General features: G+C 36.7%; 2 protein-coding genes across 4 annotated transcripts; both read right to left on the minus strand.

The window, feature by feature from the left end:
* Positions 1 to 8,576: 8,576 nt before the first annotated feature.
* On the minus strand, positions 8,577 to 201,336 carry LOC111178270 (putative P2Y purinoceptor 10). Its single transcript, XM_022580837.3, is given in 5 exon segments — positions 8,577 to 8,869; positions 8,871 to 9,923; positions 11,851 to 12,003; positions 70,007 to 70,224; positions 201,223 to 201,336. Coding segments are annotated over 2 exon segments (1,041 nt in total). The 5' UTR covers positions 9,875 to 9,923; positions 11,851 to 12,003; positions 70,007 to 70,224; positions 201,223 to 201,336; the 3' UTR covers positions 8,577 to 8,832.
* Positions 175,471 to 202,801, minus strand: LOC111178272 (putative P2Y purinoceptor 10). Of its 3 annotated transcripts, XM_089904331.1 has the most exons (3): positions 201,223 to 201,318; positions 188,247 to 188,392; positions 175,471 to 176,541 (listed from the first exon to the last, which is right to left on the minus strand). In XM_089904331.1, exon 3 carries the CDS (start codon positions 176,490 to 176,492, stop codon positions 175,506 to 175,508), a length of 987 nt encoding a protein of 328 aa, XP_089760457.1. In that variant the 5' UTR covers positions 176,493 to 176,541; positions 188,247 to 188,392; positions 201,223 to 201,318; the 3' UTR covers positions 175,471 to 175,505. The 3 variants fall into 3 exon arrangements, with proteins under 3 accessions (XP_089760457.1, XP_022436548.1, XP_022436546.1); XM_022580840.2 differs by lacking the exons at positions 188,247 to 188,392; positions 201,223 to 201,318 and adding an exon at positions 202,717 to 202,801; XM_022580838.2 differs by lacking the exon at positions 188,247 to 188,392 and having other exon boundaries at positions 201,223 to 201,337.
* Between the last annotated feature and the right edge of the window lie 85,557 nt (positions 202,802 to 288,358).

The raw sequence follows: 288,358 nt of genomic DNA on the forward strand, positions 1-288,358 counted from the left end.
CATGCCAGATGCATAGTAAGAGCTTGGTAAATATTTTCAATTATTGTTAAAATTATCAGATATCAACATAAGAAGATATTTATTTCTTAAATATATTCTTTATATGAGAAAAATAATACTCTTTATGGGTAGTCTGTCCACTGGGATAATTTTTGTTTTTTTCACTTTGGAGACAAGAAGTTTCCACTCTGTGTTGAGCAAATTTTTGGATCCTGCCTCTTTTAGCTTGAGAGAAACAAATGGTGGAATGATATTTTGTTGTCTTTTTGATACTCTTGAGCACATTTCACTCCTGTACTCCCCTGACAACTGTCCAGACTTCTGTTAATACTTGTCACATGTACTTGTAAGACAGGGGTCTGTGTCTTACTTTCTCTTTTCTTCCAGTTTTATTGAGATATAATTGACATACAGCACTGTATAGGTTCATGGTGTACAACACAATGATCTGACTTACATACATCACGAAATGATTACCACAATAAGATTAGTGAACATCCATCATCTTATATAGATACAAAGAATAGCATCTGTTTTTTTCTATTTTATAAAGAAATAGAAAAAAATGTTTGCCTTTTGATAAGAACTCAGGATTTTCTCTCAAAAATTTTCATGTATGATGTACAGTTGTGCTAGTTATATTTATCATGTTGTACATTACATCCTTAGTATTTATTTATCTTATAACAGTAAATATGTACCTTATGACCACCTTAAACCAATTCCCCCTGCCCCCATCCTATGCCTCTGGTAACCACAAATATGATCTCTTTTTCTATGACTTTGCTTGATTCTTTGTTTCTGAAGTATAATTAACCTAAAACACTATGTTAGTTCCTGTTACATAACATAGTGACTTGATATTTCTATACATTTCAAAATGATCACCATGATAAGTCTAGTTACCATCTGTCACCACACAAAGATACTACATAATTATTGATTATTCTCCACACTGCACATTTCAAACTTGTGATTCATTTATTTTGTAATTGAAAGTCTGTACCTCAGTCTCCCTCAATTATTTCTCTCCTCCTCCCACCCCCATTCCCTCTGGCAACCACCATTTGTTTTCTGTATCTATGTCTCTGTTTTGTTGTGTTTGTCCATTTGTTTTGTTTTGTTTTCTAGATTCCACATATAAGTGAAATCACACAGTACTTATCTCTGTCTGACTTATTTTACTTAAAACAGTACTTTCTAGGCTCACCCATGTGGTCACAAATGGTAAGATTTCATTCTTTTTATGATTAAATAATATTCCATTATATATATGTATATACTACATCTTCAATATTCATTCATCTATCGATGGACACTTGGGTTGCTTCCATATCTTGACTATTGTAAATAATGCTTCAAAAACATAGGGGTGCATATATCATATCTAAATATTGTATTTGTCTTTTTAGGATAAATATCCAGGAGTGAAATTGCTAGATTATATGATACTTCTATTTTTACCTTTTTGAGGAATCTCTATAATTTTTTCCATAGTGGACGCACCAATTTAAATTCCCAGTAACAGTGCATGAGAGTACCCTTTTCTCCAATATTTGCCAAAGCTTATTTTTTTGCTCTTGATAATTGCCATTTGGACAGGTGTGAGGTTATATCTCATTTTAGTTTTTATTTGCATTTCCCTGATGATTAGTGCTGTTGAGCATCTTTTAATATATTAATATATTTGTTGGCTATCTGTATGTTATTTTTGGAAAAATGTATATTCAGGTCCTCTGCCCATGTTTTAATCAAATATTTAGCTTTTTGATGGTAAATTGTATATTTTGGATATTAACCTCTTACCAGATATATCATTTGCAAATATCTTCTCCCATTCAGTATGCAGCCTTTTCATTTCATTGATAGTTTCCTTTGCTGTGCAAAATATTTTTGTTGATGTAGTCCCATTTGTTTATTTTTTTCTATTGTTTCCCTTGCCTGAGGAGACACATCTAAAAAATATTGCTAATGCAGATTTCACAGAATATTACCTATATTTTCTTCTAGAAGTTTTATGGTTTCAGGTCCATTTAATCCATTTTTAGTTTACTTTTGTATATGGTGTTAGAAATTAATCCCGTTTTATTATTTTGCATGTAACTGTCCAGTTTTCCGTAACATTTACTGAAGAGGCTGTCTTTTCTCCATTGCATATTCATGCCTCCTTTGTCATAGATTAATTGCCCATATAAGTATGTCTATATCATAGAGTTTTGATTTGTAGTATAGTATAGTTTTGTAGTATAGTTTGAAATCAGGGAGCATGATACTTTGGGCTATTCAGGGTCTTTTGTGTTTTGTACACATTTTTGAATTATTTGTTCTAATTCTGTGAAAAATGCCATTATTATTTGATAGAGATTGCATTGAATCTGTAGATTGCCTTGGTTGTATGGTCATTTTAGCAATATTCATTCTTCCTATCCATGAGCATGGTATGTCCTTGCATCTGCTTGTGTCCTCTTCAGTTTCATTCATCACTGAGCTATAGTTTTCAGAGTACAGGTCTTTTACCTACTTAGTTAGATTTATTCGTAGGTATTTTACTCTTTTTGATGTGATAGTAAATAGGATTGCTTTCTTAATTTCTTTTTCTAATAGTTCCTTTTTAGTGTATAAAATTGCAACAGATTCCTATATATTAATCCTGTGTCCTGCACTTTACAGAATTTTTTAGTGAGTTCTAGTAGTTTTCTTGGTGACATCTTTAGGATTTTCTATATAGAGTATCATGTCATTGGTAAGCAATAACAGTTTTACTTCTTCCTTTCCACATTGGATTCCTGACTGCTGTGGCTAGGAGTTTCAATATTATGTTGAATAAAAGTGGTGAGAGTGGGCATCCTTGTCTTGCTCCTGAACTTAGAATAAATGCTTTCACCTTTTTATCATTGAGTATAATGTTATCTGTGGGCTTGTCATATACAGCCTTTATTATATTGAGGTATATTCCCTCTATTCCCACTTTCTGGAGAGCTTTATATCATAAAACGATGTTGAATTTTGTCAAAAGCTTTTTCTGCACCTATTGAGATGACCATATGATTTTTATTCTTCAATTTGTTAATGTGGTATATCAAATTATTTTGCAGATATTGAACTATCCTTGTGTCCTTGGAATAAATCCCACTTGATAATTATGTATGATCTATTTAATGTATTGTTGGATTTGGTGTGCTAATATTTTGTAGAGAAGTTTTGCATCTATGTTCATCACTGATATTTGCCTGTAATTTTCATGTTTTTTTGTGATATATTTGTCTGGTTTTGGTAACAGGATGATGCTGGCCTCTTAGAATTAGTTCAGAAGCATTATGTGCTCTGCAAATTTATTGAATAGTTTGAGAAAACTAAGTATTAACTCTTCTCTACATGTTTGGTAGAATTCACCTGTGAAGCCATCTGTTCCTGACCTTTGTTTGATGGAAGCTTTTTAAATTACTGATTCAGTTTCATTACTGATAATTGGTCTGTTCATATTTTCTATTTCTTCCTTGTTCAGTCTTGGGAGATTGTACATTTCTAGGAATTTTTTCCATTTCTTTTATGTTGTCCATTTTATTGGCATATAGCTATTCATAGTTAGCTCTTATGTTCCTTTGCATTTCTGTGGTGTCACCTGTAACTTCTTTTTCGTTTTTCATTTTATTGATTTGGGTCCTCTCTCTATTTTTCTTGATGAGCCTGGCTAAAGCTTTATCGATTTGGTTCATCTTTACAAAGAACTAACTCTTAGTTTTACTGACCTTTCTCTATTTAATTTATTTCAGCTCTGATCTTTATTTCTTTCCTTCTACTAACTTTGGGTTTTGTTAATTCTTCTTTTCCTAGTTCCTATAGGTGTAAGGCTAGGCTGTTTAATTTGAGATTTTTCTTGTTTCCTGAGAAAAGCTTGTGCAGTAAGTCCCTTACATACGAACAAGTTCCATCCTGAGAGTGCATTCGTAAGTCCAACAAAGTTAGCATAGGTACCCAAATAACACAATTGGCTATATAGTGCTAGTTTTACACTTGGCTTGCGGACTTCCTGGGCTTGAAATAAAGATACTGTACTCTATACAGTACTGTACAATAAAGTACACAAAAGCACAACCCCTCATACAGGATGCATGTATGACACAATGTATGCCAGACACGTGAACTAACTTACATGATTAGACATGCAAATGCATGTTCACATCTTTGAAAGATCGTGATTTGAAGGTTTGTATGTATGGAACTTACTGTATGATATTTCTATAAACTACTCTCTTAGAAATGCTTTTGCTGAATCCCACAGATTTTGGATCATTGTGATTTCATTTGCACTTATCTCCAGGTACTTTTGATTTTCTCTTTGAGATCTTCAGTAATCCATTGGTTGTTTATTGCACATTGTTTAGCCTCCATGTGTTTGTGATTTTTGCAGTTTTTTTCCATGTAATCGATTTCTAGTCTAGTCTCATAACATTGTGGTCGGAAAAGATGGTTGATATATGATTTCAATTTTCTTAAACTTACCACGACTTGTTTTTTCATCTAGCATGTGATCTGTCCTGGAGAATGTTTCATGTGCACTTGAAAATAATTTGTATTCTGTTGCTGATCTAATGTGTCATTTAAGGCCAGTGTTTCCTTACTGAATTTATGTCTGGATGATCAGTCCAATGATGTAAGTGGAGTGTTAAAATCCCCTACAATTATTGTGATATTGTCAATTTCTCATTTTATGTCTGTTAATATTTGCTTTATGTATTTATATACTGAGGTTGGGTGCATACATATTTACAATTATTATATATTCTTCTTGTATACATCCCTTTATCATTATGTAATGTCTTTTTTTGTCTCTTATTACAGTCTTTATTTTAAGGTCTATTTTGTTTGATGGAAGTAGTGCTACCCCTGCTTTCTTTTCATTTCCATTTGCATGGCATATCTTTTGCCATCTTCCCATTTTCAGTCCACATGTGTCTTGAGATCTTAAGGGAATCTCTTGCAGGCAACATATATATGAGCCTTGTTTTTGTATCCATTCAGCCACTCTATGTCTTTTGATTGGAGCATATATTCCATTTATATCTAAAGTAATTATTGGGCTTCCCTGGTTGTGCAGTGGTTAAGAACCCACCTACCAATGCAGGGGACATGGGTTAGAGCCCTGGTACAGGAAGATCCCAAGTGCAGCGGAGCAACTGGGCCTGTGTGCCACAACTGCTGAGCCTGTGCTCTAGAGCCTGTGTGCCACAACTACTGAAGCCTACATGCCTAGATCCCATGCTCCCCAACAAGAGAAGCCACCACAATGAGTAGCCCATGCACTGCAATGAAGAGTAGACCCCGCTTGCTGCAACTAGAGAAAACCCACACACAATGATGAACACCCAACACAACCAAAAATAAAAACAAATAAATAAATAAATAAATATTGATAGATATAGTTCTTTTTGTTCCTTTCTTCTTCTTTTGGTCTCTTCCCTTGTGATTTGATAAATATCTTCAGTGGTATGTTTGGATTCATTTCTGTCTTTGGTGTTCTGTATCTATTATGGATTTTTGTTTTGTGGTTATCGTGGGTTTTATATATAGCAATCTATATATATGTATGTTATATAAGTTGCTGATTTCTTAACTTGAATGCATTTTTCCAACCATGAATTTTTACTTCTCCCCCATTTATTGTTTTTGACATCATAACTTACATCTTTTTGTTTTGTGTATCCCCTTAAGTACTTATCATGTATACAGCTGATTTTACAACTTTTGTCTTTTAACCTTCCTTCTAGCTTTATATGTCATTGATTTACTACCATTACTGCATATTTGCCTTTACCAATGAGATTTTTCATTTTGTAATTTTCATATTTCTAGCTGAGGCCTTTCTTTTTCTGCTTAGAGAAATCCCTTTAACAGTTCTTTTAAATCTGGTTTTGTGCTCCTGAACTCTTTTTGTTTTTGCTTGTCTGTAGGACTTTTAATATCTCCTTCAAATCTGAATGTTAGCCTTGTCAGGTTGAGTATTCTTCATGATAGTTTTTTCCACTTCATCCCTTTAAACATATCATGACCCACACCTCTACCTGCAGAGTTTTTGCCTAAAAGTCAATGATAGTATTATGGGAGTTTCATTGTATGTAACTTGCTACTTTTCCCTTGCTGCTTTTAATATTCTCTTTTTTCTTTTTCTTTTTCTTTTTTTCATTTTAATTACAGTGTGTCTTTGTGTAGTCATTTTTGGTTTGATCCTGCTTGCAAAGTCTCTGTGCTTCCTGGATCTGGATGGTTTTTTTTTCATTTCCCAGGTTAGTTAAGTTTTCAGCTATTATGTCTTCAAATATGTTCTTTGCCACTTTCTCTTTCTCTTCTCATTCAGGGACCCTTATAATGAGAATGTTGTTATGCTTGGTGTTGTCTCAGAGGTCTCTTAAACTGTTCCCAATTTTTAAAATTCTGTGTTCTTTTTTCTGTTTAGCTAAAACAATTTCCACTACTCTGTCTTCCACTTTGCTGATCTGTTCCTATGTATCATCTAATCTACTGTTGATTCATTCAAGTTTAATTTTTAGTTCATTTATTATATTCTTCATCTCTGTTTGGTTCTTCTTTATATTTTCTAACTCTTTTTCTTTACTATTCTCACTGTGTTCACCCACTTTTTGTCCTGAGTTCTTTGAGCATCTTTATGATCACCACCATGAATGCTTTATTGGGTAGATTGCTTATCTCCAATTAAATTAGTTCTTCTTCTGGGGTTTTATCTTGTTGCTTCATTTGGAACATATTGCTCTGTCACTTCATTTTGCTTAATTTGCTGTCTTTATTTCTATGTATTTGGTATACTGCTTATATTTCCCTATCTTAGAGAAGTGACCTTATGTAGGAGACATGCTATGGGGCACAGCAGCACACTCCCTTCTTGTCACCAGAGCTATATGCTCTCAGGGTGCCCCCTATGGGGCTATCTGGGTCTTTCTGCTGTGATAAGCTGACTACTACAGATACTGGTAGGTGTAGCTGTCTCCTGTTCCAGTTGGTTGCCAGCCCCTGCCTTGTGTGGAGACTACTGGCTTCTGGTGGGTAAGGCATAATCCTGCCATGACTAGGTGTATGACAAGGGAAATCCTCATCCTGGTGCCAGCCTACTGGTGAGTTGGGCTATGTCACAAGGTGGCTGGCTGCAGGGTTAGGATCCTGGAGCTAGTATCCACCTGCTGTTGAGCTGGGCCATGGCCAAGGGCATGTGGCTGAGGGGCTCAGTGTCCTGGAGCTGGTTTCAACATCCTCATGGGAGGGGAGGATATGGTGCCTTGGGCATCCTGATGCTGGTGCCTTCCCACTAGTGGGTAAAGCTTGGTCCCAGGGATACTACCAGCTCCTTGTGTGCAGAGTTAGGACCTGGGGTCTCTGACTATGGTCTGGAGTCCCAGAGATAGTGTCAACTCAATGGTGGGTGGAGCTGGGACCAAGAGGGTCCTTGGGCTAGTTCTGGCCCAATGGGCACAAATGAATCCTGGCATATCTGCCTGCAGTGTGCAGGGGGTCCCAGAGTTGATGTCCACCCACATGTGGGAAGGGCTGGGACCCAAATATCCCAGGATTAATTCCCAACCCTGGGAGGTAAGGCTGGACCCCAGGGTTAGTGCTGGCCCACTGGTGGGTGGAGCTGGGTCCTGGTTACTCTGGCTCTGGGGTCTTGATTTCACAGACCTGGTGTTGGCCTGTTGTGTGTTGGGCTGGATCTTGTGTGCTGTGGTGAATAAGGCCAAGTCCTTGGAAGCTCAGGGGGTCCTAAATCAGCCAGCCTGCTAGAGGGAAGATCCCAAAATGGTGTTGCCAGCATCAGTACCCTCATGGTAAGATGAGTTTCCAAAAATAGCTGCTGTCAGTGTCAATGTCCCTAGGGTGAGTCCCAATTGCCTCCTCTCTGGGAGGCTCTCCAAGATCAGCAAGTGGGTCTAACCCAAGTTTATTTCAAATTGTTGCTTCTGCCCTGGGTCTCAGAGCTTGTGAGATTTTGTGTGTACCCTTTAAGAGTACAGTCTCTATTTCCCACAGCCCTTCAGCTCTCCTGAAACTAAGCCTGACTGGCCTTGAAAGCCAAACAGTCTAGAGTCTTGTCTTTCTAGTACAGGATCTCTGGGCTGGGGAGCTCAATGTGGGGCTCAGACACTTCCTTCCTTGTGGAGAACCTCTGCAATTGTAATTATTCTCCTGTTTGTGGGTCACCTATCCAGGTGTATGGCTCTTGACTATACTGTGTCTCCATTTCTCCTACCCATCTTGTTGTGGTTCCTTCTTTACATCTTTAGTTGTAAAATATCTTTTCTGCTAGTGTTCAGGTTGTTCTCATCAATAGTTGCTCTGTAAGTATTTGTAATTTTGGTGTGCCTGTGGAAGGAGTTGAGATCAGGGTCTTCCTACTGTGCCATCTTGGCCACTCCACCTGTGTATAACTTCTTGATAAAGCAAGGATAGTACTGTTCTCCTGTACATTTTTAAATGTGTAGACAATTCATCTATGTTCATGTATTTTCAATTTGCATTTTGTTTCTAGCAGGGGAAGGTGAAAATTTTGGACCTATTGCTGAGGAACAGGGATGCAATTCATTCTGTTGTTCATCCTTTTGTGTAAATAAAGTTATTTTCTCATATACTCCATAGAACAATATTTCCATTTGGACAGAAAATATAGGCTTTAATTTTTTTTTCCAGAAAAATCATATTGAGGATTAAGGGAAGGGAGCCATGTTTCATTAAGGCACTTAAGGGTACCATTATTTTTAAGAAAGATCTTCAAGGTGACATAGATAAACTGATAGAGCATATAGATTATTTTCGGTAATTATTTGATTACATTGTTTTGGAATCATCCATAAATTCAAGAGAGAGTTTGAAGATCCTCCTTCCTATGTTGAATTTCCAAAGCACCATCCTTGCATTTCACACATGACTGAAGAACCAAACTACCATGTTCTGAAAATCCATCACGAAATTCTGAGGTCACAAAATAATATACAACTGGATCAAAACAGCAATTTAAATTTGCAAGACACAGGGAAATTATGTGGAAAAATAGAGTGCTCTTAATAAAGGAGCAGTTTGAAAAGATTCGTTGCTTCACCATCATAAAGAAAGGGAAGTTGAGGTGGTAGGGTGTGAAACAAACAATGAATACCACTGCACACAACAGGACCATCCACAAAGCCTTTTTTCTCTCTTTGGTATTCTGAGGGGGAACTTGGAATTCCTGTAAAATCTTTCTTGTTCTCCATGTGCAATAAGTAATAATTACAACAGGTAAGACAAACCCTCCAAGTTCAGCTACAGTTACCATGCCAATAGTAGACACCATGCTAATATGTTGAAGCCCTAAATTGGAAAAGCAGGATTCAGTATTGTAGGCTAATCCAGCATTTCTCAGAATTAGAAGTGGCAAACAGGCAGTCCCCATGATGACCCAGATGGCAGCACTGATGCCCACATCATACCTACGCTTCCAGTCTCTGGCTCTGAAAGGCTTGAGGAGAAAGAAGCACCTCTGAAGGCTGATGCATGTCAGGAAACAAATGCTGGCATACATGTTAAGATACTTTAGGTAGAAGCACAGCAGGCAAAGGGCCCTCTGGAAAGGCCAGTGGTGGCTGATGTAATAGTAAATCCGGAGGGGTAAGGACAGCACATGAGCAAGGTCAGCCACAGAGAGGTTGATCATGAAAATGATGGCTTTATTTTTCTTGCTGATGAAGCAGCACAAAACCCACAAGGCTGCACTGTTAACCAGGAGACCAGGGATAAATATGAGGATATAGGTGGTTGCATAGAGAGAGTACTGAAATGACATTTGAAGATCAGTGCACTTTGCTCTTGTACTGTTTGCGCTGTTATTTCCCATCTTGAGAATTTGTGTTCCTTCCTTAGGGAAAGCATCAGAATGATAATTTCTGCAGAAAATAGAGAAAAATAGGGTCAAGGGCATATCAGTCCACGTTTGGGTATACAAATGTATTTGTATTCTACCAAAGAGGTATTCAAGTGTGAACTTTCATAAACTCAAAAGGTCTTTTCTATGTAAGGTGAAAATATCTTGCCAATCTACAACTGGATAACGGTACTGTTGAAGATATTTTCAGAACCAAAAAGATCAGTGTTTTGGCAATAACTTCAGTCAGGTTGTTCCCTTAGTAGTCAGAGGAAGTAATCAAACTTGCAGAGATAACCAAAAAGTAAGTCTTCCTGGCAAATAGCCGCCAAACATACATTTCAAAATTCTTGTTTTACATTCAGTTTTACAATTATCTCTATCTGTATTTTCAAAGTTTGAGATCCAGCTTTTCCTATCCTCAATGCTGAGAGAGATAAAACTCAATTTATTTTGAAAGACAACCTTATCAGGGATTAGATGACTGCTGAGGTTAGTCGATGAACATTTAGGAATGAAACATGGGATAAAGGTCTGGGGAAGGGCTGACAGGTCACTAGGCCTTGAAAGATAGGGGCTTGGAAAAGATATTACAACTCAGATAAACTTTGTCTCCTTCAGAATTTGGCTGAGGGCACAATTAGTTCTGCTTATATAGCATGGAACTTTCAGAAGCTTCAGTAACTTTAAAGATCTGTATTTATTAACAGAATTACAGTAGCTTCAGACATTCATATTTATTGAGACTATCCTTGCAACCATTGAAAGCAACTACCAGAATATGTGACAGACTAGAGGGTATCTGGTGGTAGATGCAGCAAAAGGGGCTGCCTCTACTTCAGCTCTAGCTCTCAGGGCAAGTTCAGTGAAAAAGTTATTAATGTGGATGGTTATATTTTTAACAATCATAATTGTTAGAAGTCCTCCCTTCTAGGGAGACAAAAATCCACATCCCTGATATTTCAACCTAGTTCAGCCTACTAGAGCCAAATAAAATAAAGTCTACTCCCTCTTACACATGACACTCTTCAAATATCTAAAGATAGGAATTCTGTCATCTCTCATATCTTCCCTTATCCAGGTTATACGTTCATTCCTAGTATGGCATCATTCTTTTCCTTGGCTTTCTTTTGGATCAGGACATTTTGCTTTCAGCCAAAAGTCACTACAACACAGCTTATTTTACCCATGGAAAGGAGAGTTAAAGAACCCAAATGTTTGATATATTAGGAAATATAACTTATGCATTTGATTGCAGAACAAAAGCATAAATGGGATTTTAATACTCTCTTATAATTGTCATCACTTGCAAAAACATTTAGACTGCTTCACAATTATAGAATTAAAAGGAAAATACGACAGACTTAGCATAACTATTGAAAGCAATATAGAGTCTAAAACAGTGCCTACTCAACCCTAAACACAACCAATTAAAATGTAAAAATCAGAAGGGGAGGAGTCAAGATGGCAGAAGATGAGGACACGGAATTTGTCACTCCTCACGAATACATCTGCAGAGAAAGGACCTTCAGATGGCAGAGAAGTAAGATGTGAAGATCATCTTCCTCCCCACAGATACATCAGAAATACATCTACATGTGGAACAACTCTTACAGAACACCTACTGAATGTTGGCAGAAGACCTCAGACTTCCCAAAAGGCAAGAAACTCCCCACATACATGCGTAGGGCAAAAGAAAAAAGGAGAAAATGGAGACCAAAAGAATAGGGACAGGAACTGCACCTCTGGGAGGGAGCTGTGAAGGAAAAACAGTTTCCACACACTAAGAAGCCCCTTCACTGGCAGAGATGGGGGATGGGCTGGGGGGAAGCTTTGGAGCCATGGAGGAGAGGGCAGCAACAGGGGTGCAGAGGGCAAAGCAGAGAGATTCCTGCACAAAGAATCAGTGTTGACAAGCACTCACGAGCCTGAGAGGCTTGTCTGCTCACCTGACAGGGTGGTGGGTAGATGGGAGCTGACGCTCAGGCTTCGGAGGTCATGTCCCAGGGAGAAGACTGAGGTTGGCTGCACGAACACAGCCTGAAGGAGGCTAGTGCACCACAGCTAGCCAGGAGGAAGTCCGGGAAAAACTCTGGAACTGCCTAAGAGGCAAGAGAACATATTTTGGGCTGAGTGTGGAGACAGGGTTCAAAGCACGACCTAACTGAGCTCCAGAGATAGGCGCAACCCACAGTTATCAGCACGGACACCAGAGACGGGGATGAAACACTAAGGTTGCTGCTGCAGCCACCAAGAAGCCTGTGTGCAAGCACAGGTCACTATCCACACACACACACCTCCCCCCCAGGAGCCTGTGCAGTCTGCCATAGCCAGGGTCCCATGATCCAGGGACAACTTTCCCGGGAGAACACATGGCATGCCTTAGTCTGCTGCAAAGTCGTGCTGGTCTCTGCTGCCACATGCTCACCCCACATTCCAATTATAACTACTGTACCCGTCCCTCCCAAAGGCCTAAGTGAGCCAGAGCCCCCTCATCTGCTGCTACTTGAACCCCATCCTGTCTGGGTAGAGAACAGATGCCCTCAGGTGACTGACATGCAGAGGCAGGGCCAAATCCAAAGCTGAACCCCAGAAGATGTGCAAACAAAGAAGAAAAAGGGAAATTTCAACTTTCAGCCTGAGGAGGAGTAGATTAAATCTCCACAATCAACTTGATGTACCCTGAATCTGAGGAAAACCTGAATAGACAATGAATCATTACAAAACTGAGGTGGTGGACTTTGAGAGCAACTATAGAATTGGGGTTTGCTTGCACAATTTAATTTCTTTCTTGTTTTATGTTTATCTTAGTTTAGTATTTAGAGCTTATTATCATTGGTGGATTTGTTTATTGATTTGGTTGCTCTCTCTTTACATATATATATTTTTTTCCTTTTTCTTTTTTTGTGAGTGTGTATGTGTATGCTCCTTTGTGTGATTTTGTTCGTACATCTTTGCTTTTCCCATTTGTCCTACAGTTCTGTCAGTGTTTTTTGTTTTCTTTTTTAGTACAGTTGTAGTGCTTGTTATCACTGGTGGATTTGTTTATTGGTTTGATTTCCCTCTTGCTTTCTTTCTTCTTTTTTTATTTTTACTACTTCTTAATTATTTTATTTTTAATAATATTTTTATTTCAATAACTATTTTATTTTATTTATTTTTCTTTCTTTCTTTCTTTTTTCTCCATTTTGCTCAGAACTGTGTGGCTGACAGTGTCTGGGTGCTCTGACCGGGTGTCAGGCCTGAGCCTCTGGGGTGGGAGATTTGAGTTCAGGATATTGGACCACCAGAGACTTCCCAGCCCCATGTAATATGAAAGGGCAAAAGCTCTCTGACAGATTTCCATCTCAGAGTTAAGACTTAACTCTACTCAACAACCAGCAAGCTACAGTGCTGAACAGCCCATACCAAACAACTAGCAACACAGGAACACAAGCCCACCCAGTAGCAGACAGGCTGCCTAAAATCATAAAAAGTTCACAGACACACCAAAACACACCCCCGTTGTGGTTCTGCCCACCAAAAATTCAAGACCCAGCCTAATCCACCAGAGCACAGGCACAAGTCCCCTCCACCAGGAAACCTACACAATCCACTAAACCAACCTTAGCCACTGAAGGCAAACACAAGAAACAATGGGAACTAGGAACCTGCAGCCGGTGAAGTAGAGACACCAAACACAGGAAGTTAAGCAAAATGAGAAGACAGATAAACACACAGCCGATGAAGGAGCAAGGTAAATACCCACCATACCAAACAAATGAAGAGGAAATAGGAAGTCTACCTGAAAAAGAATTCAGAGTAATGATAGTAAAGATGATGCAAAATCTTGAAAATAGAACAGAGAAAATACAAGAAACGTTTAACCAGGACCTAGAAGAACAAAAAAGTAAACAAACGATGAAAAACAACACAATAAATGAAATTTAAAATTCTCTAGAAGGAATCAGTAGCAAAATAACTGAGGCAGAATAACGGATAAGTGACCTGGAACATAAAATAGTGGAAATAACTACTGTAGAGAAGAATAAAGAAAAAAGAATGAAAAGAATGGAGGACAGTCTCAGAGACTTCTGGGACAACAGTAAACACACCAACATTCGAATTATAGGGGCCCCAGAAGAAGAAGAGAACAAGAAAGGGACTGAGAAAATATGTGAGGAGAATATAGTTGAAAACGTCCCTAATATGGGAAAGGAAATAATTATTCAAGTCCAGGAAGCACAGAGAGTCCCATACAGGATAAAGCCAAGGAGAAACATGACAAGACACATATTAATCAAACGATCAAAAACTAAATACAAAGAAAACATATTAAAAGCAGCAAAGGAGGGGACCTTGAAGATGGCAGAAGAGTAAGACGCAGAGATCACCTTCCTCCCTACAGATACACCAGAAATACATCTACACATGTAACAACTCCTACAGAACATCTACTGAAGGCTGGCAGAAGACCTCAGACCTCCCAAAAGGCAAGAAACTCCCCCACGTACCTGGGTAGGGCAAAAGAAAAAAAGAAAAAACAGAGACAAAAGAATAGGGACGGCACCTGCACCAGTGGGAGGGAGCTGTGAAGGAGGAAAAGTTTCCACACACTAGGAAGTCCCTTCGCGGGCGGAGACTGCGGGAGGCAGTGCGAAGAGCTTCGAAGTCGCGGAGGAGTGCACAGCAACAGGGGTGCGGAGGGCAAAGCGGGGAGATTCCCGCACAGAGGATCGGTGCCGACCGGGACTCACCAGCCCGAGAGGCTTGTCTACTCACCCGCCGGGGCGGGTGGGGCTGCGAGCTGAGGCTCGGGTTTCGGTTTCAGTCGGAGCGCAGGGAGAGGGCTGGGGTTGGTGGCTTGAACATAGCCTGAAGGGGTTAGTGAACCACGGCTAGCTGGGAGGGAGTCCGGGGAAAAGTCTGCACCTGCCAAAGAGGCAAGAGACTTTTTCTTCCCTCTTTGTTTCCTGGTGCGCGAGGAGAGGGGTTTAAGAGCACTGCTTAAAGGAACTCCAGAGACGGGCGCGAGCTGCGGCTAAAAGCGCGGAACCCAGAGATGGGCACGAGCCGCGGCTAAAAGCGCGGACCCCAGGGACGGGCGGGAGACACTAAGGCTGCTGCTGCCACCACCAAGGGGCCTAGTGTGCGAGCACAGATCACTATCCACACCCCTCTTCCACGGAGCCTATGCAGCCCACCACTGCCAGGTTCCCGGGATCAAGGGACAACTTCCCCTGGAGAACGCAGGGCGGGCCTCAGGCTGGTGCAACGTCACGCCGGCCTCTGACGCCGCAGGCCCACCCCCGCACACAGTGCCCCTCCCCCCCCCGGCCTGAGTGCGCCAGAGCCCCCGAATCAGCGGCTCCTTTAACCCCGTCCTCTCTGAGCAAAAAACAGACGCCCTCCAGCGACCTACACGCAGAAGCAGGGCCAAATCCAAAGCTGAGCCCCTGTGAGCTGTGAGAACAAAGAAGAGAAAGGGAAATCTCTCCCAGCAGACTCAGAAGCAGCAGATTAAAGCTCCACAATCAACTTGATGTACCCTGCATCTGTGGAATACATGAATAGACAACAAGTCATCCCAAATTGAGGAGGTGGGCTTCGAGAGCAAGATCTATGATTTTTTCCCCTTTTCCTCTTTTTGTGAATGTGTATGTGTATGCTTCTGTGTGAGATCTTGTCTGTATAGTTTTGCTTCCACCATTCGTCCTAGGGTTCTATCCGTCCATGGTTTTTTTTTTTAAATTTTTTTCTTAATAATTAATTTTAATAACTTTATTATACTTTACCTTCATTCATTCTTTCTTTCTTTCTTTCCTTCCTTCCTTCCCTTCTTTAGACAACGAATCATCCCTAATTGAGGAGGTGGTCTCTGAGAGCAAGATTTATGATTTTTTCCCCTTTACCTCTTTTTGTGAGGGTGTATGTGTATGCTTCTGTGTAAGATTTTGTCTATATAGCTTTGCTTCCAACATTTGTCCTAAGGTTCTATCTGTCCCTTTTTTTTTCTTTTTCTAAATAATTATTTTTTAATTCAATAACTTTATTATACTTTATTTTATTTTACTGTATCTTCTTTCTTTCTGTATTTTTTCCTTCTTTCCCTCCTTCCTTCCTTCCTCCCTCCCTCCCTCCCTCCTTTCTTTCCTTCTTGCCTTCTTTCCTTCTTTGCTTCTTTCTTTCTTTCTTTCTTTCTTCCCTCCTTCCTTCCATCCACCCCTCCTTTCTTTCTTTCTTTCTTCATACTTCTACTAATTCTCTCTACTTTTTCTCCCTTTTATTCTGAGCTGTGGAGATGAAAGGTTCTTGGTGCTCCAGCCAAGAGTCAGGGCTCTGCCTCTGAGGTAGGAGAGCCAACTTCAGGACACTGGTCAACAAGAGACCTCCCAGCTCCACATAATATCAAATGGCGAAAATCTCCCAGAGACCTCCATCTTAACACCAGCACCCAGCTTCACTCAACGACCAGCAAGCTACAGTGCTGGACAACTTATGCCAAACAACTAGCAAAACAGGAACACAAACCCACCCATTAGCAGAGAGGCTGCCTAAAATCATAATAAGACCACAGACACCCCAAAACACACCACCAGACATGAACCTGCCCACTAGAGAGACAAGATCCAGCCTCATCCACCACAACACAGACACTAGTCCCCTCCACCAGGAAGCCTACACAACCCACTGAACCAACCTTAGCCACTGGAGACAGACATCAAATACAGCGGGAACTACGAACCTGCAGCCTGAAAAAAGGAGACCCCAAACACAGTAAGATAAGCAAAAATAGAAGACAGAAAAACACACAACAGATAAAGGAGCAAGATAAAAATGCACCAGACCTAACAAATGAAGAGGAAATAGGCAGTCTACCGGAAAAAGAATTCAGAATAATGATAGTAAGGATGATCCGAAATCTTGGAAATAGAATAGACACAATGCAAGAAACAGTTAACAAGGACCTAGAAGAAATAAAGATGAAACAAGCAACGATGAACAACACAATAAATGAAATTAAAAGTCCTCTAGATGGGATCAATAGCAGAATAACTGAGGCAGAAGAACGGATAAGTGACCTGGAAGATAAAATAGTGGAAATAACTACTGCAGAGCAGAATAAAGATAAAAGAATGAAAAGAACTGAGGACAGTCTCAGAGACCTCTGGGACAACATTAAATGCACCAGTATTCAAATTATAGGAGTTCCAGAAGAAGAAGAGAAAAAGAAAGGGCCTGAGAAAATATTTGAAGAGATTATAGTTGAAAACTTCCCTAATATGGGAAAGGAAATAGTTAATCAAGTCCAGGAAGCACAGAGAGTCCCATACAGGATAAATCCAAGGAGAAATATGCCAAGATACATATTAATCAAACTGTCAAAAATTAAATACAAAGAAAGTATATTAAAAGCAGCAAGGGAAAAACAACAAATAACACACAAGGGAATCCCTATAAGGTTAACAGCTGATCTCTCAGCAGAAACTCTGCAAGCCAGAAGGGAGTGGCATGATATACTTAAAGTGATGAAGGAGAAAAACCTGCAACCAAGAGTACTCTACCCAGCAAGGATCTCATTCAGATTTGATGGAGAAATTAAAACCTTTACAGACAAGCAAAAGCTGAGAGAGTTCAGCACCACCAAACCAGCTTTACAACAAATGCTAAAGGAACTTCTCTAGACAAGAAACACAAGAGAAGGAACAGACCTATAATAACGAACCCAAAACAATTTAGTAAATGGGAATAGGAACATACATATCGATAATTACCTTAAATGTAAATGGACTAAATGCTCCCACCTAAAGACACAGATTGGCTGAATGGATACAAAAACAAGACCCTTACATATGCTGTCTACAAGAGACCCACTTCAGACCTAGAGACACATACAGACTGAAAGTAAGGGGATGGTAAAAGATATTCCATGCAAATGGAAACCAAAAGAAAGCTGGAGTAGCAATTCTCATATCAGGCAAAATAGACTTTAAAATAAGGACTATTAGAAGAGACAAAGAAGGACACTACATAATGATCAAGGGATCGATCCAAGAAGAAGATATAACAATTGTAAATATTTATGCACCCAACATAGGAGCACCTCAATACATAAGGCAAATACTAAAAGCCATAAAAGGGGAAATTGACAGTAACACATTCATAGTAGGGGGCTTTAACACTCCACTTTCACCCATGGACAGATCATCCAAAATGAAAATCAATAAGGTAACACAAGCTTTAAATGATACATTAAACAAGATGGACTTAATTGATATTTATAGGACACTCCAACCAAAAACAACAGAATACACATTTTTCTCAAGTGCTCATGGAACATTCTCCAGGATAGATCATATCTTGGGCCACATATCAAGCCTTGGTAAATTTAAGAAAACTGAAATTGTATCAAGTATCTTTTCCGACCACAATGCTGTGAGATTAGATATCAATTACAGGAAAAGATCTGTAAAAAATACAAACACATGCAGGCTAAACAATATATTATTAATAACGAAGATATCACTGAAGAAATCAAAGAGGAAATTTAAAAAGTACCTAGAAACAGATGACAATGGAGACACGACGACACAAAACATCTGGGATGCAGCAAAAGCAGTTCTAAGAGGGAAGTTTATAGCAATATATTCCTACCTCAAGAAACAAGAAAACCTCAAATAAATAACCTAACTTTATACCTAAAGCAACTAGAGAAAAAAAACAACAACCAAAAAAAGTTTAGTAGAAGGAAAGAAATCATAAAGATCAGAGCAGAAGTAAATGAAATAAGAACAGAGAAAACAGTAGGAAAGATCAATAAAACTAAAACTTTGTCCTTTGAAAAGATAAACAAACTCGATAAACATTTAGCCAGATTCATCAAGGAAAGAAGGGAGAGGACTCAAATCAGTAAAATTAGAAATGAAAAAGGAGAAGTTACAACTGACACTGCAGAAATACAAAGGACCAAAAGAGACTACTACAAGCAAATATACACCAAGAAAAAAAAATAGATAGCCTGGAAGAAACAGACAAATTCTTAGAAAAGTACAACCTTCCTAGAATGAACCAGAAATAGAAAATATGAAGAGACCAGGCACAAGCACTGAAAATGAAACTGTGATGAAAAATCTTCCAGTAATCAAAAGTCCAGGACCAGATGGCTTCACAGGATATTTCTATCAAACAGTTAGAGAAGAGCTAACACCTATCCTTCTCATAAGCTTCAAAAAAATTGCAGAATGAGGAATATGTCCAGACTCATTTTACAAGTCTGCCATCACCCTGATACCAAAACCAGACAAAGATATCACAAAAAAATAAAATTACCAGACAACATCACTGATGAACATACATGCAAAATCCTCAACAAAATACTACCGAACCAGATCCAACAACACAATAAAAGGATCATACCCCATGATTGGGTGTGATTTATCCCAGGGATGCAAGGATTCTTCAACATACTCAAATCAATCAATGAGATACACCATTTTAACAAATGGCGGAATAAAAACCATATGATTATCTCAATAGATACAGAAAATGGGCATAGATGGAACCTGCCTCAACATAATAAAGGCCATATATGACAAACCCACAGCAAGCATTATTCTCGATGGTGAAAAACTGAAAGCATTTCCTCTAGGGTCAGGAACAAGACAAGGGTGTCCACTCTCATCACTGTTGTTCAATATAGCTTTGGAAGTCTTAGTAATAGCAATCAGAGAAGAAAAAGAAATGAAAGGAATCCAGATTGGAAAAGAAGAAGTAAAACTGTTTGCAGATCACATGATACTATACATAAGAAATCCTAAAGATGCCATCAGAAAACTACTAGAGCTAATCAATGAATTTAGTAAAGTCACAGGATACAAAATTAAGGCACAGATATCTCTTGCATTCCTATACACTAATGATGAAAAACCTGAAAGAGAAATTAAGGAAACACTCCAATTTACCACTGCAACAAAAAGAGTAAAATACCTAGGAATAAATGTACGTAAGGAGGCAAAAGACCTGTATGCAGAAAACTATGACACTGATGAAAGAAATTAAAGATGATAAAAACAGTTGGAGAGATATACCATGTTCTTGGATTGGAAGAATCAACATTGTGAAAATGACTATACTACCCAAAGCAATCTACAGATTCAGTGCAATCCCTATCAAACTACCAATGTCATTTTTCACAGAACTACAATGAAAAATTTCACCATTTGTATGGAAACGCAAAAGACCCTGAATAGACAAAGCAATCATGAGAAAGAAAAATGGAGCTGGAGGAATCCGGCTCCCTGAGTTCAGACTATACTGCAAAGCTACAGTAATCAAGACAGTAAGGTACTGGCCCAAAAATAGAAATATAGATCAATGGAACAGGATGGAAAGCGCAGAGATAAACACACACACCTATTGTCACCTAATATGACAAAGGAGGCAACAACATACAATGGAGAAAAGACATTCTCTTCAATAAGTGGTGCTAGGAAAATTGGACAGCTCCCTGTAAAATAATGAAATTAAAGTACTCCCTAACAGTATTCACAAAAGGAAACTCAAAATGGATTAAAGACCTAAATGTAAGGCCAGACACTATAAAACTCTTTGAGGAAATCATATGCAGAACACTGACATAAATCACAGCAAAATCTTTTTGACCCAGTTCCTAGAGTAATGAAAATAAATACAAAAATAAACAAATGGGACCTAATGAAACTTAATTGCCTTTGCACAGCAAAGAAACCATAAACAAGATGAAAATACAGCCCTCAGAATGGGAGAAAATATTAGCAAGTGAAACAAGGGACAAATGATTACTTTCCAAAATATATAAACAGCTCATGAAACTCAATATCATAAGAAACAGACAAACCAGTCAAACAATGGGTGGAAGACCTAAACAGACATTTCTCCAAAGCACACATACAGATGGCCAAAAAGCACATGAAAAGATGCTCAACATCACTAATTATTAGAGAAATGCAAATCAAAACTACAATGAGGTATCACCTCACAGCAGTCAGAATAGCCATCATCAAAAAATCTACAAACAATAAATGCTGGAGAGGGTGTGGAGAAAAGTGAACCCTCTTGCACTGTTGGTGGGATATAGCCACTACTGAGAACAGTATGGAGGTTCCTTAAAAAACTAAAAATAGAACTACCACTTGGCCTAGCACTCCCACTACGGGGCATATACCCAGGGAGAACCATAATTCAAAAAGACATGCAATAATAAAAAAAAAAAGACACATGCACCACAATGTTCATTGCAGCATTATTTACAGTAGTGAAGACATGGAAGCTACTTAAATGTTCATCAGCGGAGGAATGGATAAAGAAGTTATGGTATATATACACAATGGAATATTACTCAGCTATAAAAGGGAATGAAATTGGGTTATTTGTAGAGACGTGGATGGACCTAGAGACTGTCATACAGGGTGAAGTAATTCAAAAAGAGAAAAACAAATATCGTATGTTAACACATACATGTGGAATCTTGAAAAATGGTATAAATGGTCTCATTTGCAAAGCAGAAATAAAGACAAAGATGTGGAGAACAAATGTATGGATACCCAGGGCAAAGGGAGGTGGGTGGGAGGAATTGGGAATTTGTGATTGACACATATACACTCTTGATACTATGTATAAAATTCATAACTAATGAGAACCTACTGTATAGCACAAGGAACTCTACTTAATGCTCTTGGTGACCTGAATGGGAAGGAAATCCAAAACAGAGAGGATATATGTATACATATAGCCAATTCAGTTTGCTGTACAGTAGAAACTAATACAACATTGTAAAGCAACTATACTCCAATAAAAATTAAATTACAAGATATAAAAATCATTCCACCCACACACAGCTCTTACAGTGCCAAAACAACCTATTTGATGCCTTTGTGCTGACTACATGTGTTTCTCAGACTGTTTTCTGAGAGATCATTGCAATCAAGCAGTTCATTCCAGTAAACAATTACTTTAAATGCATTTTTTCCCACGAGTTGACTGTTTTGCTTAATTGTCCAGTTAGTCTAACAAACTGTAGATAGGGTCAACACTATCTTTTTTGTGGTTTGTTTGTTTATCCACTGAACCAACTAAAATAATTGACCTTTTGTTCTTTATACTGTCTAAATAAAAAAAAAAACATATAAATTGGAACCAGAACTTTTCTTGAAATAAAACTTAGGGAACAGTTAATATACATGAAATCTTCCCTGATCACCTTTGGTTTTGTTATAATAATAGTTACCAATTGCTGAAGGCCTACTTTGGGCAAGGTGCTATACTTTATATACACTCTCCTTTCACAGTAATCCTCTGCAACAATGAGGTCCCAAGAAAGGCAAGGCTCACTTTCTCCAAGAAAGCTTTTCCTGACCTCTTGCTACCATGGATCACTAATACAACCTCAGAGTATCCCTAGTTCTGATAATTTTCTTTAGTGCACTTAACACACTAGCATGCTTCTATTATTGGCCTTTCCATGCAGTTCATTTTGTTCCCCTGAATAGGTTGCAATCTTCTACATGCATATCAAAAATACATTCTCTTACTTCTTCCTTTCTTCCATAGTAAAGTGTCTAGTAATTATCTTGTACATATTAGAGATCCACTAAGTGTTTTTTGAGTGAATGACTGAATGCATGATGAATGGATGAATCAGGGGAAAAAAGTCCTACTGAGAGGATGGTAATGAGTGTCTGGGGAATCTGAATTTAGCTATGGTGTTTGACTTGACCACCAGGTGTCATAAGTATACCAACATTCAAACATCTTGATATTTTTAACACATAATTTATTTAAAAATGTCATTAATGGAAAAATCATAATAAAGGATAGAAGTATCAATAACATCCTGTGCAACACCAGAAGAAGAATATTTTAAAGGGCATTTTAAAGAGTTTGAATTTATTTTATTTTATTTTTTTTAGTCATCATACTTCCTCATAGAGCTCTCTGAATATAATTTGGCTTCTAAAGTCATTGCAGATTCCTAGAATATTAGAGCTGTTTAAGATCATTAGGATCTTCTGATCCTGTCACATTTTATAGATGAGAAAACAAAGCCCCAGACAGGGAGATTAAATTTTCCAAATACAAAAAGAAAATTAGCAACAAAGGCTGAACCAGGATCTCTTACCTCCCTCTACAGAACAATTTTTACTTTTCCAGGAACTTTTAAGAGGAAAACCATATTTTTGTGATTAATAATAATACATACTTTCAGAAGTAAACCAATGCCAGATTTTAGAACACTAACCTTGGCAGTGAACTGTTACAACAAGACAAATTGGTTCTTTCCAAATATTCCAGGACAAATGTAGTGTTTTTTAAAAGCAGAATGAGTATTTTCAAGTCCTGAATGATAAGACTGTAAAAAGTCTGCTTAAAAGTCTTAGTTTGTTTTGAAATGTTTATTATTTCTTCATACAAAAAATAGAGTTTCACATTAGAAAATAGATATAGGCAAAAACAAACCAAAATACATACATATCTATCACCAATATTTCCATTGCAAACATTTTGGTGTATAAACATTTACATTTTTTCTGTGCCTATTGATCTATAAATGGATACATGTATAGATATTTTTACCAAATTTGACTTATATACATATATCCTTTTATAATCATAGTTTGAGTTTGTATTCAATCATAATTATGAATGTAATATCTTGTCAATAAATAGACATCTAAATAGCCATTTTAATGGATACTTAGAATTCTTTCAGATTTATGTGTCATAATTTATTTAGTGGACACTGAGGTAGATTCCCATATTTTTACTATTAGAAACAATGCCTGATAAACATTCTTGTACCCTCATCTTTGTACATTTCAGCAACTATTTCCTTTGAATAAATTCTTAAAAGTGGAATTGCTAGGCTTTAAATGTGTAATGCCAAATCATTCTCCACAAAGTCATCCTATATGAAATTCCAAAGATAATGCTCTTTCCCATAATATCACAATATTAAATCTGTTAGTTTTTAAAATATATCAAATTCTTTTTAGCTTGAGGAAGTATGGTATACAGAATTCTGACTAATTCTTTAAGGCCTAGCTCAAAGCAACTACCTCTACCTAGTCACAAATCAACCCAGACAGAATTTTATTATTCCCACCTTAACACAGTTGTTCTCAAACTTGGCCATATCTCAGAATCATCTGAAGGGCTGTACCACCCACAAAGTTTCTGATTCAGTAGATCTGGGGTAGGGCCCAAGAATTTACATTTCTAATAAGTTCCCATGTGATCCATGGACCACACATTGAAATCCACTGCCCTAAGACACTATTTATATGAGCAAAGATTGTGTTTTGTCCAAAAAACAAGTATGTTGTCTCCTCACAAATATTGTGAACCATTTAATTAATGCTATAGACAATATTTAAATGTTTATGTAACCTCCAAATTCATATGTTGAAGCCTAATCCTCAATGTGCTGGTACTCTGAGGTGGGGCCTTTTAAGAGGTGATTAGGTTATTAGGGGATTAGTGCCCTTATAAAAGAGATCCCAGAGAACTCCCTTGCCCTTTCCACCAGTGAGAAGATGGCCAACTATGAGCCAGGAAGTGGGCTCTCACCAGACATGAAAACTGATGACGTCTTGATCATGGAAGTCTTGGCCTCCAGAACAGTGAGAAATAAATGTTTAAGCCACCCAGTCTATGGGATTTTGTTATAGCAGCCCAAACAGAGTAAGCTGATTAATCATATATTTTTTTCTACTTTGGATGAGGAAACTAACAGACAAGTTCAAGACCTAATTTTCTATTTATCTACATTCTATTATTTCTCCTGTCTTGACCACATAGAAGAGAAGTGATAATAAAACAAAACAAAAACAATGAGGAAAATGTTGCATTGTGTTTATTTTTTAGAAAACAATCAGGATTCCTATGTTTAAAAAACTAGTCTGCAGTTCTCTTAATGTTATAATGAAAAGCTGAGTTTGAAAAAGCTTTTTTTCCCCACCACAGTGGATCTTTGAGAAAGGCCTAATAAACTTATTCCCGAAGCATTCAAGTCCAACTGTTTCAATGTAAAAAAAACATTATTAATTTTCAGAATAACTACTGTTTTATGGATTATATGAACCGTTTTTCCAAAAATCCAAAACTACTAAAAGACAAAACATTATTACAGAAAAGTAAACTATGAGATCTTAGACTTCCTACTTTCAGTGTCAGAAACGTGAAAACAGTAAATTCAATCAAAGCAAAAATGCATTTGTCTTAAGACTTTTCATTAACTTTCCATATTTAGCTGGTAAGCACTTTGTCATGACTGATTTTCATTTTAAAGGGACAATATATTTCTGATGTTGCTTTTCCTTCAGAAATTGGAGAGACTTATAAAGTTTATCCCAATTTAAAATTCTTTTTAAAAATTTAAAATTCTTTTTTCACCTGATCCTAATATGTTTTAAATTCAGTTTTCTGGATATTTTTTTCCTTAACAGTCAGTACAGTGTTCCAAACTAGGCTTTGGAGTCAGACAAACCTGAGTTTGAATCCAAGTTTCTCTGCTTGTGAGTTGCATTTCCTAATTTATCTGATACATAGTTTTGTCCACTCTACAATGTATCTAATACTTGTGTGCATCCAAAGAGATAAGATAATATATGCAATGCATGTATATGGTACATAGTAATATCACAGTAAGTGTTATTGTAATGTTCTTTGTGTGTGTCTTCTGAGCCACAAAGAAAGGTAAAATATAAATACATTTCAAAGCCCAATTCAAGTTCCAAACACTCCAGGAAGCCACCCCTTCCTTCTCTAGAGTCCTTGTTGACTTCAATTTTCTTGGGATTTCTGAAGTATGTAGCAAATTATACTACATGGCATCAGTATTTAATAACAATCACATTTACTATGTGCCAGGCACTTTACATATATTATATTATTTAATCCTCATGAAAATCCTATAAGAGAGAGATACTGCCACTATGCCCATTTGACCATTAAGAAATGGTAAAACTTTTAACTTATGCATTATTATCTCCTATTAGAACTTTATTTGCTATTGTATCTAGGGTGTGGTCTATGAGTACAAATCCTTTCACAAACATCTTCCTTTATCTTCACTGAAACAGAGACTATGCCAATAGTGGTCAGAGAATCTTACTCTGGAAATTCTACTGCAAGCATCCATGGCTGGGTCACTGGCCTGTTCAGGATTTCCCCAGTTTCCCTTCATAGTCCTGTAGTTAGACTATATTCTCTAGGGATTCTACTCTTAAAATTGCTTTATGAGTAGCAAGCTCCACTTATTTCTTTTAAAGCTTTTAGCTCTCCCTGAAATACTAGCTCTGCAAATGGCTTTTAGATAAATGGTAATCCTTTGAGACTGGAGACCACATCCTCTTTTCTTCAACTACAGGACCATGAATGTTTTCCACCTCTGCCTGTCAGTGCTTATTAGAGACAGCTGCTGGTTTTAGATAACAAAAGGCTTGGATACAGAATAATCTCACTACTATTGTGCTCCTTTGGCTTTGTCTGAATTTCATGTTTCTTACTGAGGACTGAGCCAGCAGAGACGGTTGCAGAGCACTCCCTTTTCAGAAAGGTTAGCAACAAAATGTTACCTGCTTCTGCATGGCCCAACTCAATGGCCTCAGTAATGGGGGATCCTACCCACAGAAAAAAAATTAAATAATTTGAATCTTCACATTCATGATCTCATTTGGTGAGGCACAGGCACAAAGTGGTAAAGTAACTTCCCTGAGGATAAAAAAACCCATAGTTAGACTTTGAAATGTAGGTAGAAATCAGCCTTTCACTTTAATAATCTTTCTACTTGATGTGGCTGCCTTCCTGATGAGAAAAGAAAGTTTTATGTGGACATCCCCCAAAGGAGGGTGCACTGATGGTAGGGAAAAGTATGGAGAAGTTGAGTTGTGGTTCAGTGGGAAAGAGAGATGGGCATCCATAGGAATTTTTTATTACACTAATTTAACCTTTCTTATTCTCCTCCACCTATAACAGTCATTATTTGAAGTACACACAGGACTTGGTAACCTTCTATTGGTTAGCTCACTTCACATAATTTCAAGTACAAAACAGTCCTTATCTGGGCCTCAGAATACAACTTTCTCTCTAAATATAATAAATATTATTGAATTAATATAATATTTTACATGGCTTCAATGTATTAGACATTATTTTAGGTACTGATGATAAGGTGTTATAAAGACAGGCATAGTCTCTGCCTTCATGAAGCTTATAATCTCATTGTACTATATCCACCCCACAAAATAATACTCATCCATCAAAGTTATATTTAAGTTGTACATTCTTAATGAAGTTTTCTCTGAAAGTCTTTCACAACACTCTTGCTACAGTCCCTTTCTAGAAATAGGATCAATAATGTAATGAAACAATTAACATTGAGATATTAGTGACTCATTATAGCTTAAAACAGCATTCCTTGCAAGAACAGTATTCCACTTAAGGGGAAAAAGGTTAAAGAAAAAATAGCTTCATTTAAAGAATTGAATGGTGGAATTTCAAACAGTAGAGTTTCATTTAAAAGATACTTGGGGCCAGGGAATTTTCTGTACCTCTCAAACCATAGCTATGGCTAATAACTTATTTTGTACCTGTGTAAATCCAGCTCTGCTCTAAAGCTTACTGTTCCTTGATGATAGTAACACAAAGGCTTATGCTACCTACAATAAATTGTATTATTTTTCTGTTCCCATTTACACTCAAGTATGGTGATATAGGAAAATAAGACTCAGGGAGGGAAAGCAGTGACTAACTTTACAGAAAAACCCCAGTGTTCCACACAGAATCCAATAGCACTAAGGTAACTTTAAGTTTTTTATTTACTTCCTGTTACATGACTGCAGAAAAGCATAATGATTAGTAGTTCGTGCACACCAGAGTGAAATAAAATGTTTTCTTCTTTCTCCAGCACCACTACCCTGTGTCTCTCATGCCACATAAGTGGCCAAATGTAGTCTACTAAGGAACTGAATGGGTAAGTAACATTCCATTGGTAATTTAGCATCTTGATGAAGAACGCAGAATTTGGTATTAAACTGTCTAACTTTGGATACTGTCTCTGTCACATACTAATTGTGGGCAAGTTTCTTGACCTCCATGTGCCCAAGTTTCCTCATTTTTAAATGGAAAAAAGCAATAGGGTTGTTGTGAGTACCTAGCCTACAGTAAGCACTTAATTTATAGCAACTATTATCATTATTATTTAGCAGTTACATAGGCCTGTGACCTGTCCTTCCATAAGGTCAACGGGAAAGGCAGTGCTTTGGTCAAAAGTTATAGGAAAGGGAGAATAAAGGGATTGGGGCAAAAACAAACTGACCTCTGTGGCTGGAATACTTCTTGGCCCGAGGTTATACAGGAGTTATGAAATACTTGTGCAGCTACTTAACAATATGGCACTGCCATGCATTAAGTTTTCCACTGTTAACTTTTCCTTTGTTACATTTTATTTAGCACTTCTTCAGCTAAACTTGAGTCAGAGAATCATAGTTCCAGAATAGAACATAGGGATCACCTAGTCTATGACTTCTGTGCTAAAAATGAGTAATCTGAAGCCCTGAATGTGAAAGACTTTGCCCAAAGACACACAGAGAACTCCAAAATGAGCCAGGTCTTGAATCCAGATCTTGCCCTGTTCATTGTAATTTTCCCACTATATCATATTATTTAATATTTAATTCTATTCAGATTTGAATTTTTCTATAGTTATTTCACATTTTACATCTGTTAATCTGCATTTTTCTTCAAGTCTGGATGCTGCCACACTGGGTGCAGAGTAGTGTTCAGTAAAGACTTGTCAATATGTTGATTACATTTGGGGATATAGAAGTTACACATGAGATGGTATCTAGGGAGACACTGCAAGAGTACCACCATGCTGACTTTGGAAGGCTGTCTCAGGATATGTAAGAGCACATTCACCACTTAAGTATCCCATAGGATTGAGTAAAGATTCTGAATGCATAGACATTAATTCATTATAAACTCTAACATCACATAGATGAAAAGTTTAAGGATCCTAAGTTGCAGGCTAGAGGGAGTATAACAAACTTGTTTTAGGGCTGTCATACCTTCCCTCCAGTGCTCCTTTCCCAATTTTTAGTAACACATTCATCCCTATTCCACACCTAATGTTCAAGCCTTCTCACTATCCTTAGTTTACTGAAACCTCCTTTCAGGAGAAATAATTTATTCTAAAACATAAATGACCTATGACAATTTTCACTCCATCCAAAGAAAGTTATAATTTATCAGTGATCAAAGCCATAACCTAATTCAAGCATTTTTTTCTCATAAAAAACCCTAGTGGTATTCTCACAGCTAAATACAATAGATTCATATATAACATCATCATATCTGACTTATGTTCAGTTTGGTTCTGCCAGGCACTTCCTACTTCTTGAAAGACTTTCTTTCCTTGGCTTTTGTGATTCCACACTTTTTTATTTCCTCTTTTTCTGACTATTCCTTATCTTTTTCTTAATCTCCCTCTGATAATTCCATAAATCATAGTGTTCCCTCAGTGTTGTCCTAAGCCTTTTCATTTCACTCTACCTGCATTCTATAGACTACCTTATCTACTACTATATCTTCAATTATTAAATTTAAGCTCATGATTCTCAAATCTGTATCTTGAGGCTACAGCTATTTCCTGAGCTCTAGATACCTACATATATATACAAATAGATATAAGCACCTATTAGACTATTTATATGTTTCATAGGTGTTTCAATTTAAAACTTTTCAAACAAAGTATAAAATTCCTCCAAAAGACTCTCTTCTTTCCTACCAGAATTACTATATACTAGGCAGACCATATATTCTGATTTGTCTGGAAATATCCTGGTTTACACCTGTTATCCTAGTGTAATATATAATTGCTCATCCTTTCATTTAAAAAATGTCCTAGTTTGAATAATGTTATATGATTACTTTGCCATCTGCCCATTCACACAATGTAGGTGATACCTTTAATTTTATCATCTACTAATAAACCCATGTACAACCAGCAAATCCTATGATTTCTATCTTCCTAATTTTAAAATTTAGCCAATCTTTCTGCATTATCTCTACCCTAATTCAGACAGCCATCATAAACACGTAAAATAAATAAAACACATAAAATAAATGTCAGAGTACTCCAATATGTGGAGGAAATAAGAAATAGTGGCTAAAGGTCTCAAGACTCAAGGAACAACATGACATTCTTTTTAGTATGTGTGTGTTTATGTGTGTTGCCTCCTATGTATCCTGGACTGGGCACTGGCATACTGAATAAGCCCACAAATGAGAAAAAATATTCAAAAAAAAATGGCTGAAAGTTTTCCAAATTTCATGCAAGACATAAAGCTATGAATTTTAGTAGTGAGTTTACCCTAAACAGGATAAATTCAAAGAAATTCATATACAAGAGCATCATAGTCAACCTTCTGAAAAAAATAAGACTACAATAAAATCTCAAAGGAGCCAGAAAGAAACAATGCATGTTCAAATGACAGGAGATTTACAATCTAAAACCATGGACGTCAGCAAAATATCTTCTGCAATTACCCAGATGAGGTAAACTAAGTTGATGTGCTCTAAAATAATTGCAAAAGAAAGTTTTTCAAACACAAAGGATATGATGACAGAAAAAAAAGGAAAAACCCAAACACTGAGCTTGAAAAAGAAGCAACCTAAAGAATAATATATCCAGAAAAAATTCCTTCAAAATGAAGGAAAATTAAGATATTACCAAATAAACAAAAATTAATAGAAACCATTTATAGTAGTATTCTCCAACAAGAAATATTAAAAGGAGTATTTTAAGATGAACTGAAAGGAAATGAAACAGTAACTGGAACCCAAAGGACGAAGTAAAGTTCACCAGTATGGGTGAGTACATAAGTAAATATAAAAGAGAGCATAAACATATATTTGTTTGTAGCACTTTTCTTCTACCCTATAATTTAAAGGAAGTTTGCATAAAACATTATCTGCAAATAATTACATAACTCTGTTGATGGGTTGATAATATATAAAGATATAACAATCATGACAATAATAGAACAAAAGAGAAAGAAGGGAATGGGGCTATATTGAAACAAGTCTTTTTTTATAGTACTGAAATTAAGTTATTAATCTGTACTAGATTATTGTACAGTAAGTTGTTAGTTGAAATCTACAAGGAAACCACTAAGAAAATAAGTCAAAAGTGAAAGAAAAAGAAACAACAAAGTAATTGAAATGGTACACAAGAAAGTGTCTATGTAACACAAATGAAGATAGAAATGGAAGATTAGAGAAGAGTGCCCTATAGTCATAAGACATTAAGAAAAAAACAGCAAAATTGAAGATCCATAATTGTGTTGTCTGTAACTATATTAAATATAAATAGATTAAAGACTCCAATGACAAAGTACTGATTGGTAGAGTGGATTAAAATAAATAACAATATATAACCATATGCTGAGTACAGAGACACATATTAGATTCAAAGACACAGATAGGTTGAAAATAAAAAGAAGTTAAGAGATATACCATGCAAACAGTAACTAAAAGAGAGCTGGAAGGGCTATATTAATATTCAGAAAATGTAAATTTCAGACATAAATTTCTATTCAAGACAAAAAGGACATTATATAAAAATAAAGGGTAATTTAATAAGGAAGACATAGCAATTAAAAACATATATGCACCTAAAATTATAGCCTTGAAATACATGAACTGAAAACTGAGAAGGGAAAAGAGATAGAAAATTTAACAATAACAGTTGGAGACTTCAATATCCTAATTTTAATAATGGAAAAATCAACTTGGAAGAAGATCAACAAGGATATACAAGACTTGAGCAACACTATAAACCAACTAAACCTAACAGACAGTCATAGAATACTCCACCCAATAACAGCATAATGTACATTCTTCTCAAGTAAATATGGAGCATTATCCAAGATAGAACATATATTAAGCCATACAACCTTCACAAACTTTAAAAGGATTAATATTATCCAAAGTGTGTTCTCTGACTATAATTACATAAAAATAGAAATGGATACAAGGGAATGGTGTCAGCAAAATTGTGGCACAGGAATTTTTAGCATTTGTCTCCTCCTATAAATATCAATTTGAGCAAATTTTCATACATTAAAAAACCCTCACAAGAGCCAAGGATCCCAGGTGAGGGATTATAGCACCAGATTGAAGCATAGAAATGACAAAGACACATTGAGGAGGGTAGGAAAGATAGGTTCACACTACTCCCATTACACCTCCACCAAGCCTGGGAAGCCCAGTGCAGAGAGAGATACCCACCCCATGAGAGAAGAAGAGTAAAGTGAGTGCCCAACTTCATCACAGGTAACAGAGCCAGCATGTCACAATACCAGACCAACACCTGCCACCTCAGATGATTCCTTGAAGGTTCCCACAAACCTAATCCCTTAGCTCACCCTGATGCCTGCTGACCCTAGCAGCCTCAGGCTACTCCTGCAACCCCAGGCAGCATTTTTGGCACCAGTCTCCCCGTGGGCTCCTGAAAATTCAGACCCTTATCTCACCACAATGCCTGCCAACTCCAGTGACCCAAGGCAGCTTTCATGGGATCAGGCCCCTAGCAGGTTACCATGAATCCAGGCCCTGGCTCTCCCCAGCACTTGCTGGCTTCAGTGGTCCCAAGTGGCTCCTGCAGCTCCATGTGGCTTTCTTGGCTCCAGACTCCCAGAGAGCCCCATGAATGCAAGACACCAGCCCAGCCAGGCACCAGGATACTCCAGAGGCCCCAGGTGGCTCCCAAGGTTTCAGGCTGCTTCTATGGCATCAAGCTCCTGGTGAGCTTTTGCAAATCCAAGCCCCTGATTCATTCTGACACCTGCTGCTTCCTGCAGCCCCAGGAGAATCTTAATAAGCTCCTGTGATCCCAGGCTACCAGCTCACTTTGGTACCAGTCAACTACTATGGGATCACACTCCCAGTAGGCTCCCATGAACCCAGTTTCATACAACACCCAGTGCTGGCCAGCTCCCATGACCTAGAGTGAATCCTGTGGCTCAGGGTTCCAGTAAGATCCCATAAGCCTATTCCAGTACTGGACTGGCTCCTGTAGACCCAGACACTGGGCCCACACTAGTGGTCCCCAGCATGTGATTGACACTTGTGTACCCTGGATCCAGGATCACCCATGTGGACACAGACCCAAACCCATCACTACAGACTCAAGAGCCCTGTCTTCCTCACTGAACCCAGGCTTCATTTCCACCCCCTAGACCAAGGCATGAGTCTGGTTCTTATGTACCCAAACACCAAGCCTGACTCATGACTGATGCAGGGACCAGCTTTCAGTCTCAAGGACAGCAGTAGCTAGAACACCCATTGACACTACCAGACCACCCAACCACAGTCTCTGGACAGGCTGACTGGTAAAGTGTTTTGTCTGCCAAAGCCAGTTTATAAAAACTGGAAAAGGTGCTTACATCCTCAACATCTGTCTCATCCACAGAGACCAACACAAGGCCACAAGGGTCTTGAATAATCAAGGAAATATGACTCCACAAAAGGAAACTAATAAAACATCAACAAGTGACCCTAAAAAATGGAGATCTATGAACTGTCTTAAAACAAAAGAATGCATAATAATCTTCTTAGAAGAAATAAGTGAACTATAATAAAACATAAATAGACAACTTTAAGAAATTTTTTTTAAAAATGCACCAACAAAATAAGAAGTTCAACAAAGAAATATAAATTATTAAAAAAAAAAAGCAAAGAGAAATCCAAAAGTTGAAGACTACATTAACTGAGCTGAAGAATTCAATAGGAAGTTTCATGAGCAATGTTGATCAATCAGAAGAAAGAATTATTGAACACAATATGTGAACTCACCCAGAACAAGCAGCAAAAAGAAGAAAGAATGAAAAGAGTGAAGAACTTTTTTGAATTATTGGATACCATTAAAAGAAAAAAAAACTATGTGTAATTAGAGTCACAGAAGAACAGCTTTTTCAAGCAAAAGCTTATTTTAAAAAATGATGAATGAGAACTTTGCCTATCTGGGGGAAGATTTGGACACTCAAGTTCAGGAAGCTAATAGGTCATCCCAAAATTTCAACCTCAAAAGATCTTCTCTAAGACACATTATAATAAAACAGTGCAAACCAAAGCAAAAGAGAAAATTTTAAAAAGCAGTAAGAACAAATATACTCACATATAAGGAAACCCCTTTAAGACAGAAACAATGCTGTAAGAAACAAACTGGGAATCAAGAATAATTTACCCAGCAAAGTTATCTTTCATGAATAAAGGAGAGATATAGACTTTCCCAAACAAACAAAAGCTGAGAGAGTTCATCATCACTAGACCTGTCTTACAAGAAATGTTGAAAGGAGTTTTTTGAGCTGAAATAAAAGGATGATAACTATTAATATGAAAACAAATGAAACTATAAAACATGCTGTTAAAGATAAGTATATAGTCAATTTCACAATTCTCCAACATTGTAATATAATGGTATGTTAATCAATTAACTTTAGTATAAGGTTTTAGAACAAAATATTAAAAATAATATCAGCAACAACAAGTTTTAATGGATACACAATATAGAAAGAGGCAAATTATGACATTGAAAATTAAAATATGTAATGGTGTTGTGGGGAAGAAAAATGATGGAGCTTTTTGTATGTAATCTAAGTTTAGTTATTATCAGCTTATAATAGACTGTAACACCTATAAAAGGTTTTATGGAAGTGTTATAACAACAACAAAGTAAAATTTACAGTAGATACTCAAAAGATAAAGAGAAAGGGATCAAAGCATGCCACTATTGAAAATCATCAGTTCACAAAGAAGGACAACATAAGAGGAAGAAAGGAGCAAATGAACTACAAAACAAGAAAACAATTAATATGATGTCATTCATAAATCCTTACCTATCAATAATTACTATAAATATAATTAATTTAATTCTTCAATCAAAAGTCATAGACTGGCTGAACAGATTGAAAAACAAGATCCAGCTATATGCTATCTAAAAGAAACTCATTTCAGCTTTAAGGACATACATAGGCTCAAAGAAAAGGAAAAAAAAAAGATATTGCAAACAAATGGAAAACAAAAAAGAAAAGGGTTAGCTACACTTGTATAAGACAAAATAGACTTTCAGTCAAAAACTATAACAAGAGATAAAGAAGGTCATTATATAATGATAAAGAGATCAATTCATAAAGAGGATATAACAACTATAAATAAGTACCCAACATCAGATTTCCTATAGATATTAAGCAAATAGTAACAGATCTGAAGGGAAAAACAGAAAACAGTACAATAATAGTAGGAGATTTCAATAATCCACTTTCAACAATGGAAAGATAAGCCAGGCAGAAAACCAATGAGGAAATGCTGGTCTTGAACTATACCTTAGATCAAATAGACCTAACAGACATATTGAGAACACTCCACCCAACAGTAGCAGGATGTACATTCTTCTTAGACATGCATGAAAAATTCTTAAGGGTAGATCATATGTTAGGTCAAAATAAGACTTATCAAATGTGAGAAAATTGAAATCATACCAAGTATCTTTTATGACCACAATGGTATGAATCTGGAAATCAATAACAGGAGGAAAACTGGAAAATTCACAAATCTGTGGAAATTAAACAACACTATCCTGAACAACAAATAGGTCAAAGAATAAATTGAAAAGGAAGTAAAAAGATATTTTGAAATGAATAAAAAGGAAACACAACATAACAAAACATATGAAATGCAGCAAAAACAGTTCTAATAAGGATGTTTATAGCAATAAATTCCCACATTAAGTAAAAAAACGGGACAACATAAATAACCTAACAGTACACCTCAAGGAACTAGATAGAAAAGAAACTAAACCCGAAGTTAGCATCAGGAAGAAAATAACAAAGATAAGAGCAAAATAAATTGAATAGAGACCATGAAAACAAGAGAATAGATCAAAGAAACTAAGTTGGGGTTTTTTGTTTTTTTTTTTGTAAAGAGAAACAAAAGTGGCAAACCTTTAGGTAGAATAACTAAGGAAAAAAGGGACAAGTCAAATAAATATAATCAGAAATGAAAGAGGAAGCATTACAACTGACACCACAGAAATACAAAGAATCATAAGAAATCACAATGAATAATTATACACCAACACATTGGACAACGTGGAAGAGATGAATAAATTCCTAGATTCATACAGCCTACTAAGACAAAATCATGAAGAAATAGAAAATCTGAACAGGACAATAATGAGTAAAGAGATAGAATAAGTAATCAAAATCCTGCCAACACAGGAAAGCCTAGGACCAGATCAATTCACTGGTGAATTCTACAAAATATTTAAAGGGAAAATAACAACAATCCTTATAAAATATTTCAAAAAAATTGGAACACTCTCAAGCTAATTTTACAAGGTCAGTATTACCTGATACCAAGGCCTGATAAAGACACTAAAAGAAATTAAAATTAAAGGTAATATCCCTGATATATATAGATTAAAAATGCTGAACCAATGTAACTTCAACAGCAAATTAAAAGGATCTTATGCCTTGATGAAGTGGAATTTATCCTGAGATGCAAGGATGGCTCAACATATGCAAATCAATAAATGTAATACATAACATTAATAAAATGAAAGATAAAAATTATATATATATAGTAGTCTCAATTGATACAGAAAGAGCCTTTGATATAATTCAACATCCCTTCATATTAAAAATATAATTCTCAACAAATTTCTATAGTAAGGTACCTCAACATAAGGAATGTACCTCACCAAATATGACAAGCACAACTGCCATTATACTCAATGGTGAACAGTTGAAAGCTTTGCCTCTAAGATGAGGAAAAACCGAGGGTGCCCACTATCACCACTCCTATTCATCATAGTACTGGAAGTCCTACCCAGAGCAATCAGTCAAGAAAAAGAAATAAATGACATTCAAATAAGAAAAAAAGATAGAAAATCTCTGTTTCCAGATGACATGATCTTATATATAGAAAATCCTAAATATTCTACCAATAAACTGGTAAAAGTAATCAACAAATTTAGTAAAATTATAGGATACAAATTAACATAAAAAATGTGTTGTGTGTTTATACACTAACAACAAATTATCTTAAATAGAAATTAAAAAGAATTCACTTACAACAGCACCAAAAATATAAAATACTCAGAAATATATTTAACCAAGGATATGAAAGATGTAAATACTAAATCTACATAATTTAATGAAATAAATTGAAGAACTCACAAACAAAAGGAAAGATATTCCATGCTCGTGGATCATAAGAATTAATATCATTAAATTTATTCACATGTCCATGATTACCAAAATAATCTGTATATTCAATACAATTATCAAAATTCCAATGGCATTTTTCACAGAAATAGAAAAAAAAAAAACAGTCCAAAAATGTATATGGAGTAATAAAAGACCCCAAACAGTCAATGCAATCCTGAAAAGAAAAGAACAAATTTGGAGACATCACACTTCCTGATTTCAAACAATATGATAATGCTATATTAATCAAAATATTATGGTACTCACCTAAAAACTGACACATAGACTAATGGACAAAATCAAGAGCTATGAAATAAAACCCATGTATTTACAGTCAATTAATATTTGAGAAGGGGGCCATTACATCAAACCTTCTACACAACAAAAGAAATAATAAACAAATTCAAAAAACACCATACAGAATGAGCAAAAATATTTGCAAACCATACATATAATGATTTAATATCCAAAATATATGAGGAACTCATACAGCTCAATAGCAAAAAATCTGACTAAAAAATTGGCAAAGAAATTTAATAATCATTTTTCCAAAGAAGGCATACAAATAACCAATAGGTATATGGAAAGATCATCAGGAAAATGCAAATTAAAACTGCAATGAGATATCCCCTCACACCTGTCAGAATGGCTACTATCAAAAGCCAAGAGATAAGTGTTGGTGAGGATATGGAGAAAGAGGAACCCTTGTGCACTGGTGGTAGGTATGTAAATTGGCACAGCCACTGTGGAAAAGAATACAGAGGTTCCTCAAAAAATTAAGAATAGAATTACCATGAAATATGTCAGTCACAGAGAGACAAATACTGAATGATTGCACATATATGTGGAATTTAAAACAAAACAAATGCATAGATATAGAGATCAGATTAGTTATTACCAGAATGGGGGTTGAAAGGTGGATGAAACAGGTGAATGGAGTCAAAAGGTACAAACTTCCAGTTATAAAATAAATTAGTCATTGGGCTGTAATGTACAGCATGGAGACTACAGTTAACAATTCTGTATTGCATATTTGAAAATTGCTAAGAGAGCAAATGTTAAAAGTTCTACTCACAAGGAAAAAATTGTAACTATCTATGGTGACAGATGTTAACTAGACTTATTGTGGTGATCATTTCACAATATATACAAATATCAAATCATTTATGTATACCTAAAACTAATATCATGTATGTCAATTATACCTCAATAAAAAAATGAATTACTATCTCAAAGAGACATCCTCAGCACTATGTTTATCACAGCATTATTTACAATAGTCAAGACATGGAAACAAATTGTGTCCATTTTCAGATGAATGGATAAAGAAAATGTCAAATATATATATATTCATCCTTAAAAAAGAAGGAAATTATGCTGTTTGTGAAAATATGGATAGACCTTTGGGGAATTATGGTAAGTGAAATAAGTCAAAGAAAGACAAACACTACATGTTCTCATTTATATGTGGAATCTAAAATAATCAAACTCATAGAAATAGAGAATAGAATGGTGGTTACCAGGGGTTGGGGGGTGTGCAAATGAGATGATTGTCAAAGGGTACAAACTTTCAGCTATAAGATAAATGAGTTCTAAGAATCTATGTACAACGTGGTTTCTATAGCAAACAGTATTGTATTATTTACTTGAAAGTTGTTAAGAGAGTAAAACTTAAATATTATCACCATAAAAATATAATTATGTGAGGGGATGGAGGTGTTTTTATTCTGGTAATCATTTTATAATACATATATGTATCAAGTCATCATATTCCATGCCTTAAATTTACATGTTATCAACAATATCTCTATAAACCTGGAAAAAATATTAAAAAACACAACAAAATGAAAAAAATGTGGATTAAAGCTGGAAAGCACAGTAAGAATCTCCACTGCTATAAAAGTGGCATTTTCTAAAAGGTTCAAGTATACAGTTGGGGCTTTATCAATTTTTATATCAAAAAGAATGGGGCATGAAAAGTTGGGGTTTTATATTTAGATTTTAAATTTCTATTTAAAAGAAACAGAAAAAGAAAGCTGACAGATTTCTTCTCTCTTTTCTGGTGAATAACTGTTTAAATTCATCTACCTTGAATGGAACTGAAATTCTATAATATATAAGTGGAAAAATGATTAGAGCTTTATCTTATAAATATTAAAGCTATAATTTTTAAAATTAGAACTAAATAATAGAATGACCTTTCAAAATTTCACAAATATATAAGAAACTAAATACATACTCATAAATAACAAATGAGTCATAGGGGAAATCACAAGAGAATCTAGAAAATAGTTTGAAATGAATGAAAATGAAAACACGATATACTGGAACTTATAGGACATAACTAAATTAGTCCTTAGAGGAGAATTTACAGATATAAACACATATATTGAAAAAAAAAATAAACTCAAATCAATTATTGGAGCTCTTACCATTGGAAATTAAAAATAGAAAGAAAAAAATAAACCCAAAGCAAGTAGAAGGAAAAAAATAATAAATATCAGAGCACAAATTAATGAGAGAAGGAATTGAAAAATAGTCAATAAAAACAATAAAACCAAAATTGATTCCTTGCAAATAACAATAAAATTGACAAGGCTTTCACTACACTGAAACAGAAGGAGAGAGAGAGAGAAATCTCAAATTACTAAAATCAGGATTGAAAAGAAGAATACTATTACTGACTTAATAGAAATTTAAAAGTTTATATGTGACTATTGTGAACAAATGTGTGCCAACAAATTAAAACCACAGGTGAAATAGATAAATTTATCAAACAGAAACGACTGAAACAGAATCAAAAAGAAATTTGAAAATCTGAATAGACTTATTATAAGTAAAGAGATTGGATTAGTATTCATAAAACTACCCACAAAGAAAAGTTCAGGACCAAATGACTTCATGAGTGAATTTTATTGTATTTTTAAAGAATAATTAATACCAATTATTCACAACTTTTCCCAAAAATAGAAGAGAAAACACCCCCAACTCATCTGACATGGAGACAAGTATCACCCTCACACAAAAGCCAGTCAAAGGTATCAAAAGGAAAGGGAAAAAGAAACAAACAAACCAATATTCCTATGAATGCATATGCCAAAATTCTCACTGAATTACCTACTAACTGAATTCAGCAATATATAAAACAGAACTATATACCATGATCAAGGTTGGTTTAACATCTGAAAATCAATCAATATAATACATTATATTAACAGAAGAAAAATGGAAGCCACATGACCATCTCAATAGATACAAAAAAAAGCATTTGATAAATTCTAATGCCTTTTCATGAGCAAAAATATTCAACAAACCAGGAATTAAAATTTCACTTCCTCAACCAGAAAAAGTGCATCTCGAAAAATCCACAGCTGATACTATATTTAATGGTTAAAACGGTATGTTTTTCTACTAAGATAAGGAACAAGAAGAAAATATCCACTCTTACCACTTATTTTAAATAATTTACTGTAAGCTATAGCCAGTGGAATTAAGTAAGGAAGGAAAGGAAGTACAGCTATGCCTATTTGTAGATGCCATAGTCTTATATATGGAAAATCCTAAATAATCCACTAAAAATACTTTTGAAGTAATGAAAAAATTCAGCAAGCTTGCAGAATACAGTTGAAAATTTTAAGAATCTATCATATTTCTATACACTAACAATAAATAGTCTAAGAATGAAGTTAAAAAAGGAATACCATCTACAACAGTATCAAAAAGAATAAAATACTTAGAATAAATTTAATCATAGATTTGCAAAACTTGTACAAAGGAAAGACTAAACACTGTTGAAAGAAATTAAAGAAAACCAGAATAAATGGAATGAGTACTATGCCTATAAATTGGAATACATAATGTTGCTAAGATGGCAGTACTATCAATCTATAGATTAAATGCAATACCTAGCCAAACCTCAGCTGTCTTATTGGTAGAACTTGACAAGCTTATCTTAAATGTAAATGTAAATGCAAAGAATGCAAAATACCAAACCACACTTGGAGTAGAAGAACAAAATTGGAGGACTCACACTTCTTGATTTCAAAACTTACTACAAATATACAGTCATCAAGTGACTGTGGCACTATCATTATGACAGACATATAAATCAATAGAGTATAGTTAAAAATCCAGAAATAAGCCTTTACATTTATGGTCAACTGGTTTTCAACAAGAATGAAAAGAAAGATCAAGGGGAAAGGAATAGTCTTTTCAACCAATGGTGCTAGGACAATCAGACATTCACATGGAAGAGAATAAAGTTGATAACTGTGATAGTCATTTTTTATATGTCAACTTAGCTAGGCTACAGGGCCCAGTTATTCAATCATATATTAATGTAAGTGTTGTTGTGAAGCTATTTTGTAGAACTGATAAAAATCCATGATCCATTAACTTTAATTAAGGGATATTATTTTAAGTAATCTGGGTGGACCAGATTCAATCAATTAAAACATCTTTAGGAGAAGATGGTGGAAGAGTAAGATGCGGAGATCACCTTCCTCCCCACAGATACATCAGAAATACATCTACACGTGGAACTGCTCCTATAGAACACCCACTGAACACTGGTAGAAGTCCTCAGACCTCCCAAAAGGCAAGAAACTCCCCATGTACCTGGGTAGGGCAAAAGAAAAAAGAAAAAACAGAGACAAAAGAATAGGGATGGGACCAGCACCAGTGGGAGGGAGTTGTGATAGAGGAAAGCTTTCCACACACTAGGAAGTCCCTTCGCAGGCAGAGACTGTGGGTGGCAGAGGCTGGGAGCTTCGGTGCCGAGGAGGAGAGCGCAGTCACAGGGGTGCGGAGGGTAAAGCGTAAAGATTCCTGCACAGAGGATCGGTGCCGACGTGCACTCACCAGCCCGAGAGGCTTGTCTGCTCACACGCCAGGGCGGGCGGGGGCTGAGAGCTGAGGCTTGGGCTTCAGTAGGAGCGCAGGGAGGGGACTGGGATTGGCGGTGTGAACATAGCCTGAAGGGATTAGTGCACCACTGCTAGCCCGGAGGGAGTCCAGGAAAAGTCTGGAGCTACCAAAGAGACAAGAGACTTTTTCTTGCCTCTTTGCTTCCGGTGCTCGAGGAGATGGGATTAAGAGCGCTGCTTAAAGGAGTTCCAGAGACAGGCGCGAGCTGCGGCTATCAGCGTGGAACACAGAGACGGCATGAGACGCTAAGGCTGCTGCTGCCGCCACCAAGAAGCCTATGTGCGAGCACAGGTAACTATCCCCACCTCCCCTCCTGGGAGCCTGTGCAGCCCGCCACTGCCAGGGTCCCATAATCCAGGGAAAACTTCCCCGGGAGAATGCACGGCAGGCCTCAGGCTGCTGCAACGTCATGCTGGTCTCTGCCGCCACAGGCTCGCCCCACAACCGTACCCCTCCCTCCCCCCGGCCTGAGTGAGCCAGAGGCCCCGAATCAGTGGCTCCTTTAACCCCGTCACGTCTGAGCGAACAACAGACGCCCTCAGGAGGCCTACACGCAGAGGCGGGGCCAAATCCAAACCTGAGCCCTGGGAGCTGTGCGAAAAAAGAAGAGAAAGGGAAATTACTCACAGCAGCCTCAGAAGCAGCGAATTAAAGCTCCACAATCAACTTAATGTACCCTGCAACTGTGGGATACATGAAGAGACAACGAATCATCCCAAATTGAACAGGTGGACTTTGGGAGCAAGATATATTATTTTTTCCCCTTTTCCTCTTTTTGTGAGTGTGTATGTGTATGCTTCTGTGTGAGATTTTCTCTGTATAGCTTTGCTTTCACCATTTGTCCTAGGGTTCTATCCATCCGTTTTTTATTTCTTTTCTTTTTTTTTATTTAAAGAATTTTTTTCATAATAATAATTTTTATTTTAATAACTTTATTTTATCTTATTTTATTTTATTTTACCCTTTTTCTTTCTTTCTATTTTTTCTCCCTTTTATTCTGAGCTGTGTGGATGAAATGCTCTTGCTGCTCCAGCCAGGAGTCACTGCTGGGCCTCTGAGGTAGGAGAGACAACTTCAGGACACTGGTCCACAGGAGACCTCCCAGCTGCACGTAATATCAAATGGCAAAAATCTCCCAGAGACCTCCATCTCAACACCAAGACCAAGCATCACTCAATGACCAGCAAGCTACAGTGCTGGGCACCCTATGCCAATCATCTAGAAAGAGAGGAACACAGCCCCATCCATTAGCAGAGAGGCTGCCTAAAATTATAATAAGGACACAGACACCCCAAAACACACCACCAGATGTGGAAGTGCCCAGCAGAAAAACAAGATCCAGCCTCATCCACCAGAACACAGGCACTAGTCCCCTCCACCAGGAAGCCTACACAGACCACTGAACCAACCTTAGCCACTGGGGACAGACACCAAAAGCAATGGGAACTACTAACCTGCAGCCTGTGAGAAGGATATCCCTAATACGGTAAGATAAGAAAAATGAGAAGACAGAAAAAACAGAAGATGAAGAAGCAAGGTAAAAACCCACCAGACCTAACAAATGAAGAAGAAATAGGCAGTCTACCTGAAAAGGAATTCAGAATAATGATAGTAAAGATGATCCAAAATCTTGTTAATAGAATAGAGAAAATGCAAGAAACATTTAACAAGGACCTAGAAGAATTAAAGAGGAAACAAGCAACAATGAACAACACAATAAATGAAATTAAATATACTCTAGAAGGGATCAATAGCAGAATAACTGAGGCAGAAGAATGGATAAGTGACCTGGAAGATAAAATAGTGGAAATAACTACTGCAGAGTAGAATAAAGAAAAAAGAATGAAAAGAACTGAGGACAGTCTCAGAGACCTCTGGGACAACATTAAACGCACCAACATTCGAATTATAGGGGTTCCAGAAGAAGAAGAGAAAAAGAAAGGGCCTGAGAAAATATTTGAAGAGATTATAGTTGAAAACTTCCCTAATATTGGAAAGGAAATAGTTAATCAAGTCCAGGAAGCACAGAGTCCAATACAGGATAAATCCAAGGAGAAACACACCAAGACACATATTAATCAAACTATCAAAAGTTAAATACAAAGAAAATATATTAAAAGCAGCAAGGGAAAAACAACAAATAACACACAAGGGAACCCCCATAAGGTTAACAGCTGATCTTCCAGCAGAAACTCTGCAAACCAGAAGGGAGTGGCAGGACATATTTAAAGTGATGAAGGAGAAAAACCTAAAACCAAGATTACTCTACCCAGCAAGGGTCTCATTCAGAGTTGATGGAGAAATTAAAACCTTTACAGACAAGCAAAAGCTGAGAGAGTTCAGCACCGCCAAGCCAGCTTTACAACAAATGCTAAAGGAAGTTCTCTAGGCAAGAACCACAAGAGAAGGGAAAGACCTATAATAACAAACCCAAAATAATTAAGAAAATGGGAATAGGAACATACATATCAATAATCACCTTAACTGTAAATGGATTAAATGCTCCCACCTAAAGACACAGACTGGCTGAATGGATATAAAAACAAACCCATATATATATTGTCTACAAGAGACCCACTTGAGACCTAGGGACACATAGAGACTGAAAGTGAGCGAATGGAGAAAGATATTCCATGCAAATGGAAATCAAGAGAAAGCTGGAGTAGCAATTCACATATCAGACAAAATAGCCTTTAAAATAAAGACTATTACAAGAACAAAGAAGGAAACTAGGTAATGGTCAAGGGATCGATCCAAGAAGAAGATATAACAATTGTAAATATTTATGCACCCAACATAGGAGCACCACAATACATAAGGCAAATACTAACAGCCATAAAAGGGGAAATCAACAGTAACACAATCATAGTAGGTGTCTTTAACACCCCACTTTCACCAATGGACAGATCATCCAAAATGAAAATAAATAAGGAAACACAAGCTTTCAATGATACATTAAACAAGATGGACTAATTGATATTTATAGGACATTCCATCCAAAAACAACAGAATACACATTTTTCTCAAGTGCTCATGGAACATTCTCCAGGATAGATCATATTTTGGGTCACAAATGAAGCCTTTGTAAATTTAAGAAAATTTAAATCGTATCAAGTATCTTTTCTGACCACAACGCTATGAGACTCAATATCAATTACAGGAAAAATCTGCAAAAAATACAGACACATGGAGGCTAAACAATACACTACTTAATAAGCAAGAGATCACTGAAGAAATCAAAGAGGAAAGCAAAAAAATACCTAGAAACAAATGACAATGAAAACACGACGACCCAAAACATATGGGATGCAGCAAAAGCACTTCTATGAGGGAAGGTTATAGCAATACAATCCTACCTTAGGAAAGAGGAGACAACTCAAATAAACAACCTAACCTTGCACCTAAAGCAATTAGAGAAAGAAGAACAAAAACCCACAAAGTTAGCAGAAGGAAAGAAATCATAAAGATCAGATCAGAAATAAATGAAAAAGAAATGAAGGAAACGATAGTAAAGATCAATAAAACTAAAAGCTGGTTCTTTGAGAAGATAAACAAAATTGATAAACCATTAGCCAAACTCATCAAGAAAAAAGGGGAAAAGAATCAAATCAATAGAATTAGAAATGAAAACGGAGAAGTAGCAACTGACACTGCAGAAATACAAAAGATCATGAGAGATTACTGCAAGCACCTCCATGACAATAAAATGGACCACCTGGAAGAAATGGACAAATTCTTAGAAATGCATAACCTGCCGAGACTGAACCAGGAAGAAATAGAAAATATGAAGAGACCAATCACAAGCACTGAAATTGAAACTGTGATTAAAAATCTTCCAACAAACAAAAGCCTAGGACCAGATGGCTTCACATGCAAATTCTATGAAACATTTAGAGAAGAGATAACATGTATCCTTCTCAAACTCTTCCAAAATATAGCAGAGGGAGGAACACTCCCAAACTCATTCTACAAGGCCACAATCACACTGATACCCAAACCAGACAAAGATGTCACAAAGAAAGAAAACTACAGTCCAATATCCCTGATGAACATAGATGCAAAAATCCTCAACAAAATACTAGCAAACAGAATCCAACAGCATTTTAAAAAAGGATCATACACCATGTTCAAGTGGGGTTTATTCCAGGAATGCAAGGATTCTTCAATATATGAAAATCAATCAACGTGATACACCATATTAACAAATTGAAGGAGCAAAACCATATGATCATCTCAATAGATGCAGAGAAAGCTTTCAACACAATTCAACACCCAATTACCATAAAACCCCTCCAGAAAGTAGGCATAGAGAGAACTTTCCTCAACATAATAAAGGCCATATATGACAAGCTCACAGCCAACATCGCCTTCAATGGTGAAAAACTGAAAGCATTTCCACTAAGATCAGGAAGACAAGGTTGCCCACTCTCACCACTCTTTTTCAACATAGCTTTGGAAGTCTAGCCACAGCAATCAGAGAAGAAACGAAATATAGGAATCCAAGTTGGAAAAGTAGAAGTAAAACACTCACTGTCTGCAGATGACATGGTACTATATATAGAGAATCCTAAAGATGCTACCAAAAAACTGCTAGAGCTAATCAATGAATTTAGTAAAGTAGCAGGATACAAAATTAATGCACAGAAACCTCTTGCATTCCTATACACTAATGATGAAAAAGCTGAACGTGAAATTAAGAGAACACTCTCATTTACCACTGCAACCAAAAGAATAAAATATCTAGGAATAAACCTACCTAAGGAGACAAAAGACCTGTATGCAGAAAATTATAAGACACTGATGAAAGAAATTAAAGATGACACAAATTGATGGAGAGATATACCATATTCTTTGATTGGAAGAATCAACATTGTGAAAATGACTCTACTACCCAAAGCAATCTACAGATTCAATGCAATCCCTATCAAACTACCACTGACATTTTTCACAGAATTAGAACAAAAAATTTCACAATTTGTATGGAAACACAAAAGACCCCGAATAGCCAAAGCAATCTTGAGAACAAAATATGGAACTGGAGGAATCAGGCTCCCTGACTTCAGACTCTACTACAGAGCTACAGTAATCAAGAAAATATGGTACTGGCACAAAAACAGAAAGATAGATCAATGGAACAGGATAGAAAGCCCAGAGATAAACCCACACACCTATGGTCAACTAATCTATGACAAAAGAGGCAAGGATATACAATGGAGAAAAGACAGTCTCTTCAATAAATGGTGCTGGGAAAACTGGACAGCTACATGTAAAAGTATGAAATTAGAAAACTCCCTGACACCATACACAGAAATAAACTCGAAATGCATTAGAGAGCTAAATGTAAGGCCAGACACTATAAAACTCTTAGAAAAAAACATAGTCAGAACATCCTATGATATAAATCACAGCAAGATCCTTTTTGACCCACGTCCTGGAGAAATGGAAATAAAAACAAAAATAAACAAATGAGACCTAATGAAACTTAAAAGCTTTTGCACAGCAAAGGAAACCATAAACAAGACCAAAAGAGAACCCTCACATTGGGAGAAAATATTTGCAAATGGAGCAACTGACAAAGGATTAATCTCCAAGATTTACAAGCAGCTCATGCAGCTCAATAACAAAAAATAAAAAACAAACTACCCAGTCCAACAATGCGCACACCTAAATAGACATTTCTCCAAAGAAGATATGCATATTGCCAACAAACACGTGAAAAAATGCTCAACATCATTAATCATTAGAGAAATGCAAATCAAAACTACAATGAGATATCATCTCACACCGGTCAGAATGGCCATCATCAAAAAAACTAGAAACAATAAATTCTGGAGAGGGTGTGGAGAAAAGGGAACCCTCTTGCACCTTTGTTGGAAATGTAAATTGATACAGCCACTATGGAGAACAGTATGGAGGTTCATTAAAAAACTGAAAATAGGGCTTCCCTGGTGGCGCAGTGGTTGGGAGCCTGCCTGCCGATGCGGGGGACACGGGTTCATGCCCCGGTCCGGGAGGATCCCACATGCCGCGGAGTGGCTGGGCCCGTGAGACATGGCTGCTGGGCCTGCGCGTCTGGAGCCTGTGCTCCGCAACGGGAGAGGCCACAACAGTGAGAGGCCCGCGTACCGCAAAAAAAAAAAAAAAAACCTGAAAATAGAATTACAATATGATCCAGCAATCCCACTACTGGGCATATACCCTGAGAAAACCATAATGCAAAGAGTCTTGTACCAAAATATTCATTGCAGCTCTATTTACAGTAGACAGGACATGGAAACAACCCAAGTGTCCAACAGATGAATGGATAAAGAAGTTGTGGCACATATATACAATGGAATATTACTCAGCCATAAAAAGAAACGAAATTGAGTTATTTGTAGTGAGGTGGATGGACCTAGAGTCTGTCATACAGAGTGAAGTAAGTCATAAAGAGAAAAAGAAATACCATATGGTAACACATATATATGGAATGTAAGGGGAAAAAAAAAAAGGCCATGAAGGACCTAGGGGTAAGTTGTGAATAAAGACACATACCTACTAGAGAATGGACTTGAGGATGTGGGGAGGGGGAAAAGTGAGCTGTGACAAAGTGGCATGAACATATATACACTATCAAATGTAAAATAGATAGCTCGTGGGAAGCAGCCACATAGCACAGGGAGATCAGCTCAGTGGTTTGTGACCACCTAGAGGGGTGCGATAAGGAGGGTGGGAGGGAGGGAGATGCAAGAGGGAAGAGATATGGGAACATATATATGTATAACTGGTTCACTTTGTTATAAACAGAAAATAACACACCATTGTAAAGCAATTATACTCCAATAAAGATGTTAAAAAAAAAATCTTTAGAGCCCAGTTGAGGCTTCCCTGAAGAAATTCTGCCTGTGGACAGCAGCTGCAGCTTGTCTTCAAGCCAAACCTTTGTAACATCCTGACCTATTATTGCCTAGTCAGCCCCCAAAATCAGGTAAACAATTTATTGCGATGTATATCTTAATTTGTATCTACACCTCATTCTAATTCACTGGTTGAACCTTATCTGATAATGGAAGTGGTTCTAGAGGAGCAACATCTTAAGGATACATTTCTGAATTGCCTCTGGGTTTTGTGAACTTGATTCCCCAATCCAATTAGAATTAAGTGTATTAATAACTTTTTTCAGTGGTAAAGAGGCAGTGGTAGTCTATGGTATAATATGGCAATAGAGATGCACAAAATATTACCATTGGATGCTCCTAATCAAATTATTACATAAGTTGAGTTTCTGGGTGAGCATACATTTATTCCCTCAGAATATTTTAGTCAAGCTAAGGAGTATAATGGGTTTGGCTGGTTAGTTTTAACTGTGGTAAAAGAACTGGCAAAATAAAAATATTAGTTCCCTGCTTCAAATTTGCAGCTCAAGCTTTACATTAATGATCACACAGCTTCTTTATCTGTCCAGAAATAAACCCCCATCTTCTGTAGTCACAGAGCTGAGACATTTAAGACAAAAACAGAGTTCCAACCTGCAATTGGCTAAATTACAACACAAATTAGGTCCCCATCCTTACAGGGTATCTTCCATTAAAGTGAGTTATTGATTGGTAAGGAATGGGACCATATGGGCAGAACCAAATGAGGCTGGGAACATCAAACCTCTAAATTCTGCTGAATCTTTTTTCCAGTAGATGAAGGCCCTCTATCCTTCCCTGAGGATGCTACTTCCCCTTTGACTGAAGAATCTGTACTATCCTCCCTAGGGTAGTTGTCTTACAATGCACTGCTAATTCTCTACAGGACCTACCCCAACACTCTTCTTTGCTTCCACATCTATAACCAAACGCAATTCCTAGCAGGAGCCAAAAGATGAGGTACAAAATATGACCCATGAAAAGGTATGATACACACCAAAATAATTGCATAGTCTTCCCAACTGATATGGGAAATATGTGTGGAAATCAATCTTAAGTGTGCGGAATAATCATTGAAGAAATATAAAGTTGTATCAGGCTGAATGTATTGGTAGGGGTCCACTAAGCAGAGATTCTAGATTAGATTCAAAGTTTTAGCTTGAGAAGTTAGAAGGAACACTAAGAGTTTGGTTGGTTGATCAGTTGCTTTGTTGGTTGTCATGAATCCAATAGTGACCTACACTAAATTAAGGTAAAATGCTAAATTGCCTTGGTGTACTGTAGAGGAAGAAATCCAAAGGCTTAAGGAGATTAGAATGTTAGAGTGGATTTATCATATAAAATTTTCTCACCCACTCTAGGAGAGTCCAGAAGACCAACCTTTCACTATACATATGAGAAATACATGCGCGAAGGAAACCCCAGCATTCGTGCAGAGGTCTGTGGTTGTTCTTTGTGTCAGGGACCAAGTTACAGCATTTAATTGCCAAGAAGGTGGCCATGGTTAACATAATGGAGAATAGAGCCAAAACAGTAATCAGAATAGTTTGATTCACAGGAACATATAGTATTGGCTAGTTGATTGTGATATCTCTGGAAAAGAAATAGATGGGCAGCCTATGCAATTCTTACTTAATCTGCATAAACCAAGAAATAAAAAAGTTCTAGGACTAGTGAACAGAAATCTAACTTAAGCTGCCAAAACAAAGTTTCAGGGCCACACCATGCACTCCCATACTTGAACCTATTTATAAACCCAGGCTTTCTTGAATGAAGGAGAAGCCAAGTCCCCTTGAAGAATAATCTTTCTAAACTGGCCAAAATTTATATTGTTAGCCTTTCTCCAAGCCTTCCCTAAAGGGACATGTAGCCATTTTAAAAAGTGACTGTGAACTGAGGAAAATGAAATAATCATACCTTTCTGGGATTGTTAGATACTGACTCTGAAATGACACTCATTTCAGGATACTCATATTGTCACTGAGTTCCTACAGTCAGAATACGGGATTATGGAAGTCAGGTGATCAATGGGATTTTAGCTCTGATTTATCTCACAGTGAGTTCAGTAGCTTCCTAAACACATCCTATGTTTATTTCCCCAGTTCTGGAATGTATTATATAATGAAAATAGACATACATAGCAACTGACAGAATCTCTACATTGGTTCCTTGACCTTTGAAGTAGGAAAACCCAACTGGAAACCACTAGAATTACCTCCACCTACAAAAATAATAAAAAAGAATATAATTCATGGAGGGACTGAAGAGATTACTGCCACCACCAAGGACTTGAAAGATGTAGGAGTGGTGATTCCTACCACATCCCCATTTAACTTGCCAACTTGGCCTGTGCAGACAACAAATGGATGTTGGAGAATGATAGTGTACCATCATAAACTTAATCAGGTGGCAGCCCCATTTGCAACTGCTATTCCAAACGCAGTTTTGTTGTTTGAACAAGTAGCACATTTCCTGGTACATATGCATCTCTCCTGAGCTGGCAAATGCTTTTATGTTGATACCTGCTAGTAAAGTCCACCGGAAGCAGTTGCTTTCAGCTGGCAAAGCCAGAAAATACCTTCTGTCCTATCTCAGGGGTAAATCAACTCCAACTTGGTCATAATTTAGTCCACAGAGATCTTTTTTTAATTTCCATTATGTGGGCCTCTCACTGTTGTGGCCTCTCCTGTTGCGGAGCACAGGCTCCGGATGCACAGGCCTAGCGGCCATGGCTCACTGGCCCAGCCGCTCTGTGGCATGTGGGATCTTCCCGGACCAGGGCATGAACCCGTGTCCCCTGCATCGGCAGGCGGACTCTCAATCACTGTGCCACCAGGGAAGCCCAGTCCACAGAGATCTTGATCACCTTTTCCTTGCACAAGATCAGGTATATCATGCTTGTCTATTACATAGATGATACTATGCTGGTTGGATATGGTGAGTAGGAAGTAAGAACTGTCTATGCATGACAGTAAGACATTTGCATGTCAGAAAGTATAAATAAATTCTACAAAAATTCTGAAGGCTTCTACTTCTGTGAAATTTCTAGGAGTCTAATGGGGTTGGGCATTTTTGAGATATCCTTTCTAAAATGAAGGATAAATTACTATATCTGGTCCCTACTACCACCATAAAGAGACATAACTCCTAGGTGACCCTGTTGAATTTTAGAGGCAACATATTCCACATTTGAATGAGCTACTTTAGCCCATTTACTGAGTGACCCAAAAAACTACTAGCATTTAGTGAGGTCCATAACAAAGGAAGGCTCCGCAATAGGCCCACACTGCCATGCAAGCTGCTTTGCCATTCAAGCCATATGATGGAGCAGATCAGATGGTACTTGAAGTGTCAGTGGAAGGTAGAGATGCTGTGTGCAGCCTTTGAGAAGACTTTTATGGAAGAATAAAAGTGCCAGCCCTTATAATATGGAGTAAAACGCTGTCATCCTCTGAGAATAAATAGTGTTCATTTGAGAAACACCTTTTGGCTTGCTACTAGGCCTTAATAGAGACTGAACACTTAATCATGGATCACTAAGTTACCATGCAACCTGATCTGCCAATCATAGATTAGATGGTATATGGCCTTCCAAGCCATAAATTTGGGCATGCACAGCAGCATTACATTATCAAATAGAAATGGTGTACAGGAGACCAAGTTCAGACAGATCTTGAAGGCACAAGTAAGTTGCATGAGGAAGTGACCCAAATGTCCATGCCCTTAATCCTGCCACATTATCCTCTCTCTCATATTCCACACCTATGGCCTCATGAAGAGTTCTCTACGACAAGTTCACTGAGAAAGAGAAAACTCAGGCTGGGTTTACAGATGGTTCTTCATGTGCAGGCACCACCCAAAGTGGTCAACTGCAGCATTATGAGCCTTTTCTGAGACATCCCTGAAGGAATATAGTGGAGATAAACCCTTCCATAGGCAGAACTCAAACGGTGCACTTGATTATTTTTTTTTCTCAGAAATGGAAATGGATATATATATATATATATATATATATATATATATATATATATATCTTACTGGTTCTATTTGTCTGGTTGAACACTGAAATATAGAGTCCTTTAACTCACACAATATACAAAAAAATTAACTCAAAAAGGATTATAGACATAAATGTGAGAACTAATGCTATAATACACTTAGTAGAAGTAATCAGAACAAGTTTTGTGACACTGAGTTAGGCAATGGTCTCTTAGATACAATATCAAAAGCACTTTCAAAGAAATGATAGACAAAAATATATAAATTGGACCTTATCAAGAATAAAAAAATGTAAAAATCCTTTGTACTTCATTGTAGACACTGCAGACATAAAAGGCTAACAAAAAAATACTATGGACAATTTTATGCACTTAAATTTGAAAACATAGGAGGGTTTCCAAGATAGTGGAGGAGTAGGAGGACATGGAGTTTGTGTCCCCTCACAAACACCTCAATACACCTACAAATGGAACAATTTTCACAGAGGACCTACTGCATACTAGCAGAGGACCTCAAACACATGAAAGGACAAGATCCTCATGTAACTGTGTAGGATGAAAGAAAAAAGAAAGGAAGAGGAGAGGAAACAGGACTGGACCTGCACTCCTGACAGGGAGCTGAAGGTGAGGAGAGTTTCCTGCATCTGGGGAAGCCCCCTCACCAGCATGGAGATCAGCTGGTACAGAAAGGGAGTTTTGGGGGCTCGGAGAAGAGCCCAGCAACCAGTCTTTGGCAGGAAGGACAGAGTGAGATCCACACAGGTGGTCTGTTCAAAAGACTTGCTTGCCCCAGCCCAAGATGAGTGTCCGCTGGTGTGCATGGGGGATGGGGGATGGAACGTGGGGTTTGGAGAGCAGACCTGGAAAGGGGACTGCTGTTGGCTGTGAGGAGACAGCCTGAAGGGATGGGAGTGAGGAGCTGCTCAACCAGGAATGCTCATGGAAGAAGCCTGGACCACCACAGGAGTGAAGTGCAATTGTTGAGTGGTGTTCAAAGGGCAGGACCACCATTGCAGGCTCTCTCCTCTTGTGCTGGCCCCTGCCTCCACAGGCACTAGGGAGGGCTCCTGCCACAGCCAGCTCACACATCCCTGCTATCACCTCCCCCATCCCCACCAACCTGGGCGATGTACCTGCCCTGATTGCTGACTGACAGGTGCGTGTGTTCCAATCCTTACCCCAGTACCCTCCTGCCTGGGTGGCTTGCTTTCCCCCAATCCAGCCCGAGGGGCTCACGTGTTCCAATTGCTACCATGGCATCCTACCACCTGGGTGGCCTGCTCCCCACAATCACTGCCTCACATCTTTCCTGCCTGAGGTGCTCATGTGTTCAGGCAACTTCTGAAGCAGATCTCAGTGGAAGGAACACATGCAGAGGTGGGGCTAAAACCACAGCTGAGCCCCAAGGGTCCATGACTAAGAAAGAAGAGTTGAAACCTCTCCTTGCTACGGTGTGAATCATGGAATTACACTTCTGCTGATGGCTTCATAAATTCAGGGACTGTGAAACATCCCAAAGAACAAGTGCTCCTGCAGCTAGGACAGCTCTAACCTTAGTAGTTTTGGGATTTGTGGGCACATACACATGAGGGTTGTGCCATGTCAGAGTCTGAGCTGCCTCCATAGCTCCCACAGTGGGTCAAGGTGCATGACTACTGCAGTCCTGGGACCTGACCTCAGTGGATCTACATTGGTGACCTGGTGAAAATAACACCTGAGAGTCATCAGGGCCAATTTCTGGCATACCCACAGTTAAGGAGGGACCAAAAGCAGTGCCAAAAACAGTGTACGTTGTGAGCCCACACAACCAGTGAAAGGAGACACAACAGAACACATTCACAGGTGAGCAGCTCCAGAAGAGGAATACTCAGTAGCTTCTCTCCCAGTGGGAGTGCCTTAATAATGCCTTCCTTGTACTGCAGATAAGAAATTCAGCTAAGAAACAGACCTGGAGCCTCTATTCAAACAACTAGGGAGCAGACCCCAGTCCTGACAGCACAGTGACTACTACAGAGCAAAGGGGAGGCCCCAATCAATATCAAGGGCACGCCCCGGTCAACATAACACAAATCAAATCCCCTGTCAAGGGGATAACAGAGCAATTCTCTGGAGCAACCTCACCCACCAGGGGGCAGACGCCAGAAGCCAGAGGAACTATGATCCTGCAGCCTGCAAAAAGGAGAACACAAACAGAGTAAGTCAGACAAAATGAGAAGACAAAGAAGTATGTTGCAGATGAAGGAACAAGATAAAAACCTACAAGAACAACTAAATGAGAAGGAGATAGGCAATATACCTGAAAAAGAATTCAGAGTAATGGTAGTAAAGATGATCCAAGATCATGGAAAAAGAATGGAGGCGTGAATGGAGAAGAACAAAGACCTAGAAAAACTGAAGAACAAACAAACAGAGATGAACAATACAGTAACTGAAATGAAAAATACACTAAAAGGAATCAATAGCAGGAAAACTGAGGCAGAAGAATGGAAAACTGACCTGGAAGACAGAATGGTGGAAATCACTGCCAGGGAACAGAATAAAGAAAAAAGAATGCAAAGAAATGAGAAGAGTCTCAGAGACCTCTGGGACATTTTTAAACGCACAAACATTCGAATTATAAGGATTTCAGAAGAAAAAGAGAAAGGGATTGAGAAAAATATTTGAAGAGATTACAGTCAAAAACTTACCTAACATGGGAGAAGAAATAGTCACCCAAGTCCAGGAAGTGCAGAGAGTCCAATACAGGATATACCCAAGGAGGAGCATGCCAAGACGCATATTAATCAAATTTTAAGAAATTAAATACAAAGACAAATATTAAAAGCAACAAGGGAAAAGCAAAAAGTAACATACAAGGGAATCCCCATAAGGCTATCAGCAGACTTTTCAGTAGAAACTCATCAGGCAATAAGGGAATGGCATGGTATATTTAAAGTGATGAAAGGGAAAAACCTACAACCAAGAATACTCTAGCCAGCAAGGCTCTCATTCAGATTCGACAGAGAAATCAAAAGCTTTACAGACAAGCAAAATTTAAGAGAATTCAGCTCCACCAAATCAGCTTTACAACAAATGCAAAAAAAAAAAAAAAAAAAAACTTCTTTAGGTAGTAAACACAAGAGAAGTGAACAAAAGAAGAAGGGAAGAAAAAGATCTACAAAACAAACCCCAAACAATAAAGAAAACAGCCATAGGAACATATGTATCAATAATTACCTTAAATGTAAATGGATTAAATAATCCAACAAAAAGACACAGACTGGTTGAATGGATACAAAAATAAGACCCATTTATATGCTGTTTACAAGAGACCCACTTCAGACCTAGGGACACACACAGACTGAAAGTGAGGGGCTGGAAAAAGATGTTCCATGCAAATGGAAATCAAAAGAAAGCTGGAGTAGCAATAGACTTTAAAATAGACTTTAAAGTAGGCTTTAAAATAAAGACTGTTACAAGAGACAGGGAAGGACACCACATAATGATCAAGGGATCAATTCAAGAAGAAGATACAACAATTGTGATTATTTAGGCACCCAACATAGGAGCAACTCAATGTATAAGGCAAATGTTAACAGGCATAAAAGGGGAAATCAACAGTTACACAATAGTAGTGGGGGAATTTAACACTCCAATTACACCAATGAACAGATCTTCCAGAAAGGAAATTAATAAGGAAACACAAGCCTTAAGTGACACATTAGACCATATAGACTTAATTGATATTTATAGGATATTGTAACTGCAATCAGCAAAAAATACACTTTCATCTCAAGTGCACACAGAACATTCTCCAGGATAGATCACATTTTTGGTCTCAAATCAAGCTTCAGGAAATGTAAAAAAATTGAAATCATATCAAACATCTTTTCTGACCACATTGCTATGAGATTACAGATCAATTACAGGAAAAAAAACTGTAAAAAGACAAACACATGGAAGCTAAACAATATGTTACTAAATAACCAATGATTCAATGAAGAAGTCAAAGGAGAAATTTAAAAAAATACCTAGAGACAAATGACCATGAAAACACAATGATCGAAAACCTATGGGATGCAGCAAAAGCAGTTTTAAGAGAGAAATTTATAGCAATACAATCCTACCTCAAGAAACAAGAAAAATCTCAAGTAAACAACCTAACCTTCCAACTAAAACAATTAGAGAAAGAAGAACAAGCAAACAAACAAAAAACCCAAACTTAGTAAAAGGAAAGGAATCTTAAATATCATATCAGAAATAAATGAAAAAGAAATGAAGAAAATAACATCAAAGATCAATAAAATTAAAAGCTGGTTCTTTGAGAAGATAAACAAATTTGATAAACCTTTAGCCAGACTAGTCAAGCAAAAGAGGGAGAGGGCTTAAATCATCAAAATTAGAAATGAAAAAAGACAAGTTACAATGAACACAGCAGAAATACAACAGATCATGAGAGACTAATACAAGCAAATACACACCAATAAAATGGACAACCTAGAAAAAATGGACAAATTCTTAGAAAGGTACAACTGGCCAAATCTGAACTAGGAAGAAATAGAAAATATGAACAGAACAATCACAACTACTGAAATTGAAACTGTGATTAAAAATCTCCCAACAAACAAAAAATTCAGAAGCAGATGGCTTCACAGGTGAATTGTATCAAACATTTAGAGAGGAGTTAACACCTACCATTCTGAAACTCTTCCAAAAATTTGCAGAGGAATGAATACTCCCAAGGTCATTATACGAGGCTACCTTAACTCTGATACCAAAACCAGAAAAAGATTTCAAGGAAAAAAGAAAATTATGGGATGATATCACTGATGAACATACATGCAAAAATCCTCAACAAAATACTACCAAACGGAAGCCAGCAACACATCAAAAGGATCACACACCATGATCAATGGGATTTATTTGTGATGGTACAAGAATTTTTCAATATCCAAAAATCAATCAATGTAATACACCACATCAACACATCAAAGAATAAAAACCATATGATCATCTCATTAGATGCAGAAAAAGCTTTTGACAAAATTCAACACCCATTTATGATAAAAACTCTCCATAAAGTGGGCATAGAGGCAAGCTACTTCAAAATAGTAAAGTCCATATATGACAAACCCCCAGCAAACATCATTCTCAATGCAGAAAAGCTGAATGCATTTCCTCTAAGATAAGGAACAAGACAGGGGTGTCCACTCTCACCACCATTATTCAACATAATTTGGGAAGTCCTAGCCCTGGCAATCAGAGAAGCAAAAGAAATATAAGGAGTCCAAACTGGAAAAGAAGAAGAAAAACTGTCACTGGTTGCAAATGACATGAAACTGTACATGAAAACCCTATAGATGCCACCACAAAAATACTAGAGCTAATAAATTAATTCAGTAAAGTTGCAAGATACAAAATTAATGCAGAGAAATCTCTTGCATTCCTATACATTAACAATGAATAATCAGAAAGAGAAATTAAAGAAACAATCCCATTTATCACTGCATCAAAAAAAATAAAATACCTAGGAATAAACATACCTTAAGGAGACAAAGGACCTATACTCAGAAACTTGTAAGATACTGATGAAAGATATAAAAGATGACACAAAAAGTTGGAGAGATATGCCATGTTCTTGGATTGGAAGGATCAATACTGTGAAAATGACTATATAGTAAGTCCCCTACATATGAAACTTCAAGTTGCAAACTTTCAAAGATGGGAACGTGAGTTTGCATGCCTGGTAAAGGAAGTTAATTCACATGTCTGGTGTACATTTTCATGTGTGTGCATCCTAGACAAGTGGTTGTGCTTTTGTGTTCTTTACTGTATAGTACTCTATAGGGTACAGTGGTACAGTGTCTTTATTTCAAGCCCAGGATATACAGAAGCAAGCATAAAAACATTGGTGATGTAGCTGGTACTGATAAGAAACACCAGGATTTTAGACCCAGAGAAAGTAAGAAGAGAGACAAGAGGAAGAAGTAACTGTAGAACTGAAGAGATTCACAGTGCAGGAAATGGCAAGGGGATTTTCTTTATTTGAGGAGGCACTGTTCGTTTTTGAGGCACAGGACCTGAAAATAGATTGGTACTAGAAGGTTGCAGCAGCTCTTCAGAAAGCAGTCTATTGCTACCATGTCATCTATAATGAGAAAAAAGAGTTACTATCCAGACATCACTGGATCATTTTTTCAAGAGGGTAGATAGAATTGAATCCATCAAGGAACCAGAACTTGTGTCCTCAACGTCAGGCATGAGTGAAATTGCAGCTTGCCCTCCATCTCCTACTGCTGATGATCCTTCAGCTCTACCATCTCCCACCTCCTCTCCCTCCTCCAGTCAGTAACTCTTCTTGCCTATTCACTTGATGCCAGCCCCTGTATGCCAGCTGTTGTAATGTACTACTGTACTATCAAGGTACTGTACTGTAAGATTAAAAATGTTTTTATGTGTGTTTATTTGTTTTTTATGTATTATTTGTGGGAAAAGTATTACAGTACAGTACTATATAGCCAATTGTGTTTGTTGGGTACCTAGGCTAAGTTTGTTAAACTTATGAACAAATTGTACTTACAGACACGCTCTCAGAACAGAACTTGTACATATGTAGGGGACTTATTGTACTACCCAAAGCAATCTACAGATTCAGTGCAAACATGATCAAATTACCAATGACATTTTTCACAGAATTAGAACAAAAAAATTTACAAGTTGTTTTGGAACACAAAAGACCATGAATAACCAAAACAACGTTGAGAAAGAAAAACGGAGCTGGAGGAATCAGGCTCCCTGACTTCAGACTATAATACAAAGCTACAGTCATCAAAATAGTATGGTACTGGCACAAAAACAGAAATATAAATCAATGGAACAGAATAGAAACTCCAGAGATAAACCCATGCACCTGTGGTCACCTAATCTATGACAAAAGAGGCAAGAATACACAATGGAGAAAAGAAAGTCTCTTCAATAAGTGGTGCTCGGAAAACAGGACAGCTACATGTAAACAAATAAAAGTAGAACAACCCCAACACCATGCACAAAAATAAACTCCAAATGGATTAAAGACCTAAATGTAAGGCCAGATACTATAAAAACTAGTAGAGGAAAACATAGGCTGAGCATTCTTTGACATAAATTGCAGCAAGACCTTTTTTGATGCAACTCCTACAGTAAAAAAAGTAAAAATAAAAATAAAAAAAGGGACCTAATTAAACTTAAAAGCTTTTGCACAGCAAAGAAAACCATAAAGAAAACGAAATGACGATCCTCAGAATGGGAGAAAGTATTTGCAACTGAAGCAACCAACAAGGAATTAGTCTCCAAAATATATGAGCTCATGCAGCTCAATATCAAAACAAAACAAAACAAACAACCCAATCGAAAAAATGACAGACAGATGGCCTAAAAGCACAAGAAAATATGCTCAGCATCACTAATTGTTAGAGAAATGCAAATCAAAACTACAATGAGTTATCATCTCACCAGTCAGAATGGCCATCATCAAAAAGTCTACAAACAATAAATGCTGGAGAGGGTGTGGAGAGAAGGGAACCCTCCTACACTGTTGGTAAGGATGTAATTGGTACAGCCACTATGGAGAAGCGTATGGAGGTTCCTCAAAAATCTAAAAATAGAGCTACAATATGATGCAGCAATCCCACTCCTGGGCATATATCCAGAGAAAACCATAATTCAAAAGAGTACATGCACCCCAATGTTCATTGCAGCACTATCTACAATAGCCAGGACATGGAAGCAACCTAAATGTCCTTCAACAGATGATTGGATAAAGGAGATGTTCTACACATATGCAATGGAATATACTCAGACATAGAAGAGAACAAAATAATGTCATTTGCAGCAACATGGATGGACCTAGAGATTGTCATACTGAGTAAACTAAGTCAGACAGAGAAAGGCAAATATCATATGATATTGCTTATATGTGGAATTTAAAGAAAGTATAAAAATGAAATTATCTGCAAAACAGAAATAGAGTTATAGATGTAGAAAACAAACTTATGGTTACTGGGGTAATGGGGGGAGGAATAAACTGGAAGATTGGGATTGACATATACACACTACTATATATAAAATAGATAACTAATAAGGACCTACTGTATAGCACAGGGAACTCTACTCAGTACTCTGTAATGGCCTATATGGGTAAAAATCTTAAAAACAGTTGATATATGTATGTACATAACTGATCCACTTTAGCACAACATTGTAAATCAACTATACTCCAATAAAATTTGTTTTTTGAAAAGAGTATTAGTATTAGCAAGAGGTGAATTCAAAGTAAAAATATAATATTATTGGCCATCTCATACATAAAGCAATATTAATTCCAAGATTTAATGGACTCAGAGAATAGATAGTAAGCTTAATAAGAAACAAAGTAGATCTGAAATTCTGTTATGGTAATAGGAAAGGAAAGATGGTTTTTGGCAATTTTTGGACAAAAAGTATATAAAAGGAAGGTTTTAGCAACATAACAAATGAAATCAAGTAAATAATTGCTGTAGTTCAACATAGTTTAGCACAGTTAGTCTTGCATGTTTAAGATACAGTTTATGTAAATCTAAAAAGCTATATAAGTTATGGAAGGAAACAGCAAGTTGGTTTTATTCTCATCTATATGTAATTGCTTTGTTCAGGAAAATAAAGTCATGAGGAAAAAAATTTTGAAAACTTAGATTAAATGTACCAATTTCTTAAAAATTACAAATGACCAAACTCAGTCAAGAGAAAATATATAATCTGAATATTCCCATAGCTATTAAAGAACTTGAAATTATAAAGCTAAAAACTTACAAAAAATAAATTTTCACACCTAGATGTATTCACAGACTAATTCTACCAAACATTAAATGAAGAAATAATACCAATTCTATAAATCTGTTCCAGAAACAGAGGAAGAGAGAATATATTCCAACTCATTTTATAAGGTCAACATTTCCCTGTTAATAAAACCAGACAAAGATACTACAAAAACCATAAAATACAGGTCAATATCCCTGATGAACATAGATGCAAAAATCCTCAAAAAATATTAGCAAGCCAAATTAAAATACACATTGAAAGGGTTATATACAATGATTAAGTGGGATTTATCCCAAGGATGCAAGGATGGTTCAATACCCACAAATCAATCAACATGATACACCACATTAATAAAATGAAGGACAAAAGTAATATGATTACATCAAAAGATGCAGAAAAAGCTTTTTTCAAAATGTAACATGTATTTATGATTAAAAAAATCTCAATAAAGTGAGTACAGAGAAAAGATACCTCAGCACAATAAAGGTCATATATGAGAATCTCACAGCTAGCATCATAGTCAATGGTGAAAAGCTGAAAACTTTTCCTCTAAAATTAGGAAGAAGACAGGATGCCCACTCTTGTAACTTTTATTTAACATAATACTCTAGCCATAGAAATCAGACAAGAAAAATAAATAAGAGCATCCAAATTGGAAAGAAAGAAATAAAACTTCACTCTTTGCAGATGACAAAACCTATAAACCCCAACAAAACTTTTATTAGTACTAATAATGTAATTCAGTAGAGTTGCAGGATACAAAGTTATATACAGATCTGTAGAACTTGTATACACTAATAGCAGTCTATCAGAAAGAGAAGTGAAGAAAATCTCATTTACAATTGCATAAAAATAATAGAATACCTAGGATAAAATTTAACCAAGGAAGTGGAAGACCTGTACTCTGAGAACTATAAGACATTAATGAAGGAAACTGAGGACACAAATAAATGGAATGATATTACATGCTCATTGATTAGGAGAATTAGTATTGTTAAATGTCCATACTACCCAAAGCAATCTACAGATTCAATGCAATCCCTATCAAAACACCAGTGGCATTTTTCAAATAACTAGAACAAAAAATCTTAACATTTGTATGGAACCTGAAGACCCTGAATAAGCAAAAAAATCTTGAGAAAGAAGAACAGAAGTGGAGGTTTCATGTTCCTGTTTTCAAACTATATTACAAAGCTATAGTAATCAAAAAAGTATCATACTGGCAGAAAATCAGAAAGATAGATCAATGGAACAGAATAAAAAGCCAGAAAGTAAGCCCATTCTTATGTGCTCAATTAATTTTCAATAAAGGAGGTAAGAATATTCAATGGGAAAAACAGCCTCTTTAATAACTGGTGCTGGGAAACTAGACAGCTACATGTAAAAGAATGTAACTGGACAATTTTCTTACACCATATACAAAAATAAACTCAAAATGAATTAAAGACTTAAATGTAAGACCAGAAGCCATAAAACCCCTAGAAGAAAACATGGGAAGTATGTTAATTTTTATTAGTTTTAATAATATTTTTTGGGCTTCCCTGGTGGTGCAGTGGTTGAGAATCTGCCTGCTAATCCAGGGGACACGGGTTTGAGCCCTGGTCTGGGAAAATCCCACATGCTGAGGAGCAACTAGGCCTGTGAGCCACAACTACTGAGCCTGTGCATCTGGAGCCTGTGCTCCACAACAAGAGAGGCCACAATAGTGAGAGGCCCGCACACTGCGATGAAGAGTGGCCCCCGCTTGCCACAACTAGAGAAAGCCCTTGCACAGAAATGAAGACCCAACACAGCCAAAAATAAATAAATAAATTAAGGAGCCAGATTAAAATAATAATATTAATAAAATAATAATAATAATAATAATATTTCTTTGGATCTGTCTTCTTAGGCAAGGGCAACAAAACTAAATTATTTTTTTTAACTGGAACTGTACCAACCTAAAAAAGCTTTTGCACAGCAAAGGAAACCATCAACAAAATAAAAAAGCAACCTATTTAATGGGGGAATATATTTGCAAATTATATATCTCATGGGGGGTTAATATCCAAAATATATAAAGAAATCAGATAACACAACAGCAAAAAAAGCAATCTAATTAAAAAATGAGCAGAGGACCTGAATAGATATTTTTCTAAAGAAGACATACCAATGGCCAACAGACACTTGAAAAGATGCTCAAAATCACTAATCATCAGGGAAATGCAAATCAAAACCACAATGAGTTACAACCTCACACCTGTCAGAATGGCTATCGTCAAAAAGACAATGATTAAGAAGTGTTGGTGAGGATGTGGAGAAAAGAGAACCCTAGTGCAGTATTGGTGGGAATATAAGTTGGTGCAGTCACTATGGAAAAAATATAGGAGCCTCAAAATATTAAAAATAGAACTAGTAAACAATCCCGCAATTCCCCTTCTGGGTACTTACCTTAAGAAAACAAGAACACTTGTTCAAAAATATATATATGCACCCCTGGACTTCCCTGGTGGTGCAGTGGTTAATAATCCTCCTGCCAATGCAGGGGATATGGGTTTGAGCCCTGGTCTGGGAAGATCCCACATGCCACGGAGCAGCTAATACCATGTGCCACAACTACTGAGCCTGCACTCTAGAGCCCTAGAGCCACAGCTACTGAGCCTGCGTGCTGCAACTACTGAAGCCCGTGTGCCTAGAGGCCATGCTCCACAACAAGAGAAGCCACCTCAATGAGAAGCCTGCCCACCACAACAGAGTAGCCCCCATGCACTGCAACTAGAGAAAGCCCATAAGCAGCAACGAAGACCCAGTGCACCCAAAAATAAATAAATGAATAAATTTTTTAAAAGATATAGGTACCCCTATGTTCACTGCAGCATTATTTACAATTGCCAACATATGGAAGCATCCTAAATGTCCATCAAGATATGTATAAATTGTGGAGATTTAAGAGAAGAACAAATACCATATGCTAATGCATATATATGGAATCTAAAATTAAAATGGTTCTGAATAACCTAGGGGCAGGACAGGAATAAAGACGCAGGTGTAGAGAATGGACTTGAGGACACGGGGAAGGGGAACGGGAAGCTGGGATGAAGTGAGAGAGTAGCATGGACATATATACACTACCAAATGTAAAATAGATAGCTAGTGGGAAGCAGCCACATAGCACAGGGAGATCAGCTCGGTGCTTTGTGTCCACCTAGCAGGGTGGGATAGGGAGGGTGGGAGGGAGACTCAAGAGGGAGGAGATATGGGGATATGTGTTTATGTATAGCTGATTCACTTTGTTATAGCGCAGAAACTAACACACCATTGTAAACCAATTATACTCCAATAAAGATGTTAAAATAAAAAATATATGAATAGGTAAGATTTGATATATATATATATATATATATATATATATATATATATATATCACATTTTACTCAGCCATAAAAAAGAATGAAATCTCCCATATGTGACACCTGGATCATCCTAGAGCATATTATGCTAAATGAAATAAGTCAGACAGAGGAAAACAAGTGCTACATGATATCAGCTATATACGGATTCTAAAAAACAAAACAAATGAACAAACACAACAAAACAGAAACAGACATATAGATACAGAGAAAAAATTGGTGGTTGCCAGAAGGGAGGGGATGTGGGGTTGGGCAAAATAGGCATTAAGAGGTACAAGCTTCCTGTTATAAAATAAGTCACAGGGATATAATATATAGCATAATAAATATAATCAATAATACTTTAATAATTCTGTATGGTTATAGATGGTTACTAGTTATTGTGGTGATCATTTTGTAATGTATTTGATTACCAAATCACTATGTTGTATACGTGAAACTAACATAATATTGTATGTCAATTATACTTCAATTTAAGAACCAGAAAAATTGACAAAGGACATGAATAACCAATATCCTGAAAAGCACATGAAAAGATATTCAACATCACTAGTCATTAGAAAAATGTGATTTAGAGTCCCAATGAGATATCATGATATACCTATTAGAATTATAAAATAAAAAATGCTGACAATAGCAAGTACTGACTAGGATTAAGAACTGGATCTCAAATGCGCTGCTGTTAGAAATGGTAAATGGTACAACTAACTGGAAAACATTTTGACAGTTTTTTGCAAAACTAAGCATGCACTTACTATATAACCTAGAAATTCCACTCTGGTATTTAAGTAAATATTGAAGAGAAATCAAAACATGTCCACAAGAAAAGGGAACCCTCCTGCACTGTTGGTGGGAATATAAATTGATACAGCCACTATGGAGAACAGTATGGAGGTTTATTAAAAAACTAAAATTAGAATTACCATATGACCCAGCAATCCCACTACTCGGCATATACCCTGAGAAAACCATAATTCAAAAAGATGCATGTACCACAATGTTCACTGCAGCATTATTTACAATATCCAGGACATGGAAGCAACCTAAATGTCCATCAACAGATGAACGGATAAAGAAGATGTGCCACATATATATACAATGGAATATTACTCAACCATAAAAAGGAATGAAATTGAGTTATTTGTAATGAGGTAGATGGACCTAGAGTCTGTCATACAGAGTGAAGTAAGTCAGAAAGAGAAAAACAAATACCAGATGCTATCGCACATACATGGAATCTAAAAATACAGTACTGATGAACCTAGTAGCAGTGCAGGAATAAAGGTGCAGATGTAGAGAATGGACTTGAAGACACAGGGGGGAAAGAGGAAGCTGGGATGAAGTGACAGAGTAGCATTGACATATATACACTACCAAATGTAAAATGTATGGCTAGTGGGAAGCTGCTGTGTAGCACAGAGAGATCAGCTTGATGCTTTGTGCTGACCTAGAGGGGTGGAATAGGGAAGGTGGGAGATAGCCTCTAGAGGGAGGGGGATATATGTATACATATAGCTGTTTCACATTGTTGTACAGCAGAAACTAGCATGACACTGTAAAGCAATTATACTCCAATAAAGATATTTTTAAAGACATGTCCACACAAAAACTTGTATATGAATTTTCATAGAAGCTTTATTTGTAATATTCTAAAGATGTAAACAACCCAAATACCCTTTGGTGGATGAATGGATAAGCTTACTGTGGTATATACATACATTCTAATAGTATTTAGCAATGAAAATGAAGCAACTAATGATACATACAATAACTTGTATAGGTCTCAAGGACTGTTTCCTAAGTGAAAAAAAACAGTCTGAAATGGTTACATTTGTATAACATCCTCAAAATTATAGAATTATAGAGATGGAGAAATATCAGTAGTTGCCAGAGTGTTAGGGATGGGAGGAATTTGTGTTGTAAAGTTGTACTACAAATGTATTTTTTGTTGTTGTGGATGACGGAACACTTATGAATCATGATTGTGGTTGTGGTTACACAAATATACACATATGATAAAATTTTATAGAATTATACATACAAACACAAACAAAGGAGTGCATGTAAAAACTGACAGAATCTAAATAAGGTCTACAGCCTAGTTAATAGTATTATATCAATATCAGTTTCCTGGTTTTGATAATGTACTACCGTTTTTTAAGATTTTATCACTGCGGAAATCCAGGTGAAGGGTATATGGGGATGCTCTATACTATTTTTTATAACTTCTTGTGGGTCTAAAAGTATTTCAAAATAAAAGTTAGGAAAGAAGTCTTCCTCTTGATATGCACTGAAGCCTAATTGGCTGGCTCCATGAAGAAACCAATCAGAAAGGACTTATCTCAGGTTTTTCATGTATAACACATTTTGGAGGAATCGTGTTATGATCTACCAAATCGTGGCTTCCCATGCTATTATTTGTCGTAAATGCTGATCCACAATTATGAAATATGTTTCTGCTTGGGTTTTTTTGACATACAAATCACTATCTGGCTTTGGCAAGTATAATTACAAATCCTTCAGAAGTCTCTCTGGAAAAGAACAACAAAAAAAAATGTGCTCATTCTGAAGCCATTGAATTGAATCTCTCATCAGAGCCAGCTCTCAGGCAAGACAGTCAGGAAATCTTATTGTAAGTTCCTACCAACTCTGCAATCTTTGACTTACAGAGATGCAGCATTATTGTTGTATTCTAAAGTCAGGAAAGAAAATTTAACCCCAGGATTTTTCATAGTTATAAGTTGTTGGCTAGGTATGGAACATGTGCCTTAAACACTTCTGGTTAATAAGTAAGCAGGGTATGTGAAGTCAGTTTCCATTACCCTGCATGGCCTCCCTTTTTGCTCCCATTGCCCTCTTTTCAATTACCTAGTACCTTCTGAAGTGCCAATTTTCTTGTTTCAGAAAATCTAGCAGCTGACTAATAAATCTAGCTCATAAGCTCATTCACTTAGACTTCTTACCACTCCCAGGAACATTTATATTCAAGAAATAAGAATTTAGAGAGACAGTAAGTAACTTCTGAAAATAGATTACTAATAAGGGCATTTCTGGTTGGAGGCAGACACATGGGTAGGGCTAGGAGACACATCAGGTTGGGGGTGCCTTCTCCCAATCTCAAAATAATACTTTTAATTTGTTGCTAATTTTCAAGTCTAATTCTAGTAATATGTCATCATTTAATACCCCCAGAAATTAGGGACAAGCATTATTTTCCAATCTTGAGCAATAATTTTGACCAAGTGGAAAACTGTCTCTAGTCCTAGTGAATAATTTATAGTCTTCTAGGACACCCACATTCACAGCTGCAGAAAGCAAGACCTCAGCACAGTCAGCCAACAGCAAACCCTCCCTCCCTGTAAGGCTCTACTAAGCACCAGATTTAGGCTAAACTTTGCTATTAGGGCTACAGAGATGACTAATTTCTTCCCCCCAACCCCAGCACCCAGTCTTAGAAGCTGGTTAAACAGCCAGCCTCCTTCTCAGTCAACTTGCTTGATAGGTGGAGGAAGGGAAGAAGATTGGGAAGAAAAAACTCAACCCAGAGCTTTCAAGTCTGCTGAGGAGATATTTTCTTCATAGTCCTACCAAAGCACAACTCCTGGGGAAAATCATTCCAAGGAGCACTGCTGACCTCAGCTCTTTTGGAGGTTCCCAAAGCCCTGCAGCCGTCTAGCCTGCCAGGATTTCATACATTATCCCATGTCTCAGCCACTTTGGAACTGCTTCCATAGAGGAAAACCCCACCTATACTTGTGGTCAGAGAGATTAGGCAGAGCTGTTTTCAATATCCTACTTTATGGTGCCACTTGGCAACCATAATATGCATATGGTGCCATTCTGTGAGTCATGCTTATGTAGCCTACAGCTGTTAGCTACATTTCATTTCTTGAAAATAAAGCTAATAGTACAATAAAGTCTTTATCCTGATATTTCACTGTAAAATCTACATTAAGCATCTTTTACTAAAAGGGAGTTTAGTGTCTCCAACTCTAACCTGGGAGAATTCAGTGTATAAAAAATACACTGATTTGCTCACATCATGAGAAGCTTTCAGTATTACCAGATCTCACGGAGATCTTAGGTGACTTGCACTAACTTCTCTAGGACCTATATAATTTTTACTTATTCTGAATAATATTGCATACTTAAGAATCAAACTCCATGTGTGAAATTAGTGGACTTTTTAAAGGGCAATGGCTGTTTTATTATTTAAAATAAGGAAAATGGAAGGAATTCCTTCTAACAAAGACAGCACAGCACTTGGAGCCCCTTCCTGAAATATTTCCCATGTTCTCAAATTAAAAATACATCCAAGGAAATGTTCATTGTAAATTGAGAATCAGCCCCTATGAGATTTGACAGCTGTGCTAGCTTCTATGGCTGGATGAAAATCTTTTTGTGCTATTTGAAGTTCTCATTTCATACCCCAAAAGGCATGCATGAAAAATGTCCTAACCAAAGGAAACTGTCAAATCTCATCTTATGAAAAGATTTAGGCATTTAAATGTATTTACCATTTGAATGCAGCTTAATTTGGTTGACAAAACCCTGGATTTAAAATTTCAAGTTTTTTCCCCAACTGCACACACTAACAGAAATGCATTTAATCAATGACTATTATAATTTTAACACATATTTGTTAGAAACAGTGTTTAACTCTGGTCTCCTGGTTTATATATCAATGGCATGTTGCAGAGAAAGGAGCTTTCTATCTAGACAGCCACATTTCTTTACACAAAGCATGCAGCAGTTTCAGTGAACACGTTAACCACTTAAACTTATAAATAGATATTACCTCACTGGAGTCTCCATTCTTCATAACAATATATCCTTCAGAACTTCAGAAGATATTAGCAGATTCAGGATTACATTTTCAATGGAAGCAGCAGAAATTCACATCGTCGATTTCAATTCACAGAGATATTTAAGTTAGGTGTTTTAATGTATGAAAAGAAATCCAAGAACCTCACCCTTTTACCCAGATATCCTGTAGAGAACTGCAGGCTTGTACAGCTACAAAAGGAAGTAACGTAGTTTATTTAGTAAAACAGGAGAAAAAAAACAAAATTGTTTACCTCTAATGGGAGGTAGAACTGTTAGTCATCATCACTCAGTTTAGGAAAACATTCCCCTTAGAGGATACTGTGGGCAAAGAAAATTGAAATTTTTTCTTTGATAAATTCAGAGTTTCCATGATTTGTACACTTCAATCAGGAACAGAGTATCTGACTTTAATTTGCCATGTATTACCATAGTTTTCTCAGTTTATTCTGAAAGTTTAAAGTGCAAAAATCCAGCTTAACTGTTAGAATTTTACTTTGCTGTTAAAAAATAAAGTAAAAATAACTTGTAATATCTTTAAAAAGCTGATCATTTTTTTAACAGAGAACATTAAAGATATTTTTTACAATAATTCCCCATTGTCTATTCATGTGTTTTGTTCCTTACCAATGACTTCTTCCTGCTTCACAGTCTTGCAAGAAGTCTACTCCTTGGGAGAATTCATTTGTAATACTCTGAAGACTATCAGCAGGCTATTCCATAACTTGATAAACTTACAGAAGATATTATACTTCCAAACATCACTAGATCCCATAGATGCTATGGCTGCTGTTTTTAACTAATGACATAAAGACATGTGTCTTTGTGCTTGAAAAGAGAATGTGTCAAAAATGCACTGAACTTCTTGCTATGCACACACCCATCTTACTCTATTGTCTTTTTTCTTTTTCTTTTCCTTTCTTTCTTTCTTTCTTTCTTTCTTTCTTTCTTTCTTTCTTTCTTTCTTTCTTTTTCTTCCTTCCTTCCTTCCTTCCTTCCTTCCTTCCTTTCTTTCTGCTTTCTCTGTGTATGTATGAGTGCATGTGAGTCAAATATGATTTTTAGATAGGTTATACGAGCTAAATGTTTTTAAGCCATATTGAAGTATTTAGAACATTGGCTGTGCTCTTCCATATTGTCTGTTTCAAGTGTTAATGGGTGGTAATAATAGGAATTTCCTTCAGAATCTTGAAAAACCTTATTGGGTTACCAAAATGGAATAATTGGAAGTCACCAGAAAGAATATGCTTAACGGTGTCTCTCATAAAGCTTTCTGAGGCATTTGTGGGGTGTTAAGCATTGCCCTCTTCATACATTTGCCTTTGAAAGTGCTAATTTTAACATATTATATCCTTAACACTGTATTGGGAATGGGTTGTTTGTGTAACTTTAGGCATGGGTGGAAGAGAAATAAAATGCCTAAAAACTGGAAAAAGTTGCTCAGAAAGGTGTGGTAAGGATTCCAAAGGCAAACTTTCAGGATTTCATAAACTTGACATTGACTGGTCCCATTAGAAGGATTCGTTAATAGCCATTCAACTGACTTTTGTCTGATAATGTGTTAAATGCAGAGAGAGCAAAGCTTTGAAACCAAAAAAGTGGGTAAGCTATTTGGAGTAGGTCTCATTAATTCCTTCCCAAAATGTCAGTTCTACTATTGATGTAGTTATAGTTTGCGGGTGTAAGATTTTAAATGCCTCTTGGGGACCTTCTTTTGCTTTTGGATCTTTTCCTTTCCATATTATTTTGGACCTGTTTATATGGAAGAAAAATCAAGTGATCATGACATTGTTATAAGTCATAGGCCTTCGATAAAAGTTTGGCATACAGAAGTAATGTAAACAAAGCCAGGGCTGCTGGACAGGGTTATGCAGTATGAAAGAGTGACTATCCAAGATGTTCATGGGAACTGAAATCTAAGGCAGCGCTTAAGCATGGTGCTGCTTCACCTACAAGAAGATGTGTAACTTTTTTAATTTATAAAAGGCAAACCTTTTAACCAGAGGACTATGATAGGCTGAGAGGGACACTTGATTCCTAATTTTATAAGGAAACAAGATGAACTGAAAATTACATCTATCAAATATATTATTTCTAAAAATCTCCTGAAGATAGTTTACAAATATATTGGTGATGCAGTGAGTCTGAAGGCAAGGAAACCAGTCAGGAGTATTGTAATAGTGTAAGCATGAATTGATAAGGATTTGAAGTTGCAAATTGTCATGAACAATCCATGAGCAATTGAAAATTGTAGTTGAGAAAGAAAGACTCAATACCAAGAAGTGAGATAGGCTATTAGAAAGTAATAGATTTAATTGTTATCCCATCAAAAGGAGGTAGTCAGGAGATTAGCTGCTTTAAAGAGTGATGTGATGATTACATAGTAGTACTGCCAGACAATAAGACTGAGTAGCCAGCCAGGTTTACCTTTTCCTTGTTCTACTTTCTAGGACACTCAGAGTTGAGTTTAGTGTTTTGAATTCCTTGTTCCGTGTCCTTACCACAACCCTCTTTTCTTCCTCTAAATCAGGACATCTCACTCTTCATTTCATGGATGGATCTCCATAGTCTCATAAAACTCTTGAAATTATGGGCAAACTGCTAATAGACTTTTATTGTAAATTTAATATTATTTTAGCTATCACGTTTAGAATTGTTTTTATTGTAAACTACCTTCAAATTTACATTTGGGAAAATGAATAGGAGACATAAAGAGATGAAAAATGATAGATAGATAGATAGATAATCATTACTGTTACAGCATCTGGAAGTGAGTAAATAGACTTGGGAGTCATCATTTCAAGATTCAAATAAGAAGAAAAGTTCAACTAGAAGCAGACTCAGTACTCAGAAATTTAGTTTAAGCAGGAGGAAATGGGAATGATAAAAATTCTAAAAAAAAGGTCTCATAGCCTATTATAGATAATTAATTACACATCAGCAACACAGGAAAGTTGTGACCAGTGTTCTGAGAAGAAATAATTCCTGAACTCGTGTTATGTACTGGGTGTGAGTAAACAAGATTGTACAAGGTGTGGCTGTGTACTAAAGGACCAAAGACAAACAAGAAGAAAGACCATTTTACTGTGTCCCTGCACACTGTGGCAGGTCATATTGGTGGTTACAATAGAAAATAATGGATTTGAGAGAGGTTACAAAGAAAGAAACAATTGATTTTTGCATTTCACTGATTTGGGGGACTGAAAGAAATTGGATAATCAACGATTACTATGCTTTGAGCCTAGGTCACTGGCTGAATGATTGTGTCAACTACAAATTGACACTTGCCATGGGCATTTCCATCTACCTCTACAAGGATTAAATCAGGTGCTGCTGCAGCTGTTGACTTTCAACATCCCCTGAAAGGAGTTCAGTGTGGAGAGCAGAAATGAGGCACTCTGTGGTTTGAGAAAAAACGGCAGAACAGATCTTCAGATAGTTATACATTTTCAGGAGCTGATTTTATGAGCCCAATTCTTGTATCTCCTCATATCTAGAAAAGCTCTAAAATCTTTCATGGTAATGTCTGCTCCTTGTGCCTGGCAGTAACCCTCATGAGACTAGCAGAAACCTTCTGCAAAAAAAAAAAAAAATATATATATATATATATATATATATATATATATATATATATATGCTTGATTGCATGTACTTCCCCTTCATCAAATTCACATATATATTGACTTTCCCCCTACCTCTTTGGAGTAGTTTCTCAGAGCTATCTGAAATGTTATCTACAGGTTATAGTCCTTATTTTGCCCAAAATAAAACTTAACTCACAGCTCTCACAATGTGAATTTTTTTAAGTCAGGCAATGGTATCAAAAATCTCTTCAACAAGTATTTATTAAGCAACTAGTACTTGGAAGGCACTGTGCTCATTGATACAGTGATGAATAGGTCATGGCTCTTGTTCTCAAGATTTTTTTTTACATATTGGGATTTTTGTTCCTACTAGAAGGAACATCATTAGAGAGAAACACCCTCACTCCTTTGAAGAGTAGACAGGAAGAAAAAAAAGCTCATGGATAGTTTATCTAATAATCAAAAGCTAATTTTTCCATATAAATACACTGGGCAAATGTAAATTGACTTGTTAAGATGATCATCTTTCCTCTAATTTGTATGAGCCTATCCCCTAATACATCTTTATCTGAGCCTACCCCGTTCTTGCTTTCAGAAATTTATCCCACTGAAAGACAGTTTAACAAATTTCAGTATGTTTCACCTATTTGGGTGGCGAGAGAGATAGCTTTCTAGACCCCTTTAAACAACATTGATTTTTTCTTGGCACCATTAAATGAGGAGAATTTCTGTGCAGAGAAATTTGTGACATTGCAATATTACATTCATTGAAATGGTTGATTAGAAGTAATTGACCTAATTTTACTGGTGTTTTAACCTGACCAGAACAAGCAAATTTGCTTCAAGCCCTGTCACATATTTCTGTGAAATTAAACCGTAGGGATCCTGTTTTCACATTTCTTATAGTTTGTGATGAGCTTTCAAGAAAGTTGTAGTTGTTTCTCAAATTTGTAGCATTGTCTCAGAGATATTTTTTCTTTTATCTTTAAAAAACATGGAAGTCATTTTAAAAACTAAGCTATAGCTTCTCATGGGATGCTGAAGTTTTCACAATTGTGTATGCAGCAATAAATTTAGGCTTTCAGGAATTTATTTTAGAATGAGGGTTTATTTAATTTTTGCCTATGTTGTAGGTCCTATTAAAATGAAAAAGTTAATTTGCGTTCTCTTTGTTCCTTAAAAAACTGGTTAAAAGGAATTTGCTTCTGTACAAATGTACTTAACAGGTTAATTCCACAAACACTTACTGAAAATCTATAACATACCAGAAACTTCTGGGTGCAGTATGAATACATGAGTGAAAATCATGGGGTCTTCTGAGGAATCTCAAAGTTTCACTTTACAATGAAAATTTAAGTTACATATGTTATCTTGTAATCCTTAGAGAAACCTTATATGAATATTATTACCTCCATTTTACTGATGAAGAATCTGAGGCTTAAAATCTTCCTCAAACAACTTGTCCAAGGTTATACAACTATAAGTAGCTTGGCCAGGATTTCAAACCATGCCCATCCAGGGCCTCTGTTCATTTCAGTAAATTATGTTGCTTCTTTCATGAGAAGGATACTTTGCCTTCTTTTTCACACTTTATATAATATTCAACATAAAATTTTGCATGGATTAATCAATTATATGTTGACTAATTTATTAATAATATCCATCAGCTATATGAAAAAGGTCACTCTCGAAAGTGAGCCAAAAAGAACCATTTTTTTTACACACTGGCTGTTCAGCCTCATTTAGCTTCTTGATGAAAGACTATCACTTCTCAGATGGGAAAGCATATAATGTGAGATGTAACCACAAAAAAAAGAAGGAGACCTTCTCACAGGGCTTTTCAGGTGCCTGAGTGCACTCTCAAATACATTTGTGTGAGGGAAATATAGGGCATAATCTGACCTGTAGTTTTTTCCATCCTCTCCTATTGATTTACTTCTAGAGCCAACGTTTCTTAAACTTAAGCACTCTGGTACGTGCTGGGTATTCAGCAATTATTAAAAACATAGTCCCTGACTTCCACAGATTTACAATTTAATCAGATTTTTAACAATCCACTTCACTTTGTGTATCTATTATAACTCAACAAACCTTAAAAAATAGTCTACTTTGTAAAAGTTGTGTGACTTCCCTTATTTGAAGGACCCATTGACACAACCAGGACCTATTTTTAGAAGCAGCTGAGCCTTCTGGGAGTGATTTTAGTGTTCACCAAATGCTTCCAAGTAGTGCATAAAATGCCAAATGTTGGCAGTCCAGCTCTCCAACTGCAGACTTTGATTTCAATTAAAATGCCGACCCCCTCGCCTGGGTTAATATTTTAATCTGTGGTCTATGAGATCCTTAATGGTATATATTCTACCTAATTCACCCCTAACACTAGCCCAGTGCCCTGTACATAGTAAGCACTGTAAGTTGAGAAAGAATGAGCAAGTCACTCCTGCTTCAACATAAATAAAGGAAAAATTTTGAATATGAGGAAAAATGGCATATAAATACCTTTAAGGCAGAAATTGGGGAGCAACTAAGAAGAAGAGGAAATTGAAACAAAAAACAAAATTACTCTCCTTTACTTTTTGATAAAAGTTCAATTCTGGTTTACTAAAATATTGCAACAACTCTTTGAGCTCTACCAACACTCCCTGACACTAAAACATTCCTCTGTGGCCAAGTCAGTGTCCATGTTCTATACCCCAGTGACCTTGGGCTGCCCAACAGATTACCTCTTTTGTTCTTTCCTATGAAATATGTATTCTGAAAAACCACCAATGGACCACAGTAAAACATAATCTATTGAAAATCAATTAATATCATTTCTGTGCCCATATTTATAACTGGCTCTTGCTTCAGGAATCTAAAGGGGTCATTGAGTATTCAAAATAAATGAGAAAAAGGAAATAAGTTCCTGAAATATATTGCTTATAACCTTGGGATGACAATTTAGAAGGGCTCTAAAACAGAGTCTATTCAAAAGAGAGGAAAGAGTGATATAGGTTTGTTCTGTTTGTCTTTCAGAGAAATCTACTTAATATTTCCTCCAGAAGTAAATCCAGGGGGAAATATTACTTTGGGGTTCTTATGATGCAATTTAACTTGGTTTGGTCTCTTTCCATATATTTAATATCCAAACAGATGTCAGCACTTTTTGTGGACCTAAGACCCCACTTTATTTTTTTTCAATCTGTATGATACTGATACTTAATGTCTTAGACAGGATCTTGGTTTTGGTAGGAACATTTCTAGGTTAAGGGGCAAACCCTAATTCTTAATAAGAATGTTGGTTTGGGCAGGGCCTGGAAATCATCTGAGCCACTTATAATAAGCTGGTGAAGGTACTGCTGATTATTAAAGACCAGGTGTTAACATTAATATGTTTTGAGAAATCACAAAATTAATGTACATAAATCTGTTGCATTTCTATGCACTAATAATGAGCTATCAGGAAGAGAAATTAAGAAAACAATCCCATCAAAAAGAAGAAAATACCTAAAAATAAATCTTACTAAGAAGGTAAAAGACCTGTACTAAGAAAACTATAAGACATTCATGAAAGAAATTGAAAATGACACAAGCACATGGAAAGATATACCATGTTCCTGGATTGGAAGGATTAATGTTGTTAAAATGTACTACTACTCAAAGCAATCTACAGAATTAATTTAATCCCTACCAAAATACCAATGGCATTTTTCACAGAACAGGAACAAAATAATTTAAAAATTTGTATGGAAACACAGAAGACACGAATAACCAAAGCAATCTTGAGAAAGAAGAACAGAGTTGGAGGTATCATGCTGCTTGACTTCCAACTATACTACAAAGCTACAGTAATCAAAAAATATGGTACTGGTACAGAAATAGACACATAGCTCCATGGAACAGAGTAGAGAGCCTAGAAATAAACCCACATACTTATGGTCAATTAATCTATGACAAAGGAGGCAAGAATATACAATGCAGAAAACACTGTGTTTTCAATAGTAATGCTGGGAAAACTAGACAGCTACATGTAAAAGAATAAAATTAGAATATTCTCTAACACCATATACAAAAATAACTCAAAATGAATTAAAGAAATCCATTACTAAATGTAAGGCAAGAAACCATAAAACTTCTAGAAGAAAACATAGGCAGAACATTCTTTGACATAACCTTAGCACTAATTTCTTGAATCTATCTCCTAAGGTAAAGAAAACAAAAGCAAAACTAAACAAATGAAAACTAATTAAACTTAAAGGCTTTTGCACAACAAAGGAAACCATCAACAAAACAAAAAGACAACCTACAGAATGGGAGAAAATATTTGAAAATCATATGACCAATAAGGGGATAATATCTAACATATATAAAAGCAGCTCATTCAGCTCAACATCAAAAAGAAAAAAAATGGACAGAAGACTTGAACAGACATTTTCCAAAGAAGACATACAGATAGCTAACAGGCACATGAAAAGATGCTCAACAGGGCTAATTATTAGAGAAATGCAAACCAAAACAGCAATGATGCATCACCTCACAATGGCCAGAATGGCTATCATCAAAAAGTCTACATATAATAAATGCTGGAGAGGATGTGGAGAAAAGGGAACACTTGGACACTGTTGGTGGGAATGTAAATTTCTGCATTCACTATGGAAAACAGTCAAGGTTCCTCAAAAAAACTAATAATAAAACTATAATGTGGCCCAGTAATTCCACTCCTAGGTATATATATAAAGAAAATGAAAACACTAATTTGAAAGAACATATGCATTCCAATATTCATAGCAGCATCATTTACAATAACAAAGATAAAGAAACAACCTAAGGGTTTATCATCAGGCGAATGGATAAAGAAGATGTGGCATATACATACAATGGAATACTACTCAGCCATAAGAAAGAATGAAATTTTGCCATTTGCAACAACATAGATGGGCCTGGAGGGTATTATATTTAAGGAAATTAGTCAGACTGAGAAAAACAAATATTGGATGTTATCACTTACATGAAGAATCTAAAAAAAAATTTTTTTAATGAATGAATATAACAAAAAAGAAAGAGGGCTTCCCTGGTGGTGCAGTGGTTGAGAGTCCACCTGCCGATACAGGCGACATGGGTTCGTGCCCCAGTCTGGGAAGATCCCACATGCCATGGCGCGGCTAGGCCCGTGAGCCATGGCCACTGAGTCTGAAAGTCCAGAGCCTGTGCTCTGCAATGGGAAAGGCCACAACAGTGAGAGGCCCACGTACAGAAAAAAAAAAAAAAGAAAGAGACACAGATATAAAGAATCAAATAGTAGTCACCAGTGGAGAGAGGGAAGTAGGGAGGGGTAAGGGAATAAGAGGTACAAACTACTATATATTAAATATGTAATCTACAAAGATATATTGTACAGCACAGAGAATATAGCCAACATTTTATAATGACTTTAAGTGGAGTATAATATATAAAAATTTTGAATCACTATGTTGTATACCTGAAACTAATATAATATTGTAAATAAACTATACATCATAAAAATAGATGTGCTTTGAGACTCATTCAGGAGAAATCTAAGCACAAGATTTCACAAAGCTAATTGTTATGTCAAACAACTTTAAAAAGATTCAAGATTAAGGGGATGGAGGAAGAGAGCCAAGTATACATAAGAATTTAACATTAACTCATGACACTGGACATCTGAGATAAGTATAACTTATTTTCTGTATACTATACATTAAATTACAAATGAAGTCTATTTGTGGCAATGAGAAAAGAATTCAACCTTTGCTGAAGCCAACATTTCAAGCCAGAGGGGTAATATTAAGCAGATATTTACATAATTTTGTTATAGGGAATACAAAACATCAAATGCAAGAAAAAAGAAAATGGGGTTGACACTTTAAAAATTAAAAACATATGCATTAAAAAACATTATAAGAAACTTATAAAGTAAATGACTAGCTCTGGGCAAATATTTGTCATCAATATTTGGGTCATATCATTAATGAAGAGCTTTTATAAGTCAGTGGAAAAATTTTAATACAAAAATGAACATAAGATGTGCAGGAAATAAAGGGGAGAGGAAACAATAACAGCTGATAAACATTTGAACAAACCATTCTCCTCATGCTCAATTAAAGAAATGAAAATTAAAACTATTAAATGGGTGATTTTTACTTCTGGAACCCTGTAGTAGATGTGCTTTTCCCTGTTTTACCCACTAAGTACAGCTAAAAGCCTTGGACATTATATATTAAAAAACATGAAAAGACCCTAAAAGATATAAAGAAGACAGATGGTTTAGGTACCCTAGGAGCTGAACAGCAACAGAGCAGTGAATTTCCTAGATTTTCTTTTTGCCTCATATATCACAAATTTGATGCTAGAGAAGCAGAACCTAGGAATATCAATGGATGCAGGTTAGAAAAATCCCACAAAACCCTTTTTTCTCAAGCCAAAGGAAAAGAAAAGGTGCATCCTAGCACTGGACAGGGTGGAATCAGAGGAGAACTTGCAGAGATTCAGTATTTTCAACAGTGATAACAAGGGTAGCATCCCTCACAGTATCAGTGGAGGCCACATGGGAGCAGAAACAAGGCAATCATCACCCACAAGTGTCAAAAGAGGTAAACTGGGGAAATTAAAATTCCATGCCACCTGTCAGTAATAAGATAACTTTCCCTTTCCTGCACTTAAATGGTGTCAGAGGCGGCCTATCTAAAGAGAAGATTTAAATAAGCTTCAGTGTCTCATAACATAATAACAAAAATTTCCAGGTTTTAATTAAAACGTATTCATCATAATAGCCAGAAAAATTAAAATATGAATATGAAAAGATAAAAAGAGATGACAACACTGAGATGATGCAGATGTTAGAATAATGTGGCAATCATTTCAAAGTAGTCATCATAAAAATTCTTCAGTGAGTAATTATAAACACACATGAAACAAATGAAAAAACACGAAGTATCAGCAAAGAAACAGAAAGTTTCTGAAAAAAGCGAATGTAATAAAACTTCAAAAAGGAAAATTAAAACTGAAAAAATAAAATTAAACAATATAAACAATAGAAATAAAATAAACAGAAAAAAATTTTTGAAAACATACTCAGAGACCTATAGGACTCTAACAAAATATCTAACATTCATGTCCTTAGAGTGTCACAAATAAATCAAAATGGAATTCTAAAAAAAGTAAAATAATCCACAAAGAGGTAGGAAAAAAATTGAGAAAATAAAACAGAGGGAACAAATAGCAAACAAGAAGTAAAAGGGCAGACTTAACCTCTAATATATCAATAATTCCATTAAATATAAATGATCTAAATATCCCAATTAAAACACAAAGATTGGTAAGGTGGATTAAAAAAGAAAAACACAGATGAACTAACTGTGTCCTATCTACAAGACACTCATATCAATTATAATGATACAGGTAGATTGAAGGAAATAGGATGGGAAAAGATATACCATGTAAACATTAATTGAAAGAAAGCAAGAGAGATCAATTTCCAGAATGGTGGACTGTGGAGTGCAGTGGACAACCTTTCCTACAAAACAGCTATTTAACAAGAAAAAAATGTATGAATGTTTACTTAAAGTATCTAGAAATTTTCTAAAGGACATACAGCAATCAGAAACATTCACTCAAGAAAATCTACTAAACCCCATAACTGCATGAAACATAAACCATTCACACAGCAAACATAAGAGAGCTGAACTGATTAAACTAATATCAGACAAATATAAATAAAAAACTATTACTGGAGATAAAAAGAGAACATTTTAATAGTAAATGGGTAAATCCATCAGGAACATATTACAGTTATATACATATAAACACCTATAAACAGAGTCCCAAAGTAAATTAAACAAAAAGATAGACTTGAAGAGAGATAAACAATTCAAGATAATAGAGATTTCAATACCCAGCTTTCAATAATAAACAGCAGACAAAGCAGAAGATCAACAAGAATACACAAAACTTGAACAACACTAAAGCAACTATACTTGCAGGTATTGTCAAAACATTCCACCCAACAAAATCAGAATACACATTTTTCTCAAGTGCATATGGAACATACTCCAAGATAGAATCTATGTTACACCATAAAATAAATCTGAATATATATAAAAGTATTGATATCATATAAAGTATATTCTCAGAAAAAAAAGTGGAATGAAATTAGAAAATGACAACAGTAGGACATTTGGGAAATTCATAAACATGTGGAAATTTAAAATCACACTACTGATGACCAATGAGTCAAAAATGAATCACAAAGGAAATTTAAAATGCTTTGAGATAAATGAAAGTGAAAACACAACATACTAAAATTTATTGACCACAACAAAAGTGGTACTTTGAGTGAAATGTATTGATGTAAACACCTATATTAAAAAGAAGAAAGATCTGAAATCAATGACTTAATCTTCCATCTTAAGAAAAGAATAATAAAGTAAACCTAGTTCAAGCAGAAGGATGAAAATAATAAAAATTAGAGGAGAAATAAATTAATTACAGAACAGTACAACAGGAGGAAAAATCAACAAATCAAAGAGTTGGTTAATTTAAAAGGTTTTTAAAAATGACAAACGTCTACCTAGATTGAAGAAGAACAAAGAAAGAAGACTCAAATTACTAAAATCAAAAATAAAAGAGCAATTATCACTAGTGAACTTAAAGAAATAAAATGGATTACAATGGAATAAAATGACAACTATATGCCAGCAAATTAGATAAGCTAGATGAAAGGGATAAATTCATAGAAAGAAACAAATCAAACTCAATCTAGAAGAAAACTGAAAGCCTGAAAAGACCTATAAGAAAGAAAAGGAAACAGTATTAAATTTACTGAAACATTAAGTAAAATCTTCCCACAAAGAAAAGCCCCAAAACAGTTCCATTGGTGAAATCTACTAAATGTTTAAAGAAGAATTAACACCAATCCTTCACAAAATCTTGTAAAATAATTTAAAAATAAGGAACACTTCCCAGTTCATTCTAAATGGAGGCCAGTATTATAGTGATACCAAAATATGACAAAGACACCACGAGAAAAGTTCAGAGTAATATAATTTATGAATTCAGATGCCAAAATCCCCACAAAAATACTAGCCAGCTGTATTCAGCCACATCTAAAAAGAACTATACTTCATGACAAAGTAGAAGTTACCTCATTAATGCTGGCTTGATTTAACAGCTGAAAACAAATTGATGTACTTCATCATATGAATAGAATATGAGGGAGGAAATATAATCATCTCAGTAGATTCAGACAAAAGATTTTATATAATCCAACACATTTTCATCATAAAAATCCTAGGAAGGGAAGAAATAAAAGGAAACTAGTAATGCAAGGAAACTTCCTCAACCTGATTAAGAGCACCTATAAAAATGTAAATAACATCCTTCTTTTTTTATATCTTTATTGGAGTATAATTGTTTTACAATAGTGTGTTAGTTTCTGCTTTACAACAAAGTGAATCAGTTATACATATACATATGTTCCCATATCTCTTCCCTCTTGCGTCTCCCTCCCAATAACATCTTTCTTAATGTTCCTTCTAAGATTAAGAGAAATTAAACAAGGAGAAGAAATAAGTCTTCCAGATTGGAAAAGAAGTGTAAAACTCTAATTAAAGATGACATGATCTTGAATATAAAATATCTTAAAGAATATTAAAATTCATTTGAATTAATAAATGAGTTCAGTAAGTTTGCAGGATATAAGATTAAATACAAGACCAAATATAATCTAGAGATTGGCCAAGATTTCAGAGTAGTAAGACCCTGAGCTCACCTCCTCTTATGAGCACATCAATATCACAAATATCTGCAGAACAACCATTGATGTAAAAGACTGGGATATACCAGAAAATATCTTCTACAACTAAAGACGAAAAGAAGGAACTAAAACAAGACAGGTAGGAAGGGTGGACACATGACATAATCAAGTCCCATACCCCTAGGTGGGCAACCCACAATGTGGAGAATAATTGCATTGCAGAGGTTCTCCCACATGAGTGAGAGTTCTGAGCCCCACAATGGGCTCTCCAGACCAGGGGTCCTGAACCAGAAAGATAAGCCTCCAGAGCATTTGGCGTTAAAGGCCACTGGGGCTTAATTTTGGGATGCCCAAGGGACTTGGGGAAATAGACTTCACTCTTAAAGGACACACACAGATTGGCCAGCAAGATGGCAGAGTAGAAAGGTGTGAGCTCACCTCTTCTTACAAAAACACCAAAATCACAACTAACTGCTGAAAAAACATTGACAAACAAAATGCTGGAACCTACCGAAAAAGACACCCTACATCCACAAAGAAGTAACCACAACAAGAGGGTAGGAGGGAGAAAATAACAATAAAATCAAATCTCATAACTGCCAGGTGGGTGACTCACAAACTGGAAAATGATTATACCACAGAAGTTCTTCCACAAGAGTAAAAGTCCTGAGCACCATGTCAGGCTTCCCAGCCTTGGGGTCTGACAATGGGAGGAGGAGTCCACAGAGAATCTGGCTTTGAAGGTCAGTGGGGTTTGATTACAAGAATTCCATAGGACTGGGGGAAACAGAAACTCCAATCTTGGAGGGGGCAAACAAGGTCCCATGCATGCCAGGACCCAGGGGAATAAATCAGTGGCCTTATAAGAGACTGGGCCAGACCTACCTTCTAGTACTGGAGGGTCATCTGTTGAGGGGAGTGTGGCTCTAGCTCACTGTGGGGACAAAGAAACAGGCAGCAACAATTCTGATGAGTACTAATTGGTGTGAGCCTTCATGGAGGTTGCCATTTCCTCTCCAAGACCTAGCCCTACCCAACAGCCTGTAGGCTTCACTGCTGGGATACCTCAGACCAAACAACCCACAGGGCCAAAATACAGCCCCAACCATCAACCGACAGACTGCTTAAAGTCTTCCTGAGCATGGCCCTGCTGACCAGAGGGACAAGACCATCTCCACCCACTAGCAAGCAGGAAACAGATGTTCCCAGCTGGAAGCCTGCACAAGACTCTTAGCCACATCCACCAGAGGACATACAGCAGAAGTGAAAAAAAAACAACTGTAATCTTGCAGCCTGTGGAATGGAAACCACAATCACAGAATGTTAGACAAAATGAGAGATAGAGGAATATGTTCCAGATGAAGTGATAAGATAAAGCCCCAGAAAAAAACTAAGTGAAGTGGAGATAGGGAACCCTCCAAAAAAATAGAACTCAGAATAATGATAGTGAAGATGATCCAAAATCTTGGAAAAAGAATGGAGGCACAGATCAAGAAGATGCAAGAAATGTTTAACAAAGGCCTAGAAGAGCTAAAGAACAAATAAGCAGAGATGAATAATACAATAACCAAAATGAAAACTACACTAGAAGGAATCAATGGCAGAGTAACTGAGGCAGAAGAACAGATAAGTGAACTGGAAGACAGAATGGTGGAAATCACTGCTGCGGAACAGAAATTAAGAAAAGAATATGAAGAAATGATGACATTCTATGAGAACTCTGGGACAACATTAAACGCATCAACATTTGCATTACAGGGGTCCCAGCAGAAGAGAGAGAGAAAGGACCTGAGAAAATATTTCAAGAGATAATAGCTGAAAACTTCCCTACCATGGGAAAGGAAACAGTAACCCAAGTCCAGGAAGTGCAGAGAGTCCCAGTCAGGAAAAACACAATGATGAGCATGTCAAAACACATAGTAATCAAACTGACAAAAATTAAAGGCAAAGAAAAACTATTAAAAGCAACAAGAGAAGTGGAACAAATAACACACAAGTGAACTCCCATAAGGATATCAGCTGATTTCTCAGCAGAAATTCTGCAGGCCAGAAGAGCGTGGCACAATATATTTTAAGTAATGAAAGGGAAGAACCTACAACCAAGAATACTCTACCCAGGAAAGCTCTCATTCAGATTTAACAGAGAAATCAAAAGCTTTACAGATAAGCAAAATCTAAGAGAATTCAGCACCACCAGACCAGCTTTGCAGTAAATGCTAAGGGAACTTCTTTAAGTGGAAAAGAAAGGGTCACTATTAGAAACAAGAAAATTACAAATGGAAAAGCTCACAAGTAAAGGCAAAATGAAAGTAAAGTTAGGAAATCATCAGCACACAAATATGATATCAAAACCAGGAATGGTGAGAAGAGAAGAGCACAAATGCAGGATACTGGAAATGCATTTGAAATTAAAAGACCAGCAACTTAAAACAACCTTGTTTACATACAGTCTGTTACATCAAAACGTCATGGTAACTGAAAACAAAAAATCTACAATAGATACACACATAAAAAAGAAAAAGAAATCCTGATACAACACTAAAGTTAGTGATCAAATCACAAGAGAACAAAAAAGGAAAGGAAGAAAAAAGACAAACAAACACAAAACAAATAAGAAAATGGCAATAGGAACATATATCTTGATAATTATCTTAAATGTAAATGGATTAAATGCTCAAACCAAAATACACAGACTGGCTGAATGCATACAAAAACAAGACCTGTATATATGCTGCCTACAAGAGACCCACTTCAGATTTAGGGACATATACAGACTGAAAGTGAGGAGATGGAAAAAGGTATTCCATGCAAAATGGAAATCAAAAGAAAGCTGGAGTAGCAATACTTATATCAGACAAAATAGACTTTAAAATAAATACTATTACAAGAAACAAAGAAGAACACTATGTAATGATCAAGGGATCAATCCAAGAAGAAGATATAACAATTGTAAATATATATGTACCCAACATAACAGCACCTCAATATATAAGGTAAATTCTAATGGCCATGAAAGGAGAAATCCACAGTAATGCAATAAGAGTGGGGGAATTAACACCCCAATTTCATCAACAGATCGATCATCAAGACAGAAGATCAATAAGGAAATAATGGCCTTAAATCACACATTAGACCAGATGGACTTAATAGATATTTATAGAGCATTCCATCCAAAAGCAGCAGAATACACATTCTTCTCAAGTGCACATGGAATATTCTCCAGGATTGATCACATGCTGAGCCACAAAGCAAGCCTTGGTAAATTTAAGAAAATTAAAATTATACTAAGCACCCTTTCTAACCACAATGTTAAGAGATTAGAAATCAACTACAAGAAAAAACTGTAAAATTACAGAAACACGTGGTGGCTAAACAATATGATACTAAACAACCAATGGATCACTAAAGAAATCAAAGAGGAAATTAAAAAAACAAACAAACAAACAAACAAACAAAAAAGAGAGACAAACAAAAATGAAAGCATGACAATCCAAAACCTATGGGACACAGCAAAATCAGTTCTAAGAGGGAAGTTTATAACAACACAACCTTATTTCAGGAAACAGAAAAATCACAAATAAACTACCTCACCATACACCTAAAGCAACTAGACAAAGAAGAATAAATGAAACTGAAAGTTAGTAGAAGGAAAGACATCATAAAGATCAGAGCAGAAATAAATGAAATAACAATGAAGAAAACTGTAGAAAAGATCAATGAAATTAAAAGCTGAATCTTTGAAAAGATAAACAAAATCGGAAAAAAAATTTAGCCAGACCCATCAAGAAAAAGAGGGAGAGAGCTCAAATCTATGAAATTAGAAATGAAAAAAAGAGAAGTTACAACCGACACCAAAAAATACAAAAGATCATAAGAGACTACATCAAGCAACTATATGCCAATAAAATGGATAACCTAAAAGAAATGGAAAAATGCTTAGAAAGGTAAAATCTCCCAGTACTGAACCATGAAGGAATAGAAAATATGAACAGATGAGTCACAACTACTGAAATTGAAACTGAGATTTTAAAACTCCCAACAAGCAAAAGTCCAGGACGAGATGGCTTCATGGGAAAATTCTATCAAACATTTAGAGAAAAGTTAACACCTATCCTTCCGAAACTATTCCAAAAATTTACAGAGGAAGGAATACTCTCAAACTTATTCTATGAGACCACCATCTCCCTAATACCTAAATCAGACAAAGATATGACAAAAAAATAAAAGTACAGGCCAATAACTCTGATGAACATAGATGAAAAAATCCTCAGCAAAATACTAGCAAACCGAATCCAACAATACATTAAAAGAATCAAGTGAAATTTATCCCAGGGACACCAGGATTTTTTCAATATCTTCAAATCAGTGTGATGCACCACATCAACAAATTGAAGAATAAAAACCACACAATTGTCTCAATAGATGCATAAATCCTTTTGACAAAATTCAGCACCCATTATGATTAAAAAAAAAAAACTCTTCAGAAAGTGGGCATAATTGGAACCTACCTCAACATAATAAAGGCCATATATGACAAACCTACAGCTAAGATCATACAAAGGCTGAAAAGCTAAAAATATTCCCTCTACAATCAGGAACAAGACAAGGATATCCACTCTCACCACTTTTATTCAATATAGTTTTGGAAGTCCTAGCCATGGCAATCAGAGAAGAAAAATAAATAAAATGAATCCAACTTGGGAAAGAAGAAGCAAAACTGTCACTGTTTGCAGATGACATGATATTATCCATAGAAAATTCTAAGGATGCTACCAGTAAACTACTAGATCTCATCAAATAATTTGGCAATTTTGCAGGATACAAAATTAATACACAGAAATGTCTTGCATTCCTATACACTAAAAACAAAAAATCAGAAAAATAAGTTAAAGAAACAATCCCATTTACCATCACCTCAAAAGGAATAAAATACATAGGAATAAACCTCCCTAAGGAGGTAAAAGACCTGTACTGCAAAAACTGTGAGGTACTGATGAAGAAAATCAAAGATGACACAAAGAGATGTAGAGATATACCTTGTTTGTTGGGGAAAACCCAAATGAACGTTTTGGCCAACACAATATTTGCAAATGATGTAACTGACAAGCGATTAAACTGAAAAATTTACCATCAGCTCATGTGGCTCAATATCAAAAATAAACAAACAACCCAATCAAATAATGGGCAGAAGACCTAAATAGACATTTCTCCAAAGAAGATATACAGACAGCCAAAAAAAAAAAGAAAACATGAAAAGATGTTCAACATTGCTAATTATTAGAGAAATGCAAATCAAAGCTGCAATGAGGTATCACCTCACACCAGTGAGAATGGCCATAATCAAAAAGTCTACACACACTAAATGCTGGAGAGGGTGTGGGTAAAACAATACCCCCATACATGGTTGGTGGGAATGTAAATTGGTAGAGCCACTATGGAGAACAGTATGGGAGTTCTTTAAGAAACTAAAAATAGAGCTACCTTATGTTCCACAATTCCATTCCTGGGCATATATCCAGAGAAAACCATGGTTTGAAAGGATACATGCACCCCCATATTCATTACAGCACTGTTTACAATAGCCAAGACATGGAAACAACATAAATGTCCACTGACAGATGAATGGATAAAGAAGATGTGGTACATATGTTCAATGAAATATTACTCAGCCATTAAAAAGAATGAAATAATGCCATTTGCAGCAAGATGGTTGTACCTGGAACTTATCACACTAACTGAAGTAAGTCAGAGAGAGAAAGGCAAATATCATATAATATAGCTTATATGTGAAATATAAAACAATGATGCAAATGAACTTACTTACAAAACAGAAACAGACTCACAGACTTAGAGAAGAAACTTACAGTTACCATGTGGGAAGAGTTGGGGAGATGAATAGATTGGGATTTGGGGATTGCCGTGTACACACTGCTAGATTTAAAATATATAATCAACAAGGACCTGTATAGCACAGGGAACACTGTTCAATATTCTGTAATAACTTAAGTGGGGAAAGAATTTGAAAACTAATAGATACATGTGTATGTATAACTGAATCAGCTTTTTGTACACCTGAAACACACATTTTTAATCAACTATGATCTAATATAAAATAAATATTAAAAAATAAGGAAACGAAACAAACAGAAAAAGCATTAAGGAATAGTATGAAATGCTCTAGCTCTTGCAGACATTTTCCTAAGCTATTTTCCCTCTTATCATCATCACCATTCCAGCAGGCTTTCTTCCTGTTCTCACTTAAGAGAGAGTGTGAGATATTTTGGAATATTGGCAGAAGTAATCTACCACTCAAATCCAGTGTGTTATAACATCCCACTCCAGAATAACTACATAATATCTTGATTTTAATTTAGAATTTGAGATGTTAAAATATTTAGTGGAACTTTAAACAGACAGTATAGACTGAGAATAAGAGAACTAAAGAGAACTTACTAAGTATTCTTAAGTAAGAATATCTTAAGAGAAACTGCAATGAAGGGGAGACATCAAGTAAATATCTTGGAGATAAATTCTCATTAAATTAAACCTAATTTATAAATTCACATGTGGTTTTATAATTTTAGAGAGAGAGAGAGAGAATGTTAGTAAATTATGTCATCAAGATTTGATAAACAAGTTTAAAGTTGTAGGAATTTAATATTATATATGCAAACCTCAGGAATATTTTTTTGATTCATAAGTAATCAATACAAAATTAAAATAAAGAAATAAAACAATATGAAAAAAATGGACACACACAAAACGTCATGTGCACTGGTACCCAGGGCAAAAGCACTAATTTGAATGGACCCTGTGCCAGTCCTACCTTTTGGTCTTAGAGAGTCTCTAAGAGAGGCTGGGGGGCAGCTGGAGCTCACCCTGGGGATGTTGACACTGGTGGTAGCCACAGTCAGAATCTATCTATGGCAAGGACACTCCCTGGGTACGTAGACTCTGGTGGCAGTGATAGTGGGGAGCACTAAACTGCAAGGACACTCCTGCTAGTGGCTGCCATCTTGAGATCCTTCTGCTAGTTCATTAGTGCCAAGACCTGGCCCCACTGAACAACCTGTAGGCACCAGGGCAAACTACTAGTTGGGCAGGGACAAAGGACAACCCATTAGCTGACAGGGTTCCTAAAGACTTCCTGAGCATAGAGCTGCCTCTAAACATGGCCCTAGGCATGGCCTTGCCCAACAGAGACCCAAGACACAGCTCCAACCACCAATGGGCTGTCATGAGCTCTGCCCTCCAGGAAGCCTGCACTAGCCTCTAGACAAGACTCACTAACCAGGGGCAGATACCAGATGCAGGAAAAACCCAAAACACCAGCCTTCAGACCCAGCCCACCCACAGCAGGCCAGATCCTACCCTGAGTCCTGCTGGGTGCTGGTCCTGTCCACTAGCATGCCAATGCAAGCTTCATGGCACCCCAGAACCCACATCCAACTATCTCAGGAACCAACCTCACAATCAGCAATCTGACACCAGCTCTGGAATATCTGAGCCCTACAACCAGACTCCAAGACCCAGCTCTGTCTGCCAGAAATTCGGCATTAACCCCAAAACCTGGCTTCACATACCAGTTGGCATGCAACAGTCCAGGAGTCTGCTGGGCCCTGACTCCACACATCAATGAGCCAGCACTAGCCATGGGACCCCCTAAGGTTCTGCATCCAGCTACTTTGTGACTGGTCCCCACTAGCAAGTAGCCCACAACATCCGCACAAGGCAGAGGCTTGCAGATAATCAGGCTAGGGGCCAACAAACTCTACCAGAAAGCACATATAGTCAGCCCACCAGAAAAGAAGAACCCACACATCTCTCTTTGAGGAAACCCCTAGAGCATATAGCTTGAGTGACAAGAGGGGAGTGTGCTGCCAGGACACATAAGATGTCTCCTACAGAAGGCCACTTCTCCAAGGTAGAGAAATGTAACCTACCACATAGATAAAAAAACAAATAGCAACATAGACAAAATGTGGTGGTAGAGGAACATGTTTCAGATATATATATATATATATATATAGAGAGAGAGAGAGAGAGAGAGAGAGAGAGAGAGAGAGAGAATGCTATACAAAAACCTAATGGTAACCTCAAACCAAAAAACTGTAATAGATATACACTGAAAAAGAAAAAAGAACTCCAAACACAACCCTAAAGATAGTCATCAAATCACAAGAGGAGAGAACAAAAGAAGAAGAAAGGGGGAAAAAAAGAGCTACAAAAATAAATCTGAAACAGTTAACAAAATGGCAAAAAGAACATACATATCAATAAAATTATCTTAAATATAAATGGACTAAATGCTACAATCAAAGGACATAGAGTGACTGAATGGATACAAAAAAAAGACCCTCATATATGCAACCTACGAGAGAGTCACTTCAGATCTAGAGATACACAGTCTGAAAATGAGGGGATATAAAGAGGTATTTCAGTTAAATGGAAGTCAAAAGAAAGCCACAGTAACAATACCTGTATAAGACAAAATAGACTTTAAAATAAAGTTTACTGCAAGAGGTAAAGAAGCATACTACATAAAGATCAAGGGATCAATCCAATAAGATATAACAACTATATATAAATATCCAACATATGGGCACCTAAATACATAAAGTAAATATTAAAATCAACAGAAACATAAGAGTAGGGGACTTTAACAACCATTTACATCAATGGCCAGATAATCCAGATAGAAAATCAGTAAAGAAACACTCACCTTAAATGACTCATTAGAACAGATGTATATAATTGATATACATAGAGCATTCCATTCAAAAGAAGCAAAACACACATTCTTTTCAAGTGCACATGGAATATTTTCCAGGACAGATCACATGCTAGGCAACAAAAGAAGCCTTGGTAAATTTAAGAAAATTGAAATCATATCAAACACCTTTCCTGACCAAAACACTATGAGAATAGAAATCAATTCCAGGAAAACACTGCAAAAAACACAAACACATGTAGGCTAAACAATATGCTCCTAAACAACCAATGGATCACTGAAGAAATCAAAGAGGATATAAAAAAATGCCTAGAGACAAATAAAACTGAAGACACAATGATGCAGAACATATAGGATGCAGCAAAAGCAGTTCTAAGAGGGAAGTTTATAGCAATAAATCTTACCTCAGGAAATAAGAAAAATCTCAAAAAAAGAAAAAAAACTAACGTAACTCCTAAAGGAACTAGAGAAAGAAGAACAACCAAAACCCAATGAAATAAATCAAAAAGATTAGAGCAGAAATGAATGGAATAGACACTAAAATAACAATATAAGAGATTCATGGGAGGAACCAAGGTGGCAGAGTAGAAGGACGTGCTCTAACTCCCTCTTGTGAGAACACCAGAATCACAACTAACTGCTGGACAATCATTAACAGGAAGACACTGGAACTCCCCAAAAACATACCCCACAACAAAAGACAAAGGAGAAGCCAAAATGAGACAGTAGGGGGGAGCAATCACAGTAAAATCAAATCCCATAAGTGCTGGGTAGGTGACTCACAGACTGGAGAACACTTGTACCACAGAAGTCCACCTACTGGAGTGAAGGTTCTGAGCCCCACATCAGGCTTCCCAACCTGGGGGTCCGGCAACAGGAGGAGGACATCCTAGAGAATCAGACTTTGAAGCCTAGTGGGATTGTTTTGCAGGACTTTGACAGGACTGGGGAAAACAGAGACTCCACTCTTGAAGGGCACACACAAAGTAGTTTGCACATCGGGACCCAGGGGAAGGAGCAGTGAGCCCACAGGAGACTGAACCAGACCTACCTGCTATTGTTGGAGGGACTCCTGCAGAGGTGGGGGGTGGCTCTGTTTCACCATGGGGACAAGGACACCGGCAGCAGAAGTTCTGGGAAGTACTCCTTGATGTGAGCCCTCCCAGAGTCTGTCATTAGCCCCACCAAAGAGCCCAGGTAGGCTCCAGTGTTGGGTTGCCTCAGGCCAAACAAGGAACAGCAAGGAAACCCAACCCCACCCATCAGCAGTCAAGCAGATTAAAGTTTTACTGAGCTCTGCCCAATAGAGCAACAGTCAGCTCTACCCACCACCAGTCCCTCCCATCAAGCCTCTTAGATAGCCTCATCCACCAGAGGGCAGACAGCAGAAGCAAGAAGAATTACAGTCCTGCAGGTTGTGGAACAAAAACCACATTCACAAAAGATAGACAAGAAGAAAAGGCAGAGGGTTATAAACCAGATGAAGGAACAAGATAAAACCCCAGAAAAACAACTAAATGAAGTGGAGATAGGCAACCTTCCTGAAAAAGAATTAAGAATAATGTTAGTGAAGATGATCCAGGACCTCAGAAAATGAATGTAGGCAAAGATCAAGAAGATGCAAGAAATGTTTAACAAAGACCTAGAAGAATTAAAGAACAAATAAACAGAGATGAACAATACAATAACTGAAATGAAAACTCCACTAGAAGGAATCAATAGCAGAATAACTGAGGCAGAAGAACGGATAAGTGACCTGGAAGACAGAATGGTGGAATTCACTGCCATGGAACAGAATAAAGAATAAAGAATGAAAAGAAATGAAGAGAGCCTAAGGGACATCTGAGACAACATTAAACACAACAACATTCGCATTATAGGCGTCCCCGAAGGAGAAGAGAGAAAGGACAGGGAAAATAATTGAAGAGATTATAGTCAAAAACTTCTGTAACATGGGAAAGGAAATGGCCAGCCAAGTCCAGGAAGCACAGCGAGTCCCATACAGGATAAACGCAAGGAGAAAAACGTCATGATACATAGTAATCAAATTGGCAAAAATTAAAGACAAAGAAAAATTATAGAAAGCAGCAAGGGAAAAATGACAAATAATACCCAAGGGGACTTCCATAAGGTTAACAGCAGAAAATCTACAAGCCAGAAGGGAGTGGCATGATATACTTAAACTGATGAAAGGGAAGAACCTACAACCAAGATTACTCTACCTAGCAAGGATCTCATTCAGATTTGATGGGGAAATCAAAAGCTTTACAGTCAAGCAAAGGCTAAAAGAATTCATCATTGCCAAACCAGCTCTACAACAAATGCTAAAGGAACTTCTCAAAATGGGAAACACAAGAGAAGAAAAAGACCCACAAAAACAAACCCCCCAAAATTAAGAAAATGGCCATAGGAACATACATATGGATAATTATCTTAAATGTGAATGGATTAAATGCTCCAACCAAAAGACACAGGCTTGCTGAATGGATACAAAAACAAGACTCATATATATGCTGCCTACAAGAGACCCACTTCAGACCTAGGGACACATACAGACTGAAAGTGAGGGGATGGAAAAAGATATTCTATGCAAATGGAAAGCAAAAGAAAGCTGGAGTAACTATATTCATATCAGATAAAATAGACTTTAAAATAAAGAATGTTACAAGAGACAAGGAAGGACACTACATAATGATCAAAGGAACAATCCAAGAAGAAGATTAACAATTATAAATATATATGCACCCAACATAGCAGCACCTCAATACATAAGGCAACAGCTAACAGCTATAAAGGAGGAAATCAACAGTAGCACAATAACAGTGGGGGGCTTTAACACCTCACTTACACCAATGGACAGATCATCCAAAATGAAAATAAATAAGGAAACAGAAGCTTTAAATGACACAATAGACCAGATAGATTTAATTTATATTTATAGGACATTCCATCCAAAAAGAGCAGATTACACTTTCTTCTCAAGTGCACACGGAACATTCTCCAGGATAGATCACATCTTGGGTCACAAATCAACCCTCAGTAAATTTAAGAAAATTGAAATAATATCAAGCAACTTTTCTGACCACACCACTATGAGGTTAGAAATGAATTACAGGGAATAAAATGTAAAAAAACACAAACACATGGAGGGTAAACAATACATTACAAAATAACCAAGAGATCACTGAAGAAATCAAAAAATAAATCAAGAAATACCTAGAGAAAAATGACAATGAAAACACAACAATCAAATATATATGGGATGCAGCAAAAGCAGTTCTAAGAGCAAAGTTTATAGCTATTCAAGCCTACCTCAAGAAACAAGAAAAATCTCAAGTAAACAATTTAACCTTACACCTAAAGGAACTAGAGAAAGAAGAACAAACAAAACCCAATGTTAGCAGAAGGAAAGAAATCATACAGATCAGAGCAGAAGTAAATGAAATAGAAACAAAGAAAACAATGGCAAAGATCAATAAAACTAAAAGCTGGTTCTTTGAGATGAAAAGCAAAGAAATTGAAAAAACTTGAAAAAACATTAGCCAGACTCATCAAGAAAATAAGGGAGAGGACTCAAATCAATAAAATTTGAAATGAAAAAGGAGAATTTACAACAGACACCACAGAAATATAAAGCACCCTAAGAGACTACTACAAGCAAATCTATGCCAGTAAAATGGACAACCTGGAAGAAATGGAAAAATTCTTAGAAAGGTATAACCTTCCAAGACTGAACCAGGAAGAAATAGAAAATATGAACAGAGCAAACACAAGCAATTAAATTGAAACTGTGATTTAAAATATTCCAACAAACAAAAGTCCAGGACCAGATGGCTTCACAGGTGAACTCTATCAAACATTTAGAGAAGAGCTAACACCATCCTTCTCAAACTCTTCTAAAAAATTGCAGAGGAACACTCCCAAACTCATTCTATGAGTCCACCATTCTATGGACCAAAAGCAGACAAAGATACTACAAAGAAAGAAAACTACAGACCAATATCACTGATGAATATAGATGCAAAAATCCTCAACAAAATACTAGCAAACAGAATCCAACAACACAGGAAAAGGATCATACACCATGATCGATTGGTTCTATCCCAGGGATGCAAGGATTCTTCAATATTGGCAAATAAATCAATGTGATACCCAATATTAACAAATTGAAAAATAAAATCCATATGATCATGTAAATAGATGCAGAAAAAGCCTTTGACAATATTCAACACCAATTTATGATGAAAACTCTCCAGAAAGTGGTCATAGAGGGAACCTGCCTCAGAATAATAAAGGCCATATATGACAAACCCACAGCAAACATCATTCACAATGGTGAAAAACGGAAAGCATTTCCTCTAAGATCAGGAATGAGACAAGGATGTCCATTCTCACCACTATTATTCAACATAGATTTGGAAGTCCTAGCCATGGCAATCATAGAAGAAAAAGAAATAAAAGAATACAAATTGGAAAAGAAGAAATAAACCTGTCACTGTTTGCAGATGATATGATACTATACACAGGGGATCCTAAAAATGCCACCAGAAAACTACTAGAGCTAATTAATGTATTTGGTACAGTTGCAGGATCCAAAATTAATGCACAAAAATCTCTTGCATTCCTATACACTAATGATGAAAAATATGAAAGAGAAGTTATGGAAACACTCCATTTACCATTGCAACAAAAAGAATAAAATATCTAGGAATAAATCTACCTAAGGAGAAAAAAGACCTGTATGCAGAAAACTATAAGACACTGATGAAAGAAATTAAAGATGATACCAACAGATGGAGAGATATACCATGTTCTTGGATTGGGAGAATGAATATTGTGCAAATGACTATAGTACCCACAGCAATCTACAGATTCAATGCAATCCCTATCAAATTACCAATGGCATTTTTTACAGAACTAGAACAAATCATCTTAAAATTTGTATGGAAACACTAAAGACCCTGAATAGCAAAAGCAGTCTTGAGGGAAAAAACAGAACTGGAGGAATCAGACTCTGTAACTTCAGACTATACTACAAAGCTACAGTAATCAAGACAATATGGTACTGGCACAAAAAAAGAAACATAGATCAGTGGAACAATATAGAAAACCCAGAGATAAACCCACGCACCTATGGTCAACTAATCTATGACAAAGGATGCAAAGGTATGCAATGGAGAGAAGAAAGTCTTTTCAAAAAGTGGTGCTGGGAAAACTGGACAGCTACATGTAAAAGAATGTAATTAGAACACTCACTAACACCATACACAAAAATAAACTTAAAATCAATTAAAGACCTAAATGTAAGACTGTACACTATAAAACTCTTAGAGGAAAGCATAGGATGAACACTCTTTGACATAAACCACAGCAAGATCTTTTTTAATCCACCTCCTAGAGTAATGGAAATAAAAACAGAAATAAACAAATGGGACCTAACGAAACTTCAAAGCTTTTGCACAGCAAAGGAAACTATGAACAAGACAAAAAGACAACCCTCAGAATGGGAGAAAATATTTGCAAATGAATCAACGGACAAAGGATTAATCTCCAAAATATATAAAGAGCTCATGCAGCTCAATATTAAAGAAACAACTCAATCCAAAAATGAGCAGAAGACCTAAATAGACATTTCTCCAAAGAAGACATACAGATGGCAAAGAAGCACATGAAAAGCTGTTCAACATCACTAATTATTAGAGAAATTCAAATCAAAACTACAATGAGGTATCACCTCACACCAGTTAGAATAGGCATCATCAGAAAGTCTACAAACAACAAATGCTGGAGAGGGTGTGGAGAAAAGGGAACCCTCCTGCATGGTTGGTGGGAATGTAAGTTGATACAGCCACTATGGAGAGCAGTATGGAGGTTCCTTAAAAAACTAAAAATAGAATTATCATATGATCCAACAGTCCCACTACTGGGCATATACCCAGAGAAAACCATAATTCAAAAAGACGCATGCACCCCAATGTTCATTGCAGCACTATTTACAATAGCCAGGTCATGGAAGCCACCTAAATACCCATCGAAAGATGAATGCATAAAGAAGATGTGGTACATATATTCAATGGAATATTACTCAGCCATAAAAAGGAATAAAATTGAGTCATTTCTTGAGACGTGGATGGATCTAGAGACTGTCATACAGAGTGAAGTAAGTCAGAAAGAGAAAAACAAATATCATATATTAACGCATATATTTGGAACCTAGAAAAATGGTACAGATGAACTGGTTTGAAGGGCAGAAGTTGAGACACAGATGTAGAGAACAAACGTATGGACACCAAGAGGGGAGAACTGCGGTCGGTTGGGGATTATGGTGTGTTGAATTGGGTGATTGGGATTGACATGTTTACACTGATGTGTATAAAATTGATGACTAATAAGAACCTGCAGTATAAACAAACAAACAACAGCTAATACTAAACTTTCTTTGTGTTATTTGTATGGAAATATGTTAATATAAATGTTTCAGACATTACATTAAATTTCTAAAAATCTTATATGTTCTGGTGTAAAGTTATGTCATAATTCTAGTTATTACTTTAAAATGTATATCTCAGAATTAACTAAAAAAAAAGAATTCATGCAACAGCTGGTTCTTTGAAAAGATAAACAAATTTGATAAACCTTTCACCAGACTCATCAAGCAAAAGGGGAGACAGTCAAATCAACAAAATCAGAAATGGAAAAGAAATTGCAAATGACACCACAGAATTTCAAAGGATCATAAGAGACTACTATGAACAACTATATGCCAATAAAATGGACAACCTAGAAGATATGGACATTCTTAGAAAGGTATAATATACCACAATGAACCAGGAAGAAATAGAAAATATGAACAGACTAATTACCAGTAGTGAAACTGTATCAGTAATTTAAAACTCCCAACAAACAAAGGTCCAGGAACACATGACTTCACAGGCAAATTCTATCAAACATTTAGAAAATAGTTAACATCTATGCTTTTCAAACTACTCCAAAAAATGGCAGAAGAATCACTTGAAAACTCATTCTATGAGGCCATCACCCTTATACCAAAATCAGACAAAGATACCACACAAAAAAATAAATTGCAGGCCGATATCACTGATGAACATAGATGCAAAAATCTTCAACAAAATACTAGCAAACTGAATACACAATACATTAAAAGGGGCATACACCATGATCAAGTGAGATTTATCCCAGGGATGCAAGGATTTCTCCATATCTGGAAATCAATCAATGTGATATATGACATTAACAAACTGATGAATAAAAAACATATAATCACTTCAATAGATGCAGAAAAAAATTTTGATAAAATTCAACATCTATTTATAAAAAAAAATGTACTCTCCGGAAAGTGGGCATAGAGGGAACATACCTCTGCATAATAGAGGCAATATATGACAAACCCACAACGACTGTCATACTTAATGGTAAAAGCATTTTCTTTAAGATCAGGAACATGACAAAGATGCCCACTCTTGCCATTTTTATACAAAATAATTTTGGACGGCCTAGCCACAGGAATCAGAGAAGAAAAAGAAATAAAAAGAATCCAAATTGGAAAGGAAGAATTATATATGACATGTATAGTATCAGGTCATGTTTTCATATGACACAATATTATACATAGAAAATCCTAAATACGCCACCAGAAAAATACTACAGCTCATCAAAGAATTCAGTAAAGTTGCATGATACAAAATTAATATACAGAAATCTGTTGCATTTCTATACACTAACAATGAATTCTCCAAAAGAGAAATTAAGGAAACAATCTCATTTACCATCACATCAAAAAGAATCCAATATCTCAGAATAAACCTACTTTACGAGATAAAAGACCTGTGCTCAGAAAATTATAGGACACTGATGAAAGAAATTGAATATGTCAAAAACAGATGGAAAGATATGTTCTTGATTGGAAGAATCAGTATTGTTAAAATGGCCATGCTAACCAAGGCAATTTGAAGATTCAATGCAAAACCTATCAAAATACCAATGACATTTTTTTATTTTGGCTGCATTGCGTCTTCGTTTGCTGCATGTGGGTTTTCTCTAGTTGTGGTGAGTGGGGGCTACTCTTTGTTACAGTGTGCAGGCTTCTCATTGTGGTGGCTTCTGTTGTTGTGGAGCATGGGCTCTAGGTGCACAGGGTTCAGTAGTTGCAGCACACATGCTCTAGGGTGCACGAGCTTCAGTATTTGTGGCACATGGTGTCAGTAGCTGTGGCTCGTGGGCTCTAGAGTGCAGGCTCAGTAGTTGTGGTGCATGGTCTTAGTTGCCCCACGGCATGTGAGATCTTCCCAGACTAAGGATCAAACCCATGTCCCCTGCATTGGCAGGCAGATTCTTAACCACTGCACCACCAGGGAAGTCCCACCAATGGCATTTTTCACAGAACTAGAGCAAATAATTTAAAATATGTATGTTAACACAAAAGACTCCGAACAGCCAAAACAGTCTTGAGAAAGAACAGGGGTTGAGAAATCATGGTCCCTGACTTCACACTATACTACAAAGCTACAGTCATCAAAACAGTATGGTACTGCCACAAAAAGAGACACATAAATCACTGGAACAGAATTGACAGCCCAGAAATAACCTACACATCTGCGGTCAATTAATGTATGACAAAGGGGGCAAGAATATGCAATGGAGGAAACAGTCTTTTCTTCAATGAGTGGTGCTGGGAAAACTGGACAGCTACTTGTAAAAGAATGAAATTAGACCATTCTTTAACACCATATACAAAATAAACTCAAATTGGATTAAATACCTAAATGTAAGACCATATCCTATAAAACTCCTAGAGGAAAACATAGAACACTCATTAACATAAATTGCAGCAATATTTCTTTTAATCCCTCTCCTAAAACAAAGGAAAGAAAAGTCAATGTAAACAAATGGGACCTAATTAAACTTAAAAGCTTTTACACAGCAAAGGAAAACAATCAACAACAACAACAAAAAGATGACATAGTGAGTGGAAGAAAGTATTTGTAAATGATATTACCTGTAAAGGGTTAATATCCAATGTATATAAACAGCTCATACAACTCAACATCAAGGAAACAAACTCCCCAATTCAAAATTGGGCAGAACTAAATAGACATTTTTTTCCGAAGAGGAAATGCAGATGACCAAAATGCACATGGAAGGATACTCAATATCTCTAATCATCAAGGAAATGCAAATCAAAACTACAATGAGATATCACCTCACCTCTGTCAGAATGGCTACCAACGAAAAGAATACAAATAAAAAATGTTGGTGAGAATGTTGAGAAAAGGAAGCCCTTGTACACTGTGGTGGGAATGTAAATTGGTGCAGCCACTGTGAAAAAAAGTATGGAGGTTTCTCAGAAAACTAAAAATAAAACTACAATATGACCCAGCACTTCCACTCCTGGGTATTTATCTATAAAAACAAAAACACTAATTTGAAAAGGTACATGCACTCCAATGTTCACAGAAGAATTATTTACAATTACCAAGATGTGGAAACACCCTATGCCCACTGTACATATATATACAATAGAATACTACTCAGCCATTAAAAAGAATAAAATTTTGCAACTTGCAGCAACATGGATGGATTTGGAGGTCATTAAGCTCAGTGAAATAAGTCAGAGAAATACAAATACTGTATGATATCACTTATGTATGGAATCTTAAAATTACAGCAAACTATTGATTATAACAAAAAGAAGAAGACTCACAGATATAAAGAACAAATTAGTGGTTACCAGTGTAGGGAAGAAAGAGAAGAGGGGTAAATAGGGGTAGGGGAGTAAGATATACAAAATATTTGTAATAAAACAAAATAGAAGGATATATTGTACATCATGGGGAATATAGCCATACATTTAATAACTACAAGTGGAATATAATCTTTAAAAATTGTGAATCACTCTGTTGCAACCCTGTAACATATATAGTATTGTGCAGGAACTATACTTCAATTAAAAAAATACAAAAGTATTTTACACACTAGCAATAAACAATTTCAAAATAAAATTAAGAAAGAAATTTCAGTTATGGTAGCATAAAAATAGAATAAAATTCTTAGGAAAAAATTAAAAGAAGTGTAAGTCTTGTATACTAAAAACTATAGATTTCATGAAAAGAAATTAAATATCTAAATTAATGAAAAGTTATTCTACATTCATTATTGGAAGATATTGAAGTATAGTTGCTGTGTATATGCTAAACAACTAATTTGAAGTGCATGAAGCAAAAATGAATAAATTCAAGAAAGAAAGGGACAATTTCACAAATATGGTTGGAGATTTCCATACTATATCTCAACAACTAGTATAATAATTGGATAGAATTTTAGCAAAGATAAAGGAGAAGTAAACAATACCACCAATCAACAGGATCTAAGTGACATAATTAGAATGCTCCACCCAATAAAAACAGAACATACATTATTTTCAAGCACCAAAAAGGCATGTTCCAAGGTAAATTAGACCAGGGACCATAAAACAAGCCTCAATCAACGGAAAAATGTTGAGTTCATATATAGTGTTTTTTGTTTTTTGTTTTTTGTTTTTTTTTTTTGCGGTACGTGGGCCTTTCACTTTTGTGGCCTCTCCCATTGTGGAGCACAGGCTTCAGACGTGAAGGCTCAGCAGCCATGGCTCATGGGCCTAGCTGCTCCACAGCATGTGGGATCCTCCCAGACTGGGGCACGAACCCGTGTCCCCCACATCGGCAGGTAGACTCTCAACCACTGCACCACCAGAGAAACCCATAGTGTATTTTTGATCATAATGGAATCAAACTAGAAATCGGTAAGAGGAAGATATCAGGAAAATCTGTAAACAATTGAAAACTAAATAATATCCTTCCAAATAATCTGTGGATCAAAGAGTAAGTCTGAAGGAAAATAAAAATATACATTGAACTAAATAAAAATGAAATAAACATCAACATATGTGGGATACACAGCTAAAGCACTGATGAAATGGAAATGTATAGCATTGCATCCCCACATTAGAAAAGAGGTAAATTCTAAAATTAAATATCTACACTCCCACCTCAAGAAATTAGAAAAAGAAGAGCAAAATAAACTGTAAGCAAGAGGAAGTAAGGGAATAGTAGAGATAACAGAAGAAATTGATTAAATTGAAAAGAGAAAAACAATAAAGCAAATCAATGAAATAAAAATCTGGTTCTCTGGAAAGTTTAATACAATTTAGAAATATCAAACAAGACCAACAAAGAAAGAAAAATAAAAAATAAAAATCAGCAATATCTCAAAAGAAACAGAGGATATCACTAAAGGGCATGCAGATATCAAAGAATAATAAGAAAATACTACAAATACCTCTACATATAAGTTTGATATCATAGGAAAAAATGGAACAATTTCTAAAATATCATAAACAACCACAACTCAAGATGAAATTAAAAAATTGAGTAGCCTATATAACTAAGAAGGAAATTGAATTCATTATTCAAAGAATCTTGAAAATGTAATCTCCAGGTTTGATTTGTTACACAGGAGAATTCTACTACACTTTTAAGGAATTAACATCAATTCTGAACAACCTGTCAGAAAGTAGACATGGAAATACTTCCCAAATCCTCTTAGGAAAACAGTATTATTCTGATATCAAAACCAAAGATTGTTAGAATGAAAGAAAGAGAAAGAAAGAAAGAAAGAAAGAAAGAAAGAAAGAAAGAAAGAAAGAAAGAAAGAAAGAGAGGCTACTATAGACCAATATCCCTAGTGAACATAGATGCAAAAATCTTAAAATATTAGTGAATAGAATTCAGCAATATATAAAAAAGGAGTACAAACCATGACTAAGTGATTTTTCCCCCAGGAATGCAAGGCTGAATTTATATCAAAAAATCAATTAATCTATCCTTTATAAGCTAAAGAAAGATTACATAATCAAATTAATTGATGCAAAATGAGTATTTGGAAAATTTAATATCCATTCAGAGTATAAACCTCTAAAAACTGGAATTAGATGGGAACTTCCTCAACTTGATAAAAAGTATTTACAAAAAAATATACAGCTAGCATCATACATAATGGTGAAAACTGAACGTTCCCCGCCCCCATGACCCCACTACTGGGAACAGGACAAAGATGCCTAATGTCATTGCTTAACATAATAGTTTTTAAAAACATAATGCTACTTTTACAATAATACTGGAAGTTCTAGCCAGTGCAATGAGGGAAAAAATATGTAGAAGATAAACAGATCTGGAGTACCCTGTTTGTAGATGACATGCTAGTCTATGTAGAAAATCTCAAAGAATCTACCAAAAAATCTCACAGAATCATTGGGCAAGTTCATCAAGTTCACAGAATACAAAGATGAGGGAGTGACATCATCAAGATTGAGGTGTAGATGACCCTAGCTTCTGTCTCCCCACAAAAATCAACAATTAGACAGCTATCTATGAACAAAACAGCTATGGGAGAGATCTGGAGTCCATTTAAGCAAATTCAGCAACTCAGTGGAACCAAATAACTGGAGATTACCACACAAAAATGGAAGAAGAGATTTATTTTCTCTGCATCATTCATTCTGCAAGCTGGAATTGCTCAGCATCATAAAGGAACTTCCCAGCAAGAAAGAGTTCCCCTCATGAAGAAAGGAGAGTATGAGTGACAAGCTTCCATAGATTTTGGCACACAACACGTTATCTGCATCAATTTCACCCCATCCTGAGACCAGCAAAACCGAGGCTTATGGAGATGTCTAGGAACAAAGAAAGAAAGAAGGGGCTACCAATATCAGCTATGCAGCTGAGCGTGACTATAGTTCCCAGTGACCTTCTCTGTAGAAACCGTAGCAGCTTTGTCATAGAAGAAACCAGTGACCACCACAACCACCTCAGAACCCCCTGCAGATTTCACTGGCCTTTACCACACAGGTATTTGCATTCACTGGTGCCAGTCAACTGAGTCCCTCCTCACTTCCTCTCCTACCCTACCTCTACCAGAGTCTCAGGAACTGCACTAGAAGCCAACCCAGGTCTCTGTAGCTGTGTGAGTGAAACATTCCAGGCTTGACAACCCACAGCTGACCTCCACCCTGCATGTGCTCAGAGCTAGCTCCTTCAGATTTCCACATACATGCCTCCCAGCCATATACAGACCCAGAGAGAGACTGTGCAGCCACTAGAGAGCACACCAACGGCCAGGGCTTCCACAGATGTTTGTGGACCCAGATTAGGCCCTGTCTTCTGTCACTGTCTGTGTCACAGTGTTAACCTGAAGCTAGCCACCCCAACTGTGAATCTTTGTACCCCTGACCCAACAATCATCACCAGCCTCCACTGCCATACACCTGTGGCAAGAACCAGCAACCATGATAGTGCATGTTGACATCCAGGGTCCCTGCAGCTGCCAGTTGCACCCAGATGGCCTTGGTCCTTGCTGCCTGCCCTGGCCCCTGCCACTCCACAAATACCTGCAGAAGGCCCCCACAGCTGACCATGTGCACAATATCAGTTTCAGCCAACACTGCTGCTTGCCTTGGTCCCTAGCCACTTGACCTGAAGGTGCTGCTGAAGACCCCAGCAGCTCTTGCAGCCTCAGCAGACCCCCTGAAATGCTCACCATGAATCATGCAGTTGATAATGCTGTGAACCCCAACAGCCTGAGCCAATGAGTCACCACCCTTGGACCAGCTCCTATCACATGTTCCTGGACTTGACACCCTGCATCACTAGAACAGTGGTCAAAGCACATTCCAGCATACCCCATGCACAGGTTAAGTTTACTCCTACAGAAGTCAGAACATAAAATCTAGAAGAGGTGACTGTTTTTTTTTAATGCACAGTTATATATGCAAGGTTACAAGGGGCCATGAAGAAGCAGGGAAATATGACTCCACCAAAAGAATACAATAAACTTTCAGTACTTGTTCCAAAGAAATATAGATATAGTAATTGCCCAAAAAAAGAATTCAAAATAATTGTTATAAAGATGTTCAGAGAGCTACAAGAAAACACATATTAACAATTTAACAATATTAAGAAAACAATATAAAAACAAAATGAGAAGTTCAATAGATATTTTTTTACATCTTTATTGGAGTAATTGCTTTACAATGTTGTGTTAGTTTCTGCTGTATAACAAAGTGAATCAGCTATATGTATGCATATATCCACATATCCACTCCCTCTTGCATCTCCCTCCCACCCTCCATATCCCACTGCTCTAGGTCGTCACAAAGCACTGAGTTGATCTCCCTGTGCTATGCAGCAGTTTCCCACTAGCTATCTGTTTTACATTTGGTAGTGTATATATGTCAGTACTACTCTCTCATTTCATCCCAGTTTCCCCTCCCCACCCCTGTATCCTCAAGTCCATTCTCTACATCTGCATCTTTATTTCTGCCTTTCCACTAGGTTCATCAGTACCATTTTTTTAAGTTCCATATATATACATTAGAATATGGTATTTGTTTTTCTTTTTCTGACTTTCTTTACTCTGAATGACAGACTCTAGGTTCATCCACCTCACTACAAATAACTCAATTCCATTCCTTTTTATGGCTGACTAATATGCCATTGTATATATATGTGCCACAACTTCAAGAAATTTTTGAAAAAACAGAAATTTTGGAGCTGAAGAATACAATAACTGAACTGAAGAATTCAATAGGGAGCTTCAACTGACAGACTAGAACAATCAGAAAAGCAAATCAGTGAGCTTGAAGACAGATCATTTGAAATTATCCAGTCAGAGGAGCAAAAAGAAAAAGAATAAAAATAAATTTAAAAGCCTACAGGTCTTATGGGACACCATTAAGAAAACAAGTGGAGGATCAGAAGGAGAAGAGAGGGAGAAAGGTGTAAAGAGTTTATTTAAAGAGATGATGCCTGAGAACTTCCCAAACCTGGGGACATATATTGGACATCCATGTTTATGAAGCTAATAGGTCACACCAATAGAAAATAATCTTCTCCAAGACACATTATAATAAAACTGTCTAAAGCTAAAAAGAAAGACTATTTTAAAAGCAGCAATATATATATATATATTTTTTTCTTGTACATGGAAACGTCCATATAAATACCATTTGACTTTTCAGTAGAAACCTTACAGGCGAGGAAAAAGTGGGAAGTTATATTCAAAGTGCTGAAAGAAAATAACTGCCAACCAAGAATATTTTACCCAGCAAAGTTGTCCTTTAGAAATGAAGGAAAGGTAAAGACTTTCCCAAACAAACAAAACTGAGGGAGTTTATCACCACTAGGCCTATATTAGAAGAAATGCCAAAGGATTTCTTCAAGCTGAAATAAAGGACACTAACTAGTAACATGAAACCATATGAAAACATACGAAATACTAGTAAAGGCAAGTATTTAGTCAGATTCAGAATATTCTAAAATAGTGGTGAGTTATTCACTTAACTCTAGTTAAGTTTAAAAGACAAAAGTATTAAAATAGATAGCCATATGTATAATAATTTTTTGATGGTTACACAATATAAATAGATGTAAAGTGTGACATCCAAAATATAAAATATGTAGGGAAAGTGAAAGGGTAAATATATTGTATACAATAGAAGTTAAGTTGTTATATGCTTAAGATAGACTGTTATAGCTCTTAGATGTCTCAAGTAAGCCTCAGGATAACCACAAAACAAAAGCTATTTTAAATACATGTAACATAAAGAAAATGAAATCAAAGTACACCACTACAGAAATTGTTAATTTACATAGAAAGATGTCAAGAGAGAAGAAAAGGAAAAAAGAAACTATAAAACAGTCAGAAAATAATTTAAAAAGTGGCTGTAGTAAGTCCTCCTTCTCTACTAATAATTAATTTAAATGTATGTGGATTAAATTCTCCAATAAAAAGGCATAGACTAGCTTAATGGATTAAAAAGAAAAACAAGATCCAACTATATGCTGACTACAAAAGACTCATTTCAGGGCTTCCCTGGTGGCGCAGTGGTTGAGAGTCCACCTGCCAATGCAGGGGACATGGGTTCGTGCCCTGGTCCAGGAAGATCCCACATGCCACAGAGCAGCTGGGCCCATGAGCCATGGCTGCTGAGCCTGCGCGTCTGGAGCCTGTGCTCCAAAACGGGAGAGGCCACAACAGTGAGAGACCCACGTACCACAAAAAAAAAAAAAAAAAGACTCATTTCAGATTTAAGAACACACACAGGCTCAAAGTGAAAGGATAGAAAAATAAATCTTTTGCAAGTGAAAGACAAAAGGGAGAAGGGATAGCTGTACTTATAACAGACAAAATAGACTTTAAGCCATAAAAGGGAACAAGAGATAAAGAGGATCATTATATAATTATAAAAGGGTCAATTTATCAAAAAAGATATAGCAATTGTAAATATATATCCACCCAACACTGGAGCATCTAAATATATTAAGCAAATTTTAACAGATCTGAAGGGAAAAATTGCAACACTACAATAATAATAGGGGACTTCAATATCCTGCTTCCAACAATGAATAGATCATCCAGACAGAAAATCTATACCAAAACATTGGGTTTGAATTAAAGTTTTCCAAATGGACCTAACAGACATATATGGAACAATCCATCCAGGAAGCAGAATGAACATTCTTCTCAAGCACACAGGCAACATTCTCCAGGATAGATTATAGTTTAAGCTTACAATACAAGCCTTGTCAAATGTAAGAAAATTGAAACAAAACATATACAGAATCTCTATGTTGAAGACTAAAAATGCTAATGAAAGAAATATAAAAGTATCTAAATAAATGGAGAGATAGACTGTTCATGGATCAGAAGAATCAATTAGTAAAAATAACAATTTGTCTAAAATTTATATATTGTTTTAGTGGAATTCCTATAAAAATTCAAGCAACTTTTTTGTAGACATATATAAGACAATTATAAAATTATGGGGAAAGGCAAATAAGCTGTAATAGCTAAGACAATTTTGAAAAATAATGAAATGTTAGGAATCAGTACCTGATTTCAAGATGTACTATATAGTTACATCAACAAAAACAGTATGATAGTGACAGAGGGATAGCTAGAAAAGAATAGAGAACCTCCAAATAGGTCCACACATGTACAATCAAATGGTTTTTGAAAAAAAGTATTAAAGCAATTAAATGGAGGAAAAATATGGTTTCGATTCTAGGAAAGGATTCTAGAGTAATTAGATATCCATAGGCAAAAAAATGAACCTGACTTAAATCTCACATCTTCTAAAAAAATTAATTCAAAATATATCAAAATTTTAAATGTAAAATGAAAACTAAAAATCTTTTTAAAGAACACATAGAAGAAAAATCTTAAGGACCTAGATCTTGATAAAGAGTTCTTAGACATGACACCAAAAATATGATCCATCAATTAAAATATCATTAAATTGGGCTTCATCAAAATTAAACAATTTTGTGAAGCACCCTGTTAAGAGGATAAAAAGATAAGCTACCCACTAAGAAAATATATTTACAATACACATATCTGAAAAAGTATTCATATCTAGCATATGCAAAAATGCACAAAATTCAAAAGTAAAATAACAAACTATCAAATTTAAAACTGGGCAAACAATGTGAAAAGACATTTTACTGCAGAGGATGCACCGATGTCAAGAAAGAATATGAAAAGATGTTCAAAGTCACTAGCCATCAGGGAAATGCAAATTAAGAGCACAATGTGATATCACCTCATAACTATAAGAATGGCTAAAATAAATAATAGTGACAGTAGCAAAAGGCTGGTGAAGATGTGAAAAAACTTAGTCTTTCATATATTGCTGATAGGAATGTAAAATAGTACAGCCATTTTGGGTGGGGAAGATCAAGATGGTAGAAAAGGAAGATGTTGGGCTTACCTTACCTCACAACCACATGAAAACCACAACTACGTATAGAGCAACTCCTGCTGAAATCAACCTGGGGACTAGCAGAACAGTTTCTCTACACCAAGCCTGTAAAGAATTATCAATAAGGAGTTGGCTAAGAAGGGAAGAGAAGTGACCTGGTCAGGACCTGCACCCCTAGTGAGGGACAGAGAAAAAGAGGGGGATATCACATCCTTGGGGATCCTCCCTGGGGAGTGAGGGGTTTAAGCCACATATTAGGAACCTCAGCCCTGGGGTCTGACACTGAGAAGCTGAGGCCCCTTAGCTGGTTTGAAAAGCAGTAGGGCATAATAGAGAGCTATAAGAAACAGAGACTGCTCTTGAAGAGCATGTGCACAGATTTGCTTTCTCCTGGTCATGACAGGAAAGCAGCAGATTGAAAACTGCCTGGGTCAGCTTGCCAGGATAGTCTCAGCATGCCCCCCAGTCCACACCAGGCACCTGCTCCAGCCTTATTTTCTATGGCAGTGCTCTACACTAGGGTGGAGGCTGCCATTGCTTAAGAGAGTGCACACAGCTAGGGAAACAGAGCCAGATCAGACCTGACCCTGCCTCAGATAAGTGGAGAGGCAGCCATGGCTAGCACATCCGTCCCTGCCCACACTTAGGAGAAGCAAAACTAGCTGCATGGCAGAGACCAACATAACCTTCAGGAGAAAAACCAGCTCAGTAGTGTACCAACAACCACCCTGGCCCCAACCCAGCCACTAACCAAGGTGCAAACCCTAGGGGGAAAAGTGAAATGAGCACAGAAGTGCAACTGCAAGTCCTCAAGCCCTGGCCATGTATCAAACCAAGGTGGAGACTGCCAGCACACCCAGGAGAAACCCAGCTCCCTCAGGGCTCTTGCTCCAGTCCCTTGGCTCCCAACCCCCACCCTAATAGGGCAGTGATAGCCATAGAGCATAGGAGAAGCCCTGGTTTGCACCTAGCTCTGGTTCCAGCATATCCAACTCCAGCCCTACCTCCCAAGAAGGCAGTGGCTGCCAGCACACCCTGGTGGAAGACACAGCCCATGCTCACTACAGATTCAACTCTCCCACAAAAGACATTGGGTATAGGCATACTGCAAAGTGATGCTCCCACACAAGGACACAACTTAAATATTGGAATAAGTAACTAATTACCACCTAATTACATAGAGACACATAAAGTTAAAAAATGGGAAAACAGAGGAATATGTTTCAAAAGAAAGAACAAGGAAAAAACATGAAGAAAACCCTAATGAAATAGAGATAATTTATCTGCTAAAGAACTCAAAGACATGGTAATAATAATATTAACTGAACAAGGGAAAATAATAGATGAATACAGTGAGAATTTTGACAACTAGAAAATATAAAAAAGAACCATGTATGCTGAAGAATACAAAAACTGAAATGAAAAGTACACTAGAGGTAATTAAGAGAATAGGTGATACAGAAGAATACAAAAGCAACCTTGAAGATAGAATAATGGAAATCACTCAATCAAAATAGGAAAAAAAAACTTTATAAAGATAAGAATGGTTTATGGGACAACCAGGACAAAGTCAAGTGTACTAACATTGACATTACAGGAATCAAAGAAGGAGAAGGGAAAAAGGAAAGGGCTGGAAATGTATTTAATGAAATTATGGCTGAAAACTTCCCAAACCTGAAGTAGGAAACAGATATACAGGTACGATAAACACAGAGTTCCAAACAAGATGAAACCAAAGAGACCCACACCAAGACATACCATAATTAAACTTGCAAAAGTTAAAAATAATAAGAGAATTTTAAAGGCACATACAAGGGAACCCCCATAAAGCTATCAGATGATTTTACAGCAGAAACTTTGCAGTTCAGAAGGGAGCAGCATAATATATTTGAACTGCTGAAAGTAAAGAAGTTACAACTCAAGATACTTTACCCAACAAGGTTATCATTCAGAATTGAAGGAGAGATAAAGAGTTTTCAGGCAAGCAAAAACTAAAAGAATTCATCAATTCTAAAACAAACTTACAAGAAGTGTTAAATGATCTTCTTTAGGTGAAAAAAATACCACAGCAAGAAATAAGAAATTAGAGGAAAGAAAAATCCCAATTGTAATGGTACATATATTGTAAAGGCTATGGTCAACCACTTAAATAAGCTAGTACAAAGGTTAAAAGACAAAAATTGTAAAATCAACTATAGCCAAAATAAACAGTTAAGAAATAGACATGAAGTTGTAAAATATAACATCAAAAACACAAAATATTTGGGTGAGGGCAGTAAAAAATGTAGAGTTCTTAGAATGTGTTTGTACTCAAATAGTTATCAGTTTAAAACAAGTAGATATGGTTATAAGTCAACATATACGAAGAACACGGTTACCAAAAATCAAAAAACAACAAAATATGCAAAAACTAGAGCAAAAGGAACACAAATATAACACTAAAAAAAAATTCAAACCACAACGGAAGAGACTAAAAGAAGAAGAAAATAGAGAACTACAAAGCAACCAAAAAACAAATAACAAAAGGGCAATAGGTAGTCACCCATTAATAATCACTTTAAAATTCAATGAATTAAATCAAAAGACAGATGGTTGCTGATTGGATTAAGAAACAATACTCATCTGTATGCTGCCTATAAAAGACTCATTTCAGAGCTAAAGTGACACACATACTGAAAGTGAAGTGAAAGAAAAAGATATTCCATACAAATGGAAATGAAAAAAACTTGGGTAACAATACTCATATCAGACAAAGTAGACTCTGAAACAAAGTCTATAATAAAGGACAAAGAAAGGCATTATATAATGATAAAGGAATCAATACAAGAAGAGGATACAATATTCGTAACATATATAAAACTAATACAAGGACATCTAAATAAATAAACAAATATCAACAGGCATAAAGCAAATATCAACAGGCATAAAGGAGAAATTGACAATAATACAACAATAGTAGAGGATTCTAATACCCCACTTATATCAATGGACAAATTATCCAGACATAAAAATCAATAAGGAAGCAGTGGCCTTAAATACACTTAGAAAAGTTGAACTTAACAGATATCAGTAGGACATTCCAACCAAAAATAACAGAATACACATTCTTTTCAAGTCTACAAGGAATGTTCTCCAGGATAGGTTACATGCTAGGCTACAAAACAAACCTCAACAAATTTAAGAGAATAGAAATTATATCAAGCATCTTTTCTGACCACAATGGTATGGAACTAGAAATCAAATACAGAAAAATGAGAAAAATGTGAACACGTGGAGGTTAAACAACATGCTACTAGAAAACAAATGGATCCCTGAAGAGATCAAAGAGGAAATCAGAAAACACCTTGATACAAGTGAAAATAACAATACAACTTCTACAATCTATGGGACACAGAAAAAGCAGTTCTAAGAGTGAAATTTATAGCAACACAGGCGTACCTAAAGAAATAAGAAAAATCTCAAATAAATAGCCCAACCTACCTTTTAAGGGAATTAGCAAAAGATGAACAAACAAAGGCAAAAGTCAGCAGAAGGAAGGAAATAATAATGATCAGAGAGGAAATAAATTAGAAACAAACAAACCAAAAAGATCAGTGAAACCAAGAGCTGTTGCTTTTGAAAACATAAAAAACACTGATAAGCCTTTAGCCAGTCTCATTAAGAAAAAAAGAGAGAGGACCCAGGTAAACAAAATACGAATGAAAGAGGAGAAATTACAAACTATATCACAGAATTGCAATCATAAAAGAATACTATGAACCGTTATATGCCAAACATTTGCACAACCTAAAAAAGAAATGGATAAATTCCTAGAAACATTAAATCATCCAATACTGAATCAGGAAGAAATAGATAAACTAAACAGACAGATTGCTAGTGTTGAAACAATCAGTAATAAAAAAAATAAAAAAAAATAAATCTCCCAACAAACAAAAGTCCAAGACTGGACAGCATCACAGGTGAATTCTACGAAACATATATAGAAGAGTTAATACACTTCCTTCTCAAACTATTCCAAAAAACTAAAAAGGTGGGGACACCCCAAATTAATTATATGAGGCCCCATTACCCTGATACCAAAATGATACCAAAATGATACAGAAAAAGAAAATTATAGACCAATATCTTTGATGAATATAGGTGCAAAAATCCTCAACAAAGTATTAGAAAACTGAATTCAACAACATATAAAACGATCATACACCATGATCAAGTGGGACTCATTCAAGAGATGCAAGGATAGTTCAATATACCCAATCAATCAATGTTATATGCATATTAAGAAAACAAAGAATAAAAATCAAATGATCATTACAAGAGATGCAAAAATAGCTTTTGACAAAATTTAACACTATTTCATAATAAAAACTCTCAACAAATTGGTATAGAGGCAACATACCTCAATATCATAACAGACATTTATGACAAACTTACAGCTACCATCTTACTCAATTGTGAAAAACTGAAAGATTTTCCTCTAAAATCAAAAACAAGACAAGGAGGCACATTCCCACCATTGCTACTTAACATAATACTGAAGTCCTAGCTACAGCAATCAGACTAGAACAAGAAATAAAAGGCATCAAAATTAGAAGGGAAGTTGTGAATCTGTCACTATATGCAGGTGATATAATACTATACACAGAAAACCCAGGACACAGGAAGAATATACATAAATCTGTTGCTTTTCTATACACAAATGAACTATCAAAAATAGAAAGCAAGAAATCAATCCCATTCAAAATCACATGAAAATGAATAAAATACCTAGAAATAAACTTGATCAAGGGGATGAAAGACCTATACTCTGAAAATTATGACAGTGATGAAGGAAATTGAAGATGGTTCAAATAAATGGAAAACTATCCTGTGTTCATGGATTGGGAGAATTAATATTGGTAAAATGTTTATATAACCCAAAGCAATCTACAGATTCAAGCTAATCCTTATCAAAATATCCATAACATTTTTAACAGAACTAGAACAGTCAATCTTAAAATTTGTATGAAACCACATAAAACCCCCAAAAGCCAATGCAGTCTTGGGGAAAAAAGAACAAAGCTAGAGATATACACTCCCTGACTTCAGACTATACTACAAAGCCACAATAGTCAAAGCAGAGTGTTACTGGCACAACAACAGACACATAGATCACTGGAACAGAATAGAGAGCACAGAAATAAACCCATGCACATTTGCTCAATTAACCTTTGTCAAGGGAGGAAAAATATACAATGACGAAAAGAGAGTCTCTTCAGTAAATGGTATTGGGAAATCTGGGCAGCTGCATACAACAGAATGAAATTAGAATGTTTTCTCACATAATCTCAAAATGGATTAAAGACCTAAATGAAATACCATAAACCATAAAACTCCTAGAAGAAAACATAGGCAGATCAGACTTTGACATAAATCTTAGCAGTAGCTTTTCTGGATCTGTCTCCTCAAGCAAAGGATTGAAAAGCAAAAATTTAAAAATGGGACCTAATTAATCTTAAAAGCTTTTGCACAGCAAAGGAAATCATCGACAAAATGAAAAGACAACCTACTGAATGGAAGAAAATATTTGCAAATGATATGTCTGATAAAGGGTTAATATCCAAATTATATAAAGAACTCACACAACTCAATATTAAAAAGCAAGCCAATTTTAAAAATAGGCAGAAGAACTGAATAGACCTTTTTTTCCCAAAGAAGACACACAGATGGCCAACAGACACATAAAATAATGTTCAAAATCACCAAGCATTAGGGAAATGCAAATAAAAATCACAATGAGATATCATCTCTCACCTGGGAAAATGGCTCTTGTCAAAAACAGAACAAATAATAAATCTAGGTGAAGATGTGGAGAAAAGGTAACCCCAGTTCACTGTTGGTGGGAATGTAAACTGGTACAGCCAACATGGAAAACAATATGGGGGCTCCTCAGAAAAACTAAAAATAGAACTACCATATGATTCAGCAATTCCACTCCTGGGTGTATAACCAAAAAACAAAAAGCAAAAAACAAAACACCGAAATTTAAAAGACATATGCACCCCAATGTTTGTAGCAGCACTATTTACAATAGCCGAGATATGGAAGCAACATAAGTATCCATCAACGGATGAATGAATAAAGAAGATGTGTGATACACAAACACACACAGACACACACGCACACACACAATGGAATATTACAGAGCTATAAAAAAAGAATAAATTTTTCGCTATTTGGGGCCACATGGATGGACACAGAAAGTATTAAACTTGGTGAAGTAATTTTGACAAGGGAAGACAAATACTGTATGTTTTCTCTTATATGTGGAATTTAAAAAATAAAAGAAACGAGTGAATATAACAAAATAGAAACAGACTGTTAGACATGAAACAACCTAGGAGTTATCAGAAGGGAGAGGTATAGGGGAAAGGGCAAAGTAGGGGAATGGGTGAAGTGGTACAATCTACTAAGTAGAAAGTAAATGATACAAAGCTCTTACTCTATGTAATGTAAAGTACAGTGAATATAACAAATATTTTATAGTAACTTTGGATTATAATCTATACAAATATTGAATTACTATTTTGTATACCTGAAACTAATTAACAGTGTAAATCAACTATACTTCAATATAAAAATAAAATAAAATGGTACAGCTATTTTGGAAAACAGTTTGTCTATTAGTTTAAAAACTAAACATATGAGGTTGAGCATCTATTCATGTGCCTGTTGGCCATCTGCATCTCCTCTTTGGAAAAATGTCTATTCGGCTTTTCTGCCCATTTTTAATAAGGTTGTTTGTTTTTTTGATGTTGAGTTGTATGAGCTATTTTTTGTTTTGTTTTGTTTTGCTTGTTTTGTTTTTTGCTTTTTGTGGTACGTGGGCCTCTCACCGTTGTGGCCTCTCCCACTGTGGAGCACAGGCTCCGGATGCGCAGGCTCAGCTGCCATGGATCACTGGCCCAGCTGCTCCGTGGCATGTGGGATCCTCCTGGACCGAGGCATGCACCCATGTCCCCTGCATCGGCAGGTGGACCCCCATCAACTGCAACACCAGGGAAGCCCCTGTATGAGCTTTTTATATATTATATGTTGTATTAATGCCTTATCTGTCATATCATTTGCAAATATATTCTACCATTCTGTAGGTTCTTTTCACTGGTTTTCTTTGCTGTGCAAAAGCTCTTAAGTTTAATTAGGGGCCATTTGTTTATTTTTGCTTTAGGAGGTAGGCCCAAAAATATATTGCTATGATTCATTTCGATGAGCATTCCACCTATATCTTCCTCTAGGAGTTTTATAGTAACCGGTCTTACATTTAGATCTTTAATCCATTTTGAGTTTCTTTTTGTATACAGTGTTAGAGAATGTTCTAATTTCATTCTTTTACATGTAGCTGTCCAGTTTTCCCAGCATCACTTATTGAAGAGACTGTCTTTTCTCTACTGTATATCCTTGCCTCCTTTATTGTAGATTAGTTGACCATAAGTGTGTGGGTATATTTCAGGGCTCTCTATTCGGCTCCATTGATCTAAGTGTCTGTTTTTGTGCCAGCACTATACTATTTTGATTACTGTAGCTTTGTAGTATGGAAATTCAAGTGAAAACCACAATGAGGTATCACCTCACACTGATCAGAATGACTGTCATCAAAAAGGACACAAATAACAAATGTTGGTGAATATGTAGAGAAAAGTGAACCCTCATACACTGTTGGTGGGGATATAAATTGGTGCAGACACTGTGGGAAACAGTATAGAAGTTCCTCAGAAAACTAAAAATACCACTCTCTCACATGGACATATATACACTACCAAATGTAAAATAGAGAACTAGTGGGAAGCAGCCGTATAGCACAGGGAGATCAGCTCAGTGCTTGTGTCCACCTAGAGGGAGGGTATAGGGAGGGTGAGAGGGAGATGCAAGAGGGAGGAGATATGGGGATATATATACATGTATAGCTGATTCACTTTGTTATACATCAGAAACTAGCACACCACTGTAAAGCAACTATACTCCAATAAAGATGTTAGGAAAAAAAACTAAAAATAAAACTACCATAAGACTCAGCAATTCCAATCCTGGGTATATATCCAAAAGAAACAAAAACACAAATTTGAAAAGATATATGCACCCCAATGTTCATAGCAGCATTATTTACAGTTGCCAATGTATGCAAGCAACCTAAGTGTCAATCAGTGCATGAATGGGTAAAGAAGATGTGGTATATATACACAATGGAATACTAATCAGCCAAAGAAAAGAATGAAATTTTGCCATTTGCAGAAGGACTGATGGACTTGGAGGGCATTAAGCTAAGTGAAATAAGTAAGACAGAGAAATACAAATACTGTATGATATTACTTATATGTGGAATCTAAAAATTACAATAAACTATTTATTATAACGGAAAAGAAACACACTCACATGTATAGAGATGAAACTAGTGGTTACCAGAAGGGAGAGCAAAAGGGGGAGGGGCAATATAGGGGTAGAGAATTTTTAAAAGGGTTATTATGGGATTACATATGTGAAATCTGTGTAAAACTTTTGAAAATTATAAAGCACTATAGAATTTAAAGAATCATGCAGTAAAAAAATAAATTTTTAAAAAAGGCAAAAATGTAAACATAAATTAAACAACCCAGTGATTGCACTCTTGTACATTTATTCCAGAAAAATAAAAATTTATACCCACACAAATATCTGTATGCAGATGTTCACAGCAGACTTATTTATAACAGTGAAAAACTGTTAACAACACATATGTACTACAATAAATTAATGGTTAAATAATGGTACACTCATAGTATGGAATGCCAAAAAAAGAACTATTTTTTAAATTATAGTTGATTATAATGTGTTAATTACTGCTGTACAGCAAAGTGATTCAGTTATATATACATTTTTTATATTCTTTTCCATTATGGTTTATCACAGGATATTGAATACATCTCTTGGTGCTATACAGTAGGACCTTGCTGTTTATCCATTCTACATATAAAAGCTTACATATCCTAACTCTAACCTCCCACTCCATGCCTTCCCCAAAGCCCTCCCCCTTGGCAACCACCAGTCTGTTCTCTATGTTCGTGGATCTGTTTCTGTTTCATAGATAGGTGCACTTGTGTCATATTTTAGATTCCACATATAAGTGATATATGGTATTTGTCTTTCTCTTTCTGACTTAACTTTACTTAGAATGATAATCGCTAGTTGCATCCATGTTGCTGCACATGACATTATTTCATTTCTTTATGGCTGAGTAGTATTCCATTATATACATGTACCACATCTTTTTTTACCAATTCATTTGTCAATGGATATTTAAGTTGTTTCCATGTCTTGGCTATTGCATATAGTGCTGCTATGAAAATAGGGGTACATGTATCTTTTTGAATTATAGTGTTTTTTTTCTGGATATATGCCCAGAAGTGGGATTGCTGGATCATATAGTAATTCTATTTTTAGTTTTCTGAGGAACCTCCATACCTTTTTTCATGGTGGCTGCACCAACTTACATTCCCACCAACAGTGTAGGAGGGTTCTCTTTTCTCCACAACCTCTCCAGCATTTGTTATTTGTAGACTTTTTAATGACGGCCATTCTAACTGGTTTGAGGTGGTATGTCATTGTAGTTTTGATTTGTATTTCTCTAATAATTATGCAAAGTTGAGGATCTTTTCATATGCCTGTTGGCCATCTGTATGTCTTCTTTGGAGAAATGCCTGTTTAGGTCTTCTGCCCATTTTTCAATTGGGTTTTTGTTGTTGTTGTTGAAGAACAAACTATTTATCAATGAACCAATTGGATGTTTCTCAAGGGCATTATGCTGAAGGAAAAAAAGAAAATACCACCCTGGTATATATATAACATGTTCAAATTTACAAAATCATAGTGATAGAAGAAATTTAATGTTTGCCAGAAGTTGGGAATTTGGGGGCAGGGGGAGAATAAAGTTGGTGTGACTATTAAGGTGTAGCAAAAGGAGATTTTTAAAAATTATAGTATAATTCAGTCTCTTGATTGTGATAGAGGTTACATCCATTTACACATGTGGAAAATGGCATAGAACTATGCACACACACACACATTGTCCCAATTTTAACTTCGTAATTTAATATTGTACTACAGCTAGGTAAGACATAATCATTGGGAGCAACTTGGTAAAGAGTACATAGGACCAGTCTATACTGTCTTTGCAAATTCCTATGAATCTATAATAAATTCAAAATAAAATGTTATTATAAATTTAATACTATACCTTTTCAAAGATAAATAAAAATGCTCTTATTGGAGTTCTTATTTATTCTATTTTAAATTAATATATAGTGGTTTTCAATTGTACATTAATGCTTTGAATTAAACAGGTAAACAGAGAAAGTCAAATACTGCATGATTTCACTTATATGTAGAATCTACAAAAGCTGAACCCTGATAAACAGAGTTGAGTGGTGGTTACCAGGGGCTGGGAGTCAGGTAAGTGGGGAGATAATTTTTGAAATGGTACAAACTTTCAGTTATAAAATTGGAAACTCTGGGGGCCTAGTGTATGTCATGGTGATAATAGCTATTAATCTAAGTGCTCATCAACAGATCAATGGATAAAGAAGATGTGGCACATATATACAATGGAATATTATTCAGCCATAAAAAGAAGCAAAACTGAGTTATTTGTAGTAAGGTGGATTGACCTAGAGTCTGTCATACAGAGTGAAGTAAGTCAGAAAGAGAAAAACAAATACTGTATGCTAACACATATATAAGGAATCTAATTAAAAAAAAGAAAAAATGGTCATGATAAACCTAGGGGCAAGATGGGAATAAAGACACAGACCTACTAGAGAATGGACTTGAGGATATGGAAAGGGGGAAGGGTAAGCTGGGACAAAGTGAGAGAGTGGCATGGACATATATACACTACCAAGTGTAAAATAGATAGCTAGTGGGAAGCAGCTGCATAACACAGGGAGATCAGCTTGGTGCTTTGTGACCACCTAGAGTGGTGGGATAGGGAGGATGGGAGGGAGGGAGATGCAAGAGGGAAGAGATATGGGGACATATGTATATGTATAACTGATTCACTTTGTTATAAAGCAGAAACTAACACACCATTGTAAAGCAATTATACTCCAATAAAGATGTTAAAAAAAAAGTAAAAAAAAATTTGTATTATATGCATAATAGTTATTGAAAGAGTTAATTTTAAATATTCTCACCACAAAAGAAAAGAAATGATAACTATGTGAGGGGATGGAGGGGTTAGCTAATGTTATTGTGGTAATCATTTTGATACATATATATATATATATATATATATACGATCAACATGTTGTACATCCTAAACTTACACAATGTTATATGTTATATGTCAATGGTATCTCAGTAAAATTGGAGGAAAAAGACTAAGAAGTTCTAGACAGGAAAATAATTGAAAATGGTTGTTCTATAATATAGACTAAAATTTATATACAGGTTTCTACCCAGTCAATTTTATTAAAAAAAATTTATTTAACAAATGATAAATAACAGACTACCATTCCATCCTCACTAAAAAATTAGTGACCCTCTTAGCCATTAACCTCATCCTCCCCAACACTTGTTGTTTTCTATTGTTGTTGTTATTATTATTACCATACTAGTAGTATAAAATATTTCATTGTGCTTTTGATTAGTATTTCCCTGATGGCTATTGATGTTGAGAATTATTTCATGTGTTTGTTGGTCATTTTTATATCTTCTTTGGAGAAATATCTATTCAGAACATTTGTCAACTTTAGACTGGGTTGTCTGTCTCTATATTATTGAGTTGCAAGAGTCCTTTATAGATTGTATTGATAGATACAAGTACCTCATCAGATACGCTTTGCAAGTAGTTTCTCCCATTCTGTGATTTGTTTTTCCCTGTCTTGTTATTGTCCTTGAATTCACAGAAATTTTTAGTTTGATGAAGTCCAATTTATCTCTTTTCCTGTTGTCACTTGGGCTTCAAATATCATATATAAGAATTCAAATCCAAGATGTTGAAAATTTATTTTATGCTTTCTTCTAAGAAATGTATAGTTTTAGCTCTTACATTTAGGTTTTCAATCTATTTTGAGCTTTTTGTATGTGATCCAAATTGCCCAAGCATCGTTTGCTGAATACTATTCTTTCCATCAATGAATGGTCTTGGCAGCCTTATCAAAAATCAGCTGAGAATAAACAAGGAGTTTTATTTCTGGACTCTCAATTTTATTCCATTGATCTATATGCCTATTCCTACTCCAGTACCACACTGTTTTGATTACTATATCTTTGTCATGTTATTGTAAATGGAATTGTTTTCCTAATTTTATTTTTTGCATTGTTTTCTGTATTGTTCACTGCTAGTGTATAGAAATACAACAGATTATTGCATGTTCATTTTGTATCCTTAACTTTGCTGAATCCATCTAACAGCACCAATAGTTTTCATTTTTTGTCAGTTCTTTAGGATTTTCTATGTATAAGATCATGCTATCTGAAAATAGATATAGTTTCACTGCATTTTATGTATTTCCCTTTTATAACTATTCTAGGTAGAATATCTAGTACAATGTTGAATTAAAGTAGCAAAAGTAGACATTCTTGTCTTGTTTCTGTTCTTAGAGGGAAAACTTTCAGTCTTTCTCATTAAGTATGTTAGCTATGTGTTTGTCATCAATGCCTGTTATCATGTTGTGGAAGTTCCCTTCTAGTCCTACTTTGTTGAGTTTTTCAATTAAGATATAATTGACATATAACATTAAGTTGTACAGCATAATGATCAATATTTGTATATATTGTGAAATTATCATTACAGTAAGTCTAGTTAACATTGATCACCACACAGTTACATCTTTGTGTGATGAAAACATTTAAGATTTACTCTCTTGGCATAATTTCAAATATACAATATAATATTATTAATTGTATTTACCATACTGTACATTACATCCCCCTGACATTTATTTTATACCTGGGAGTTTGTACCTTTTTGCCCCCTTCACCCATCCCACCTCTGTCAACAACCAATCTGTTTTCTATATCTATTCTTTTTTTTTTTTAAGATGCCAGAATTAAGTGAGATCATATAGTATTTGTCTTCCTCTGTCTGACTTATTTCATTTAGTATAATGCCCTCAAGCTCCATTCATTATTATGCAAATGGAAATATTTCCTTTGTTTTTATAACTGAATAATACTGTAATGTATACAAGCATACCTTGCTTTATTGTGCTTTGCCTTATTGTGCTTTGCAGATATTGCATTTTTTACAAATTGAAGGCTTGTGCATCAAGCAGCTCTATCAGAGCCATTTTTCCAACAGAATTTGTTCATGTCTCTGTATCACATTTTGGTAATCCTTGCAATATTTTAAAGTTTTTCATTCTTATTATATTTGTTATGGTGATCTGTGATCAGTGATCTTTGATGTTACTATTGTAATTGTTTGGGGGTACCATGAACCACACACACATAAGATGACTAAATTAATTGATAAATATTGTGTGTGTTCTGACTGCTCCACTCACCACCCATTCACCATCTCTCTCCCTCTCCTTGGGTCTCCATATTCTCTGAGGCACAACAATATTGAAATTAGGTCAGTTAATAACCCTACAATAACCTCTAAGTGTTCAGGTGAAAGGAAGTGTTGCATGTCTTGGTTTTGTGTGTGTGTGTGTGTGTGTGTGTGTGTGGTACATGGACCTCTCACTGTTGTGGCCTCTCCCATTGCGGAGCACAGCCTCCAGACGTGCAGGCTCAGTGGCCATGGCTCACGGGCACAGCTGCTCCATGGCATGTGGGATCTTCCCGGACTGGGGCATGAACTCATGTCCCCTGCATCGGCAGGCGGATTCTCAACCACTGCGCCACCAGGGAAGCCCACATGTCTCTCACTTTAAATCAAAGGTGAGAAATGTTTAAGCTTATTAATGAAGACATTTCAAAAACAGACCAAAAACTAGGTGTTTTGCATGAGTTAGGCAAGTTGTGAATAGAAAAAAAATAGTTCTTGAAGGGAATTAAAAGTGCTACTTCAGTGAATACACAAATGATAAGAAAGGCAAACAGACATTACTGATATGGAAAAAGTTTGAGTGGTGTGGAAAGAAGATCAAACTAGTCACCACATTTCCTTAGGCCAAAGCCTAGTTCAGAGAAAGGACTTCACTCTCTTTGATTCTGTAAAGGCTGAGGTGAGGAAGCTGCCAAAGAAAAGTTTGAAGCTAGCAGAGGTTGGTTCATAAACTTTAAGGAAAGAAGTCATCTCCATAACATAAAAGTGCAAGATGAAGCTGCGAGTGATGATGTAGAAGCTAAAGTCTTACATGGAAGAAGATGCCATCTAGGATTTTCATAGCTAGAGAGAAGTCAATGTCTGGTTTCAAAGCCTCAAGGGATACACTGACCCACTAGTTAGTGAATAATGCAGCTGCTGATTTTAAGCTGAAGCCAATGCTCATTTACCTTTCTGAAAATCCTATAGCCCTTAAGAATTATGTTAAATGTGCTCTACCTGTGCTTTATAAATTTAACAACAAAGCCTGTATGATAGCACATCTGTTTACAGTATACTTTATTGAATATTTTAAGCTTACTTTTGAGACCTAGTGCTCAGAAAAAAAGATTCCTTTCAAAATATTATTGCTCATTTACAATGCACCAGATTATCCAAGAGCTCTGATACATATGTACAATGAGGTGTACATGCTGTTTTCATGTCTGACACAACATCACCTGAAGCCCATGGATTGAGGAGTAATTCTGAATTTCAAGTCTTACTGTTTAAACAATACATTTCATAAGTCTATATCTGTCATAGATAGTGATTCCTCTGATAGATCTGGACAAAATTAATTGAAAACTTTGTAGAAAGGATCTCCTATTCTAGATGCCATTAAGAACATTTGTGATTCATGGGAAGAGGTCAAAATATCAACATTTAAACGAGTTGGGAAGAAGTTGACTCTAAACCTTATGGATGAATTTGTGGGGTTCAAGACTTCAGTGGAGGAAGTAACTGCAGATGTGGTGGAAATAGCAAGAGCACTAGAAATAGAAGGGCAGCCTGAAGATAATGCCTTAATTACCACAATCTCATGATAAAACTTTAATGAATGAGGAGTTGCTTATTATGAATGAACAAAAAATGTGGTTTCTTGAGATGGAATTTACTCCTGGTAAAAATGCTGTGAAGATTGTTGAAATGGCAATAAAGAATTTGGAATATTACATAAACTTAGTCAATAAAGCAGTGGCAGGTTTTGGGAGGACTGACTCCAATTTTGAAAGAAGTTCTACTGTAGATAAAATGCTATCAAACAGAATGGCATGCTACAGAGAAATCATTTATGAAAGAAAGAGTCAAAGTGACAAACTTTAACTTTGTCTTGTTTTAAGAAATTGCCACAGCCACCCCAACCTTCAGCAGTCACCATCCTAATCAGCAGGCAGCCATCAGCATCAAAGCAAGACTCTCCACTAACAAAAGGATTATGTCTTGCTGAAGACACAGATGATGCTTAGCATTTTTAGCAGTACTATATATATATATATATATATATATATATATATATATATATTTAGGTATGTACATTTTTAAAATATAATGCTATTGCACACTTAATAGACTATGGTATAATGTAAGCGTAACATTTATATGCACTGGAAAACCAAAAATTTTGTGTGACTTTCTTCATTGCAATATTCCCTTTATTGTGGTTGTCTGGAACTGAACCTGCAATATCTCCTAGGTAAGTATGCCTGCATTTATACCACATTTTCCTTATCCTTTCATCGATCTATGGTTGCTTTTATGTATTGGCTATTGTAAATAATTCTGCATTAAACATGGGGTGCATATTTATTTTTGAGTTAGTGTTTTTATTTCCTTCAAAGAAATACCCAGAAGTTGAATTACTGGATCATATATTGGTTCTATTCTTATTTTTTTGAGGAACCTCCATACTGTTTTTCATGGTGGTTGCACCAGTTTACATTCCCACCAACAGAGGACAAGCTTGCCCTTTTCTCCACACCCTCACTAACACCTTTTATTTCTTGTCTTTTTGATAATAACCATTCTAACAAGTGTGATGAGATATCTCATTGTGGTTTTGATTTGCATTTCCCTAATGATGAGAGACGTTGAGCACCTTTTCATATACCTGTTGGCCATCTGTATGTCTTCTTTGGAAAAATGTCTGTTCAGATTCTCTGCACATTTTATAATTGGATTTTTTGGTAGGTTTTGTTTTGTTGTTGTTTTGCTATTGAATTATAGTTGTTGAAGGGTTTTATCATAAAATAGTACTGGAATTTGTTAAATTTGCTATGCCTATGATAGAATTTTACAGTCCTAGAAAATATTAATACATAATCTAGATATAAAAGGGAGATTAAAATGTATATTAACATACTATTTTTGTTAATATAAGCATAAATATGTTTCACCCATGGTTTCTCCTCTGGACCAATGTTATAGGAGCATCCTTGTTTCTTTACACATGGGTGTGTGTATACTGAATGTCTTGAGGCTCCACTATCCTGTCAGTAGAAATAAGCACATGGTTACATTATTTACAGTGCACATTACCCTGTTTATTAGCATCCTCCTCCTTTGCACACAGGACCTCATTCCCATACCATGCTACATCATCCCTCCAATACTTTATCATTCATCTTCCAGGACAGCCCAAATCTGCAGACCCTTCAAAGTTCTTTCAAAATTTACCATATTACTTGCTAAATACATTCTTGCATTCTTGTTTCTTTCTTCTCTAATCTCTCATTTCACAGGGGCTCAAAAATTAAAGTATCCTATGCCCTGAAACCCATACCTTTCCTCTCTTCTCTCTTCTAAAGAAGAAAAATTATATATATAATTATATGTAAAGTTATGTATATATGAGATTATATATGTATATAGGGACTGAGTTTTTTGCCATTCTCCTGGGATGTTGTCCCTATTGTTTTCGGTATGGAGACTCCCAAAGAATGTTGAGAGTATAATTTTGGACTTGTGAAAGAACTTGTGATTTTGTGTTGAAGCAGAGAAGGTAACAGAGAAGACATATGAGGACAAGATCATGTAAAAATGCAGCATCATTCAGAATGGGATAAACATCTGGAGGTAAATACAAAGTTTCACTTTTGGTGGGTATGATGGGAGCCCAGACATCATGGCAAATGTGCTTCATGCCAAAACATTTTCTGATGCTCCTTGGTTACTGTCAGATGGAATTATATCAACAAATCTAGGAGACCTTCAAGATGGCGGAAGAGTAAGAAGTGGAGATCACCTTCCTCCCCACAAATACATCAGAAATATAGCTACATGTGGAAAAACTCTGCAGAACACCTACTGAAAGTTGGCAGAAGACCTCAGACTTCCCAAAAGGCAGGAACTCCCCATGTCCCTGGGTAGGGCAAAAGGAAAAAGAAAAAACAGAGACAAAAGAATAGGGACGGGAACTGCACTTCAGGGAGGGAGCTGTGAAGAAGGAAAAAAATCCACACACTAGGAAGCAACTTCACTTGCAGACACAGAGGGTGCGGGTGGGTCGTTTTGGAGCCACGGAGGAAAGCAGAGCAACAGGGGTGCAGAGGGCAAAGCAGAGAGATCTCTGCATAGAGGATCAGTGCTGACCAGCACTCACCAACCTGAGATGCTTGTCTGCTCATCCACCAGGGCAGGTGGGGACTGGGAGCTGAGGCTCAGGCTTCGGAGGTCAGATTCCAAGGAGAGGATGGGGTTGACTGCATGAAAAAAGCTTGAAGGGGGATAATGCAACACAGCTAACCAGGAGGGAGTCTGGGAAAAACTCTGGACCTGCCTAACAGGCAAGAGATCATTGTTTCAGGGTGCACAAGGAGAAGAGATTCAGAACACTGCTTAAACGAGATTCAGAGACAGGTGCAAGAGGCGGCTATCAGCACGGACACCAGAGACAGGCATGAAATGATAAGGCTGCTGCTGCAGTCACCAAGAAGCCTGTGTGCAAGCACAGATAACTATCCACAGCTTCCCTCCTGGGATACTGTACAGCCCTCCACTTCCAGGGTCCTGTGATAGAGGGAAAACTTCCACAGGAGAACACACGGTGAACTTCAGGCTGTTGCAATGTCATGCTGGCCTCTGCAACCACAGGCTTACTGTGCACTACATACCCCACCATCTCCCCGGCCTGAATGAGCCAGAGCCCCCAATCAGCTGCTACTTTAGCCCTGCCTTGTCTAAGCAAAGAACAGATGCCCTCAGATGACCTAAATGCAGAGAAGGGGCCAAATCCAAAGCTGAACCCCAGGAGATGTGCAAACAAAGAAGAGAAAGGGAAATCTCTCCCAGCAGCTTACGGAGCAGCAAATTAAATCTCCACAATCAACTTGATGTACCCTGCATCTGTAGAATACCTGAACAGACAATGAATCATCCCAAAACTGAGGTGGTGGACGTTGGGAGCAACTATATATATATATATATATATATATATATATATATATATATATATTTATTTATTTATTTATTTATCTTTTTGTCAGTGTGTGTGTGTATGTGTATGCTTCTTTGTGTGATTTTGTCTGTATAGCTTTGCTTTTACCATTTGCCCTAGGGTTCTGTCTGTACTTTTTTTTTTTTTTTTGGTACAGTTTTTATTGCTTATTATCATTGGTGGATTTATTTTTTTGGTTTGGTTGCTCTCTTTTTCTTTGTTTTATTTTATTTTATTTTTTATTACTTTTTAATTTTTAATAAGTATTTTTGATATTAATAACTTTACTTTACTTTATATTTTCTTTCTTTCTTCCAGTCTTTACACTTTTCTTCTGAGGCATGTGGCTGAAAGGGTCTTGGTGCTCCAGCTGGTGTCAGAAATGTAAATCTGAGGTGGAAGAGCCGAGTTCATGACATTGGTCCACCAGACACCTTTTGGCTCTGTGTAACATCAAATGGAAAAAGCTCTCCTAGAGATCTACATCTCAAAGCTAAGACCCAGCTCCACTCAACGACCCGAAAGCTACATTGCTGGACATCCTTGCCAAACAACAAGCAAGAAAGGAGCACGAGCCCACCCATTAACAGAGAGGCTGCCTAAAATCATAATAAGGTCAAAGACACTGCAAAACACACCACTGGATGCAGTCCTACCCACCAGAAAGACAAGATCCAGCCTCATCCACCAAAACACAGACACTGGTCCCCTCCACCAGGAAGCCTACACAACCCACTGAACAAACATTAGCCACTGGGGTCAGACACAAAAAACGATGGGAACTACGAACCTGCAGGCTGTGAAAAGGAGACCCAAACACAGTAACTTAATCAAAATGAGAAGACAGACAAACACACAGCAGATGAAGGAGCAAGGTAAAAACCCACCAGACAAAACAAATCAAGAGGAAATAAGCAGTCTACTTGAAAAAGAATTCAGAATAATGATAATAAAGATGATCCAAAATCTTTGAAATAGAATGGAGAAAATTAGAAGAAACGTTTTATAAGGACATAGAAAAACTAAAGAGCAAATAAATAATGATGAACAACACAATAAATGAAATTAAAAATTCTCTAGAAGGAATCAATAGCAGAATACTGAGGGAGAAGACGTACAAGTGACCTGGAAGATAAAATAGTGGAAATAACTACCACAGAGAAGAATAACGAAAAAAGAATGAAAAGAATTGAGGACAGTCTCAGAGACCACTGGGACAACATTAAATGCACCAACATCAGAATTATAGGGGACCCAGAAGAAGAGAAAAAGAAAGGGACATGAGAAAATATTTGAAGAGATTATAGTGAAAACTTTCCCAATATGGGAAAGAAAATAGTCAAGTAGAGGAAGCACAGAGAGTCACATACAGGATAAACCCAAGGAGAAACACCTCAAGACACATATTAAACAAACTGTCAAAAATTAAATACAAAGAAAAGATACTAAAAGCAACAAGGGTAAAACAACAAATAACATACAAGGGAATCACCATAAGCTTAACAGCTGATCTTTCAGCAGAAACTCTACAAGCCAGAAGGGAGTGGCAGAACATATCTAAAGTGATGAAAGGGGAAAACCTACAAACAAGATTACTCTAACCAGCAAGGATCTCATTTAGATTTGTTGGAGAAATTAAAACCTTTACAGAGAAGCAAAAACTAAGAGAATTCAACACCACCAAACCACCATTACAACAAATGATAAAGGAAATTCTTTAGGCAGGAAGCACAAGACAAGGAAACGACCTACAATAACAAACCAAAAATAATTAAGAAAATAGTAATAGGAACATACATATCAATAACTACCTTAAATATAAATGGATTAAATGCTCCAACCAAAAGACATAGACTACGCGAATGGATGAAAAAACAAGACCCATATATATGCTGCCTACAAGAGACCCACTTCAGCCCTAGGGGCACATACAGGCTGAAATTGAGGTGATGGAAAAAGATATTCCATGCAAGTGGAAATTAAAAGAAAGCTGGAGTACCAATTCACATATCAGACAAAGTAGACATTAAAATACAGACTATTACAAGAGACAAAGACGGACACTGCATAATGATCAAGGGATCTATGCAAGAAGAAGATATAACAATTGTAAATATTTATGCACCAACATAGGAGCACCTCAATATATAAGGCAAATTCTAACAGCCATAAAAGGGCAAATTGACAGTAACACAATCATAGTAGGGGACTTTAAAACCCCACTTTCACCAATGGACATATCATCCAAATGAAAATAAATAAGGAAATACAAGTTTTAATGATACATTAAACAAGATGGACTTAGTTGATATTTTTCACATTCCATCCAAAAACAACAGAATACACTTTATTCTCATGTCCTCAAGGAACATTCTCCAGGATAGATCATATATTGGGTCACAAATCAAGCCTTGGTAAATTTAAGAAAACTGAAATCGTATGAAATATCTTTTCCAACCAAAATGCTATGAGACTAGATATCAATTACAGGAAAAAATCTGGAAAAATACAAACACATGGATGCTAAACTATACACTACTTAATAAACAAGAGATCACTGAATAAATCAAAGAGGAAATAAAAAAATACCTAGAAACAAATGGCAATGAAAACACGAAGGCCCCAAACCTATGGGATGCAGCAAAAGCTGTTCTAAGAGGGAAGTTTATAGCAACAAAATCCTACCTCAAGAAGCAAGAAACATCTCAAATAAACAATCTAACTTTACGCTGAAAGCAATTAGAGAAAGAAGAACAAAACAAAAAATACCAAAAGTTAGCAGAAGGAAAGAAATCATAAAGACCAGATCAGAAATAAATGAAAAAGAAATGAAGGAAACAATAGCAAAGATCAATAAACCTAAAAGCTGCTTCTTTGAGAGGATAAACAAACTGGATAAATCATTAGCCAAACTCATCAAGAAAAGAAAGAAGACTCAAATCAATAGAATTAGAAATAAAAAAGGAGATGTAACAACTGACACTGCAGAAATACAAAGGATCATGAGAGATTACTACAAGCAAAACTATGCCAGTACACTGGACAACCTGGAAGAAATCAACAAATTCTTAGAAAAACACAACCTTCTGAGACTGAACCAGAAAGAAATAGAAAATATGAACAGACCAATCACAAGCACTGAAATTGAGAGTGTGAAGAAAAATCTTCCAAAAAAAAAGCCCAGGACCAGATAGCTTCAGGCAAATTCTATCAAACATTTAGAGAAGAGCTAACACCTATCCTTCTCAAACTCTTCCAAAATATAGCAGAGGGAGGAACACTCCCAAACTCATTCTATGAGGCCATGATCCCCTGATGCAAAAACCAGACAAAGATGTCACAAAGAAAGAAAACTACAGGGCAATATCACTGATGAACATAGATCCAAAAATCCTCACTGAAATATTAGGAAACAGAATCCAACAGCACATTGAAAGGATCATACACCATGATCAGGGAGGGTTTATCGCAGGAATGAAAGAATTCTTCACTAAATGCAAAACAATAAATGTGATACACCATATTAACAAATTGAAGGAGAAAAAGCATATGATCATCTCAATAGTAGCAGGAAAAGCTTTTGACAAAATTCAACACTATTTATGATAAAAACCCTCGAGAAGGCTTCCCTGGTGGCACAGTGGTTGGGAGTCCGCCTGCTGATGCAGGGGACATGGGTTCGTGCCCCAGCCCGGGAAGATCCCACATGCCATGGAGCGGCTGGGCCTGTGAACCTGTGCGTCCGGAGCCTGTGCTCCACAACGGGAGAGGCCACAAGAGTGAGAGGCCCATGTACAGCAAAAAACAAACAAACAAACAAACAAAAACCCTCCAGAAAGCAGGCATAGAGGGAGCTTACCTCAACATAATAAAGGCCATATATGACAAATCCACAGCGAACATCATTCTCAATGGTGAAAAACTTAAACCATTTCCACTAAGATCAGAAAGAAGACAAGGTTGCCCACTCTCACCACTATTATTCAACATGGTTTTGGAAGTTTTAGCCACAGCAATCAGAGAAGAAAAAGAAAAAAAAAGGAATCCAAATGGCAAAAGAAGTAAAGCTGTCACTGCAGATGACATGATGCTATACATAGAGAACCCTAAAGACTCAATCAGAAAACTACTAGAGCTTATCAATGAATTTGGTAATGTAGCAGGATACAAAATGAATGCACAGAAACTTCTTGCATTCCTATACACTAATGATGAAAAGTATGAAAGAGAAGTTAGGGAAACACACCTATTTACCATTGCAACAAAAAGAAGAAAATACCTAGGAATAAACATATCTAAGGAGACAAAGGACCTATATGCAGAAAACTATAAGACACTGATGAAAGAAATTAAAGATGATACAAACAGAGAGATATACCAAGTTCTTGGATTGGAAGAATCAACATTATGAAAATGACTATATTACCCAAAGCAAGCTACAGATTCAATGCAATCCCTATCAAAAAACAAAAAAAAAAACAAAAAAAAACAAAAAAAAATCAATGGAACTTTTCACAGAATTAGAACAAAATATTTCACAATTTGTATGGAAACACAAAAGACCCCAATCGGCTGAAGCAATCTTGAGAAAGAAAATCTGTGCTTGAGGGATCAGGCTCCCTGACATCAGACTATACTACAAAGCTACAGTAATCAAGACAGTATGGTACTGGCACAAAAACAGATATATAGATCAGTGGAACAGGATAGGAAGCCCAGAGAAAAACCCATGCACAAACGGTCACCTTATTTTTGATAAAGGAGGCAAGAATATAAAATGGAGAAAAGACAGCCTCTGCAATAAGTGGTGTTAGGAAAACAGGACAGCTACATGTAGAAGAATGAAATTAGAACACTCCCTAACACCATACACAAAAATAAACTCAAAATGGATTAAATACCAAAATATAAGGCTAGACACTATAAAACTCTTCAAGGAAAACATAGGCAGAACACTCTATCATGTAAATCACAGCAAGATCCTTTTTGACCCACCTCCCAGAGAAATGGAAATAAAAACAAAAATAAGCAAATGGGACATAATGAAACTTAAAAGTCTTTTGCATAGCAAAGGAAACAATAGGCAAGACAAAATGGCAACCCTCAGAACAGTAGAAAATATCTTCAAATGAAGCAACTGACAGAGGATTAATCTCTAAAATTTACAAGCAGCTAATGCAGCTCAATATCAAAAACAAACAACTCAATTCAAAAATGGGCAGAAGAAGTAAAGAGACATTTCTCCAAAGAAGATATACTGATTGCCAACAAACACATGAAAGAATGCTCAACATCACTAATCTTTAGAGAAACATAAATCAAGACTATGGTGTGGTATCCCCTCACACCAGTCAGAATGGCCATCATCAAAAAATTTACAAACAGTAAATGCTGGAGAGGGTGTGGAGAAAGGTGTACCCTTTTGCACTGTTGGTGGGAATGTAAATTGATACAGCCACTATGAAAGTATGGAGGTTCCTTAAAAAACTAAAAATAGAACTACCATACGACCCAGCAATACCACTACTGGGCATATATCCTGAGAAAAGCATAAATCAAAAAGAGTAATGTATGACAATGTTCATAGCAGCTCTACAATAGCCCAGACCTGGAAGAAACCTAAGTGTCCATCAGCAGATGAATGGATAAAGAAGATGTGGAACATATATACAAAGGAATATTACTCAGCCATAAAAGGAAATGAAATTGAATTATTTGTAGTGAGGTGGATGGACCTAGAGTCTGTCATACAGAGTGAAGTAAGTCAGAAAGAGAAAAACAAATACTGTATGCTAACATATATATATATATATATATATATATATATATATATATATATATATATGGAATCTAAAAAGAAAAGTGGTTATGAAGAGCCTAGGGGCAGGACAGGAATAAAGACACACACTTAGAGAATGGACTGGAGGACACGGGGCGGGAGAAACGTAAACTGGGACGAAGTGAGAGAGTGGCATGGCCTTATGTATACTAACAAATGTAAAATAGATAGCTAGTGGGAAGCAGCTGCATAGCACAAGGAGATCTGCTCAGTGTTTTGTGACCACCTAGAGGGGTGGGATAGGGAGGGTGAGAGGGAGATGCAAGTGGGAGGAGATATGGTGATAAATGTATATGTATAGCTGTTTCACTTTGTTATAAAGCAGAAACTAACACACCATTGTAAAGCAATTATACTCCAGTAAAGGTGTTAAAAAAATAACCAAATTGGACCTAATTAAACTTAAAATTGTTTGCACAACAACGGAAACCATAAATAAGAGAGAAAAACAATGCTCAATTGAGAGAAAATATTTGCAAACAAAGCAACTGACAAAGGATTAATCTACAAAATATATAAACAGGTCATGCAGCTTAATATCAAAAAAATCAAGTAACCCAATCAAAAAATGGGTGCAAGACCTAAACAGACATTTCTCCAAAGAAGACATACAGATGGCTAACAAACACATGAAAAGATGCTCAACATCACTAATTATTAGAGAAATCCAAATCAAAACTGCAAAGAGATATCACCTCACACCAGTCAGAATGGCCATCATCAAAAAAATCTACAAGAAATAGATAATGGAGAGGCTGTGGAGAAAAGGGATCCCTCTTGCACTGCTGGTGGGAGTGTCCATTGATACAGACACTATGGAGAACAGGAAGGAGGTTCCTTAAAAACTAAAAATAGAACTACCATGTGACCCAGCAATCCCACTCCTGGGCATATACCCAGGGAAAACCATAATTCAAAAAGACACAGGCACCCCCTATGTTTATTGCAGCACTATTTACAGAAGCCAGGACATGGAAGCAACCTAAATGTCTATCAACAAATGAATGGATAAAGAAAATGTGACCCATATATACAATGGAATATCACTCAGCCATAAATACAATGAAATAGTGCCATTTGCAGAGATGTGGACGGACCTAGAGACTGTCATACAGAGTGAAGTAAGTCAGAAAGGGAAAAACAAGTATCATATATTAACGCATATATGTGGAATCTGAAAAAAACTGGTATAGAGAATCTTATTTTTAAAGCAGAAATAGAGACAGAGACACAGCGAACAAACATATAGATACCAAGGGGAAGGGGGCAGTAGTGGGATGAATTTTGAGATTGACATTTAAACACTATTGATACTATGTATAAAGTAGATAACTTATGAGAACCTACTTTATAGCACAGGGAACTCTCCTCAATGCTGGTGAACTAAATGGGAAGGAAATCCAAAAATGGAAGGAATATATGTATATGTATAGCTAATTCACTTTGCAGTACAGTAGAAAGTAACACAACATTGTAAATCAACTATTCTCCAATAAAGATTCAAAAAAAAAACAAATACAAATCTAAGTTTACTCTTAGTAGTTGTCAGAAATAGAAAAAAAATTGGAGAAGCTCTGTAACTTATTTTAGACTATGCAGTAAGTTGGTGAAGGACTATTTTCCAGTTTACATCATTGCCTTGAGATGAGCTATTAAGTAAGATACTCATGTGTGAAGAAGGTAGAAAGAATCATCTTGAAAGATTACCTTTGACAAGCCTGTCTGATTAGACTAGTGTGCAGAACACTCTTTTAGTGAAGAGTTTTTAAGCTTTGGAGAGAGAGAGATGTGATTACGGATTTTCAAGTATCTTCTTCAATATGATCATTCTTCGAAGTGTCTTTTTTAAAATATACTTTCTCTAGTAGAACTAATTTCTTTTCTTCTTTAGTTAAAATAACTTATCTTTCCAATGTCAAAAGAATATTCATTTTCAATGAGAAAATATTTTTCAGATAAAATAAGCAGAAAGGAAGGCAGCAAGAAAACAAGAATAAAGAAAAGAAAGAAAATATAAATCATCCATAATTTAATTATCTATGCATTCATGGTAATCATTAAATTTGAAATATAATATTAATAATGTTATACAATCTACTCATCTTAGTATATTTGGTAAATAACTGCAACACTATTTTAAATTGCTACATAGTATTTATTCTTTTGATTATGTAAACCATAATTTATAGTACCATTTAAGTTATCACCAATACAGTAGTTCCCCCCCTTCCTAACCACACTTTCACTTTCTGAGGTTTCAGTTACGTACAGTCAACTGCCGATTCAAAAATATTAAATGAAAAATTCCAGAAGTAATTCACAAGTTTTAAATTGTGCACTGCTCTGAGTAGCATGATGAAATCTTGCACCGACACATTCCATCTGGCCAAGGACGTGAATCATCCCTTTGTCCAGTGCATCCACACCATATAGACTACCCACACATTAATAAAGGAAAAACCATGATATACATAAGGTTTGGTACTATCCATGGTTTCAGACATGCCCTGGGGTTCTTGAAACATATCCTCTGCAGATAAGAGTTGGGGGGGCTACTGTATTTTTTCATAAAATATACTGTGATCCTTGTAGCTAAATCTGCGTGTATCCTTAATTATTTCTTTAAGCTAAATAGCTAGAAGTTGAATGATAGGGTTGAAAGGAATGATCATTTTTCTAAGACTTTTGTTATTTAACGTAAAATTACTGCCTAAAACTATTATAGCACTTTGCCTTTTACAGAGGGCTCGTTCGTAAACTCATTTACTCCTTACTACAATCCTTAGAGATAGGTATTGGTGTTATCCCTATTTTGCTGATTAGGAAATTTACTCAGAGAGGTTAAGTGAAGTAAATCCAATATAGAAAGCCAGGAAGGACTCAGACTCAGGTTATCTGCCTCCAAAATCTATGTTATTTCCACGATACCACAGTCTGTGGTTATGGATTTCCACATTCTGGATAGTCTCAAAATGTAGCACATGATTCCTAATCACACATATTTTAGTAGTACAGTCCATCTTCTTTCTTTCAACTTGATGTTAGAGTCTATTTGATTATTAAAGCCTTGAGAACACTTGTAATGTGGTGTTGGAGATAATGTGGGAGTATAGCAATTTATATCAACAGCTTTAACAGGGTTTTATTTTTTCTTTTAAAAAATCATGGGCAATTTTAACATTGGACTCCAGATAAGTTTCTCATTATTTTAATGTGCAATTCTTTGATTTCTAGAAGTTAACATCCATATTCCTTTTTTCTCCTATTTCTTTGTTCCATGATGCCTTTGTATCCTTTTCTCTCTGACTTGTTTTCTGAATCACTCTATCTCACTATCTATGTCTGTTTTCTGTCTCTTTTACTCTTGGTGTCTGTCTGTCTCTCTCTCACACACATACAAACATGGAAAATACTCTCACACATCTCTGTGTGTCAAGTTAAGAACAAGAAAGTGTCTGGTGGACCGTATTCATAAAATATGGATAGGATTAGGAATCATGCACTGCATTCTGAGACTACCCAAAATGTGGAAACCAGTAAATGCGGACTGTGGTGTCACGGAAAGAACATAAAATTTGGAGGCAGATAACCTGAGTGTAGTCCTTATTGGCTCTCTAAGCTTGGGTTTACTTCACTTGACTTCTCTATTTCCTTACCAGCAAAATGGAGATAATAACAAAACTTATCTCTAAGGATTGTAATAAGGATTTAAAAAGTTTATGAGGGACTTCCCTGGTGGCGCAGTGGTTGAGAGTCCGCCTGCTGATGCAGGGGACACGGGCTCGTGCCCCAGTCTGGGAAGATCCCACATGCCGTGGAGCGGCTAGGCCTGTGAGCCATGGCTGCTGAGCCTGCGCATCTGGAGCCTGTGCTCCGCAATGGGAGAGGCCACAACAGTGAGAGGCCCGTGTACCACAAAAAAAAAAAAAAAAAAAAAAGTTTATGAGACAGCCCCTTATAAGGTAAAGTGCTATAAAAATACCAGTTTTTACAGTCCTCATTATCCAAAATAATTCAGATTCTTTGGGTTCAAAGTCTGGCTCTATCATCTGCCACTTATATGACCTTGGACACATTTCTTAACCTCTCTGAACCTTTGTTTTATCATGTATATAATGGAATTGATAATATTACCTATCTCATAGGATTTTTTTGAAAGCTAAATATAAACCTCTTTGCCCAGTGTCTGACATACAGTAAGTGTTCACTAAATATTTGCTCCTTTGCTATTATCATTCAGAATTGTGTCCTGTTAACATTAAAATGTACTTCAGGGGTCCTGATAGCACCTGGCTCTTGTAATTTTCCAGCAAACAGGTGACTTCTAGTGGAATTGGACCAATCTCTCTGGCATTTCTTGTTGAGACACAGCATAACACATAAATACAAAACTTACTATTTCTCTTTTAAGGTCTAGGGGGTGTTTCTCCACATGACATGAAATTTGCTCAAAGGTTGTGTCTACCTGCATCCTCAGTGTCTAACATACTATACCACTTAATTAGTGTTTTCTGTTAATGACTGTATGATTTCAAGGGTGGCTGAAAAAGACATGCTGCTAAAGTGTTTAAAATCATACAGTTTAAATTTTTAGTGAAGCATTGACTTCTGTCTCATTCTCTTTTAAAGCATAAATATTCAAACTCGGGCTTCCCTGGTGGCACAGTGGTTGAGAGTCCGCCTGCCGATGCAGGGGACGGGGGTTCGTGCCCCGGTCCGGAAAGATCCCACATGCCGCGGAACGGCTGGGCCTGTGAGCCATGGCCGCTGGGCCTGCGCGTCCGGAGCCTGTGCTCCGCAACGGGAGAGGCCACAACAGTGAGAGGCCCGCGTACCACAAAAAAAAAAAAAAAAAAAAATATTCAAACTCATTCATACCAAGATGTCAGGGACTTCATCATAGACTCATGTAGCTGAAAGGAATGTCAAGTTTGTTCCCTTGAGCATAAGTTTTCCAGAGGAACTCTAAGCACCATAATAAGGATACATTTCTAGAAATATTATTGCTGAAAAAAAATGTGCCTTCCTGAAATGTACTAATTTACAATTCAACTAAAAGGGCCTGTTTTCCCTGAACACTCACCAAGATGACATATTATCATTTCCTTTAATTGATGTTATTTTGACAGGATACATATATCCTATTTTTGTATTAATTTGTATTTATTTGATATTGAAGTTAGATATTTTTTCATGGTTATGGATAGCTTGCAATTTTTCTTTAGTGGATTCCCAGTTTATGTCCCTTGTCCGTTTTTCATTGCAGTGGCCTTCTTTTGTATTATTACATTTATAATAACTGTTTTTAGGGCTGTTAAATTTTGTTGCATATGTTGAAAATAGTTTCCTCCAGTTTGGTACTTGCCTTTTGGCTTTGTTTATGATGTATTTTGTTCTAGATTTTTTTAAAGATACATATATATATATATATATATATACTTTTTTAGCATTTTTATTGGAGTATAACTTCTTTACAATGGTGTGTTAGTTTCTGTTTTATAACAAAGTTAATCAGCTATACATATATTCCCATATCTCCTCCCTCTTATGTCTCCCTCCCACCTTCCCTGTCCCACCCCTCTAGGTGTTCACAAAGCACGGAGCTCATCTCCCTGTGTTATGTGGGTGCTTCCCACTAGCTATCTATTTTACACTTGGTAGTATATATAAGTACATGCCATTCTCTCACTTCGTCCCAGCTTACCCTTTCCACTCCCTGTGTCCTCAAGTCCATTCTCTAGTAGGTCTACATCTTTATTCCTGTGCTGTCCTGCCCCTAGTTCTTCATAACCATTTTTTTTTAGATTTCATATATATGTGTTAGCATACAGTATTTGCTTTTCTCTTTCTGACTTACTTCACTCTGTATGACAGACTCTAGGTCCATCCACCTCACCACAAATAACTCAATTTTGTTTCTTTTTATGGCTGAGTAATATTCCATTGTATATATGTGCCACATCTTTATCCATTCACCTGTCGATGGACACTTAGATTGCTTCCACATCCTGGCTATTGTAAATAGAGCTGCAATGAACATTGTGGTACATGACTCTTTTGAATTATGGTTTTCTCAAGGTATATACCCAGTAGTGGGTTTGCTGGGTCATATTGCACTGTTGGTGTTCTAGATTTTTATTATTTTTATATAATGAAAAATTTAGTGATTGAATGGCTTTCCATTCTTCTTGAAACAAAACCCAGACTTCATATTGTAACTAAAAGGTCATCCATTATTTGGCTCATATTTACCTCTCTAAATTTATTACATTCCGGTTTTCTATAGTTAACTATTATCTGCCATAGTGTCCCCTTCATGTTCTATGAACATGCCATGTCAATTTTCTTTTAAGGTCTTTGAACATTCCATCTCTTCTGCCTGGACAGTTCTTACCCAAGTTTTTGATGAATGCCCTCTTCAGATTATTCAAGATTGAATACAAATATCACCTCATAAAAACTTTCATTGACCACCTAATCTTAAATTAGTTTATTCTAGGTATTTCATTTCACATAATTCCTTTAATTCTTTCATTGTACTTCATACAATTAATAACTAGCTTTTTGCCCTACTCTTCCCAATTCATGAATGCAAAGACTGTTTTTATCTTGTTCACCTGTATAAACTCTGTGTCTAGGAAGCACCTAGCAAATAGTAAGTACTCAATAAAGATCTGTTTAAGAGGATATATCTTACTTTTTGAATATAATTTTAAGTATCTATTTTATGTAGTTGACTATTATTGTAAATATGACTTTGTATATTCAAGCCAAATCCAACTTTTCATTTGATTTTAATCAACATTATAACATAAACTTTTCCATACATCATTAAAATATTCATTAAATAATTTTAATGGGTCTATAGCATTATGTCATATGGAAAGAGTACAATTTATGCAATCGCTCCTCTGTTATTGGTCATTTACACTGTTTGCTATTGCCTGCTATTATAGATAGCACCAGAATGAACATTTTTGTCAAAAACATTTGTAATCAAATTTAGTTCACTAAGGTATTTCTCAAAATGGAATTACTAAGTCAAAATGTGTGAACATTTTAAAAACTCCTGATACATTTTTCCAAACTGCTTTTCCCAAAGGGAGTCATCTATTTTCATTGCAGTAAAATATTAGCAAGACTAGTCTCCCACACATTGTGAGTGCTTAAAACTACTTCCATATGTGGTTTACAGAAACCTAAACTTTGGGTATGTGGGTCACTTGAAATTCCCACTATCAGTCATTCCTTTTGTACCACATAGTCTGCAAGGACCTATACCCAGATATCCTGCATGGTAACCAATGATGCTCTCAGGAAGCATGAGCACATTATCATAGATTATTTTATTATATTGAATGACTGAAATCAGAGTCCTGAGGGAATGGAACATAGACCAGGTAAATTTTGATAAGTACATGTACATGAGAGAATGTAGGGTAGAGAATACCCAGATCTTAGAGGAGTCCTTCAATGGCAGAAATTGCCTTATTTATTTCACTTTATGCCCTTAAAGATGTACAGCATTGCCTTTAACTTATTATAGACAGCAAATACAGAATGAACAATAAAACTATATTAATATAGCAGATTACAGAGTATTTCATAGCCATTATTTATTAAATATTCACTATAGTCTTCAGAGAGAAATATTGGTAGCTTCTCTTTATATATAAGGAAACTGAGGCTCAGAGAATCCCAGATAAAAGAGGTAAACTGACTTGCATAAGGTCAAACAGCCAATAAGTAGAAGAATCAGGACTTGGAGCCAGTCTGTTTGACTCTAAAGCTGTGCTTCTACTTCATTATGGTGATTGTCTGAGTGAGCGAAGAAGAATAAGAGTACAGATACTGTCAAGACAACAGAGGCAAGTAAGGCAGCATCTGTGCACCCATAATGGGAGACCAAAACAAACTCTAAGGAGGTAGAAGCCAGAATAAAGCAAGTTAAAACTAAGACTGTTTTTTTTTTTCATAGACTCTCCTCTTCCCTCTCCCTCTTTTTTTATATCTTTAAAAAGTAATCATTATCATTCTGATGTGCCACTCCTATGGTTTGCATGTGTGCTTTCCATCACATCACAGGGAGGACTTGGCCACCCTCCTTTGGTCTGTGATTGGAAGGAAGCCATGTCCATGGCATCTTTAGATATATGTCAACAATCCAAGGGTAGCCACACTGTGTATCAGAAACTAGTGATTCATTACCATGGCTTGCAGATGACATAGAAAGAAACGTAGCTGTTTAAACTAAGTTTGATTTTCCAAAGTAAAACATAGGCTAAATTTCTTTCTCTCCAAAGACTTTATGTATCTTGAGTAACAAGAAATAAGTTTTATTTTTAAAAATACTTTTAATGCAGTGAAATGAGGATTTGTGTTTCTTGGTGTTCCATTAATTGTATTACGAAAGTCTTTATAGTTACCCTTCCATAAGGCACAGTTCTTAGTTTTAAAAATTTGTCAGGTGTCCCAAAAATGCATTGTTGGTCCAGGTTTCAATGCCTTGTCTTTATTTTTCTTATGTTTACATACATAATTATCTTGCCTTTAAGCCTTGACACAGACTGTCTCTAGAGACTGTTAGCAAATATTTCTCCTATCCCAAACCTGAGTGAGACTGACCACATACTTTGGAAACTGAAATCTACTGTCTTCCATGGACCAATCATCTATAAGTTCCCAAAAGGCTGAAGAACATTAAAAGGTCAAATTTTATGGGGCTTAACAGTCAATACAATCATTGGATTCCATTTTTGATCAAATGGTGATAATAAAATGATATATATACTTTTTGTTCTTTTGGGTTATTTGACAATAGCCAACTAAGACAACCAGATAATTCACATCACTTTATTTAACTATCCCTTACAGACTGACATGTGTTTGGATTTTCCCCTTGAAGATAGTTTTATTTTCAACTTGGGGAGAACAGAAAAAAAGGTTTGATTTGGTTAGGTTTATTTATACTTGGAAAAACTTTCTTTTGAAATTTCCTTTTATTCCTGACATTGTACTAAAATTATGCTTAAATAAAATATGCTATAAAATTACCACTTAAAATGACTGTATTAAGTTTTCAATGCATTGCTGAACTTTAGTTCCCAATATTTTATTTAGCTTTGAGTCTATATTTATAAATAAAAGTAATTTATTTTTATGTGTTTATCTTTATAAGGACCATATTGCATTACAAAATGAATTAGAAGCTTACATCTGTTTCTATACTTTAGGAGCAATTATGAAAAAAGGAAATCTACTCATTGAAAATTGTAAACAATGCATCATGGATACTTGCCTTTGGTGGAGATGTGTTTAACTTTTCTTAATTTCTTATGCAGTCAATGGTTTCATTTTATAAAAATATTTTTGTTAAAATTTTTATTAAAGTATAGTTGATGTACAATGTTATATTAGTTTCAGGTGTACAACATAGTGACTTGATATTTTTACATGCTGTACTTCATTTAAAACTATTATAATCACCTGTGGCCACCAGCTTCCTTGCACACCTGGAGCCACCAGGGTTCCCACAATCCAACCAGTTGTGCCACCTCTGCACCCTGTCCTCACCAGGACATACCCCAAAAGTGATCCAGGGCAGCCTTGGGAGCAGATTCCTGGGGTGGCCTACACACAGAGGTGGGGATAAAACAACAGCTGAGCCCCAGGGGCAGAGCAACTAAGGAAGAGGATTGAAAATTTTTCCATCAGCTCCACAAGCTGCAGATTAAATCCCTGTGAACAGCTAAGTAGACCCTGAATGTATGGAATATCTGAATGGATAGTGTGTGTTCCCACAAATGAAAATGCTGGTGCACCACAGAATTCCCGGCCCCAAGGAATATTAATCAGTGAGAGCTCTCATGGAGGCCTCCACCTTAATCCAAGACGTGGCACCACCCAACTGCCTGCAGCCCCCAGTGCAGGATGCCTCAAACCAAACAACAAAAAAGAGAGGAACACAAACCCACCCATGAGCAGACAGGCTGCCTAAAGTCATACTAAGCTCACAAACACGGTAAAACACAACACCTGACATGGTCCTGCCCATCAGAGGGAAAAGACTCAGCTCCACCCATGAGAATGCAGGCACCAGTCCCTCCTACCAGGAAGCCTACACAAGACACTGTACCAAACTCACTCACTAAGGGCAGAGACTGAAGCAAAATGAACTACAACCATGTAGCCTGGGGAAAGTAGACCTCAAGCACAGTAAATTGGACAAAATGAGATGACAGAGAAATATGTTGCAGATGAAAGAGCAAGGTGAAAACCTACAAGACCAAATAAATGAAGATGAAATAGGCAATCTACCTAAAAAAAAATTAGAGTAATGATAGTAAAGATGATCCAAAATCTTGGAAATAGAATGGAGTCACAGATTGGAAGATAAAAGAAATGACTAACAAGGACCTAGAAGAACTAAAGAAAAAACAATCAGTGATGGACAACATAATCACTGAAATGAAAAATACAATAATAGCAGAATAACTGAGGCAGAAGAATGAATATGTGTGCTGGAAGATAGAATGGTTGAAATAACTGCAGCAGAGCAGAATAAAGATAAAAGAATGAAAATAAATGAGGACTGTCTCATAGATATCTGGGACAACATTAAGCACAACAAAATTCGAATTATGGGGGTCCCAGAAAAAGAAGAGAAAGGGAAAGGGCCTGAGAAAATATTTGAAGGGATTACAGTCGAAAAATTCCCTGACTTGGGACAGGAAATAGTCAATCAAATCCAGGAAGCACAGAGAGTTCCCTACATGTTAAACCCAAGGAGAAAGATGATGAGACACACATTAATAAAACTAAGAAAAAATACACAGAAAGAAAAATATTAAAAGGAGCAAGGGAAAAGCAACAAATAGCAGACAAAGGAACACCCATAAGGTTATCTGCTGGTTTTTCAGCAGAAATTCTGCAGGTCAGAAGGTAGTGGCAGGATATATTTAAAGTGATAAAAGGGAAAAACTGTCAACCAAGATTACTCTACCCAGCAAGGATCTCATTCAGATTCAATGGAGAAATCAAAAGCTTTACAGACAAGCAAAAGTTAAGAGAATTCACCACCATGAACCCAGCTTTACAAGAAATGCTAAAGGAACTTCCCTAGGCAGGAAACAAAAGATAAGGAAAAGACCTACAGAAACAAACCCAAGACAATTAAGAAAATGGTAATAAGAACACACACTTTGATAATTACCTTTAATGTAAGTGGATTAAATGCTCCAACTAAAAGACACAGACTGGCTGAATGGATACAAAAACAAGACTTGTGTATATGTTGTCTACAAGAGACCCATTTCAGACCTAGTGACACATACAGACTGAAAGTGAAGGGATGGAAAAATATTCCATGCAACTGGTAATCAAAAGAAAGCTGGAGTAGCAAAACTCATATCAGATAAAATAGACTTTAAAATAAAGACTGTTGCAAGACACAGGGAAGGGCACTACATAACATCAAGGGATTAATCCAAGAAGAAGTCATAACAATTATAAATATTTATGCAACAAACATAGGAGCAATTTAGTACATAAGGCAAATGCTAACAGCCGTAAAGGGGAACTCAACAGTAACACAATCATAGTAGGGGATATTAACACCCCACTTTAACCAATGTACAATTCATCCAGACAGAAAATTAATCAGGAAACACAAGCTTTAAAAGACAGAGTAGACCAGATAGATTTAATTTTATTTTTAGGACATTCAACCCAAAAGCAGAAGAATACACTTTTTTCTCAAGTGCACACAGAACATTCTCCAGGATAGATCACATTTTGGGTCACAAATCAAGCCTCAGTAAATTTAAGAAAACTGAAATCATATCAAGCATCTTTTCTGACCACAACACTATGAGATTATATATCAATTAGAGGGAAAAAAAACTTACATATACAAACACAGGGAGGCTAAACAATATGCTACTGAATAACCAAGAGATCATTAAAGAAATTAAAGAGGAAATTATAAAAAATACCTAGAAACAAATGAAAATGAAAACACAACAATGCAAAACCTATGGGATGCCACAAAGGCAGTTCTAAGAGGGAAGTTTATAGCAATACATTGTTACCTCAAGAAACATCTCAAATAAAAAACCTAACCTTACACCTAAAGCAATTAGAGAAAGAAGAGCAAAAAGCCCCAAAACTTAGTAGAAGAAAAGTAATCATAAGCATAAGAGCAGAAATAAATGAAGAAGAAATGAAGAAAACAACAGCAAAGATCAATAAAACTAAAAGCTGGTTCTATGAGAAGACAAACACAACTGATAAACCTTTAGCCAGACTCATGAAGAAAAAAAGGGAGGGGATACAAATCCACAAAATTAGAAAAGAAAAGAAGTTACAAATGGCACTGCAGAAATACAAAGGATAATAAGAGACTACTATAAGCAACTGTATGCCAATAAAATGGAAAACCTGGAAGAAATGGACAAATTCATAGAACAGTAAAACCTTCCAAGACTGAATCAAGATGAAATAGAAAATATGAAGAGACAAATCACAACACTGAAATTGAAACCACGACTTAAAATCTTCCAACAAACAAAAGCCCAGGGACAGATAGCTTCACAGGCAATTTCTATCAAATATTTAGAGAAGAGCTAAAACCTATCCTTCTCACTCATCCAAAATATTGCAATGAGAGAAACACTCCCAAACTCATTCTATGAGGCCACCATCACCCTGATAGCAAAACCAGACAAAGATATCAGAAAAAAGAAAATTACAGGCCAATATCACTGACCAACAGAGATACAAAAATCCTCAACAAAATACTAGCAAAAAGAATCCAACAACAAATTAAAAGGATCATAAACCATGATCAAGTGAGGTTTATTCCAGGAATGCCAGAATTCTTCAATATATGCAAATATATTTGATACAACATATTAACAATTTGAATGGTAAATACCATATGATCATCTCAATACATGCAGAAAAAGCTTCTGACAAAATTCAACAACTATTTATGAAAAACTCTCCAGAAAGTGGGCATGGAAGGAAACTACTTCAACATAATATAGGCCATGCATGTCAAACCCACAGAAGACGTCATTCACAATTGTGAAAAATTGAAAGCATTTCCTCTAAGACAAGGAACACAACAAGGGTGATCATCCTTGCCACTATTATTCAACATAGTTTTGGAAGTTTTTTTGTTTGTTTGTTTTGTTTTGTTTTGTTTTTTGTATAGCCTGACTTCCTAGAGTTCATATCAGTGTTTACACAGCTTAATGATAAGTCAATGATTTGGACAGAGATTTTGCTCAGACACCTCAAATCTGGTAAGTCTTTTACCCTCTGGTGATGGGTCTGCTTGGATATGGGTTGGGGAGTTCATTTAGTGTTCAGCAGTTATCAAGTCTGTCTTGTTTTTTTTTTTTCTTTTTTTAAATTTAATTTTATTTATATGTTTATACAGCAAGTTCTTATTAGTCATCAATTTTATAAACATCAGTATATACATCTTAATCCCAATCGCCCAATTCATCACACCACCACCCACACCCCCCCACCGCTTTCCCCCCTTGATGTCCATACATTTGTTCTCTACATCTGTGTCTCAATTTCTGCCCTGCAAACCGGTTCATCTGTACCATTTTTCTAGGTTCCACACATATGCATTAATATACGATATTTGTTTTTTCTCTTTCTGACTTACTTCACTCTGTATGACAGTCTCTAGATCCATCCACGTCTCAAAAAAGGACCCAATTTCATTCATTTTTATGGCTGTGTAATATTCCATTCTATATATGTACCACATCTTCTTTATCCATTAGTCTGTCGATGGGCATTTAGGTTGCTTCCAAAACGTGGCTATTGTAAATAGTGCTGCAATGAATATTGGGGTGCATGTGTCTTTTGGAATAATGGTTTTCTCTGGGTATATGCCCAGTAGTGGGATTGCTGGATCATACGGTAATTTTATTTTTAGTTTTTTAAGGAACATCCATACTGTTGTCCATAGTGGCTGTATCAATTTACATTCCCACCAATAGTGCAAGAGAGTTCCCTTTTCTCCACATTCTCTCCAGCATTCGTTGTTGGTAGATTTTCTGATAACACCCATTCTAACTGGTGTGAGGTGGTACCTCATTGTAGGTTTGATTTGCATTTCTCTAATAATTAGTGATGCTGAACAGCTTTTCATGTACTACTTGGCCATCTCTATGTCTTCTTTGGAGAAACGTCTATTTAGGTCTTCTGCCCATTTTTGCATCAGGTTGTTTCTTTTTTTTTTTAATATTGAGCTGCATGAGCTCTTTGTATTTTGGAGATTAGTCCTTTGTACGTTGATTCGTTTGCAAATATTTTCTCCCATTCTAAGGGTTGTCTTTTCATCTTGTTTATGGTTTCCTTTGTTGTGCAAAAGCTTTGAAGTTTCATTAGATCCCCTCTGTTTATTTTTGTTTTTATTTCCATTACTCTAGGAGGTGGATAAGAAAAGATCTTGCTATGATTTATGTTAAAGAGTGTTCTTCCTATGTTTTCCTCTAAGAGTTCTATAGTGTCCAGTCTTACATTTAGGTCTCTAATCCATTTTGAGTTTATTTTTGTGTATGGTGTTAGGGAGTTTTCTAATTTCGTTCATTTACATGTAGCTGTCCAGTTTTCCCAGCACCACTTACTGTCTTTTCTGACAGCAAAAAGAAAAAAGGAGAAAAGAGACTGTCTTTTCTCCATTGTATATCCTTGCCTCCTTTGTCATAGACTGGTTGACCATAGGTGCGTGGGTTTATCTCTAGGCTTTCTATCTTGTTCCATTGATCTGTGTTTCTGTTTCTGTGCCAGAACCATATTGTCTATATTACAGCAGTTTTGTAGTATAGTCTGAAGTCAGGGAGTCTGATTCCTCCCGCTCCATTTTTTTCCCTCAAGAGTGCTTTGGCTATTCGGGGTCTTCTGTGTCTCCATACAAATTTTAAGATGATTTGTTCTAGTTCCGTAAAAAATGCCATTGGTAATTTGATAGGGATTGTGTTGAATCTGTAGGTTGCTGTGGGTACTATAGTCATTTTCACAATATTGATTCTTCCAATCCAAGAATATGGTATATCTCTCCATCTGTTGGTATCATCTTTAATTTCTTTCATCAGTGTCTTATAGTTTACTGCATACAGGTCTTTTGCCTCCCTAGGTAAGTCTATTCCTGTGTATTTTATTCTTTTTGTTACAATGGTAAATGGGAGTGTTTCCATAATTTCTCTTTCAGATTTTTCGTCATTGTTGTATAGCAATGCAAAAGGTGTCTGTGCATTAATTTTCTACCCTGCTACTTTACCAAATTCATTTATTAGCTCTAGTAGTTTTCCGGTGGCATCTTTAGGATTCTCTATGTATAGTATCATGTCATCTGCAAACAGTGAGAGCTTTACTTCTTCTTTTCCAATTTGTATTCTTTTATTTCTTTTTCTTGTCTGATTTCCATGGCTAGGGCTTCCAAAACTATGTTGAATAATAGTGGTGAGAGTGGACAATCTTGTCTTGTTCCTGACCTTGGAGGAAATGCTTTCAGTTTTTCACCGTTGAGAATGATGTTTGCTGTGGGTTTGTGATATATGGCCTGTATTACGTTGAGATTGGTTCCCTCTATTCCCACTTTCTGGAGATTTTTTATTATATTTTATTATATTATATTTTTATTATAAATTGGTGTTGAATTTTGTCAAAAGCTTTTTCTGCATCTATTGAGATGATCATATTGTTTTTATTCAATTTATTCAATTTGTTAATATGGTGTATCACATTGATTGATATGCAAATATTGAAAATTCCTTGCATCCCTGGGATACATCCCACTTAATCATGGTTTATGATCCTTTTAAAGTGTTGTTCGATTCTATTTGCTAGTATTTTGTTGAGGATTTTTGCATCTATATTCATCAGTGATATTGGTCTGTAATTTTCTTTTTTGCAGTATCTTTGTCTGGTTTTGGTATCAGGGTGATTGTGGTCTCATAGAATGAGTTTGGGAGTCTTCCTTTCTCTGCAATTTTTTGGAAGATTTTACGAAGGATAGGTGTTAGCTCTTCTCTAAATGTTTGATAGAATTCACCTGTGAAGCCATCTGGTCCTGGACATTTTTTGCTGGAAGATTTTTAATCACAGTTTCAATTTCATTACTTGTGATTGGTCTGTTCATATTTTCTATTTCTTCCTGGTTCAGTCTTGGAAGGTTATATCTTTCTAAGAATTTGTCCATTTCTTCCAGGTTGTCCATTTTATTAGCATAGAGTTGCTTGTAGTAGTCTCTTAGGATGCTTTGTGTTTCTGTGGTGTCTGTTGTAACTTCTCCTTTTTCATTCCTAATTTTATTGATTTGAGTTATCCCCCTCATTTTCTTGATGAGTCTGGCTAGTGGTTTATCAATTTTGTGTAACTTCTCAAAGAACCCACTTTTAGTTTTATTGATCTTTGCTATTGTTTTCTTTGTTTCTATTTAATTTATTTCTGCTCTGATGTTTATGATTTCTTTCCTTTTGCTAACTTTGTGTTTTGTTTGTTCTTCTTTCTCTAGTTCCTTCAGGTGTAAGGTTAGCTTGCTTTTTTTGAGATTTTTCTTGTTTCTAGGGTTCTAGGGCTTTCTTGAGGAAGGCTTGTATAGCTATAAACTTCCGTCTTAGAACTGCCTTTTCTGCATCCCATAGGTGTTGGATCGTTGTGTTTTACTTGTCATTTGTCTCTAGGTATTTGATTTCCTCTTTGACTTTTTCAGTGATCTCTTTGTAATTTAGTAACGTATTGTTTAGCCTCCTTGTGTTGGTGTTTTTCACATTTTTTTCTCTGCAATTCATTTCTAATCTCATAGCATTCTGGTCAGAAAAAATGCTTGATATGATTTCAGTTTTCTAAAATTTACTGATGCTTGATTTGTGACCCAAGATGTGATCTATCCTGGAGAATGTTCCATGCATAGTTGAGAAGAAAATGTAATCTGCTGTTCTTGGATGGAATGCCCTATAAATATGAATTAAATCTGTCGTGTCTATTGTGTCACTTAAAGCTTCTGTTTCCTTATATATTTTCATTTTCATTGGTCTGTCCATTGATGTGAGGTGTTAAATCTCCCACTATTATTGTGTCACTGTGTCCTCTATTATGGCTGTTAGCAGTTGCCTTACGTATTGAGGTGCTCCTATGTTGGGTGCATATATATTTATAGTTGTTATATCTGCTTCTTGGATTGATCCATTGATCATTATGTAGTGGGAGTGGCATGATATACTTAAAGTGTTGAAAGGGAAGAACCTAAAACAAAGATTACTCTACCCAGCAAGGATCTCATTCAGATTCGATGGAGAAATCAAAAGCTTTACAGGCAAGCAAAAGCTAAGAGAATTCAGCACCACCAAACCAGCTCTACAACAAATGTAAAGAAACTTCTCTAAGTTGGAAACACAAGAAAAGAAAAGGACCTGTAAAAACAAACCCAAAACACTTAAGAAAATGGTCAAAGGAACATACATATCAATAATTACCTTAAACGTGAATCGATTAAATGCTCCAACCAAAAGACACAGGCTTGCTGAATGGATACAGAAACAGACCCACATATATGCTGTCTACAAGAGACCAAATTCAGACCTAGGGACACATGCAGACTGAAAGTGAGAGGATGGAAAAAAATATTCCATGCAAATGTAAACCAAAAGAAAGCTGGGGTAGCAATACTCATAACAGGTAAAATAGACTTTAAAATAAAGAATGTTACAAGAGACAAGGAAGGTCTGGCTTGTAGAGTTTCTGCTGAGAAATCAGCTGTTAACCTTATGGGAGTTCTCTTGTATGTTATTTGTCATTATTCTCTTACTGCTTTCATTAATTTGTCTTTGTCTTTAATTTTTCCAATTTGATTATTATGTGTCATGGCGTGTTTCTCCTTGGATTTATCCTGTATGGGACTCTCTGTGCTTCCTGTACATGGGTGGCTCTTTCCTTTCCCATGTTAGGGAAGTTTTTGCATATGATCTCTTCAATTATTTTCCCTGTCCTTTCTCTCTCTCTTCTCCTTCGGCGACCCCTATAATGTGAATGTTGTTGTGTATAATATTGTCCCAGGGGTGTCTTAGGCTGTCTCTATTTCTTTTCATTCTTTTGTCTTCATTCTGTTCCTCAGTAGTGAATTCCACCATCTGTCTTCCAGATCACTTATCCATTCGTCTGCCTCAGTTATTCTGCTATTGATTCCTTGTAGTGTAGTTTTCATTTCAGTTATTGTATTGTTCATCTCTTTTTGTTTGTTTTTTAATTCTTCTAGGTCTTTGTTAATCATTTCTTGCATCATCTCGATCTTTGCCTCCATTGTTTTTTCGAGGTCCTAGATCATCTTCACTGTCATTATTCTAAATTCTTTTTCTGGAAGGTTCCCTATCTCCCCTTCATTTAGTTGTTTTTCAGGAGTTTTATCTTGTTCCTTCATCTGGTACATAGCCCTCTGCCTTTTCATCTTGTCTGCCTTTCTGTGAATGTGGTTTTTGTTCCACAGGCTGCAGGATTGTAGTTCTTCTTGCTTCTGCTGTCTGCCCTCTGGTCTAGTTTTGGAAGTTTTATTCACAGCAATCAGAGAAGAAAAGGAAATAGAACAATCCAAATTGGAGAAGAAATAAAGCTGTCACTGTTTGCAGATGACATGATCCTATACATAGAAAACCCTAAAGATGCTCTCAGAGAATTACTAGAGCTCATCAATGAATTTAGTAACGTCACAAGATACAAAATTAATACACAGAAATCTCTTGAATACCTACACACTAACAATGAAAAATCAGAAATAGAAATTAAGGAAAAAATCAAATTTACTATTGCAAAAAATGAGTAAAATATCTAAGAATTAACCTATTTAAGGCAGAAAAAATCCTGTATGCAGAAAACTATAGGACACTGATTAATAAAATCAAATAGGACACAAACTGTTGGAGAGATATACCATGTTCTTGGATTGGAAGAATCAACACTGTGAAAATGACTATACTACCCAAAGCAATCTACAGAGTCAATGAAATCCCTATCAAATTACCAATGGCAGTTTTCAAAGAACTGGAACAAAAAATTTTTCAGTTTGTATGGAAACACAAAAGACCTGGAATATCCAAAGGAATCTTGAGAAAGAAAAATGGAGCTGGAGCCTGATGCCTCCCTGACTTCAGTCTATACTACAAAGCTCCATTAATCAAGACAGTATTGTACTAGCACAAAAACAGTAATATAGATCAATGGAGCAGGATAGAAAACCCAGAGATAAACTCATGCACCTATGGTCACCCTATCTTTGACAAAAGAGGTACGTATATGCAATGGAGAAAAGACAGTCTCTTTAATAAGTGGTGCTGGGAAAACTGCACAGCTACATATACAAGAATGAAATTAGAACACTTCCTAACACCATACACAAAAATAGACTCAAAATGGATTAAAGACCTAAATGTAAGGCCAGACACTATAAAATTGTTAGAGGAAAACTTATGCAGAGCACTCTTTGATATAAATCACAGCAAGATCCTTTTTGACCCACCTCCTGGTATAATGAAAATAAAAACCAAAATAAATAAATGGGACCCAATTAAACTTAAAAGCTTTTGCACAGCAAAGGAAACCCTAAACAAGATGAAAAGACAATCCTCCGAATGGGAGAAAATATTTGCACATGAAATATTTGCAACTGACAAAGGGTAAATCTCCAAAATATACAAGCAGCTCATGCAACTCAATATCAAAAAACAAACAATCAAAAATTGGGCAGAAAACCTAAATTGACACTTCTCCAAAGTAGACATACAGATCACCAACATACACATGAAAATATGCTCAACATCAATAATTAGAGAAATGCACATCAAAACAACAATGAGACATCACCTCACACCGGTCAGAATGGCCATCATAAAAAAATCTACAAACAATAAGTGCTGAAGAGGGTGTGGCCAAAAGGGAACCCTCTTGCCCTGTTGGTGGGAATGTAAATTCATACAGCTACTATGGAGAACAGTATGGAGGTTCCTTAAAAAAACAAAAATAAAAGTACCATATGACCCAGCAATCGCACTACTGGGCATATACCCTGAGAAAAACGTAATTCAAAAAAATACATGTATTCCAAAGTTCATTGCAGCACTACTTACAATAGGCAGGTCATGGAAACAACCTAAATTTCCATCGACAGATGAATGGATAAAGAAGTTGTGGTACATATATACAATGGAATATTACTCGCCCATAAAAAGTTTGAATTGGGTCATTTGTAGTGATGTGGGTTGACCTAGAGTCTGTCATACAGAGTAGTAATTCAGAAGGAGAAAAAAAAATACTGTATATTAGTGCATTTATATGGAATATAAAAAATAGTACTAATGAACCTATCTGCAGGGCAGGAATAGAGACACAGATGTAGAGAATGGACGTGTGGAAACACAGGGGGAAAGGGAGGGTGGGATGAATTGAGAGAGTAGCATTGACTTATACACACTACCATGTATAAAATAGAGGATATGGGGAGGGGGAAGGGTGAGCTGTGATAGGGCGAGAGAGAGACATGGACGTATACACACTAACAAACGTAAGGTAGATAGCTAGTGGGAAGCAGCCGCATGGCACAGGGATATTGGCTTGGTGCTTTGTGACAGCCTGGAGGGGTGGAATAGGGAGCGTGGGAGGGAGGGAGTCACAAGAGGGAAGACATATGGGAACATATGTATATGTATAACTGATTCACTTTGTTATGAAGCAGAAACTAACACACCATTGTAAAGCAATTATACCCCAATAAAGATGTTAAAAAAATAAAAATAAAAATGGGCAATAAATAAATAAATAAAATAGATAGCTAGTGGGAAGCTGCTGTATAGCCAGGGAGATCAGCTCTGTGCTCTGTGATGACCTAGAGGGGTGGGATGGGGAGTGGGAGGGAGGCTCAAGAGGGAGGGGATATATGTATACACATAGCCGATTAACTTTGTTGTACAGCAGAAACTAACACAACACTGCAAAGCAATTATACGCCAATAAAAAAAAATAAAATAATAAAATAAATTTATTATAAAATATTGTTTACCTTACCTGTGCTGTGCATTACACTGTTGTATTTTCTTTCTTTCTTCCTTCCTTCCTTCCTTTCTTTCTTTCTTTCTTTCTTTCATTCTTTTTTTTCTTTCTTTCTCTCTTTCTTTCCTTAATTCCTTCCTTTATTTATTTAAAGTATAGTTGATTTACAATGTTACATTACTTTCAGGTATATAGCATAGTGATTGAGTATATTTTTAGATTATACTCTCTTAGAGAATATTAAAGATAATGGCTATAATTCCCTGTGCTATACTGTGTATCCTTGTATCTTATCTATTTTATATATAGTAGTTTGTATCTGTTAATCCCATACCCCCAATTTGTCCCTACCCCCTTCCCTATACCCTTTGATAATGACAAGTTTGCTTTCTAAATCTGTGAATCTGTTTCTATTTTGGATATACATTCCTTTGTATTATATTTTAGATTCCACACACAAGTGTTATCATACAGTATTTGTCTTTCTCTATATAACTTATTTCACTAAGCATAATATTCACTGATATTCACTTTGCTGCAAAAGGCAGAATTTCATTCTTTTTTATGGCTAATATCCCATTGTATATATATATATATATATACCATATTTTCTTAATACAATCATCTTTTGGGCACTTGGAATGCTTCCATGTCTTGGCTATTGTAAATAGGGCTTCTAAGAACACTGGGGGGGGGCGTGTATCTTTTAGAATTAGTCTTTTTTTCTAGATATATGTCCAGGAGTGGAATTGCTGAGTTATATAGTACCTCTATTTTTGGTATTTAAGGAACCTCTAAAATTATTTTCCATAGTGGCTGCCCCAATTTACGTTCCAACCAGCAGTGTAAAATGGTTCCCTTTTCTTCACATCTTGTCCAATATTTGTTACTTGTAAACGTTTTGATGATAGCCATTCTGACGGGTGTGAGGTGATATACCATTGTTTACATTGGCATTTCTCTGATAATTAACGATGTTGGACATCTTTTCATTTGTCTGTTAGCCATCTGTATGTCTTCTTTGGAGTAATGTCTGTTCAGGTCTTCTGCCCATTTTTTGATTGGATTTTTTTTTGATATGGATTTGCACGAGCTGCTCATGTATTTTGGATATTAACCCTTTATCAGTCACATAATTTGCAAATATTTTCTTCATTCCATAAGTTGTCTTTTCATTTTGTCATTGGCTTCCTTTGCTGTACAAAAGCTCTTAAGTTTAATTAGGTCCCATTTGTTTACTTTTCATTTTATTTCTTTTGCCTTAAGAGACTGATCCAAAAAAATATATTGCTGCAGGTTATGTCAAGGAGTGTACTGCCTATATTCTCTTCTAGGAGTTTTATATTTCTGTTCTTACATTTAGGTCTTTAAATGATTTTTAGTTTATTTTTCTAGAAGGTGCAAGGAAATATTTTAATCTAATTGTTTTACATGTGACTATCCCATTTTCCCAGCACCACTTGTTGACGAGACTCTCTATTCTCCATTGTATATATGTGCCTCCTTGTCGTAGATTAATTGACAATAGGGGTGAGGGATGTCTTATTTATTTTATACCTAGTAGTTTGTACTTATTCATCCCATTCTGCTATCTTGCCCCCTCCCCACACTTCTTCCAACAGCTGTTTTGTTCTCTGTAGCTATGAGTGTATTTATATTTTGTTATTTTTTTCATTTGTTTTATTTTTTAGATTCCACATATAAGTGAAAACATGCAGTATTTGACTTTCTCTGACTTAATTCACTAAGCATAATACACATCCATGTTGTTGTAAATGGCAAAATTTAGTTTTTTTATGGCTGAGGAATATTCCGTTTTATATATGTATATCACATCTTCTTTATCCATTCATCTGTTAATGGACACTTTGGTTGTTTCCATGTCTTGGCTATTGTAAATAGTGTTGCTATGAACATTGGGGTGTATATACCCTTTCAGATTAATGTTTTCATTTATTTTGGATAATATCCAGGGGTGGAATTGCTGGATCATATGGTAAATCTATTTTTAATCTTCTGAGGAACCTCCATACTGTTTTCCATACAGGCTGTACCAATTTACATTCACACCAACAGTGAACTAGGGTTTTATTTTCTCCACATCCTTGCCAACATTTATTATTTGCTCTCTTTTGAAGATAGCCATTCTGACAGATTTAAGGTGATATCTCATTGTGGTTTTGATTTGCATTTCCCTAATGCTTTGTGATATTGAGCATCTTTTCATGTGCCTATTGAACATCTGTATGTCTTCTTTGGAAAAGTGGCTAATTGCATCTTCTGCACATTTTTTAATCGGTTTGCTTTTTGGGTATTGATATCTATATATTTTGGATATTAACCCCTTATCAGAAGTAACATTTGCAAATATCATCTCTCATTCTGTAGGTTTTCTTTTTGTTTTGTTGATGGTTTCCTTCACTGTGTAAAAGCTTTTGCATTTAGTTACATCCAATTTGTTTATTTTTTAATTTTGTTTCACCTGCTCAAGATGACAGATCCAAAAAATATTGCTAAGAATCATGTCAAAGACTGTACTGCCTATGTTTTCTTCTAGGAGTTTTATGATTTCTGGTCTTACACTTAGGTTTTTAATTCATTTTGAATTTATTTTTGTATATGGTGTTAGAAAATGTTCTATGGTTTCATTTTTATATTCTTATTTCATTTGGATAATTCTTTTTTTTTTTCTTGTGGTATGCAAGCCTCTCACCGTTGTGGCTTCTCCTGTTGTGAAGCACAGGCTCCAGATACGCAGGCTCAGCAACCATAGCTCACGGACCTAGCTGCTCCGTGGCATGTGGGATCTTCCCGGACTGGGGCACGAACCTGTGTCCCCTGCATTGGCAGGCGGACTGTCAACCACTGCACCACCAGGGAAGCCTGGATAATTCTTTTAATAGAAAATCATCTATTTCAATGAATTTTAAAATTGATTTGCATTAGATATCATAACATTGCCTTACATTATCTTATGTTGGTTATTCAGTGCCCTTTTTATTTTCTACTATCTACATTATTGGTAATTCTAACCTTGGTCTCATAAGGTCACATTCATAATTACTGATTTATTCATCTCAGGTTTCCTATAAGATCTAGTATATAATCTAGTATATAATACATTCCATGGATGTTTCATAACCTATACTCTCTTTCTATGTGATGTAATGTCTACCAACTATCCATTATGCCTTACTGTCTTTTTTAGTGCATCTCAAAATGTTATTTGTTCTGAAGCAATTGTATTTTTCTTCATTTACCTAATTGCTGAGTCATGCTTTATAGTACTATTTTCTGATTAAAACCAATATGTATACTAAAGAAATTCTAGCAAATCAGACAAATTAAAGTAGAAAATTGTAACTATTCATAAGCAAGTTTACCAAAGATAACCAAATTTAATATTTCAGTGTTGTTTTTCAAGTTTTTCTTTTATGCATTTGTATACAATTATGGCTGAGACCATTCATAATATCATATATTTATTTACAGTCATCTCCAAGGTTTGCTCCCACACAAGAGATTGAAATAAGCATTTAGAAAGAAGGTAGAGACAAAAATGAGTTTTTAGGATGTTGGAAAATGTGAACAAAATCCAAATGCATGTATCACAACATTCTGAGTGTATGATACATATTTTTTTATTAAAAGGGAAAAACACCTTAAAATGTAAATGCTTCTCATGAAATATATTTTACTGAATTAGGTTATAGACTAATGCTACAGTGATTAAACTCATGATCTCTGGACTCAGACTTCCAGGATTATAAAATTCCCAGCCCTATCACTAATTATAAGCTGTATATCCTTGACCAAATTACATAACCTCTCTATCTTGTGTTTTTTGTTTTGTTTTTTGTAATCTAGCAAATGAGGATAATTATCATACCTATCATGGAATTGTGAGGATTGTGACAAACCATATAAAGCCCCTCACATTCTTATATTTTATCATTATTTCTCAAGACCTGTTAGATATAAGGTATTTTATTTTCATAATTCTTATGATCCACCTCCTCACCCACCACACAAAAGTGCATTCAAGTTCCTCCATATTATAGGCCTCTATTTTTTAAATTGACATATAACTGAAAAACAACATTATATTAGTTTCAGGTGTACAACATAGTAATTCAATATTTGTATATATTGCAAAATTTTCACTACAATACGTCTAGTTAACATTCTTCATCATATATAGGTACAAAATTTTTTTTCTTGTGATGAGAACTTTTAATATCTACTTTCTTAGCAACTTTAAAATATTCAATATGGTATTGTGCACCATAATTACTGTGCTGTACATTACATCCCCATGACTTATATATTTTATAACTGGAATTTTTTACCTTTTGCCTCCTGTCACCCATTTCATCAATCCTTCATTCTTACCCCACCCTCACCTCTGGCAAACACCATTCTGTTCTCTATAATTATAGCTTTTTTTTTTTGGAGGGGTGTCCTAATATGAGATCATATAGTATTTGTTTTTCTCTATCTCACTTATACTAAGCATAATGTCCTCAAGTTTCATCCATGTTGGTGCAAATGGCAAGATTTCATTGTTTTTATTATGTCTTAATAATATATATTTCTCACATTTTATTCATTAATCTGTCAATGGACATTTAGGTTGTTTCCATACCTTCACTATTGCAAATCATGATGCAGTGACCATGAAGGTGCATATATACTTTCCAGTTATTGTTTTTATCTTCTTCAGATAAGTATGCAGAAGTAGAATTGCAGAAGCCACAGTACTTCTATTTTTAAATTTTTGAGGAACTTCCATACTGTTTTCCATAGTGGCTCAACCAATTTACATTCTCACCAATAGTGTACTATGATTCCCTTTTCCACACATCCTTGCCAATACTTGTTATTTCTTGTATTTTTGATAATAACCATAATAATAAGTGTGAGGTGATATCTCACTGTGGTTTTGATTTGCATTTCACTGATGATGAGTGATGTTCAGCATCTGTTCATGTAACTGTTGGCCATTTGTATGTTTTCTTCAAAAAAATGTTGACCCAGATCCTCTGCCCATTTTAAGATTGGATAATTTGGGGTTTATTTGCTACTGAGTTGTATGAGTTTTTAAATATATATTTGGATATTAACTGCTTATCAAATACATGATTTTCAAATGTTTTTTTTTCCCATTCTGTAGGTCATCTTTTCATTTTGTCACTGGTTTCCTTTGCTGTGCAAATCTTTTAAGTTTGATTAGGTCCCATTTGTTTATTTGTGATTTTATTTATTTTCCCTTGGGAGACTGATCTATGAAAATATTGCTATGATTTATGTCAAAGAGTGTTCTGTCTATATTATCTTCTAGGAGTGTTATGGTGTCATGTATTACATTTAGGTCTTTAAACCATTGAGCTTATTTTTGTATACAGTGTGAGAGAATGTTCTAATTTCATTGCTTTACTTTTGTATCTTCAGCTTTCCCCGCACAAATATTAAAGAAACTGTGTTTTCTCCATTGTATATTCTTGCCCCTTTGTTGTAGATTAATTGACCATAGATGCATGGGTTTATTTCTGGGCTCTCTACTATGTTCCACTGATCTATGTGCCTGTTTTTGTGCCAGTACCATGCTGTTTTACTATAGCATTGTAGTATAGACTGAAGTCTCAAAAGGCCATACCTCCAGCTTTGTTCTTTTTTCTCAGGAGTGATTTGGCGATTATGGGTCTTTTGTGGTTCTATATAAATTTTAGGATTGTTTGTTCTGTTTCTGTGAAAAATATCATGGGTATTTGGAAGGGTTTGCATTAAATCTGTTGATTGCTTTGTGTAGTATGGTCATTTTAACACTATTAATTCTTCCAATTCATGAGCATGGGATATCTTTCCATTTCTATGAATGAACTTCAATTTCCTTATCAATATTTTTTAGTTTTCAGAGCATAGGTCTTTCACCTCCTTCGCATGATGTATGTTTCTAGAAATTTGTCCATTTCTTCTAGGTGGTCCAATTTGTTGGCATAAATTGTTCATAGTATTCTCTTAGGATTCTTTGTATTTCTGTGTTATTGGTTGTAATTTCTCCTCTTTCACTTCTTGTTTATTTGAGTCCTCCTTTATTCTTCTTAGTGAACCTATCTAAAGGTTTGCCAATTTTATCTTTTCAAAAAACCAACTCTTGGTTTTATTGATTCTTTTCCATTGTGTTTTTTATTTCTATTTCATTGATTTCCTCTGTGATCTTTATCATTCCCTTTATTATGTAGACTTTGGGCTTTGTTTTTTCTTCCTTTTCAATTCTTTTATGTGGTAAGTTGGGTTGTTTATTTGAGATTGTTCTTATTTCTTGAGGAAGGTTTGTATTCCTATGAACTTTCCCTTTTAGAACTGTTTTTGCTGCATCCCACAGATTTTGTAAAGTGTTTCCTTTTTGTTTTCCTCAAGGTATTGTCTTATTTCTTCTTTGATTTTGCCATTGACTTATAGGTTTTTTAGTAGCATTTTGCTTAATCTCCACATGTTTGTTCTTTTCCTGTTTTTTTCTTTCTGTAGTTGACTTCTAGTTTCATACAACTGTGGTAAGAAAAGTTGCTTAATATAATTTCTATCTTCTTATCTTAAATTTGTTGAGGTTTGCTTTGTGATCTGCTATGTGGTCTATCTTACCGAACATTCCTTACACACTTAAAAAAGGTGTATTCTGTTTTTTTTGGATATAGTGTCCTTTAGATATCAATTAAGTCCAATTTGTCTATTGTGTCATTAGGACCTCTGTTGCCAATTGATTTTCTGTCTGCATGATCTGTCCATTGATGTCAGCAAGAATTAAAGTCTCTTACTATTATTGTATTCCTGTCAATTTCTCCCTTTATGTCTGTTAGTATTTGCTTTCTATACTTAGGTGCTCCTATATTGGGTGTGTTTATGGTAATGAGTGTTATTATCCTCTCCTTGTATTGATGTCTTTATCATTATATAATGCCTCTCTTTGTTTTTCTTTATAGCATTTGTTTTAAAGTTTATTTCATCTGATATGAGTATTGCTACCCCCATTTTCTTGTCATTTCCATTTGCATGAAGTACCTTTTCCTATCCCCTCCCCTTCAGTCTGTGTATGTCTTTCACACTGAAGTGAATCTCTTATAGGCAGCATATTATATCTTTTTTTTAAATCCAATGCTCAGTCTTTTAATCTGAGCATTTAAAGTAATTATTGAGTGGTATGTATGAATTGCCATTTTAACCCTTTTTTTCCAGTTGTTTCTGTAGTTCTTCTTTGTTCATTTTTTACTCTTTTTTGTTTTAACTTTTGTGTTTTGATGATTTTCTTTTGTATTATGCTTTAATTTCTTTTTTGTTTTTGTGTATCTACTGTATGTTTTTTATTTGTGGTTACCATGGAGTTCAAGTATGTTTACCCATAACTATATCTACTTGCTTTAAACTGTCATTCAAGTTTAAATACTTTCTAAAATATCTATGGTTTTATATACCACTCCCCTACATTTTGTGATTTTGATGTCCTATTTTATATCTTCATGCTTATCCTTTTTCTGTTTGTTGTAGTTATAATTGCTTTTACAATTTTTTGATTTTTTTTTAATCTATGTAGTAGCTTAGTTAAGTGATCTCCAATTCTTACTATATATTTGCCTTTTCTATTGTGATTTTCTCCTTTCTATAAATTCTTGTTTCTTTCCTACTTAGAGAAGATCCTTTAATATTTCTTTTAGGTTAGGCTTAGTATTGCTGAATTTTTGCTTGTTTGAGAAATTCTTTACCTCTCCTTCTATCCTAAATGGTAATTTTGCTAGGTAGAGTATCCTACGTTGTAGATTTTCCCCTTTCAGCACTTTGAATATATCATGCCACTCCCTTCTGGCATGAAAAGTTTCTGCAGAGAAATCAGCTGATAACCTTATGGGATTCCCTTGTAACTGATTCTTTTCTTTTCTCTTGCTGCCCTTAGAAACCTCTCTTTATTTTTAATTTTACCATTTTAATTATGATATGTCTTGGTGTGGGTCTGTTTGAGTTCATCCTGTTTGGGACTCTCCGTGTTTCCTGTACCTGGATATCTGTTTCGATTTTTACACTTGGGGTGTTTTCATCCATAATTTCTTCAAATACGTTTTCAATTCCCTTCTCTCTCTCTCTCTGCACTTTATGGAGCACTTATTATGTGTAGGTTAGCACATTTCATATTATCCCATCAATTTTGTATGTTGCTTTCTTTTTCTTTTTTCATTTTTCTTTGTGTCTACTAATCTGATTGTGTGGTTTCCATTATTCTAACTTCCAGATCATTTATTCATTCTCCCATGTCATTTAGTCTTCTATTCATTACTTCCAGATTGTTTTTTATCTCAGTGATTGAATTGTCTTTATTTGATTGATTCATCTTTATAGTTTCTAGTTTCTTGTTACAGTAATCTTTCTTAATTCAGTTAGAATTTTAATACCACCTGTTTGAACTCAGTGTATGGTCAATCAATGATGTCTGTTTATTTATTTATTCTTTCAGGGGATTTTTCTTACTATTTTAATTGGGAGTGGTTCTTCTACCTTTTTGTTTTACTTAACTTTCTCTGTCTCTATGAATTTAAGAGAAACAATTATCAATTGTGGTCTCAAAGGGGTGTTTTTATGTGAGAACATTCCTATGTAGGCTCTGTGTGTCCAGTGTCTTTGGTGTGAGAGCTGATTTTGATATGGATGTCAGCCACATCTTTCCTCAGAGTGTTCTGGCCACTATCATTTTGATATTGGCTGTGGTTGGTGTTGGAAGATCTAAAGCCTATGCAGTGAATGAGGTCGGACTTCTATGCTCCATGGCTGTTGCCACCCTTTCAGGGGTGGGGTCTGGTCTTCTGCCCTTGGATCAGAAGCTCTGATTTTCAGGCTCAATCAGACATCATTCCCCTTTATTGAGTGGCCTGCCCCAAAGGAGGAGAGTGCTGAAGCAAGTGAGGCCAGTGCACTCAGATAAGACTGATTTACCACCTTTATAGGTATTCATGGCTCTGCTCAGATGCAGCCAAAGGTTACATATCTTCCCCTGTTGTAGTTGTTCCAAATCTAGTGCAAGGCTGTGGTGTGGAGTGGGCAGGACTGGAGTATTTGCTAGGTGGGAACTTGGGATTGTAGCTGCAGATATTGAAGTGACCTCATAGATCTGGGTTGCCTCTGTGGCAGTCTTTTCCTAGGACCTATCTGCCCAGATGTAGTGCCAAGATGTGGTGTGGAGTGGGTGAGGCCAGAACACTTGCTTAGCTAGGAAACAGACTGCAGTGTGATGGTCATGGTGGCTCCCACGTTGCTACCCATGTAACTGCCAACAATGACCACTGCTCCTCTACCTGGACCACATCCAAGTCTCCCAGGACTTTTGTGTCTCTAGATCAAGTCTTCTCCTAAGACCTGTTTGCTTCAGATCCAGCACCAAGCTGTAGTGTGGAGTGGGTGGGGCCAGAGCACTCAATAGGCTGGGAGATAAAAAATGCTGGTCGCAGGGATTCTAGAGGCACCACCCAAGTAAGTACTGACAATGGCCGCTGCAGCCGCACCTTGACCACACACCAGACCTTCAGACCATTTCTGCATTGCTAGTCTTTTCCCAGGGTCCAGCTGCCCTAGATCCAGCACCAAGCTGTGGTGTGGAATGAGTGAGGCCAGGGTGTTAACCTGGCTTGTATTGAGGAGTGTGGCAAGGTGGCATCTGGCAGTGCAGAGCTCTCTCCACACTGTTTGTTGGCAAGTCAGCACCCGTGCACTCTTCATGAGTAGAATCTAGTCTTCTCCAGCCCCCCCCCTTTTTTTGTGGTATGCGGGCCTCTCACTGCTGTGGCCTCTCCCGTTGCAGAGCACAGGCTCCAGATGCACAGGCTCAATGGCCATGGCTCATGGGCCCAGCCGCTCCATGACATGTGGGATCCTCCCGCACTGGGACACGAACCCGTGTCCCCTGCATCGGCAGGCAGGCTCTCAACCACTGCACCACCAGGGAAGCCCCTCCAGCCCTTTCATCTGTCCCAGCATCCAAGGAGGTTTGCCTCCTCTGTGTAGGACCCCAGGACTGAGACACCCAGTGTGTGGCTCAACCTATTCACTCCCCAGGACGAGTGTCTGCCTGTGCAGACTTTCTCTTCCTTTCATATCCCTTCCAGGGGCAGAGGTCCTGATGCTATGCCTTTTTTCCTTTCTGCCTGGTTATGTGGAAATCCTTCTTGCAGATTTGATTGTATAGTTTTTCTGCCAGTTTCCAGTTAGTTTTCCATGAGAATTTTTCCACATGTCAATGTGTTTTTGATGTGTTTGTGGGGAGAGGTGAGTTTCATGTCCTTCTACTCTGCCATCCAGATCCAATCTCACATTCAAGTCTATAATTCATTTTTGAGTTAGGTTTCACAAATGCCATTGGAATTTTGATAGGGCTTGTACTGAATCTGTAGATTGCTTTGGGTAGTACAGACATTTACACAATATTGATTCTTCTAATCCATTAGCATGGAATATCTTTCCAATTATATGTGTCTTCTTCAAGTTTTTGTTAATGTTGTTTCATCAGTATCTTATAGGTTTCAGAATAGAGGTCTTTCACTTCCTTGGTTAATTTTATTCCTAGACATCTTATTATTTTTGATGAGATTGTAAATGTTATTGTTCTCTTAATTTCTCTTCCTTATAATTCATTATTAGCTCATGGAAATGCAACCAATTTTTGTGTATTGATTTTGTATGTTGCAACTGTACTGAATTTATTAATTCTAACGGTTTAGGGTGGAGACTTTAGGGTTTTTCTTGTCTTGTTCTTGATCTTAGAAGAAAAGATTTTAGCTCTTCATCATTGAGTATGATGTTAGCTGTAGGATTGTCATATATGGCCTTTAGTATGTTGAAGCACATTCCCTCTATACCCATTTTGTTGAGAGTTTTTATTATAAATTGAGTTTTATTTTGTCAAATACTTGTTTCTGCATCTATTGAGTTGATCATAAGATTTTTATCCTTCATTTATTAATGTGGTGTATCTCATTGATTTGCAAAATTTGAACCAACCTTGCATCCCTGGCATAAATCCCACTTGATCATGTTGTGTGATGCTTTTAATGTGCTGTTAAATATGGTTTGTTAGTATTTTGTTAAGGATTTTTGCATTTATGCTTATTATATACATTGGCCTGTAATTTTCTTGTGGCTTCCTTGTATGTTCTTGGTATCAAGGTAAAGCTCACCATGTAAAATGGGTTTGGAAATGTTCCCTTCACTTCTATTTTTTGGAAGAGTTTGAGAAGTATAAACATTAACTCTTCTTTGAATGTTTGGTAGAATTCGTCAGTGAAGCAATATCTTCCTGGACTTTTATGTGTTGGGAGGTTTTTGATTACTGCTTCAATCTCCTAACTAGTAATTATCTATCATATTTTCTATTTCTTCATGATTTAGTTGTGGGTGATTGTTTAATTCTAGGAATGTATTTCTTCTAGGTTGTCTGGTTTGTTGGTATAAGTATCCATAATAGTATGTTCTGATCTTTTGTATTTCTGGGGTATCAGTTGTAGCATTTCCTGCTTCATTTCTGATTCTGTTTATTTGAGTTCTCTTTCTTTTTTTCTTGGTGTGTCAGTTTTGTTTATCTTTCAAAGAACCAGCTTTTGGTTTAATTATTTTTTATTTTCTTTTTTAGTTTCTACTTTATTTATGTTATGATCATTTTTTATTTTTTCCTTTCTTGTACAAACTTTGGACTTCATTTGTTTTTTTTTCTAATTCTTTGAGGTGTAAATTTATATTGTTTATTTGAGATTTTTCTTGTTTCTTGAGGTAAAAATGTATTGCTATGAGCTTCCCTGTTTGAACTACTTATTCATATCTCATAAATTTTGATATATTTTATTTACAATTTTATTTGTCACAAGGTATTTTTTGACTCCTCTTTTGAAGTCTTCATTGACTCATAGGTTGTTCAGTATTACGTAGTGTAATCTCCACGTATTTTTAATTTTCTGGTTTTCTTCTTGTAACTAATTTCTAGTCTCATACCTTTGAGATGGAAAAAGATGTTTGATATGATTTCAATATTCTTAAGTATGTTAATACTTGTTTTGTGGCCTAACTTATGATCTAGCCTGGAGAATGTTCCGTGTGCACTAAGAATGTTTATTTTGTTGCTTTTGGATGAAATGTTCTGTATATAACTGTTATGTCTGACAGGTCTAAAGTGTCCTCTAAAGACAATGTTTCCTTACTGATTTTTTGGCTACATGATCCACCCATTGAAGTAAGTGGAGTATTAAAGTCTCCTATTATTATTGTTTTATTTTCCATTTCTCCCTTTAATTCTGTTAATATTTGCTTTATTTATTTAGGTGATCCTAAGTTAGGTGAATTAATATTTACAAATGTTATATACTCTGGTTAGAGTTACCCCTTTATCATTATGTAATATCCTTCTTTCCCTCTTACAGAAATCTTTGTTTTAATGTTTATTTTTGACCAATATAAGTAGAGCTACCCCAGCAAACTTTGGTTTCCATTTGCATGGAGTATTTTTCCACTCCTTCACTTTCAGTCTGCATATGTTCTTACATATGAAGTGAATCTCTTATAGTCAGCATAGATTTATTTTTCTTAACATCTTTATTAGAGTATAATTTCTTTACAATGGTGTGTTAGTTTCTGCTTTATAACACAGTGAATCAGTTATACATATACATATATACCCATATCTCTTCCCTCTTGGGTCTCCCTCCCTCCCACCCTCCCTATCCCACCACTCTAGGGGGTCACAAAGCACCGAGCTGATGTCCCTGTGTTATGTGGCTGCTTCGCACCAGCTATGTATTTTACATTTGGTAGTGTATATATGTCCATGCCACTCTCTCACTTTGTCCCAGCTTACCCTTCCCCCTCCCTGTATCCTCAAGCCCATTCTCTAGTAGGTCTGCATCTTTATTCCCGTCTTGCTCCTAGGTAATTCAAGACCATTTTTTGTTGTTGTTTTTTAGATTCCATATATATGTGTTAGCACACGGTATTTGTTTTTCTCTTTCTGACTTACTTCATTCTGTATGGCAGACGCTAGGGCCATCCACCTCACTACAAATAACTCAATTTCGTTTCTTTTTATGGCTGAGTAATATTCCATTTTATATATGTGCCACATCTTCTTTCTCCATTCGTCTGCTGATAGACACTTAGGTTGCTTCCATGTCCTGGCTATTGTAAATAGAGTTGCAATGAACAGTGAGGTACATAACTCTTTTTGAATTATGGTTTTCTCAGGATATATGCCCAATAGTGGGATTGCTGGGTCATAAGGTAGTTCTATTTGTGTTTTTTTAAGGAATCTCCATACTGTTCAATATAGTGGCTGTATCAACTTACATTCCCACCAACAGTGCAAGAGGGTTCCCTTTTCTCCACACCCTCTCCAGCATTTATTGTTTCTAGACTTTTTGATGATGGCCATTCTGACCGGTGTGAGATGATATATCATTGTAGTTTTGATTTGCATTTCTCTAATGATTAATGATGTTGAGCATTCCTTCATGTGTTTGTTGGCAATCTGTATATCTTCTTTGGAGAAATGTCTATTTAAGCTTTCTGCCCATTTTTGCATCAGGTTTTTTTTTGTTTCATATTGAGCTGCATGAGCTGCTTGTAAATTTTGGAGATTAACCATGTGTCAATTGCTTCATTTGCAAATATTTTCTCCCATTCTGAGGGCTTTTTTTTCGTAATGTTTATGGTTTCATTTGCTGTGCAAAAGTTTTAAGTTTCATTAGGTCCCATTTGTTTATTTTTGTTTTTATTTCCATTCCTCTAGGAGGTGAGTCAAAAAGGATCTTGCTGTGATTTATGTCATAGAGTGTTCTGCCTATGTTTTCCTCTAAGAATTTGACAGTGTCTGGCCTTACATTTAGGTCTTTAATCCATTTTAAATTTATTTTTGTGTATGGTGCTAGTGAGTATTCTAATTTCATTATTTTACATGTAGCTGTCCAGGTTTCCCAGCACCACTTATTGAAGAGGCTGTCTTTTCTACACTGTATATTCTTGTTTCCTTTGTCAAAGATAAGGTAACCATATATGCGTGGGTTTATCTCTGGGCTTTCTATCCTGTTCCATTGATCTATATTTCTGTTATAGTGCCAGTACCATACTGTCTTGATTACTGTAGCTTAGTAGTATAGTCTGAAGTCAGGGAGCCTTATTCCTCCATCTCCATTTTTCTTTCTCAAGATTGCTTTGGCTCTTTGGGATCTTTTGTGTTTCCATATGAATTGTGGAATTTTTTGTTCTAGTTCTGTGAAAAATGCCATTAGTTGTTTGGTATGGATTGCATTGAATCTGTAGATTTCTTCGGGTAATATAATCATTTTCACAATGTTGATGCTTCCAATCCAAGAATGTGGTATATCTCTCTATCTATTTGTATCATTTTAAATTTTTTTATCAGTGTCTTATCATTTTCTGCATACAGGTCTTTTGTCTCCTTAGGTAGCTTTATTCCTAGGTATTTTATTCTTTTTGTTGCAATGGTAAATGAGAGTGTTTTTGTAATTTATCTTTCAGATTTTTCATCATTAGTGTATAGTAATGCAAGAGATTTCTGTGCATTAATTTTGTATCCTGCTACTTTACCAAATTCATTGATTAGCTCTAGCAGTTTTTTGGTAGCATCTTTAGGATTCTCTATGTATAGTGTCATGTCATCTGCAAACAGTGACAGCTTTACTTCTTCTTTTCCAAGTTGGATTCCTTTCATTTCTTTTTCTTCTCTTATTGCTGTGTCTAAAACTTCCAAAACTATGTTGAATAATAGCGGTGAGAGTGGGCAACCTAGTCTTATTCCTGATCTTAGTGGAAATGATTTCAATTTTTCACCATTGAGGATGATGTTGGCTGTGAGTTTGTCATATATGTCCTTTGTTATGTTGAGGTAAGTTCCCTCTATGCCTACGTTCTGGAGGGATTTTATCATAAATGGGTGTTATACCCTGAGAAAACCGTAATTCAAAATGAGTCATGTATCAAAATGTTCATTGCAGCTCTATTTACAATAGCCAGGACATGGAAGTAAGCTAAGTTTCCATCAACAGATGAATGTACCCATGTGGCACATGGGTGGAATGTGGAAGGTGTGGCACATATATAGTGGAATATTACTCAGCCATAAAAAGAAAAGAAATTGAGTTATTTGTAGTGAGGTGGATGGACCTAGAGTCTGTCGTACAGAGTGAAGTAAGTCAGAAAGAGAAAAACAAATACCGTATGCTAACACATATATATGGAATCTAAACAAAAAGGAAAAATAAAGGTCATGAAGAACCTAGGGGCAAGATGAAAATAGATGCAGACCTACTGGAGAATGGACTTGAGGATACATGAAGGGGGAAGGGTAAGTTGGGACAAAGTGAGAGAGTGGCATGGATATATATATCCTACCAAATGTAAAATAGATAGCTAGTTGGAAGCAGCCACATAGCACGGGGAGATCAGCTCGGTGCTTTGTGACCAGCTAGAAGGGTGGGAAAAGGAGGGTGGCAGGGAGAGAGATGCAAGAGGGAAGAGATATGGGGATATATATATATGTATAACTGATTCATTTCATTATAAAGCAGAAACTAACACACCACTGTAAAGCAATTATACTCCAATAAAAACGTTAAAAAATAAAAATATATGTTAAAAAATGAAAAGATGCCATCTGCCAAAAAAGATAAGGAAAAGAAAAAAAGATAAGAAAAGAAGATAGAAGAAAGTAAAATGAAAGCCAAAAAGAAAAAATATATAAAGAAAAGCAAAGTGAAAAAAAAGAAGATTTTTTTTTAAAGGAAGAAGAAAAAGAAAAAATCACATGGCTCCTGCTTTAGCAAGGCAAAGGAAGAGCATTGAAGATGATATCTACCAGTCTCCATCTCCAGAGAATATCCAAGCAGGACCCTCAGACTGATGCTTTAAAATTTGCAACTGGGTCCCTTTCACAGAAAGTCTAAGCACTTTTCAAAGGGCTGTTTCTGTGCTGGGCCCTGGAGCAGGTGAGATATATGTGAGGCCTTTAAGAGTCATTTTTAAGTTCACCATATCCCCACTGATGTTGTGGGCTTGAGTGCTGTTGGTCTTGAAAGCCTGATGTTTGGCAGGGGCTCATCTCTCAGATGTGAATATTAAACGTTGGAGTGCCCAACGTCAGATACAGACCCTTTGCTCCTCAAGATGAATATTTGTGTTTTGAATTCCCTCCTGATTGTGGGTCACCATAGATGGGGTGGGGTTTATGAGGAGGCTGTGTCTTAGCCTTTCCTACCTTCTTCAATGTGGTTTTTGTCTCACTCTTCAATGTGAGGTGGTTCCTCCACTGGGTTTTTTGGCTTTTTTCAAAGGAAACTCTTCAGCATATATTTATAGATTTGGTGTGTCCCTAGGATGAGGCGAGTTCAGGGACTTGAACCAGAACTAGGCTTCTACATAGCCTCATTACAGCCTCATTACTTATTGCTCCCTCATATAGTTCTAGCCAAACTATAGTATTCAGTATTAGTCACCTTCCAGTTTTTTTCTCTTTCCTTCCTTGGCTCAGGAGGATTTCCAATAAGAATGCTTACTCTTCTTTGGTATTTAAAAACAATTTTCAAACTTTTCTATCATGTAAGACCAAGTTCAAATGCAATTTCTCAGGTCAAGGAAATCTGCCCCCCCTCAACTCCAGAAGATCAGGAAATCTGCTAGTCTATGATAACAGCTCCTGAAAGTTTGCTACTCTCCATCTTTCTCCTTAGTAACCAGTTTGAAATTCAGCCTCTGTAAACCAATTTTTCCCTCCCTACTTTACAAATTCTGCACAGTTTACTTGGACAAAGTAATACCTGTATTAAAAAAGGAAACTTGGGCTTCCCTGATGGTGCAGTGGTTGACAGTCCGCCTGCCGATGCAGGGGACACAGGTTCGTGCCCCGGTCCTGGAGGATCCCACATGCCGCAGAGCGGCTGGGCCCGTGAGCCATGGCCGCTGAGCCTGCGCGTCCGGAGCCTGTGCTCCGCAACGGGAGAGGCCACAACAACGAGAGGCCCGGGTACCGCAAAAAAAAAAAAAAAAAGAAATAAGGAAACCTATTTCCTGTTCCAAAAACAAAATTGTGGTTAATTATTGAAATGTCAGGAATTGAAAATAACTTAATTATTCATTGGTGGTAAATTTGGAACTTTGTGAGATTAATTAACTCTTTCAAAGCCTTAGAGAATAGTAGCATACTTTTACTTGTAATTACATATTGTGTTTCTAATGTACTTAAAGGCACAGTATTACCTCTAAAGAGTTAATATGACACCCAAACTACTTACTAGTTAAAAGAGGAATGTGGTTTAAAATTTCTATTTAAGCAGTACCTTACTTTTATGGTGGGTTACATTCCTGGAAAACACACAAAAGCATGTGAGGAGAAACTGATTTTCTTATAGAAGCAATTTTATAATAAGTGAGTTCAATTTTCAAATAAGAGAATGATGCTTAATATTTTTTTATAAAAATGACCTCATGTTCCATAAAGAGTATCTATCAATTTAATCTATGATAAATGCTATATCTATAGTCTGTACTAGTAATTAAAGTTTTCTAAAAGTAAACAGCATAACCAATCATGAATAAACTGTATTTAAGATCATATAGATTATTGTACAACTTTACTATATTCCTCAAAATCCCTTTCTTTTTTTAAACCAAAACTATCACAAAACTAAAGAGTATTTCATTAAGGTTATGAGATTCTGAATGGTTAATAATTGGATTGTGACACACGTCTTACAGAGATTTTTGGGAAATGTACAGCTTTTTTAGTTGACTTCTTGAAAAGCTGATTCAAGGATATATGTCTGTTATCCTCTTTGTCACACAGAATGTCCTTGCCCAAATTGGTCATTGTAATACCTTAAAGTAACCTCACCTATTTCTTGAACTCTTATTTCATTAGATCAAGCACTGTTACCTTTCCCTCTAACATTATATAAGGCAATCCAGCCTTTAAAATTCAAGAACAAATCATTGCTTGTTTTGAAGTTATCTTTTTCTCTCTCATTACAATAGAGATTCACATGTCAGAAAAGGCCCAAAGATTCCTCTTTAATGGTGGACAGATGAAATTTAATTTGGTCACAAACCCACACATCTGGTGCTTGAAGCACAGCCTCTTGTCAACAACGTGAAAGGAGGGAATATGAAGTGTGACTATTTGGAACTGAGGTTCCTTTTGTTCACAAAGATAACAGGATGTGTAGTTCCAAGTGGGTTTCTTTCACAATAATCTCCTTAGAGTAGGGTTGCCTATGAATATCTGGAAACCCTCTTTAGGCTATGCCTTTAGATTCTGGTTAATAAAGTACACACAAAAAAAGTTTCATTACTTTATAATTACAGAACTCTCTTCTTCCCTAGAAAACTTATGTTCTTTTTTCCTTTTAATTCCTCCTTTTTCAGTTGTCCCTACTTCCTCTTCCATAGACATTGTATTCAAATGGATATCTGAGGACTACCACTTCCCTTCTCCTCCCTGTACACCAAGTGTCTATGCTACTTAAACTGCAGGAATAAAAAAACTGAGAGTGATGATGGGCTTCCCTGGTGGCGCAGTGGTTGAGAGTCTGCCTGCCGATGCAGGGGACATGGGTTCATATCCCAGTCCGGGAAGATCCCACATGCCGCAGAGCGACTAGGCCCGTGAGCCATGGCCGCTGAGCCTGCGTGTCCGGAGCCTGTGCTCCGCAATGGGAGAGGCCACAACAGTGAGAGGCCCGTGTACCACACACACACAAAAATAATAATAATAAATAAAAAATGAGAGTGATGGATTGAGCTTCATAAATGCCAACCCAAGAATCTGAGGATTGCTTGCATTTAGAACCTCCATAGTAATTCTGAAACAGTAGCCATAACCTTTAAAAAAAAATGAAGATAAGATTTCCAGAAAGAGGACATAAACTATTCTGCCATTCATTTATGATGTGATAATATTATGCTTCCAAAACAATTCTGTAAGCTCTGCTCACAGAGAAGTTTCTTAATAAACACAAATCTGTTCAGAGCGATGCATAGTAATGTTTAAGAAGAAAGGTTGGTTGAACTCAAAAAAATCTAAATTTTACAGAATGCTTATTTTCCAGCCTTATATATATTTTTTCTTTCTTCCATTTATGGGTTTATATTACCAACATTAAGACTTAAGTATATTTTGTGTTAATAATGAACTACTTGTGTGTCCTATACCTCTGATCATCAGGACTCTGTAGTTTGGGACAGTATTAGAAAAATCTATATATTTTTTGATACCTTGCAACCTGAAGCCTGACACACCATCCCCACAAGCCACAGACTTTTCAAATAATCTTCGAAAAATTGTATAGAAATGATCTTGGTCTTGGATGGCTTAAATTTGGTCTGTGTTTTCACCATTCAAACCAAGTTTAGCATTAACCTAGTGAATAATAACACAAATAGAGGTAATAATTTAAGCATATGTCGTGTATTCAGGACAAATTTTGCTCACCACTGATTATCTCCAGGGAAGTTGTTTCATCTGTCTGAGGTTCCATTTATTCATTTGTATAACCTTCTACAACTTTATTAGAAGAGCTAGATGAGATGCTATATGTGGAAGTACCCAGGAAAGTGGTAACCCAGAATACAATAGACATTCAACATATTTTCAATGAATGAACAAATTCCCATGCCCTTTATTCAATAAGAGGTTTGTGTCCTAAAATTGATGCACATGTTGCTTCAACATTCACACCCCCTTGCCTGTGCATTTATACCTTAGAAAGACTGGAGATTTTTTTGCTCTCATTCACAAATAATGGTCTTCATATGAAAGAGATTTGTTTTTACATTCTGGAAAAGATTCATGCATTTATTGTATCATTAACAACATCACATTTAATAAAGAAAGGTTTAAGATAAAATATCCAACTTCCATTTGTTTAAAACATCTGTAAAGCCTTGATCTAGATCTCTTAAGTAAGAAAGTGCCTTGAATTTCAAAGAGGAAACATACAACTCCCATCTTCCCTTCCTCTCCCTCATTTTTCACACTCTCCCTCCACCATCACAACCCTGTGAGCACAACTATTTCTGTTGTTCCCAAAGTTCAATTAACAAAATTGTCTGGCTGGTCATTTTCACCTTTGGAAAAAGCCAGGAAACATAGTTAAACAAAGCCATAATCAAAGGGTTATTTTATTTTTAACCAATCATTGATGAACCACTCTCCCTGCTCATTAGGTGGGAACGAGTCACAGAGCTGCCATGGCGGGATAGTTGGTCACGAAACTCTGAAGCCATGAAGTAGTAGAGAATTGGATCCAAAAGGCAGCAGAGACTTGCAAGGCATAGACAAAAAGGGTGGAAATACAGTGAGCTTTGGACAATGGGACAACTGCTAATGATGGTTTCCTTTACCATGGTGTAAAAAATAAAGTTAATATGATAGGGAGTGAAACAGATGAAGAAGACTGCAGCACACATGTAAACCATCCGCAGTGCTTTCTGCCTCTCACTGATTCCCTGGAAAGCCACTGGTGGTTGTCGCAAGGATATAGTGGTTTTCCAGGTACACCATGCAATGATGACTACTGGGATCACAAATCCTGCCAGCTCAGCAGCTGTAATCATCCCAACCAAAGCCATTGCATTCATTTTCCTGTAACCAAGATCAGCAAAGCAGGACTCAGTGTTGTTGGCTAAGTCTGTGCTTCTCATGATGGGAAATGGCAAACAGGCAGTCCCCACGATGACCCAGATGGCAGCACTGGTGCCCACATCATACCTACGCTTCCAGTCTCTGGCCCTGAAAGGCTTGAGGAGAAAGAAGCACCTCTGAAGGCTGATGCATGTCAGGAAACAAATGCTGGCATACATGTTGAGATACTTTAGGTAGAAGCACAGCAGGCAAAGGGCCCTCTGGAAAGGCCAGTGGTGGCTGATGTAATAGTAAATCCGGAGGGGTAAGGACAGCACATGAGCAAGGTCAGCCACAGAGAGGTTGATCATGAAAATGATGGCTTTATTTTTCTTGCTGATGAAGCGGCACAGAACCCACAAGGCTGCACTGTTGGCCAGTAGACCAGGGATGAATATGAGGATGTAGGTGGTGGCATAGAGGGAGTATTGAAATGTCAAATTAGTGACATTGCAGTGAGTCTCAGCATTGCTGGTACTGTTGCTGCCCATCTTGAATATTTCAGTATATTCATCAAGGTAAGCCGTGAAGTTATGATCCCTGCCCAAAAAAAAAAAAAAAAAAAGAAAGAAAGAAAAAGGGTATAATGGTTAACCAGTACTTTAGCTGACACCCAGAATTTTTAAAATTGAAATATAGTTGATTTACAAAGTTTCAGGTGTACAGCAAAGTGATTAAGTTATATCAGATTCTTTTCCATTACAGGATATTACAAGATATTGAATATAGTTCCCTGTGCTACACAGTAGGTCCTTTTTTAAAATTTATTTTATATACAGTAGTGTGTACCCCTTAATCTCAAATTCCTAATTTATCCCTCTCTCCCTTTCCCCTCTTTTAACTGTAAGTTTGTTTTCTATGTCTGTGAGTGTATTTCTGTTTTGTAAATAAGTTCATTTGTACCATTGTTTTAGATTCTACATGGAAGTGATATCATATCATATTTGGTTTTCTCTGTCTGACTTACGTCACTCAGTATGATAATCTCTAGGTCCATGCATGTTGCTACAAATGTTTCATTCTTTTTATGGCTGAGTAAGATTTATATATATATATATATATATATATATATATATATATATATATATACACACACACACACAACTATATATATATATATATATATATATATATATATATATACACACAACCACATCTTCACCCATTCATCTGTAAATAGACACTTAGGTTGCTCCCATGTCTTGGCTTTTGTAAATAGTGTTGCTATGAACATTGGGGTGCATGTACCTTTTTGAATTAGAGTTTTTGGCTTTTCTGGATATATGCTCAGAAGTGGGATTGCTGGATCATATGATAACCATTTTTGGTTTTCTTAAGGAACCTCCATACTGTTCTCCATAGTGGGTGTACCAATTTACATTCCCACCTACAGTGTAGGAGGGTTCCCTTTTCTCTATGCCCTCTCCAATATTTATTATTTGTAGACTTTTTGATGATAACTATTGTGACCAGCGTGAGGTGAGACCTCACGGAAACACAAAAGACTCAGAATAGCCAAACAATCTTGAGAAAGAAATGTGCTGGAGGAGGAGCTTCAAGATGGCGGAAGAGTAAGACGCAGAGATCACCTTCCTCTCCACAAATACATCAGAAATACATCTACATGTGGAACAGCTCCTACAGAACACCTACTGAACACTGGCAGAAGACCTCAGACCTCCCAAAAGGCAAGAAACTCACCCACGTACCTGGGTAGCACAAAAGATAAAAACAGGGACAAAAGAATAGGGACGGGACCTGCATCAGTGGGAGGGAGCTGTGCAGGAGGAAAGGTTTCCACACACTAGGAGACCCCTTCACAGGAGGAGACTGCAGGTGATGGTGGGGGGGGGAGCTTTGGAGCCACAGAGGACACGCAGCAACAGGGGTCAGAAGGGCAAAGCAGACAGATTCCCGCACAGAGGATAGGTGCCGACCAGCACTCACCAGCCCGAGAGGCTTGTCTGCTCACCTGCCAGGGCAGGCGAGGGCTGGGAGCTGAGGCTCGGGCTTCGGTCAGATCCCAGGAGAGGACTGGGGTTGGTGGCGTGAACACAGCCTGAAGGGGTTAGTGCACCACGGCTAGCCGGGAGGGAGTCTGGGAAAAAGTCTGGACTGCCGAAGAGACAAGAGACTTTTTCTTGCCTATTTGTTTCCTGGTGCGCGAGGAGAGGGGATTAAGAACGCTGCTTAAAGGAGCTCCAGAGACAGGCACGAGTCGTGGCTATCAGCGCGGATCCCAGAGACAGGCATGGGATGCTAAGGCTGCTCCTGCAGCCACCAAGAAGACTGTGTGCAAACACAGGTCACTATCCACACCTCCCCTCATGGGACCCTGTGCAGCCCACCACTGCCTGGGTCCCGTGATCCAGGGACAACTTCCCCAGAAGAACACACGGTGTGCCTCAGGCTGGTGCAATGTCACACTGGCCTCTGCCACCGCAGGCCCTCCCTGCATCTGTACCCATATCTAGCCCCGGCCTGAGTGAGCCAGAGCCCCCGAATCAGCTGCTCCTTTAATCCTGTCCTGTCTCAGTGAAGAACAGACGCCCTCAGGCGACCTACACACAGAGGTGGGGCCAAATCCAAAGATGAACCCCGGGATCTATGCGAACAAAGAAGAGAAAGTTCCCCCAGCAGCCTCAGGAGCAGAGGATTAAACCTCCACAAAAAACTTGATGTACCCTGCATCTGTGGAATACCTGAATAGACAACGAATGATCCCAAATTGAGGAAGTGGACTTTGTGAGCAAAGATATATATAATTTTTTTCTTCTCTTTACATGGGTGTGTATGTGTATGTTTCTGTGTGTGATTTTGCCTCTATAGATTTACTTTTACCATTTTTCCTAGGGTCCTGTCTGTTCATTACGGTTTTTTATTATTATTACTTAAAAAACATTTTTTCTTAATATTTTTTATTTTAATAACTTTATTTTATTGTATTTTACATTATTTTATTTTATTTTATCTTGTTTCTGTCTTTCTAAATTTTATCCCTTTTATTCAAATCCATGTGGATGAAACGCTCTTGGTGTTCCAGACATGCATGAGGGCTGTGCCTCTGAGGAGGGAGAGACAAGATCAGGACACTGGTCCACAAGGGACCTCCCAGCTCCATGTAATATTAAACAATAAAATCTCCCAGAGACTTTTATCTAAACACAAAGACCCAGCTTCATTCAACAACCAGAAAACTACAGTGCTGGACACCCTATACCAAACAACTAGGAAGACAAGAACACAACCACATCCATTAGCAGAGAGGCTGCATAAAATCATAATAATGCCACAGACACCCCAAAACACACCACCAGACGTGGAACTGCTCACCAGAAAGACAAGATCCAGGCCCATCCACCAGAACACAGGCACAAGTCCCCTCCACCAGGAAGCCTAAACAACTCACTGAACAAACCTTAGCCACTGGGGACAGACACCAAAAACAACGGAAACTACGAGCCTGCAGGCTGAGAAAAGGAGACCCCAAACACAGTAAGTTAAGCAAAATGAGAAGATAGAAAAACACACAGCAAATGAAGGAGCAAGGTAAAAACCCACCAGATCTAAAAAATGAAGAGGAAATAGGCAGTCTACCTGAAAAAGCATTCAATATAATGTTAATAAAGATAATCTATAATTTTGAAAATAGAATAGAGAAAATACAAGAAACGTTTAACAAGGACCTAGAAGAAGTAAAGAGCAAAAAAACAGTGATGAATAAAACAATAAATGAAATTAAAAATTCTCTAGAAGGGATCAATAGCAGAATAACTGAGGCAGAAGAATGGATAAGTGATCTGGAAGATAAAATAGTGGAAATAACTACTGAAGAGCAGAAAAAAGAAAAAATAATGAAAAGAATTGAGGACAGTCTCAGAGACCTCTGGGACAACATTAAAAGCACCAGCATTAGAATAATAGGGCTTCCAGAAGAAGAAGAGAAAAAGAAAGGGACTGAGAAAATATTTGAAGAGATTACCGTTGAAAATTTCTCTAATATGGGAAAGGAAATAGTAAATCAAGTCCAGGAAGCACAGAGAGTCCCAACAGGATAAATACAAGGGGAAACAGGCCAAGACATATATTAATCAAATCATCAAAAATTAAATACAAAGAAAACATATTAAAAGCAGCAAGGGAAAAACAACAAATAACACACAAAGGAATCCCATAAGGTTAACAGCTGATCTTTCAGCAGGACCTCTGCAAGCCAGAAGGGAGTGGCAGGACATATTTAAAGTGATGAAGGAGAAAAACCTACAACCAAGATTGCTCTACCCAGCAAGGATCTCATTCAGATTTGACGGAAAAATTAAAAACTTTACAGACAAGCAAAAAGGAAGAGAATTCAGCACCTCCAAACTAGCTTTACAACAAATGCTAAAGGAACTTCTCTAGGCAGGAAACAGAAGAGGAGGAAAAGACCTAAAATAACAAACCCAAAACATTAAGAAAATGGTAATAGGAACATACATATCGATAACTACCTTAAATGTAAATGGATTAAATGCTCCCACCAAAAGACACAGATTAGCCGAATGGATACAAAAACAAGACCCATATATATGCTGTCTACAAGAGACCCACTTCACACCTAAGAAAACATACAGACTGAAATTGAGGGGATGGAAAATGTTATTCCATGCAAATGGAAATCAAAAGAAAGCTGCAGCAGCAGTTCTCATATCAGACAAAATAGACTTTAAAATAAAGACTATTACAACAGACAATGAAGCACACTACATAATGATCAAGGGATCGACCCAGGAAGAAGATATAACAATTAAAATATTTATGCACCCAACATAGGAGCACCTCAACACATAAGACAAATACTAACAGCCATAAAAGGGGAAATCGACAGTAACACATTCATAGTAGGGGATTTCAACACCCCACTTTCACCAATGGACAGATCATCCAAAATGAAAATAAATAAGGAAACACAAGTGTTAAATGACACATTAAACAAGATGGACTCGATTGATATTTATAGGACATTCCATCCAAACACAACAGAATACACATTCTTCTCAAGTGCTCATGGAACATTCTCCAGGATAGATCATGTCTTGGGTCACAAGCCAAGCCTTGGTAAATTTAAGAAATTGAAATCAAATCAAGTATCTTTTCTGATCACAGTGCTATGAGACTAGATATAAATTACAGGAAAACATCTGTAAAAAATACAAACACATGGAGGCTAAACAATACACCACTTAATAACCAACAGATCATTAAAGAAATCAAACAGAAAATCAAAAAATGCCTAGAAACAAATTAGAATGAAAACACGAGGACCCCAAACCATTGGGATGCTACAAAAGCAATTCTAAGAGGGAAGTTTATAGCAATACAATCCTACCTTAAGAAACAAGAAACATCTCAAATAAACAACCTAACCTTACACCGAAAGCAACTAGAGAAAAAAGAAAAAGAAGCCCCAATGTTAGCAGAAGGAAACATCATAAAGATCAGATCAAAAATAAATGAAAAAGAAATGAAGGAAATGATAGCAAAGATCAATAAAACTAAAAGCTGGTTCTCTGAGAAGATAAACAAAATTGATAAACCATTAGCCAGACTCATCAAGAAAAAAGGGGAGAACACTCAAATCAACAGAATTAGAAATGAAAAATGAGAAGTAACAACTGACACTACAGAAGTACAAAGGATCATGAGAGATTACTACAAGCAACTCTATGCCAATAAAATGGACACTGTGGAAGAAATGGACAAATTCTTAGAAATGCCCAACTTTCCGAGACTGAATCAAGAAGAAATAGAAAATATGAAGAGTTCAATCACAAACAGTGAAATTAAAACTGTGATTAAAAATCTTCCAACAAACAGAAGCCCAGAACCAGATGGATTCACAGGCGAATTCTAACAAACATTTAGAGAAGAGCTAACACCTATCCTTCCCAAATGTTCCAAAATATAGCAGAGGGAGGAACACTCCCAAACTCATTCTAAGAGGCCACCATCACCCTGATACCAAAACAAAACAAAGAAGTCACAAAGAAAGAAAACTACAGGCCAATATCACTGATGAACTTAGATGCAAAAATCCTCCACAAAATGCTAGCAAACAGAATCCAACAGCACATTAAAAGGATCATACACCATGATTTAGTGGGGTTTATCGCAGGAATGGAAGGATTCTTCAATACACGCGAATCAATCAATGTGATACACCATATTAAAAAATTGAGGGAGAAAAACCATATGATCATATCAATAGATGCAGAAAAAGCTTTAGAAAAAATTCAACACCCATTTATGATAAATACCCTCCAGGAAGTAGGCATAGAGGGAAATTTCCTCAACATAATAAAGGCCATATATGACAAACCCACAGCCAACATTGTCCTCAATGGTGAAAAACTGAAAACTTTTCCACTAAGATCAGGAAAAAGACAAGGTTGGCCACTCTCACCACTCTTATTCAACATAGTATTGGAGGTTTTAGCCAGAGCAATAAGAGAAGAAATAGAAAGAAAAGGAATCCAAATCAGAAAAGAAGAGGTAAACTGGCAGTGTTTGCGAATGACATGATACTATACATACAGATTCCAAAAGATGCTACCAGAAAACTGCTAGAGCTAATCAATGAATTTGGTAAAGTAGCAGGATACAATATTTATTCACAGATATCTCTTGCATTCCTATACACTAATGATGAAAAATCTGAAGGTGAAGTTAAGGAAACACTCCCATTTACCATTGCAACAAAAAGAATAAAATATCTAGGAATACACCTACCTAAGGAGACAAAAGACCCGTATGCAGAAAATTATAAGACACTGATGAAAAAAATTAAAGATGATACAAATAGATGGAGAGATATACCATGTTCTTGGATTGGAAGAATCAACATTGTGAAAATGACTCAAATACCCAAAGCAATATACAGATTCAATGCAATCCCTAACAAAATTCCACTGGCATTTTTCACAAAACTAGAACAAAAAATTTCACAATTTGTATGGAAACACAAAAAACCGCAAATAGCCAAAGCAATCTTGAGAAAGAAAAATGGAGCTGGAGGAATCAGGCTCCCTGACTTCAGACTATACTACAAAGCTATAGTAATCAAGACAGTATGGTACTGGAACAAAAACAGAAACACAGATCAATGGAACAGGATAGAAAGCTCAGAGATAAACCCACGCACATATGATCATCTTATCTTTGATAAAGGAGGCAGGAATATACAGTGTAGAAAAGAGAGCCTCTTCAATAAGTGTTGCTGGGAAAACTGGACAGGTATATGTAAAAGTATGAAATTAGAACACGCTCTAACACCATACACAAAAATAAACTCAAAATGGATTAAAGGCCCAAATGTAAGGCCAGACACTATCAAACTCTTAGAGGAAAACATAGGCAGAACACTCTATGAAATAAATCACAGCAAGATCCTTTTTGACCCACCTCCTAGAGAAATGGAAATAAAGACAAAAATAAACAAATGGGACCTAATGAAACTTAAAAGCTTTTGCACAGCAATGGAAACCATAAACAAGACCAAAAGACAACCCTCAGAGTGGGAGAAAATATTTGCAAATGTAGCAACTGACAAAGGATTAATCTCCAAAATTTACAAGCAGCTCATGAAGCTCAATATCAAAAAAACAAACAACCCAATCCAAAAATGGGCAGAAGACCTAAATAGACATTTCTCCAAATAAGATATACAGAGTGCCAACAAACACATGAAAGAATGCTCAACAACATTAATCATTAGAGAAATGCAAATCAAAACTACAATGAGATATCATCTCACACTGGTCAGAATGGCCATCATCAAAAAATCTAGAAACAATAAATGCTGGAGAGGGTGTGGAGAAAAGGGAACCATCTTGCACTATTGGTGGGAATGTAAATTGATACAGCCACTGTGGAGAACAGCATGGAGGTTCCTTAAGAACTAACAATAGAACTACCATACAACCCAGCAATCCCACTACTGGGCATGTACCCTGAGAAACCCATAATTCAAAAAGTGTCATGTACTGGGCTTCCCTGGTGGCGCAGTGGTTGGCAGTCTGCGTGCCGATGCAGGTGACACTGGTTCATGCCCCAGTCCAGGAGGATCCCACATGCCACAGAGTGGCCGGTCCCGTGAGCCGTGCCCGCTGCGCCTGCATGTCCAGAGCCTTTGCTCCGCAATGGGAGAGGCCACAGCAGTGAGAGGCCCGCGTACCACAAAAAAAAAAAAATAGAGTCATGTACCAAAATGTTCTTTGAAGCTATATTTACAATAGCCAGGACATGGAAGCAACCTAAGTGTCCATTAACAGATGAATGGATAAAGAAGATGTGGCACATATATACAATGGAATATTACTCAGCCATAAAAAGAAACGAAGTTGAGTTATTTGTAGTGAGGTGGATGGACCTAGAGTCTGTCATACAGAGTGAAGTAAGTCCAAAAGAGAAAAACAAATACCATATGCTGACACTTATATATGGAATCTAAGAAAAAAATTTCATGAAGGACCTAGGGGCAAGATGGGAATAAAGAGTGAGATTACTAGACAATGGGCTTGAGGATATGGGGAGGGGGAAGGGTAAGCTGTGACAAAGTGAGAGAGTGGCATGGACATATATATATACTACCAAACGTAAAATAGATAGCTAGTGGAAAGCAGCTGCATAGCACAGGGAGATCAGCTCGGTGCTCTGTGACCAACTAAATGTGTGGGATAGGGAGGGTGGGAGGGAGGGAGATGCAAGAGGGAAGACTTATGGGAACATATGGATATGTATAACTGATTCACTTTGTTATAAAGCAGAAACTAACACACCATTGTAAAGCAATTATACTCCAATAAAGATGTAAAAAAATAAATAAATAAAAGAGGCAGTATGGAGCAAGAGCCATAAAGTCATACAGACCTGGTTTGCCATCCCGGTTCTCCCACTTTGATTCATTCAAAAAATATTACTTGAGTGTCTACTATGTACTAGTTATTGTACTGAAACAGAGCAACATGATTGCTGCCCTTATGGAACCTATATTTTTTGGAGAGTGATGTAGACAGACACTGAACAAATCAATTAAAAAGAAAAAATCAGAGAATTCTATGAAGAAAATTATAATATGATAAGTTGATAAGAGTAACTGTATATCTACTGTAGATTGTATGATCAGGGAAGGCTTTTCTGAGGAGGTGACATTTGAACCTGAATGATGAGAAGGAGCTAGCCACGTGAAGACCTAGTGGAGATATATTCTAAGCAGAGAGAACAGCAAAGGCAAAGGCCCTAAGACAAGAATGAGCTTCACTTATTAAATAATGGAAAGAAGACCAATGTATCTGGAGTTCAGGTGTGAAGGAGAGAGTAGTTAAGAGATGAGGTAGGGGAATAGATATGGGCTTGATCTTGGGGGCACTACCATGGTTAGGTGCTGGATTTCATAAAGACCTACTCATTATCCATGAGACTCATTATCTATGAAACAGAAACACATATCAATGGAACAGGATAGAAAGCTCAGAGATAAACCCATGCACATATGGTCACCTTATATTTGATAAAGGAGGCAAGAATATACAGTGTAGAAAAGACAGCCTCTTCAATAAGTGTTGCTGGGAAAACTGGACAGGTACATGTAAAAGTATGAAATTAGAACACTCTCTAACACCATATACAAAAGTAAATTCAAAATGGATTAAAGACCCAAATGTAAGGCCAGACACTATCAAACTCTTAGAGGAAAACATAGGCAGAACACTCTATGACATAAGTCACAGCAAGATCCTTTTTGACCCACCTCCTAGAGAAATGGAAATAAAAACAAAAATAAACAAATTGAACCTAATGAAACTTAAAAGCTTTTGCACAGCAAAGGAAACCATAGACAAGATGAAAAGACAACCCTCAGAATGGGAGAAAATATTTGCAAATGAAGCAACTGACGAAGGATTAATTTCCAGAATTTACAAGCAACTCATGCAGCTCAATAACAAATAAACAAACAACCCAATCCAAAAATGGGCAGAAGACCTAAATAGACATTTCTCCAAATAAGATATACAGAGTGCCAACAAACACATGAAAGAACGCTCAACAACATTAATCATTAGAGAAATGCAAATCAAAACTATAATGAGATATCATCTCACACCAATCAGAATGGCCATCATCAAAAAATCTAGAAACAATAAATGCTGGAGAGGGTGTGGAGAAAAGGGAACCGTCTTGCACTGTTGGTGGGAATGTAAATTGATACAGCCACTATGGAGAACAGAATGGAGGCTCCTTAAAAGCTAACAATAGAACTACCATACAACCCAGCAATCCCACTACTGAGCATGTACACTGAGAAAACCATAATTGAAAAAGAGTCATATACTGTGCTTCCCTGGTGGCGCAGTGGTTGGCAGTCTGCGTGCCAATGCAGGTGACACTGGTTCGTGCCCTGGTCCAGGAGGATCCCACATGCCATGGAGTGGCTGGGCCCGTGAGCCGTGCCCGCTACACCTGCACATCCAGAGCCTGTGCTCCACAACGGGAGAGGCCACAGCAGTGAGAGGCCTGCGTACCGCAAAAAAAAAAAAAAAAAAAAAATAGACTCATGTACCAGAATGTCCTTTGGAGCTCTATTTACAATAGCCAGGACATGGAAGCAACCTAAGTGTCCATCAACAGATGAATGGATAAAGAAGATGTGGCACATATATAGAATGAAATATTACTCAGCCATAAAAAGAAACGAAGTTGAGTTATTTGTAGTGAGGTGGATGGACCTAGAGTCTGTCATACAGAGTGAAGTAAGTTCGAAAGAGAAAAACAAATACCATATGCTGACACTTATATATGGAATCTAAGAAAAAAAATTTCATGAAGAACCTAGGGGCAAGATGGGAATAAAGAGTGAGACCTACTAGAGAATGGACTTGAGGATATGGGGAGGGGGAAGGGTAAGCTGTGACAAAGTGAGAGAGTGGCATGGACATATATATACTACCAAGTGTAAAATAGATAGCTAGTGGGAAGCAGCTGCATAGCACAGGGAGATCACCTCGGTGCTCTGTGACCACCTAGATGGGTGGGATAGGGAGGGTGGGAGGGAGGGAGATGCAAGAGGGAAGAGATATGGGAACATATGGATATGTATAACTGATTCACTGTTATAAAGCAGAAACTAACACACATTTGTAAAGCTATTATATGCCAATAAAGATGTTAAAAAAAAAAGAAAATGTAAGGTGCTGGAGGAATCATACTCATTGATTTTAGACTATGCTGCAAAGTTACAGTAATCAAACAGTATGATACTGGCACGAAAAAAACATATAGATCAATGGAACATTATAGAAAGCCCAGAAATGAACCCACGCACTTATGGTCAATTAATCTAATGATGAAGGAGGCAAGAATATACAATGGAGGAAAGACAATCCCTTTAATAAGTGGTGCTGGGAAAACTGGACAGCTACAGGTAAAAGAATGAAATTAGAACATTCTCTAACACCATACACAAAAATAAACTCAAAATTGATTAAAGGTATAAATGTAAGAGCAGATACTATAAAACTCCTAGAGGAAAACATAGGCAGAACACTCTTTGACATAAATCACAGCAATAGTTTTTTTTTAAAAAATCCATCTACTAGAGTAATGGAAACAGAAGCAAACAAGGTGGACCTTATTAGATTTAAAAGCTTTTGCACAGCAAAGGAAACCATCAACAAGACACAAAGACAACCTATTGAATGAGAGAAATTATTTGCAAACAATGCAATTGACAAGGGCTTAATTTCCAAAATACACAAACAGCTTGTACAGCTTAATTAAAAAAAAAAACCCAATCAAGAAATGGGCAGAATATCTAAACAGACATTTCTCCAAGAAGACATACAGATGGCCAACAAGCATATGAAAAGATGCTCAACATCATTAATTATTAGAGAAAAGCAAATCAAAACTATGATGAGGTGTCACCAGATATGTTTTTATACCTACAGAGTCATAGGATATTAAAATTAGAAGGGATTTGTTTACAGATGAAGAAGAATGTGCTCAAGGAAGATATACTATTGATCCAAGGTCACCCAGTGAATCAGTTAGAGAACCATGGAATTGTCATCCAACTGCCTTACCCTACCAGATTGTCAAAGATGTGTCTTGCAGGTAAGGAAGTCCTGAAATATTCCATCGGTTTTTCTAACCACAGAAAAAGAATGTGATATTTGAGTCTGTTTCTTTTGTATCAAGAATTCTCTTGCCTCAAGCTCTGGTTGGGATGACCACTGTTCACTACTTCCCAATTGCAATGGTAGAAATCCAGTCTTCTTGTTCAGGTCTTCTTGCCTCTCCTCTGTCTGCCACCTTGCTCACTGAGTCCTGACTTCCTAACTTGGCATCACAGCACCTGGAAAACAGATCTGCCTCCTTTAGCCTGCATTACCAGTATCCTTGTTGATTTTCAGGGCTTGGGAATATTACCTCCTTATTATTCTATCACAATAGCTGGTGGTTTTCATGCATTTTCTCTCTTTCTCTTAGCTTAGGTTTCATTCCAAATTTACATGAAAATTTTCAGTAATATATGGATTTAGAAGCTGAACCAGGATATTTTCCCTTATGTGATTGGGAAGGGAAGAGACCTATTCTCTATCTAAGGGGAATTCTGTACTTGTGTGACATCATGTCTTGGCAGATTATCCAACAGCCACAGTGAACATTGATTAAGGTACCAGCAAAATAGGCCACCAAAATCATTTTTCTGAAACAATTTAAGATTTAATATTTTTTTATTATTCATCATAATGAGAAAGTTTTTTGGACTTCCTTAATTTATTTTATGTTTTAGTATAGTTTTTATTGTGTATTATATGTAAGACATGGGGAATATACAATAATTTTTAGGGCTTCTCACGTTCTGGCCATGGATTTATGCAGGCTGTTTGCAAATAAGAATGTCAGGACAGCAACAACCTTGTTATTTTATTTGTAGAATTTTGGACTGAAGAGGACCTTTAAAAAACATTTAATTCAGCCACCATATGATATAGGTAGAAGAAGCAAGGCCCAGAGAGGGATTTATTAAGGCCACAAATCTACTAAATGAAAGATCTGGGACTTCAGAAAGGAGGAAAAAGGTGGTTAATCTTTACACACACCCTTCTGTCCATCATTTGTTTTCCTCTCAAAGACAAATTTTACAAACATAGCTTCTGTCCATACTGCAGGAATGTTTATTGCCTTTAGAGCTAGAATTGGAAAAAAAAGTACTGAGGTTTTCTCAGGTGGAGTTTTGTTGTTGGTATTGTTTTGTTTTAAGTATGTTTACAAAAACAAAGGAGTGGCCTCTTTTAGATTCTCTTCATAAGTAGCAGAATGACTTCCTATATCATTCTAAGTCTACTCCAGGGAATAGAAATGTGATAAAAGAACAGAACCACAAAGGATTAATTCACAGATAAAAGAGAGTCAACTTTATAAGCTACCATTACTCTAAAGAGTACTTTCATTTTCCCTCCTCTTATACTCCCTATTTGACCTATCTGTGGTATATCCTAAAGAGTCATGCAGTCATCTTGCTTGTGTATGTATGACTTAGAACAAAGGTAGGGGTACTCACAGGTGAAAAGAAAGGAAATAATTATAATGGTCTATCAATGATGTACCCCAGAATCTGCAATGGAATTTTTCACATGCATTACATAATTCAATTCTCACAACCATCGTAAGTTACTATTATTACTCTTATAGTGCAGATGAGAAACTGAGGTTCAGAGAGATTCAGTAAATTATCTTAGGTAACAAAGTTAAAAAATGGTAAAAATGGGATTTACTACCATGCCTGACTTGCTCCAAAGTCTGTGCTATTTCCATTATACCACTTGCCTCTCCCTGCTCAGGAGGGACTTTTTAATAGAATGAGGATCATGGTGATATCTGGAGGGCACATTATGGCAGAACCTTTCTAACCCCATAGTAGGACCTTATGATCTTGTAACATTAAAATTACTCTAGCTATGCCATCAGGATATAACTAAACATCTGTCCCCACACATGTCACCCACCCCTCCTTACCACCCACTTTTATCTCACATATTATCTCACATTTTATTGCACATATTATCTCATTAATCCTCATAGCAGCCCAGTGATTATTTCCATATTACTTCAGTATTGATCCTGTTTCTACTATTATCTATGCATAGGCTTGTGACAGAACAAGGGAGGCTATATCAAGTGCATTACAGTTCTAAGAACTAAAAACAGCTCACACCCACCAAATTCACACTTCCACTTCTGCACTTTACAAGCATGGATATTTGTTTCTGCTTCACTGGTACAGAAAATTTCACTTACTAGTGGGACAGGTTGTTTTCATACCTCTGTGCTAAATAGCAGAGTCCTATTAGGCCAGAACAGCATTATGTTCACAATTTATTTTGTTTCTGTGGTTTCTTACGCTTCTGCAATTCAGTTTATTTCAAGTTTAGAGACTTACATGACCTGCTTTCCAAAATCTTTTTTCTTCTCCAGACTGAAGGGGAAGTAGGAAGGGTTTTTCCCCAAATATGTCTGGTGACAATTAAATGTAAAATCCCCATGGTAATGGGAGACTGGGGGAATTTTTTGGGGTAGGGTGAAAATATAAACTCTCTCAGGGAACATTTAGCTTCCTGTTAACAATCTGTGACACTACTGAAATTTTAGAATGGAGAACAACCAAAGAAACCACTAACAGGAGAAGGCTGAATGGAAGGGCCAAAGTCAGAACATGTTCCTTCTCTCAGTCTCTGCCCCTGCTCCTGTCTCTGTGTCTCTCTCTTTGGCTCTGGCTCTATTATTGACTATTTCTGGTTGGTTCGTGCCCCCTGTGATACTAGTCTCTCTTCCCTCCAATCTAGACATATTTTTGGTTCCTCTCTCAGGAAAGGGTACAAGATTGGTGATTCACTCTTGAGTCTAAGCTCCCCTTCTCTGTCTGTGCCATGACTCTCTTCCCAGACGCTACAGATAGAAACTGGGAATTCATTCAACTCCTACCACTGTATTTCACCCATATCTAATCAGAAACCAGGTGATTCTGTCTCCTTTAAATCTCTCAAATCTATCTCCAATCCATCTCCACTTACACTGTTGCCATTCTAACCCAGGCCACTGTCATCATTCCTCTTGATTATTGTAGAAGATGCCTTACTGGACTCCCGGCACCCCAGTCTTGTCTCCTGCAGTTCATCCCCATACTGTGTCTAACATTAACATTAATTATGGCTACTGCTTATTGAGAGCTTCCATCTATTTACAAGCTAAGCACATATTATCTCATTAATCCTTATAGCAACTCAATGATTATTTCCATATTACAAATGAGAAAACTGAGACCCAGAGAGGTTAAATAAGTTGTGCCAAAGTCACAAAACTTGCATAGTGTAGAGGTGGTATATAAGAATTGGATCCCATGCTTGTCTCCATACTCCCTTACCTCTGTCATGGCACTTACTACACACACACTGAAATTCTGCTAACATGTCTTTCTGTTTAACTAGACTTTGCACTCCTTGATGGCAGGGACTATGTCATCTCTTAATCCTTTCTAACCTCTTCCCCACTGTGGCCTAAGTGCTCTTTCTTTGAAATATCTTGTCATTCTCCTGTCTAAAATCCTTTGTTCGTTCTCTATTGTATTAAGGCCAAACTTCTCACTATGGCTTGAAGGCCATTCCCGTGTCATTTAACATCACTTCATGCCATTCTTTTCCTCATTCACTACTGTTTCAATTATACTGAGAAGCTTTCAGTTTCTAGAACAAGCCAAGCTTTTCTCCTGACAAAAACATCTGCACACGTTGTTTCCTCTGTCTGGAATTATCTTCCTTCTTTTTCAGATATCTGTCTCCTTTAACCTCAATTTGCAGGTCAGAGACATCTTCACTGCCACTATTATTTAGGCCATCCTACATAGCATTACATACTCTCACACTCCGTCCAATTTCTCTTCGTAGCATCAATACTTGTAATGTAGATGTTTGCTCAGTTTTTATTGACTATTTCGTTCACTGTGCTGTTAGCTCTATTAGTGCCATAAAAAGATCTATTCTGTTTATGACCATATAGCCAAGACTTAGCCTGTGACTTAGTAAACACCCAAAGAAAAGTGATATAATTGGATTCAATTGCATACAAAATAGTTTAAAGTCCTTATTTGGAATCATTAAGTAAAAATGCAAGCCCTGATATGTCAACTAATATATTGGGTAAGAGCTTATGGAAAAACCCGAACGAACTTTTTGGCCAGCCCAATATTTCTGCTGTTTGTTATTTCCCTCAAAAGTTGTCTCCTGATTTGGGCTATTATCATCAATATTTGCTGCACTTACCCATTACAACTCAGAAAAAACATGCCTTCACAAGGCTGAGAAAAGAGCAAAATATTCAATTTAGAATCAGAGGTGGTCAGACATATCCTGTAGGTAGATACCAGCACAGCCCAACATCTCAGAGTACCATCAACACTATTATCTAGACCTCAGGGAGAGGGTAGTCCTTGTGATCTGCTTCCAAAAGCTTCTCAACCCTTTATTTTTGTTGATTGTCATTCTGCAAATGAAATATATACCTGCCTCATCTCATCAGCAAATGGCTTCCTACCCACCTACATGTGGGACTTGGAACGAGAGTGAGAGGTAACATCTGTAGTCCCCAGAGCTTAATTTTCCACATGGAAATTAAGCATAAAAGGAAAACAACTTGTGTATTTACTTTTTTCTTTGGCCTTTTGAGGGCTCTTGCTGCCTTGGAGGCCAACACTCAACCAACATATACTTAATAAGCATCATACTATGAATTCTGTGCTAGGTTCTATGGAGAATATAGAATCATCTGCTATAATCTCTGTCCCTGAGAAACTTCTGGTGTGGTGGAGAAAATATTTTTTTTAATTTCCAACATCACAACCAATGCATGACAAGAACTGAGGTGAATGGCATAGGTGATAAGAAATCCTCATGTTGGCACAGCATCATCTCTGTGAGGTAAGCAGGACAGATATCAGTAATACCCCTACCATATTGTTTAGTTTACAAAGAGATGCATTCAAGAACAACTCAGTACCCTGTCCAAAGTCACAGGGTTAAAATATGGTGAAACTAGGACCAGAAGTCAGGTTTGTATGCCTCTTACTTAACGCTCTTTCAACCATGTTGGGCTGCTTCTATTAAATTAGGAGAGATAGACCACCTCAAGCCAGAGAAGATGGCACTTGTGTCAAGCTATCTGCATTCTTTTATTAGTCACTACAGGGACAGGGTTAGAGAGCAAACTGCTGATGGTGGCTGGGGAGGAGATAAAAGTTAACCTTACTTTGCCTGAATTATACACTATTGTATTTAAATCTAAATTGCCCTTCAAAGCTGTGGTCGAGTCCCATCTCTTCAAGAAAGGCTGAACTTGGTATTATCAATACCATTCATCTGGGATTTAGCAATTCATAATTTTATCCAGCAAAGGGACATTCTGCTTTATGTGTATTTGATATGTAAATTGATGAAGATAGTGTAGTGAGGTGGGAAATTTCAAGGAAGAATAATACATGATTGTCGTCCTCAAGAAGTTTATAGTCATTTAAGGAGTAAAAGACATAAGAATAACTAACCATAATGGATTTTTAAATGTGCCATGAAAGGGATAACAAAGAAATTTCTGTGAGAGTAGAAATGAATCCTGCACAGAAGAGGAGTCTTAGAGCTCATCCTGAAGGATAAGTTCACTTTTAATAAGCAGCTGGAGTGGGAAGGCTGTAGGAAAAAGGGATGAAAAAAGAGTTTCAGAGGTGAATGAAGAGCATTCAAAGTTCTCAAAGTATAAAAATGAATGACCCATAGAAAGGAAGAATAGGTGTTCTATACCAGCTGGAAAACAGGGTGAGATGGTGGGGAAGGTGGAATAGGAGATTAGAGTGGGAGAAGGTAGTGGAAGGGAAAAGCAACTTAAAAGGTAGATGCAGCTAGATCATGGAGGGTTTTATGGGGAATTATTGAAGGATTCTGGGAAGAGATGTGTTATTACTATACTTGTGTTTTAGAAAGACCACTCTGGCAACAGTGTGGAAGATGGATTGGGAGACCAGAGACAGGAAGTCCAAATTAGTTGTGAGTTTGTAGGGTGACCAACAGTCCAGGTTTGCCTAGGACTGAGGGTGTCCCAGTATGTAATATTTTCGGTGACAGTCCAGGACAAACAGAATAATTGATCATACTACTATTCCAACAGTCAAGGAAGTAAAAAAAAAAAAAAAAAAAAAAAAGCTCTGACCTGGTATGGCATGAATATTAGAATTTCAAGTAAAAGTCAGATATGGAATTGACCAGTTTGGGAGACTGCTTGAGGAGTCAAAGATAACTTCATTTATAAAACATGTCAAATGTTATACAAGGATATCACAGTTTTGTACTGTACCAAAGCCCTTTCAGATTAGCAGCTCACAGTATTCACTATTCCTGACAATCTGAGTCAAAAGTAAACTCTTCCTTATTCCAGAACTTTTCGAATTTGTACTCTCTGCCAAGCTTCATAAATTCCTGACTCTTCAGATGGTTTGCTTTCTCTAACATTAAAATCACTGAACTTCACTGCAAGTTGCACTACGCTAGCTTGCACCAGACACTCCCAGAGACCTTAAATTTCTAAATCTCGCCATTTCTCCTGGGCCAATCTGGCACCCACCCTCATCTTACTTCCTCCCTTACACAGACTACATTAAATGGTCAAATTAACTATTCTCACACAAGAACCCTCAACTTCTTTGCTCATGATTCTTCTGCCGTACCAGCCTGGCAAGGTCTTAATCCCAGATCAAGTCCACAATCCATTTTCTTTTTTACTATCCAAACTGCTGAATGATCCTATTAAAAATACCAGTATATATTTGAAATGCTAAAACTAGAAGTGTATGATCTCCAGCCTAAGATTTTTTGCTCCAGCCTCTTTTTGCACATGCCTGATTAGTTTCTTCTCCTATTGACTATGCAGCACCTTCACAACTCTTCTAAAGTTTCTTCTCTACTGTTCTCCCATCCCCCAACTTTCTCAGCAGAGAAACTTACTTCTTAAATCACAAGAAAATTGAGGTTATTGGGTGAGAAACAACTCAGTTTCATCCATTGTCCCCTCCCAACCCACACAATCTTATCTACAACTGCATCCTTCCCAACACAGCTGTCTTTCCTATTGCACAAGATGAATTCCCATGCTCTTAATCCCTTTTATCTTTCTCAGGATCTTCTTTCATTAGCTGTTCCCTTTCACTCCTAGATCATCATGTTGCCCTTCACTCTCAGCTAGATATTTGTCATCAAGTCTCTCCAACACCCAAAATAATACTTCTCTTGTCAATGCATCTTATTCTAGCTCTTTGTCATTTTCCTTCTCTTCTTAAATAAACGTCTCACAATAGTTTTTGACACTGACTGTTTTCTTTTCCTCATTTTATATACATTCTTTAATGCATTCCAAGGTGACATGCATACCTTTACAACATCACTGAAACTACTTTAATAAAGGTGACAAGTGACCATCACATTTCCAAATCAGGCAGGGCTTCTCTGCCAGCTTGGACACAGTCTGATCGTTTCCATGTTTTATAAATGCTCTCTTCTGTTGGCTTCTAAGCCACAACTCTTTCTTGAGTCTCCTCTTAACTATCTACCCATTCATACCGAGTCTCCTTTATGGCTTCTTTTATCTCTGCACATCCTTTAAATGTTTGTTTTCCTAAGGTCTGCATATTCTTTTCTTATTCAGTGCCCTCATGCTAAGTAACATCACCCAGTTTCATGGCTTCTGTTACCACCCATATCCAGATGACTCTTATGTCTCAATGTCCAGGGTTGGCCTCCTCTCAGATATTAAACCTATATGTCTAACTTTCAGTGGAGATTTCCCATTTCAATGTCTCCCAGGTGTCGCAAAATAAAAATATTCAAAACTAAACTCATCATACTCCCTGATCTTTTACTTATCCACACCATCTATCCAATTACAAGAGCCAGAAGCCTTAAAATAACCCTAGATCCCTTCACTCTCATTCAATCAACCAAGTTTTCTCCCTCTTCCACTCTCTCTCCCTCCTCTCTCTCTGGATTATTAAAACACTCTCTAACTGATCTACCTGCTTTGAGGATTGCCCTCTTAAAATCTATTCTATACTCTGCTGCCAAAATGATATATCAAAAAGGCAAATCTGGGCTACCATGTCATCATAGGGATTGCTTTAACGATACACTCACTGCTATAGAATGTTTCCGTTTATATCTCTTTATTTCTAACTAAACTATGAGCATTTTTGAAGCCAAACAGCATGCCTTACTCATCTTTAAATCTCTAGAACCTAGCAGAATAATTAGCACATAATCACTTAGTAAATATTTTAACTGGGCAAATATTCTGCCTTATGACAACTCTTTTATTGTTTATCTGTTTATGAATCTCTCTACACTGGGCTGTGAGCTTTGTAAAGTCAGGGGTTATGCCCTAAATTTTGTTCCCTCCCTCTCTCTCTCTCTCTCTCTCTCTCTCTCTCTCTCTCTCTCTCACCCTAGAACAAGGCTAAATATATAGCACTATTTAAAAAATTGATGTTAACTGGCTCATGTGGGGATTAATCCTAAAGGCTTAACCTCACTGGTGTTGCATAACCAACTCAGCTAAGCAGGACCACACAGAAAATACAACCCAGGCAAAATTATAACCTGTGAAAATACCATATCTTTAGTATATACTTGAGCTCCTAGCTCTATGACTGTGAACCACCCAGATAGAATGAGGGCTAAATTCCCAGTGCCTCCAATACCATCCTTAAAGAAGTAAATGCCTCTTGGTTTATCCAATGTTTAGTGCTCTATCCAGGGTACACACTGCCTACATCAAAGGCCAGTACCTTCATAGAGATGCCTCTTCTTGAAATAGGGGTCTGTAATGGGAGCTAAACCCTAAAGGGAGTGACCAGCACAGACTTCTAATCTAATAAGCAGAGCAGGAAAATCAGCTACCATGATCGAGCTAACAAGATTCACTTTCAGTGTGCAGCTTTAAGAATGTTCCTGATAATGAAGATTGGTATAAAATTATGACTAGGGCTTCCCTGGTGGCGCAAGTGGTTGAGAGTCCGCCTGCCGATGCAGGGGACACAGGTGCGTGACCCGGTCAGGGAAGATCCCACATGCCGCGGAGCGCCTAGGCCCGTGAGCCATGGCTGCTGAGCCTGCGCATCCGGAGCCTGTGCTCCACAACGGGAGAGGCCACAACAGTGAGAGGCCCGCGTACTGCAAAAAAAAAAAAAAAAAAAAAATTATGACTAAAACTTCATCAAACTCCTCTCTTCTGGATCCCATCTCAGAAGTAAATATTTTACTCCTCTCTCCAGATCCCATCTCAACTGTCATCTTTTCCTTGCATGGGGCAACTTCTTCCTTTTTTGTGTTTGTACTGGACTTTTAGGCTACACTATAAGAATGTAGTCTCAATGAAGGAAGACTGTATCTTACACTTTTATATCCCTCATTCTGTTTAGCAGAGGGTTAGGCATGTAGTAGGATCTCAGTTCATACACATTGGTTTATAAAGGTAAGACTATGGAGAATAGGCACATATTAGCAGAGCCTTCGGCATTTTTATTTCTAATGTCTCTCCCATAAGCTACTCTCCTGAACAACAGCAATAGTTTTTCACCCTTTGTTACTGAGGAAAATATGGTCAAGGCAAGGATAATAAGGTTGGAGTCTAACAAATCTAAAAGCTCCAAAGCCTGTAATCCCAACCTTTTATTTTAAAGCCAGTAGGAATCCCATAAAGTTAAGTGAGAATTTTGTCATTAAACACTTGACTTTATGGAAATAACTAAATTTTGTCTCAGAGCACAAAGGTATGTCATGTCACTAAATATGACTCATACTATGACTGAGTCCAAGAACATCATAGGTACCAATAATGTCTACCCAAAAGCAGCTTCACTTCCCAACCAACTAGCTTAATGCTGTGCTTTCACAAAGTTACAGCCAAACTGAACTTATTTTATGGCAGCATCAGAATTTGTACCAGACTCCTAAGTTTCAGTGAAATACTAAGTTCAAGAAGTTTCCACATGCATCCTGTCAGTTTTTAGCTAAGCGCTGTTAATATATTATCTTTGATCTTTGAGAGAACTCTGAGCTAATTATTATTATACCCCTTTACGTATCAGAAAATGAAGGCTCAGCAGGATAAAGTTTCTTTCTCAAAGTCACAGCTATTACGATTTCAGTCATAATGAGGCTCTTCATGAGCAGAGACAGCTAAAATTCTTCTCTGCAAACAATTTGTTGCACAGAAATACCTTAAAGTAACATTTCTGTGGATAAGACAATTCTTCAAAGATGAAGAAGCTAATAATCTTGGTTCTATTTCTAGCACTTTTATGACTATACATATATGGCAAATGATTGCCCACCAGGTGTCAGCGTATGGTAGTATCAAAACCAGGGATCTTTAACGAGTTTTGCCTATGAACCCAAACCATAATAGATCTATGGATAGAGTATTGGAACAATGTATTTATAAGAGTGGTGAGCTGAATATAACAAGACAGATAGGATGGGGAATCTCAAGCAGTAGAATTTATTAAAAAGAACACTGGATTTGGAGCTAAAACACTTGGATTCTAGTAACTATTCAAATTCTGTCTCTTTGTATTGTCCTGCTAATCCCCTTCCCTTATGTGGGTTTCAATTCCCTCATTATCAAAATAAGACAATATGAACTTGATCATGTTAATTACCTTCTGATCTAACTTGCCATGATGTTATGGGCCTGGCTCCTCTAAACCTCCACCCTTAGCTGATACCATCAGCACTGCCACTGCCATCATTGATACAGCTGCCACCATCTCAACCTACCTGCTGATTTACACTTTACATATCATTATTACATCTATAATTGCTGTTAATCATTATTAAATGTATATATATATATATATATATGCATATCGTACACCATATATAGAACAAATTAGGTCAGAGGATATCATCCCCATTTTACAGATCAGGAAACTGAGACTCCAAGAAGTGATCACAGTTACCTGAATACTATGCAAGTGGCAGAGTGAAGAGTGTAGAACATAGGCTTCTGACATCAAAGTAACTGCTCTTTTCCTAGTACAACTCTATAAAGTTTTACCCTCTTAGTCCTCTCCCTCTTTTCACCCCTCATCATTAAGTCACTAATACCACTAAATGAACATGTCTGTCAAATTTGTGTCTCCTATTTTCTTTGATAATAGGGTCAGTATGTGGGCTTGTCATCTTGGGAGGAGAAGTGAAAACTAAATAGAGAAATATTGCTGATGGAGGTCCTTCCCACTCTCCAGGGGAATATATCTACAGGCCATTTGGGAATGTAACTTGTCTTTTTCCCCCTTTTTCTTCTTATTTAAACCACAGAAGTCTCACATGAATTATCCAAGCCAGTCCTATACCCATGACCATGGTGTCCTTCATTCAATCACTCATAACCACAGCCAAAGAAGAGCAACTGGAATCTGGAACTCTGCCATTTCCTGAATTAATTCAAATCAACTGTAAATAACCTGGCTTGATGTCAGAAACACAAAATTTTGTATCTATTCTGCAAGTCTAGACATTTTTCCCAAAAATTAGAAGTGAAAATTATTTTACCCTTAAAATAAATTAAAGCAATTAGACTATTCACAAACTAATATCTTAGAGCTGGAATTGAACTTCCCTGCATGCATCTTTACTGGATTTTTAATAAGGTAAGAAGGAGACCTAATTATTCATCATTTTTGTACTTGGGGCAGCATTTTGGAGATGGAAAGAATCGTGTTCTTTGGGCAGACCTGGATTCATATCTTGACTCACTTACCAGCTGTCTAGCCTGAAAAGACTCTATATCTCTTGGTTTCAGCTTCCTCATTTATAAAATTAGGATCATAGTGCCTGCAACATATATCATTGTAAAGATTAAATAGAAAATGTACATCTTTAAGTAGAAAATGTATCTATTTTCATGTCTGGTACACTGTATATGTTAAATAAATCTCAGTTCATTTCCACTTTACTTGTACAGAGAGTAATCTCCATGAGCCTTTGGTTGGATGCTGTACTTCTCTAAGATTAGAAAATCTCCCCAAAAGCATAGATGTGAGAAATATTTAGTAAGACTAATGCAATAATTCTTAAAGTAGAAAAGTGGAAAACATGTGTTACTTGAAAAGAAAATTCCTTATTACAGTAAATATATTTGGAAATCAAAATTATTGTCCATATAATACAAACTGCTGAAAGCGCAGATCTGAAAAATCTTTTTGGCTGTTGGGCTTACAGTATTTGGAAAATGTCAATGTTATGGGATAGGTTTTTCTAGGAGTCCAAGGTCTGGTTCCTAGTTAAGCAAGTCCACAATAACTTTTTAGTGAGATTTTTATGTTTTTCAAATGGAACTTTGCACTTAAAAGATTGAGAAATACTGATTGAGTGACACTGTCATTGTGGAAATCAGATTACAGAACTTGCTCCTTTGTATGTTTGCATCTTATCATTTGAAAAATAAAGGAAATTATTTACAAAACACTTGCCTGTGCTCTAAAAGTTGAAGCTCTCATGATGACATTACTCTGAAAGAAGTATAATGGCCCTTAGCAAAGATTACTGAGTTCCCTTTGAGATCTAGACTGTATTTCCAGAAGGTTCACTGTAGTTAGATTTCCCTACTATGGTCCCATTATTTACCACTTCATGATATGCAGCTCTTCTCAGGCACCAGGAGCCTAGAGTCAAACATTTGTATTACTAGGAAGGAAATTGAAGACCATCTATTTCAAGCCCCTCCCCCCTTATTATAGGTGAGGCTACTGAGACCCAGAAAAATAAAGCAACTTGCCCAAGGTCAAAACTGAATCATTGACAGAACTTGAGCTAGAACCAAAACTTTCTGTCTGTGTGTTGGTTCATATACTTCATCACTCTGCCTGTGATGCATGTGAATCAATACTAGATGAACACTTAAATATAAAATATCCCGACCTGAAATATGAGACGTCTTGAGCAGAAGTTTTTAAATAAAGCATATACTTCCTGCCAGTCATTGCTCTGATTGTTGGAACACGTAGAAAAGATGGTTTCACAAAGAGAGCTCTGTTCTCTTTATTAGGTCCATAGACTGCCCTGCCTCTTAGGGCATCAACTGACTTACCTCAAACACAACTAGGTGTGAAAAGCCACCGAAAACCATCCAGAAGTATGCTTACTCATTTGAAGCCTTGTGTTCCACCACTGCCAGGATTTGAGCAGTCTGCACAACTTGCACTCAACAACTTTTCCAGTTGAGCCCAAAAAGGAACTGCTTTGATCAAAGAAGGCCTTCTGTTCAAAAGGAACCATTCCAAAGATAATTACCCCAAATGCATGACTTGATTCTCAGTATAGTTCATGCTATTTTCAACCTCAATATATCAACCTATCACATATTTTCAACAGCGAATAATTTTACTGTGTCACAGCTAGGGGATAAACTCCTCAATTAATAGAAATGGCAAGGACTCCCACGTCCATTTGAAAAACCAAAATAAAAGTGTTCCCACTTGCAGGATCCTTGGAACTGAGACTACTACTCCACCCAAAAAGCACAATAAAGCTTGTTATCATTCTATCCAAAATGATCCTGGTACCAACTGTTGTGGTACAGTCCACCTTGAAGGATTACCGAACTGGAAGTCTCCTTTTGACTCAGTCATCTTGTCTCAGAACCAGAGAGATTGCTAGCACTCAACGTAATAAGAACAATAATTACTGAAAAGATAGGTGCCTCTTTTTTGGGCTCTGTTATCCATTAGGTCTGAACTTGGGCGAAAAAGCAGCTTTCAAAGGATCTAGAAATGCCTCTGAACAGACTTTGAAATCTTTTCAACAGATTTTGTCATCTAGGATATTTTCTCCTTTCCTAACCTAAAATCCAACACAGTTATAAATATATTTACAGTATTCTCTGGGAGATACCAGCTTCTGTAGGAAAAAGGGACCGTAATTTAGAAGATACATGTTCTAGTTCCAGCTCTGCGGCTAACTAGCTGGGTTATCTTAAATGTCTTCATTTCACTGTCTCTCAGTTTTCCCATCTGTATGGTGAGGGATTTGGATCTCTAAGAGCTCCTTCAGCTCCAAAATCTATGATCTGACTTTCTTTCTTTCTCTCCTGAGAATTTACTATCTGTTGCTGTATCTGTGAAAGTTAAACTTACCAAAGAAGGGAGCTTATACATAAAAATGTTCCTTCAGTAAGCAACTAGATAATTTATACAGAGCAGAAATCCAAATCCTCTTTTTCTGACTGAATAGGTCAAGCTTTCCCAATGAATCTCACCAACGATACTCTTTTCTTACCACTTTGTGCCATCTTCCCTTGTTGATAAAGAAACAAAGAACCCTCAGCAAAGACTGAGCTGCATCACAAACCCCATGCTCCTGGAATAATGGTGGGGACTGATGGCATTAACCCTAACTTTGTACTCTAGTCAGACTCAAGGGAAGTCACGATTGCTCCTGCTGTAATAAGTCTGAAATAAGAAACCAGGGACCATTTTCAATTTGGACACTGGTTTCACATCTGTCTCTGTCCCAGATCTTCTTGTCCCCACCAATCTTCCCACATGGAATTATACCAATTCCCACATATTAAGCTATAACTTACCCTGGAGCCTTGCTGAGCTTGTTTCTTTGCAGGGAGCTTGGGGCAGAAAAGCCTAAGTCTGGGTGGCATGGAGCTTACTGATAACTGACAAATTTGTTGTTGAAAAAGGAAGTTGAGTGCATTTGGTGTCTCACCACAGAAACCATATTTACACAGACCAAAGGTAAGTCCCTTGAACAGAAGACATTACTCAAGTTTCATTTAGTTTTTACTTCATTCGTGCAAAGAAATTCAAAGAGCAGAGAGCTAAAGGGTGTTCAAAACCAAATAATGACTGTATACCGGCCTTCCTCATGGTTTCACGGTTTCTTACCCTATCTCTTTCAACTACAACCCACATGCCTATCCATCTCATTAGATTCCAGTAGGCTCTATGACAGGATGGGATTCTGAGGCAAAATCTGAAGAGAGTTTACCTAAGAACAAGAACTGCAACGCCTTCAATCCTGAGAGAGAAAGAGTGAGAAAACCTCAAGAATACCTGTCAGAGAATATTCTCCAACTCCCATTACATTTTCTTAAATTGAGTTTGTTCAACTTGTGATTTATTATTTTATTGAACTTTGGGAGTTTTAATTATGATGTAGATTTAGGAAGGTACTATTTATAATTTTGACTTATGTTTAAATTGTGAGGGTTTAAAAAAGTTTAATTATAAAGCTATAGAAAAATAACCTTTACCTTCAATAAACTTATGAAGTAGTGCCAAAAATAAAAAGTACATGTCAGAACTAACAGCAGTAAGACTACCTTTGCTTAAGCTATTCTCTGCATTTGGAGCACATTTCCACAACCTCTCATCTCAAGGCTTATAATTTAATGTGTAGTTTGTTTATTTTTATACATTTCTTATCCTCTTAGTGTATTGCAAACTGCTTCAGGGCAAAGATCATGTCTGACTTATCCCTGCATTTCCAACTAGTCCAGCACGAGGTACTTTCATGAATGTTTGTTGAATGAATGTGAAGGAATGAATGAAAAAAATAAATATTCAACTAATGAATGAATAAATAAATGAACCATATATATTTCAGTCTCCCTCCAGTGTACTAAGGTTTAGTCTTTGTCTGTGGAGCCTTTATAAGGTTGCAAGTAAAGAAAGGTCATACCCTTGGGGACTATAGTATCAGCCAAGTCTGAGAGTAGTTATGAGAAACAAGGCTTGCAAACCAGCACAAACCTCTGTGTGCATGTGAGGAAGCTACATTCAGAACCCAGGGCCTAGAGCTGCAAAGAGCTTCTGGGTAATAACCATAACAAAGGAGAAAAGAAAGTACTGTGGGTTAGATCAAACAGTAGCATCTGGATTTATGGATAAGACTCATTAAAGTGGATGACAACATTTTTGTAGAAGGGCAACCTGGATCTGCAACATGCTCTTCTTGTAAAACTAGAATCATTCAAGAACTAGATAGAGCCACACCCAACACTCAGAGATCACTAATATAAATTTCAAGGACATCAAGAGATGGAAAAGAGACACTTTCAGCACTAGGAACTGAGAACTTCAACTGATTGATGAAAAGGCCATGACTTGTGAGAACTGGTAAAGGAAGAGGGTACCCATTCTGGCTGAGGTATATCAAATGAAACGTGCCTGACCTTGCAATCCCCTTCTTACATATATTTATCCAGCTCCAATCTGTTGTTAATTTAGTTTTCTGACTTGGCACCCTTACTGAAAGAATACACTGATAGGCCAACACACATTTCAGTCCATTTGGCAGTTCTGGTCTTCAATATAAATTATTAAATTGGCTTTCTGTTACAAATCCATCCCTTCTGAGTTTGGGCAGTATAAGCCAGTTTTCCTAGGCTATGATCCTTCTCTGGCCAAAGAAATTTCCAGACCTGTTGATCTTTAAAGCCAAACCCTGGAACAAAAGGATAAAATGACCCCTTTCTTGACAATTAGCTACTGTCACGGCTGCCCACTTTCATTTCCCAGACAGCATCTTAACATTGCTAAGAAAATAGCTTGCCAGCTTACCTCATTGCTCTCTTGCATGCAAGTGTCTTCTCCTTTCATTGGTTCTAAAAAGGGAAGCAAAAGTAGCTCAGAAGACAGTGACCCAGTTTAGGCAAAGAACATTTCAACTTAGGTAAAGTTTTTAGTGTTAATTAAAGGAGTAAATCTGTGGACAAACCAAAAAAGCAGATAATTTCACAATCGTCTCCAATTAACTTTTAGAAGAGAGACTTTAGTTATTGAGTATGACTGATAGTCTAAGAATCATTATCATCTCAAACCAAGTAATAAATATCCAGTCATAGAAGTCTAAAAAACAGTACAGCTGCCCCACTTTGCCTATACTTCTGAACTCTTCCCTTCTCTCTTATGTATCCTTTCAAAGTTTAACTGGTACATCATATCTTCCCTAGGCCTAGGAAAGTTTACGAGTCTGTGCTTCAAAGGCTTTTAGGTCTTCTCTAACAGTAACAGTAAATTAGGTGTGATAGCTGTTGTTGAGGACATTATTTATTACAATATACTGTGTTTTCTAGGAGGACCCAATAATACTACCTGATCTTAGTATTGGGAACAGCTAGATTTTTCCTAAGCAATTGGTTTGATTTGATTCTTAACAGATACTGATAACTGTGTCATGTGTCTTTTTTAATATAATCTGCTGAAAACCCTGGAACTAATTTATAGTCGGCTGGCTGCAAGTTTGGAGATATTTTTATGGTGTGCTTTTCTTTCATGGCTCTAATTTTACATCCTTGTCCATTTTTCTTTATTATTTTCCACCTATTTTGTATTTATATTATCTTGCTATAGTATGCATCCTTTTAAACCATCTTCAATTCTTTCTGGAACAATAGTATAACAAAAAGTGGAAAAAAAAGAGGAAAGAGTGAGTTGTGATCTCAATTCCTTTTGCATTAGAATTAGTGAGTATTAATTGCTTTAGATAAACTGTCTTCAAGAGTTTCCCATATCTGATTCTGTAAACACAGATTATTCTTGCACTTTTAAAAACTAATCTTTCAATAAGTACTTAAGAAGCTATAACAACAATCAATTTGGGGATGCTGAGTGGGAAGAGTGGAATTCAGAAGCATAAAATATGTCTGCTATCTTCCAAGAGTATACAGTTTAAGTGACAGGTTAATCACTCCATAAAATAATTAGAAAACATAACATAGAAAGCATAAACAGTATGATTTGCTATTAAATTGTGTGGAAGTTAAAATGAGTTCAGTATGGGTAAAACCTGTTGGGGAAGGTTGGCTGGTCTTTGCTCAACAGACAAATTTGGTTTCGGTAGTATTCCCAATGGGTGAAGCATGTCCCACTGGAGGCATGCAAGGTTATTTGTGGTGGTACAAGGAATTGCTGTTTAAACATTTTCAAGTTACACATTTGTTTTTAGGCTTTAAATGTAATAAAATTAGCACTTCACATCTATGATTTCATTCATAATACTACCTAGGATGAGGCTAAAGTGGGTAGCTAAGTTTTTAAAAGTGTGATTAAACAACACACATACAAATAATAGTATAGAGGGTAAGTAGACATAACAAAAACAGTGGAGAGACATATGCATATCTGAAATTTAGCAAATACCAGCTTAAAGAGAAAGGGAAGTCAAGGGACTCCAGGAGAGAGAAGAAATATTGCCAAGCATGTAAATGAAGAGTAAACATACTATTTGTGTGATAGGGAGGACAAAATCTTGACTAAAGCATAGGGCATGCTAGGGAACAGCAGGAAAGAAACTCAGAGAGTGAAACCATATAAAGAAGAACTTAAGAGTATAGAAGTCACAGGATATAGGAAATCATTGATGGGCTTTAAACAGAGCTGAGAGAGGGAGATTAAAAACTCTTATTTATTGTGTACTTTCTATGTACTAGTCACCATTCTAGGCAATTTACACACATCCTCTCACTTAATCCTCAGAAAAATCCTAAGGAGTAGGGACTAATATTATGTCCTATCCTACCTACAAGCAAATTAAAACACAGAGAGGGTAATTAAATTCCCTAATATCATACAACAAATAAGTGAGAGAGGCAAGATTCAGACCCAAGTATGTCTGGCTCCAGAGCCCAACCTCTTTTCTTCCACTCCATGAAGGATTGCTGAGACAAAGGTACACAGAATGCATTGGAGAAGAGACGAAACAGAAGGTGGAGAGACCTATTGAAGGAAATGCCAATAATTTAAATTTAAGGTAATAAGAGCATGGATTAGGGCAGTGACAGTAAGAATGAAGATAAAGAGTAATTTCAAAAGAATTAGTTTTCTTAAAAGAGCACTTAAAACTGTAATCAGTAAAATGAAAGGGGAAACAAATCTTCACAAGTAGGAACAAATTAGTCTTTGAAGGGGTTTAATTTTTTCATATTTTTCACTAAAACGTTTTTGAGTCACACACTAAAGTATCTTTCTTCAATGAGAAAACCTTACTTTGTAACTGGAAGGGGAGTTAATTTTCCTGAACCCTAGAGGCTTGTTTTGGAGACAGATATTAGCACAGAGCAACATCTTGAGACCCCCTGTGAGGCACCCACAGTCCTGAAAAGGGAAATGGTTAGTCTCACAGGATGTGAATTTCTAAAGAAATGTATTTCAGAAAATTTCCATAAGAAGAGGGTTCCTTCAGCTAACTGGTTGGTTGTATATACATATTGTGAATTAACATGAATGATAAGCTTTCCCAAAATTTTTGATCATCTATTTGGTTTCTATATAGTCAAAGCCATGAACAATGGGCAAGAGGACAAGGGATGAGAAAAGGTATTTCTTCTCCAGGTTTCTTATTTTGGGTTCCTTGCTATGAAGTTTACTAACTTTATAAATATCACTAGGACTGACCATTGAGAACATGATGGAATAAGTGAAGGCTATATTTGTGCCCTACCTTCCTTTTCTGGCCTTTTTGTTCAGCTTTCTCTCCTAGGATAAGGTGCTTCTCCAGACATTCTGGGTTCCTGTTGTCACAAAAGAATTTGATGTGATTATATATTTAATACTAAAACAGGAAGGGTTTTTAGGATTTGGGCACTGCAAACACATGAGAATGGATTCCAAGTGTCTGGAATTTCAGGCATTGACAAGCAACAAAGCTTCCTCAAATCAGCAATTAAATCAAAATCCTCAAATAAGTAATTCTCAAGCTTTTTGTCTCAGACCGCTTTACACTCTTAAAACTTATTTAGGATCCCAAAAAGCTTTTGCTTATATGGGTTTTATCTATTGTAAATAACTAATAAACGAAAACTTCAATTAAATAGAGTTCGTAGTCCAGAAGGTGGAGCTCTCATGCTCTGCGACTGCAACTGAGCCCAGCAGGAAGAAGAAAGACTCCTCTTCTTTCCTGGCAAGTACTCAGTGAATGAAAAGCCATGGACTTGCTGTTTACTATGACCCTCCAAACTTTCTTTTCTTCTCTATAAAACACTCTCCTTCCCTTTCTGTGTGGGGACTTGCACTTAGCTTATCATGCTTACAGACCCCAAATTGCAATTCTCTGTTGATCCTGATAAACCCATTTTGCTGGAGAAATATCTGGCAGTCTATTTGTTTCAAGTCAACGCTATCAATATTTCCCATATTAGACATTTAAAATTGATGGCATAGAAAACAAACTTATGGTTACCAAAGGGAAGAGAGTGTGGGGAAGGCACAAATCAGGAGTATTGGACTATCAGATACAAAGTTATACATAAAATAAAGAAACAACAAGGATTTTCTGTATAACACAGGAAACTATATTCAATGTATTTTAATAACCTATAATGGAATATAATCTGAAAATGATAACTGAATCACTTTGCTGTACACTTGAAACTAACACAATACTGTAAATCAACTATACTTCGATAAAATTATAATTTATTAATCCACCTGAAATAATAAATACATTGTATGTTAACATAATTAGCATATATTTTATGAGATATAACTAATTTACTAAAAAATAGTGAGAAGAGCGACATTGTTTTACATTTTTGCAAACCTCTTTAACAGAACAAAGCTGGATTCTCATATATTTATTTTTGCATTCAATCTGTTATGATATATTGTTTCAGTTGTAATTTAGGAGAAAAAATATGGTCTCATGTGGATGAGATGAAAAAAGGTGAGCATTTTAATTATCCTTTCATTTGAGTGTACATATTCTTTGTTACAATACGAAAACTAAACTAGAAGTAGCCTTTTACAGGATAATTGCAATGTGGATTCTGAAAGCACATCAAGGAACTTTTCCTACTCTATTTTATTAAAATTCATTGATATATCTTGTATTTTGAATTGGTCTTTTAGTCGTGCATTATTTGTAACTACTTGCATTGGTCTCTTGGAACATATTGGTTCATGGAATTATGCTACTCTTGATACAGTTCACTATACAGAATCAAAAATGCACCACATCTGCTACAATCACCACCGTTTTCATCAGAAAAGTCTGTAAGTAATAGGAAGCTGTCAAGTACATGATGATGGGTGCAAGTTGTCCAATTTCTAATTTACTTGAAAACTCAAGTTTTAATATTGGCAACAAATACTTGTCAGTTGTTTTTCCTTGAAGCCACAGGTTTACTTTGATCATTTCTAGGAAATGTCTGCCAAATACCCAAATCTGAACAACTATAATTTCTTTCAAGTAAAAATTGTGTCCCATGAAAAAATGTCTAGTTCAGCATAAACCTTAAATAATTTACAAGCGCTTTTCTTTGAGACAACCATTATACTTCGATGTGCAGCAGAAGTACTTTATATATACTTCCTATTTTTTACACAAAACATTAAAAGACTTGTACTCAAGGGTCAAGATTTAATAAAATTAATATTTTTTGTTGCTACATCAAGTACATTCTTAAGTGAAACTGCTTTTTCTACACATAAATATATGGCAGTGAAGAATACTAGAATACTTTGACACAACTGCTTTGATTTATATTAAGGCATCAGCATTTTTACCCTCCATATGTTTTGTACCATCAGTGCAAATGTCAATACAGTGAAAAAGTAAAAATGTCTTAGTATTGTTATAAAAATAGTTTTGACCTTGAGGGCCCACTGAAAGAGTCTCAGCACCTCCAGTGATCTGTAGACCACACCTTAAGAATCTTTGTCTCAAATCATGTTTCATAGGGATTCATAAGGAATTGTTAAAAAATTCAGTCAAAATGTTATGACTAAATAACTATAGACATAGTTAAACATTCATACTGGGAATCAACTGATAACATCTATATCATATTATTCTAGCATTAACATGAAAGTTACAGGTTCTCTGTAGAGCCATTTTGGCTGTCTTCAAATGTACCTTTGGTATTCTCTTTGCTATGTCCTCTGTCTTTACTATCCTTTATTCATTTGAATTCAGAGTACTTTCCTTTATTCATTTGAATTCAGAGTAGCTATGCTAATTGAGCATTCACTAATTGCAAGACCCTGTGCTAGGCTATGTCTGGGTGGATTCAGTGATGAATAAGACAAGTCCTTGCTCTTCAGGAATTTAAAATCTAATTTAGAAAGTTAGGGATGTACATACTTAGCGCTAGAATACAATGCAGGCTGAGATCAGATTTACTCAGCTTCCCTCTTTCAGAGGCAACTACCATATTTAGGTTCTTATTTATGCTTTCACAGATATTCTATGCACATACAAGCACATACATATATATGTTTTCTCTCATTTTTAATACAAGAAAGCAGTAAACTATATACATTCATCTGCACCTTGATTTTCCACTTAGTAAATTATCTTAGACATAATTGCCTATCTGTAAAAATAAGGAGGTACCAATAATTTTTGACAATTTTGACTGTCTAATAATTAATTTAATTCTTCTCTACTGGTGGTTTAGGTGGTTTATAATTTTTTGCTGTTGAAATTTTTTCTGTAAATAATGTCATTTTATATGTGGCATTTTCAACATATGAATTTATAAAGCAACATAGTAGAGTGGTTTGGGTTTGAATCCTAGCCCTCCTACTTACTAGCTGTGTGACCTTAGGCAAGTTTCTTAACCTCTCTGAGCCTATTTCTTCATCTTAAAATGAACATAAGTTAATGTATATGAAAAACTTATAGTAGTATCTGACATATAGTAAGCATTCAATACATGTAAATTATTATTTTTTTAACCTTCATTGGACCAGTGAAACCATGGAAGTTATCTTTAACATTTGTGTGTATATGAAATTTTCTAGAAGAGAATTCAAAGCTTCCATCAAATTCTGAAAGAAGTATGGGATCTCCCCAAAAATGTAAGGACCACTACTGGGAATAATAATAGCTACTGGGTAAAATATTTTAGACTACCTCCTCTTACAACAGTAGCCCCTTCTGCGTCATAAATCCTATCTCAATCCCTTCAGTGAATAAATGCCTAATATATAAAGTATTTTACATCCATTATCTGTAATCCTCACAACAATATTGCAAGATAGGAATTTCTATTTTACACATGAGGAAACTGACATTCAAAGAAGTTAGTTAATGAGCCCAAGATTAAATGACTGGCAAAGACAGTATTTGAACTCAGTATAGCCTGCCTCCAAAGTTATTTAAATTATATACTGCTAACCTTTTTTCTTCCTCGCTTGAATAATTCCACTTTCTTTATGCCAACAACATTCTCTGTGCTCATTCTACAAATCAAATCCCCAAAATCTGGCTTCTACTCCCTCTCCTGTTCTAAAATTAGTCTAATAAAAGTTGTCAAATGCATCATAATCACCCATTCTGATGGATCATTCTTCAATATCTTATTGAACTCTCTGACATTTGACATGGTTAACCAGTATGAAGACACCATGGACAAGAAATTAGGTCTAGGTTCAGATATATCTATGTTCAAATCCTTTGTTGCCACATATTAGCTGGGTTATCATAGATAAGTTATATTATTCATCTGAGCTTCAGTGACTTCATCTATAAAACAGAGATAATTCATTTACTCCTTAGGCCGATTCTGAGAATTTAATGTAATGGCTCAATTGCTCATTTAAAGTGCCTTAACACAATAAGCTTGCAGTAAATGTTAGTTATCATTCTCCACATTTCATGAAATGTTCTCTGTGGTTTGATAACTGCATTATCAATGCTGCCCTACCTCTCTCATTGCTCTTAAAAAAAAAATCTATTGCTTGTTCCTTTTCCTCCTTCAAGCCTTAAATCTCAGTGTTGAAAAACATACCATCATTAAACCTCTCTTCTTTTACCTTTACTGCTCCTTGGTAATATCATCAAAATTAAAATCTGTACTCTTATGATAAACACATAACTCCAAAATAGATTTATCAAAATTGTCTACAATATAGTTCCCTCTGAGAGTCAATGCATCCCAAACGACAGTGAATATGATGCCCTCCGTGAGTCTACTCCTTGATTAATGTGATATCCTCCAAATTTTCTAGGCTAAAAATCTAAAGTGGTCCTACTGGTAAGGAAGACAATATGTATGCCTAAAGCTGTGCCTTCTGAAGAAAAATTTCTGCTTCACACTGCAATAGAAATAGACTTCACTGAACTAACTTAGCCAAGTCACTAAAAAAATTAAGCAATCAAACAAACAAACAACAAGGCCCAAGGAGGAGGCCATTTCAGCATCTGGAATTGCTGCAACATATTATTTAAAATTGTTCAGTTTAAAAAAATTATGATACATGCAAAGAAACAAGAAAATGAGTCCTATAAATAGTAAAAAGAACAAGCAATGGAAATTTCCTTTGAGGAAAGCAAGACGTTGCACTCAGCAGATAAATATTTCAAAACAGCTATTATAAATATATTCAAACAACTAAAGGAAAACATTTTGAGAGAATTGAAGGAAAGTGTTACGACTTTCCTTCTATCATAAGATAGAGAATATCAGTAAACTGTTGAAATTATATTAAAAATGAAAATTCTGGAGATAAAAGCTGCAATAACAAAAAGAAAAAGAATCACTACAGGAGCTCAAAAATATATCTGAACTGGCTGAGAAAGGAATAAGTAAAACTGAAGATAGATTGATAGAGATTATGCAATCTGAAGAACAGAGAGAAAAAAGGAGGATAAATGAATGGAGCCTCAGAGAAATATGGGATATTATTAAGTGCATGACACATAATTAAATACAAGAAACAAAGATAAAAGATAAAGGGGCAAAAGCTTATTCAAAGAAACAATGAATGAAAATGTCCTAAACTTGATGAAAAATATCAATCTACACATTAAAGAAGATTGATTCATTCTAAGTACAATAGATTCAAAATGGCAGAATAAGGATCTCTTAAAGTGCTCTCCTGGATAAAAGCAATAAGAACATTGGAAAGAGTGTCAAAACCAACTTTTTCAGTACTCTGAAAATTGACTAAACACTTGCCACAATCTATGGAATATTTCTTAGAGAAAAATGGCTAACTCTTGTGAAGAATAGTGTGCTTTCTGATGTTTTAATTTGCTCTATTTCTGTAACTCTTTCCCGAGACCTGCAGCACCCTTGACAACAAATAACCTGGAACCAGAGTGGAAACCAGCAGCCTGGCCACTACTAGAAAGGCCAAGCTAAGGTTTGGGTCCTTCCAAAGCCACATTCCCAGAGAATTATTACTATTGGATCTGTCTGGACATTCCCTGGAAAATGCCACCAGCAGGGCTTGTTTAAACTGACCCAGAGATCTCCCAGTGTGAACATCATTTTCCCTGGAACAGTTTTTCAGAAATATTAGCAGTAATTATTTAAGAACACATGTGCCTCAAGTGGGAAATATCAACTGAGAGAGACAATAACCTAATCAAAATGTTTAGAAGGAAAAGTTATGAAATGGTAAGTCCAAAAGGGACTTTGAAAAGTTCTAGAAATCTAGCACTATATTTCTCAAAATCTAGAAGTATACACATGTGTAGGTCTATATGCATGCCCAGAGCTGTGCACAAGCTCAAGAAAGACCTGAGAAGACAATGAGCTCTCATCTCTGATCAAACTTAAAACTCTGGGGGATTGGAAGGAAGATGGCAGAAGAGTAAGATGCGGAGATCATCTTCCTCCCCACAGATACATCAGAAATACATCTACACGTCAAACTGCTCCTATAGAACACCCACTGAATGCTGGCAGAAGACCTCAGAACTCCCAAAAGGCAAGAAACTCCCCACGTACCTGGGTAGGGAAAAAGAAAAAATAAACAGAGACAAAAGAATAGGGATGGGAACTGCACCAGTGGGAGGGAGCTGTGAAGGAAGAAAGGTTTCCACATACTAGGAAGCCCCTTCGTGGGTGGAGGCTGCAGGTGGCAGAGGGGGGAAGCTTCGGAGCCGTGGAGGAGAGTGCAGCAACAGGGGTGCGGAGGGCAAAGTGGAGAGATTCTCGCACAGAGGATCAGGGCCGACCAGCACTCACCAACCCCAGAGGCTTGTCTGCTCACCCGCCAGGACGGGGGTGGGCTGGGAGCTGAGGCTTGGACTTAGGTCGGATCACAGGGATTGGAGGCGTGAACACAGCCTGAAGGGGGCTAGTGTGCCACGGCTAGCCGGGAGGGAGTCCGGGAAAAAGTCTGGAGCTGCCGAAGAGGCAAGACACTTATTCTTCCCTTTTTGTTTCCTGGTGTGCAATGAGAGGGGATTAACAGTGCCACTGAAAGGAGCTCCAGACATGGGCGCAAGTCGCAGGAATCAGCCTGGACACCAGGGATGGGCATGAGATGCTAAGGCTGCTGCTGCAGCCACCAAGAAGCCTGTGTGCAAGCTGAGGTCACTACCCACACCTCCTCTCCCAGAAGCCTGTACAGCCCACCATTGCCAGGGTCCCATGATCAAGGGACAACTTCCCCAGGAGGACACATGGCATGCATCAGGCTGGTGCAATGTCACGACAGCCTCTGCCGCTGCAGGCTCGCGACACATCCGTACCCCTTCCTCCCCCAGGCATGAGTGAGCCAGAGCCACCAAATCAGCTGCTCCTTTAACCCCATCCTGTCTGAGTGAAGAACAGATGCCCTCAGGCCACCTACATGCAGACGCTGGGCCAAATCCAAAGCTGAACCCCAGGAGCTGTGTGAACACAGAAGAGAAAGGGAAATTTCTCCCAGCAGCCTCAGAAGCAACGGATTAAAGCTCCACAAACAACTTGATGTACCCTGCATCTGTGGAATACCTGAATAGACAATGAATAATCACCAATTGAGGAGGTGGACTTTGGGAGTGGGATATATTATTTTTTTCCCTTTTCCTCTTTTAGTGACAGTGTATCTGTATGCTTCTGTGTGAGATTTTGTCTGTATAGCTTTGCTTTCACCATTTGTCCTAGGGTTCTGTTCGTCCATTTTCATTTTTTTTACATTTAAAAATTTTTTTCTTAATAATTATTTTTTATTGTAATAACTTTATTTTATCTTACTTTATTTTATTTTATTTTATCCTCTTTCTTTCTTTCTTTCTTTCTATATTTTCTCCCTTTTATTCTGAGTCATGTGGATGAATGGCTCTTGGAGATCCAGCCAGGAGTCAGTGCTGTGCCTCTGAGATGGGAGAGCCAAATTCAGGACATTGGGCCACCAGAGACCTCCCAGCTCCATGTAATATCAAATGGCAAAAACCCAGAGATCTCCAACTCAACACCAACACCCATCCTCACTCAACGAGCAGCAAGCTACAGTGCTAGACACCCTATGGCAAACAACTAGCAAGACAGGAACACAACACCACCCATTAGCAGAGAAACTGCGTAAAAGCATAATAAGGCCACAGACACCCCAAAACACACCGCCGGACATGGACCAGCCCAACAGAAAGCAAAGATCCAGCCACATCCACCAGAACACAGGCAGTAGTCCCCTCCACCAGGAAGCCTACACAACACACTGAACCAACTTTAGCCACTGGGGACAGACACCAAAAACAACAGGAACTATGAACCTGCAGCCTGCAAAAAGGAGACCCCAAAAACAGTAAGATAAGCAAAATGAGAATATATGAAAACACACAGAAGATGAAGGAACAAGGTAAAAACCCACTAGACCTAACAAATGAAGAGGAAATAGGCAGTATACCAAAAAAATAATTCATAATAATGATAGTAAAGATGATCCAAAATCTTGGAAATAGAATAGATAAAATGCAATAAACATTTAAAAGGAACATGAGAACTAAAGAGGAAACAAACAATGATGAAAAACACAATAAATGAAATTAAAAATACTCTAGAATGGATCAATAGCAGAATAACTGAGGCAGAAGAATGGATAAGTGAACTGGAAGATAAAATAGTGGAAATAACTAATGCAGATAAGAATAAAGAAAACAGAATGAAAAGAACTGAGGACAGACTCAGAGACTTCTGGGACAACATTAAACTCACCAACATTCGAATTATAGGGGTCAAAGAAGAAGAAGAGGAAAAGAAAGGGCCTGAGAAAATATTTCAAGAGATTATAGTTGAAAACTTCCCTAATATGGGACAGGAAAGAACTAATCAAGTCCAGGAAGCACAAAGAGTCCCATACAGGATACATCCACGGAGAATCATGCCAAGACACATATTAATGAAACTATCAAAAATTAAATACAAAGAAAACATATTAAAAGCAGCAAGGGAAAAACAACAAATAACACACAAGGGAATCCCCATAAGGTTAATAGCTCATATTTCAGCAGAAACTCTGTAAGCCAGAAGGGACTGGCAGGACATATTTAAAGTGATGAAGCAGAAAAAACTACAACTAAGATTATTCTACCCAGCAAGGATCTCATTCAAATTTGATGGAGAAATTAAAAAATTTACAGAGAAGCAAAACATCAGAGTTCAGCACCACCGAACCAGCTTTACAAAAAATGCTAAAGGAACTTCTCTACACAAGAAACACAAGAGAAGGGAAAGACCTACAATAACAATCCCAAAGCAATTAAGAAAATGGGAATAGGAACATACATATTGATACTTACCTTAAATGTAAATAGATTAAATGCTCCCACCAAAAGACACAGACTGGCTGAATGGATAAAGAAACAAGATCCATATATATGCTGTCTACAAGAGACCCACTTCAGACCTAGGGATACAAACAGACTGAAAGTGAAGGGATGGAAAAATATATTCCATGCAAACAGAAATCAAAAAAAAGCAGGAGTAGCAGTTCTCATATCAGACAAAATAGACTTTAAAATAAAGGCTATTACAAAAGACAAAGAAGGACACTACATAATGATCAAGGGATCAATCCAAGAAGAAGATATAACAATTGTGAATATTTATGCACCCAACATAGGAAGAATTCAATACATAAGGCAAATACTAACAGCCATAAAAGGGGAAATCGACGGGAACACAATCATAGTAGGGGACTTTAACACCCACCTTCATCAATGGACTGATCATCAAAAGTGAAAATAAATAAGGAAACACAAGCTTTAAATGATACATTAAGTGAGATGGACTTAACTGATATTTACAGGACATTCCATCCTAAAACAACAGAATACACAATTTTCTCAAGTGGTCATGGAACATTCTCCAGGATAGACCATATCTTGGGTCAAAAATCAAGCCTTGGTAAATTTAAGAAAATTGAAATCATATAAAGTATCTTTTCTGACCACAATGCTATGAGACTAGATATCAATTACAGGAAAAGATCTGAAAAAATACAAACACATGCAGGCTAAACAATATATTATTAATATCGAAGATATCACTGAAGAAATCAAAGAGGAAACTAAAAAAATACCTAGAAACAGATAACATGGAGACACGACGACACAAAACATCTGGGATGCAGGAAAACCAGCTTTAAGAGGGAAGTTTATAGCAATATCATCCTACCTTAAGAAACAGGAAACATCTCAAATAAACAACCTAAGGTTGCACCTAAAGCAATTAGAGAAAGAAGAACAAAAAACAAAACCAAAGTTAGCAGAACGAAAGAAATCATAAAGATCAGATCAGAAATAAATGAAAAAGAAATGAAGGAAACGATACAAAGGTGAATAAAACTAAAAGCTGGTTTTTTGAGAAGATAAACAAAATTGATAAACCATTAGCCAGACTCATCAAGAAACAAAGGGAGAAACCTCAAATCAATAGAATTAGAAATGAAAAAGGAGAAGTAACAACTGACACTGCAGAAATACAAAAGATCATGAGAGATTACTACAAGCAAAACTATGCCAGTAAAATGGACAACCTGGAAGAAATGGACAAATTATTAGAATTGCACAACCTGCCGAGACTGAACCAGGAAGAGGTAGAAAATATGAACACAAAAATCACAAGCACTGAAATTGAAACTGTGATTAAAAATATTCCAACAAACAAAAGCCCAGGACCAGATGGATTCACAGGCGAATTCTATCAAACATTTAGAGAAGAGCTAACACCTATCCTTCTCAAACTCTTCCAAAATATAGCAGAGGGAGGAACACTCCCAAACTCATTCTACGAGGCCAGCATCAACCTGATACCAAAGCCTGACAAAGATATCACAAAGAAATAAAACTACAGGCCAATATCACTGATGAACGTACATGCAAAAATCCTCAACAAAATACTAGGAAACAGAATCCAACAGCACATTAAAAGCATCATACAACATGATCGAGTGGGGTTTATTCCAGTAAGGCAAGAATTCTTCAATATATGCAAATCAATCAACCTGATACACCATATTAACCAATTGAAGGAGAAAAACAAGATGACCATCTTAATAGATGCAGAGAAAGGTTTCGACAAAATTCAACACTGATTTATGATAAAAACCCTCCAGAAAGTAGGCATAGAGGGAACTTTCCTCAACATAATAAAGGTCAAATATGAGAAACCCACAGCCAACATCATGCTCAATGGTGAAAAACTGAAACCATTTAAACTAAGATCAGGAACAAGACAAGGTTGCCACTCTCACCACTATTATTCAACATAGTTTTGGAAGTTTTAGCCACAGTAATCAGGGAAGAAAAAGAAATAAAAGGAATTCAAATTGGAAAAGAAGAAGTAAAGCTGTCACTGTTTGCAGATGAAAAGGTAGTATACATAGAGAATCCTAAAGATGCTACCACAAAACTACTAGAGCTAATCAGTGAATTTGGTAAAGTAGCTGGATATGAAATTAATGCACAGAAATCTCTGGCACTCCTATACACTAATGATGAAAAATCTGAAAGTGAAATTAAGAAAACACTCCCATTTACAACTGCAACAAAAAGAACAAAATATCTAGGAATAAACCGACCTAAGGAGACAAAAGACCTGTATGCAGAAAATTATAAGACACTGATGAAAGAAATTAAAGATGATACAAATAGATGGAGAGATATACCATGTTCTTGGATTGGAAGAGTGAACATTGTGAAAAAGACTCGACTACCCAAAACAATCTACAGATTCAATGCAATCCCTATCAAACTACCATTAACATTTTTCACAGAACTAGAACAAAAAATTTCACAATTTGTATGGAAAAACAAAAGACTCCAAATAGCCATAGCAAACTTGAGAACGAAAAACGGAGCTGGAGGAATCAGACTCCCTGACTTCAGGCTATACTACAAAGCTACAGTAATCAAGACCGTATTGTACTGGCACAAAAACAGAAATATAGATCAATGAAACAGGATAGAAAGCCCAAAGATAAACCCACTTGCACATGGTCACCTTATCTTTGATAAAGGAGGCAACAATATACAGTTGAGAAAAGAGAGCCTCTTCAATAAGTGGTGCTGGGAAAACTGGACAGGTACATGTAAAAGTATGAGATTAAAACACTCCCTAAAACCATACACAAAAATAAGCTAAAAATGGATTAAAGACTGAAATGTAAGGCCAGAAACTATCAAACTCTTAGAGGAAAACATAGGCAGAACACTCTATGACATAAATCACAGCAAGATCCTTTCTGACGCACCTCCTAGAGTAATGGAAATAAAAACAAAAATAAACAAATGGGACCTAATGAAACTTCAAAGCTTTTGCACAGCAAAGGAAACCATAAACAAGACCAAAAGACAACCCTCAGAATGGGAGAAAATATTTGCAAATGAAGCAACTGACAAAGGATTAATCTCCAAAATTTACAAGCAGCTCATGCAGCTCAATAACAAAAAAACAAACAACCCAGTCCAAAAATGGGCAGAAGACCTAAATAGACATTTCTCCAAAGAAGATATACAGATTGCCAACAAACACATGAAAGAATGCTCAACATCACTAATCATTAGAGAAATGCAAATCAAAACTACAATGAGATATCATCTCACACTGGTCATCATGGCCATCAAAAATCTAGAAACAATAAATGCTGAAGAGGGTGTGGAGAAAAGGGAACACTCTTGCACTGCTGTTGGGAATGTAAATTGATACAGCCACTATGAAGAACAGTATGGAGATTCCTTAAAAAACTACAAGTAGAACTACCATACGACCCAGTAATCCCACTACTGGATATATACCCTGAGAAAACCATAATTCAAAAAGAGTCATGTACCAAAATGTTCATTGCAGCTCTATTTACAATAGGAAGACATGGAAGCAACCTAAGTGTCCATCATTGGATGAATGGATAAAGAAGACGTGGCACATATATACAGTGGAATATTACTCAGCCATAAAAGGAAGCGAAATTGAGTTATTTGTAGTGAGGTGGATGGACCTGGAGTCTGTCATACAGAGTGAAGTAAGTCAGAAAGAGAATAACAAATACCATATGCTAACACATATATATAGAATCTAAGAAAATAAAAAGGAAAAGTCATGAAGAACCTAGGGGTAAGATGGGAATAAAGACACAGACTTACTAGAGAATGGACTTGAGGATACGGGGAGGGGGAAGTGTAAGCTGTGACACAGTGAGAGAGTGCATGGACATATATACACTACCAATCATAAAATAGATAGCTAGTGGGAAGCAGCCGCAATGCAGTGGAAGATCAGCCACAATGCAGTGGGAGATCAGCTTGGCGCTTTGTGACAACCTAGAGGGCTGAGATAGGGAGGATGGGAGGGAAGGAGATGCAAGAGGGAAGAGATATGGGAACATATGTATATGTATAACTGATTCACTTTGTTATAAAGCAGAAACTAACACACCATTGTAAAGCAATTATACTACAATAAAGGTGTTAAAAAAAAAACAACTCTGATAGGAAAGAAGTGAAGTCTAAGGCAGATTTGAAACTGTCGGGCTACTGTTGCCACAACATGCACCCAGATGCTCTCAACAAAAATTGTGAGACCTTTTTGGTTCCAGGCAATTTCTGTTCAATCATTCAATGATCATGAGGCTAACATGATAGAGATTTCAGTAGCCAGACACAGCAAAGACTGTAGAGAATTTGCCTTAAAAATGTACAGAATTAGGGACTTCCATGGTTGCACAGTGCTTAAGAATCCACCTGCCACATTCCTATATACTAATGATGAAAAATCTGAAAGTGAAGTCAAGAAAACACTCCCATTTACCATTGCAAAAAAAAGAATAAAATATCTAGGAATAAACCTACCTAAAGAGACAAAAGATCTGTATGCAGAAAATTATAACGCACTGATGAAAGAAATTAAAGATGATACAAATAGATGGAGAGATATACCATGTTCTTGGATTGGAAGAATCAACATTGTGAAAATGACTCTACGACCCAAAGCAATCAATAGATTCAATGCAATCCCTATCAAACTACCACTGGCATTTTTCACAGAACTAGAACAAAAAATTTCACAATTTGTATGGAAACACAAAAGACCCCGAATAGCCAAAGCAATCTGGAGAACGAAAAAAGAAGCTGGAGGAATCAGGCTCCCTGACTTCAGACTATACAACAAAGCTACAGTAATCAAGACAGTATGGTACTGGCACAAAAACAGAAAGATAGATCAATGGAACAGGATAGAATGCCCAGAGATAAACCCACGCACATATGGACACCTTATCTTTGATAAAGGTGGCAGGAATGTACAGCGGAGAAAGGACAACCTCTTCAATAAGTGGTGCTGGGAAAACTGGACAGATACATGTAAAAGTATGAGATTAGATCACTCCCTAACACCATACACAAAAGTAAGCTAAAAATGGATTAAAGACCTAAATGTAAGGCCAGAAACTATCAAACTCTTAGAGGAAAACATAGGCAGAACACTCTATGACATAAATCACAGCAAGATCCTTTCTGACGCACCTCCTAGAGTAATGGAAATAAAAACAAAAATAAACAAATGGGACCTAATGAAACTTCAAAGCTTTTGCACAGCAAAGGAAACCATAAACAAGACCAAAAGACAACCCTCAGAATGGGAGAAAATATTTGCAAATGAAGCAACTGACAAAGGATTAATCTCCAAAATTTACAAGCAGTTCATGCAGCTCAATAACAAAAATCAGACAACCCAATCAGGAAATCGGCACAAGACCTTAATAGACATTTCTCCAAAGAATATGTACAGAGTGCCAACAAACACAAGAAAGAATGCTTAACATCATTAACCATTAGAGAAATGCAAATCAAAACTACAATGAGATATTATCTCACACTGGTCATCATAGCCATAAAAAATCTAGAAACAATAAATGCTGAAGAGGGTGTGGAGAAAAGGGAACACTCTTGCACTGCTGTTGGGAATGTAAATTGATAAAGCCACTATGGAGAACAGTATGGAGGTTCCTGTAAAAACTACAAAAAGAACTACCATACGACCCAGTAATCCCACTACTGGGCATATACCCTGAGAAAACCATAATTCAAAAAGTGTCATGTACCAAAATGTTCATTGCAGCTCTATTTACAATAGCCAGGACATGGAAGCACCCTAAGTGTCCATCATCGGATGAATGGTTAAAGAAGATGTGGCACATATATACAATGGAATATTTCTCAGCCGTAAAAAGAAACGAAATTGAGTTATTTGTAGTGAGGTGGATGGACCTGGAGTCTGTCATACAGAGTGAAGTAAGTCAGAAAGAGAATAACAAATACCGTATGCTAACACATATATATGGAATCTAAGAAAATTTAAAAAAAAAGTTCATGAAGAACCTAGCGGTAAGATGGGAATAAAGACACAGACTTACTAGAGAATGGACTTGAGGATATGGGGAGGGGGGAGTGTAAGCTGTGACACAGTGAGAGAGTGGCATGGACATATATACACTACCAAATGTAAAATAGATAGCTAGTGGGAAGCAGCCGCAATGCAGTGGGAGAACAGCTTGGTGCTTTGTGACCACCTGGAGGTCTGAGATAGCGAGGATGGGAGGGAAGGAGATGCAAGAGGGAGGAGATATGGGAACATATGTATACGTATAACTGATTCACTTTGTTATAAAGCAGAAACTAACACACCATTGTAAAGCAACTATACTAAAATAAAGGTGTTAAAAAAAAACAACTCTGATAGGAAAGAAGTGAAGTCTAAGGCAGATTTGAAACTGTCGGGCTACTGTTGCCACAACATGCACCCAGATGCTCTCAACAAAAATTGTGAGACCTTTTTGGTTCCAGGCAATTTCTGTTCAATCATTCAATGATCATGAGGCTAACATGATAGAGATTTCAGTAGCCAGACACAGCAAAAACTGTAGAGAATTTGCCTTAAAAATGTACAGAATTAGGGACTTCCATGGTTGCACAGTGCTTAAGAATCCACCTGCCACATTCCTATATACTAACGATGAAAAATCTGAAAGTGAAATCAAGAAAACACTCCCATTTACCATTGCAACAAAAAGAATAAAATACCTAGGAATAAACCTACCTAAGGAGACAAAAGACCTGTATGCAGAAAATTATAAGGCACTGATGAAAGAAATTAAAGATGATACAAATAGATGGAGAGATATACCATGTTCTTGGATTGGAAGAATCAACAATGTGAAAATGACTCTACTACCAAAAGCAATCTATAGATTCAATGCAATCCCTATCAAACTACCACTGGCATTTTTCACAGAACTAGAACAAAAAATTTCACAATTTGTATGGAAACACAAAAGACCCCGAATAGCCAAAGCAATCTGGAGAACGAAAAAAGAAGCTGGAGGAATCAGGCTCCCTGACTTCAGACTATACAGCAAAGCTACAGTAATCAAGACAGTATGGTACTGGCACAAAAACAGAAAGATAGATCAATGGAACAGGATAGAAAGCCCAGAGATAAACCCACGCACATATGGACACCTTATCTTTGATAAAGGTGGCAGGAACGTACAGTGGAGAAAGGACAACCTCTTCAGTAAGTGGTGCTGGAAAACTGGACAGATATATGTAAAAGTATGAGATTAGATCACTCCCTAACACCATACACAAAAGTAAGCTAAAAATGGATTAAAGACCTAAATGTAAGGCCAGAAACTATCAAACTCTTAGAGGAAAACATAGGCAGAACACTCTATGACATAAATCACAGCAAGATCCTTTCTGACGCACCTCCTAGAGTAATGGAAATAAAAACAAAAATAAACAAATGGGACCTAATGAAACTTCAAAGCTTTTGCACAGCAAAGGAAACCATAAACAAGACCAAAAGACAACCCTCAGAATGGGAGAAAATATTTGCAAATGAAGCAACTGACAAAGGATTAATCTCCAAAATTTACAAGCAGCTCATGCAGCTCAATAACAAAAAAACAAACAACCCAGTCCAAAAATGGGCAGAAGACCTAAATAGACATTTCTCCAAAGAAGATACACAGATTGCCAACAAACACATGAAAGAATGCTCAACATCACTAATCATTAGAGAAATGCAAATCAAAACTACAATGAGATATCATCTCACACCAGTCAGAATGGCCATCATCAAAAAATCTAGAAACAAATGCTGGAGAGGGTGTGGAGAAAAGGGAACACTCTTGCACTGCTGGTGGGAATGTGAATTGGTTCAGCCACTATGGAGAACAGTATGGAGGTTCTTGAAAAAACTACAAATAGAACTACCATATGACCCAGCAATCCCACTACTGGGCATATACTCTGAGAAAACCAAAATTCAAAAAGAGCCATGTACGAAAATGTTCATTGCAGCTCTATTTACAATAGCCCATAGATGGAAACAACCTAAGTGCCCATCATTGGATGAATGGATAAAGAAGATGTGGCACATATATACAATGGAATATTACTCAGCCATAAAAAGAAACGAAATTGAGCTATTTGTAATGAGGTGGATAGACCTAAAGTCTGTCATACAGAGTGAAGTTAGTCAGAAAGAAAAAGACAAATACTGTATGCTAACACATATATATGGAATTTAAGAAAAAAAATGTCATGAAGAACCTAGGCGTAAGACAGGAATAAAGACACAGGCCTACTGGAGAACGGACTTGAGGATATGGGGAGGGGGAAGGGTGAGCTGTGACAGGGCGAGAGATAGTCATGGACATATACACACTAACAAACATAAGGTAGGTAGCTAGTGGGAAGCAGCCGCATGGCACAGGGATATCGGCTCGTTGCTTTGTGACCGCCTGGAGGGGTGGGATAGGCAGGGTGGGAGGGAGCGAGGCGCAAGAGGGAAGAGATATGGGAACATATGTATATGTATAACTGATTCACTTTGTTATAAAGCAGAAACTAACACACCATTGTAAAGCAATTATACCCCAATAAAGATGTTAAAAAAAAAGAAAAGGAATCCGCCTGCCAATGCAGGGGTCATGGGTTCAATCCCTTTTCTGGCAAGATCCCACATGCTGCTGAGCAACTAAGCCCCTGCACCACAACTACTGAGCCCATGCACCACAACAACTGAAGCCTGTGCCCTCTAGGACCCACGTGCCACAACTACTTTACCTGTATGGTACAACAACTGAATCCTGCCCACCTAGAGACCATGCTCTGCAAGAAGAGAAGCCACTACAGTGAGAAACCCATGCACTGCAACAAAGAGCAGTGCCAGCTCATTGCAACTAGAGAAAGCCTGCATGCAGAAACGAAGACACAATGCAGCAAATAAATTAATTAATTAATAAATAATATGTTTTTAACTGTACAGAATTAGTTTAGAAAAGTCAGTCAACAAACAAACAACAACCAGCAATAACAATAAACTGAAAGGAGGAGAAAATCTGATTTCTAGGATAGCCTTATATTATTTTAAATATCCAGTTTGCAACACAAAATATTAGAAATATACATAACCAAGAAAGTATGCCACATGCAAGGAAAAAAATAAAGCAATCAAAGGAAATTGTCCCTGAGGAATTCTAGAGAGTAGACATATTAGACAAAAGCTTAACTCAGCTATTATAAATATGTTCAAAAAACTAAAAGAAACCATATCTTTAGAAAGAACTAAAGAAGTGTGTGAACATGATGTCTCAACAAAGATAAAATATCAAGAGTATTTTTCTAAAGGCCAAATAGAAACTCTGGAGTTGAAAAGTACAAAAACTGAAGTAAAATTCAGTAAAAATACAAAGCAACAGGATAGTGCAGGCAGAAGAAAAAAAGCATTAAACTTGAGGATTGAATAATTGAGATTTTTCCACTCTGAGAAACAGATAGAAGAAAAGAATGAACAAAAATTAACAAGATTTTGAGACTTGTGGGACACCATCAAGAATGCTAATGAAAACATTATTTCATGTGTTTGTTGGCAACCTGTATATCTTCTTTGGAGAAATGTCTATAATGAGAGATAGGAGAGGAGACTACAAGGCAGAAAAGATATTCAAAGAAATAATTGCTGAAAATATTAATCTGGTGAAAACATTAGGATGGTTAAAAACGTTAGTCCACATATCCAAAAAGCTCAATGAATTACAAATATGATAAATTCAAAGAGATCCATACTAGCCACATCATAATCAAACTGCAAAAGCCTGAATCAAAGAATGTCTTGAAAGCAAGAGAGAAGCAGAACCTCATGTATAAAGGACCCTTGATAAGATTAGAAGCTGACAACTCATCAGAAACTACAGAGGCCAAAAGTCAGTGAACTGACATATTCAAACTGGTTAAGAGAAATATGTCAGCCAAAAATTACATATAAAGAAAGGCTATCTTTAAGAAATGAAGATAAAGTGGAAGAATACTTTACTAGTAAACCCACCATATAAGAAATACTAAAGTTCTTCAGACAGAACACCAGTGATACCAGACAATTATTTAAATCCATATATTTTTTTAAAAATTAAGGGTAAATGTAGGTAAACATGAAAGACATAACATAATTGCATATTTCTTCTCCTTTTAATCTCTTAATTGATTTTTTAAATTAATGCAAAGGACAATATTAAGATAATTTTATTGTTGGGCTATAACATACAGAAAAGATCTATGTCATAATAACAGCACAAAGGAGACAGATGGGAGCTCAGATACATAGAGTGAGAAAAATGACATCAAATGGTAACTCTAATCCACAAGAAGAAACAAAAATAACCAGACATTGCAAATAAGGATAATATAAAAATTCTATAGATATATACTTGCTCTCCTCTTTCAGCTCTTTTAAAAGACAAAAAATAGACAAAATAATAAGAACAAAGTGGTGTTGAATTTTTAACATATATAGACTTAATATAAATAATAACTGAATGAATAAATAAATAAATGTTTCTATAAAGAAAAGCCCAGACCCAGATGACTTCACTGGTGACTTCTACCAATCATTTTTTTAAAAATTAACACAAATTCTTCACAAACATTTCAAAAAAAATAGAAGATGAGAGAACATTTCTCAACTAATTTTACAAGGAGACCAGTATTATCCTGAAAGAAACCAGACAATAACATTGCAAGAAAATAGAACTATAGATCAGTATCCATTATGAATACAGATATAGAGATCCTCAACAAAATACTAAGACACCTAATTCAGGAACATACAAATAGGACTATACAACATCGCCAAGTGGGATTTATCCCGGGAATGTAAAATTGGTTCAAAATATGAAAATAAATCAATACGTAATAGAATAAAACACACAAAAAACACATGATCTTCTTAATAGATGCATAAAAAGCATTTGACAGAATTCCATACCCTTTCATTATTAAAATTCTCAGTAACCTAAGAATAGATGTGTACTTCCTCAATCTGATAAAATGCACCTACAAAAAATTCCTACAGTTAACATTGCACTTAGTGGTAAAAGATTGAGTGCTTCCCATGTAAGATCACCAAACACATAAGGTTGTCCACTTTTGCCCCATTTATTCAACTTTCTAATATAATTTCTAGATGATTTATTATACAAGGAAAATACATTAAAGGCATACAGATTGTAAAGAAAGAAGTGAAACTATATTTGCACATAACCTGATATTGCATACAAATAATCCTAAGAAATTCACTAATAAACTTTGTGAATCAGTAAACAAGTTCATCAAAGTTGCAGGATAAAATCTCAATATCTTAAAAAATCTCAATTGTAGGGCTTCCCTGGTGGCACAGTGGTTGGGAGTCCACCTGCCGATGCAGGGGACGCGGGTTTGTGCCCCGGTCCGGGAGGATCCCACATGCCACAGAGCGGCTGGGCCTGTGAGCCATGGCCACTAAGCCTGCACGTCCGGAGCCTGTGCTCCGCAACAGGAGGGGCCACAGCGGTAAGAGGCCCAAGTACTGCAAAAAAAAAAAAACAATCTCAATTGTACTTCTATACAAGAGCAATCCAAAAAAATTTAGAAAACAATTCTTTTACAAGTATATTAAAGAGAAAAATACTTAAGAGTAAATTTAACAAATGAAATGGAAGATATATACACTGAAAACTACAAAATATTGTTGACATAAGTTAAAGAATGTCTAAATAAATGGAAAGATACTTTACGTTCATGGGTCAGAACACCTAATATTGTTAGGATGGCAATACTGCCCAAACTGAGCTACAAGTTTAATTCAATCACTAATAACCCCAGGAGTGTTGTTTGTTTGTTTTTTGCACAAATTGACAAGCTGACCCTAAAATACATATGGAAAGACAAGCGTCCCAGAATAGCCAAAACAATCCTGAAATAGATCAATAAAATTAGACAAACTTTGGATGAAGAAATTCTTCCTTTTTCAAACCTTACTACAAAGTTACAGTAATGAAGATAACTGACATAACAATAGACATATATATATATATAGATCAATGGAATAGAGTTGAGAGACTAGAAATGATCATTTATATTTATGTCATAATTGATTTTCAACCAGGTTGTCAAGAAAAATCAATGAGGAAAGGATAGAATTTTAAACAAATTTTACAAAGTGCAATTGCTGAGTTGTATGATAAATGCAGTTTAGTTTATAAGAAAACACCAAACTATTTCTAAAGAAGCTATACCATACTGTTTAACACTCCCACCAGCAATATATGTGCAATTCAATTTCTCTACCTCCTCACCAGAATTTTGTGCTATTATTAATTTTTAATTTTGCCATTCTGATATCGCATTGTGGTTTTAATTTACATTTTTCAAATGGCTAATGATGTTGAACATCTTTTTAGGTCCTTACTTATTACCTGTATACACCCTTCAGTGTTGTGTCAGCTCAGCACTTTCCCATTTTTTAATTTTTTTAATATTGAGTGTTGAGAACTCTATATGTCCTAGGTAATAGTCTTCTGCTGGATATATATTCTATAGATATAGACTACCAGTCTGTAGCTTGTTTTTTTTTTAATCTTTCTATAAAAAGAGCCTTCACAGAACAAAAGTTTTAATTTTAATGAAGTTCAGCTTATCACTTTTCCCTTTCTGTGGATTGTGCCTTTGGTGTTAAGTCTAATTCTTTACCTAACCTTAGGTCCTGAAGGTTTCCTCCTATGTTTTTTTTTAAAATAATTTGTAGACAAACTTCTAATTTTGAAATAAATTTACAAAGTTGCAGATATAGTACAGAGTTCCTAGATAACTTACATCCATTTTCCATTAACGTTATCATAAACATGATACACTTGTCAAAATAAGAGGTTAACATTCATACCATATAATTAACCAAAGACCATACATTAATCAGATTTCACCAGTATTCATACAAATGTCCCTTTTCTGTTCTAGGATCCATCCCAGGGAACCATATTGAATTTAGTCATCATGTTTCCTTAGTCTCCCATACTACTTGGCAGTTTTCTAGTATTTCTTTGTTTTTCATGACCTTGAAAGTTTTTTCTCATATTGCGGTAAAGTACATATAGCATAAAATTTAACATCTTAACCATTTTTAAGTATAGAGTTCAGTCAGTGACATAAGTGCCTTCATATTGTTGAGCAACTATCAATACCATCCATCTTCAGAACACTTTTCATCTTGTAAAACTGAAATGCTATAAACATTAAATGATAATTCCCTCCCTCAGCCCCTGAAAACCACCATCCTTTCTGTCTCCATGAATTTCACTACTCTAGATAATCATACAAGTGGAATCAGAGTATTTCTCCTTTTGTAACAGGATTATTTCACTTAGCTTAATGTCCTTAAAGTCCATTCACTTTGTAGCATGTGTCAGAATTTCCTCCTTTTTTAAAACTAAGTGGCATTCTATTGTATTTATATTACCACACTTTGTTTAGCTATTTACGTGTCAATGAACACTTGGGTTGCTTCCATTTTTGGCTATTGTAAATGATGCTGCTATGAATATGTATGTACAAATATTTCTTCAAGTTCCTGCTCACAATTCATTTGGGTATATACCCAGCAGTGAAATCTCTGGAACCCATGGCAATTGTTTTTAATATTTTGAGGAACTATTATACTGTTTGACAACCTGGCTGCACCATTTACAGTCCTATTACTGATGCACAAGAATTACAATTTCTCCACATCTTTGCCAACACTTACATTTTTCTGTTTGTTTCGATAGTAGCCTTCATAATGGTTGTAAGATCCTATCTCCTTGTGGTTTTGATTTGCATCTCCCTAATGATTAGTGACAATGAAAATCTTTTTATGTACTTATTTGGTCACTTGTATTTGGAGAAATTTTTATTCAAGTGCTTTGCAATATTTAAAATTGTGTTGTTTATTTGCAGTTGAGTTGGAGGAGTTAATTATATATTCTGGATTTTAATCCCTTATCAGATATGTGATTTGCAAATATTTTTCCATTCTGTGAATTACCTTTTTACTCTAAAGGTAATTGATTGTGTCCTTTGATACACAAAAGTTTCACATTTTCATTTAGTCTATTTTTACTCTTGTTGCCTGTGATTGTCATGTCATATCCAAGTAATCATTGGAATGTCCAATATCAAGAATATTTTATGTTATATTTTCCTCTAGGAGTTTTATATTTTAGCTCTTGCATTTATATTTATGATCCACATAGAGTTAATTTCTGTGTATGTTTTAAGGAAGAGGTCAAATTTCATCATATGCATGTGGATATCCAGTTGTCCTGGTATTATTTGTTGTAAAGATCATTCTTTCCCTCGTTGAATGTTTGGGCCCTCTGGTTGAGAATCAATTAACCATGAATGTATAGATTTATTTCTGGGTTCTAAATTCTATCCCATTGATCCATATGCTCATACTTATATCAACACCACACAGGCTTAATTACTACTGTAGCTTTGTGGTAAGTTAGAAATTGACAAGGGTGAGTCTTTCAATTTCCAATTCCAATTTTGTTACTTTCCCCCCACTTGATTGTTGTGTCTATTCTAGTTTTTAATTTTGATGAAATTCAACTTATCTATTTAAATTTTTTTTTGCCTTTGCTTTGGTGTCTTACCCAAAAAGTGATCGTAAAATCCAGTATCAGGAACTTGTTCCTAAAATTTTCTTCTAAGAGCTTTATAATTTTAGGTTTTACTTTTATTTAGCTCTTTGATCCACTTTGAGTAAATTTTTATATGGTACAAAGTAAGGGTCCAAATTCATTCTCTTGTATATGGATATTCAATTTTCCCAGAACAAATCACTGAAAGAATTATCTATCCTCATTAAGAGGTCTTGACTCCCTTGTCAAAAAATCATTTGACAATATATATAAGGGTTGATTTGTGAGCTCTCTATTCTATTCCATTGGTCTGAATGTTTGTCTTTATGCCAGTAAACACTGTTTTGATTACTATGGCTTTGTAGTAAGATTTGTTATCAGCAAGTGTGAGATCTCCTACTTTAAAAAAATATTTTGAGTATGTTCTGGCAATGTTGGGTCCCTTGAGGTGCCATATGAATTTTACAATGGATTTTCCTATTTCTGCAAAAATATTATTAGGATTTTGATAGTGATTGAATTAAATCTGTAGACTACATAGGGTAGTACTAACATCTCAACAATATTAAATCTTCCAATCCTTGAACATAGAATGTCTTTCCACTTATTTATTGGTATCTTCTTTAATTTCTTTCAGCAACATTTTGTGGCTTTCATTGTACTAGTTTTTAAAATCAATAATTAAGCTTATTCCTAGGTATTTTATTCTTTTTGATGCTATTGTAAATTGAACTCTTTTTAAATTTTCCTTTCATAGTGTGCATTGTTAGTGTCTAGAAATGCAACTAACTTTAGTGGTTGATTTAATACTATGCAACTTTACTGAAATTATTTATTACTTCTGAGAGGTTGTGTGTGTGTGTGTGTGTGTGTGTGTGTGTGTGAAATATTTAGGTGCTCTACAAAATGTATTGTCTGTGAATAAAGATAACTTTACTACTTTCCTTCCAGTTTGAATGCCTTTTATTTCTTTCTCTTGCCTAATTGCTCTGGCTAAGCATTCCAATATATGTTAAATAGAAGTGGTGACAGCAGGCACACTTGTCTTGTTCCTGAACTTAGAGGAAAGCTGCCAGCCTTTCACCATTGATTATGATGTTAGTTGTGTGGGGGGGTTGTATAAGGCCTTTATTAGGCGGAAGTAGTTTCCTTCTACTCTTAATCTGTTGAGAATTTTTATCAGGAAAGAGTGGTCATGAACATTGGGGTGCATGTATCTATTCAAATTAAGGTTTTCTCCAGATATATGCCCAGGAGTTGGATTGCTGGGTCATATGGGAGCTCTATTTTCAGGTTTTAAGGGAACCTCCATAACATTCTCCATAGAGGCTGTACAGATTTACATTACCACAAACAGTGTAGAAGGTTTCCCTTTTCTCCACATCCTCTCCAAATTTTATTGTTTGTAGATTTTTTGATGATGGCCATTCTGACTGGTGTGAGGTGATACCACATTGTAATTTTGATTTGCATTTCTCTAATAATTAGTAATGTTGAGCATCTTTTCATGTGTTTTTTGGCCATCTGTATGTCTTCTCTGGAAAAATGTCTATTTAGATCTTCCACCCATTTATTGATTTGGTTGTGTGGATTTTTTTTGATATTGTGCTACATGAGCTGTTTGTACATTTTGGAGATTAATCCTTTGTCCATTGCTATTTTTTGCAAATATTTACTCACATTCTCAGGGTGTTTTTTTCATTTTGTTTATGGTGGCCTTCACTGTGCAAAATATTTTAAATATGATTAGGTCCCATTTGTTTATTTTTATTCATTTTTATACATTTATTTATTTATTTTATAAATTTATTTATTTATTTCTAACATCTTTATTGGAGTATAATTGCTTTACAATGGTGTGTTAGTTTCTGCTTTATAACAAAGTACATCAGTTATACACATACATATGTTCCCATATCTCCTCCCTCTTATATATCCCTCCTTCCCAACCTCCCTATCCCACCCATCCAGGCGGTCACAAACCACCTAGCTGATCTCCCTGGGCTATGCGGCTGCTTCCCACTAGCTATCTATTTTATATTTGCTAGGGTATATAAGTCCATGCCACTCTCTCACTTTGTCAGAGCTTACCCTTCTCCCTCCCCATAACCTCAAGCCCATGTGCTAGTAGGTCTGTGTCTTTATTCCCGTCTTACCCCTCGGTTCTTCATGAATATTTTTTTGATGCCATATATACATGTTAGCATACAGTATTTGTTTTTCCCTTTCTGACTTCCTTCACGCTGTATGACAGATTCTAGGTCTATATACCTCATTACAAATAGCTCAATTTCGTTTCTTTTTATGGCTGAGTAATATTCCATTGTATATATGTGCCACATCTTCCTTATACATTCATCGGAAGATGGGCACTTAGGTTGCTTCCATCTCTGGGTTATTGTAAATAGAGCTGCAATGAACATTTTGGTACATGACTCTTTTTGAATTATGGTTTTCGCAGGGTATATGCCCAGTAGTGGGATTGGTGGGTCATATGGTAGTTCTATTTGTAGTTTTTAAGGAACCTCCATACTATTCTCCATAGTGGCTGTACCAATTCACATTCCCACCAGCAGTGCAAGAGTGTTCCCTTTTCTCCACACTCTCTTCAGCATTTATTGTTTCTAGATTTTTTGATGATGGTCATTCTGGCTGGTGTGAGAAAATTTCTCATTGTAGTTTTAATTTACATATCTCTAATGATTAATGATGTTGAGCATTTTTTCATGTGTTTGTTGGCAGTCTGTATATCTTCTTTGGAGAAATGTCTATTTAGGTCTTTTGACCATTTTTGGATTGGGTTGTTAGTTTTTTTGTTATTGACCTGCATGAGCTGCTTGTAAATTTTGGAAATAAATCCTTCATCAGTTGCTTCATTTGCAAATATTTTCTCCCATTCTGAGGGCTGTCTCTTGGTCTTGTTTATGGTTTCCTTTGCTGTGCAAAAGCTTTGAAGTTTAATTAGGTCCCATTTGTTTATTTTTGTTTTTATTTCCATTTCTCTATGAGGTGGGTCAAAAAGGATCTTGCTGTGATTTATGTCATAGAGTGCTCTGCCTATATTTTCCTCTAAGAGTTTGATAGTTTCTGGCCTTACATTTAGGTCTTTAATCTATTTTGAGCTTATTTTTTGTATGGGGTTAGGGAGTGATCTAATCTCATACTTTTACATGCAGCTGTCCAGTGTTCCCAGCACCACTTATTGAAGAGGCTGTCCTTTCTCCACTGTACATTGCTGCCTCCTTTATCAAAGATAAGGTAACCATATGTGTGTGGGTATATCCCTGGGCTTTCTATCCTGTTCTCTTGATCTATGTTTCTATTTATGTGCCAGTACCATACTGTCTTGATTACTGCAGCTTTGTAGTATAGTCTGAAGTCAGGGAGCCTGATTCCACCAGCTCCTTTTTTCGTTCTCAAGATTCCTTTGGCTATTCGGGGTCTTTTGTGTTTCCATACAAATTGTGAAATTTTTTGTTCTAGTTCTGTGAAAAATGCCAGTGGTAGTTTGATAGGGATTGCACTGAATCTGTAGATTGCTTTGGGTAGTAGAGCCATTTACACAATGTTGATTCTCCCAATCCAAGAACATGGTGTATCTCTCCATCTATTTGTATCATATTTTATTTCTTTCATCAGTGTCTTATAATTTTCTGCATACAGATCTTTTGTCTCCTTAGGTAGGTTTATTCCTAGATATTTTATTCTTTTTCTTGCAATGGTAAATGGAGTGTTTGCTTGATTTCACTTTCTGATTTTTCATCATTAGTATATAGGAATGTCAGAGATTTCTGTGCATTAATTTTGTATCTTGCAACTTTACCAAATTCATTGTTTAGCTCTAGTAGTTTTCTGGTAGCATCTTTAGGATTCTCTATGTATATTATCATGTCATCTGCAAAGAGTGACAGCTTTACTTCTTTTCCGATTTGGATTCCTTTATTTCCTTTTCTTCTGTGATTGCTGTGTCTAAAACTTCCAAAACTATGTTGAATAAGAGCGGTGAGAGTGGGCAACCTTGTCTTGTTTGTGATCTTAGTGGAAACGCTTTCAGTTTTTCACCATTGAGGATGATGTTGGCTGTGGGTTTGTCATATATGGCCTTTATTATGTTGAGGAAAGTTCCCCCTATGCCTACTTTCTGCAGGGTTTTTATCATCAATGGGTGTTGAATTTTGTCAAAAGCTTTCTCTGCATGTATTGAGATGATTATATGTTTTTTCTCCTTCAATTTGTTAATATGCTTTATCACATTGATTGATTTGTGTATATTGAAGAATCCTTGCATTCCTGGAATAAACACCACTTGATCATGGTGTATGATCTTTTTAATGTGCTGTTGGATTCTGTTTGCTAGCATTTTGTTGAGGATTTTTGCATCTATGTTCATCAGTGATATTGGCCTGTAGACTTCTTTCTTGTGACATCCTTCTCTGGTTTTGGTATCAAGGTGACTGTGGCCTCGTAGAATGAATTTGGGAGTGTTCCTCCCTCTGCTATATTTTGGAAGAGTTTGAGAAGGATAGGTGTTAGCTCTTCTCTAAATGTTTGACAGAATTCCCTGTGAAGCCATCTGGTCCTGGGCTTTTTTTTGTTGGAAGATTTTTAATCACAGTTTCAATTTCAGTGCTTGTGATTGGTCTCTTCATATTTTCTATTTCTTCCTGATTCAGTCTTGGCAGGTTGCTCATTTCTAAGAATTTTTCCATTTCTTCCAGGTTGTCCATTTTATTGACATAGAGTTGCTTGTAGTAATCTCTCATGATCTTTTTTTTTTCTGCAGTGTCAGTTGTTATTTCTCCTTTTTCATTTCTAATTCTATAGATTTGAGTCTTCTCCCTTTTTTCTTTGATGAGTCTGGCTAATGGTTTACCTATTTTGTTTACCTTCTCAAAGAACCAGCTTTTAGTTTTATTGATCTTTGCTATTGTTTCCTTCATTTATTTCTCATTTGTTTGTGATCTGATTTTTATGATTTCTTTCCTTCTGCTAACTGTGGGGTTTTTTTGTACTTCTTTCTCTAATTGCTTTACATTCAAGGTTAGGTTTTTTATTCGAGATGTTTCCTGTTTCTTAAGGTGGGCTTGTATTGCTATAAAATTCCCTCTTAGAACTGCTTTTGCTGCATTCCATAGGTTTGGGGTCATCGTGTCTCCACTGTCATTTTTTTCTAGGTATTTTTTTATTTCCTCTTTGATTTCTTCAGTGATCACTTCGCTATTAATTAGTGTATTGTTTAGCCTCCATGTGTTTGTAATTTTTACAGATCTCTTCCTGTAATTGATATCTAGTCTCATAGCATTGTTGTCAGAAAAGATACTTGAAACAATTTCAACTTTCTTAAATTTACCAAGACTTGATTTGTGACCCAAGATGTGATCTATTCTGTAGAATGTTCCATGAGCACTTGAGAAAAATGTGTATTCTGTTGTTTTTGGATGGAGTGTCCTATAAATATCAATTAAGTCCATCTTGTTTAATGTATCATTTAAAGCTTGTGTTTCCATATTTATTTTCATTTTTGATGATCTGTCCATAGGTGAAAGTGGGGTGTTAAAGTCCCCTACTATGAATGTGTTACTGTCGATTTCCCCTTTTATGGCTGTTAGTATTTGCCTTATGTATTGAGGTGCTCCTATGTTGGGTGCATAAATATTTACAATTGTTATATCTTCTTCTTGGATCGATCCCTTGATCATTATGTAGTGTCCTTCTTTTTTTCTTGTAATCATCTTTATTTTAAAGTCTATTTTGTCTGATATGAGAATTGCTACTCCAGCTTTCTTTTGGTTTCCATTTGCATGGAATATATTTTTCCATCCCCATACATTCAATCTGTATGTGTCTCTAGGTTTGAAGTGGGTCTCTTGTAGACAGCATATATATGGGCCTTGTTTTTGTATCCATTCAGCCAATCTCTGTCTTTTCCTGGGAGCATTTAGTCCATTTACATTTAAGGTAATTATCGATATGTATGTTCCTAATCCCATTTTCTAAATTGTTTTGGGTTCGTTATTGTAGGTCTTTTCCTTCTCTTGTGTTTCTTGCCTAGAGAAGTTCCTTTAGCATTTGTTGTAAAGCTGGTTTGGTGGTGCTGAACTCTCTCAACTTTTGCTTGTCTGTAAAGATTTTAATTTCTCCATCAAATCTGAATGAGATTCCTGCTGTGTAGAGTAATCTTGGTTGCAGGTTTTTCTCCTTCATCACTTTAAATATGTTCTGCCAGTCGCTTCTGGTTTGTAGAGTTTCTGCTGAAAGATCAGCTGTTAACCTTATGGGGATTCCATTGTGTGTTATTTGTTGTTTTTCCCTTGCTGCTTTTAATATGCTTTCTTTGTATTTAAGTTTTGACAGTTTGATTAATATGTGTCTTGGTGTATCTCTCCTTGGATTTACCCTGTATGGGACTCTCTGTGCTTCCTGAACTTGGTTAACTATTTCCTTTCCCATATTAGGGAAGTTTTGAACTGTAATCTCTTCAAATATTTTCTCTGTCCCTTTCTTTTTCTCTTCTTCTTCTGGAACCCCTATAATTCGAATGTTGGTGTGTTTAATGTTGTTCCAGGGGTCTCTCAGACTATCCTCAGTTCTTTTCATTCTTTTTTTCTTTTTGCTGCTCTGTAGTAGTTATTTCCACTATTTTATCTGCCAGGTCACTTATCCTTTCTTCTGTCTCCATTATTCTGCCATTGATCCCATCTAGAGTACTTTTCATTTCATTTGTTGTGTTGTTTATCATTGTTTGTTTCATCTTTTGTTCTTCTAGGTCCTTGTTAATTGTTTGTTGCATTTTGTCTATTCTATTTCCAAGAGTTTGTATCATCTTTACTCTCATTATTCTGAATTCTTTTTCAGGTAGACTGCCTATTTCCTCTTCATTCGTTATGTCTGGTGGGTTTTTATCTTGCTCCCTCATCTGCGGTGTGTTTTTCTGTCTTTTCATTTTGCTTATCTTACTGTGCTTGGGGTCTCCTTTTTGCAGGTTGCAGGTTCATAGTTCCCGTTGTTTTTGATGTCTGTCGCCGGTGGCTAAGGTTGGCTCAGTGGGTTGTGTAGTTTTCCTGGTGGAGGGGACTAGTGCTTGTGTTCTGGTGGATGAGGCTGGATGTTGTCTTTCTGGTGGGCATGTCCATGTCTGGTGGTGTGTTTCGTGGTGTCTGTGGACTTATTATGATTTTAAACAGCCTCTCTGCTAATGAGTGTGGTTGTGTTCCTGTTTTGCTAGTTGTTTGGCATAGCGTGTCCAGCACTGTAGCTGTCTGGTCGTTGTGTGAAATTGGGTGCTGGTGTTGAGATTGAGATCTCTGGGAGGTTTTCACCATTTGATATTAGTCGGAGCTGGGAGGTCTTTTGTGGACCAGTGTCCTGAAGTTGGCTCTCCCACCTCAGAGGCACAGCACTGACTCCTGCCTACAGTGATAAGAGCCTATCCTCCACACGGCTCAGAATAAAAGGGAAAAAATGTAGAGAGAAAGAATTAGTAAAATAGAAAGGAAGAAAAAAGAAAGAAAGAAAGAAAGGAAGGAAGGAAGGAAGGAAGGAAGAAGAAAAGAAGGAAAGAAGGAACAAAAGAAAGAAAGGAAGGATTGAGGGAGGGAGGTAGGGAGGTTGGGATGGTGGGAGGAAGGAAGGAAGGAAGAAAGGAGGGAAGGAAGGAAAAAAGAAAGAAAGAAGGAAGATAAAATAAAATAGAGTGAAATATAATAAAGTTATTAAATTAAAAAATAATTTAAAAAAAAAATTTAAAAGAAACGGACAGATAGAACTTAGGACAAATTGTGGAAGCAAAGCTATACAGACAAAACCTCACAAAGAAGCATACACATACACACTCACAAAAAGAGGAAAAGGGGAAAAAGTCATAAATCTTGCTCTCAAAGTCCACCTCCTCAATTTGGGATGACTCGTAGACTAAAGGACGGAAGGAATGTAAGAAAGAAAGAGAGAAAGAAAGAAGATAAAGTAAAATAAAATAGAGTTATTAAAATTACTTATTAAGAAAGAAAAAAAATTAAAAAAGAAAAGAAAAATAAAACGGACAGATAGAACCCTAGGACAAATGGTGGAAGCAAAGCTATACAGACAAAATATCACACAGAAGCATACACATACACACTCACAAAAAGAGGAAAAGGGGAAAAAATCATAAATCTTGCTCTCAAAGTCCACCTCCTCAATTTGGGATGATTCGTTGTCTATTCATGTATTCCACAGATGTAGGGTACATCAAGTTGATTGTAGAGCTTTAATCCACTGCTCTGAGGCTGCTGGGAGAGATTTCCCTTTCTCTTCTTTGCTCTCACAGCTCCCAGGGGCTCAGCTTTGAATTTGGCCCTGCCTCTGCATGTAGGTCGCCGGAGGGCGTCTGTTTTTGGCTCAGACAGGACGGGGTTAAAGGAGCCACTGATTCTGGGGCTCTGGCTCACTCAGGTCGGGGGGAGGGAGGGGCAAGGAGTGCAGGGCGAGCCTGCAGCGTCAGAGGGCAGCGTGAGGTTGCACCATCCTGAGATGCACTGTGTGTTCTCCTGGGGAAGTTGTCCCTGGTTCCCAGGAACCTGGCAGTGGCGGGCTGCACAGGCTCCCCGGAAGGGAGGTGTGGATAGTGACCTGTGCTCACACGCAGACTTTTTGGAGGCAGCAGCAGCAGGCTTAGCGTCTCCTGCCCGTCTCTGTGGTCCGCGCTGTTAGCTGCGGCTCGCACCCATCTCTGGAACTCCTTTAAGCAGCCCTCTTAATCCCCTCTCCTCACGCACCAGGAAACAAAGAGGGAAGAAAAAGTTTCTTGCTTCTTCAGCAGCTCCAGACCTTTTCCCGGACTCCCTCCCGGCTAGCCGTGGTGCACTAACCCCTTCAGGCTGTGTTCACGCTGCCAACCTCAGTCCTCTCCCTGCATCCTGACCAAAGCCCGAGCCTCAGCTTGGGGCCCCTCCTGCCCCAGCGGGTGAGCAGATAAGCCTCTCGGGCTGGTGAGTGCCAGTTGGCACCGATCCTCTGTGCGGGAATCTCCCTGCTTTGCCTTCTGCATCCCTGTTGCTGCACTCTCCTCTGCGGCTCCAAAGCTCCCCCCACCACCACCCGCAGTCTCCACCCGCGAAGGGGCTTCCTAGTTTGTGGAAACCTTTCCTCCTTCACAGCTCCGTCCCACTGGTGCAGGTCCCATCCCTATTCTTTTGTCTGTGTTTTTTCTTTTTTTCTTTTGCCCTACCCAGGTACGTGGGGAGTTTCTTGCCTTTTGGGAGGTCTGAGGTCTTCTGCCAGTGTTCAGTAGGTGTTTTGTAGGAGTTGTTCCCCGTGTAGATGTATTTGTTCTTTATCTGTGGGGAGGAAGGTGATCTCCACGTCTTACTCTTCTGCCATCTTCCCCTCGTCACTCTTGTTGTTTTTAATGTTTTCTTTCTCTGTTTAATTTTTGTCAATTTGATTAATATATGTCTCAGAGTGTTCCTCTTTTGGTTTATCTTGTGTGGGACTCTCTGAGCTTCTTTGACTTGACTGAGTGTTTCATTTCCCATTTTAGGGAACGTTTTGGCTATTACCTCTTCAAATATTTTCTCTGCCCTTTTTCTCTCTCTTCTCCTTCTGGGACCCCTATAATGCAAATGTTCGTGTGTTTACTGTTGTCCTACAGGTCTCTGAGACTGTCCTCATTTCTTTTCATTCTCTCTCTTTTTCTAAATTCTGTTCTGTGGCAGTGATTTCCACCACCCTGCTTGCAGCTCATTTATTCATTCCTTTGCCTCAGTTTATTCTGCTATTCATTTCTCTTTGTGTATTTTTCATTTCAATTATTGTGCTGTTCATCTCTGTTCTTTAAATCTTCTATCACTTTGTTACACATTTCCTGTATTTTCTCGGTCTGTGTTTCCATTATTTTTCCAAGATCTTGTATAATTTTTAATGTCATTATTCTGAATTCTTTTTCAGGAAGATTGCCTGTCTCCAGTTCACATAGTTGTTCTTCTGGGGTTTTATCCTATTCCTTTCTCTGACATCTCATATTGTCTAACATTTTTTGTTTTGGGGCTCTGATCCACAGGCTGCAGGATTGTAGTTCTTCTTGCTTCTGGTGTCTGTCCCCTGGTGGGTGAGGTTGTTCCAAGGACTTGTGTGGGCTTCCTTGTCACAGGGACTTATAACTATCCACTGGTGGGTGGTGCTGGATCTTGTCCCTCTGGTGGGCAGGGAAGTGTCAAGGAGCGTGTCTTGAGGTGGCTGTGGTCTCAGGACTACTTTAGGAAGCTGGTATGTTGATGGATTGGGCTGTGTTCTCACTGTGTTGTTTGTTTGGTCGGAGGCATCCCAACATTGAAGCCTGCAGGCTGTTTGTTGGCACCAAGTACTGGTACCAAAATGGCAACATTCTTGGTTCATGCTGAGGAATATTCCCTAGGGGCCTCTACCACCAGTGTCCTTGTTTCCATATTGGGCCAGAGCCAACCTCTCCCTCCCCAGGAGACACTCCAAGACCCACAGATAAGTCTGGCCCAGGTTCTTATGGAGTCACTGCTTTGCCCTGGCTCCCAGTGCACATGAAAACTTGTGTGTGTCCTCCAAGAGTGAAATCTCTGCTTTCCCCAGCCCTGTGGATCTCCTGCTCTCAAGCCCTTCTGGCCTTCAAAACCAAATGCTCTAGGGCTCCTCCTCCTGTTGTCAGATCCTCAGACTTAGGAGCCTGAGGCGGAGCTCAGAACTCTCACTCTTGTGGAAGAATCTCTGCAATCTAATTATTTTCCATTTTGTGGGTTGCCCAAACAATAGGTATGGGATTTGATTATATCACAAAAGTGCCCCTCCTACCATCTTGTTGTCGCTTGTCTTTGGATGTAGAATATCTTTTTCAGTAGGTTCTATTCTTTTTTGGTTAATGATTGTTCAGCAGTTAGTTGTGATTTTCGTGTTTTCATGAGAGAAGATGAGTTCAAGTCCTTCTAATCTGCCATCCTGTCTCAAACCTCCATCATTAATTATAGCAAATAGAAGTGTGGAAAAAGCTTAAATAAGCCACAGAGATTTTTTTTCAGTATAATCCACTCCTCTGGTTTAATCATCAACAGCAGGCATTGTGAACAAGCTGGTGTCCCAGCAAGCTGCTCTGGGTTTCAGAGATCAGGTTGGCCTGGGTTCCTGCAGCCTAGTACAGCAGCATCAGAAGCCTAAAATTTTGTAATTTATATTTTTATTGATGTATAGTTGATTTACAATGCTAAATTTTTTCAGGTGTACAACATAGTGATCCCACATTTTTATATATTATACTCCATTTAAAGTTATTATAAAATATTGGTTATATTCCCTGTATTGTACATTACATCATTATATTTATTTATTTTATAGCTCATAGTTTGTACAGTTTAATCCCATTCTCCTATCTTGCCTCTATTCCCAACACTCCCCAACTGGTAACAACTGGTTTCGTCTCTGTATCTAAGAGTCTTTTACTGTTTTGTTCTCTTCATTTGTATGTTTTATTTCTTAGATTCCATGTATAAGTGAAAACACACAGTATTTGTCTTTCTCTGTCTTACTTAACATCACTAAGCATAACACCCTCCAGGTCTATCCATGTCATTGCAAATGACAACATTTCATTCTTTTTATGGCTGAGTAATATTCCATTGTATTGGGTGTTGGAGTGTGTGTATGTGTACCTCACATATTCTTTATCCATTCTTCTGTTGATGTACACTCGTGTTGCCTCCATACCTTGGATATTATAAATAATGCTTCTATGAACACTGGTATGCATATATCTTTTTGCATTAGTGTTCTTGTTTCCTTTGAATATATACTAAGGAGTGAAATTGCTGTATCATTTTGTAGCTCTGTTTTAAATAATTTTTATAGAATTTATCCATAAAGCCATTTGGTGCTGGACTTTTCTTTGTTGGGAGGTTTTTGATGATTGATTCAATCTCCTTACAAAATATAGGTCTCTTCAGAGTTTCTATTTCTTCATGTTTCAGTCTCGGTAAGTTGTATGTTTCTAGAAACATTAATTTCTTGCAGGATATCTGGACTGTTAGCATGTAACTATTCATAGTTATTTCTTATAATGCTTTTTATTTTTGTGACATCATTTGTAATGTCTCCTATATTATTCTGATTTTTTTAAAATTTGTGACTTCTCTTTTTTTTTCATAGTCTACCTAAAGATTTGCACACTTTGTCTTTTCAAAAATCCAACTATTAGTTCCACTGATTTTTTTTCTATTGATTCTCTATTCACTATTTTTTTATATATCTGCTCTGATCTTTATCATTCCATTCCTCATGCTTACTGCAGACTTAGCTTGTCCCTTTTCAAGTTCCTTTTTTTATTAATTGAAGTATACTGGATGTACAATATTATATAAGTCACAGGTGTAAAAAATAGTGATTCACAATTTTTAAAGTTTATATCCCATTTATAGTTATCATGAAAATATTGGCTAAATAACCCCATGTTGTACAATATATAATTGTCATTTATTTTATACTTAATAGTTTGTACCTCTTAATCCCCTACACCTATATTGCTCTTCACCCTTCCCTCTCCCACTGGTAATCACTAGTTTGTTCTCTATATCTGTGAGTCTGACTCTTTTTTGTTATATTCACTAGTTTGTTGTATTTTTTAGATGTCACATACAAGGCATTTCACAAAGTATTTCTCTTTCTCTGGGTGACTTATTTCACTTAGTATACTGTCCCCCAAGTCCATCCATGTTTATTGCAAATGGTAAAATTTCATTCTTTTTTATGGCTGAGTACTATTCCATTGTATATATACATATATGTACTACATCTTTTTTATCCATTCATCTGTTGATGGACATTTAGGTGTTTCCATATCTTTTCATTTATAAATAATGCTGCTATGAACATTGGGGTGCATTAATCTTTTGGAATTAGTGCTTTTTCTTTTTTTTCAGATATACACCAAGGAGTGTAATTACTGGGTCAAATGGCAGTTCTATTTTAGTTTATTGAGAAACCTCCACACTCTTTTGCACAGTGCTTCTGCACAAGTTTACATGCCCACCAACACTGTAGGAAGGTCCCCTTTTCTCTACATCTTTGACACCATTTGTTGTTTTGTTTTTGTTTCTGTTTTTGCTTATTATGATAGCCATCTGACAAGTGTGAGGTGACATCTCATTGTGGTTTTTATTTACATTTTTCTGATGATTCACAGTGTTAAGCATCTTTTCATGTGCATATTGCCTATCTGCATTTCCTTTTTGAAAAAAGTGTCTATTCAGTTCCTATGCCCATATTTTAATTGGATTGGTTATTTTTTTATGTTGAGTTGAATGAGCTGTTTATATATGTTATATATTGATCCCTTATCAGTCATATCATTTGAAAATATGTTCTCTCATTCAGTAAGTTGTCTTCGCAATCTGTCAATGGTTCCTTTGCTGTGCAAAACTTTTAACTAGGTGCCATTTGTTTATTTTTGCTTTTGTTTCCTTTGCTTTAGGGGACAGATCCCAAAAAATATTGCTACAGTTTATGTCAAAGAGTGTTCTGCCTATAGTTTCCTCTAGTTGTTTATAATATTCTGTCTTACATTTAGGTCTTTAATCCATTTTCAGTTTATTTTTGTATATGGTGTTAGAGAATGTTCTAATTTCATTCATTTATATGTAGCTGTCCAGTTTTTCCACCACCACTTATTGAAGGGACGGTTTTCTCCCCATTGTATATTCTTGCCTCCTTTGTCATAGATTAACTGACCATATGTGCATAGGTTTATTTCTGGGTTGTATATCCTGTTCAATTGATGTGTGTATGTTTTTGCTCCAGAACCATATTGTTTTGATTACTGTATCTTTAAAAAATAGTCTGAAATAAGGGAACCTGGTTGCTCCAGCTCTGTTCTTTCTCAAGATTGTTTTGGCTATTTGAGGTCTTTTGAGTTTCCATACAAATTTTACAATTATTTGCTTTAGTTCTGTGAAAAATGCCATTGGTATTTTGACAGGGGTTGCAATGAATCCGTACATTGCCTTGGGTAGTACTGTCATTTTAACAATATTAATTTTTCTAATCCAAGAATATGGTGTATTTTTCCATCTGCTTGCATCACCTTCAATTTCTTTCATAAGTGTCTTATAGTTTTTAGAGTACAAGACTTTTACCTCCTTAGGTAGGTTTATTACTAGGTATTTTATTCTTTCTGATGTAATGGTAAGTGGGATTGCTTCCTTAATTCCTCCTTCTGATTATTTGGTGTTAGTGTACAAAATGCAACAGATTTCTGTATATTAATTTCCATTTCCTAATACCATATGCAAAAATAAACTCAAAATGCTTTAAAGACCTAAGTGCAAGACTGAATACCATAAAATTACTAGAGGAAAACTTAGGCAAAACACTCTTTGACAAAAATCCGAGCAATATTTTTTTGAATCCATTTCCTAAAGTAAAGGAAATAAAAACAAAAATAAACAAATGGGACCTAAGTAAACTTAAAAGGTTTTCCACAGCAAAGGACACCATCAACAAAACCAAAAGACAACATACTGAATGGGAGAACATATTTGCAAATCATAAGACTGATAAAGGGTTGATACCCAACATATATAAACAGCTCAGGCAACTCAACATCAAAAAAAGAAGACAATTAAAAGAAAGGGCAGAAGAGTGGTATAGACATTTTCTTTCAAAGATGAAATGCAGATAGCCAACAGGCACATGAAAAGATGCTCAGGACCATGAATAATCAGGTAAATGGAAATCAAAACCCCAATGAGACTTCACCTCACACCTGTCAGAATAGCTACCATCATAAAAATGATAAATAGCAAATGTTGGCAAGGATGCGGAGGAAATGGAACCCTCTTACAGTGTTGGTGGACATGTAAATTGGTGCAGTCACTGTGAAAAACAGTATGGAGGTTTCTTCAGAAACTAAAAATAGAACTACCATATGACATAGCAATTCCACTCCTGCGTATATATCTAAAAGAAACAAAAACACTAATTCAAAAAGATATATGCACCCCAATGTTCATAGCAGCAGCATTATTTACAATTGACAAGATATGGAAGCATCTAAAAATCCACCAACAGATTAATGGATAAAGAAGATGTGATAGGAGTTCTTTTTTTACGATGTCGGGAAGTAAGACATGGAGATCACCTTCCTCCCCACAAATACATCAAAAATACATCTACATGTGGAACAACTCCTACAGAAAACCTACTGAATGCTGGCAGAATACCTCAGACTTCCAAAAATAGTCTTGGTGCTCTGGCCAAGGGTTGGTCCAGAGCCTCCAATGTGGGAGAGCCAAGTCCAGGACATGGGACCATGAGAGAACTCCCAGCCACATGGGATATTAATCAGTGAGAGCTCACTGAGAAGTCTCCATCTAAACACTAAGACCCAGCTCCACCCAACGTCCATCAAGCCCCAGGGCTGGATGCATCATGCCAAACTAGCAAGACAAGAACACAAGCCCACCCATTAGCAGACAGGCTGTGTAAAGTTGTATTAAGCTCACAGACACCCCAAAAGTCACCACTGGATGTGGCCCTGCCCACCAGAGGGACAAGATCCAGCTCTACACACCAGAACACAGGCACCAGTCCCCACCCACCAGGAAACCTATGCAAACCACTGGACCAACTTACCCACTGGGAGCAAACAACAGAAGTAAGAGGAACTATGACCATGCAGCCTGGGGAAAGGAGACCACAAACACAGTATGTTAAACAAAATGAGAAGACAAAGAAATATGGAGCAGATGAAGGAGTAAGGTAAAAACCCACAAGACCAAATAAATGAAGAGGAAATAGGCACTCTACCTGAAAAATAATTCAGAGTAATGATAGTAAAGATGATCCAAAGTCTAGGGGAAAAATTTGGAGAAAATAAAAGAAACATTTAACAAGGACTTGGAAGAACTAAAGAGCAAACAAACAGTGATGAACAATGCAATGACTGAAATTAAAAATAATCTAGAAGGGATCAGTAGTAGAATAACTGAGACAGATGAATACATAAGTGAGCTGGAAGATAGAATGGTGGAAATAACTACCATGGAGCAGAATAAAGAAAAAACAATGAAAAGAATTGAGGACAGACTCAGAGACCTCTGGGACAACATTAAATGCAGCAACGTTCAAATCATAGGGGTCCCAGAAGTAGAAGAGAAAAAGAAAAGGTCTGAGAAATTATTTGAAGAGATTATAGTAAAAACTTCACTAATATGGGAAAGGAAATAGTCAATCAAGACCAGGAAGCACAGAGACTCCCATACAGGATAAACCCAAGGAGAAACACGCACAGACACATATTAATCAAACCATCAAAAATGAAATACAAAGAAAAATATTAAAAGCAGCAAGGGAAATACAACAAATAACATACTGGGCAACCCCAATAATATTAACAACTTATTTTTCAGCAAAAACTCTGTAGGCCAGAAGTGAGTGGCAGGATATATTTAAAATGAGGACAGGGAAAAACCTCCAACCAAGATTGCTCTACCCAACAAAGAACTCATTCAGATTCAACAGAGAAATCAAAAGCTTTACAGACAAGCAAAATCTAAGAGAATTCAGAACCACAAATCTGTCACTACAACAAATACTAAAGGAAATTCTCTAAGTGGGAAACACCAGAGAAGAAAAGGACATACAAATCAAACTCAAAACAATTAAGAAAATGGCAATAGGAACATACATATCAATAATTACCATAAATGTGAATGGATTAAATGTTCCAACCAAAAGACATAGACTGGCTGAATGGATACAAAAACAAGACCCATATGTATACTGTCTACAAGAGACCAAGTTCAGACCTAGGGACACATACAGACTGAAAGTGAGGGGATGGAAAAACTTATTCCATGCAAATGGAAACCAAAAGAAAGCTGGTGTACCAATTCTCATATCAGTCAAAATAGACTTTAAAATAAAGCCTATTACCAGAGACAAAGAAGGACACTACATAATGATCAAGGGGTCAATCCAAGAACAAGATATAACAATTGTAAATATTTATGCACCCAATATACGAGCACCTCAATACATAAGGCAAATGCTAACAGCTATAAAAGGGGAACTTGACAGTAACACAATAATAGTGGGGAACTTTAACACCTCACTTACATCAATGGACAGATCATCCGGACAGAATATTGATAAGTAAACACAAGCTGGAAATGATACAACTAACCAGATAGAATTAATTGATATTTATATGACATTCCATAAAAAAACAGCAGATTACACTTTCCTCACATGCACTTGGAACATTCTCCAGGATAGATCACATTGTGGGTCACAAATCAAGCCTCAGTACATTTAAGAAAACTGAAATTGTATCAAGCATCTTTTCAGACCACAAAACTATGAGATTAGTTATCAACTACAGGAAAAAACCTTTAAAAACACAAACACAAGGAGGCTAAACAATACACTACTAAATAAACAAGAGATCACTGAAGAAATCAGAGGAAATCAAAAAGGACCTAGAGAAAAATGACAATGAAAACATTATGATCCAAAACCTTGGGATGCTGCAAACGCAGTCTAAGAGGGAAGTTTATAGCAATATAATCCTACCTCAAGAAACAAGAAAAACCTCACATAACCAGTCTGAGGTTACACTTAAATGAACTAGAGAAAGAAGAAGAAGAACAACAACAAAAAACCCAAAGTTAGAAGAAGGAAAGAAATAACAGAGATCAGAGCAGAAATAAATGAAATATAAACAAAGAAAACAAAGCAAAGGTCAGGGAAACTAAAAGCTGGTTCTTTGAGAAGATAAACAAAATTCATAAATCTTTAGCCAGACTCATCCAGAAAAAAAGGAAGATGACTCAAATCAATGAAGTTAGAAATGAAAAAGGAGAAGTTACAACAGACACTGCAGAAATACAAAGCATCAAAAGAGACTAATACAAGCAACTATATGACAATAAAATTGACAACATGGAGGTTATAGACAAATTCTTAGAAAGGTATAACCTTCCAAGACTGAACCAGGAAGAAGTAGAAAATATGAACAGACCAATCACAAGTAATGAAATTGAAATTGTGATTAAAAATATTCCAAAAAGCAAAAGTCCAGGACCTGATGGATTCACAGGTGAATTCTATCAAATATTTGGAGAAGAGTTAACACATATCATTCTCAACTCTTCCAAAAATTTGCAGAGGAAGGAACAAATCCAAACTGATTCTATGATGTAAAAATCACCCTGATACCAAAACCAGACAAAGATATTACAAAAAAAGAAAATTACAGACCAATATCACTGATGAATACAGATGCAAAAATCCTCAACAAAATACTAGCAAATATAATCCAACAGCACGTTAAAAGGATCATAAACAATAATCAAGTGGGATTTATCCCAGGGATGGAAGGAATCTCTAATAAACACAAATCAATGTAAAACACCATATTAACAAATTGAAGAATAAAAACTATATGATCATCTCAGTAGAGGCAGAAAATCTTTTGACAAAATTCGACACCCATTTATGATAAAAACTCTCCAGAAATTGGGCATAGAGGGAATCTATTTCAACATAATAAAAACCATATATGACACACCCACAGCCAACACCATTCTCAATGGTGAAAAACTGGAAGCATTTCCTCTAAGATCAAGAACAAGACAAGGAACTCCACTCTCATTAATACTATTCAACATAGTTTTGGAAGTCCTATTCATGGCAATCAGAGAAATAAATAAATAAAAGGAATACAAATTGGAAAAGAAGTAGTTAGTATGTCACTGTTTGCAGATGACATGAATCTATACATAGAAAATCTTAAGATGCAACCGGAAAACTACTAGAGCTAATCAATGAATTTGGCAAATTTGTAGGATACAAAGTTAATGCACAGAAACCACTTGCATTCTTATACACTAACAACAAAATATCAGAAAGTGAAGGAAACAATCTCATTCACCATTGCAACAAAAAGAATAAAATACCTAGGAATAAATCAACCTAAGGAGATAAAAGACGTGTATGCAGAAAAGTATAAGACACTGATGAAGGAAATCAAAAATGACACAAACAGATGGAGAGAAACACCATGTTCTTGGACTGGAAGAATGAATATTGTGAAAATGACTAAAATACCCTAAGCAATCTACAAATTCAGTGCAATCCCTATCAAATTACCAATAGCATTTTTCACAGAACTAGAACAAAAAATCTTAAAATTTGTATGGAGACACAAAAGACCCTGAATAGCCAAAGTGACCTTGACGAAAAAAAAAAAAAAACGGAGCTAGAGAACTCAGACTCCCTTACTATACTACAAAGGTACAATAATCATGACAATATGGTACTTGCACAAAAAGAGAAAAATAGATCAATGGAATAGTATAGAAGGCCCAGAGATAAACTCACACACCTATGATCACCTCATCTATGACAAAAGGGGCAAGGATATACAATGAAGAAAAGGAAGTCTGTTCAATAAATGGTGCTGAGAAAACTGGACACCTACATGTAAAAGAAAGAAATTAGAACACTCCCTAACACCATACACAAAAATAAACTCAAAATGGATTAAAGACCTAAATGTAATACTGGACACTGTAAAACTCTTAGAGGAAAACATAGGAAGAACACTCTTCGACATAAATCAGAGCAAGATATTTTCTGACCCGTCTCCTAGAGTAATGAAAGTAAAAACAAATGGGATCTAATGAAATTTAAAAGCTTTTGCACAGCAAAGGAAACCATAAACAAAACGAAAAGACCAGTCTTAGAATGGGAAAACATATTTGCAAATGAACCAACAGACAAAGGATTAATCTCCAAAATGTATAAACAGCTCATGCAGCTCAATATCATAAAAACAAATGACTAAATAAAATAATTTTCAGAAGATCTCAATAGACATTTCTCCAAAGAAATACATTCAGATGGCCAATACACACATGAAAAGAAGCTCGACTTCACTAATTATTAGAGAAATGCAAATCAAAACTACAATGAGTTATCACCTCACCTCAGTTAGAATGGGCATCATCAGAAAATCTACAAACAATAAATGCTGACGAGGGGGTGGAGAAAAGAGAACCCTCTTGCATTGTTGGTAGGAATGTAAATTGATATATCCACTATGGAGAAGAGTATGGAGTTTCCACAAAAAACTAAAAGTAGAATTACCATATGACTCAGTAATCTCACTACTGGGCATATACGCAGAGAAAACCATAATTCCAAAACACACATGCACCCCGATATTTACCGCAGCACTAACTTACAATAGTGAGGTTATGGAAGCAACTGAATTGTCCATCGACAGACAAATGGATAAAGAATATGTGGTAACTAAATACAATGTAATATTACTCAGCCATAAAAAGGAACGAAATTGGGTCTTTTGTAGAGAAGTGCATGGACCTAGACACTGTCATACAGAGTGAAGTATGTCAGAAAGAGAAAAACAAATATTGTGTATTAACGCATATATGTGGCATCTAGGAAAAAGGTACAGATGAACCAGTTTGCAAGGCAGAAATAGAGACACAGATGTAAAGAAGAAACATATGGACACCAAGCAGGGGAAGGGGGCAATGGGAAGAACTGGGAGATTGCGATTGACATATGTATACTAATATGTATAAAATAGATAACTAATGAGAACCTGATGTATAGCACAGAGAACTCCACTGTACAGTAGAAAGTAACACAACATTGTAAAACAACTATACCCCAATAAAAAAAAGATGTGATACACACACACACACACACACAGTGGAATAGTACTCAGCCATAAAAAGGAATGAAATTTTGCTATTTGCAGCAACATGGATGGACATGGAGGACCTTATGCTAAGTATAATATGTCATACAGAGGAAGACAAATACTATATGATATAATTGATATGTAGAATCTACAAAATGAAGCAAAGTAATGAATGTAACAAAAAAGAAGCAGACACAGATATACAGGACAAACTTATGGTTGCCAGTGGGGAGGGGGGAGAGGCAATATGGGGAGGGAAGTGAGAGATACAAACTACCAGGTATAAGAGAAGCTCAAGGATGTATTGTATAACATGGGGAATACAGCCAATATTTTGTAATAACTATAAATGAATAGTAATCTTTTAAAAATTTATAAGAAATATTATGTGTTCCATGAAAAAGAATATTGGCTTAACAAATATTTAGAATCCTAAGAAGTAAAACAATAGCATACTTATAAACAAATTTAACCCAATAGGTGAAAGAACCATACACTGTAAACTATAAAATATTGATGAAAGTAATTGAAGATAGAAATGACTGGAAAATATCTCATATTCATTAATTGGAAGATATAACATTGTTAAAATGTCCATACTACACAAAGCAATCAGGGATTCAACGCAATTCATATTAAAATCAGATTGCATTATTTTTACATTTTATTTTATTTTAAATTTTATTATTTTAGCACTCTTTTTTTAAACATTTTTATTGGAGTATCATTGCTTTACAATGGTGTGTTAGTTTCTGCTTTAAAACAAAGTGAATCAGCATTTTTTATAGAAATAGAGAAAACAAATCTGAAACGTGTAAAAGGGAAAGGACCTTCAAGATGGTGGAGAAGATGGGGAAATCAACTTCCTCCACACAAATACATCAAAAATACATCTACATGTGGAACAGCTCCTACAGAACACCTACTGAATGCTGGCAAAAGGCCTCAGACTTCCAAAAGGCAAGAAACTCCCCATGTACCTGGGTAGGGCAAAAGAAAAAACAGAGACAAAGGAATAGGGACCAGACCTGCACCTCTGGGAGGGAGCTGTGAAGGAGGATAATTTACACACACTAGGAAGCCACTTCACTGATGGAGACGGGGGCTGGGCACTGTGGAGGAGAGTGCAGCAACAGAGGTGCAGAGGGCAAAGAGGACAGATTCCCATACAGAGGGTTGGTGTAGACCAGCACTCACCAGACTAAGAGGCTTGTCTGCTCACTGGCCAGAGAGGGTGGGAGCTGGGAGCTAAGCCTTGAGTTTCAGAGTTCAGATCCCAGGGAGAGGACTGGGGTTGGATGCATGAACACAGCCTGAAGGGGACTAGTGCACCACAGCTAGCCAGGAGGGAGTCCAGGTAAAAGTCTGGAACTGCCTAAGAGGCATGAGACCATTTTTGGGGGGTGTGCAAGGAGAAGGGATTCAGAGCACTGCCTAAATGAGCTCCAGAGACTAGCGCGAGACGTGACTATCAGCACAGATACCAGAGACGGGCCTGAAATATTAAGGCTGCTGCAGCAGCCACCAAGAAACCTGTGTGCAAGCACAGGTCACCATCCACATCTCTCCTTCTGGGAGCCTGGTGCAGCCCTCCACTGCCAGGGTCCTGTGATCCAGGGACAACTTCCCCAGGAGAACACACAGCATGCCTCACACTGTCCTCTGCCAATGCAGGCTCACCCTGCATTCCATATCCATCCCTACCCCGACCTGAGTGAGGCAGAGCTGCCTAATCAGCTGCTACTTTAGCCCTGTCTTGTCTGAGTGAGGAACAGACATCTTCAGGTGACCTACATGCAGAGGCAGGGCCAAATCCAAAGCTGAACCCCAGGAGTTGTGCAAACAAAGAAGACAAAGGGAAATTTCTCCCAGCAGCCTCAGGAGCAGTGGATTAAATCTCTACAATCAACTTGATTTATCCTACATTTGTGGAATACCTGAATAGAAAAAGATCATACCAAAATTGAGGTGGTGGATGTCGGGAGCAACTGTAGACTTGGGGTTTGCTTTCTGCATCTAATTTGTTTCTGGTTTTATGTTTATCTTAGTTTAGTATTTAGAGCTCATTACCATTGGTAGATTTCTTTATTGATTTGGTTGCTCTCTTCCTTCATTATATATATATATACATATTATTCTCCTTTTTCTCTTTTTGTGAGTGTGTATGTGTATGATTCTTTGTGTGATTTTCTCTGTATAGCTTTGATTTTACCATTTGTCCTAGGGTTCTGTCTGTCTATTTTTTCTATTTTTTTTTAGTATAGTTTTTAGCACTAGTTATCACTGGTGGGTTTGTTTATTGGTTTGGTGGCTCTCTTCTTTCCTTCTTTTTTTGTAATAGTTTTTAAATTTTTTTTATTTTTTAATATTTTTATTTTAATAACTTTTTATTTTATTTTATTTTCTCCCTTTTCTTCTGAGCCCTGTGGCTGACAAGGTCTTAGTGCTCCTGCTGGGTGTCAGCTCTGAGCCTCTTAGGGGGGAGAGCTGACTTCAGGACATTGGGCCACCAGAAACCTCCTGGCCCTATGTAATACAAAACAGTGAAAGCTCTCCTGGGGATCTCTGACTCAACGATAAGACCCAGCTCCACACAATGAACAGTGAGCTACAGTACTGGAATCTCCATACAAAACAACTAACAAGACAGGAATCCACCCCCACCCATTAGCAGAGAGGCTGCCTAAAATCATAATAAGGTCACAGACACCCCAAAACACACCACTGGACACGATCCTGCCCACCAGAAACAAAAGATCCAGCCTTATTCACAAGAACACAGGCATCAATACCCTCCAGCAGGAAGACTACACAAGTCACTGAATCAACCAAAACCACTGGGGGAAGACACCAAAAACAATGGGAACTAAGAACCTGCAGCCTGCAAAAAGCAGACCTCAAATGCAGTAAGTAAAGCAAAATAAGAAGACAGAGAAATACACAGCAGATGAAGGAGCAAGCTAAGAACACACTAGACCAAACAAATGAAGAGGAAATAGGCAGTGGACCTGAAAATGAATTCAGACTAATGATAGTAAAGATGAGACAAAATCTTGGAAATAGAATGGAGAAATTAAAATAAAAGTTTAAAAAGCACCTAGAAGAAATAAAGGGCAAACGATATTGAACAACACAATAAATAAAGTTAAAAATTCTCAAGAAGGAATCAATAGCAGAATAACTGAGGCAGAAGAACGGATAAGTGACATGGAAGATAAAATAGTGGAAATAATTACCACAGAGCAGAATAAAGAATAAGAATGAAAAGAAATGAGGACAGTCTCAAAGAACTCTGGGATTATATTAAATGCACCAACATTCGAATTATAGGAGTCCCAGAAAAAGAAGAGAAAAAGAAAGGGACTGAGAAAATATTTGAAGATTATAGTTGAAAACTTCCTTAATATGGGAAAGGAAATAGTCAATCAAGTTGAGAAAGGGCAGAGAGACCCATACAGGATAAATCCAAGGAGAAACACGCCAAGACACATACTAATCAAACTATCAAAAATAAATACAAAGAAAAAAATATTAAAAGCAGCAAGGAAAGAGCAACAAATAACATACAAGGAAATCCCCATAATGTTAACAGCTGATTTCTCAGCAGAAACTCCATGAGCCAGAAGGGTGTGGCAGGACATATTTAAAGTGATGAAAGGGAAAAACACAACCAAGATTACTCTACCCAGCAAGGATCTTATTCAGATTCAATGCAGAAATTAACACCTTTGTAGAAAAGCAAGTGCTAAGAGAATTCAGCACCACCAAACCAGCTTTACAACAAATGCTAAAGGAACTTTTCTAGGCAGAAAACACAAGAGAAGGGAAAGACCTACAGTAACAAACCCAAAACAATTAAGAAAATGGTAATAGGAACATACGTATCGATAATTGCCTTAAATGTAAAAGGATTAAATGCTCCAATCAAAAGACATAGACTAGCTGAATGGCTACAAAAACAAGAACCATTTATATGCTGTCTACAAGAGACACACTTCAGACCTAGGTACACATACAGACTGAAAGTGAGGGGATGGAAAAAGATATTCCAGGCAAATGGAAATCAAAAAAAAGCTGGAGTAACAATTCTCATACAAGACAAAATAGACTTTAAAATAAAGCCTATTACAAGAGACAAAGAAGGACACTACATAATGAATCAAGGGATCAATCCAAGAAGAAGACATAACAGTTGTAAATATTTATGCACCCCACATACGAGCACCACAATACATAAGGCAAATGCTAACAGTGATAAAAAGGGAAATCAACAGTAACACAATCAGAGTAGGGGACCTTAAATCTCCACTTTCACCAATGGACAAATCATCCAAATGAAAATATATATGGAAACACAAGCTTTAAATGATACATTAAACAATATGGACTTAATTGATATTTATAGTACACGCCATCCATAAACAACACAATACACTTTCTTGTCAAGGGCTCATGGAATGTTCTCCAGGATAGATCATATCTTGGGTCACAAATCAAGCCTTGGTAAATTTCAGAGAATTGAAATTGTATCAAGTATCTTTTCCAACCACCACCCTATGAGACTATATATCAATTACAGGAAAAAATCGGTAATAAATACAAACACATGGAGGCTAAACAATACACTACTAAATAATCAAGAAATCACTGAAGAAATCTAAGGGGAAATTTAAAAATACTGAGAAACAAAAGACAATGAATACACAATAACCCAAAACTTAAGGTATACAGCAAAAGCAGTTCTTATAGGGAAATTTATACCAATACAATCCTATCTCAAGAAACAAGAAACATCTCAAATAAGCAATCTAACTTTACTCCTAAAGCAATTAAAGTAAGAAGAAGAATAACAACAACAAAAAAAAAAAACCCCAAAGTTAGCAGAAGGAAAGAAATCATAAAGATAAGATCAGAAATAAATGAAAAAGAAATGAAGGAAATGATAGCAAAGATCAGTAAAACTAAAAGCTGGTTCTTTGAGAAGATAAACAAAATTGATAAACCATTAGCCAGACTCATCAAGAAAAAAAGGGAGAGACTCAAATCAATAGAATTAGAAATAAAAAAGAAGTAACAAATGACAGTGCAGAAATACAAAGGATCATGAGAGATTAATACAAGCAACTCTCTGCCAATAAAATGGACAACCTGGAAGAAATGGACAATTTCTTAGAAAAGCACAACCTTCTGAGACTGAAACAATAAGAAATATATATATTTATAAATATAAATAATATAAATAGACCAGTTACAAGCAATGAAATTGAAACTGTGATTAAAAATCTTTCAACAAAAGAAAGCCCAGGACCAGATGGATTAACAGGCGAATTCTTTAAAATATTTAGAGAGGAGCTAAAACCAATCCTTCTCAAATTCTTCCAAAATATAGCAGAGCGAGGAACACTCCCAAACACATTCTACAAAGCCACCAACACTCTGAGACCAAAAGTAAATGAAGATGTCACAAAAAAATAAAACTACAGGTAAATAGCACTGATGAACATAGATGTAGAAATCCTCAACAAAATACTGGCAAACAGAATCCAACAGCACATTAAATGCATCATTCACTATGATCAAGTGGGGTTTATCCCAGGAATGCAAGCATTCTTCAATACCCACAAATCAATCAATGTGATAAACCATATTAAAATATTGAAGGGGAAAAACCATATGATCATCTTAACAAATGCAGGAAAAGTGTTTGACAAAATTCAATACCCATTTATAATAAACCCCCTCCAGGAAATAGGCATAGAGGGAACTACCTCAACATGATAAAGGTCATATATGACAAACCCACAGTCAACATCATTCTCAATGGAGAAAGACTAAAACCTTTTTCACTAAGATCAGGAATAAGAGAAGGTTGCTCACTCTCACCACTATTATTCAACATAGTTTTGGAAGTTTTAACCACAGCAATCAGAAAAGAAAAAGACAAAAAATGAATCCAAATTGGAAAACAAGAATTAAAGCTGTCACTGTTTGCAGATGGCATGATACTATACATAGAGAATCCTAAAGATGTTACCATAAAACTACCAAAGCTAATCAAGGAATTTGGGAAAGTAGCACAATACAAAATTAATGCACAGAAATCTCTTGCATTCCTATACACTAATGATGAAAAATCTGAATGAGAAATTAAGGAAACACTCCCATTTACATTGCAAGAAAAAGAAGAAAATAGTAGGAGTAAACCTACCTAAGGAGACAAAAGACCTGTATGCAGAAAATTATAAGACAATGGTGAAAGAAATTAGACTGTACAAACAGATGCAGAGGTATACCATGTTCTTGTATTGGAAGAATCAACATTGTGAAAAGACTCTACTACCCAAAGCAATCTACAGATTCAATGCAATCCTTAACAAACTACGAATGGCAATTTTCACAGAACTAGAACAAGGTGTGGAAACACAAAAGACCCCAAATACCCAAAGCAACCTTGAGAAAGGAAAACTGAGCTGGAGGAATCTGGCTTCCAGAATTTAGACTATACTACAAAGCTACAGTAATCAGGACAGAATGGTAGTGGCAAAAAACCAGAAATATAGATCAATGGAACAGGATAGAAAGCCCAGAGATAAACCCATGCACAGGTGGTCAACTTATATTTGATAAAGTAGGCAAGAAAATACAAGGGAGAAAAGAGAGCCTCTTCAATAAATGGTGCTGGGAAAACTGGAAACCCTCATGTAAAAGAATGAAATTAGAACATTCCCTTATCCCATACACAAAAATAAACTAAAAATGGATTAAAGACCTAAATGTAAGTTTTATATTTAAAGACAATATAAAACTCTTAGAAGAAGACATAGGCAGAACACTCTATGACATAAATCACAGCAAGATCCTCTTTGACCCACCTCCTAGAGAAATGTAAATAAAAAGAAAAATAAGCAAATGGGACCTAATGAAACTTAAAAGTTGGCACAGCAAAGGAAACCATAAACAATACGAAAAGACAACCCTCAGAATGGGAGAAAATATTTGCCAATCAAGAAAGTGTCAAAGGATTAATCTCCAAAATATACAAGCAGCTCATGCAGCTAAATATCCAAAGAAAAAGGAACCCAATCCAAAAATGGGCTGAAGATTTAAATAGACATTTCTCCAAAGAAGATATACAGATTGCCCACAAACACATGAAAGGATGCTCAACATCACTAATCATTAGAGAAATAAAAATCAAAACTACAATGAGGTATCACCTCACACTAGTCAGAATGGCCATCATCAAAAATTCTACAAACAATAAATGCTGGAGAGGGTGTGGAGAAAAGGGAACACTCTTGCATTGTTGGTGGGAACGTAAATTGATACAGCCAATATGGAGAACAGTGTGGAGGTTCCTTAAAAAGCTAAAAATAGAACTACCACATGACCCAGCAGTCCCACTACTGGGCTTATACTCTGAGAAATCCATAACTCAAAAAGAGTCATGTACAACAATATCCATTGCAGCTCTATTTACAATAGCCAGGACATGGAAGCAGCCTCAGAGTCCATCAACAGGTGAATGGATAAAGGAGATGTGGCACATATATACAATGGAATATTAGCCATAAAAAGAAATGAAATTGAGTTATTTGTAATGAGTTGGATGGACCTAGAGACTGTCATACAGTGTGAAGTTTTTCAGAGAGAGTAAAACAAATAACGTATCCTAACACATATGTATGGAACCTAAAAAAAAAAAGGCTGTTAAGAACTTTGGGGCAGAACAGGAATAAATTCGCTGACATAGAGAATGGACTTGAGCACATGGGAAGCAGGAAGTTTAATTTGGGACGGTATGAGAGAGTGGCGTGGACATATATACAATACCAAATGTGAAATAGATAGCTAGTGGGAAGCAGCCACATAGAACAGGGAGATCAGCTTGGTGCTTTGTGTCCACCTAAAGGGGTGGGATAAGGAACATGGGAGGGAGGTGCCTGAGGGAGGATATATGGGGATATATATATATACTTATAGCTGATTCACTTTGTTACACTGCAGAAACTACAACACCATTTTAAAGCAGTTATACTCCAGCACGATGTTAAAAAATGAAATAAAATATGAAAGAAAAACACTAAAATCCCTAAATAGTCAAATTAATCTGAGAATGAAAAACACAATTTGAGACATCACAATTCTTTTTTTCAAACTATATTACAAAGCTATACTAGTCAAAAACTATGATACTAACATAAAGATAGACCCAAAGACTAATGGAACAAAATTGAGATCGCAGAAATAAACCCAAGTATTTATACTTAAGTAATATTTGAGAAAGGAGCCAAGAATGATCAACAGAAAAGGCTGTCACTTCAATAAATGTTGTAGAAAAAACTGAATATTCACATGCAAAAAAAAAGAAAGAAAAAAGAAATTGCACCCTTATCTTACACCATTCACAAAAATTATCTCAAAGTAGATTAAAGACTTAAATGTAAGATCTGAATCAGTAAAAGTTCTGAAAGAAAACATAGGGGGAAATCTCCTTGACATTTGTCTTGGAAATGTTGTTTTGGATATGACATGGAAAGTGAAGCAAAAATTTAAAAATAAACAAGTTGGACTATATGATGCTAAACAGCTTCTGCACAGAAAAAGAAACAGTCAACCAACAAAATGAAAAGTCAGCCTACAGAGTAGAAAATATTTGCACAACATATACTGAATAAGAAGTTAATATTGAAAGTGTATAAAGAACTCATACAAGTAAATAGCAAATAAATAAATAAATAAATAAATAAATAAATAAATAAATAAATAAAATATGTTGATTTTAAAATGGGCAAAGGAACTTAGCAGAATTTTTTCCAAAGAAGACAAATGGCCAAAAGAAGAGATGCTCAACATCACTAATCATGCCAGAAATGCAAATCAAAATCACAATGAAATGTCACCTCACTCCTGTTAGGATGGCAATTATCCAAAAGACAAGATATACCAACTTCTGGAAATGATACAGAGAAAACTAACTCTTGTGTTCTGTTCATTGGAATACAGATTTGTACAGCAACTGTGGGAAACAGATGGAGGTTCTTCGCAAAATTAAAAATGGAGTAAAATTAAAACTTTTACCTAGTTCTGGATACATATCTGAAGGAACTGAATTCATTGCCTCAAAGAGATATCTGCACTCCCATGTTCATTGCAGCATTATTTACAATAGCGAAGAAAGGGTATAAACTTCTAGTTATAAGATGCATCTGTTCTAGGGGTCTAATATACAGCATGGTGACTACAGTTAACAAAACTCTATTGTATACTTAAAAGTCACTAAGAGAGTAGAACTCAAATGTTCTCACTACACACAAAAAATTGTAATTATGTAAGATGATGGATGTGTCAACTATCTTAATTATAGCAATCACTTCATAATATATAGAATCATTAAATCATCACATTGTACATCATAAACGTACACAATGTTATATGTCAAATATATCTTAATAAAATTGGGGAATAAAAAATGGTGGGGTACTGGCATAAAGAAAGGAATACAGAACAATGAAACAGAATGCATACCCAGAAAAAAGCCTTCATGTACATGGTAAAATAATTTTTTTTTTTTTTTTTTGCGGCACGCGGGCCTCCCACTGCTGTGGCCTCTCCCATCGCAGAGCACAGGCTCTGGACGCGCAGGCCCAGCGGCCATGGCTCATGGGCCCAGACGCTCCGCAGCATGTGGGATCCTCCCAGACCAGGGCGCGAACCCGCGTGCCCTGCATCGGTAGGTGGACCCCCAACAACTGCGCCACCAGGGAAGCCCAGGGTAAAATAATTTTTGATGAGTGTGCCAAGACCACACAATGGGGAAAAGACAGTCTTTTGAACAAATGGTTTTGGAAAACTAGATATCCAGATACAAAGGAATATAGTTGGACTCATACCTTATACCATATAAAAAATTGACTCAAACTAGATCAAAGACATAAATATTTGAGCTAAAGCTGTAAAGGTCTTAGAAGGAAACATAGTGGAAAATCTTCATAAACTTCGATTTGGCAATGATTTATTGTATATGACACCAAAATAACAGTCAACAACAAGAAAATCAATGAATTGGTCGATATCAAAATAAGAAAAATTTCTGTCCAACAAAGGATACAAACGGCAGTGAGAAGGCCATCCACAGGATGGGAAAAATATTTGGAAAGAATATGTCTAACAAGGGGTTCATATCTAGAATATATACTCCACTCCTACAACTCAACAGCAAGAAAAGGAAAAAACACAATTAAAATATATGTTAAGTATTTGATAGAATTCAACTGTGAAGCCATCAGGTCCTGGACTTTGTTGGGAGTTTTTAAATCAGTTTCAACTTCAGTGCTTCTGATTGGTCTGTTAATATTTTCTATTTCTTCCTGGTTCAGTCTTGGCAGGTTGTGCATTTCTAAGAATTTGTCCACTAATTCCAGGTTGTCCATTTTATTGGCATACAGTTGCTTTTAGTAGTCTCTTATGATCCTTTGTATTTCTGTGGTGTCTGTTGTAACTTCTTTTTCATTTCTAATTTTATTAATTTGAGTCCTCTCCCTCTTTTCCTTGATGAGTCTGGCTAAAGGTTTATCAATTTTGTTTATCTTTTCAAAGAACCAGATTTTAGTTTCATTGATCTTTGCTATTGTTTTCTTTGTCTCTATTTCATTTATTTCTGCTCTGATCTTTATTATTTCTTCCTTCTACTAATTTTAGGTTTTGTTTGCTCTTCTTTCTCTAATTGCTTTAGGTGTAAGGTTAGGTTGTTTATTTGAGATTTTTTTCTTGTTTATTGAGGTAGGATTGTATTGCTATAAACTTCCCCCTTAGAACTGCTTTTACTGCATCCCATAGGTTTTGGATCATTGTGCTTTCATTTTCATTTGTCTCTAGGTATTTTTTTTTCCTCTTTGATTGCTTCATTGGTTGTTTAGTAGCATATTGTTTAGCCTGCACGTGTTTGTGTTTTTACAGTTTTTTGCTTTTCTGTTTTTTGGGTTTTTTTTTTTTTTGTGGTACCCGGGCCTCTCACTGTGTGGCCTCTCCCGTTGTGGAGCACAGGCTCCGGACGCACAGGCTCAGCAGCCATGGCTCATGGGCCCAGCTGCTCTGTGGCATGCAGGATCCTCCCAGACCAGGGCATGAACCCGTGTCCCCTGCATTGGCAGGAAGACTCTCAACCACTGCGCCACCAGAGAAGCCCTGTTTTTACAATTTTACTTGTAGTTTATCTAATCTCATAGTGTTGTGGTTGGAAAAGTTGCTCGATATGATTTCAATTTTCTTAAATTTACCGAAGCTCACTTTGTGGCCCAGCATGTGACCAATCCTGGAGAATGTTCCAAGTGCACCTGAGAAGAATGTGCATTCTGCTGCTTTTGTGTGGAATGCTCAATAAATACCAATCAAGTCCCAATGCATTTGGTAAAGTTGCATGTTACAAAATTAATACACAGAAATCTGTTGCATTTTTATGCACTAACAAAAAATATCAGAAACAGAACTTCAAGAACCAATCCAATTTACCATTACATCAAAAAGAATAAAATACCTAGGAATAAACCTACCTAAAGAGACAAAAACCAGTACTCCAAAAACTTTAAGATGCTGCTGAAACAAATTGGAGATGACACAAAGAGATGGAAAGATACACCATGATTTGGACTGAAAGAATCAATATTGTCAAAATTACTATACTACCCAAGACAACCTACAGATTCAATGCAATCCCTATCACATTACCAATTGCAATTTTCACAGAACTAGAAAAGAAATCTTAAAATTTGCATGGAGACAGAAAAGACCCCGAGTAGCCAGAGCAATCCTGAGAGTGAAAAATGGAGATGGAAGAGTCAGGCTCCCTGACTTCAGACTATACTATAAAGCTATAAGTCATCAAAACAGTATGGTATTGGCACAAAAATAGAAATATAAATCAGTGGAACAGGAGAGAAAGCCCAGAGATAAGCTCATGCACCTAAGGGCAATTTTTTTAACATCTTTATTGAAGAATAATTGCTTTACAATGGTGTGTTAGTTTCTGCTTTATAACAAAGTGAATCAGTTATACATATACATATGTTCCCATATCTCTTCCCTCTTGCATCTCCCTCCCTCCCACCCTCCCTACCCCACCCCTCTAGGTGGTCACAAAGCACAGAGCTGATCTCCCTGTGCTATGTGGCTGCTTCCCACTAAATATCTATTTTATATTTGGTAATGTATATATGTTCATACAACTCTCTCACTTTGTCACAGCTTACCCTTCCCCCTCCCCATATCCTCAAGTCCATTCTTTAGTAGGTCTGTGTCTTTGTTTCCATCTTATCCATAGGTTCTTCATGAACTTTTTAAAATGTTTCCTTAGATTCCATATATATGTGTTAGCATACGGTATTTGTCTTTCTCTTTCTGACTTACTTCACTCTGTATGATGGACTCTAGGTCCATCCACCTCACTACAAATAACTCAATTTCGTTTCTTTTTACGGCTGAGTAATATTCCATTGTATATATGTGCCACATCTTCTTTATCCATTCTTCCAATGATGGACACTTAGGTTGCTTCCATGTCCTGGCTATTTTAATGAACATTTTGGAACATAACTCCTTTTGAATTATGGTTTTCTCAGGGTATATGCCCAGTAGTGCGATTGCTGGGTCATATGGTAGTTTTATTTGTAGTTTTTTAAGGAACCTCCATACTGTTTTCCATAGTGGCTGTATCAATTTACATTCCAACCAGCAGTGCAAGAGTGTTCCCTTTTCTCCACACCCTCTCCAGCATTTACTGTTTCTAGATTTTTTGATGATGGCCATTCTGGCTGGTGTGAGATGATATCTCATTGTAGTTTTGATTATCATTTCTCTATTGGTTAATGATGTTGAGCATACTTTTATGTGTTTGTTGGCAATCTGTATATCTTCTTTAGAGAAATCTTTATTTAGGTCTTCTGCCCATTTTTGGATTGGGTTGTTTGTTTTTTTGTTATTGAGCTGCATGAACTGCTCGTAAATTTTGGAGATTAATCCTTTGCCAGTTGCTTCATTTGCAAATATTTTCTCCCATTCTGAGGGTTGTCTTTTTGTCCTGTTTATGGTTTCCTTAATCTATGACAGAGGTGGCAAGAATATACAAAGGAGAAAAGACAGTCTCTTCAATAAGTGGTGTTGGGAAAACGGGACAGCTACATGTAAAAGAATGAAATTAAAACACTCTCTAAAACCATACACAAAAATAAAATCAAAATGGATTAAAGTCCTAAATGTGAGAGCTGACACCATAAAACACTTAGAGGAGAACATAGGCAGAACACTCTCTGATATAAATCTCAGCAATATCTTTTTTGATCCACCTCTCAGAGTAATGGAAATAAAAACAAAAAGAAACAAGTTGGCCTTAATTAAACTCAAAAGCTTTTGCACAGCAAAGGAAACCATAAACCCAACATAAACACAACTTGCAGAATGGGAGAAAATATTTTTAAGTGATGTGAACCAAATAAAGATTAGTCTCCAAAATTTACAAACAGCACATGTAGCTTTATATCATCAAAAAAAAACCCAATCAAAAAATGGCAAAAGACCTAAACAAACGTTTCTCTGAAGAACATACAGATGGACAAGAGGCACATGAAAAGATGTTTAACATCTATAATTATTAGAGAAGTGCAAATGAAAACTACAGTGAGATATCACCTCACCCAGTCAAAGTGGCTATCATCAAAATATCCACAAACAACAAATGCTGGAGAGAGTATGGAGAGAAGGGAACCCTCATACATTGTTGGTGGGAAGTAAATTGGTACAGCTATTATGGAGAACAGTATGGAGGTTCATTGATAAACTAAAAATAGAGCTACTGAATGATTTTGCAATCCCACTCCTGAGCATAGAGCCAGAGAAAAACATGGTCCAAAATGATACATGCACCTCAATGTTCATTGCAGCACTGTTTATTTACATTATCCAAGCTATGGAAGCAACATAAATGTCCATCGACAGAGGAATAGTTTAAGAAAATATGGTACAGATATACAATGGAATACTACTCAGCCATTAAAAAGAATGAAATAATGCCATTTGCAGCAACATGGATGGACCTAGGTATTGTTATACTGAGCAACATAAGTCAGACAAAGAGAAATATCGTATGACGTCACTTATATGTGGAATCTAAAAAGAAATGTTACAAATGAAGTTATTTATAAAACAGAAACAAACTCACAGACTTAGAGAGCAACCTTATGGTCACTGGTGGGAAGGGTAGGGGAGAGGGATAGTTAGGGAGTGTGGGATTGACATGTACACACTGCTATATTTAAAATGGATAACCAAGGACTATGATTAAGATAGCAGAGGAGTAAGACGTAGAGATCACCTTTCTCCCCACAAATACATCAAAAATACACCTACAGGGCTTCCCTGGTGGTGCAGTGGCTGAGAGTCCACCTGCCATTGCAGGGGACACAGGTTCGTGCCCCAGTCCAGGAGGATCCCACATGCCGTGGAGTGGCTAGGCCCATGAGCCATGGCCACTGAGCCTGCGCGTCCAGATCCTGTGTTCCGCAAAGGGAGAGGCCACAACAGTGAGAGGCTCACGTACCGCAAAAAAAAAAAAAATACACCTACATGTGTAAAAAATCCTACAGAACACCTACTGAACACTGGCAGAAGATGTTAGACTTCCCAAAAGGCAAGAAAATCCCCACGTACCTGGGTAGGGCAAAAGAGAAAAGAAAAAACAGAAACAAAAGAATAGAGATGGGGCCTGTACCTCTGGGAGGGAGCTGTGAAGGAGGAAAAGTTTCCACACACTAGGAAGCCCCTACACAGGTGGAGACAGGGTTGGTGGGGGAAAGCTTCGGAGCCACGGAAGAGAGTGCAGCAACAGGGGTGCAGAGGGCAAAGTGAAGAGATTCCCTCATAGAGGGTTGGTGCCAACCTAGCACTCACCAGCCTGAGAGGCTTGCCTGCTCACATACCAGGGCGGGTGGGGGCTGGGTGTGGAGGCTCAGACTTCAGAGGTCAGATCTCAGGGAGAGGACTGGGGCTGGCTGCATGAAGAAGGCCTGAGGGGGCTAATGAGCCACAGCTAGCTGGGAGAGTGTCCAAGAAAATGTCTGGACCTGCCAAAGAGGAAAGAGACCATTGTTTTGGGGTGTACGAGAAGAGAAGATTCCTTCCCTGTGTGCCCACAGAAGGCAGAGCAACACCTAAGCGAGTTCCAAAGATGAGCACGAGCCGCAGGTATCAGCTCGGACCTCAGAGATGGGCATGAAATGATAATGCTCCTGCTGCTGCTGCTGCCACCAAAACTCCTGTGTGCAAGTGCAGGTCACTGCCTACACCCCCCGGGAGCCTGTGTAGCATGTCACTGCCAGTGTCCCATGATGCAGGGACAACTTTCCCAAGAGAACACACAGTGTACCTCAGGCTGTTGCAACATGACGGCAGCCTCTGCCATCACAGGCTTTCCCTGCATTTCAGTTATGACTACCATACCCGTACCTCCCCATGGCATGAGTGAGCAAGAACACCTCACAGAGCCAAGGCTGTAACCCCCTCCTGCCTGGGTGGGAAAAAGATGCTTGAATGTGACCTACACACAGAGGTGGGGAAAAAACCAAGCTGAACCCCAGGAGCTGTGTGAACAAAGAATAAAAAGGAAATATCTCCGTGCAGCCTCAGGAGCAGTGGATTAAATCCACAAAATCAACTTGATGTACCCGGCCTCTGTGGAATAACTGAATAGACAACAAATCATTCCAAAATTGAGGCAGTATATTTGGGGGCAAGCTGTAGACATGGGGTCTGCTGTCTGCAACTGAATAATTTCTGATTTTTATGTTTCTCTTAGTTTAGATTTTAGCACTTGTTATCATTGGTGGATTAGTTTATTAATTTGGTTGCTCTATTCTTTTAATGTTACTATTTATTTTAGTAATTTATTTTTATTTTATTTATTTATTTATTTTTCTCCCTTTACTTCTGAGCCATGTAGCTGACAAGATTTGGTGCTTCAGCCTGGTATCAGGCTTGAGCATCTGAGGGTGAGAGCTGAGTTCAGGACATTGGACCACCAGAGACCTCCTGGCCCCACATAATATCAATCAGTGAGAGCTCTCACAGAGATCTCAATCTCAAGGCTAAGACCCAGCTCCAAGCAATGGCCAGCAATCTCCAGTGCTGGATGCCCCATTACAAACAACTAGCAACACAAGAATACAAGCCCACCAATTAGCGAGAGGCTGCTTCAAATCATACAAAGCTCACAGACACCCCAAAACTCACTGGCAGATGCAGCTCTGCCACACAAAAAGACAAGATCCAGCCCCAAATACCAGAGCACAGGTACTAGTCCCCTCCACCAGGAAGCTGACACAAACCACTGAACCAACCCAGCAACTGGGAAGAGACACCAAAAACAAAGGGAACTACAAACCTGCAGCCTGGGAAAAGGAGACCACAAACAAAGTAAGTTAAACAAAATGAGAAGACAGAGAAACACAGCAGATGGAGGAGCAAGGTAAAAACCCACCATACCAAGCAAATGAAGAGGAAATAGGCAGTCTACCTGAAAAAGAATTCAGAGTAATGATAGTAAAGTTGATCCAAAATCTTGGAAATAGAATGGAGAAAATAAAAGAAACGGTTAACAAGGACCTAGATGAACTAAAGAGCAACAAACAATGGTGAACAAAACAATAAATGAAATTAAAAATTCTCTAGAAGGAATCAGTAGCAGAAAAACTGAGGCAGAAGAACGGATAAGGGACCTGGACGATAAAATACTGGAAATAACTACCACAGAGCAGAATAAAGAAAAAAGAATGAAAAGAACTTAGGAGAGTGTCAGAGACTTCTGGGGCAATACTAAATGTACCAACATTCGAATTATTGGGTTCCCAGAAGAAGAGGAGTAAAAGAAAGGGTCTGAGAAAATATTTGAAAATATTATAGCTGAAAACTTCTCTAACATGGGAAAGGAAATAGTCAATCAAGTCCAGGAAACGTAGAGAGTACCATACAGCATATATCCAAGGAGAAACACAGCAAGACACATATCAATCAAACTTTCAAAAATTAAATAAAATGAAAAATTTGAAAAGCAGCAAGGGAAAAACAACAAACAACATACAAGGGAATCCCCATAAGGTTACTGCTGTTCTTTCAGCAGAAACTCTGCAAGCCAGAAGGGAGTGACAGGATATATTTAAAGTGATGAAAGGGAAAAACCTACAACCAAGATTACTCTATGCAGCAAGGATCTCATTCAGATTTGATGGAGAAATTAAAACCTTTACAGAAAAGCAAAAGCTAAGAGAATTCAGCACCACCAAACCAGCTTTACAACAAATGCTAAAGGAACTTCTCTAGGCAGGAAACAGAGGAGAAGGAAAAGAGCTAGAATAACCCCAATCAATTAAGAAAATGGTAATAGTAACATACATATCGATAACTACCTTAAATGTAAATGGACTAAATGCTCCCACCAAAAGACACAGAATGGCTGAATGGATGTAAAAACAGGACCCATATATATGCTGTCTACAAGAGACCCACTTCAGACCTAGGGACACATACAGACTGAAAGTGAGGGGATGGAAAAAGATATTCCATGCAAATGGAAATCAAAAGAAAGATGAAGTAGCAATTCACATATCAGACAAAATACAGTTTAAAATAAAGACTATTAGAAGAGATAAAGAAGGACATTACATAATGATCAAGGGATAAATCAAAGAAGAATATATAACAATTGTAAATATTTATGCACCCAGCATAGGAGCACATCAGTACTTCAGGCAAATGCTAACAGCCATAAAAAGGGAAATTGACAGTAACACAAGCATAGTAGGGGACTTTAACACCCCACATTCACCAATGGACAGATCATCCAAAATGAAAGTAAATAAGGAAACACAAGCTTTAAATGATACATTAAAGCAGATGGATTTAATTGATATTTACAGGACATTCCATCCAAAAACAACACAATACACTTTACTCTCAAGTCTTCATGGAACATTCTCCAGGATAGATCATATATTGGGTCACAGATCAAGCTTTGGTAAACTTAAGAAATTTGAAATTATATCAAGTATCTTTTCCAGCCACAAAGCTAGGACCTAGATATCAATTACAGGAAAAAGTATGTAAAAAACAGAAACACATGGACGCTAAACAGTACACTACTTAGTAAACAAGAGATCACTGAAGAATTCAAAGAGGAAATCAAAGAAATACCTAGAGACAAATGACAATGAAAACCAGACGACCCAAAACCTATGGGAAGTAGCAAAAAAGTTCTAAGAGGGAAGGATATAGCAATACAATCCTACCTCAAGAAACGAGAAACATCTCAAATAAACACCTTAACCTTACACCTAAAGCAATTAGAGAAAGAAGTACAAAAATACCCCAAAGTTAGAAAAAGGAAAGAAACCATAAAGATCAGATCAGAAAAAAATGAAAAAGAAATGAAGGAAGCAATAGCAAAGATCAATAAAACTAACAGCTGGTTCTTTCAGAAGAAAAACAAAATTGATTAACCATTAGCCAGACTTATCAAGAAATAAAGGGAGAAGACTCAAATCAATAGAATTAGAAATGAAAAAGGAGAAGTAACAACTGACAATGAAGAAATACAAAGGATAGGGAGACGTTACTACAAGCAACTCTATGCCAATAAAATGGACAACCTGGAAGAAATGGACAAATTCTTAAAGGAGCACAACCTTCCGAGAGTGAAGCAGGAAAAAATAACAAACATAAACAGAGCAATCACAAACACTGAAAGTGAAACTGTGAATAAAATTCTTCCAACAGGGCTTCCCTGGTGGTGCAGTGGTTGAGAGTCCGCCTGTCAGTGCAGGGGACACGGGTTTGTGACCTGGTCCAGGAAGATCCCACGTGCTGCAGAGCAGCTGGACCTGTGAGCCATGACCGCTGAGACTGCACATCCGGAGCCTGTGCTCTGCAACGGGAGAGGCCACAACAGTGAGAGGCCCGCGTACCACCAAAAAAAAAAAAAAGTCTTCCAACAAACCAGGCCCAGGACCAGATGGCTTCACAGGCGAATTCTATCAAACATTTAGAGAAGAGCTAACACCTATTCTTCTCAAACTCTTCCAAAATATAGCAGAGGGAAGAACACTCCCAAACTCATTCTACAAGGCCACCATCACTCTGTTGCCAAATATGTCACAAAGAAAGAAAACTACAGGCCAATATCACTAATGAACATGGATGCAAAAATCCTCAACAAAATACTAACAAACAGATTCCAACAGTATATTAAAAGGATCAAACAACATGGTCAAGTGGGGTTTATCCAAGGAATGCAAGGATTCTTCAATATATGCAAATCACACAATGTGATACACCATATTAACATTTGAAGGAGAAAACCCATATGATCATCACAATAGATGTAGAAAAAACTTTCGAAAAATTTCAACACCAATTTATGATAAGTACCATCCAGGAAGTAGGCATAGAGGGTACGTACCTCAACATAATAAAGACCATATATGACAAACCCACAGGCAACACCATTCTCAGTGGAAAAAGACTGAATCTATTTTCCCTAAGATCAGGAACAAGACAAGGTTGCCCACTCTCACCACTATTATTCAGCATAGTTTTCAAAGTTTTAGCCACAGCAATCAGAGAAGAAAAGAAATAAAAGGAAACCAAATCGGAAAAGAAGAAGTAAAGCTGTCACTGTTTGCAGATGACATGATACTATACATAGAGAATCCTAAAGAATCTACCAGAAAACTACTAGGGCTAATCAATTAATTGAGAAAAGTAGAAGAATACAAAATTAATGAAGAGAAATCTCTTGCATTCCTATACTCTAATGATGAAAAATCTGAAAGAGAAATTAAGGAAACACTCCCATTTACCATTGCAACAAAATCAATAAAATACCTAGGAATAAACCTACAGGAGACAAAAGACCTGTATGCAGAAAACTATAAGATACTGATGAAAGAAATTAAAGATGATACAAAGAGTTGGAGAGATATACTGTGTTCTTGGATTGGAAGAAGCAACATTGTGAAAATGACTATATTACCCAAAGCAATCTACAGATTAAATGCAATCCCTAACAAACTACCAGTGGCATTTTTCACAGAACTAGAACAAAATATTTCACAATTTGTATGGACACACAAAAGACCCAGAATAGCTAAAGCAATCTTGAGAATGAAAAGCAGAACTGGAGGAATCAGGCTCCCTTACTTCAGACTATACTACAAAGCTACAGTAATCAAGACAGTATGGTTCTGGAACAAAAAAATAAATATAGATCATTGGAACAGGATAGAAAGCCCAGAGGTAAACCCATGCCATATGGTCACCTTATCTTTGACAAAGGAGGCAGGAATATGCAATGGAGAAAAGACAGCCTCTTCAATAAGTGGTGCTGCGAAAACTGGGCAGCTACATGTAAAAGAATGAAAGTAGAACACTCCCCAACACCATACACAAAAATAAACTCAAAATGGATTCAAAACCTAAATGTAAGGCCAGACACTATAAAACTCTTAGAGGAAAACAGGCAGAACACTCTATGACAAATCATAGCAAGATATTTTTTGACCCACCTCCTAGAGAAATGAAAATAACAAAAATAAATAAACGGGACAAAAGGAAACTTAAAAGCTTTTGCACAGCATAGGATACCATAAACAAGATAAAAAGGCAACCCTCAGAATGGGAGCAAATATTTGCAAATGAAACAACTGACAGGATTAATCTCCAAAACATACAAGCAGCTCATGCAGCTCAAAATCAGATAAAACAAACAACCCAATCCAAAAATGGGCAGAAGACCGAAATATACATTTCTCCAAAGAAGATATACAGATTGCCAACAAACACATGAAAGGATGCTCAACATGACTAATCATTAGAGAAATGCAAATCAAAACTAAAATGAGGTATCACCTCACACCGGTCTGAATGGTCATCATTAAAAAATCTACAAACAATAAATGTTGGAGAGGGTGTGGATAAAAAGGACCCCTCTTGCACTGTTGATGGGAAACTAAATTGATTTAGACACTTTGGAGAACAGTATGGAGGTTCCTTAAAAAACTAAAAATAGAGGTACCATATGATCCAGCGATCCCACTACTGGGCATATACCCTGAGAAAACCATAATTCAAAAAGAGACATGTACCACAATGTTCATTGCAGCTCTATTTAGCCAGGACATGGAAGCAACCTAAGTGTCCATCGACAGATGAATGGATAAAGAAGATGTGGCACCTATATAGAATGGAATATTAGCCATAAAAAGAAATGAAACTGAGTTATTTGTAGTGAGGTGGATGGACGTAGACTCTGTCATACAGAGTGAAGTAAGCCAGAAAAAGGAAAGCAAATACCGTATGCTAACACATATATATGGAATCTGAAACAGAAGGAAAACAAAAAGAATGGGTCTGAAGAACCTAGGGGCAGGATAGGAATAAAGACTCAGACATAGAGAATGGACTTGAGGACATGCTGACGGGGACAGGTAAGCTGGGATGAAGTGAGAGAGTGGCATGGACTTAGTACTACCAAATGTAAAATAGATATCTAGTGGGAAGCAGCTACATAGCAGAGGGAGATCAGCTCGATGCTTTGTGACCACCTAGAGGGGTGGGATAGGGAGAGTAAGGGGGAGGCGCAAGAGGGAGGAGATATGGGGGTATATGTATATGTATAGCTGATTCAGTTTGTTATAAAGCAGAAAATAACATACCATTGTAAAGCAATTATATTCCAATAAGGATGTTAAAAAAATATTCAGTAAACCATGTTGTAAATGGATATGCTGTCATCCAGGCTTTGTTGTTTCATTTATAAAGCTCAGGGAAAGTAGATTTAGCATAATTCCTAAGGGCCATAGGATTTTCAGAATGGTAAATAAGCATTGGCTTCAACTTTAAGTCACCAGATGCATTAGCCCCCAACATGAATCAGCCTGTCCTTTGTGGCTTTGAAGCCAGGCATTGGCTTTCTCCTCTCTGGTTATGGAAGTCCTAGATTGCATCTTCTTCCATTATAAGACTGTTTTGAAAGGCTATTGTTTGGCATACCCACCATCATTACTTATCTTAGTTAGATCTGCTGGATAGTTGGCTGCAGCTTCTATATCAGCACTTGTTGCTTCACCTTGCACTTTTATGTTATAGAGACGACTTCTTTCCTTAAACCTTACGAATCGACTTCTGCTTGCTTCAAACTTTTCTCCTGAAGCTTCCTTACCTCTGTCTCCCTTTATAGAAATGAAGACATAAAATCCGGCTTTGTATTAGGCATTGGCCTAAGGCAATGTTGTGGTTGGTTTGATATTTTATCCAGACGGCTAAAACTTTCTCCATATCAGCAATAAGCCTATTTTGCTTTCTTATTATTTGTGTGTTCCCTAATGTAGCACTTTTAATTTTCTTCAAGAACTTTCCCTTGCATTCACAACTTGGCTAATGGTTTTTCATAAAAGGCCTAGATTTCAGCCTATCTTGGCTTTTGTCATGTATTCCTCATTAAGTTTAATCATTTCTAAATTTTGATTTAAAGTGAGAGACATGTGATCTTCCTTTCACTTGAGCCCTTAGAAGACATTGTAGGGTTATTAAGTGGCCTAATTTTAATATTATTGTGTCTTAAGGAATAGAGAGGCCTGAGGAGAGGGAGAGATGGGGGAACATCCAGTTGATGGAGCAGTCAGAACACACACAACATTTACTAAGTTCACTTTATATGGGTGTATTTCATGGTGTCTCCAAAATAATAAAATATAATGTCAAGGATCACTGATCACAGATCATTATAAGAAATATAATAAGAATGAAAATATTTGAAATACTGTGAGAATTACCAAAATGTGATACAGAGACCCAAAGTGAGCAAATGCTGTTGGAAAAAATGGAACTGATAGACTTGCTATGGCCGGGTTTCCACAAACCTTTAATTTTCAAAATTGTAATTTCTGAAAATCTCAATTAATTGAAGCACAATAAAACACGGTATGCCTGTAATCGCAAGAGAATTTTTTTTTATATTTTGAACTAAATAAAAGTGAAAATAAAACATGAAGATATGTGAGATTCAGCAAAAGGAGCACTTAGAAATTTATACCCTTGAATGCATATGTTAGAAAAAATACATGAAATTGAAACATGGTGATACGCTTTGTGTTTGTGTCCCTGCATGCTGGGGAAGCAGGTTGAAAGGGATATCTTTGTGTCAGTTTACTTGGTGCTTGCTTTATATCAGTGAATTGCAAATTGTCCACAAAGTCCTAGGTTTTAACTGTAGTGTTTCAGTAGCTACTGACAAAGAACCAGAGATAGCTCTAGTTTCATCTTTTTATTATTGGAGTGTAAATAAGGATTTTATTTCACTAAAAACTTTAATGATTTTAAATATTTTGAAAACCACTATTTTAGATTGGGATGACAAACTTTTTCTATAAAGGGCAAAATAGTAGATATTTTAGGTTCTGCAGGTCACTATTGATCACAACTACTGTCACAACTTCTCCAATATGCTGTTGTACCATGACAACAGCCATAGACAATACTTAAACAAATGGCTGTGGTGTTTCCTAATAATACTTTATTTATGAATACTGAAATTTGGATTTCATATAATTTTACTATGTAACAAAATATTCTTCTTTTGACATTTTCAACTCTTGTATATGTGAAAATGTAAAATGTAAAAACCAAGCTTAGCTTGAAAGCCATACAATAAACAGGTGGTGGGTTGGATTTGGTACAGAAATGAAGGGGATGTTTCCTACATTAAACAAAATGAGCCATTGTTTAGACAAACAAGACTAACAACTTCATGAGGGTTTCTATACTTATTGTCCTAAGTTACCTCTCACATGAGTAATCCTGTTCATGTCAAAATTCCCCCACATTCCAAATTGTCCCCGTGAAACTTTTTAAAGTAGAGAGGTAAACTTACACATTAGCACATTACCATTATTGTTAGAAAACATAATGGATTCAGGTGTTTAGCCTGAAAGAGGCAAAGTTGTAGATTAACAGGACCCCATGAGAACTGGATGGTCTATAAAGATGGTGCTTGGGTAATTGCATGTCTCCAAAGCTTTGCTAAATGACCAGACAAATCTTCCTGATTCTGAACTGATGAAACTCAGCAAAGTGGTTCTTAGGGACACAAAGACAAGACTGAAGACAAAGTCCATATAAGGTTTTTTAAATGGTGACTATAGTGCACAGAACCTAAGATGATACCCAATGATCTCCTCTTGAGTGTTAGTGGAACTTGCTCCTGTTACTAGTCAGCAGAATGTGGTAAAACTAAAGGGATTTTGAAGATGTCCTTAAAGTCCCCAATCAGTTGGTTTTGCATTAATCAAAAAGATTACTCTGGCTAGGCTTGACTTAATCAGATAAGAGACCTTAAAAGACCATCTGGGCCCTCACCTTTCAGACTAGATGAATTAAGAAACCGTGTTGGAAAAAAACACATAACAAGGTGGTCTCTGCAAGTTGATTCTAAGAACTGTGAGTCAACAGCCAGAAAGAAAACAAGGACTTCAGTTCTCCAACTGTGAGGAGATGAATTCTGCCAACAACCTGAGGAATGTTGGAAGCAGTCTTTCCCCAGCTGAGCCTCTGATGAGACCACAGATACAGCTGACACCTGAATTGCAGCCTGATGAAACTTTGAAGCACAGAATCCAGCTAAGGTGTTTCCACACTTCTGGCCTATAGAAACTGAGAGATAACAAAGGAACATTGTTTTAAACTGCTAAGTTTGTCATAGTTTGTTACATAGCATAAAAAACTAACACAGAGACTTGAGTCAAAATTAGTCCAAAGATTACCAGTTTGAGGAGACTTTCTGAACTCTTTAGTTCCTGTGGCCAGATTGAGGATGAACTTACAGGGCCTATGCTTATACTTTTTATATAGACTTTTCCACTTAGAGACAACTCTCAAGGCATGAGACAACTATACAGATCATGGAAGCAGATGTCAGAAAGCTAGAAAATAATTCCACCAAGAAACAATACAAATATGATCAGAAAACCAAAAACATTTCAAGGGACCTTATTCTTAGGAAAATAATATAAACCAAATGAAAAGGACTCTAGGAAATATCAGAACCTGATTCAGTGTGAACTTACCTCTCAGCTAAGGGCTGGTTGTATCTTGAATAGGTAGAGACACAATGGGTTGCAGATGTGTGCACTATTACTGATTTGAGGGTCCTAGTCTAAGTCAGTGAGGGCTTTAACTGAAACTCAGTACATCTTCCATTTCTGTCAATGTCCTCCAGTCAAAGACCCTAGGAACACACCTGTAGTTGAAAAGCTGGGTCTATTACTAGATAAAGCAAAGGGAAACACACATCATGGAGAATTGCATGGCATCTAAGTAAGAGGCTGTTAGAAAGGACTTATAGGATTTGGAATTGTGTTAGAAGATTTTGGTGAAGTTTTAAGACAACAGTGCTTATTTTGGATTGGATGCTGTCAGGAAGGGGGGCCTCAATTATTTCTATGATTGAGTATCTTAAATATCATCTGGAATGAGAGAAGACAAGGATGAGGTTAAAGCTAAAATAGGTAAAGAAGCAGCAGTCACTGACATTCACTGGGAGAAGGGAATGTTTGGTATTTTGTGGCTTGGACAATGTTCATGTTTTGTCTGCCTACAGACATCATTATGGAGTGACCTTGTTTTTTACTTGATCCATTATGGTCACAGAGTGGCCTTATCTGTGTCTGGGTTCTCTGACATTGTTTATATTCAACACGAAGATATGGCCTAGCTGGGGGTATCAGGTCACCAACTAGCAACATTAAAGCCTAGCAGATAGTATCAGGCCAACTCCAGGATGTCAGGGGATGCTTTTCTCTTTCTCAAAATCATGCCTACTCTAACCTCTTTGTCAGTTCAGGGTACCATGACCTGATGTTCAAGTATTTGCTGATTCCAGAGTAGACCTGTTTAAAATTAATGCTTTTTACTGTGGTAGATGAGAATATATGAATAAAATTTCTGTCCATTAGTCTGGTTGTAAGTAAAGGCAACAGCTTGAGGCTGAGGGAGGGAGAACAAGAACTTGATTATCAATTATTCACACATCACTCTCCAGCCCACAAATCAATGTGAGCTTGTGGGAAGGAAAATGTAAGGAGTAAAGACAGTCCCCAAACAAACATTCAGTGAAACCTTTATTGATTACCACCTATGACAGTCATATAAGTGTGTACCTTCAATATCAGGTCAGCAAATTTTCTTAAAGATCCAGATAGTAAATATTTTGGACTTTGTAGGTCACATGGTCTCTGTCACAGCTCCTCAGCTCTGCCTTTGTAGCACAAAAGCAACCATAGTCAGTACCTAAAACTAGGCATATAGCTGTGTTCTAATTAAATTTTATGTGTGGACGCTGAAATTTGCATTTCATATCATTTTTATGCACCATGAAATTTTCTTCTTTTGATTTTTTCCCAATCATTTAAAAATGTAAAGAACATTCTTATCTTGTAAGCCATACAAAAACAGGTCATGGGCCATATTTGGTTTACAGGCCATAGTTTGCTAACTCCTTTTTTAAAGTATAAGTTGCTAAATAGCAAAACCATTCATTAAACTCTATGCAATGCCTAACTGACCCAAATAAGGAGGATGGGGGTCTCAGTTCTCAGAATGCATTTTTATGCTTCTGTTTGGAAATGTTCTTCCTGACTCATTTTTCCTTCTCCAATCTCTTTTAGACTCTGATGTTTTGACCTGCTATTTCTACCTTGTCTCTGTAGCATTAGTTCAGTGTTCCCAGATAGAAGCCTTATCTTTACAGCCGTTGTAAGTTACCAAAGTGGGGACTTTGATTTCAATGATAGCATCACTACTATTACCATACAATAAACAGGTGATGGGTTGTTTATCACCAGTATTACAGTGCCTATTCCTCTGTTAGAATAAAATTTGTCTACTCTTTGGAGTAATTTTCTCTCAGATCTAGCCAAAGTATAAGATTCACAAAGTTGCCTTCAAACTGATCACCTTTCTCTCAAAACCTGATCTTTTACCAACTTCTCTATTTTTGCTACTGGTTTCACATTATTTGAGGCTGAAAATATTGTCATCAGATTTGTATATTTACCATTCTCCAAATCTTAACCTCTGCAACTTCCACCTGACCAGATGCCATGTTTTCTACATTCTTATATCTGTTCTGTGCCACTATCTCACCTAATGACCCTTTTCATCTTTCAGCTCATCTACTTCAATAGTCTCCCAATTGTTCACACTGTGTTCTGCCATATGTCTTACCCAGAGCTATCAGCTTCATTTGCTTCAAGTTCATCTCTAATCATGTCCTTTTCCTTGCTCAGAAACCTTTAGTGATTTATCACTGTTTACCAGTTCCTTCTTAAACTCCTTTACTTGGATCTCAAAGCCCTCTGAATATGACTTCACTCTACTCTTCTATTCTCCTCTCTCCTTACACTCTTAAAGGTACACTCTGTCTCAAACAAACTGGATTATCACTATTCCCTAAACACATGTTAGACTTTCTTATCTCCAAGCCTTCATATGAATCAATCCATCTTCCTGGAGCCTTTTGCCCTCTCTTCTTCCACTTAATATTCTACCCATCTGTCAAGGCTTTGCCCAAACTCCACCTCTTTCATTACCTCCATCTCTCTCATGACACCCTCTCTATTCTCTTTTACTTACCTTATTGGATAAGAGCTTTCCATTCTCAGAACTTTGCCTACATTTAAGCATTTATATTATGTTTCACATTTTAGTTTTGGGTGTACTTGACTTAGCTACTGTACCTCCCACTAGATTTCAATTTCCTGTCATATATATATGATAAGTGCTCAACAATTTTTTTAATTGAATTGAATCTGGTGACCATCAAGTCAGGATCCATATATGTGTGGCATTGGGAAAGTTCTATATTCATTTCATTATTAGATAAGAAGATGTAAACACAAAACGTCTGGAATCTTTGTCTCTGTTAAGGGTACATTTACTTATAGAAGTAAATACTCACTATTTTATTGTATTATTCGAAACTTAGAAAACACTTTTGGTGTCAATTGGAGTCTAAAGGTAAATATTCTGAGTTACTGTTTTCTACATATCCTGTGATACTTTCCTATTTTGTAGTCAAATTACACAAAGCCTATTTTTATATTTATAAAGTGACTGCCATGCCTGTATTCACCAAAGTTTTCTCCTATCTGTCTAGGGGAAATGACATGAGATAAATGAACTGGGCTCTAGTTCTGGCTCTGTGGTAAAATGCAGGTAATAATCCTTGCCTCAGGGTGTCCTTGGTGGTGCAGTGGTTAATAATCTGCCTGCCAATTCAGAGGACACGGGTTCAAGTCCTGGTCTGGGAAGATCCCACATGTTGCAGAGCAACTATGTCCATGCGCCACAACTACTGAGCCTGTGCTCTAGAGCCCGCGAGCCACAACTACTGAGCCCGTGTGCCACAACTACTGAAGCCCGTGTGCCTAGAGCCTGTGCTCCACAATAAGAGAAGCCACAGCAGTGAGAAGCCCGCACACCACAACCAAGAGTAGCCCCTGCTCGCCACAACTAGAGAAAGCCTGCACACAGCAAGAAAGACACAATGCAGCCAAAAATAAATAAATTTATTAAAAAAATAAAAAATAATCCTTGCCTCAGAGAATTGTTGTAAGAATCAAAGGAAGTAACACATGTGAAAAAATGGTTTTGAAAGACAATAAAACAAGACATTGAAATCAGCTATTGCTAAACACTGATCTTCAATGAAAATATTAGATCATTAAAATCCATTAAAGGGCATACTTAGACTAAGTCATATAAAATTGTTATTTTCTGCCTTGGTTGAAGAAGAATGTATAGATCTCAGAACAGTTGACCTGATCGAGTCATCTTAGCAACCAAAAAATAAACAAGAATAAACAATTCAATTACAAAGTGATTAACCTGCCAAAAATCAGTCTAGCTTGTAAAGCTAAATCCAGTTTTTTCCAAGTATATTCTCTAGTTCTTTACATTTCAGTCTAATGATATTTTAGAGTACACTGAAACAGGAAGCCAGTAATGTTTATGCTGAGGTCATCTTTGGTCCTTTTCCTTGATCAGATCTCTTACAGCTGTGGGGTAACTTGTACCAGATTCTCATGGGGAAAAAATGCTTACTGATTCAAGAAGTTACTGTTGAATCTGGCAGCTTCGATTGTTTTCCCGTAATTCAATCATTATCTCATCACCCTTATGTAAATTAGGTTTGGTGCACCAAATGTAGAGATTTCACATTTATTTAGAACCTTTGAAAGTCACAGAGAAGGCAAGGATGCTGCCAGTTCATATTGATTATATGTGGAAGTTATTTCAAGGTACTTAAGTGTTATTCAGGATAGGAGTTTGCTAACACTAAAATATTCAATATATCCCACAGCAGTCACTTCAAATATATGGTCTACTTATGTTCCAGAATGGAAGATTTATCCAGTCACATTCTTAAAAAAGGATCATCACTGCCTGCTGTCTTCCAAAGTCTTCATCAGAATTTTATTCTCATTCTCAGAGAAATTGGTGAATTTTTTTAACATCTTTATTGGAGTACAATTGCTTTACAATGGTGTGTTAGTTTCTGATGTATAACAATGTGAATCAACTATACATATATCTCCATATCTCCTCACTTTTTTTTTTTTTGTAGTATGCGTGTCTCTCACTGTTGTGGCCTCTCCCGTTGCGGGGCACAGGCTCCGGACGTACAGGCTCAGTGGCCATGGCTCATGGGCCCAGCCACTCCATGGCATGTGGGATCTTCCCGGACCGGGGCACAAACCCGTGTTGCCTGCATCAGCAGGTGGACTCTCAACCACTGCGCCACCAGGGAAGCCCTCTCCTCCCTCTTGCATCTCCCTTCCACCCTCCCTATCCCACCCTTCTAGGTGGACACAAAGCACCGAGCTGATCTTCCTATGCTATGCGGCTGCTTTCCACTAGCTATCTATTTTACAAAGTTGGTGAATTTAATGAAAATTTTAATATATAAGGAAAACAGAAGTTCACCAAATATCATCTTGTTAATACCCAGTGTTGGTGAAGATGTAGGGAATCAGTTATACTAAAACAGTGTTTTGGAAGGCAGTTTGGCAACATCAAGTAACATTTTAAATGCATAAACCCATTGACCCAACAATTCCACTTTTAGAAAATGCTCACTCAAGTGTTCATGAGTATAGGAACGAGAAGATATCCAATAAGATAGTCCTTAATTGTTGCAAAACAATTCTGTGACAACTGCTGCCACTTTAAATTATGGCAGAATGTAAACTAAGGGGACTGTAATTTAACAAAACTAGTGGCATAGCACCAGCAACTGTTGAAGCTCTTTACATCTATTAATACATATGAGCCTAGAAACTACCAGATCATGTGGGAAGATCAATTAGAAATAGCTTCCCTTTTCTTTTATGTTGTCCTGTTTTACTGATAAAGTAACAGATACCCAGAGGGTTGTAATTTGTCCATGTGAATTCATGAAAGACTTGGTTAACTTCTCTCCCCACTTTCCACAATGCACTCTGACTGTGCTGAGAACACTAACATATATATTTTATCACCTGAAAGATTTATTATACACTAAGGATTCTCAAATCCATATCTCCAGCCAAGAGCTCTTTTCTAAACTTCAAATTCTTATTCCATAAGTGCCTGCTGAAGAAGTCTACTCGAATGTCTCACACATACTCAAATTCAATATGGTCAAAGTTGAATTTACCATCTACTCCCCAAACCCTCTTTTCTCCCTGTGATCAATGGCACTACCATGGTTACTCAAACCAGAAACCTGAACCTTGATTCTTCTCTCTCTCTTTTGTCCACAGTACCCAATTAATAATCATTTTTAAAAATAATTATATCTCCAAAAGTCTTTTAAATTCATCTACTTTTCTCCATCCCAGCTAACAATACTTCAGGTCACCATCATTCAGTCTGGATTACAGCAATCTTAACTGTTTCCAGAGAGAGTCCAACCCAGATATCTTATTCTTTCACTCCCTCCCCTGCTTCTGACCATTCAATGTTTTCCAGTTGCTTTCGGATAAATCCATATTTCCTTCCTTGCAAGGTTCTACATGACTTAGACCCATCTTACCTGTTCAGTTTCATCTCTTATGAATTCTCGTCTCATATACTAATCTCCAGCTATAATAGAGACTCTATTTCCAGCTCTTAAGTTGTATTGTGTGTATCTCTATGCCCCTCTGTCAGCTTGAATCTTCCCTAGCACAGCACTTATGCTACTATTTTGCCAATACCTGTTCACTGCTCTGTGTTTCCCACTAGAATATGCAGCTGCGTAAGAGCAAGAACCATATCAGTCTTGATTTCCCCAGCACCAAGTATGATACATAATGGACATTTTATAAATAGTTGTTGAATGAATGAATAAATTAACTTCAATTTATGGAGCCAGAACCTAATGAGAAGCTGATAGATTTCCAGTTCAAGGCCGAAATAATGCGTGTGTTCATCATCTCCTCAGGAAAAAAAAAATTATCTCAGAATAAAAGGATATCCTCTACCCACCTTGGTTTTTGATCTAGCAGGCATGGGTTGTGCGTATAACTGTTTAAGGGTGGAAAAAGTTATTTAAAAAATGCATGTAGACTCAAAGGAAACTGTTAATTTTGAGTGATCAACTGGCAAATTTACTGCAGATAAATTCAAACTGCTTCTTCCTTCCCCTTGATTCAGGCCAAAGGGATTTTGTGCATTTCTTTCTGAACTGGCTGTGCCTGAGGAGAATATTTCTCTATCAGAATAAGGCAGACTGTCTCTCCCCAAGGTGCCCTATGTTTCTACCATTTCTTCATAATCCCAGTTCTTTCAAGGAAGCTTCTCTAATCTTTGGTCAACATTAAGATATAGATCTCTAAAAACAAGTCACTTTTGGTTCAGAGGTGGGCCTTCCAACAGTCGAGGAACATCTTTAGGCAGTCATCCAGGTAGGATGAGAGAATGCATTTTCACCTGTCTTGAAAGGTATAGAACCAATTCCTCCTAAAATTAGTTGAGCATAGGTTTTTATTTCTGTTTTCCCTTCAAACTTTTAACTTTACCAGGGGATTTATAGATGTAGCTTTTGCCAACTAAATTAATTAATTAATTAAAAACTATTACTGAGGAGACGGGGAAGATGGTGGAAGAGTAAGACACGGAGATCACCTTCCTCCCCACAGAAACACCAGAAACACATCTACACATGGAAAAACTCCTACAGAACACTTATTGAACACTGGCAGAAGATCTCAGACCTCCCAAAAGGCAAGAAACTCCCCATGTACCTGGGTAGGGCAAAAGAAACAAGAATAAACAGAGACAAAAGAAGAGGGGTGGGACCTGCACCAGTGGGAGGGAGCTGTAAAGGAGGAAAGGTTTCCACACACTAGAAGCCCCTTCGTGGGCGGAGACTCTGGGTGGCAGAGGGGGAAAGCTTCAAAGCCGTGGAGGATAGTGCAGCAACAGTGGTGCAGAGAGCAAAGCAGAGAGATTCCCGCACATAGGATTGGTGCCAACCAGCACTCACCAGCCCGAGAGGCTTGTCTGCTCACCCGCCGCGGCGGGCGGGGCTGGGAGCTGAGGCTCGGGCTTCAGTCACAGCGCAGGGAGAGGACTGGGGTTGGCGGCATGAACACAGCCTGCAGGGGGTGTAGTGCACCACGGCTAGCTGGGAGGGAGTCCGGGAAAAAGTCTGGACCTGCCGAAGAGGCAAGAGACTTTTTCTTCCCTCTTTGTTTCCTGGTGCGTGAGGAGAGGGGATTAAGAGCACTTCTTAAAGGAGCTCCAAAGATGGGGGCAAGCTGCAGCTAACACCACGAACCCCAGAGACAGGCATAAGATGCTAAGGCTGCTGCTGCCGCTACCAAGAAGCCTGTGTGCGAGCACAGGTCACTATCCACACCCCTCTTCCGGGGAGCCTGTGCAGCCCGCCACTGCCAGGGTCCTGGGATCCAGGGACAACTTCCCCGGGAGAACGCATGGCATGCCTCAGGCTGCAGCAACATCCCGGCAGCCTTTACCGCTGCAGGGTCACCCTGCACTCCGTACCCCACCCTGCACTCCGTACCCCACCCTCCACCCCGGCCTGAGTGAGCCAGAGCCCCCGAATCAGCTGCCCCTTTAACTGCATCCTCTCTGAGCGAAGAACAGACACCCTCCAGCAACCTACACCCAGAGGCGGGGCCAGATACAAAGCTGAACCCGGGGAGCTGTGCAAACAAAGAAGAGAAAGGGGAATCTCTCCCAGCAGCATCAGGAGCAGCTGATTAAATCTCCACAATCAACTTGATGTACCCTGCATCTGTAGAATACATGAATGGGCAACGAATCATCCCAAATTGAGGAGGTGGACTTTGAGAGAAAGATTTATTATTTTTTCTCCTTTCCCTCTTTTTGTGAGTGTGTATGTGTATGCTTCTGATGGAGATTTTGTCTGTATAGCTTTGCTTTCACCATTTGTCCTAGGGTTCTATCCTCCCATTTTTCTGTTTGTTTTTTGTTCATTTGTTGGTTTTATTTATTCTAAAAAATTTTTTTCTTAATAATTTTTTTTTATTTTATAGCTTTATTTTATTTTCTTTCTTTATTTTTTTTATTTTACCCTCTATCTTTCTTTCTTTCTTTATTTCTACTTTTTCTCCCTTTTATTCTGAGCCATGTGGATGAAAGGATCTTGTTGCTGCAGCCAGGAGTCAGTGCTGTGCATCTGAGAAGGGAGAGCCAACTTCAGGACACTGATCCACAAGAGACCTCCCAGGTCCACGTAATATTAAATGGCGAAAGTATCGCAGAGATCTCCATCTCAACAGCAGAACGCAGCGTTACTCAAAGACCAGCAAGCTACAGTGCTGGACACCCTATGACAAAAAACTAGCAAGACAAAAACACAACTCCACCCATTAGCCAAGAGACTGCGTATAATCATAATAAGTCCACAGACACCCCAAAACACAGCACTAGACATGGACCTGCCCACCGGAAAGACAAGATCCAGCCTCATCTACCAGAACACAGGCACTAGTCCCCTCCACCAGGAAGCATACACAACCCACTGAACCAACATTAGCCACTGGGGACAAACACCAAAAACAACGGGAACTATGAACCTGCAGCCTGCAAAAAGGAGACCCCAAACACAGTAGGATAAGCAAAATGAGAAGACAGAAAAACACACAACAGATGAAGGAGCAAGATAAACACCCACCAGACAAAACAAATGAAGAAGAAATAGGCAGTCTACCTGAAAAAGAGTTCAGAATAATGAGAGTAAAGATGATCCAAAATTTTGGAAATAGAATAGAGAAAATGCAAGAAACATTTAACAAGAACCTAGAAGAACTAAAGATGAAACAAGCAATGAAGAACAACACAATAAATGAAATTAAAAATACTCTAGATGGGATCAATAGCAGAATAACTGAGGCAGAAGAATGGAGGAGTGACCTGTAATATAAAAGAGTGGAAATAAAAGAGCAGAATAAAGATAAAATAACGAAAAGAACTGCAGGCAGTCTCAGAGACCTCTGGGACAAAATTAAACGCACCAACATTAAACTTATAGGGGTTCCAGAAGAAGAAGAGAAAAAGAAAGGGACTGAGAAAATATTTGAAGTGATTACAGTTGAAAACTTCCCTAATATGGAAAAGAATATAATTAACCAAGTCCAGGAAGCACAGAGAGTCCGATACAGGATAAATCCAAGGAGAAATACCCCAAGACACATATTAATCAAACTATCAAAAATGAAATACAAAGAAAGCATATTAAAAGCAGCAAGTGAAAAACAACAAATAACACACAAGGGAATCCCCATAAGGTTAACAGCTGAACTTTCAGCAGAAACTCTGCAAGCAAGAAGGGACTGGCAGGACATATTTAAAGTGATGAAGGAAAAAAACCTACAACCAAGATTACTCTACACAGCAAGGATCACATTCAGATTTGATGGAGAAATTAAAACCTTAACAGACAAGCTAAACCTGAGAGAGTTCAGCACCACCAAACCAGCTTTACAACAAATGCTAAAGGAACTTCTCTAGGCAAGAAACACAAGAGAAGGAAAAGACCTACAATAACAAACACAAAACAATTAAGAAAATGGAAATAGGAATATACATATCGATTATTACCTTAAATGTAAATGGATTAAATACTCGCACCAAAAGACACAGACTCGCTGAATGGATACAAAAACAAGATCCAGGGGCTTCCCTGGTGGTGCAGTGGTAGAGAGTCAGCCTGCCAATGCAGGGAACATGGGGCCGTGCCCCTGTCCAGGAAGATACCACATGCCGAGGAGCAGCTAGGCCCGTGAGCCATGGTCGCTGAGCCTGCGGGTCCGGAGCCTGTGCTCCACAATGGGAGAGGCCACAACAGTGAGAGGCCTGTGTACCTCAAAAAAAGCAAAAAAAGAAAACAAGATCCATATATGTGCTATCTACAAGAGACCCACGTCAGACCTAGAGACACATACAGACTGATAGTAAGGGGATGGAAAAAGATATTCTATGAAAATGGAAAGTAAAAGAAAGCTGGAGTAGCAATTCTCATATCAGAAAAATACACTTTAAAATAAAGACTATTAGAAGAGTAAATGAAGGACACTGCATAATGATCAAGGGATTGATCCAAGAAGAAGATATAATGATTGTAAATATTTATGCACCCAATATAGGAGTACATCAATACATAAGGCAAATACTAACAGCTATAAAAGGGGAAATCGACAGTAACACATTCATATTCAGGGACTTTAACACCCCAGTTTCACCAATGGACAGATCATCCAAAATGAAAATAAATAAGGAAACACAAGCATTAAATGATACATTAAAGATGATGGGCTTAACTGATATTTATAGGATATTCCATCCAAAAACAACAGGATACACATTTTTCTCAAGTGCTCATGGAACATTCCCCAGAATCGATCATACCTTGGGTTACAAATCAAGCCTTGGTAAATTTAAGAAAATTGAAATTGTATCAAGTATCTTTTCCGACAACAACGCTATGACAATAGATATCAATTACAGGGAAAGATCTGTAAAAAATACAAACACATGGAGCCTAAACAATAGACTACTTAATAACGAAGTGATCACTGAAGAAATCAAAGAGGAAATCAAAAAACACTTAGAAACAAATGACAATGGAAACATGACGACCCAAAACCTATGGGATGCAGCAAAAGCAGTTCTAAGAGGGAAGTTTATAGCAATACAAGCCCACCTTAAGAAGTGGGAAACATCTCGAATAA

Source organism: Delphinapterus leucas, chromosome X, assembly GCF_059928025.1.
Source record: "Delphinapterus leucas isolate spDelLeu-1000000601 "Yukka" chromosome X, BTC_Dleu_Yukka2, whole genome shotgun sequence".
Taxonomy (NCBI): Eukaryota; Metazoa; Chordata; class Mammalia; order Artiodactyla; family Monodontidae; genus Delphinapterus; species Delphinapterus leucas.

Bases quoted from the DNA above. Each gene is read 5' to 3' on its own strand.
- LOC111178272 (XM_022580840.2), bottom strand. From the start codon at position 176,492: ATGGGCAGCAACAGTACCAGCAATGCTGAGACTCACTGCAATGTCACT.